Source organism: Balaenoptera borealis (genome assembly GCF_965194805.1).
Source record: "Balaenoptera borealis genome assembly, chromosome: 1".
Classification (NCBI taxonomy): Eukaryota; Metazoa; Chordata; class Mammalia; order Artiodactyla; family Balaenopteridae; genus Balaenoptera; species Balaenoptera borealis.
The window spans coordinates 95,183,259-95,446,999 of NC_138860.1; the positions used below are offsets into that span (position 1 = coordinate 95,183,259).

General features: G+C 41.7%; 2 protein-coding genes, 4 long non-coding RNA genes and 2 pseudogenes across 19 annotated transcripts; 5 read left to right on the top strand and 3 right to left on the bottom strand.

Annotated features, from left to right (window-relative positions):
* The first annotated feature begins 22,471 nt into the window (after positions 1 to 22,471).
* LOC309623634 lies at positions 22,472 to 50,474 on the top strand. 3 transcript variants are annotated; one of them, XR_014241434.1, is made up of 4 exons: positions 22,472 to 34,610; positions 35,544 to 35,674; positions 43,202 to 45,904; positions 48,521 to 50,474. It is a non-coding gene; the product is annotated as an uncharacterized lncRNA (long non-coding RNA). The 3 variants fall into 3 exon arrangements; XR_014241435.1 differs by having other exon boundaries at positions 45,706 to 45,904; XR_014241436.1 differs by lacking the exon at positions 43,202 to 45,904.
* Positions 50,475 to 51,757: 1,283 nt separating this feature from the next.
* Positions 51,758 to 88,618, top strand: SLC16A1 (solute carrier family 16 member 1). The gene is made up of 5 exons (XM_082380240.1): positions 51,758 to 51,898; positions 70,820 to 71,080; positions 75,534 to 75,677; positions 80,968 to 81,819; positions 84,089 to 88,618. Exons 2-5 carry the CDS (start codon positions 70,864 to 70,866, stop codon positions 84,364 to 84,366), a joined length of 1,491 nt encoding a protein of 496 aa, XP_082236366.1. The 5' UTR covers positions 51,758 to 51,898; positions 70,820 to 70,863; the 3' UTR covers positions 84,367 to 88,618.
* LOC309623365 (monocarboxylate transporter 1-like) lies at positions 51,761 to 198,546 on the top strand. 7 transcript variants are annotated; one of them, XM_082380253.1, is made up of 6 exons: positions 160,088 to 160,195; positions 180,900 to 181,004; positions 186,501 to 186,761; positions 187,791 to 187,934; positions 190,979 to 191,845; positions 195,349 to 198,546. In XM_082380253.1, the coding sequence occupies exons 3-6, from the start codon at positions 186,545 to 186,547 to the stop codon at positions 195,600 to 195,602; spliced, it is 1,482 nt and encodes a 493-aa protein (XP_082236379.1). In that variant the 5' UTR covers positions 160,088 to 160,195; positions 180,900 to 181,004; positions 186,501 to 186,544; the 3' UTR covers positions 195,603 to 198,546. The 7 variants fall into 7 exon arrangements, with proteins under 7 accessions (XP_082236375.1, XP_082236380.1, XP_082236376.1 ...); XM_082380251.1 differs by having other exon boundaries at positions 160,101 to 160,195; positions 180,744 to 181,004; XM_082380249.1 differs by lacking the exons at positions 160,088 to 160,195; positions 180,900 to 181,004 and adding an exon at positions 51,761 to 51,898.
* LOC309623607 lies at positions 85,153 to 104,419 on the bottom strand. 3 transcript variants are annotated; one of them, XR_014241425.1, is made up of 5 exons: positions 100,313 to 104,419; positions 98,260 to 98,323; positions 97,965 to 98,039; positions 95,123 to 95,246; positions 85,153 to 89,860 (listed from the first exon to the last, which is right to left on the bottom strand). It is a non-coding gene; the product is annotated as an uncharacterized lncRNA (long non-coding RNA). The 3 variants fall into 3 exon arrangements; XR_014241426.1 differs by having other exon boundaries at positions 100,228 to 104,419; XR_014241427.1 differs by having other exon boundaries at positions 100,224 to 104,419.
* LOC309619307 (ribosomal protein eL22-like pseudogene) lies at positions 116,717 to 121,794 on the bottom strand (annotated as a pseudogene). The gene is made up of 2 exons: positions 121,674 to 121,794; positions 116,717 to 118,849 (listed from the first exon to the last, which is right to left on the bottom strand). The product of its transcript is annotated as a ribosomal protein eL22-like pseudogene (transcript).
* Positions 122,043 to 159,914, bottom strand: LOC309623626. Of its 2 annotated transcripts, XR_014241432.1 has the most exons (4): positions 159,786 to 159,914; positions 147,358 to 147,438; positions 122,445 to 122,565; positions 122,043 to 122,313 (listed from the first exon to the last, which is right to left on the bottom strand). It is a non-coding gene; the product is annotated as an uncharacterized lncRNA (long non-coding RNA). The 2 variants fall into 2 exon arrangements; XR_014241433.1 differs by having other exon boundaries at positions 122,043 to 122,565.
* On the top strand, positions 147,435 to 150,180 carry LOC309623548 (F-box only protein 27 pseudogene; annotated as a pseudogene). The gene has a single exon. The product of its transcript is annotated as an F-box only protein 27 pseudogene (transcript).
* A 20,212-nt stretch (positions 198,547 to 218,758) lies between the features above and the next one.
* Positions 218,759 to 235,010, top strand: LOC309623661. Its single transcript, XR_014241442.1, has 2 exons — positions 218,759 to 226,818; positions 227,130 to 235,010. It is a non-coding gene; the product is annotated as an uncharacterized lncRNA (long non-coding RNA).
* Positions 235,011 to 263,741: the final 28,731 nt, after the last annotated feature.

Genomic DNA, 263,741 nt, shown 5'->3' on the forward strand with positions numbered 1-263,741 from the left:
AAAGGCACCCTGGTTTAACATTCAGGCAGAGGGGCAGGGTTCCCTGAGGCAGGCCATTGTGTTTAGACTATATACTTTTAGTGAACAAAAGCAATGGGAAGAAAAGCTTAAAGTAAAAGAAACAGATCCACCATGATTTGGCTCTTCCCTGTTACAGGAGGACAAGCACATTTTTTTTTTTTTTCACATACACACTGTATTTTATTTTTACAAGAGATAAATAAACTGACACCAAGCATTGAGGACAAGAACATTTTTAAACATAAAATTCTCTCCTGCCTCCAGCTAACTTTGGAATGCTTCAGAGGGTCCCTGAAGCATACCAGAGAGAGAGAGAGAGATTAAACTAATTAGCATTATTCGGTATGTTGGGTTACATGGGAAGCATTGTCAACTGAGTGGAGATAAAACTTCTTAGCTTGCATTGTATGGATAAAAAGTCATTAATATAAATATTCTAGAAATTATATAAAATTTCTAAAAATTGGATATGTGCTGGTATAATGCTATCAATCATAATTCTAATTAGTATCTTAAAATGTTGTATGTCACAGCAATAACTGAGTTTCTTTGTCAATTGCATTGTAATCAGATTTTTAACTATGCCTTTTAAAGTCTTTTGTCATTCATAGACAGTCATTGTTTTACTCTGTTATCTTTGCAAAAATGCCACATCTTCACGAAGATTCATAGAGCTTTTTGAGAAGTACAGGTTTCTGATAACTTTCAGATCATACTGCTGAACTGGGTAAGAAATTAAAGAATCCTTGTGAAAAACCGTGTGGCTTCATAAAACTGTTAACAGAAAGGATTAGTTACATAGGGCTTAGTGAACTGGTGAATATGGTTATAATTTTATGAATTTTGTCTGAAATATTACTGGCTTTTAATATGTGTTTTCCAGATACAAGGAAATCTTTCCCTTAAAGCTAATACGGCTTAGGCAACTTGGTAAATTATTCCTTTGTAAGTAGAATTGAAACATTTATTTTTTTCTCTCTTCTTGATCCCTCCAGAATTTGAAAACTCTCAGTGAGCATTCTTATTTTTATGGTGATATAGTTATGTACATAAGTTTAATAAGAATCTGTTCTCCTTATAAAAGGACATAATTGGAAACATTGGTTATATTACCATAACTTTGACTGAAATGTCATATTTGGACAATACATAAAATCAGATATGACCAGACAGCTTTAAAGAACTAAGGTGGACTTTATGGAACCATAAAGCCCACTGGACAAACAACCTGGTACCTTTTTCTCTTTTTTTTCGTCATGTTATTTTTCGTTGGTTGGGTCTTAGTTGTGGCACACGGGAACTTTGTTGAGGCATGCGGGATCTTTTGTTCTGGCTCGCGGGCTTTTCTCTAGTTGGGACGTGCAGGTTTTTTCTCTTCTCTAGTTGGGGCTCTCATGCTCCAGGGTGTGTGGGCTCGGTAGTTTGCGGCAGGCAGGCTCTAGTTGAGGTGCGTGAGCTCAGTAGTTGTGGCACGCGGTCTTAGTTGCCCCATGGCATGTGGGATCTTAGTTCCCTGACCACAGATCGAACCCGCGTCCCCTGCATTGTAAGGCGGATTCTTTACCACTGGACCACCAGGGAAGTCCCCAACCTGGTGCCTTTCTTAGAGGGTTCACAGCAGCCTTTCCAGGTAAATAAGAAAGGCCACCTCCTAACAGGTGTAGGAATCTCAAAATATTTGGGGGACCTTGAGAAGAGAGGAATTCACCCAAATCTGTAGATAGGATAGGCAAAATCTATGACAAGTCCTTGGCCTGGCTTTCCTGGCTTTCAGAGGCCTTTTAAAACTTCAGTCTGAGATTCCTTATGAAAAGTTTCAGGACAGCCAATTAAATTAATTAATTTGTTTGTTTGTTTGTTTATTTTTGGCTGCGTTGGGTCTTTGTTCGTGCATGCAGGCCTTCTTTAGTTGCAGTGAGCAGCGGCTACCCTTCATTGTGGTTCACGGGCTTCTCATCACCGTGGCTTCTCTTCTTGCAGAGCACAGGCTCTAGGTGTGTGGGCTTCAGTAGTTGTGACTCACGGGCTCTAGAGCGCAGGCTCAGTAGCTGTGGCGCACGGACTTAGTGGTCAGTTACCTATGTCCAGTGCTCCTGGGTTATCTTGGTGGATTTCTCCTCTCCAAGGCCTTAGAGATTTTATCTTAGAAGAAAGAAATTCTCAGGCTTCCCTGATGGCGCAGTGGTTGAGGGTCTGCCTGCCAATGCAGGGGACACGGGTTCGAGCCCTGGTCTGGGAAGATCCCACATGCCGCAGAGCAACTGGGCCCGTGAGCCACAACTACTGAGCCTGCACATCTGGAGCTTGTGCTCCGCAACAAGAGAGGCCGCGACAGTGAGAGGCCTGCGCACCGCGATGAAGAGTGGCCCCCGCTAGCCACAACTAGAGAAAGCCCTCGTACAGAAACAAAGACCCAACACAGCCAAAAATAAATAAATAAATAAATTTTAAAAAAAAAAAAAAGGAAAGAAATTCTAGTACCATGCAAGTGACTGCCGATATCATTCTTGTGAAGTGGGACACTCTTACCTGGCCAATTAATGATACCTGTTCTGAACCTGTCCATAAAGACTCCTTTTCACCAGAAGTTAAATATATTGGGTAGCTGCTAACAGGACCCAATCGATTTATGGAACAAATTTACAGCATTGGCTATCCCCAGGTAGGTTAGGAAGATGAACAATTGGTTTCCCTTGGGCTCAAGGTCACCTACAGGTAACCTTGAAACTAGTCCCTGCCAATCTGTCTTTAACTGGGCATGCTGGGTTCAATCAGTTTTCCAGTGGTATGATTATTTGGCCATGATATTTGTTCCTTCACTTGAAACAGAATATGTCATTACTCATATAGAGCCTTCAACAAAATTCACCCAGCAAGCTTTAAATGGTAGTAACCAAGTCATTCGTTTGCTCAATTAAGAAGTTTCCATGATGAGAAAAGCAGTCCTACAGAATTGCATGGCCCTCAGTATTCTAACAGCTTCTAAAGGGGGAACTTGTGCTATCATACATAGTGAATGTTGTGCTTTTATACCTGATGAGTCTCCTAATGTAACCCGCCTTATGATACATATGAAAAATCAAATTACCTTTCTGAATGATCCTCTTCCCAGTTTAAGGGAAATACTAGGAAGATGGTTTGGTTCAGGAGGATGCTGGGTTAAATCTTTACTAATGATAGTTACTCCTATTGGCAATTTTTATTACAGTTTGTGTAACTTTAAAAGTAATAGTTTTTGGGACTTCCCTGGTGCCCCAGTGGTTAAGAATACGCCTGCCAATGCAGGGGACACGGGTTCAATCCCTGGTCTGCGAAGCATCTAAGCCACAGAACAACTAAGCCTGTGCACCACAACTACTGAGCCTGTGCTCTAGAGCCTATGAGCTGCAACTACTGAGCCTGTGTGCTGCAACTACTGAAGCCCACACACCTAGAGCCCGTGCTCCACAACAAGAGAAGCCACCGCAACGAGAAGCCCACGCACCACAATAAAGAGTAGCCCTGCGCACAACAGTGAAGACCCAACGCAGCCAAAAAAGAAAAAAGAAAAAAATTAATAGTTTCTTGCCTTTATGCTGTGTATCATCTGCTTCTACTAAGATGATATCCAAACAACCTGAAACTATTGATCACATCTATAGTTCTTTATAAAATAATGGACATGCACAAGGTACATGCAAGGTAAAATTGGCATAAATCCTATTGGACAACTTGAAATTGACTGTCGGGGCTTCCCTGATGATGCAGTGATTAAGAATCCACCTGCCTGGGCTTCCCTGGTGGCGCAGTGGTTGAGAATCTGCCTGCCAATGCAGGGGACACGGGTTCGAGCCCTTGTCTAGGAAGATCCCACATGCCGTGGAGCGACTAGGCCCGTGTGCCACAATTACTGAGCCTGCAGGTCTGGAGCCTGTGCTCCGCAACAAGAGAGGCCGCGATAGTGAGAGACCCGCGCACCGCGATGAAGAGTGGCCCCCACTTGCCGCACTAGAGAAAGCCCTCGCACAGAAACGAAGACCCAACACAGCCATAAATAAATAAATAAATAAAATTAAGAAAAAAAAAAAAGAATCCACCTGCCAATGCAGGGGACACGGCTTTGAGCCCTGGTCCAGGAAGATCCCACATGCTGCGGACCAGCTAAGTCCATGCGCCACAACTACTGAGCCCACGTGCCACAACTACAGAAGCCCGTGAGCCTAGAGCCTGTGCTCCACAGCGAGAAGACACCGCAATGAGAAGCCCGCGCACTGCAAAGAAGAGTAGCCCCCGCTCGCCGCAAGTAGAGAAAGCCCATGCACAGCAATGAAGTCCCAATGCAGCCAAAAATAAATAATTGTATTAAAAAAAAAAAATTGACTGTCAGTCCTTGCCAGACATCCTACCAGTACAACCCCCCCATAAGGGAAAACAAAAAACTGGGCTATTAGGAACCAGCATTGAGGGACATGATGGACCAGGGGAGGTAAGCAACCATCCTAGCATCGAGGGACCAAATATTTGATCACCTTCTGATTAATGATCAAAAGGGGGATTGATGAAATAAAATTACTTTTAAGGCAGGACAAGAAAATTTTTAAACATAAAATTCTCTCCCTGCCTGTTTGAGCCACTACCCCTTCCCCTTTAGTGTGCATTGTGCACCTGCATTATACATTAACTAGATCCCCTTAGAAGACACAGGAATGTCTACTCACCAAAAAAAGCAATTTCCTCCTGGCACCAGCAGGGTAACACCTTAGGAGATAACATTCCTTTCTCAGTCCTGTAAGGGGTCACAATAGCCCACTACTCACCTTGTTGGGCTATGTAAACTGTCAGTATATGACTTTGATGTATAACCCTTTGTCTTGAAAACTTATGTAACTATGCTTTGACCTCTAAGGGGCAGAATAGTCCTCAGAGCTTTCAAAACACTGTCTCCTGGGTAATAATCCTCAGGTTGGCTTGAATAAAATTTTCCATTTCTTTCTTAGATTGACTACTAATTTTTTTCATTGTCATGCTGGGATATGTATGCAAAATTTCTGGAAGGACACACGACACTATCAACAGTGATTGCTTCTAGACTCTAGAAAATGGGAATGCTAGATAGGAAAAAGGATTTTACTTTTCTTTTATACTTTTCTGGGTTGAATGATTGATCTTCTGTGGATGTATGCAATGTATTTTAAAATGTATTTATACCGCAACTAAGAAGTCTGCGTGCCACAACTAAAGATCCCGCATGCCGCAACGAAGATCCACATGGGGCAACTAAGACCCGGCACAGCCAAAGTAAATAAATATATAAAAATAAATCTTTAAAAAAAGTATTTATAGAGTATGTAATGTATTTAAAAATACTAACATTTAAAACAAAAGTTATATTTGTGCACAATTTTTTGAAACGAGTAAAACAAATGTCCACACATGTATCATGTGAAGCTTATCAATTATAAAATTAATATTCAAAATAAATTTATTACATTTGAAAAGCATTTGAAGGCTAGATTTTGTTTCATTCTACATAAATTCAGAAGATTGCATAATAATTTTTGAGAAATGATAAGCAAATTAAACATTACTTCTAGTTTAAATAATAATTTCAAAAGAAAAATTATATAACATTGTGTCAAAATTTTATAGCAAGATTTAATATTTGATTTGGGATGTGATATTTTAATACGTTTATGTGATACTACAAAGGATCTCCAAAGGTAACAATGCCTAGAGCACAAGAGGCTCTTAAGATGACTTGGGTAGCATCAGCTCCAAACTATATATATTCTTTTTTTTTTTTTTTTTTAATAAATTTATTTATTTATTTATTTATTTATTTTTGGGTGTGTTGGGTCTTCGTTTCTGTGCGAGGGCTTTCTCTAGTTGCGGCGAGCGGGGGCCACTCTTCATCACGGTGCGCGGGCCTCTCACTGTCGCGGCCTCTCTTGTTGTGGAGCACAGGCTCCAGACGCGCAGGCTCAGTAATTGTGGCTCACGGGACTAGCTGCTCCGTGGCATGTGGGATCTTCCCAGACCAGGGCTCGAACCCGTGTCCCCTGCATTGGCAGGCAGATTCTCAACCACTGTGCCACCAGGGCAGACCTCCAAACTATATATAAAAAATATATATATAGGACTTCCCTGATGACGCAGTGGTTAAGAATCCGCCTGCCAATGCAGGGGACACAGGTTCGAGCCCTGGTCGAGGAAAATCCCACATGCCGCGGAGCAACTAAGCCCGTGCTCCACAACTACGGAGCCCGCATGCCACAACTACAGAAGCCCGCGCGACAAGAGAAGCCACCGCAATGAGAAACCTGCACTCTGCAACGAAGAGTAGCCTCAACTAGAGAAAACTTGCATGCAGTAATGAAGACCCAATGCAGCCAAAAATAAATTTATTAATTAATTTTTAAAAAATCACCCAATTTCTGTTAAGATTTTCTCACCAGTAATGTTTAAAATATACATATATATAGTATAAATTTATATCTAAATTTGCCTGTGATATTTGATAGAGGACCATTTGATGTGAAATAAGGAATGACAAACTTGTTATGAGAGAAAATTGTTGAAAGGAATTCACTACTTTCTGAATAGACAGTCTATGCTTTCGCTTTCCTGCCTCTACCTATCTACTCTCACTATTGTCCTCCCTCCTTACCTTGGCTTTGGAACCCAGGCCATCCTGGGCAAGACACCAATGCGTCTAGAAAGCAGTAGTATGTCTGCTGGTGAGCCATGTAAGGTCTACTTTTCTTTCCACCTTCCTCAACAAGAAAGATACTTTTTTCAAAAGGTGAAATTTATGGTGAGTTCTACCTCAGTAAAAAAAAAAAGGAGGATAATTTTCATGCTGGAACAGGAAGAACAAACATAGGTAAGAAATTTGAAATACCACTGAGGAGAGCTTATATGAGATATCCCACTGCTTTGAACAAATCAAGATTTCTAATCCCAGTACTGAAAGGTAGTGAAACAAATAGCTAATATGATTGCAAACCACAAATAGAAACATTATAAAAATTACTGAAAGCAGGAAACGCGTTGGAAGGTGACATGTACTGATTTTCAAGTGTGAAAAAGGGCTTCTTTTGAAGATAGAGGATTGACCAAACCTGCTTAGTTTAAAATAGCTGCCTATCTAGAGAGTAAGACTGGGGAGTAGAGCAGGTTTTGTTTTATTTTGTTTTTTCATTATAAATATTCGGTACTACTTTTAAATTACATCTATATAATACATAAATTTTACTCTCCAAAAAAGTATTTCATGTGGAAAAAAATGAGACCTTAAAAATTATGGTCTTAAAATCTTCAATGATTCCCGGAAGATTTTGGGTGGATTATTAAAAAATGTTTTATGAGCACTTAAAGGAATTGATGCTAAGTGTCAACTTGGGTCCGCTAAGGGCAAGTTCGTTCATTCAACAAATATTTGTTGTGTACCTACTGGATTGCAGTCCCTGTGCAAGGCACTAGGAATGAAGCAGAAAACAAAACAGGCACATTTCTGCCCCTTTTGGAACTCTAGCGAGGAAAACAAATAATAACAAAAATTACAGCATAATTGCAACTTGTGGTAAGTGCTATGAAAGAAAACACTGGGATTCACGTGAGAACATAAGTAGAGGAACTAGCCTCATTGCAGAAGGGGGCAGTGCTAGAGAAATCCTCTGTGAACAAGCAGCATGTAATCTGAGCCCTGGAGATTAATAGAATGTAGGAAGTATTGCTACAGAGACAATCTGAAAACCACGTGTGAAAAAGGCATGAGTCAGCAACAAACTTGGCAGGCTAGAGGAACAGAGAAAAAGCTGAGGTGGTTGGAACGGTAAACAGGAGGCAGAGTGCAAGAATGAGACTACCCAGGTAACCAGGGGCCATATCACGCAGGCACCTAAGTAATGCTGTTTCCTTTTATGACGTGATTACTAGACAGGCAGATTAAAGAAATCCAAGGGCACGCTAAATTATTTTTTAAATAAATTTATTTTATTTATTTATTTTTGGCTGAGTTGTGTCTTCGTTGCTGCACGCGGGTTTCTCTAGTTGCAGTGAGCGGGGGCTACTCTTTGCTGCGGTGCGCAGGCTTCTCACTGTGGTGGCTTCTCTTCTTGCAGAGCACGGGCTCTAAGCGAGCGGGCTTCAGTAGTTGCAGCACGCAGGCTCAGTAGTTGTGGCTCACGGGCTCTAGAGTGCAGGCTCAGTAGTTGTGGTGCACGGGCTTAGTTGCTCCACGGCATGTGGGATCTTCCCGGACCAGGGCTCGAATCCATGTCCCCGGCATTGGCAGGAGGATTCTCAACCACTGCGCCACCAGGGAAGCCCCAAGGACATGCTAAATTTGTTTTCAGCAAGACAGCTGATCAAAACGCTTGGGATGAACCACAGTTATCAGTTCTACAACCAAATTCTATCCAAAATCCACCCGCTTCTCCCTATCTTCTGTTTCCTCCCTAGATCAAGCCACCACCACCTCTCCCCCGGGTACTGTTTTCACTTTTACCTCCCACAATCCATTCTCTCTACAGGAGCTGGAGTGATCCAAAAACTAAATCAAATCATTTAGATTCTTTGCTTAAAATCCTTTACAGTTCCCCATTTGTCAAAGGTTGGGTTCTCCACAGATGTGGAGTTTGGGATCCAAGCTGTTTATTAGGGTTTAACACCTGTGAAAGGAAAGAAATCAGTGATTCAGACCCAGCAAAGCCTTGGTCAACCCATCGGGGATCTAAAACAAGTATTGTCCATCGAAATTGTCCAGTGCTTCTCACTCAGTCACAGATGTGGTTTTCTCCATGAAGGGTGTGATCTCAAACAGCAAGGCAGGTCCTGGAAAAGCTTAGCTCAAGGCTGTCTGCAGCCCACACGCCTCACGTCTGGGCATCAAGTCCTTCCTTAAAGGGCGATCTGGGTGTTGCATCCCCTTATCCATCTCACCACATCATTTAGAATAAAAAGACTTCAAGAACCTAAATAATCCGGCTCCTGACTACCTCTCTTCCACTTGCTTCTACTGAAAATTTGCTCTAGATACACTAGCTTCCTTCTTTTCTTTAAAAATTTTTTATACAATTTTTAAAGGTTACTTACCATATACAGTTATTTAACCTTCCTGTTTCTTGTAGCTTATCTGCTCCTCAGCGCCATTAGATTAGCTGTTCCTCTTCCCTGAAATGTTACACCTCAGTCTTCCTGTGGTTACCACCTTCTAACGCTGTCTGCCTCCTTCCTCATTACTTCCTATCCTGTTGCCCTGTTTCGCTTTCTTCATGCACTTAAATAAAATTATCTAAATTGTTTGTTTATATCTGTCTCATCAACTAGAACATAAATTCAGCGAGGCTATGGATCTGATCTGTTTTGTTCACTGCTCTATCCCCAGTCAGTACCCAGAACATAGTAGACCTGCAAGAAGTATTTGTTTATTTGAATCAGACGATGTGTAGAAATGTATGCTCAATGATACTACAGATAGCTATAGTTTTAGCTCATTGAACAACTTTCCCCAAATAATATTTATTAGTGTATTCAGGTTTACCTGAAGGGAGATCTCTAGTTGGCTGATACAAATCTGTCTGGTATTGTCAAACAGTTAAAAGTCAATGATTTGTGTAGACAGAGATGATGTAATCATCCAAATTTCTGATGACACAAAGCTGGGAGTATTGGTGGCTGATATATTGGAGGACAGGATTCAGATTCAAAAGCACCTGAAAGTCCATCAAAAATAGAACAGATAATTGTGTATATTATTCATACAATGAACTAGTGTACCACAATGAAAATGAGTGAACTATTGCTATCTGCAATATGGAAAACTTCACAAAGATAATATTGAGGGAAATAAACCAGACATGTAAAGAAGAGTATACACTGCATTATTTTATTTCTATATATTTCAAAACCAGGGAAAACTATTCTGTGGTGTTAAAAGTTAGGACTGTGGTTCTCTTGAGGAAGAAGGAAGGGGGCAATGTTTGGGAGGGGGCATGAAGAAGGTTTTTGAGGTGCTGCTAGTGTCTATTCCTTGACCTGGGTGGTGGTTATATGAATGTGTTTATTTTGCAATAATTTTTTTTTTTTTTTTGGCCATGCCATGCAGCTTGCAGGATTTTAGTTCCCCAGCCAGGGATTGAACCCAGGGCCACCGCCGTGAAAGTGCAGAGTCCTAACCACTGGACCACCAGGGAATTCCCCTATTTTGCAATAATTCATTGATCTGTGCACTTATGATTTGTACATTTTTATATGTGTAATATACATCAATTTTAAAGTTAAGCATAAAAGAGACCTGAGAGGTGTATTTAATTAAAAGCTCAATGTGTAGTTCCTGATTTTGAATGAAAGAATTTTAATATTTTGCCACTTAGAATTATAATTGCTATTGATTTTCAGTAAATTATCTTTACTATGTTTAAGTAGTTTCCTTTGACCTCTTGTTTCGCAGAGGTTTTATTAGAACGGCTGCTGAATAGGCTGTAATACTTATTGCTGCAAGGATGTGGGGTGAAGGGTATTTTCATGTAGCTGCTATTGAAATAAAAAGTATTACAGCCTTTTTCGAAAGCAACTGCTGGCAACAGCTATTATTTAAAAAATGTGATCCAGCAATCTCAGTTCTGGGGATCTATCCTACTCAAATAAAACCACTAGTTTCAATAAAACTATTGAAATAAAACAATACATAAGTATAAAACAATACATATGTATCCTATACATACGTACAAGGATATTTATTGGAGCAGTGTTTTAAGTGGCAACACACACACACACATTATAAATACTATGCATGCCATCAACAGGGGAATGGTTGCAAAAAATATAGTATATCCACATTTTAAAACATCCATTAAAAGGAATAAGTTTGCACTCTGCCAGTTGATTTAGAGGAGTTTTAGATGAGAAATTGTTTTAAGTAAAAGTAGGAGGAAAAAAGTAGTCACTTCTTTTACATGACAAAAAATATCTATATTGAATATGTGTACATTTGTATTTGTCTATATATGACCATATGAGAATGGAGAAAAATGTTAACAACTAGGTTGATAAAATGGTTACTGGAGGGGCAGGAACTGATGGGGTGATAGAGGAGGGGGCAAGAGGGAATCAAGGGAAGGAAAATAAAATAAGAACCAAAGGATTTTTTGCAAAGCTCTGTATGAACCAGTAGTCTCATATCACAGGTGAAAAATCAAATGCAGTCATAGGGACATTAACAGATTGCATTGTGTCAAAGGACATAATAATCACAGTGTACTTTATGCTGTCCACCATATTATATCCGTTTCTGGACACAACACTAAAAATGAAACAAATATTCCCCTCCCCCACAAAAGAAATAGTTGTTTTTTAAAAAAATTTATTTATTTAATTTATTTATTTTTGGCTGTGTTGCTGTGCGCAGGCTTTCTCTAGTTGCGCCGAGCGGGGGCTACTCTTCGTTGCAGTGCGCAGGCTTCTTATTGCGGTGGCTTCTCTTGCTGTGGAGCATGGGCTCGAGGCGTGCAGGCTTCAGTAGTTGCAGCACGTGGGCTCAGTAGTTGTGGCTCGCGGGCTCTAGAGCGCAGGCTCAGTAGTTGTGGCACATGGGCTTAGTTGCTCCGCAGCATGTGTGATCTTCCCGGACCAGGGCTCGAACCCATGTGCCCTGCATTGGCAGGCGGATTCTTAACCACTGCACCACCAGGGAAGCCCCAAGAAATAGTTTTTCTTGTTATAAGATGATTGGTTAAGAATCAGGCAAAACTAGGTTCCAATTTCTTTTCAGCCACTTGCCTAGCTATGTGACTTTGGGCAAATTATTTAATTCCTCTATGCCCTAGTTTCTTCATCTGTACAATGGGGATAATTATAGTTCCCGTCTCTCAGGGTTATTTAGGATAATTATATATGCATGCCAGGACCTGGCATCTAGATAAAACTCAATAAAAATAATTAATGTCATTATTAAAGTAAATATTTACTTTGAAAATTAGAATTTATACATAAGTAAGAGAATAAAAATATAACCATAATTTACTATTGTTAACTTTTGGATGTTTATGCATTTACTCAACATGATCTGAAAAATCATCCTGAGACCTGGTGATAGCTTAGGACAAATTAGCAGCCACCAAATGTGTAAAGGGCTGTTGTATGGAAGAGGGGTAGACGTATTCTGTGAGGCTCCAAATAACCACAGCAAGAGGCAAGGGTTACAATGAGAGCTGTCCAGCAACGGAATGGGCTGCCCAACACCATAGGCAGCTCCTTGTTACAACAAAAATTGGAATCTTAACTGGTGATCATTTGTCAGAAAAGTGATGGATGAAATGTCTACGTTGGAAGAGAGATCAAGCTAAACGGCTTCTAAAACTCTTCCTAACTCTAACATTTTACGACCTAGAAATACTTGCTGGATGTGTACATATGATTCACAGCCCACGTAAGATAATTTGTGTGGTTCTTACTGTAATACTGGGTGGTAAGAACAGTTCCAAATTTATCCCGTGAAAGTTAATCGGAAATTCCTAACCCAGGTCAGGTAGGATCTCTCCCTCATACAAAACTGAGGACGTACAACTCCACCAATTAATCCCATTCAATATGCAAAAAGAAATCAAAGGGAGGGGTGGGCCTGGAAAGAGTTTACATCTTATCTTCAGGTACTGTTTGTCTGCTTTCTTAATACTTGGGGTCTCTTCCTGGGAAAAAATTCTGACCTGGCAAAAATTCATAGTAATTACTTAGGGGAAAGGAAAAAGAAGAAACAAACAAAAAATACATTAATGTAGTTAGAAAAAAAAAATCTAAGAACGTGGTGCTGGTAGGAGAGAAGACTAAATGTCTCTATAAGACCCACCCAAGTGCTTTTGATGTCTGACCAATTATTATCTTATTATTCTTCCTGCTATAGATACAGTTGCAATTTATGTAACAGGATGTTTAAAAAGATTAAAGAGAAACTGTAGTAGGGTTCTAAGGTGATAAGAGTCCCTAGAATATGTATTTATGGACGTTTAGAATATAAGTTCCTGTACATTCTTAGAATAAACCATCTATTTGTTTTTCTTTTTTTAAAGAAACAAGTAAAATTTGTATTTCAATATGGCTGCTTCCTTCCCACAAGTGATATAGAAATAATAGAGCAAAGAGAGCAAACAAATAATACAGCAAAGAGAGGATGGTGGTGGTTCAATCTGTGATCTGTCCTGGTTTTTAATCAGCTTTGACTTTTGGGTCCAAAATATTTTATCCATGTATTAGATAAGTATTTTTATTTTTAAAATATATTTATTTATTTATTTATTTATTTATTTTGGCTGTGCTGGGTCTTAGTTGCGGCATGCATGGGGGATCTATTTCCCTGACCAGGGATCGAACCCCAGGCACCCTGCATTGGGGGCGTGGAGTCCTACCCACTGGACCACCAGGGAAGTCCCTAGATAAGTATTTTTAATTTATCTGAATTAAATCTGTTCATCAGAAAATGGATTTTTCTGGGACTTCCCTGGTGGTTTAGTGGTTAAGACTCCACGCTCCCACTGCAGGGGGGGCACGGGTTCGATTCCTGGTTGGGGAAATAAGATCCTGCATGCCGCACAGCACGGACAAAAAAAAAAGATTATTCTATTGTTCAAGCAGGAGAGTTGTGTGGAATTTTTGACTCTAATGACTTAATGTGAAGATGAAAGTTAAAGAAACAATTTTGGGTAGAGGCATTTGTGGAATAGAAGTTGAGATGAGTCAAACTGACTTTCTGTTAGAAGAATGTTACATAGGTGTCTCTAACTGAGAGAATGACTCACTGGTATTCAAGACTCTGCTGTGTGGGCTCTCCCTTATCTTACAACATAAATTGGCACTGGGCACCCAATAAAAGGGCTTAGGGGCATGTTCTCAGAATTTCTGAGAGTAGTCCTGTATAAATTGCCTATTAATTTCAAATCTTTCTCCTAGTAACCTAGGTCAATACCTAGTGTGGGCTTGCACACTCTCTCCCTCTGTATGTGTGTATGTATTTACTTATTTATCATTTTTTTTTCTGAACTTTTTTCTGTTTGCGAATAAGTTGTAGACATGATACCATTTTCCCCTAAGTAATGCAGTGTGTATTTCCTAAAAACAAGGACAATCTCTTTTATAACTACAGTGCAATTATGAAAATTAAGAAGTCAATACTGGTTCAATAATATGATGTAATCTACAGACCTCATTCAAATTTTGTTCAATTGTTCCAATAATACCCATTACAGTAAAAGAAAAATCCAGATCATACATTGCATTCAGTTGTCAAGTATCTTTAATCTCCTTCAATCTGGAAGAAATTTTCCACACTGTTTTTCATGACCTTGACATACTTGAAGAGTTACATGCCAGTTGTTTTGTAGAGTGTTCCTCAACTTGGGTTGTCTGATGTTTCCTCATGATTAGCTTCAGGTTATGCATTCTAAGCAGGAATACCACAGAAGTGATGCGATCACAGTACATAATATTAGGAGTTGAATCGTTCAATTTCTATTGAAGTTACCTTTAATGACTTGTTAAGGTAGAAACTGCTAGATTTCTCTATTTTAAAATTACTATTTTTCGCTTTATAGTTAAGTATCTTGCAGGGAGATACTTTGCGGTTACTTAAATATCTTGTTTCTCATCAAAATTTACCCACTAGTTATAGCATCCACTGATGATTCTTGCTTGAGTCAATTATTACTATGATGATTGCCAAATGGTGATTTTTTATAATTTTATCATTCCTTGTATATTTTTTAGTTGGCATTCTACAGTAAGGAAAAATGTTCTCTTCTACATGATTTGTTTGGCAATTTATTTATACCATTATGATTCATAGATTCTTATTTTATTCAGTGGGTTATAATCTGTTATTGACACTATTTTGATGCTAAAATTATCCCTGATTTGGATAGTGGGAGTCCCTTCAAACTGTCCTTTTGACATGTCTCCAAAATTCTTTAAGCTTCCTGACTTTATGACACAAGATATTCCAGGCTTTTCTTGTATTTTCCTAGCACGAGTCCTGAAATAAGCCACTGACCTAAGAATCCCTGGTTTCTTTAGTGGAGAATAGTATTTAGAAAAGTTCAGGTTCTAGGTGTGCTAATTTGTACTGGTGTGTCATTGCTTGTAGGCTCTCTCAGAGGACAGGCTCAGGCTCGCTTGCTTGCTCTCTCTCTCTCTCTCTCTCTGTCACACACACACACACACACGCACACGCACGCGCGCGCACACACACACACACACACACACACACACACACTTATAAAGCATTGTGCTCATATTGATATTTCCAATTCCAGTCCGGCATTGCAGGGTTCATTTTAGCATTCCCCCTTTCCACATTACAGCTCACTTCTCTGGCAGTGAGAAATCTGTGGAACCAGTCTTGACTATGGCACTTGGCCACACCTACATGCACTTTCCTGACTCTGATTCACTTTGGTGCAATCTCCTGCCATCCTAAAGCCAACCTGTAAGTACACACTGATGACAGGCCCCTCAGCACCTGAAGCCACTGATGTCTGTGCTTTGTAGCCAATGCTCATTGAGGTGGGATGCTGCCCTTCCTTCTTTTGGGGCCCTGATCCTGGCCGTTTCAGCCTGTTAAATAGAAATTCCAACTGGCAAAAGCACTCTTCACCTCCAATTTCCTCCATATAGTGACACAGCTGATCTGAAGGGGCTACTTTAAGGTCCTGATGGCTCACAGAGATTTTATGGAAACGACTCTTTTTTAAAATAAAGGGTTTTACATGCCCTTTATCTTAGCTCCCTTTCCCTAGGACTCAAATATGAATCTGGTCTGTGCCCAGAATCACTCCTCTCTCCCAACCCTGCCTTTTGGTCCTCTCTTCCCTTAGGATGAACTCGTTCTTAATCCTTCACATGCATGGAACCTTAGCAGCCAGGTCCTCCAAACATGTCTGAGTACCAGAATGTGTCAGCTTAAATTCTCAAAGCACCTCATCACATTTGTCATTCTCTTAAATTATTTGCATCAATAATTCAGAAACTCTCTTGAAGATGGAAGACTATACCACAGAAGCAGCACAGAAATGAAAGGACTGCAATCCTATCCCAAGGATCTCATCCAAGGAAAAGAACTCCTTCGTGATTCTCCTGGCTGGTGGAGACAGAGGGGAACCTGGAGGGCTTGAAGTGTGAAGACTGCCCTGAGCCACATTTAATCACAATGACACTATTGTCCGGCATGCATCTTGCAACACCATCATCAGGAAGTGGATGTTAAGTTGTTTTTCCAAAGACGCTAATGGACACCTAATCTATCATTCCTTCTTTGCTCTTGTTTCCAGCTGCAGGCCTCTGAAGGAGGACTGGCCAGGTTAGCAGAGTCTGTGGCTATGAGACTGAAGGGTATTAACTAATTTGTGCATAGAGTAAGCCCAAGTGTAATGACCTCAATGTCATTAATATTCCCTATTGAGTAAACTGGTCACAGACAGGTTACATTTGAACATTTCTTTGCTAAATGGGTATTTAATAACATGCAGTTACTTTGATTTGAGATAAAAATCTCCTGATTACATGAAAAATGTACATGCAAGGCAGATAATTCTGAATTAAAGCCAGAATATATTAAATCTTCAGTATTATAGACATTAGCAATAGGCTCTTTACCATGAATAATGAAATTATTTCCTTTACTAGAATGTAAGCTTCATGAGGGCAGGGAGCTTTGTTTTGCTCATCGCCCTATTCTGAGTATGAGTATGCATGACTTATAGTTGGAGCTCAGTAAATATTTGTTGAACAAATAAAAATGTTTGGTGGCATAATAGAAGAAAGTTTTAAATTATTAAACTAAACCTGACTGGGGGAAATGGGAATTACATGCCCCCTTTAAAGACATTAGAAATCATTTAAAGACAGCAACAACAACAACAAAACACCATGCTGATGAGACATGTCTGTGGGATGAATTCCCTTTATAAGCAGTTTAAGAGCTTTAGTTTAGATTTTATGTTGTTTCTGTGATTTAACATTTGCTCTTGAAAGGTTTGTATATGTGTGTGCATCTGTGTTCCATCAGTTATTGGCTGGACAATTTTAAGAATAAAGAGGCATATTTGCTACTCACAGTGGCGAGGAGACTTAAATAGGGATCACACTTAGAGGGCCCTTGTGCCCACCTGGACTATTCTGTGAGAGCTATCTGAAGCATTTGGGTTTTTTGGACTGAATAACTCAGACTCAGAGAATGAGCTACTGGGAGCAGCAAGAGAAAGCTCCTGGGATGAGGCCAACTCCTGGGTACTGGCTAGAGCTTCCCAAAGTAGGCGGACAGCCACACAGCAGAGGTTAGGAAACGGCAAGGTTCTCAGACCTGAGGGTATGGTAGAAAGATTATAGGACATGTCTGGTGGTGCAGTGGTTAAGAATCTGCCTGCCAATACCAGGGACACAGGTTCGATCCCTAGTCCGGGAAGATCCCACATGCCGCGGAACAACTAAGCCCGTGTGCCACAACTACTGAGCCCGTGTGCCACAACAACTGAAGCCTGCCTGCCTAGAGCCTGTGCTCTGCAACAAGAGAAGCCACCGCAAAGAGAAGCCCATGCACCGCAACGAGAAGCCCATGCACCGCAACGAAGAGTAGAGCCCGCTCGCTGCAAATAGAGAAAGCCCACACGCAGCAACGCAGACTCAACACAGCCAAAAAAAAAGAAAGATTAGAGAAAGATTAGACTGGGTTATCTACATGTCAATCATCTAGGATAGATGTAATGTCTCGTTAGCTTTCCTGGGACTATCAGAAAGGTCATTTAGCAGCACTACTATTGATACCCTAAAACTAGGATGTACAAAAAATATGTAACACTCAATTAATATCACTAATCCCATTTCGTTCTCTAACCCCTGACTTTCTCTATGGTGCTGGTGGGGTCAGGGCACTTAATTACGCTGGCCTCCCTTCTACAGTTTTTTGTGGGTTCACTAGGCTGAAACCATTGTGACATGAGAGATTTGAGAAGGAAATATGGACTTCACTCTGGAAGCAGCAAGTCTATGTGGCGATGAGCCTAAGTTTCTAATTAATGAGATTAAATGGAAGTCTTGATGGGACTTCCATGAAGGCAGCTTAAATAGAGCTCCTAACTATCACAGATTTCGAGTTCAGTTAAAAATTTTTTTTCTTCCTACACTGCGGTTTCTTTAAGTTACTCCAACCAATCACTAAGTCTAATAGACCTATACTCCCTAGTGTAGTGGAGGTGCGGAGAACAAATGGATGAAACTGTAAAGAGAAGTGCGCCCTGCCTCACTTTTACTCATGTGCTGCGCCCATCACAGGGAACAACGTCCTACAAAGAGAACTGTGTCCAGGAGTTGGGGCAGTGATCTGCATTGAGTGGTGACCCATGATGGAGCAAATCGCTGATGAAGAGCCTAGGACGCCGTGGGGACCTGGGAAGAGCACGTTACTTCCAACTAAGAGGAGGACAACTCAGAGGGACATTAACCAGTACTCCTCTCCTTCTTTCTCCACTTACGCTAGAATAAGGAGAGGGACGGGATAATTCTAACAATAATTACGATAACCGCTGTTCTTTTGGTGGGCGTTTAAATCATATAGGCAATATGACTAGTTATTACTTTGGTAAGATGTCATTAGGGGGTGGAAGATGATTATTTGTTCTTCAACAGCCTTCCCTCAGCCTAAAAGAGCTTTGCACATCATTATTGTTAACAGAGCATATGAGGCTTTAGCTAAAATAATCATATTTTACAAACTGAAAAATCTCTGATCTTCGTGATCTGAGGAGTAAAGAACTTCTGAGATAAAATGTGTAAAATCTGGACTATCTGAGATAATTTGACATATGGTTGCCACAACTAGAGCACGTAGGCAAACTCATGGACCTGTAATTACTTTCATACTCTTGAAACAGTAATTACTTATGGCCTCTCCTAGCTTAGAGGCTCATTAATGAAGGATTAGGTTCATTTTTCTCTCTCTTAAAGGTTAAAAAGTAAGGTTTAAATCAGGGAATGTGTTAGACTGACTATCTCTTTTCAGTTCTGAGTGGTCTTTATAGGCAATTTGAGAATCTATAGTGGGATCCATACAGGCACAAGGGAGTGGGAAAGTTCCTGCTACTTTTTTCCTTTCACTTTTTAATCATTAAAAATGATTCAGGAGGGCTTCCCTGGTGGCGCAGTGGTTGAGAATCTGCCTGCTAATGCAGGGAACACGGGTTCGAGCCCTGGTCTGGGAGGATCCCACATGCCGCGGAGCAACTAGGCCTGTGAGCCACAATTACTGAGCCTGCGTGTCTGGAGCCTGTGCTCCGCAACAAGAGAGGCCGCGATAGTGAGGGGCCCACGCACAGCGATGAAGAGTGGCCCCCACTTGCCGCAACTAGAGAAAGCCCTCGCACAGAAACGAAGACCCAACATAGCCATAAATTTTAAATAAATAAATAAATAAATAAATAAATAAATAAATAAAAATTAAAAAAAAAATGATTCAGGAGATTATTTGCTAAGTGAAGATCAACCTTGCTGAAATTCATTCCCAACTTTTCCTAGAGCTAGATAAATGCCCAACTGCTGAACACAGTAATTTCTAATTGACTCTCCTATTATTAAAGATCAAGTTGCAAAATATTCTGAGAGGTGAACTAAGCTGTATCCATACTCTCCTATGATGGAGGCCAGCAAAGTTGAACTAGGACCCTCTGCTTTAAGAGTGAAGGCCATATTCCACTCTCCAATGTTTCTATTGTTTCAGCCTAGTGAACTTTTACCCACAAAAGTCTTTCTTTGAACACTCTGATCAAAAACAAGGTCTTTAAAATTTTTTTTAGATTGTTTACTTACAGTTAAACCTTTAGACAGGAGGCCAACTCCCAGTGGTCAGTTTCAAATAGGTTAACTTTGGACTGAAGAGATTTTTTTTTAAATTAATGAATGAATTAATTAATTTTTGGCTGCGTTGGGTCTTCGTTGCTGTGTGTGAGCTTTCTCTAGTTGCGGTGAGCGGGGGCTACTCTTTGTTGCTGTGCGCGGGCTTCTCATTGCAGTGGCTTCTCTTGTTGCGGAGCATGGGCTCTAGGCGCACGGGCTTCAGTAGTTGTGGCTCGGAGGCTCAAGAGCCCAGGCTCAGTAGTTGTGGCACATGGGCTTAGTTGCTCCGTGGAATGTGGGATCTTCCCGGACCAGGGCTCGAACCCGTGTCCCTTGCATTGGCAGGCGGATTCTTAACCACTGCGCCACCAGGGAAGCCCTGAAGAGATTTTTTTTAGAAAACTCTGTGACTTTCAAATGATGCCAGGATACATGACTTTACCTGCTCTCCTGAAGTATTTCTTCTCTCCCAAGGTACACCTCAGGGCAGTACTGTGGGTTTAAGAGAAAAACGTGAATGGGTAATCTTTGTCCAGTACTGAAATGCGGAGTACAATTGATTAAGTGGTGACCCACAGATTTCCGTTGGAATGCTTAGGGCTGCAGGTGGGAGGAGGGGAGAGGAGGGAAGGGAAAGTCAGTGCAGCCATGTTGGGTGCCTCCAAGTTCCTTTATACATATAGAGCCTTCTCCTTGTGATTCTCACATGTATGTTTATATACTGCTGTCTCAGTATAGAGTCAAGGGTAAGGTTATAAAGGAAAAACAGTTACTGTCTTAAAAGGCTCATTCTTGTGCTTTAGAAATATTCCTTTCCTGGGCTTCCCTGAGAAAACTAATAAAGTTCAGATGCACATTTTGTCCAAGTAGTTCTTCAGCATTTGAGGAACCATTAGATAAGAAAAAAGATTTTGGTGGGGGGAATTCCCTGGTGGTCCAGTGGTTAGGACTCGGCACTTTCACTGCCCTGGCCGGGGTTCAATCCCTGGTGCGGGAACTAAGATCCTGCAAGCCACATGGCACGGCCAAAAAAATAAAAAAGAGAGATTTTTTTGGTACAAAATGGGTGGTAGAACAAAGAGAGGAACCTTTGGAAAACTGTTTGAAAATGATCATTTTGACTTCAAACTGCTGGTAAAATTGGTAGATTAATTGATTGATTTTTGTAATGTCACACTTATAGGAAGGCAATGTTTCTAGAACTCCCAAGTATTTGGAACACAGTCCAGGGATTAGATATAAATGAGTAAACAGCCATTAAAAAGCACATGCACTTTGCTCCTTAAGAGTTTTAAGTGCCCTCGTACTTCAATTCAATTGTGTATAAAATATAGGGATCAAGTATACAGACCAGAGATACTGAAAGCAGAAAGCAGAGTCGGTTCAGATGATCTAGGAGACAGTGCAATCAGCTGGATCTATTTAGCTCAGACAATAACTCTGGTGGTTATTAACAATAATGGTAAAGTTCCTACCATTTATTGAGTGCTTATTAGGGTCTACTGGCACTATTCTACATAGTAGGTACAAATATTATTACCCATTTATAGTTGAGAAAACTGAGACACAGATTAAGTAACTTGACACGTTGTAATTGACAGAAGCAAGTTCAAACCCACATCTGTCAGATTTTAAAACCTAAGTCTTACCTGTTTTGTTTTATGGCTACTGTATATTCTAATTCTAATTTTTTCTTAATATATTTTCAAAAAAAGACAAATCTATATTCCACATTGTCTGATAAAGAGCATAAAGAACTATGTAATATGTTTTAGGACATTATAAATCTAGTATGTATAAACTTGTTGGTATTTTAAAAGTAAGCTTCATATATCTAGAAATTTCAGTTATATGGAAGAGAAAGGACAATGCCTTCACTTGTTCATGTGTTGGTTCAAGGAAGGTTTGATTGCATATCTTTTATGTTTGTCTTAACCATTCCTTAAAGGACCCACTTTATGTAAGATTCCTTCACCTCTGGGGTGATTAACTCATCGAGGTTTGCATGGGACTTTTCCTAGTTTAGCACCCTTAAGTCCTGCACCCCAGGAAACCCTTCCCTCAGTCCTGGGAAAATCAGGATAGTTGGTCACTTTACCTTCACAATACATGTGGGTGCTTTAAGCTTGCTTTTGGATGATGGTGATGATTATAAATAGGCTCTGATAGGTTTGAGTCCTCTCTTGGGGAGAAAGACATAAGTTGTTGAGTTTCTTTTTCTCTGGAGCACCTCAAGTGATGGGGAAACTTTTTCCTGAAACCTCATTTTATTTTTAGTTTTTTGTCACTTTTATACATTTCTTTTGCATCCTGAACTAAAAATCTATCTCAATGAAGCTTCCACTCACATCCCCATGTGATTACACATTAAATATTTAAAGAATTCAATCATGCCCCCCAATCTTTCACCTTCAAACAACACGTCTCCTAACAATTCAACATTTCTCATTTTCTTTTACCATAATGATTACTCTCTTCTGAATATAGTTCAGTTTTTTTTGTTTGTTTGTTTCATTTTGGTTTTGTTTTTTTGTTTTTTTTTGACTGCGCCAAGTAGCAAGCAGGATCTTAGTTCCCTGACCAGGGATTGAACCCGTGCCCCCTGCACTGGAAGGGTGGAGTCTCAACCACTGGACCACCAGGGAAGTCCCTGAATACAGTTCAGTTTGACCCTAAACCCTCTTATATTGTCGTTTCTAGAAAGCTAATCAGCAGAGTATGTCACCTCCTTTGTCTAGAATCTATGCTTCCTTAATTCAGCTTAATATCTTAGTATTTTTCTTGGCAGTCATTAACTTAAGTTGAGTTCCTATCTACTAAAACTTCCAAGCATTTTTCTTATGTGCTTTTGCTATGCTATATTTCTTATCCTGCACACGCAGTTAATTTTTTCTAGCTCAAAGTAAAGCACCTTACATTTTACTCTGTTAAATTTTCAATCCCCTCCCCCCTTTTCTAAAATCACCCATTCCCAGCTTTGATTTACAGGTTTGATGAGCATACTTTCATGTCAATAATAGAACTGTTAAAGGACAAGGCCTTCACTGGGGATCCTTCCTTATTTTATATTAATCCACCAATTAGTCTTCAGGTACAATAATTCAACCATGTGAAATTAATCTAATTTGTTAATAACAATACATATTTACTAACTTTACCCCATACAAAACCAATGTGGCAGGAGAGTGAAGTCAGCAACAATAGAAAACGCTCTGTGATGATGAAGTATTTGCTGCTTCTGACAAAACTGTGGAATTGCTTTCTAGACTGCATGTTTTTCGACCAAAGAAGGCATTTCTCATTGTAATTCTCTGCTTTATTTACTGGGCTTGGCACTGAGTAAGTTTTGTTATTAAGGAAGACCAAATCTTCTCTCTTTTTTTTTTAAACACATTTGTTTATTTATTTATTTATTTATTTTGGGCTGTGTTGGGTCTTTGTTGCTGCGCGCGGGCTTTCTCTAGTTGTGGTGAGCAAGGGGCTACTGTTTGTTGCGGTACGCAGGCTTCTCATTGAGGTGGCTTCTTTTGTTGTGGAGCACGGGCTCTAGGCGCACGGGCTTCAGTAGTTGTGGCATGCGAGCTCAGTAGTTGTGGCTCACGGGCCCAGCTGCTCCGCGGCATGTGGGATCTTCCCAGGCCAGGGCTCGAACCCATGTCCCCTGCATTGGCAGGCGGATTCTTAACCACTGCACCACCAGGGAAGTCCAGGAAGACCAAATCTTCTCTTAAAGAACAAAGATTTGCCCTTGTTAAGGGTGTTCCAAAAATATATCACAGATTTCTTAGGTAGGTCCAAAAGAGGAGTTCCGAATAGGCTTAGGGAAACATATACAGTCTTCCAAATGTATTCCTCTAAAGGAGAGGACACTTTTCGGAAGGGTAAGTTTTGCTGTGTTTGTTAAGCCATCAAAGACAGTTTAACCTAGTAATCAAATACATTAGCTTTGGCCTGGTTCAATGCCCAGTTCTACCACTTTCCAGCTGTTTGACTTTGGGCAAATATATCAGCGCTTAGCATAGTGCCTGGCATCTAGTGAGAGCTATAAAAATAAAAGTAACTACTATTTATTAAGCATCACTTTATGTTAGGTATTGCATGAAGTGCTTAACATGCTGTCTCATTTTTTTCCAAACAATTCTGTGTTGAGGACACTTTTGTTATCCCCAAATCACAAGTGAGAAAAATTGAAACAGAAAGATTACACAATTTGCTTAATTTAAAAATGGAAGAAAGGATATACACCAAGTCTCTCTGACTCCAGACCAGGATCTCAAACACAATTTTATCCTGCCAGTCCCTGAATATAGATAAAATGTTCACTAGGTCTTATAACTTTAGGAGTATGAGTAGGAAGGATACTGACTACCAACCAGTCAGGGAGCTTCCAGGGACCCCAAAAGGTCCTCCACGGCATAGTTTTACTTTGATGACTCACCAGGGTGCAGTTCTGGTCCTCAGTCCTATAAGCTTAGAAATTCAATCAATTAACACATAGACTGTGGATTCATCTCCCAGAGCAGACTCAAGCTTCCAGAAACTGGTATTCAAAATCAGAGCACCAGTTTATTCATAATGAAAATTATGAATAGAAATAGAAATATAATAGCCAAGGGCTAAAACATTCATGTCCTGTGACCAGCACCTGAGAATCAGATTGTAAGAGTAGGTTGCTTGCAGAGCATGGAATCAGAAACAAGGGTGTCTGTTTTATGTATGAATGTTTGATAGAACCAAACTCATCCAACTCCAATTTACTTGCCTGTAGAATTGAACAGATAACCCAAACACCTAGGATGTACCTGCACAGAATAGGTGTTTAATAAGTATGTGCCAAATAAATGAATGAATGAAGTACTAGCTATATGTTGGGAAGCACTCCAATCACTTTTTTTTTTTTAAAGAGTTATATTTTTTTTGTTTTTTAATTTACTTATTTATTTATTTATTTTTGGCTGTGTTGGGTCTTCGTTTCTGTGCAAGGGCTTTCTCTAGTTGTGGCAAGCGGGGGCCACTCTTCATCGCGGTGCGCGGGCCTCTCACTATTGTGGTCTCTCTTGTTGCGGAGCACAGGCTCCAGACGCGCAGGCTCAGTAATTGTGGCTCACGGGCCCAGCCGCTCCGCGGCACGTGGGATCCTCCCACACCAGGGCTCGAACCCGTATCCCCTGCATTAGCAGGCAGATTCTCAACCACTGCGCCACCAGGGAAGCCCTCCAATCACTTTTATATACAGCATTTCACTTAATTCTCACCCCCAATCTTTTTTTTTTTTCACCCCCAATCTTTGAGCCAATTCCTCTTATTACTTTCTTTTAAAAATGAAGAAATTGGGCACAGAGAGGTTAAGTAATATACCCTTCATCACATAGCAAATGAACTAGGATTTGAGTCCAGGTGGTGTCATTCCAAAGCCAACAATTACTACTATATATATAAATACTATATATAAAACAGGCAAACAATAAGGACCTGCTGTATAGCACCGGGAACTATACTCAATATCTTTTAATAACATATAATGGAAAAGACTCTGAAAAAGGATATATATTATATATATACCTATATATTATATATGTATAACTGAATCACTTTGCTGTACGCTTGAAACTAACACACTATAAATTAACTATACCTCAATAAAAAAAGAAATGATAAAAAATTAAAAAAAGAAAAAAAAAAGAATTGAACAGGCCATTGTAACCTCTCACCTAAAAACACTTGGATAAACACCGCCAGCATTTGCTTCTTTTTTTTTTTTTTTTTAATTTTATTTATTTATTTTTGGCTGCATTGTGTCCTTGCTGTGCGTGGGCTTTCTCCAGTTGCAGCGAGCGGGGGCTACTCTTCATTGTGGTGCACGGGTTTCTCATTGCGGTGGCCTCTCCTTCCTGCAGAGCACAGGCTCCAGGCACACAGGCTTCAGTAGTTGTGGCACGGGGGCTCAGCAGTTGTGGTGCATGGGCTTAGTTGCTCCGTGGCATGTGGGATCTTCCTGGACCAGGGCTCGAACCCGTGTCCCCTGCATTGGCAGGTGGATTCTTAACAACTGTGCCACCAGGGAAGCCCCAGCATTTGCTTCTTAGACCCTCTTTTCTTCCTGTTTTTAGGGATGACCAATTCTTTCCTGAATTTAGGTTAATTTTTTTTTCAGGTTACAGCATAATTCTTCTTTAACTAAGATTTTGATTGATTGATTGGATTGATTGATTGCCGCACGGCTCCCTGACCAGGGATTGAAGCTGAGCCCTTGGCGGCGAAAGCGCCAGAGTCCTAACCACTGGGCCACCAGGGAATCCCCAGATTTTGAACAACTATACTTTGATCCATTATGCATTGATTTGAAGGTTTAAATCTAAAAGGGCAAATTTAGTTCCTGGTTCTTAGGGGAAAGTCCTCTCACTGAGGCCCAAAAGTACTGACAGCAACAATAAGAGACAAGACCCCTCTGGCGGAAGCTGCCTTCTCCTTCCTGAAGGTTTTGTTGGTTGGCTCTCTAGCTTCAGAAACAGAGACTGTTGCTATCCATTTTCGTCCATCTACTGAAAACTAAAATGTAACAAAAACACTGTTCTGCAGCTACTGTAGAGATAGACTGCTTGGAGGAAGATTTACGTGGCTCTGCAGACTCCTTCGGCTGTGCCAGCTCTGGGGGAGTCGGGTGCACACGGTGTTAAGTGACTTTTTTCCTTGGCTCTTTGCTGTAGGTCCAGGCAGCTACAGCAGCAGCAGCCATTCCTACTCTCATGTAGAGCTTCCAGAATGCCTGGGAGTCTCCTGCTGATAACAACATGGAATTTGTGAATTCCTTGCAACTAGTGAAGAGAAGGCTGGAAGCCCTACTGGCTAGAGCAGTCAAGACTTAAAGGAGGGAGCGACTTCCCTGGCGGTCCAGTGGTTAAGACTTTGCCTTCCAATGCAGGGGGTGCGGGTTCAATCCCTGGTGGGGGAGCTAAGATCCCACATGCCTCCTGGCCAAAAAAGCAAAACATAAAACAGAAGCAATATTGTAACAAATTCAATAAAGACTTTAAAAATGGTCCACATCAAAAAAAACCACAAAATCTTTAAAAAAACAAAAGAAAGACTTAAAGGAGGGAAGCTGCTCCCAGAACCTTTGGGCCCAGGGTAATTGCAGAGTTTAAAGTCAAGTAATGGGTGCCTCACTGCCTACATGTGCTATGCAGCAGCTCTGAACAGCAGGTGATGACAGGGAAAGAATGGTGTGGACAAACTCCTCTCTCTTCTCCTTCTGCAGGTGAGGGTTTTACACATCTTCAGGGTACAAGGAAAAGGAAGAGGGTCCTGCCAGAGCAATATTTTACCAGCACTACTGGGCTGCCACATTGGAAAGGTCAAGAACTGAAGCCCTTTCGAGGCCTACCATTCCCAGCTCCGTTCTGCCGGATGGAAAGAATTTCAGGTAGACCCAGAGCTCCTGGTGCATAAACACAGGACACTGGGTAGACTCGATAATAGCCACAGCCTCTCCCTGGAGAGATCTCTAGGTGGTGCTGGGAGAGGGGTAGGGTGAATCAGGGAAGTCAAGCCACTGGTACTGATTCTCTTCACTGAAGGCCAACCAGGGGACCAGACTGTCAGGTCCACCCCCTCGAAGTATCATGATTTACCATATCCCACTTTCCCCAACAATCATACATTAAAATGACGCTCCCAACAGTGACTGGGGGTTAACTGAGTAGAAGACTTGGCCCCTTCATGACTCCAGATTCTTGCATGGAGTTTGTTTTCTGAACATTCCTCTCTGTACGCTCCCCTCCCTACCCACTGAGGTATATTCCCGATCTTTCTCCTGTATCTTTGGCTTGGCTCAAGCCTCTGATCCCTCCACTGTGGAGACTAAAAGCAGGGAGATGGCCAAAATAGGCAGTCAGGGAAGAGCACAGGCATTCCTATTGCATCTGCTCAGTCTCTCAGCAATCCTCGCGTCATGGAACCGCTCAAGTTTCCAGGCTGGGGACAGAGAGAGAGGCTCCCCTTCTTCACTCCCGGTGTGAGACATGGAGCAAGGTCTCTCAGGGGCTGTCTCCTGAGTGTGGAAAGTCATAGATACTGGTGTTGAATGTGGGTGTTCTCCGGCGGCTGCCTTCTGGATGTAATTCCTCAAAGCTGTTCCCTGGGTCTGTTTGAGGCAGGATCGAATGACTGTGCTCCCAACATGACTCCTTGCCCTTTCTCTCATTGTCATTGGCTCTCATGGGAGTTGTTGCTTATGGTTGCACAGGTAACACCTATTATTGTTGTTGTTGTTATTTTTAACACTCAAAAGAACCGACACGCAGGGTTGAAAGATTTCCACAAAGCCAGGCAGTAACGACAGGCGACCACTTTGGCAAGGCTTGCTTGACTGATTGATTTATCAAAAATATTTGTTGAGTATTGGCGTGTGCAATGTGGATGTGCAACTTGATGATGTGGAGGGAAACAAAGATGGGTGAGAAAACAAGATTCTCTTCTCCAGGAGGTTGCATTATAATGGAGGCTTAGCTGCACATATAAATCACTGAAATATAAGGTGAGGACAGAAAGGCAGGTCACAGTTACCCTCTCCACACCTGGAAAAGTTGAAGGAGAGCATTTTCAACTGTCAGGCCACCAGGCAGATGCCTGTTCATCTCCTGGGGTAGTCTGATTCTGTTTTTGCCTAAGAAGCCAACACTAAGGTTAATAAAGTCAATTGTAACATGTTAAGCACCAGAAAGTAAATACTTCGTAATGCCCTATGTGCATATAACAGGAGCTCAGTGTGTTATCACTTTCTTTTAAATGGATCTCTTTTAAATGAATGAAATAGGTTGACCACCATTCACTTCCTTTTTATGAAAGGGAAAGAGAACTAGAAAAATAGAAGTGAGAAGTAGAAGCTGCACTTCCCTTCCCTGTTCCTCAGGGCAACTAACAAGAGAACAAAAAGGGTTCAGTACCAGGAATAAAGTTGACTCATACTCTTAGGCTTTCTCTCCTTTTAGAACACATTGATTGAAGACTTGGAATGGGGTAACGTTCATTCTCATAGGGAAACAGATGAAGTCGCCAGGGAAGAGAGGGTAAGGAGGGAACAGGGAAAATGAGGTGAAGGAACAGGAGGCAGCGGCTGCTGCACCGCTTTTGACAGTCTCTTCATCTCAGAAGAAAAGGCTGCCCCCCGGGAAAATTATATTCCAGGCAGAGTGATGAGGATGAGTAGAAATCATATATATTCTGGCCCGACATCCTAGGGGAAGAAAGTAAGTCTTGGGACAACATGAATAAATACATCTTTGTGGCCTGGTACCAGCCCAAGGTCCACAGGTCTAGAAAACTGAAAAACAAAATCAACAAGAGTATAGGCCCTAACATACAGAACTAGTAGTAAAGAGAGGAGGTGGACATCTCCCAAGGCAGGAATCACAGTGAGTGCCATTGAGTAACCTTAGGTCAAGAGATGAGAACCAAACATCCAGGAGATGGCCCAAGGTACATGGAAGACTAATATAGGACAAGGACATCATACCTCTTCCACAAGTGCACCTCAAAATAGTAACATGAAGGAAAACAGGGCATGGGGAACTCTGACACTGGGATCTGGCTTTCTAGATAAAGGGGTAAAAATGATGTCTTATCCTCCAGTAAATTCATTTTTTCTGTAACATCTGTCAGTTGTCTTTACACTATTTAAATATTGATGTTTATTTTTATATAAACTATAAACTAGTTGAGGGCAGTGATCATATATTTGTACCTTTGATGGTAACTAGCTCAGTGCCTGTTCTTATTAGGTCACTAAGAAACGTTGTTTGATTTAATGTTATAGGAGAATTGGACTTCAAGGGTCAACAGCTGCAAGGGCCAACAATCCATAGGTCTGGCCAAGAATTTCCATGAGGCAAGGCAACGTTTGGCAATTACAAGGGCATTCCAGTGAAGTGAAGAGGAGTGCCAGATTTTGCAATAGTTCTGCAAATAAGATAGATTTTCTGGAGTGGCTGGTTTCTCGGAAAATTATGTGCTGAATGGCAAAAAGTAATCTAGGTTCTCATCTTTAGAGAGATCATATATAATCTGTACCAGATTCAAATAGGAAAGGGTGACATTAATAAGTTTTCTTAGATCTATATAGCATTATGCTAGGTACTGCACATGAAGAACATTTTATTTTATTTAATTTATTTATTTTTGGCTGCGCTGGGTCTTTGTTGCTGCTCATGGGCTTTTCACTAGTTGCGGTGAACGAGGGCTACTCTTTGTTGCGGTGCTCGGGCTTCTCGTTGCGGTGGATTTTCTTGTTGTGGAGCACGGGCTCTAGGTGCACAGGCTTCGGTAGTTGTGGCTCGCAGGCTCTAGAGCGCAGGCTCAGTAGTTGTGGCGCACGGGCTTGGCTGCTCCGCGGCATGTGGGATCTTCCCGGACCAGGGCTCAAACCCGTGTCCCCTGCATTGGCAGGCGGATTCTCAACCACTGTGCCACCAGGGAAGCCCTGTAGAACATTTTAAAAAGTAAGATGCTATTACTATCCTCAAGTTTAAAACCTTAATGTAGAGTCAATGTAAATATAAACTAATCAGAGAACAATATGAGCGTTACACTGAGTTATAAATTAAACATTACAGCACTGCTGTTGGAGGTGTCCTAAGATGGTGGCCTTGATATGGGTCTTCAAGACCCCCCAGTTTTTGTGGATTTTTGCCCCTTTGAGGCTTTAAAAGTTATCCTGTGGACATTTGAAATATAATAAAGTTTATTGCTTTAGACGCCACCCCACTCCACCTCACTCCCGCCTATTTGTATTTCAAGATAGCATTTCATGTACCTGGTGTAACAATGTGCTTAGCTCTTAACTTTGTAACGCTCTAGGCTTTGAGCTTGAATCTATAACCCTAACATGTAGTTTCAGCTTCACTCAATTCAAGGACTCAAATTCTTCCTGCTAGAAGAACATGAGGAGACTAGGTCACTAGTTCAATGATTCAGTCTCAAAGGTAATCGAGCTTTCAGGGGATTCCGGTCTTATACTTCTATTCCCCAGAACTAGATTTCTTGCTGGTAACTTCTCCTCCCGTGAATAGAGTTACAGCCCCCAAAACTATATTCTTGTCACTGGGGGCTCTGTTTTCTATGGTTTTTTGGATGCCAACTTTATGCACATCTGAATCGGTTCACATTGTCTAATGCTCGCTTAGATTAACACCCTGAATCTTGGATCCATTTTGGACTTTTACCATAAGTAAAAACTTTCTGCATGGTCCTCGGGGGCTAGTTTTGGCACCAGAGTCACAGAGAAGGCAGTACACTGGTAGCCCAAGGGTCTCTTATTTCAAGTGTTTCTGGCTACAAGGCAAGAAGAGCAAGTAAGAGGCTGCAGTTCTGTGACAGGCTCACAGTCATCAACTTGTTTGTGATCCAAACAGTAGCACAGATGATTTCTGTTTTAAGGCATGAGACAAGGAAAAGAGGTATTTTAGGAAAAAAACTTAATACAGCATTAAGTGGATTAGATAGCAAGATGATCAAGATACTACTTGTCTCAGCATTTACATCAGATCAAACGAGATAATGCAAGCAAAGCACCCAGCACAGTTCCTGGCCCTCAACAAACATTAGTTCTTTGTCCTCTGCATATAAATTTTACAGTTAAAGTGCTTTTGCATACATTAAATCCCCTCCTAAAACCTTCGGAATTAGGTATTTCCCCAAAGAGTAGTGACTTGACCCCTGGAGCAGCTCACCTGAAAAACCACAGGGCTGAGAGTCAGACTCAGGTCTTCAGACACTAAAGCCAGTTCTCTTTCCTCTTAACCCCAGACCCTTCTTAATGCATTGCCCTAGATTTAAGATTGTGAAGGCTTGGACTGGAGTGCTAACAATGGGATGGAGATCAGAGAATGATGTGAGCTCCTGGGTAGCTGAGCTTTTGGGGGACTTATTATTATATATCCTTATTTGTAAAAAAGACAATACCTTATCTCTTCCAAGATACATCTATTTTCACATTTTAACATCTCTGAAATTGAGACAATTGGTCTTTTTCAGTTGTTTTCACTGCTCAGCAGTTTCAGTGTAGTTGCTATTGTCTGCTCATCCACAAACCTGGTCGTTATTCCTGATGGTGTGACTGGATAACTGAAACCCATGGACGTTTTAGTCAAAAAACCATTTAAGCACCATTAACACAAGAAATACAAATCTTAGTTGTTGCCTGAAAACCTTCCCTTGACACCTTCCAGTAAGATCAAGAAAGCACCAGCATCAGAACATGTAGAATGGATGTCAGAAGCTTGGAACAAAGTCTCAGAAGAAAAATGGTGGAGCCCTGCTTAAGGAATGCTGCATCGCCAGTGCTCTTGATGGCACAGAGGGTGATACTGTATTGAAAATACAGACATCAGTGGCTCAGAGTTGAAAAGTGATTCAGAAGAGAGACTCTGGGGCTCCCCTGGTGGCGCAGTGGTTAAGAATCCGCCTGCCAGTGCAGGGGACACGGGTTCGAGCCCTGGTCCGGGAAGATCCCACATGCCATGGAGCAACTAAGCCCATGTGCCACAACTGCTGAGCCCGCTCTCTAAAGCCCATGAGCCACAACTACTGAGTGCACGTGCTGCAACTACTGAAGCCCGCGTGCCTGGAGCCCGTGCTCTGCAACAAGAGAAGCCACCACAATGAGAAACCCACGCACCACAACAAAGAGTAGCCCCTGCTCGCCACAACACCTAGAGTCAACGAGAAGGTATTTGGGTAAGAATGTATTTGAAGTTGGCAAACTCTTTCTCAAAGTAATTAGATCACATGAAATCTTTTCTATGGGAGCTTAATGATTCTTTAAATTTACGAAAATATTAGGAAACACAGTACTCAACTCTAAAGCCAGTTTGGAGTCTAAGTTTTACTTAAAAATGAACACAGACTGCAATCTTCCTAAAAATGATTGCTTAGGGAGTTGGAAATAATTTGCCATGATGATAAGAATTCAGATTGTGATATGAAAAGGCAAACCATAGTCAGGTATGGGGAATTGAGCAATAAGTAGCAGTTCTTTTGGCTCTAATTCAACACCTGTTCTTGATATCACCTGCATGATCAGGAAGGCACAGAGAGTTCAACACCGATTTTCACAAAGGAATCTCAAAGTAATTATAAGATGTAATTCATCATTCATTCAACAAATGTTTATTAAAGCACCAAATATGTGCAAAGCACAATGCTTCGTGGAGAGTCAGGTGCAGAAGACAGATATGATTCCTACTCTAATGGAACTTAAAATCTAATAGGGAAGATAGACACTGAACAACTATTATCATAAGCATGACACAGGTTGCAAAAAGGGAAGTACCAGATGCTATGGAGTGATGAACTGGGGGACTTCTTGGTTTTGAGAAGTAAGAAAGTAGGATTAGGAAAACTCTCCTCAAGAAATTGAGGTTTCAACTTAAACCCAAAGGGTAAAGAGGATTTGGCATTGGACAAGTGAGGGAAGGAGAATTCCAGATGGAGGGAATACCCTGTCTACACAACCCCACTATGAAGTCACTCAGGATTACATGCTTTATCGTATAGCTGGAGAAGTGGTAGAAGAACAAAGTGATTTAAACAATGTTCAGAGAACATTGTTTAACAAACAACTTGATTAGGACCATAGGCCATATTCCTTACCTTTCAGGGCAGAGCACACAATTGTCTCTTTCCTGACTCAAAACAGTAGCTGAGCCAGTCACCCTTTGTTTTTGTTTTTTTTTAATTAATTAATTAATTATTTTTTTGGCTGCATTGGGTCTTTGTTGCTGCACACGGGCTTTTCTCTAGTTGCGGCAAGTGGGGGCTACTCTTTGTTGCAGTGAGTGGGGGCTACTCTTCGTTTCAGTGTGCGGGCTTCTCATTGTGGTGGCTTCTCTTGTTGCGGAGCATGGGCTCTAGGCGCACGGGCTTCAGTAGTTGTGGCACATGGGCTCAGTAGTTGTGGCTTGCAGGCTCTAGTTGTGGTGCACAGGCTTAGTTGCTCCGTGGCATGTGGGATCTTCCCGGACCAGGGCTCGAACCCGTGTGCCCTGCATTGGCAGGCGGATTCTTAACCACTGCGCCACCAGGGAAGCCCAAGCCAGTCACTCTTATAACCCACCAGGCACATCAACCAGCCATGAACTAGACTGATTTAATAGATATAAATTTATAGCCTGTTTCACAGTGTGCAGGATGAGAACTAAAGAGCCCTAAATGGCTTTCATGCAGGAAGAGGGTAGAGTGTAGTGGCCGAGAGGGAAGCTTCATTGGTGAGAGCCAAGTGCTAAAAGCAGCTGCTTGTGACATTTCCATCAGCAGTCCTCCCTCCTTCATTGTGTATGAGATACACATCAGATGTTTTGGTTTATGATTTCAGCTTCAGAGGACATACCCTTTGAGATCTAAGCTCATGTATCTCTCCCTGGCATGGTTCCTGTTCATTAACTGAATACTAAGCCCATCTGAGACTGATAACTAAATGCTGAGAATACTGGAACCTCTTTCTCCTACCTTCAAGGAGGTCTGGGATCTTGTGGAGTGGTTAAGTCTTTGGCCCAGGTACCTAGTTGCTGTACTTGCTAGAAAGTGACAAAGCACAGGCTACCAAAAAGATTCTGTCCAGATGCCAGAACCATGTCAGACACAAGGTCACATACAGCTGCTGTCTTCTGTTTATATCAGCCAGAGGACAGTGTATTTTGTTTCCTTTGGAAGACACAGTAGAGACTAACTCATGGAGGTCCCAGGTAAGCCCCACTTTATCTGTTAGGTAGACCAGACCTATGGAGGGCAAGTCTGTGCCTTTTCATATTGTGTACACCTCTCCAGGTAAATAAAGTAGAAAAAAATCTATTATTTACAGGGGAGATAACAGAGGAAAGCCCTTACAGGCTTTTGCATCTTTGATTTAAGAGCACAGATGCTGATTTAACTGAGATGTCAGCAAATGAAATGATAAGTTTGCATACCACCTAAGAATCTCCAAAAATTTAAAAGTTCCTGATATTCTGATCATTTAAAAATATATTACTTTAGAGATTTCCATTAAGTATTGGTGTTGAAAACTGTTACTTGCTTCCAAAAACACTGGGTCAGATAATCGCTTGGATTACTTCCCCAAATTATCTCATGCGACTATGAAAACCATTGTAAAGTAAATGCCAAAGGGTTTTCTTTATAAAGAACAAAAATTACATAATGTTGACAATAATCTGTTCTGATCTAAATGACAGCAGTCTCTGAGCACCAAGGCTGCTTGCTTTATCGTTAGGAAGCCACATTTAAATGAGTTTTGTGTCAGAAATCTTTTCATAACCAGATATTAGACCCAATTTGAGGTGACTTGAATGATGGATTTGCTTTGAAAGGAGGGTGTTAAAGCGAGTAGTGAGATGATATCAGGGCTTCTCAGTCCACGTTATTACCTCTTATAATCAGTCTGTGGCCTTGAGGAAGGTAGCTGGGTAAAAAGGGAGGATGTGAGAGATATTTAAATCAGCATCATGAAGTTGTATTTATAGGTGTTGTTTCAAATGGGCTACTCTGAAGATAACTACAGGGTATGGGTATTTTTTTGGGTGGGGGAGGCAAGTGCCAATTCAGAAACAGGAAGAAAAGCTACGTTACTATGTTATTTAAGATACAGTAAAATCCTAAAATTTTTCCATCTCTTTTCTCAGACTTAAAAGAACACAGTTGCCGACTATTACATTATACAATAAGTAGAAAAGAAGAAAGATGAGATAAAGATTCTAGGAATTAGAAAATCCAATTATTGTTTGGATTCTAAACACTATCTCTGTGCCCTTGGGTAAGTTTAGACTGTATTTTTTCATCTATAAAATAAAGGGAGTTGGATTAATTATTTCTAACTCATCCCCAGTTTGAATAGTCTATGGTTTCACCTGACAGGCAAACTCTCCCCCTTTGTCATCCTTGTTGTGGTATATGGAATGCTCAGTCTTTTCCAGTTTAAAAAAAAAAAAAAATCACTTACCACAGGTGCTTAACACAAAATAGCTCTCTTATATAAAGTGTATTCCTTTTTTTTTTCAGGTAGTCATGGCACAACTTAAAAATTATAAAAAATATCCAAATAAAGATATAAAGAAAATAAATACCACCCTATAATCCCACCACTGAGTAACATTCTTAATATTTTGAGTTATAATCTTCTAATGTTACTTTTGTGCTCATACTTTACTTAAAAAATAAAATCATGATGGATTTGTACTTAAGTGTTTTGCAACCTTCATTCTTTAATAATACATCATAAATATTCCCTATATTTTTCTAAAGCATGATTGTTTTTCATGGCTACATTTGTAATCCAACATTTAGAAAAACCAGTTTTTTAGAAAAATATTTATTTATTTATTTTGGCTGTACCAGGTCTTAGTTGTGGCACGCGGGCTCCTAGTTGTGGCTTGCAAGATCTAGTTCCTTGACGAGGCATCGAACCCAGGGCTCCTGCATTGGGAGCATGGAGTCTTAACCACTGGACCACCAGGGAAGTCCTGAGAAAAACCACAATTTAACTCACCTATTATCGTTAAACATCTAGGTTATGTATAGTCTTTATTATAAATAACTCTGCACTGAAAAAACTTGTACAAGAATATATGATTATTTCCTAAGGATAAATTCTCATAACTAGAATTACTCCTACTAGCAATGTATGGGAGTGCTGGTTTCCAGATACCCTTGAGAGTTATAAAACTGGTTTTATAATTTAAATACATCTTTGCCAATATGTCTTGTGAAAAACTCTTACATAATTTATTTCTTTTTTAATACAGCAGGTTTTTATTAGTTATCTGTTTTATACATATTAGTGTATATGTGTCAATCCCAATCTCCCAGTTCATCCTCCCCCACCCCCACTTTCCCCCCTTGGTCTGGACTTCGTAATTCAGAGAAATCCCTGTCAATATCCATATCTGATTATTATTGAATACTTTTCTGTATTTTGCTTTGGTCATTTGCATTTCTTTCTTTGGTTAAATGTCTATTCCCATTCTTTTGCCCATTTTCCCACTTGCTCACCACTTTTCTTTTTGAGATATCCTCAAATGCCTCATTATTTTTGATGGGGTAGAGTTTAGAAGGTGCCCTGCAGATTCAGGGAGATTCAGGTTTTTAAATTTTATGCATTTTTTATTAAAGTATAGTTGATTTACAATGTTGTGGTAGTTTCAGGTGTACAGCAAAGTGATTCCCAACTAACACAATCGGCTATGTAGTACTGTACTGCAATAGGTTTATATTACTTTTAGCACAAATAATACATAAAAAACAAACACAAAAAATAAAGAAAACGTTTTCAATCTTACAGTACAGTATCTTGAAAAGTACAGTAGTACCATCTACATCACTGCTGCTTTTAAGCTTGCTTCCAAACATCCTGGGCTTGAAATAAAGATACTGTACTCCTGTATTCTATATAGTACTGTAAAGTACACAAAAGCACAACTACTTGTAGAGGGTGAACATGTGACAATGTACGCCAGACACGTGAACCAACTTATGTGATTGGACATGGGAACGTATGTTCCCATCTTTGAAAGTTTGCAACTTGAAGGTTCGTACGTATGGGACTTACTGTATGTACACTTTTTCAGATTCTTTTCCATTATAGGTTATTACAAGATACTGAATATAGTTTCCTAAGCTATACAGCATCTTTCATTGCGGTGCACAGGCTCTTCGTTGCGGTGCGCAAGCTTCTCTCTAGCTGTGGTGCACAGGCTTTGCCCTGTGGCATGTGGGATCTTAGTTCTCCAACCAGGGATTGAATCCATGTCCCCTGCATTAGAAGGCGGATTCTTAACTACTGGACCACAAGGGAAGTCCCAATAATGAAATATTTTTAATTTTATTTATTTTTTTGTTTTTGGCTGTGTTGGGTCTTCGTTGCTGCTCATGGGCTTTCTCTAGTTATGGCAAGCGGGGGCTACTCTTTGTTGTGGTGCGCGGGCTTCTCCTTGCGGTGGCTTCTCTTGTTGCAGAGCATGGGCTCTGAGCGCGCGGGCTTCAGTAGCTGTGGCTCGCAGGCTCAGTAGTTGTGGCGCATGGGCTTAGTGGCTCCATGGCATGTGGGACATTCCTGGACCGGGGATCGAACCTGTGTCCCCTGCATTGGCAGGCAGATTCTTATCCACTGCACCACCAGGGAAGTCCCTGAAATACTTTTAGTAAGATATTAAGACTTCATTAATTTTTTGCATTGAACATTAATAAATCTTAAACATCAGTAAGCCAATACTGGATAAACTGGAGGAACACACATTGCAGGTATTCAATTTTTAAATGTACAACTTCCTAGACTGTATCAAAATTACGATGGCAGAAAAATTTACATTCAGATATTTGACAATTTGACTCATCAGATTATGTGGGTGGACTGGCTAGGTAAATAAAAAGGCAAAAACCTTGGAAGTCGCTACCTTCGTTAGAACTTTCTAAAAAACAAAACAAAACAAAAAGCTTTCAGTGATACTGACAAATGCGGTGCTCTTTAGACCCCTTAGAAAAAACACTAAGCTAGAAACAATGGAAACCCACAGAACCTCCTTGCTGGACTCTGACTTACTGGCTGAGCAGGTTATTGTTGATAGCTGATCATTCAGAAGAACAACCTGTAACATGTACAGAATCACAAAGCACATCTTCACATAGCTTATTGCCCCTTTACCTTTTTCTGAGCCTATACAGATTCTTTTCTGAGCATGTATTTATTATTATTCTCTTTCCTCTTTTTTTATTTTTGTTTTTTGTTTTCTTGTTTTTTGGTTGTTTCACATGTATAACTATATTTACAATTTATTTTTTAGAAAAGGTAGAAGTTTGTGAGAACTTTTTGATTCTGTAACAAACACTGTCCTATTGACTTAAGGAAATCATTTCACGGTCTTTTCTGGAGCATCTTTTTACTAAAACTTTAATATTGAAATGTGCTCATCATGATATTGAAATTAATCTAATGTACCCAAAGAGCAAAAATCTTATCCATTAGAAACTGTTAAGTGAAAAAAGGAGAGGAACAGAATAGTATATACAGTATGCTACCATTATATATATATATAAAAATCTATGTATATACTTATATATACATAGAATATCCCTAGAAGCATATAAAAGTAACATATTAATAAAAATGCTACAGGTAATATTAGTTGACTGTGGGGAGGTGAGGTGAATGGCTGAGGAACTGGGATGTAAGATTTCTTTTTTGCTGTATATTCCTTTGTATTATTAAAATTTTGTCCCATGTACAGGAATTAACAAATTTTTACAAATAATTTAATTATAAAAATCTTATTACACATAGTAGGTATTCAATAAACATGGAATGAATGAATAAATGGATGAATTAAGTACAATGAATGAATGTCTTAAACATGCACTTGGATTACTAAAGCCTTGTGGAATCCATAAGTATAGCAGTGGTATTGCTAAAATGGATGTGCCAAAACGGTAGCAAACTTTCTGTAAACACCTTCAGAAATGGCCGAAGTGTGATGCAGCTAGGAAAAGTGCTTTGGTTAATAGAACAACAACATTTTTATAATTGGTTCTAGGCTAGTGCTTTAAAAATTCCTAAGTTGGGACTTCCCTGGTGGTGCAGTGGTTAAGAATCCGCCTTCCAATGCAAGGGACACGGGTTCGAGCCCTGGTCCAGGAAGATCCCACAAGCCAAGGAGCAACTAAGCCCGTGCACCACAACTACTGAGCCTGCACTCTAGGGCCCACGAGCCACAACTGGTGAGCCCACGCGCCACAACTACTGAAGTCAGCACGTGCTAGAGCCCATGCTCCGCAACAAGAGAAGGCACTGAAATGAGAAGCCCGTGCACCACAACGAAGAGTAGCCCCAACTCACCACAGCTAGTGAAAGCCGTGAGCAGCAACAAAGACCCAACACAGCCAAAAATAAATAAATAAATAAATAAATAAATAAATAAATAAATCCTAAGTAAACAAAACCAGATTATCTTCCATCCCCTAAATCTACGGAAGAATTACTAATTGGCAAAGACACCTCTTGTTTTTGTCAGGTGTCAGGTCCCGGGACTTCCCTGGTGGTCCAGTGGGTAAGACTCAGCACTCCCAATGCAAGGGGCCTGGTTTCAATCCCTGGTCAGGGAACTAGATCCTGCAGGCAGGCCACAACTAATAGTTCACATGATGCAACTAAAGATCCCGCATGCTGCAACAAAGATCCCACGTGCCACAACTAAGACCTGGCACAGCCAAAATAAATAAATACTGTTTTAAAAAAAAGGTCCAAGCTTGTCTAATGGCAGTTTTATCAAACTTCTTCTCACTGCTAAACAGTGAAATTTCATAATTGCATGAAACTAAATGTCTTAAGAAGAGAAATAAAGTCTGAATTGGAAGAAATAACTAGTCATTTTGTTAGATACTAAATTGAACCAATCCATTACTCTTTATTACATTACAAGGGATAAGGAACTTTCACATATATATATATATATATATATATATATATATATATATATATATATATATATATATATGGCATATATTTGCTGACCTGGCCAATATTTTTCTGAATAATTATGAAAGGTGGAGCAAGCAAACTTCAAATCAACATTTTTACTGCATCTTTTACTTCAGTGAAGCTAATCAAGGATTTATACCAAGAGCAAAGTTACTTGAGGCTTTGTTTGCTGCTTTCTATACTAAGATAAGCAAACCAACTACCAGCTGTGTCCTCAGGTCAAGTCTTGAGGGCAAGCATGGATCTAAAAAGTGATAGTTTATTGGAGTCAAAATAATAAAGAGACGACACTGGAATTCTAGTTATTCTTGTTGGGGAGGTGAAGGCTGAATTGTGGAATTTACTGCAGCACAGATTTTTAAAGCGTTTTGCCAGAAAAGTAAAGACAATCAGATAAAAGTGGCTTTACATTAAGCAACTCCACACAAAATGCTTACAACAGTGCCTGACACAGAGGCTGTGCTATATAAATGTTAGTTGTTATTTACCATCATTATTATGCTGACACCACTTTGAAATAATCAACCAAGTTGTATTAGCATATATGTAGGTTTATATAAAGCAAACTGTATGATACCAGGAGAAGAAACAGTCCTTGTTTGTAAGAAGTTTAGAGCGATACATTGGGAAGGAGAAAAGATAGAAAGTTAAATTGTTAAAGAAAAAAATATTTAAGTTTCTTTGAGGTAATGTCCTTTGCTAGTTCAGCTGGAGTCCTGCATCAAAGGCTGAGAGAAGTTCATAGCCTATTCTTTTTTTTTTTTTTAACGTTTTTTTCGGAGTATAATTGCTTTACAATGGTCTGTTAGTTTCTGCTTTATAACAAAGTGAATCAGTTATACATATACATATATCCCCATATCTCTTCCCTCTTGCGTCTGCCTCCCACCCTCCCTATCCCACCCTTCTAGCTGGTCACAAAGCACCGAGCTGATCTCCCTGTGCTACACAACTGCTTCTCACTAGCTATCTATTTTACATTTGGTAGTGTTTATATGTCCATATATACACTACCACTCTCTCACTTTGTCCCAGCTTACCCTTCCCCCTCCCCGTGTCCTCAAGTCCATTCTCTACGAGGTCTGCGTCTTTATTCCCGTCTTGCCCCTAGGTTCTTCAGAACCATTATTTTCTTTTTTTAGATTCCATATATATGTGTTAGCATACGGTATTTGTTTTTCTCTTTCTTACTTCACTCTGTATGACAAACTCTAGGTCCATCCACCTCACTACAAATAACTCAATTTCGTTTCTTTTTATGGCTGAGTAATATTCCATTGTATATATGTGCCACATCTTCTTTATCCATTCATCTGTCTATGAGCACTTAGGTTGCTTCCATGTCCTGCATAGCCTATTCTTTCTCAAACGAGTTTAAAACAGAGATCACTGATATTTAAAATAAACAGAAAATACACAGTAATAATTTATTGCTTTTCAACAATTTTCATGTCATAAAACTTTTTTTTTTTAACTAGCATCTATCTGGTCTTTTCTTTTAATATAAATTTATTTATTTATTAATTTTTAAACTTTTGGCTGCATTGGGTCTTCGTTGCTACGCACGGGCTTTCTCTAGTTGCAGCGAGCGGGGGCTACTCTTGGTTGTGATGTGTGGGCTTCTCATTGTGGTGGCTTCTCTTGTTGTGAAGCATGGGCTCTAGGCGCACGGGCTTCAGTAGTTGTGGCATGCGGGCTCAGTAGTTGTGGCTTGTGGGCTCTAGAGCACAGGCTCAGTAGTTGTGGCACACGGGCTTAGTTGCTCCACAGCATGTGGGATCTTCCTGGGCCAGGGCTCGAACCCATGTCCCCTGCATTGGCAGGCAGATTCTTAACCACTGTGCCACCAGGGAAGTCCCCATGTCATAAAACTTAACTGAATGAAACTCCATATGTATTTTGAATATAGGAATAAAAATTCCCAGGGAGGGGCTTCCCTGGTGGCGCAGTGGTTGAGAATCCGCCTGCCAATGCAGGGGACACGGGTTCAAGCCCTGGTCCCGGAAGATCCCACATGCCGCGAAGCGGCTGGGCCCGTGAGCCACAATTATACTGAGCCTGTGCGTCTGGAGCCTGTGCTCCGCAACAAGAGAGGCCGCGATAGTGAGAGGCCCGCGCACCGTGATTAAGAGTGGCCCCCACTTGCCACAACTAGAGAAAGCCTTCACACAGAAACAAAGACCCAACACAGCCATAAATAAAAAATAATAAATAAAATTTAAAAGAGATAAGCAAAACATTCTCTCTATAAATTTGATCTTTAAAAAAAAAAAAATCTAATTGTTTAAAAAAAAAAAAAAATTCCCAGAGAAGTCAGGTCCTTGAGTGGGGGCCTACAGAGAAATTTTTTTTTTTTCCTGATAAGGATAGAATGCCAAGAGGAAGAGGCCAGGAGGAAGGCTGCTAGAGACCTGGATACGTGGGAATGTCTTTAGGCTTCATCTATGTTTGCCTCCATTTCTGAACACCTTTTACCTTTTGATACCTTCCAGTCTAAAAGACAAAGGGAGGAGGGATAAAAGGAACTGTACTATAGCTGTATTGGATAATCAAGAGGTGGAAAATGTGCTTCAGTGAGTTAAAATTATCTTGCAATCTCTTTGAAAAGAAGCAAGCAAAAATCTTTTTGAAGAGGAAGTCCCAATTTCTAGTACAGACTGTCCTAGAAAGGTTAACTTTCCAAGTTGACAGAAAGTCATACCAAATGCTAACAAAGAATTTAAATGTCCCTCCAATACATAGATAGAAAATTCTTGGGGCATTAGGCCTTTTTAATCTACCTTAAAAACATAACCTTTCCTTCTCTCTCCCCAGCTTTCTCCCCTCATGTGAAAATAAAGGAGAAACTTAATTTGCTTTGCTGACCTGAGGAAAAGCTTTCTATATGAAAAGTGTATAAATTAGATCATAAAATGTTTATATGGCTATCTAATACTCTTAAGATATTTTCTGAATTCTATGACTTTTGCATTCTTGTTAGCTGACAACACATTAGAAGTTTGGAATGCCTGAATTTTAAAGTACTAAGACTGCAGCCATTTTTGCTTGAAGTCCTTAAAACTTCGGGAGATCCACTAACAGCCTAGCAGAGCCCTTCCCTTGGATTGGCAAGGCTTATGAATATGTAATGTTTTAGAGAGAGCGAGATATGGAATTTAATTATCAAGCCAAAGCTTTTTCCAAAATAATCATGTGCCCACCAGCAGGAAATAGGAAATGAAACACATTACATTTAATTTGGATTTGGAGGTGGCCTTCCTAAGCAATTTATTAAAGTGTAAACAGTAATTATGTAGAAAGAACCTGGTGAGTAAATATGATAATTATGAAACTTATTAATTCACATTAATTAGTGGGGCAGCTAAACTGGATTACAAAGAGGTTTGAATTATATAATAGAATTACTAAAACTACTCCCTAGTTAGTCTGTCTGCTTCTCTTTCATCTCCGTGTTATTCTGAATACAGCTCACCTGGTACACGGAGGAAGTGCTTTCTCTGAAGAAACAGCATGTACAAAGGCTAAGGCTCAGGGTTGGGACTATAAAACAGCCATCTATTTCCTGCCTCTTATCCTCCTCATTCCCATCCCTCCCTGTGACCTCAGAGTTTTAGATAAATAAAAATCGTCCAGCATTTAGGAGCACAAGATATGAGACCTAGGTTTAAATCTCAGCCTTTTAGTAATTATAAGCTAAAAAATACCCACTTTATGACTAAGCCTAAGAATAGCTTAATAACATACCTATAAGTTTGGGGGAATGGGATGAGATTTTCCTAGATTCTTGGTGGAAGGTCTTTGTTAAGAAGCATGGTTGCAGCAACAAGGAACTCCTCCGGTAAGTCCTGGTGTCCATACCTCACTCATCCCATTGGATTCTGTAAGTGGGCTTGGTAATCAACATAGCCTGCATTATATATTCCCGTTATGGTTGAAGCATATTTGGGCTGTGTTTCATGCATGATGTGGTCTCACCTGTGTTGGTAAATGAAATCACTAGCAAACCAGAGGGGATACATATGAAGTTGGAAGGCTCCAAGATTAATTTATCTTTTCATTGAAAACAGGAGCAAAAAACCCATTATTTCATTATTATTGTTTTGGCTTGATGCAACATGAAAGGTATACTTAATCTTCTACATGGATGGTTGCCCTGATGTTTGTTGCCTGTTTGCAGTTTATGGCTTTGTGCCTCCTGTTGTTGTTGGCATGTAACTTCTCCAGATTCTGGTTCCTGGTGATGTGGCTATGACAAGCATACATGAGACAAATCAATGAGGGAGTGGTGAAAAAAAAAACCACCACAGCTGCAGTAGAATGGTATATTCTGAGTTTGGTAAGAGTTACTATGCTTCTGGTTTTGGGGCACTGAATAGACCAGGTATCCCGGAGGTAGGTATCATAGAATAAAGGATATCCTGCTACAAGATATTCCAGTTTCTTTTTTGCTACTAGATTAGAAATGATAAACAGTAAGAGGCATTATGTAGACCTAGAAGACTTAAAGAGGGCTCTCCCAAAGCAGGATAAAATTAAAGCCCTCAGTCTGAGACCATGAGTTTGAGACACTAGGGAGAAAATAACTTGTCTTTAGGCAGTTGGTCTGGAGTCTGGGGCTGGAGGCTGTCCATTGCAAATGATGAAGCAGGCCATTTCAGTTACTGTGGCCATGGTGACCAAAATGGAACCATGGGCCTGGAATGGGAGAAAACTGTGGGTGAAAATGTAAGGCAACCCACAGGGTCTCAAACTTGAATCCTGATCTGCCAAAGGTCGTAACGGAAGGAGAATCTCCTCATAGGGAGGGAACTGCCAAATCTTGTTACTAAGACCTCTGTTCTGAGACTAAGCTTTTCCTTGAAGATCTTTCATAAATCACCACTGACACCATGGGGGGGCCAGGAAGGAGCACTCCCCTTTTAGCCTGCTTCTTAAATCCTTCAGCAGAGACCAATCTGGAAGAGACCAGCCTGCTGCAATATGTTTGCCCTACTCCCCATCTGCCTACCCGTTCCTCACTTTCTAACCCCCACACAATTTCCTGTCGTTGTTTTCCCCTTTATATTGATTAAATATAAAGTGTTAGTAATTTAAAGAATTCTATTTTCTTCTGAATTATCGAATAATGTATTATGCAGAAATGTCGAGCAAACTTGTACTGTTAGTGCTATACGGGAAAGTGCTTCATTTGAAACACGTGAACTTGGATGCCTAGATGGATAGATTAAACTTGACTTAAGTTCAAGGATAAGTAGAGTGATGCATCAATAAGCAGACTAACAAAACATGAATATTTACCTTCATTTTTGGGTCTCCAGGAAAACCTCTTTGCCTGGTTCCTACTAGGCAGCTCTGTGGCAGAGGCCATTTCCCCAGAATCAGTGAGGAGGGCCCTCAACATTTCTTACCTCCTGTAAGTCCAGACCCTAAGAAAGTAAATCCAGAAGTGCCATCTTGCCTCTTCCATGCTGCAAGTTTTCCTGTGTGAGAATTCTCTTCTTCTTTGAATGATCGATGGTGAGAACATTTACTTTATTTAGGGAAATCTTTACACCCTACCCAGAGGGGTATGGCCTTATTCTATGACCACAAAAAATAAGGCTGTCAGGGTAAAATACAATAGGCGTGACATCTGAACCCATGATTTGTGCAAAAGGAAAGCGGGTGGAGAGAGGTTTCACTTTATTAGTACACAGCTCAGAAGTGAGGTTGACAGCCCTGGACCTCACCTGGGCACAGGTGTCACAGGTGCTGTATGGTGCAGGGCACTGTGGCAGATTCAGCGTTCTCAGAGGTCACCACAGATTGATTTCTGTGCTTTATCCAAGCCTCATCTTGTACACCAGTGCAGCAGTATCAAGGTCCAGTTAGAACACCCAGGCCTGACTCCCCAAGCAAGTGGATACATAAAGTTAGTCATTATGAGCTAAAAGGCTTCCTTCGCTGCATACACCCCTCTTCTGAGTCACACCAGGTACAGCTGTTCAAGGAGTTCCAACTGCCTGCTGCTGCTGTTGGGTGAGGGCCATAAGGTCCAAGTTCTCATGCTGAAAGATCTCACAGTGTGGAATGTGGGTGCCAGGACACCCAGAACTTCCTGGAATATAGGTGATCTTAAAATTTAGCTGTTGAAAAAGATATCCCAACATCTCCACCCCAACTGAGCTGCCCAGAGGTTCACAACTACCCTGATTCAGATAAGCAGGGGGTAGTTCCTTTTGAACTCTCTAGTTTCAAAGGCAGCTTCCATGGCCAACAGTTTTTTTGTTTTTTGTTTTTTGGCTGCACTGGGTCTTCGTTGCTGCACGCAGGCTTTCTCTAGTTGCGGCGAGCGGGGGCTACTCTTTGTTGTGATGCGCGGTCTCATTGAGGTGACTTCTCTTGTTGTGGAGCATGGGCTCTAGGCGCACGGACTTCAGTAGTTGTGGCACGTGGGCTCAGTAGTTGTGGCTTGCGGGCTCTAGAGCGCAGCTTCAGTAGTTGTGGCACACGGGCTTAGTTGCTGCGCGGCATGTGGGATCTTCCCGAACCAGGGCTCGAACCCGTGTCCCCTGCATTGGCAGGTGGATTCTTAACCACTGCGCCACCAGGGAAGCCCTGGCCAACAGTTTTTGTAATGACTGTTTAGCTTCACCAGGGGTAGAAGCAACCTAGAACATGGTCTTCCTAGGATGGCCTTCAAAGTCTATTGATTAGTCTCCTATGGTATTATCAGTTACAAATGACAATTTCTACTCATATATTTATACTGAAAACTAAATAATGACTACTTCCTGTTAATTCCAGACAATGCTGATTATGTGACTTTGGGCCAGTTACTTAACCTCTCTGTATGTTACCTCTGTAACTCTGTCTGTAAAATAGGGATTATACTAGTACCTAGTCCAGAGACTTCCCTGGTGGTCCAGTGGCTAAGATTCTGCACTCCCAATGCAGGCGGCCCGGGTTTGATCCCTGGTCAGGGAACTAGATCCCCCATGCCGCAACTAAGAGTTTGCATGCTGTAACTAAAGATCCCGCATGCCGCAACTAAATATCCCACGTGCCACAACTAAGACCCGGTACAGCCAAATAAATATTTAAAAAAATAATTTTAAAAAATAGTACCTAGTCCATAGCATTTTTATGAGGAATCAATGAGTTAATATGTGTAAAATGCTTGGATCGGGGCTTCCCTGGTGGCGCAGTGGTTGAGAATCTGCCTGCCAATGCAGGGGACACGGGTTCGAGCCCTGGTCTGGGAGGATCCCACATGCTGCGGAGTAACTAGGCCCGTGAGCCACAATTACTGAGCCTGCGCGTCTGGAGCCTGTGGTCTGCAACAGGAGAGGTCGCGATAGTGAGAGGCCCGCGCATTGCGATGAAGAGTGGCCCCCACTTGCCGCAACTGGAGAAAGCCCTCGCACAGAAACGAAGACCCAACACAGCCAAAAATAAAAATAAATAAATAAATAAGCAAATATGGTTAAGAAAAATATATTAAAAAAACAAACAAAAAAATGCTTAGATCGATGCCTGGCATATACTAAGTATTCCCTAAATCTTAGCCATCATCAATTTATTGTTATTGTTATTCCCCCACCCTCAGCCCACCTGCCTAGAATACTAAAGACAGGAAGGGAGGGAGGGAGGGAGGGAAGAAGGAAGGAAGAAAGGAAGAGACAGGAGAGAGGAAAAAAAGAAGGAAGGGGCGAGCTCAGGGTTAGCCAGGGTCAAGGAAGTAGACAGGCTGGCAAATATGTAGGACCATGCCTAGAAGGAATGCTTGCTAGGAAAGGTCCTAAACAGTGATGTAGGTTACAAACAGCATAGGCCAAAACTAGCCTGTGCTGGCAGAGACAAGAAGCAGGAGACAAAAGCCATATCAAGACCACTAAATGGAATAAGGGTATGGGAACTGGACTGCCATAAAGAGAGCCTTATGCAGTTTGGCTGAAAACAAATTGAATTAGAGGATAAATAGGTCAAAAAGAAATATTCTTGTTACTTGTTCCCCATATGGAGTGTTCTGAAAATTTCATTTTCCACATTCCCAATTAAATTGCTATAAATGTTAAATGGGGGAATGTTCTTAATCTATTAAGTATTATTGTGTTTTAAAAGAATCCTTTCCTGCTATTTCCTACATCACAGAAATGATGGAATAACTGAGGGAATGTAAATGAAGTACACAGTTGAATTCCAGAGAAAATACACGGTAATTTTATTATTCTCCTTTTCCAGATAAAGCAATTGAGTAACTTTCTCAACTTGAATAGTAACTAGTTGTTATGAACTTTCAAATTTTGCATTTGCGTGTCTCATCTCATTACTAATTTCTGAAGTTATAACTCTTACCTTGAAATCTTCAGAAGTTCTGCTCACTTACTAACAAGCTTGCAAACAGTCTATCAACCTTTAAAATAGAAAAGTGTACCTAGAAAATTTTGTGATGAAGCCAAAAGCCACTAGAGAGCACCATACCTTCTCTGATTTTGAAAGACCCCATGATGAAATGCTTTTATCTTAAAGATTGCTTGGAACCGTAAGAACCTGGAGCCTAGAGATCTGGTTCTTCTGATCATGCCATTTATTAGATGGGTGGCCTTAGAAAAGTCTTTTAGCTTCCCTAGGCCTTAATTTCGCTTTCTGTAAAATGTAGGGGGTTATGCTAGATGGTTATGCTTCAACCTCCCCTCAGCTCTAAATTTCTGATCTTATGCTTACTAGTTTACCTCTTCAGTGCCTCATGGATTAATCAGGAAGAAAACCTGGCAGAAAAGCAAAAATTTTACCTGTGTCATTTCATTATTTTTGCCAGCTCACCCACGCCGTTTCTACTTTTTCAGCTAAGAACCCTGGAGTTGCTTTTTTTTTATCTTTTACTTTGTTTCCTTTATTTATTTTTTGGCAGCGCAGCATGTGGGACCTTCGCTTCCCAACCAGGGATCAAACCTGCGTCCCCTGCATTGCAAGTGCGGAGTCTTAACCACTCCAGGGACAGCCAGGGAAGTCCCACCTTGGGGATGCTTCTGATCTTTGCCTCTTATACACTTTATGGACAAATTATACCAATATTAATTCATAAACATTTGTAGAGCACTTTCCAAGTTTCACTGCTTTTGCGAATACTATCTTATTTGACTCACAACAGCTCAGGCTGGTAGATATTACCTGCAACTTATCTGGTAAGAAAACTGAGGCCAGAATAGGTCAGTGAATTAACTGCCTCAAGTAACAGGGATAATAAGTTATGGGAACAAGTCTGATCCCAAAGCCTATGTTCTTTTCACAACACTACAGATCCTACTAGGAGCAGATCCAAATTTTATGGGGCTTGAGGTATATATAATTTTGGTGGACAGTTTCAAGAAAAGGAATACGAAAGTACAATACAACACTAAGTATGATCCTGTGATTACACTGTTAGGACCAAGTGAGGGACCTTTAGAGTTAATCTTTAGGATTCAATTTCATGGTTTTCCATAGTTATACATTTATTTAGTGCTTACTATATGCCAGACACTAAAGTAAATACTGACTTTATTATAACAACTCTATGAGGAAGGTACTGTCCTTGTTTTACACAGCAGAGAATGAGGGAGGCTCAGAGAGGTAAAATGATTTGCTTAGGGACAAAGAGCTAGTTAAGTGCCAAGTATCAAAGTTGGAATTCAGATCTGATCCTGGGTCCATATCGTGAATCTACCACACTATGCTCCTCTATAAGCCTTCTTTTGAGGTTTCCTGGGAATCATCTTATTCTACTACTTCCCACTACATTCCATTGTTCAGGTCCTGATAGTTCACCTCTGAACTAGTCCTAGTGTGTCTCCCTAATTCAACTCTCCTACCATCTACCCTTAATGCTGCTACTACCCTAACAGTCCTGAAGCACTGCTGTTCTAAATCCTGACCACCCGAAACACCTGAAGAGCCTTCCTTCTCTGCATTTATCAAAGGTAAAAAGCGATTACTGCTTATAAGCAGTACTTGGCTATAGATTCCATACTGTCTTTTAATGTGCTGAACTGTTATTGAAAGCTTTTTGTTGTGTGAAACAGAGGCAGAGTGGGACAGAGGAAGAAAGCACACGGAAGCGTTCAGAATTTTATCCTTCAATCCCCACTCCATCACGACCTAGGTTCCTCACTTGCAAAACAAAAAGCTGAAGGCCAACCTCACAGGGTTGTAGAGGGAATTAAGTAAGGAGAGGGGGAGGGGAGGAGAGGAGGGCAGGGTTAGGGCAGGCTCCAAGTACTTGGCAATGTTGGTGGATTTCTACCTGACTCACCCTCCCCCAAAATTTGTAAGGCAGGGGCCTTGATTCGTACATTCTTGGCACTTCTCAAAAGAAATACCTCTGAGACATCAGAAGCACTCCATGATTATTTAATTTGATCACTTCAACAACACCATAGGGTTGTGAGGATAGTTCAGGTGAACTGCTAAGAATACAATCGGCCCTTCAGAACTGTGAGCTATAATTATACTTTGTCCCAAATCCTCAGCATCCATAAAAAGTTGGCCTCTCTGCAGTCTCATTTCTTCATATTTCCGACACACAGACCCTCCCTTGGGACCAGTGTCGCCACCGTCAGACGTGCTCTTCTCTCCCGACTTCTGCCTTTATACCCACCATTCACCAAATGCTACAGACCAGGCTCTGTAGGAAGAAGGTTCCATAAATTCTCTCATCAAAGCCACCAAAAGCCCTTCTGAGGTCGCTTCTACTACTGTTGCCATTTTAGGGAGCAGGAAACAGGCCCTGAGGGTTTGAGCGACTTCCCCGAGGTCACGGAACTCAAGCAGCGAGCCCACAGCCCACGCTCTTAACCTCTAGCCCTCGGCCTCTTCCCGGGTCGGAGGTGCACCCGCGTCCACTCAAACCCCGCCCAGTCCCCCACTACCAGTCACTTCCCCGCTCTTCCGCGAGCCCATCTCCCCCCACACCTGAGTCAGGCCCCGGGGGGCACGCCCCATCCGTCCTTAGCTGTTTCCCCCTTTTCTCTGGCAGAGACTGAGGGCGAGATCGACGTTGGTGTCCCAGATGCGAGGAGGTCACCCCGAGGTCCTCCGACGGCTGGCCGAAAGGGCGAGTCCCTCACAGCAGTGCGGCAACGCAGTCGGCGTTGCAGAGCGGGGCGCAGCTTTCGGGTCTTGCCGGGCCGCCGGTCACGTGGCGGGGAGGGGGCGCCAGCGCGCGCGAGAGAGTGAGCGGGCGCGCGCCTGAGAGCTGTGGAGGCGTGAGCCGCGGTTCGGGTGTAAGTGTAGGGGGGAGGGGGCGGCGGCCGGGAGGGCCGACTCCGCCCCCTGTGCGCATGCTCCGGCCCCGGCCAGTTATAAGGCAGCCTCGCGGTCCCTGCCCGACAAAGTGCTGGCGAGCTGCGACGTGACTACCCGGGAGCGTGGGTTCCCGGGCGAGCAGACGAGGCAGCCGGTGAAGGACGCTACCTGGACCCTGGGCCCTGCGGGACTCCAGCCGCGCCGCCGCGTCACGTTCACGCTCGGCGCCGCGAGCCGCGCATAACGGTTAGTTGGTAACTGGCGGCCGCGCGCTCGGCCGGGACCCCGCGGTGCCCTTGCTTCCTCGGCTGGGTCGGAGGGAGCCTCGGGGGAGCGGAGAGCTTGGTCTCCGGGGGAGGGGGCGGGGCGGCCGGGCGGGGGCATCTTGGCCGCAGCAGCCACGTGGCCTCGGAGCGCAGCGTTGGTGAAGGAGACCCTGAGGCGCTGGGGACAGCGCTTCTCCCAGCAGAGCTGCAGCCCCGTTGTCAGGTGCGGGCCACCGGCCTGGTCGAGGAGTTGGGTCGAGGTGTCGGTGACCTTGGGGAAGTCGCTTCCCCTCTAGTCTTAAGTAGGCTGCTCCGGAGATGCTTTTGATCTGGGAAAGGATCGACGTGGGGCCGATTCACGTGGTGCCTTGAGACTGCTGGCGGCTTTCTCCCGGGGTAGGGACTCGGGGCGGGAGTTATTTTGGACTCGTGGCACGCCCGCCCCAACCTCCTCGGCCAGCCAATCCTTGTCCCACCTGGCGACTTGGCGGTAGTGGCCTGAGGGAGCTGCAGTCCCCGCAGCCAAGGCGTGACTGCAGTGTCTGAGAGGACTTTGACGAGGGGACGTTGCAACTGGCAGACGCCCGGAGTGGTGCTGACGGTAACTCTTTGTCATTCAACCTGTAGCTGCAGAACGTCCGCCGCAGCGCCCTCGCTCTGGGGCTTTAAGGCGGCCCTGTCGGGAGGAATCTGAAGCATAGCGTTACACTTGGTCTGATGCACACTTTTTGTTCCAAATACATCCTTTTTTTCCACGTGCGTTTTAACATTTCATTTATTTGTCATGACTTATTTGGTGCGACAAGCAGTTAGTTGCCAAAACTAGTTTGTAATTAATATTAATCAAAAAAACAAACATTACTCCCCAGAAAACAAACGTTACTACTTTAGTTGAGTTTCCAGTTTGCTTATAAACTAGGCATCTACTGATAACAGTAAAATGTTGACAAGCTACTTTATTTGTCAGAACTAGTTTTGAAATTTTTTTTTCAAAAATTATTCTGGTTTCGAAATAAAATGTGTACACTTCAGTGCCCTGATAAAACAAATGTGGGTATAGTTACTAGAGGAATGTCGTGATAGGGTGAACTCTGAATTGTGAGAGAGTTTGAAAGAGTGTAAGTAGGAATTAGCCATTAATAAGCAGTTTTGATGTCAGCTACCAGACCAGTGAGGTGATGCAGAGAGTATGTATTTTAGTGTAGTTTTTTAGTTAGGCACTAAATATACCTATAAATCCGAGTTTTATACCGTAGGGTATAATTTTGCCTTCAAATTGCCATAGATACAATAAAGAATTTAAGACATCTAGCCCTTAAAACAGGTATTGGGTAAGTATTAAAACAAAAGTTGCCCTTCAGTAATTCAGGGATTAGATAGATGCTGTTCTTTCATTGGATTGCAGTGATCCTTGTTAAAAATGCAAGTTAATGGTCTGGGGAACATTACCTGAGATCTTTATAGCTGAATAGGTTCAAAGGTTTAGTTGTAAGCTTAACGTAATAGGCTATAGCATACCTAAACAGATTAAAAAGGAAAAAGGATCATGCCACCATAGGATGAACCAACTGATCAATGTTTCAATAGTTTACATATTTTTAACCTTTTAAATATTAATGCATATAACTCTGGAAAAGATGTTAATGACCAGCTAGTGAGTTTCCCTTATTTTATAGATTAGTAAATTAAGGTTGGAGAGGGTAAGTGACTTATCATCTTAGTTCTGGAAACTTTTTAATGGTTGGGTGGAGATTATGTGTCTTTTGACTCCCATTTAGTGAGTTCAGTGCTCCTGTGCGTTCTCTAAAATATAGATATGAATTATCTCATGCCAAAAAACAGTTATTTTGAATAATAACTTCCCAACTTCTTACGTCCTTCATTCCCACTATATTTTACATCCACTTCATGATATGCATTCCTATGCAGGATTTAGGTCCCTGTAAATGCCTACATGGCCAATCTCATTTTGTTAGAGGACTAGGGAGATGCGACTTGATTTATTATTGGCTGCCAGGCACTAGGATTCAGAGAGAGCTGGGATTCAGCAATGAACAAGTTCTAGCCCTGTCACTCCCAGAGTTTATGGTGTAACTGGAAAACAAATAATATATATAATTACCAGAACAAGTACTCTTTACAAACAAGTATTGAGTATATGATCGAGGAAGTACAGGTTCCTTTGGGAACAAATACTGTATTATGTAGGTGTGAGAAAACTCCCAATTTAGTATAGAAGCAAAGGTAGGCCTCTCCGAGGAAATGCTATTTAACCCGAGAATTGAAGGATGAATAGGAGCTAGATAGGCCAGGGAGTGATAGTGGAAAGAACATTACAGACATGTACTAAAGCTACAGTCAGAGTACAGGGTACATTAGAAAAACGTAAAGAATTTCACCAAAGCTAAAGCATGAAGAGGGAGCAGAGAGAATGGGGAAAGATGGAGGTAGACAATATCAGATAATGAAAGGCCTTATTAGTCATCTTAAGGAAATAGGGAAGGGACTAGGTAAAAAAAAACTTAAGGAAGTGCTCCTGTCTTGAAGCTAAATGAAGCAGTTTAATGGTTTTAAATGGGGCTCGGAATAGCATGATCAGATTTTGAATTTTAGGAATATCACTCTGGATACAAAGTGGAGAATAGGTTGGAGGGAGGCTGTTGGAGTTTTGTGAGACCACAGTGATGGACAAGATGGACAGTAGTGGGAAGATGGAAGAGAGAGGGGAACAGACAGGAGTCAGTGATAGAGCAGATGTGGGAGACTGGGGAAGCCAGAGAAGTTAAAAATATCTCCCAGGTTTCTAGCTTGAGCCAATGAGTTTATTATTTTTCTCCATTTAACCAATATGGACATTAAGAGGTTGTGTGACTAGCCCAGGGCTGTTCAATTTGTAAGGGTTGGAAACAAGACTCAAATCCATTTTTGTCCTTTCTGTGTTTTTGCTGTTATTGATAGTGATTTTTTTCCCTTCTAAATAATTCATTATGGAAAGTTTCAAACCCAATTGAAGTTTCAAACAGCCATCACTGTTTCATCTGTACTCCTACTTACTCCCTGCTGCCCCCTACTGGATTATTGTGAAGCAAAACATTGATATGCATTTCATCTGTAAATATTTCAGTGCATCTCTAGAAGATATGACTCTTAAAAAACCATAACCACAATACCATTATCCCACCTTTAAGCATTAACATCACCAAATAACCAGGCAGTATTCAAATTTTCCTAAATTGTTTCAAAGTAAGTGGTCTGTTTGATTTGGGATCCAAATAAGGTCACACATTACATTTGGTTGGTATGTCTTTTAAACTACAGGTTCCCCTTTTCTCATTTTCCTCGTAAGTTATTTGTTGATGGAACTGGGTTATTTTTTCTGCAGTTTCCCTCATTCTGGATTTTGTTGAATGTCCCTCTGGTATAGATTTAACATGTCCTAGTTTAACATGTTCTCCTATCCCTCATATTTTCTGTAAATTTGTAGCTAGATTGAGGTTGGATTTCTGAGAGGAGGCATGGTGTGGTGGAGAGGGCAAATATAATTCATAGGTGGTGGTGTGTATTTTTCCATCAGGAGGCATATTATGTTTGGTTGTCCCTCATTCTGCTATATTGATGGCCTAGTTCCGTTATTTCATTAGTGGTTTGCAAATGGCAATAATTTAATTGTGCCTTTAATTCTAACATTCCTTCATAATTGATTAGCTAGAATACCTCTATAAAAGAGAGGTAGTTGGAATAGGAAGGACAAGTTAAAAGTTTGTGTGCTTTAATACAATATCATACATGATCACAACACTTTCTTTTTGGAGAAACGTATTTAAATGTATCAAGGTACATCCTCTTTAAAAAGCCAGTACATATTTTGTTAGGTTGTTTTTTAGCACTTGATGTTAATGTTTCGAATAGCTTTTAGTATTTGGGATATTTAGAATTTCTGTTCTTAAATTGGTAGGGATTCTTTTGGTCTTTGTTCTTTCTTGAAGAGCTTATCTGTTCCCATAGCTTTGGGGGAATTTCTGGTAGAATCACTCCCTACCAAATCTAAATCTTTAGCTGTAACCAGATTACAGATTTTAAATTCCTTGAGGACAGGGATTGACTACTCCAGGTAGCCAGACTTAAAATCTGAGTCATTTTAATAGTTCTCCAGTGGGCCCCCCCAACTCTACCAAATGCAATTAAGTGCCAGCCCCTTCTCCCCTTTGTTGTCTCATGTCCACTCCTTCCCACCCCATTCTACTCCCCTTTTTCATTCTTATTACTGCTACCTAATTTAGGCTGCTGTCATTATTAGATTGGTACAGTGGCCTTTTAAGTTGTACATTACTTATCCTTTAATTTGCCCTGACAAATTTTTCTCCATGCTTTTTTCCTCTAATTTTTTTCTTTTACCTCTCCCTCTCTCTCCTCTCCCTCTTCTCCCTCCTCTTCCTCCTCTTCCCCCTCTTCCCCTTCTTCCCCTTTCCCTTCCCCCCCCCCCCCCCCCCCCCCCCCCCCGCCTCTTTCTCCCTCTCTGTTTTTGGTTGTAGGATCCATTTTATAATGGATTTATGGCAGGAAGACTAGTGTAGGTGACCTGTTTGAGCCATAGTGTCTTGCAGACAAGTGATTAAAAGAGCAATAATGATCTTATAGAAATGGTGATTTCTCTCCTGGGGTCACAGTATACACAATAACTACATGAGTTCACATCCAGGACAGTGTGACTGGCTGCATGGGCTAAGCCATTGAAGACTGCTACTGACCTTTTCTGCGGAAACAGTAGGATCCAGCTCCTTTGGTTGTCCACACTCCCTTATTGCTGATCACAACTACTCATAATGTTGAATCTGATTTGATTACAATGATTTAGTCTTCATATAAAGGAGAAATTCCTCAAAATATACAGGCATTGTAAGCTGCATATTTGATTATTTGTTGAAAAATATTTCTTCCCTGTGATTTTGCTCTTATATAAATCTTCAGAAGATTATTGAGTGAAGGCCTGATGATACTGTTCTGGTGTGTTAAACTATCTTGGATAATAACAGAGCTTAACAGAGCTTTTGTGAATTGCCCTATTGAGCTTTTGAGAATGAAAGCTTTTACTTTATTAACTTTCTCTTCTGTTCCCCAATCAGAGGTTTTAACCTGTGATCTGCAGATTGATACTCCATGTTGGATGGAATTCAGGGAGTCTGTGAACTTGGTTGGGGAAAAAAATTACATCTTTTCATTAACCTCTAAGTAAAATTTAGAATTTATTTCAGCTATGAATGCAAGCAACAAACCATAGTAGTATTGGCAGAACCTGTGACTTTGTCACCAATAGAAATCACATATTTTCGTATCATGATACAGCGGCTGCAGCTATCTTGAAATTGTTCAAATTCATCACTACTTCGAAATTACTGTGGTTATTAGACCCACTGCTAGATCTTATCTAATTTCTTACTTTAAAAATCACATTATATGTTTAAAATTACTGTTTCCAAAGGGAGTTCTATTTTAAGGGCCATAACTTAAATAGGATAATGCGTGTCGTCATTGATTTGGGGGATTTTCTTGCCCTCTTTTGGGTGCTTCAGCAAATGTGCTTAAAATTGCTTCAAATCTTGTCTTCAACAGCTCACTATGTTAGATTCAGGCCTTTATTTTGCTCAACTGGAGGAACCCCTAAAGATGTTGATGAATCTCAGGTTTGAAATACCTACTCTGTAGGTTAGAAATACACTTACTATTATTATTACACTTGTTATCTATTGTGATTGTGTAATGATGTTATTTGTATTTACTGAATTACCTAGAGAACTACTTACTTGATGTAATAGAGGGAAGAGGAGTGGTTTAACAAATTACCTGTTTCCAGGAAAGTAAAACATTCATTTGAAACTTACGTATTTTTTATATATATATTTGTTTATTTATTTATTTATCTATGGCTGCGTTGGGTCTTCGTTGCTGCGCGCGGGCTTTTTCTCTAGTTGGGGCGAGCGGGGGCTACTCTTCCTTGCCGAGCGCGAGCTTCTCATTGCGGTGGCTTCTCTTGTTGCAGAGCAGGGTCTCTAGGAGTGTGGGCTTCGGTAGTTGTGGCTCGCAGGCTCTAGAGGGCAGGCTCAGTAGTGGCGCAGGGGCTTATTTGCTCCGCGGCATGTGGGATCTTCCTGGACCAGGGCTCGAACCCGTGTCCCCTGCATTGGCAGGCTGATTCTCAACCGCTGCACCACCGGGGAGGCCCCTGAAACTTATGTATTTCTAATAAAGGAACTGATTATTATCTTAACGAGAACACAGATTTATATTGTCAGCAATTAAAAAGGCTATTTAAGTTTAATTACAGTATATTTTGAGGTAATAATGCCGACTTCTTTTTGGTACATCTTTAGTCTCTATTCTTAAAACGCTTTGCAAGTAAACATTTGAGAATGGTGGATAATGCTTTAATTCCAGACAAACAGTACTCAGTTTTTTTTGTTTTGTTTTTAAATTCTATTTATTTATTTATTTATTTGTTTGTTTGTTTATTTATTTATTTATGGCTGTGTTGGGTCTTCGTTTCTGTACGAGGGCTTTCTCTAGTTGCGGCAAGTGGCGGCCACTCTTCATCGCGGTGCGCGGGCCTCTCACTGTCGTGGTCTCTCTTGTTGCGGAGCACAGGCTCCAGACGCACAGGCTCAGCAATTGTGGCTCACGGGCCTAGTCGCTCTGCAGCATGTGGGATCTTCCCAGACCAGGGCTCGAACCCGTGTCCCCTGCATTGGCAGGCAGATTCTCAACCACTGCGCCACCAGGGAAGCCCCAGTACTCAGTTTTAATACTTACTCTTTTGTGGTTTGTCTGTTACTAATAAAACAAACAAGAAAACAAAACAATTTAGTTCTTTGAGATAATGAGGGTCAAAGGTAGCGTAATAATGAAGTTCAGGCTCATTCAAAGGATATTTATTAAACCATTATGTGTATAAGAAATTACTAGAAAGGGCTGAAGAAATATGTATTTTAAAATATGGTTTGAAACTTTTAGGAAGAGAATTAAGCTTTGAAATGAAATGTCAGCATATTACTATGTTGCCTCTAGTCTTCAAAACTTAAAAGTTTTTCATGTGAAACTAAGTATAGTGTTAATTATTTCTGAGTTCAACTCAGCCTTTTGCAAGAAAAGGAAAAGCTTTCTTTGTTGTTTGTCTTTTAATGAATTGTAATTCTCCCCATCAAGCTTCAGAATACTGGTAGTGAAGTAGATTCTAATAGAAATACCACCAATTATATTCAAGTATTGATTTATATTCAAAGTAACATAAATGACACAGTTTTGACATCACATCTATTTTAATTCAGCCTATTATATTTTTTCTTTAGATTTTGGAAGAGGGTAGGTCATGTATTAATGAATTGAAATGGTAGGTCATATATTAAATTGAAATGGCCCACTTAGATCTTGATTTGTTGAATATCTATTTGCATTGCTGTAGAAAACAACATATACAGGTATTCCAAAATATAGCCTGGAATTCTGCCAAGCAAAACCTGCTTTTGGAGGACACAGCCTCCAACTTCCCTTTCTTCATTCACTACTACTCACATTCTTATGTTTTATATAAGTTTGAAATGGTTTTACATTTGGAAACTCTTGCCCAAGCAAGAAATAAATTAACATGTGAAAGGGAACAGGACTTGGTCTCAACATGGACAATAGCTAGTTTTTTAATCTGCTAGAATCAGGCAAAAATGAAGCATTAAAGAAGGCAAAATCTGCTGGTGTAGTAATAACTCAGAAAGTGAGACTGATCAGATAAGTTCTGTGCCAAAAGTTGTATTCCATAATTTTTTTCTTTTATTAAACAAAACAAAACAAAATACCTTTCTGCCTGTGTTTCTTAGAGTTCCAGAAAGTGTAACATCACTGGAGGGTTTTTTCTGGTTTCATGTTTTTCCACACTTCTCAAAAACTGGGAGAGTCAGATTCTTTGAATCCTAACATTTGGTCATGGGGGAGGGGTTAGTTGGTTGTTACTTTTTTTTGGCCTCCCCGCACAGCTTGTGGGATCATAGTTCCCTGACCAGGGTTCGAACCCCGGCCCACTGCAGTGAAAGCATGGGGTCCTTGCCAAGGGACTGTCAGGGAATTCCCTAGGTTGTTGTTGTTGTTGTTGAAACAATACAATAGTCTCTGTCCTTAATTCATGATCTAAAAGCACACACCTAAGCTAATTAGGGAAATAGTTACTTACAAAGGAAGAAAGAAATATACAACTTATTATCTTAAGAGTTTTCAGAATGCTACCCAAGAAGCATTGAGCTAAAATGTCATGGAAGGGATTAATTCCATGTGGCAAGGTATATTCAGAAAAACAGTAGTGATATTGGTGGGCTAGAACAGAATCTTAGCATTAGATAAATTTCTAATTATGGTATTGTTAGTTAATGAAAAAATAATTTCATTTTTGCAAATTACTAAATGCTTGTGTCACATCAATATGTGGATTTGGAAGAAAATTATACTGTTTTTGCTTTTGTTAGTTTCTGAATTAATCTTTAACACTAAGGTATCCTAAAGCATTGGTGCCTCTTACAAGTATACAGTTGTGTCTGATGTAATAAAGTATTGGTTCTACTAACTTGTCTTAAAGCTTTGATAAAGCAACTATACTCCAATTTTTAAAAAAAGCTTTGAAATATCCATAGAAGTTATTTTCTTTTTTTTTAATGAGCAAACAACTTTGTTTGTCTGTTTAGGCCGCATAGCACGGCTTGTGGGATCCTAGTTCCCCGACCAGGGATTGAACCCGGGCCATGGGCCACGGGCCACGGAAGTGAAAGCACCTAGTCCTAACCACTGGACCACCAGGGAATTCCCCCATGGAAGTTATTTTCTAATCTTTGGACATCTTCATTTGCCTCCTTATCCCCATATGCAAGCCCCAGTATTAAAGAGCACTTTAACTTGATCTCATGGTTTTTGTTTTAATTACGCTGCTATTTCCTAAAATGTATTATAGATGTACAGTACTTTAGCTTCTCTGTTGTGTGACTTTGAGGGTGGCCTAAGTGCCTAACCACACACATTGAGGTGGGATAGTGCCCTGGAAGTTAGGGATTTGCAGTGAAAAGTAAAAATGAATTTGCCACTTCTTTGACTAGGTGTCCACCTTTTACCCAAGGATTTTAATTAATGCTCAGCCCTAAATAATCCACAGACTTGTTATATTGGAGTATTAGCTGCTTTTTAATGTAGAAAAAAATGTAATGTTATTGTCTGTCTTAAAATAAACCTTACCATTGTTGACATACACTGTTCTCAGAGTTCTGAATATTGGTATGATTCTTAGTTTAAAGTGTTTTTGCCACAAAATACAATGAAAGAGGAAAAATAGGCTCTTTTTATTTTTTATAATATGAATCAAAAGCCTTTGAATTTTGCAGAAATTCCATATCTAAAAATCTGTCCTAAATTTCTAGTTCACCGCAGTAGCTTTTTTTTTTGTTTTTTTGATGTGGACCATTTTTAAAGTCTTTATTGAATTTGTTACAATATTGCTTCCGTTTTATGTTTTGGTTTTTGACCGCGAGGCATGTGGGATCTTAGCTCCCTGACCAGGGATTGAACCCACACCCCCCTGCATTGGAAGGCAAAGTCTGAACCACTGGACTGCCAAGGAAGTCCCACCATGGTAGTTTTTATAGAAGAAAAAAAAGTAATAACCCATATGTGCAACAATAGGCGATTTTTTTTCTTTTTTTTTTAAAGTATGGTACATCCATAGAGTATTTAGCAAATAGTTCATCTCTCTTCAAGGGTAGTATGTATAATTTCTTGTAATGTTGGTTGGATTTACCCTGAATGATAAGGGAGATTCAAACTGTTGGAAGTTTACAAAATCAAGTTTACATTTTTTTTTTGTAAGTTCTTCATATGCCATTTGATCAGAGTCATGCATTTTAAAACTGCTGAGTGTTTGCCTAACCAGTGAGAGTAGTTATATTTCTCCTTTTAAACTGCACACCTCAGATTGGGACTCAAACCCGATCGTACCTCTCAGCTGGGACTTGAACCCACAAGCTCTGGCTCAGGAGAGTACTCAAATCCACAGTCTCGCAGCTGAAACCACACACCTGGTCCCAGGACTTAATGAAGCTGAGGTTCTTTATGTCTCAGTGCAGAAGGAATTCAGCGAGAGGCAAAGCAATAGGCAAGAAGTAGATTTATTAAATATAGAATGCTTGGAAGGACACAAGCAGACAGGCGAGAGGCTCTGCTCCAGAACTAAGTGGGAAAGCAGGTTTATTTAAGGAGATACACATTCCGTAGACAGAGTGTGGGCCATCTCAGAAGGTGAGAAGCCCTGGGAGACACACATTCCATAGACAGAATGTGGTCCATCTCAAAAGGCAAGAGCAGCCCTGGGAGATACACACTCTACAACACACTCCACAGACTGTGGGCCATCTCAGAAGATGAGAGCAGCACTGGGTTATGGGGTTGTTAGTTTTTATGGGCTGGGTAATGTCATAGGCTAACCAGTGGGAGGATTATTCCAATTATTTGGGTGAGAAGGAGCAGGGATTTCCAGGAATTGGGCCACTGCCCATTTTTTGGCCTTTTATGGTCGGCCTCGGAACTGTCATGGTGCCTGTGGGTGTGTCATGTAGCTTGTGCTAATGTGTTACAGTGAGCGTATAATGATGCTCCAGGTCCACTGAAAGTTGAATCTTCCGCCATCTTGGGCCTAATCAGTTTTTGTCCTGAATGGCTATGACATTCTTTTAAAAGTTGTGCCCTGGGAATTCCCTGGTGGTCCAGTGGTTAGGACTCGGGGCTTTCACTGCTAGTACCCAGGTTTCATCCTTGGTCAGGAAACTTAGATCTTACAGCAAAAAAGGTTGTGCCCTGCCACCTTCCCTCCTGTCTCATTTTCATTAGTACCTTCTGCTTGTTTGTGGGGTTTTTTTTTTTAATTTGTTTTTTGTTTTCTTCATTTTATTCAATTTCAAAATGGAAAAGAAGGAGTTTTCCTAGACCTTGAATCATGTGATTTACCTTGGGGCAAGTGGTTCTGAAAGCCATGAAGCTGGACTAAGGCCAGTTATAAAGAGCAGTAAATTAGCTACTTCAGCACCAATAGCTTCAGTAAATCAGCCTTTCTGGATTTGAATGTGTCCATGTGAGTTTTTTTTTTAATTAATTTATTTATTTTTGGCTGCATTGGGTCTGCGTTGCTATGCTCGGGCTTTCTCTAGTTGCGGCGACCGGGGACTACTCTTCGTTGCGGTGTGCAGGCTTCTCATTGCGGTTGGCTTCTCTGTTACAGAGCATGGGCTCTAGGTGCGCGGGCTTCAGAAATTTTGGCTCACGGGCTCAGTAGTTGTGGCACGTGAGCTCTAGAGCGCAGGCTCAGTAGTTGTGGCGCACGGGCTTAGTTGCTCCGCGGCATGTGGGATATTCCCGGACCAAGGCTCGAACCTGTGTCCCCTGTGTTGGCAGATGGATTCCTAACCACGGCGCCACCAGGGAAGTACCTCCATGTGAATTTGAAACCTAAAACTGGTTTACACTTAGTAACAAATTCTTTTCAGATGATTGATTTTAGATGCTTTCTGCTTTTAAGTTCACGTACTGGCCATTGTCATTTTAGGAAATGACAGTGGCTTTGTTTTAAATATTGATGGAGAAAAGTGTAGAGAACATAATGAATACTATTTCCAGGGGCTTTTCTAACTATTCTGGAGTAGGGGCAGAGCATGAGGGGTAGGGAGCTCAACTTTGGTTTTCCAGATGTTTACTTGCACAATTCCTGAGAGTTATGAGAAAGGGAGAGAAACCAGAAAATCTAGAAGGTGGTTCTTGTCACCACCATCATTGCTAAGAAAAGTTAGGGTTATTTATTGTTTCCCATTGTTCTTTACCCTATCACTTTTTTTCTTTTGACAGTCACTGTACCTCCTTTAATTCTTTTTTTTAAAATATCTTTATTGGAGTATAATTGCTTTACAATGTTGTGTTAGTTTCTGCTGTACAACAAAGTGAATTAGCTATATGTATACAATATATCCCCATATCCCCTCCCTCTTGAGCCTCCCTCCCACCCTCCCTGTCCCAGCCCTCTAAGTCACAAAGCACCAAGCTGATCTTCCCTGTGCTATGCAGCAGCTTCCCACTAGCTATCTATTTTACATTTGGTAGTGACAAAGGAGGCAAGAATATACAGTGGAGAAAAGACAGCCTCTTCAACAAGTGGTGCTGGGAAAACTGGACAGCTACATGTAAAAGAATGAAATTAGAACACTCCCTAACACCATACACAGAAACAAACTCAAAATGGATTAAAGACCTAAATGTAAGGCCAGACACTGTAATACTCTTAGAGGAAAACACAGGCACAGCACTATGACATAAATCACAGCAAGATCCTTTTTGACCCACCTCCTAGAGTACTGGAAATAAAATCAAAAATAAACAAATGGGACCTAGTGAAACTTAAAAGCTTTTGCACAGCAAAGGAAACCATAAAAAAGACAACCCTCAGAATGGGAGAAAATATTTGCAAACAAAGCAACTGACAAAGGATTAATTTCCAAAATATACAAGCAGGTCATGCAGCTCAACATCAAAAAACAAACAACCCAATCCAAAAATTGGCGGAAGACCTAAACAGACATTTCTCCAAAGTAGACATACAGATTGCCAACAAACACATGAAAGGATGCTCAACATCACTAATCATTAGAGAAATGCAAATCAAAATTACAATGAGGTATCATCTCACACCAGTCAGAATGGCCATCATCAAAAAATCTACAAACAATAAATGCTGGAGAGGGTGTGGAGAAAAGGGAACCCTCCTGCACTGTTGGTGGGAATGTAAATTGATACAGCCACTCTGGAGAACAGTATGGAGCTTCCTTAAAAAACTAAAAGTAGAACCACCATATGACCCAGCAATCCCACTACTGGGCAAATATACCCTGAGAAAACCGTAATTCAAAAAGATACATATACCACAATGTTCATTGCAGTAGTATTTACAATAGCCAGGACATGGAAGCAACCTAAGTGTCCATTGACAGATGAATAGATAAAGAAGATGTGGCACATATATACAGTGGAATATTACTCAGCCATAGAAAGGAACAAAATTGACTTATTTGTAATGAGGTGGATGGACTTAGAGTCTGTCATACGGAGTGAAGTAAGTCAGAAAGAGAAAAACAAATACCATATGCTAACGCACATATATGGAATCTAAAAAAACGGTACTGATGAACCTAGTGGCAGGACAGGAATAAAGACGCAGACGTAGAGAACGGACTTGAGGACACAGTGGGGGAAGGGGAAGCTGGGACTAAGAGAATAGCATTGACATATATACCCTATCACTTTTTAAAAAAATCTTCCTGTCGCTTTCAGGCAAACACTAGAGAGTCATAAAATAATGGCTAAGCTAATAGGAAGGCTACTGTGCACATTGTAAGGTTTAAAATATTAAACTTTAATCTCTTTTAGCCTCTGGACTTGAGTATTCCTTCTTCTCAATGGGGCTCTGAATACTGCGCCAGGGGGCCTGCTCACATAAATTTACTTTCTGAATGAGCCCTTTTGTTTATAGCTGAGATTTGGTCAGTTTGAAAGAAAATAGTGTGTTTAGATAATGATATTACACACTTTCTATTAGGTACCATCAGAATTTTTAAGTTAGGAAGGACAGCCATTGGTTGGATGGTGGCAGAACTGTGTTGAATCCACATCTGGTTTTTTGAAGTGTTCTTTTGAAATTTGGATACTCTTCTTATACTTCTTATTTCCTAATGAATCTTTTTAAAGCTTCTTGAAGTTTTAAATCTTAAGTTTTATACTATGGAATAGGGTATTATTAACTTGATAAGGCAAGTTTTAGAGACTAAAAATTGTAACTGCTGTAACTAACTGGGACAAATCATAGCTGGCAGCGAAGCTCAAAGTTTAATCACGTCCAGCACGTATTAGCCGTTGGAGTCAGAGCTTGATGTGTTAAGCAGCTCTACCGTCTGTGTGTGGGTGTCTCTCTCTGTGTGTGCAAACATTCTGAGGCAAAGTAATCCTTTTAGTGGTTCTTTGATTGAAAAATTTCAAGTGCTTTTCTCTTTTTTCATAATTAGATGAAGGAAAAACTCAAAATTAATGCCCGGAGCCGTTCTGTTTAACATAATTTTAGAATCCAGACTGTTCCCTTCAGCAGAACTGAGCTGTTAAATAGCTTTTATTTATATTCATTCCAGTAGAAATTTAAGGAAGCTTCAACATGTAAATATTTTTGTCCCACCTGAATCATAGGTAAGTGAAATGCCCTAGGATGAGGTCTTTACTCTTTCACCTGGGTTATATTTTTAATGGAATTATTCGCCAGATTCTCAGATTCAGATACCCTTAACTAAAAATCATCTCTCCTGAGAATAGAGGCCTGAGATCTTCTGCTTCTCCTTTTCTAATTTGCTTTATCCAAACGCCCTTAGATCCACTACACAAGGAAAGTGTAGCTCTCATTTATCCCAGTTCTTACTGTGGTTCACTGCCACAGGCTGTAAAAATCTCTGGGGCCCCCAAAGAAGGGAACATTCCAGAATACATAGTCCCAGAGAGAAAGAGTCTCGTGACAGGGCTTAAGCAGAAATATTGGAAGAGGCAGGACCTTATTCCATCTGGACAACCCACATCCAGTTGGAGTCTCAGAGGAGTGGAAAGAGGGAATGGTGAAGAAGCAATATTTGAATATATGGTGGCTGAGAGTTTTTCAAAATTGATGGGAATTCTGTTTTGTCGGTGTGATTATCTGTTAGTTTTATAATCTGTATTTTCTCAATAGTGTTTTTTTAAGATTTTTCTCTGGCTTGTTAGATTTCCTTAAACTGTAGGTTCATGTTATTCATGAAGTCTGGAATATACTTAGCCATTAACTCTTGAAAATTGTCTCTTCCCTACTTTCTCTATTCTCTTCTTCCAAAGTCCCATTAGATGTTTGCCAGATCCTCCCATTCTAAACTCCATGTTTCTAAACCTTTCTCATAGCTTCAGAATAAAGGTCTCCCTGAATTTTATTTTCTTCAAACCCATCCTCCAGTTCATTGTGTTTCTTCCCAGCTATGTTCAGTCTGCTTGTTAACCTATTAATTTTGTTGAATATACTTTTCATTTCCAGAAGTTCTGTTTCAAATTAACTAGTCTTTTTATAGTATTTTGTGTGTGTGTGTGTTTTCTTTTAATGCGTTATTTCATGCTTTTAATCATTTTAAGTATCCGTATCCAATGTCTATAGTTCTGGCTGCATTGGATTGCTTTTACTTCACTCATGGTTAATTGATTCTTGGTGTGTTTTGAAAATTTAGATTGTCAGCTTATACTTGGCAGAGCTTTGTCTGTGGGAAATCTTTGCTAGCAAAATCAAACATAATATATCTCTGGAAGAACAATGGAGGTTTCCCACAGATGTTCCCGTGCCAAGCATAAGCTCACACAGGCCTGTAGTTGTGAATTCTCAGAAGAGAGTCTTCTCTCCTCTTCTTTGTCCTCTTCCTTTTCCTATTCTTTCTTTTAACCATCCAGATAGGCAAGACAGAGGAATTTGCCTGCCATCTTCTTTTCCTTCTGTATTATCTCCCTGTGCCACCAGAGTTTATCCTCCTTGCCACTGTCCTTGATTATATTTTTTGTTTTGATCAGCTATATTGAGGTATGATTCACATACAATAAAATGTGCCAATTTAAGATGTACAATTTGATGAATAATTACTGCCACAACCATAATAATAGAGCATTTCCATGACCAAAATCAAGTTCTCTTGAAACCCCTTTGCAGCCTCCTCTCTCCAACCCCCGATCTGTTTTCTAGTACTATAATTTTGCCTTTCCTAGAACTTAATGTAGGCTCATGTCTAGCTTTTTTTCACTTAACATAACGCATTTGTGATTTATCCATGTTCTTGCATGTGTTGGTAGTTGGTTCCTTTTTATTGCTGAGTAATGTTCCATTGTATGGCTATACCATGATTTGTTTATCCATTCACTTGTTTATGGACATTTGGGTTTTCAGTTTGGGCCATTATGAATAAAGCTACTAGAGAATTCTTATATACATCTTTGTGAAGATCTGTATTTTCATTTCTCTTGGATAATACCTAGAAATGACTGGGTCACATGTTAAATGTATATTTAACTTCATAAGGAGCTGCCAAAATGTTTTCCAACTTGGCTGTATCATTTTGATTTACCACCAGCAATATAGAAGTTCTGTTTGCTTCATACCCTTACCTAGTCTTGGTATTATCAGTCTGAAATTTGGTCATTTTAGTAGAGATATATTAGTATCTCTATTAGGATTTTAATTTATATTTCACAAACGAATAACAATTTTTAGCATTTTTTCACGTACCTCTTAGGTAAAGTATCTTTTCAAATCTTTTACACATTTTTTAATTCTGTTGTTTGTCTTTTTGCTATTAAGCCATAAAAGTTCTTTTCATATTCTGGACATGTCTTTTCTTGGATATATGATTTGGTATATATTTTCTCCCAATCTGTAGCTTGAAATTCAATTTATAAACTTTGTGTGTGTGTGTGGCTGTGTTGGGTCTTTGTTGCTGCACACAGGTGTTCTCTAGTTGTGGCTAGCGGGGGCTACTCTTCATTGAAGTGTGCGGGCTTCTCATTGCGGTGGCTTCTCTTGTTGCGGAGCACGGGCTGTAGGCAGGCGGGCTTCAGTAGTTGTGGCGCACATGCTCTAGAGCGCAGGCTCAGTAGCTGTGGTGCACGGGCTTAGTTGCTCTGCGGCATGCGGGATCTTCCAGGACCAGGGCTCAAGCCCGTGTCCCCTGCATTGGCAGGTGGATTCTTAACCACTGTGCCACCAGGGAAACCCCAATTTATAAACTTTTTTTTTTCTTTTTAATTATTATTTTTGGCTGTGTTGGGTTTTCGTTTCTGTGCGAGGGCTTTCTCTAGTTGTGGCAAGCGGGGGCCACTCTTCATCATGGTGCGTGGGCCTCTCACTATCGCGGCCTCTCTTGTTGCGGAGCACAGGCTCCAGACGCGCAGGCTCAGTAGTTGTGGCTCACGGGCCTAGTTGCTCCGTGGCATGTAGGATCTTCCCAGACCAGGGCTCAAACCCGTGTCCCCTGCATTGGCAGGCAGATTCTCAACCACTGCGCCACCAGGGAAGCCCTAAACTTTTTAATTAAAATGTTGCCATGTGCCTTCAGAAATCTTTGCCTAAATTTTGATTTTTTCATATCATAGGGGTGGGTTATCTATTTAGTTGTTTAATTTCTCAGTAATATTTTGTAGTTTTCAGTGTACACATCTTATATATAGTTTATCAGATTTACCCCTGTTCAGTTTTTTGGTCCTGTTGTAAATGTTTTGTTCGGTTTTTTTTTTTATTTCAAATTCTGATTGTTCTTTGCTGACTTATAGAGTTGATTTCTATTTATGGGTCTTGTATCCTGAGATCTAGTTAAGTTCATTTTTAGTTCTAGTACTTTTTTTTGTATATTCCTTAGAATTACCTACATAGACAATTATGTCTTCTGTGAATGAAGACAGCTTTACTTCTTCCTTTCTAATCTTTATGCCTTTTATTTCTTTTTCTTGTCTGCACAAACTGACTAGAACCTTTAGTACAATGTTGAGTAGAAGCGATGAAACCTATATCCTTGCCTTTAGGGAAACTTCCTTTGGGACTGTCTTCTTCCTACCCCTAGAATGTCCATTGTCTTAAGTCATATTTGAAGTGTTCAGATGGATTGGAAGGAACAGTATTTAGGAGATGACTTGTACACTACTCCTGCACTATGAAGTTAAGATTTGTGTTTTAGACTAAATGCTGCAGCCAAGAGTGAGTTTGTCATCTGTGACCTGTATTTATTTATTGTGTAATACAGTCTGAGTGGAGATAATTTGAAATGGACATGCTAACATACTGTTGTAGGATGAGTTATAGTATAGGGTGGAAGTTGGCTTTAAATAAATTAAAGGAGACATTCATGAGAAAATAGGTAAGCCTACTATCAAACAAACACTCCCATCTTCTCCCTATTCATAATCTAACAGGAAGTTTCATTTTCTAACCTTGCTATTCATTAGTACTAGGTGGCTTCAAGAAAACGGGATAATCTTTGATTTGAAACTACGATCTTTTGACATTATAGTTCAACTTGTGAGTTTAACTGTGGTTGTATTAGTTTCGTTGTTTAGGAGTTTAACCAAGGAAGTTAGATAAAAGGAAACTTTTCTGAAATAATTTTCCAGGTCATTAAATGAAATTCTTATGTGTTGAGAATGATCTTTTATTTTGCAAATTGCTACATATCTAGTGAATCAGGTACCTACTTCCTATCACTTTTAAGTCAGCATATTAGTAAGAGAAAGTCAGTATTGAAGAATACATGGGAAAAGGGAAAAACTTATAAAGCCTGTATTAAAACCTGAAACTTTTGTAGGGTATGTGTTATGTGAATTTTGCAAGCAGATAGTCAAATAAGACATTTATTTACTTATTTAGTTATTAGTAATTTGAGGAATTATATTAACTGCTAAGACAAGAAGGCTTATTTGAAATACAAAGGCTACATTTACTGAAAAGGATTTGTTTCAGTTATGGTTTCTTAAATGGTGAGGAGCTGTTTTCCTTTAAGCTACTAAAAAATGTGGACAATATTGTGGCTCTGAAGTCTCTTTTTCTGATAACGTCCTTAGAAGATAATGTATATTGGCCAAGTAATGTTGAAAAATAGTTCAGTTACTTGAGAGCTAGGTGTAAAGGGTGCTTTGTTGTTGGGAATGCTAGGTGGGAGTGCTTTATTGCTGACATTTTATTTAAATTTTGTATCGTTTAGATATTTGGATTTGGGAGTGCTTTATTGCTGACATTTTATTTAAATTTTGTATCGTTTAGATATTTGGACTTGAACTGCATTTTGGGATTTATCTACACCAAAAATGCCACCAGCAGTTGGAGGTCCAGTTGGATACACCCCCCCAGATGGAGGCTGGGGATGGGCAGTGGTAGTTGGAGCTTTCATTTCCATCGGCTTCTCCTATGCGTTTCCCAAATCTATTACTGTGTTCTTCAAAGAAATTGAAGGTATATTCAATGCCACCACCAGTGAAGTGTCATGGATATCTTCCATCATGTTGGCTGTCATGTATGGTGGAGGTAAGTACCCACTAAGGCCTGCTGTTTTAATTTTCATTAAGCAACCAGATGCTCTGTTTAGGTAACTTTAAAAAAATGTTTTATTCGGTGAGGTGTTTTGAAATGGTATTTCTCAAAGCTTTATGTTTAGAGTCACATTTTTTATTCTTGTTAACAATGACAACTCTTGCTTTGTTTGTTGCACTATAGTATTCTGAAACAGAAATAAGAAATTGTGAGGATTTGTTCCAATTCGGTATCATTGAACTTAAAAAAGCTCTCAGAGGGAAAAAATTTTTTTTAAACTCTCAGAAAAATGACATGTGCACAACTTATTTTTCTTACTGCTCTCTGCTAGACTCTTGAGGTATAAATGTAAATAAAGATTTTTAAAAATTAATGTTGGGAGAATTAAAGTAAATCGGGCTAACCTGAATAGCACAGTTCAAAGTCTGAGGTAAAATCTTTTCATAATGTTAGAATTAAAGAACTGGATAAAATCCTCCTTGTTTTGTTCCTTGTGATGTAACTAGTCCTAAAGCATTTCAGCTTCATCTTAAACTTAAGTTTTATCATTTTTTCCCTTTCTGTTTTCTTTGACATGTTGTGAAGAAAATGTGGAGAGTAAGTTGCTTACCTTAATATCATTTAAAATACTGTGGGTTTGTTTGTTTGTTTGTTTGCCTTGGAACATCAAAACACAATTTAACATGTAAAAGTCAAAACCTCCCATAATAATAAAATATGTAGTTGCTTAGTTAGCAGAGATGCGAAAGTTAAGTGTATTTATTTTTTGGGATTGACAGGGTTTCGTGTTGCTTATTTAGCCAAGCTTTCACTTTTTTAATCATAATTTAGTGCCTCAGATTATTTTCACATGAGCTCTTTAATAGCCCAATATAAAGATTCTGCATTTCAACTGTAAAACCTTAGCTTAGGCTTCTAATCTGGTGGCAGATTCAACCGATATTTACTATAAGCCCTATGCACCTAGTCCTCACTAGGCTAGGTGTGAATGATAGAGAACACTGATCTTGATCCCTGCCCTTGGGAAGTTTGTAATCCTCTTGAGACAATAATGTAATCTCATGAAACAGGAATAAGTATTTGAAGTCCATAAATTAGTTCAGTACTTAATCTCATTGCACAGAAAAACGGGTAAGTTTTTTGTGCCTTTGAAATTTTGAACGTATGCCTGTTTTGTCTATTTTAAAATTAAGTACTTTTTAAAAGAACGTAAGTGCTAAATTATAGTACTTACCTTTTTTTCATGAGCCCAGAGAAATCAAAAGGGATTTTGGACCAATAATTTTGGAGGCTCTGAACTTGATCTGCCAGGATTTCTAATCAGGTTTTGACTAATGACTTGAAGAAATTGGCGTAAATATTATCCAGAGGTACTCCAGGTGCTCAGTGTATCTTTAAGCTGATTACAAACAAGAGGTTCACTGATAACAAACAAGAGGTTCACATGTTGCAATTCTAAGAGCAAGAGCTTGAGAGCTGCTTGCCTTTTGCATCAGAAGTAAGTGATGTCAGTTGTGCTAATTGCACATGACACTTTCTTTTGGGAAAACAGTTCCTTCTTTGTCCTCACCCAGAGATAACTAACACGTTTCTCTGAATTTGTGTTATAATAGGCCTACAAACTGTACCCCTCTCTATTTTTAATGATAGCTAATTGGGGCCATTCTTCCTGAAATAACTCTGAAAGATAAATTGCATATCAAGAGCCTTGTGGCATAATTTTTACTAAATGGGTTATTTTGTTTTGTTTGGCTCCTAGGTGGTATGACCCCATAAGAATTATATTTAAAACTGCCTTAATTCTTTAACTTGTACATTTCGGCCACACCCTCAACACTAATATGTTTTGAGTTGTGAGTGGTTTAGGGTTCAGTTTTCCTTCCTCCCTCCCTCCCTCCCTCCCTCCTTCCCTTCCTTCCTTCCTTCCTTCCTTCCTTCCTTCCTTCCTTCCTTCCTTCCTTCTTCCCTCCCTCCCTCCCTCCCTCCATGTGCTTTGGTTCACAGATACATACTGATACTTGTTAAAGTATATTTTTAAAGGAGAAGATCTTAGTTACTTACTCTTGGTTTTTGTTTGAGTTTTTCCTTTTTTTTAACATGAAAGAAAAGTATGGGGGGGGTGGGAGGAATTGGGAGATTGGGATTGACACATATACACTATTGAAACTATGTATAAAATAGATAACTAATGAGAACCTACTGTATGGCACAGGGAACTCACTCTACTCTGTGCTCTATGATGACCTAAATGGGAAGGAAATCCAAAAAAGAGGGGATATATGTATACGTATAGCTGATTCGTTTTGCTGTACAGTATTGTAAAGCAACTATACTCCAATAAAAATTAATTTAAAAAAATAAAAGTATAAATTCACATATTTTCCGTTCCACAGTAATGTCATCGTAACATTCCTAGTTTAGAACTTAAAATACTGCAACCTTACAGCATTAACTTCTACTTCACAGAGTCAACAGTGTGGCAGTATTTTTTTATCTTTGTAATTCTGACTATACAAAAATCTGTTTAATGACTAATTTATATGGACATATTTCATGAATATTCTTTCAATATTTAATTCTTTCATCATACACAAGCTGTAAATTCAAATTATTTCCAAAGCAGCTGTGGCCTAATATTTTCATGAAGTGACTTAGAAGTTTGATGAGAACTTGTTTATACACATCCTTGGTTGAGCCTGTAGTCTCTCCCGCAGCCATTTCTTGACCCAGAGAGAATTGGTCCTCCAAAATACTAGGATATCAAAAGCTTTCATTCCTTCTTGCATGTTTATTATATGTATGTATACATATATACATACGATATTTTGAATATACATACCATAATTTGAAATTGGGTTCCCTGGGGCCAGAGCCTGTCCTTTTAATCATAGTGCACCATACTGCAATTCTGAATATAGTTGCATTAGAATATGAGTAATGCAGAATTTTTCATAAGTGTTTATGGAAATAAAATATGTCAGCGTATGATCAGTAGTATATTCTGAATATGTGCATTCTGTGTCTGTTTTTAAAAATAGACTTACTATCTTCTAGGGAGGTAAGTATAGAATAAACAGAATAGAGTCAGAATTTACCATGCTAATAGAAGAAAAACTTGATTTGTATGTCTTCTGCTTTATAACTTTGGAACTGTAGTTCCAAAAATACATATGTAATGGGGAGAAAATGGGCTGGATTCGAAACTTGGTTCTCACTAGCTGCAAGTTCAAATATTAGTTCTTCTTGTGGTCCCCTTCCCTACTGATGCATTGCAGTGACCCTTTCTTATTTGCAGTCATCTGCCTTAACAAGGCAGACATGTTATGGTGTCATGTAAACAAAGTTGTTATCTCCAAAGTCCAGAGCCATGAAGTAGGGACATAAATATTATAAATAAATGAAATTCAGAGAATGTCAAATGTCATTCATTTGTAATCAGCAAATATTGTTAGTCTAAGAGTTGTGTTACAGCTCTTAAAACATTGTTTGCTTTAGATAAGACTCATAATTAAGACTTAAAATTTTGGAAAAGGGGAATTACAGTTTATACCTATTTGTAGCAAGTAAGGAGAGGCCATTTGATTTTTTTGTATTTGAAAACTGATACATGAAACGCATAAAATCTTTTTATTTGTGATCCTTATAACACTACACTTTTGTTTGGTTTCTTCTCTCACGTTAAAGAAAAACTGATTTTTTGGTATGCATCTCTTTAGCTGAGGAAATTTAATCTGGTTTATGTTGTTAAACCTGAGAATGTTTTGACCATTATCTGACTTAATCTTCTACAAACATTTTTTCATAGTTTTGCTGTCACAAAACAGCAGTATAGGCATGGAACCCAGTTAACCCTAGAAGACATTCCATTCAATTTAATACCTGAGATATCTAGGTGTAAATGGGAACAGTTTTGTTTTGTTTTGTTTTAAATTTAGATGTCCTAATTGCAAAACTACTGAACTTGGGGGAAAAAATATGTATTTTGCCTTTGTTTTTTCTTCTTTTTAAAAAATATGACACAAACTACACTTATGGTGATTTGTAAAGAATACTCTTAAAATCTCTCATCAGTCTGCCTATCCCAAAAATTAATATAGAGCAAATTTACTAAATATGTGTTGATCATATCCTAGATAAATCAAGAAGCCTATGAACGTCTGTTACCAAGGCTTTCAGCCTATTATGCCTTATAAGAGAAAGATTAAGGAAAGACTAGAGTCTTCTATATTTTAGTAAAATTCCATCCAAGATTTCAAGATAGAGAAGATACACAATTAATGATTCTTCTAGCATCTTTATTTTCCAGCACACATACCTATGATTATGAAGTAATTATAGATAACAGTATTCTTACCATTGCCTTTTGTTGTATCTGCTTATTTGGAAGGACTTGTCATTTAGTGCCATCAATGCCTTGTGTACCACTAAATTTTTGATTATCTCTTAGGTCCTATCAGCAGTATCCTGGTGAATAAATATGGCAGTCGTCCAATCATGATTGTTGGCGGTTGCTTGTCAGGCTGTGGCTTGATCGCAGCTTCCTTCTGTAACACTGTGCAGGAACTTTACTTGTGTGTCGGAGTCATTGGAGGTGAGTTGATTCATTTTCAAGCATTAATATATTGCTGGCTATTTGGTATTCACCTGCATTGGTCTTTCAGATATTTTGAGTGAAAGTCCCTCCTTATAGAAATTATCATTTTGACAACCTGTTAATTTAAGAGCAATAGAAAATCAAGTTTTAAAAGAAATTGCTGTCATACAGTAGGTGTACATTGTTGAATAAATGAATTGAAAGAAATGATTGTATCCCTTGTCTTAAGAATAGTCAGTGGTGTGTAGATAAAATGTGTCCGGCAGTCATTGCAAGGGTGGTCATTGGTTACTATCTCTGTCTCACTCTCTCTTTTTAAAAAAATTTTATTTATTTATTTGTTTGTTTGTTTGTTTATGGCTGCGTTAGGTCTTTGTTGCTGTGCGCAGGCTTTCTCTAGTTGTGGCGAGTGGCGGCTACTCTTTGTTTGCGGTGTGAGGGCTTCTCATTGCGGTGGCTTCTCTTGTTGCAGAGCACGGGCTACTCTTCATTGCGGTGCGCAGGTTTCTCATTGCGGTGGCTTCTCGTGTTGCAGAGCACGGACTCTAGGCACACGGGCTTCAGTAGTTTTGGCTAGCGGGCTCTAGAGTGCAGGCTCAGTAGTTGTGGCGCATGGGCTTAGTTGCTCCGTGGCATGTGGGATCTTCCCAAACCAGGCAGGGCTCGAACCCACGTCCCCTCTGTTGGCAGGCGGATGAATTCTTAACCCCTGTGCCACCAGGGAAGTCCTTTCCCCTTATTTTAATAGCCAAATTAAGATAATGAACTGCTGATGAGTATGATAAAAAAAGATTATGTATAACTTCACAGTCCAGAGACTTTGACTACTAACATTTTGATGTATATATATCCTTCCCAACTTTTTTCTATACACAAACATAACTTTTTTCAGAACAAAAAGGGATACGGTTACATAAAGTATTTTGTAACCAGTTTTTGTCCCTTAAGAGCATATCATGAAAAACAACAATATGTATGTCGGGCACTGTCTACATGCTGTGGGCATAGGGCAACAAGTCCAGCAAAGTCGTGCTCTTTCATGGGAGGAGGCAGACACTGCTACTCACAAATAAATAAGAAAAATCAGGGAGTGATAAATTCTATACAAAGACCTTGCTGAAGAGAAGACCTTAATAGAGTAACAGCAGGGAACTAGCTTTGTGAAAATCTAGGGGAACATAGGCCCTAAATCAGCAGCATGCTTGTTAGCACTGGTGAGAATGGTCTGGTATGAGATCAGGGAGGTAAGGCCAGGGTAAAGGTTATGGACAGAAAGCCAATAGCAGGTTTGCAACAGGGGAGTGACCTAGTTTGGTTTACTGGTTTAAGTGTCTGTGAATAGCTTAGACATAAATGGTAAGAAAGAAGGGGCCAGGGAGAGAGCATCTCCAAGTTATTTGAATATTTACTTATACTAGCACCATTTATTGAATACTTCTTGTTGCAGTAATTTAAAATATTACTTTTATCATACATTAAATGTTTATATATATTTTAGGTATATTCCTGGACTTTATGTCCACTTTCTTGGTTCAGTGTTTACCTATTCCTGAGTCAGAGTCACACTATTCTATTGATTGTAGCTTTTAAAAGTCTGTTTTAAATATCTGTTCTGTTTAGTCCCATCCTGCATCACCCGAAAGTTTCTGGTTGACTCCCATGTATTCTCTAGTATGTTTTAGAATCATTTTACCTCATCTCCAAAATGAAATGCACTGATATTGTCATTGGAATCACGTCAAGTTAGCACTTTCATTTGGGGAGTATTGACATCTTGGCAATGTTGTGTTTAATTATACAAAAACTTTGTGTGTTGGTTTTAATTCTCTGTCCCTTCAGGAAAGTTATACAATTTAGCCATTATAAATTGCACACTTTAAAGTTTTTGGTGCTGGTGTAAAAGGAATAATTTTGTATTGCCTACTTTATTTTAAAAACTGTTTTTAAAACTCTATTTGATAACCGTCTCCTTAATTACCGTCTTTGCTTATAATGATCCTTCACGTGACTTGCCAGATGACAGTTAATCACCTTCAAATAATATAAATAACAATTATAAAAATAACTACTAACATTTATTGAGTGGTTACTACATGCCAGGCACTAAGTTCTTTAGTCACAGCAGTGCTGTGCGCCTGTTTTACATACCAGGCAACAGTCACAGGAGGGTCAACATGTCTGACATTACACAGCCAATAAGTGATGATGACGAGATTTGAACCTACAGAGTCTGGTTTTATTTATTTTTTTATTTTTTCACCACACAGTTGATCCCCTTACTCATTTCACCCTCTGCCCCTTTTTCTTTGGTGACCACTACTCTGTTCTCTATATCTACATAATTGTTTGGTTTGGTTTGTTCATTTATTTTGTTTTTGTTTGTTGGTTTTGTATATTCCACATATGACTGAAATCATTATGGTATTTGTCTTTCTCCATCTGACTTATTTTACTTGGCATAATGCCCTCAAGCTCCATCCACGTTGTCGGAAATAGCAACATTTCATCTTTTTTTTATGGCTGAGTAGTATTTCATTATGTGTGTGTGTGAGGGGGGTATGTATACATATACATCAACGATCTTTATCCATTCGATCATTGACGGGCACTTAGGTTGTTTCCATATCTTGGCTATTGTAAATAATGCTGTGATGAACATGGGTGGGTGCTGTTATCTTTTCAAATTAGTGTTCTTTTGTATTCTTTGGATAAATACATAGAAGCGGGATACCTGGATCATATGGTCGTTCAAGTCTTAATTTTTTTAGGAATCTCCATACTGTGTGTGTAGTGGCTGTACCAGTTTATTCCCACCAACAGTGTATGAGTGTGCCCTTTTCTCCACATCCTCACCAACAGTTGTCATTTCTTGTTTTTGATAATAGCCATTCTGACAGGTATGAGGTGATCTCACTGTGGTTTTGATTTGCATTTCCCTAATAGTTAGTGACGTTGAATATCTTTTCATGTGCCTGTTGGCCATCTGTATGTCTTCTTTGGGAAAATGTATATTCAACTGCTCTGCCTTTTTTTTTTTTTTTTTTTTTTTTTGGCCACTCCTCACAGCATGCGGGATATTAGATCCCTAACCAGGGATTGAACCCATGCCCCCTGCAGTGGAAGCGTTGAGTCTTAACCACTGGACTGACAGGGAAGTCCCAACTCTGCCCATTTTATAATTGGAGTTTTTTGTTGTTGTTGAATTGTATGAGTTCTTTATATATTTTGGACATTACCCCTTATCAGATATAGCATTTGCAAATAACTTCTCCCATTCAGTAGGTTCTCTTTTCATTTTATTGATCCACTTCCTTTGCTATGCAGAAGCAATTTGACGTAATCCCATTTGTTTATTTTTGCTTTGGTTTTCTTTGCCTGAGGAGGAGACATATCTAGAAATATATTGCTAAGACCATACTGCCTGTATTTTCTTCTAGGAATTTTATGGTTTCAGATCTTATATTCAAGTCTTTAATCCATTTTGAATTAATTTTTGTGTTTGATGTGAGATAGTGGTCTAGGTTTTTTGTTTCTTGGGTTTTTTTTGGCATTGGCTGTCTGGTTTTCCCAACACCATTTACTGAGGAGACTATCCTTTCTTACTGTATGTTCTTTGTTCCTTTGTTGTAAATTAATTGTCCATGTATGCATGGGTTTATTTCTGGGCTCTCAATTCTGTTCCATAGATCTATGTATCTATTTCTCTGCCACTACAATGCTGTTTTGATTACTATGGCTTTGTAGTATAGTTTGAAATCAGGGAGTGTGCTACCTCCATCTTTGTTCGTTTTTCTCAGGATTGCTTTGGCTATTCGGGGTCTTTTGTGGTTCCATATAAATTTTAGAATTTTTTATTCTATTTCTGTGAATAATGTCCTTGGGATTTTGATATGGATTGCGTTGAACCTGTAGATTGCTTTCGGTAATAAGGACATTTTGACAATGTTGATTCTTCCAATCCATGAGCACGAAATATCTTTCCATTGATTTGTGTCTTCAATTTCTTTGAACAGTGTCTTATAGTTTTCAGGGTGCAAGTCTTTAACCTCCTTGGTTAAATTTATTCCTAGATATTTTATTCTTTTTCTTAGGATTATAAATGGGATTGTTAATTTCTGATAGCTCATTGTTAGCATATAGAAATGCAACAGATTTTGATTTATACTGATTTTGTATGCTGCAATCTTATTGTATTTGTTTATTATTTCTAATAATTTCTTGGTGGAGTCTTCAGGGTTTTCTATACATAAAATCATGACAGTGTACAAACAGTGACAGTTTTACTTCCTTTCCAATTTGGATGCCTTTTATTTCTTTTTCTTGCCAAATTACTCTGGCTAGTCCACATAGCCTGGCTTTAGAGCTCACACTTGAAACCGCTATACAATATTATGTCCTACTTTCCATTACTTATATCTTTTTTTAAGTTTATTTTTCATTTTATTTTTTATTGAGGTATAGTTGGTTTACAGTATTAAGTTTCAGGTGTATAGCACAGTGATTCACAATTTTTAAAGGTTATATTCCATTTATAGTTATTATAAAATATTGGCTATATTCTCTGTGTGGTACAGTAGATCCTTGTAGCTTATTTTATATATAATACTTTGTACCTCCTAATTCCCTACCACAATCTTACCCCTCACCCCTTCCCTCTCTCCACTGTTAACCACCAATTTGTTCTCTATGAGTCTGTTTCTTTTCTGTTATATTTGCTAGTTTGTTTTATTTTTTAGATTCCACATATAAGTGGTAACATACAGTATTTGCATTACTCTCTCTCTAATTTATCTTATTTCACTTAGCATAATACCCTCCAAGTCCATCCATGTTGTTCCAAGTGGCAAATTTTTGTTCCTTTTTTATGGCTGAGTAGTATTCCATTGGGGGGGATTTTATTTTTATATATATCTATCTACATCTTTATTCATTCTTCTGTTGGTGGACACTTAGGTTGCTTCCATATCTTGGCAACTGTAAATAATGCTGTTATGAACATTGGGTCTTTTGTAGTTTCATGTAAATTTTAGAATTTTTTGTTCTATTTCTGTGAAAAATGTCCTTGGGATTTTGATAGGGATTGCACTGAACATGTAAGGTTGCTTTAGGTAATAAGGACATTTTGACAATGTTAATTCTTCTAATCCATGAGCACAGAGTATCTTTCCATTTATTTGTATCTTTTTGAATTATATACCTCTTAATTTCTTTGTCTGGTTAAGTAATGCCAAATATGTTTCTGACATTTATTGGAGTATGTGATTCTTTTTTCCCCCCCTCTCCCCAGGTCTTGGGCTTGCCTTCAACTTGAATCCAGCTCTGACCATGATTGGCAAGTATTTCTACAAGAGGCGACCGTTGGCAAATGGACTGGCCATGGCAGGCAGCCCTGTGTTCCTCTCTACCCTTGCCCCACTCAATCAGGCTTTCTTTGGTATCTATGGCTGGAGAGGAAGCTTCCTAATTCTTGGGGGCTTACTATTAAACTGCTGTGTGGCTGGAGCTCTGATGAGACCAATAGGGCCCAAGCCAACCACTGCAGGGAAATATAAGTCTAAAGAATCCCTTCAGGAAGCAAAAAAGGGGGCAGGTGACGCAAATACAGATCTCATTGGAGGAAATCCGAAAGAAGAGAAAAGATCAGTCTTCCAAACACTTAATAAATTCCTGGACTTATCCCTGTTCAAGCACAGAGGCTTTTTACTCTACCTGTCTGGAAATGTGCTCATGTTTTTTGGACTATTTACACCTTTGGTCTTTCTTAGTAATTATGGCAAGAGTCAGCATTACTCTAGTGAGAAGTCTGCCTTCCTTCTTTCCATTCTGGCTTTTGTTGACATGGTAGCCAGACCTTCTATGGGACTTGTAGCCAACACAAAGTGGATAAGACCTCGAGTTCAGTATTTTTTTGCTGCTTCTATTATTGCAAATGGAGTTTGCCATCTGGCAGCACCTTTGTCCTCTAGCTATATAGGATTCTGTGTCTATGCGGGATTCTTCGGATTTGCATTTGGGTGGCTCAGCTCAGTATTGTTTGAAACGCTGATGGACCTTGTTGGACCCCAGAGGTTCTCCAGTGCTGTGGGATTGGTGACCATTGTGGAATGCTGTCCTGTCCTGCTGGGGCCACCACTTTTAGGTATAGTATGTCTCTTTATTTCTGTGGTTCTAATAACATAAAACAGAAGATTAGGAAGGTGATAGAAAGCAGAAATCAGTGAGCTGCTTGATAGTCTTTCTTCGCTTCTGTACCCTCAGTGCTGGCACAATGCTTGGTACAGCGTAATTGCTCAAATACTTAATAGAACTGAATTAAAGTGAATCATCAAGCTGAAAGAGGAATAAAAAACTATTACAAACTTAAGTATGTATAATATTTTTTCCTGATAAAAAACCTAACCTGTTTATTGTAGAAAAATGTATGTATAACCACCTTTAACATACTGTTGGTGATTTCTTTTTAATTGTGGAATTTATCTCAGCAGTAATATTTAAAATAATAACAGTAGGTACCAGGTGAGGGCTCACAGTATACCAGGGACTGTCCTAATCTTTTTCTATATTTTGTCATGTATTATAAGTCTGTGATGTAGGACTATTATTGTTCCCGCTTTATAAATAAAGAAATAGAGGCTTCTAAAAGTGAAATAACTTGCCTAAGATCACACAGCTAGTAAGTGACAATAAAACCTGATGTATTATTATTCTCTTAAGAATGCTAAATGGTTTACATTTTAAAATTATTATTAATACAGAATGCAACAATAATTTGGACTTCTGGATGTGACTCATGCTTTTGAGATTATGCACTATAAAGTAAGGAGGGATACATAACAGAAGGTCCACTACTGACCTGTCCACCCTCTCTCCTCCCTATATACACCGAAGGAGAGTCCAAATCCTGTCCATTTTCGCTTCCTAAATCTCTTTCTAGTCTGCCTGTTTTCTCTCCATCACAACTACCACTCTTATCTAAATCTCCTATCTTCTATCAGTAGCCTTCTAACTTTACCCATATCCACCCTAGCTGTTCTTTGTCTCTTAGAACACTCCAGTTGCTTCCCACATTCTCGGGGTGAAGATCAAATTCCCTGTTGTGGCCTATTAGGTCCTGCGTGGCCTGGCCCACCTGTGTCTCCAGCCTCATTTCCCACCACTCAGTTTGCTCTCTGTGCTCCTCTCACACCCTGTGCTTCCTCTTACCACCTGCCTTTGCACTGGCTGTTCTCTGCCCTGAGCCTTTTCCCATCTCCCTTCTCCTTGATAACTCCTATCCTGTAAGTCTTGGCTAAGGTTACACTTTAAGAAAAGGCTTCCTGATCCTAATTGCTGGTCTAAAACCCCTATTTTCTGCCTTCAAACCTTCCTTGTAGCACTTGTCACAGTCTGTGTAGTTATTGGATTAACATTTCTCTTCTCCACTGAGCTGTGGACGTTACCTCCTTTGCACACCCTTAACTCAGGGCCTAGCAGACCCAGGGCCGTGTGTATATTTAGAGAATCAGTAAGTATTGCCGAGTGCGTGGTGCCCTATGTTGGAAAACCGTATGGAATTATATTTGAATTGGTTAATAATGTCCATTATATGTGTAGGGTTTTCCATAGTTTAATAAATACTAGTTTGAGATGCTAACAAATTTTACTATAACAAGGAATTCATGGCCGAAAAATGTTTGGCAAAGCCAAAGTAAATAAGTTTCTGTACTATCAGGCCTAATAAAGCCTTTAATAGAAAAGACTGTGTCATTTCCAAATTTATTTGACTTTGGAAACACTAGGGAGTAATCCTGTAGCACAGAAGTTATGGTGCAGGCCTCAAGAGTCAGACTTGCTGTGGGTTGAAAGCCAACCTGTTTCATTTACAAGCTTTGTGACCTTGGACGAGTTACTTAAGGTTTTTCTGTTATACAATGGGGATGATGATAGAACCTTCCTGTTGTGAGGATTAAGCACTTAGAATGGTGGAAAGGTGTTGCTGTTAGTTAATGTTTTAGCAGAGGATGAGTGTTCACAGGAACGCCCTTTGGGAAATGCTGATGTCAGAGAAAGTACTTTGGCCTGGGAGACTGGAATTAGCTCTATGGCCTTGGGCAAGACTACTAAACCTCTTTTGAGCAACAAATTTTTCCATTGAATATTGAGAGAATTGACTCTAGGTGATCTCTAGGACTTTCCCAATTCAAATTTGCCAAGATTTAATTATTTTCAAGTTCCTAAAGTTAACAGACTACGAAGGGCCATCCAAAATCAGTGTGACATTATAAGTAAAAGATCAGATAATTATGAGCAGTTTCTTTTTAGACTAATTTGTCATTTATGGGCTCTTTGAATGGATTCTTAAGCTTTATTTGGGAAAGGGCATAACTGTCTACCCACATAATTTTTTTTTTTCTTTTTGACATCTTTAGGTCGTCTCAATGACATATATGGAGACTACAAATACACATACTGGGCATGTGGCATAATCCTTATTGTCGCAGGCATCTATCTTTTCATCGGCATGGGCATCAATTACCAACTTCTTGCAAAAGAACAGAAAGCTGAGCAGCAGCAGAAAAAGGAAAGTAAAGAGGAGGAGACCAGTATAGATGCTGCTGAGAAGCCAAAAGAAGTTACCGATGCAGCAGAATCTCTGGAGCCTAAAAGCATAGAAGGAGGCCCCAAAGAGGAGGAGAGTCCAGTTTGAACCTGTGGGGCTGATGGGTAAATGGAGCAGCTCATGACCCCAAATGTTCTATTGGCCTGTGATCTACCAGTGGTGCTCAATGCAAATACTGGACATTTCTGTGGGAATCATACCAGGGGTTCACTGATGGAATTTTTGTTTCACTCCTTACCAGTAGCCTGGGCTAAAAATGTCATAGCCTTTGGGAAGGAAGTGGTTGAAAAAGAATGAGAGAAGGAAGTCGGGTTTGTGTGTTTGTTTGTTTAAATCTTTGCTTTTAACAGTGTCATGATAAATGTGCTGTGATAGTGTGATAATAATATGTGCCTTAAGTTTTAGTCTTTAGGGAGCCTTAACTTCTAAAACCATTCTGCTTAATTCATCCATTTTAAGTGTTCCGTTACAAGGAAAAGTAACTAGTTTGAGGCAAATCTAAAATTTAAAATTAATCTTGCTTCATTGTTATTTGTAATAATAGTGTCAGACATTGCCACTAGAAGATTTGAAAGTTGGGGTTTTTATAAAATCCTGACTAAAATATTTTCCTAGCATCAGTAGTTCCTTGGCATATGTGCCTGCTAGATATATATTTAGGAAATTTAAGGCATAAAACTTTGCAAACATCTTGGCTGTTCTAGATGCACTGTACTCATCAGTACACCTCCAGTATCTTTTCCTGGTTTGCTTATTAGAAGCCAAGTGCTTGAGAGTTGACTTCATTAAATTATTATTTTTGCTCCCCTTTCCAAAGATAAATTTTGAGTGGTCATAGATCACCGCCCCTTTTGAGATCACATAGTATTCCCCCCCCCCCACTGGAAAAATTAGTATTAAAATACACAAAACTGTGTATTTGTGCCTCCTCAGTAAATTAAACATAAGACAGATATTTCAAACAGCAGCTGAATTCAGCTTAGGTTTTTCCAAAACTTCAGTTAAACTGTGAGACTTGGAATCTTTTGTTGTTGTTTTTCCTGGAATTTTCCCCCTTTGATTCATAGTGGTTCCATTTATATCCACATCTAGCTTAGCACTGTGTGTGAGATAGTCTTTGTGTGTTCAGTTTTTTGGGTTTTTTTTTTTAATGTTTGCTAATTAAGGGGACCCATAGAGATTTGGCCCACACAAACCAATAAGGATAAGATTGGGAGAGAAGTTGCTACGTTTGCTTCAATAAGTAACTCCTTTTCTTTTTCTTATAAGGCCTTAAAGAAAATTATGTTTTGCTTAGAATTATTGGACACGTTCTTACTCTTTACACAAACCTAAAGATTTTGTGACCCTTTTCACTTACCTGAAAAGTAGAGAAATGGGTTTAGTATAAAGATAGGAAGGAGGATGGACCAGAATGAAAACTGTAAATATTTTTTCACCTAATATCTTTTAAATGGTGGCAGGAGGATAATGATAGACATTCAATAAATTATATTCAGTGCATTTTAAAATATCATTGTAATTGACAGTGTGAAGGTATAGATATAAAACCTTAAGAGGCTGGCTTTTTAAAATAAACTTTTTTTTTTTTTTTTAAGAAATGTTTCTTCTTCCATATGCTTATTTTCTTGAGGAAAATATTGTGTGTTTTCATTTTTATTGTCAAGATTCAAATTGGCCCTTCCTAATGTAAATTATTCAGCTTATGTGTGTTGGGATTTGTGTATATGGCTTATTTTGATTTTTCTCCTTACCTCTTCTTTAAGGCAAGCAGGAGGGGAATTTTTTGAAACGACCTCTCTGAAAGCATTTTGAAACCAGAGCAGTTAATCCTAAGGATACAATGAAAACTCCCTTTCTGTGCCCAAGTATCATGGCAGATGGAGGAGGAATTTTAGTGGAGAAGCCGACTGTGATTGTTGGCAGGCTTGGCTCCAGTTTGGACTCTGCCATTTTCCATGGACTTAACCTCTGTGTGCCTGTTTCCCCTTCTATAAAAATGAGGATCACCCTTGAGTAAAGTAATACAAGTAAAAAATGTGGGGTGGGGGGAGTAAACCCAGTGTATAAGATTATTTTTCCCCATCCCAGTTGTTAAGCTACATCCACACATAAGACCCTACTTAGTCTTTTTCCGTTAGTTGAATCTTGTTAGTGAAATGAGGGGGTTTTGGTGCAGACTGACCATTTATTAGAAGGAAGTGTTCTGAAGTTCTGTATTCTGAAGCAAAGTTTAAAAACTGGCTCAAAGCTGGACTAAGCAAACCTTTTATCACCCAGTCCAACTCTGACTTTTTCCCATTGAAGATACAAGCTTAAGGGATTTATTCAAGATCAAGTTTGGTAACAGAGCCAACACTAAAACCCGATATAGGCCTACTCTGCCATCTATTCCTTGTTAACAATCAGCTAATCCTCTCTGTGTTGCAGTGTTGTGTTCAACACTGGATGCATCTGGGCTCTCTGACTGGGCAGTCTGTTGTCCCTTGCTCCATATGAGGATTGACTAGACTTCTTAATTTTATTTCAGTTGACACAGCTTCAGTGGCTGCTTTGGGAAAATAGAGTACCTGCCTATCTTTGTTTGCGTTGTCCCACACTCTCCAAGTCACAGAGAGAACGTACATCTCTCTAAGTAGTTGTGCCCAAAGAGGCTGGGGACTGTTCAAGAGTATATACTCTGAAATAGCCTCCCAATTCAAATCTGGAAAATTATTTAAGAAACTGATAGGTTGGACAGTTGCAGATGATCATGATAATAAGACCATAGTATCACATTATAGTCCTCTGTTGAGAACTGAAATTATCTTAAACTATTCAAAATAAATAATTTCTACAAAAAATATTCAGGAAAGGATGATGCTAAAACAAATTATGGAAAATTCAGGGAGGTATTTTTATCCCCGATTTAATCACGTTGATGAATAATCCTCTTATTCTTGGGTTGTGTGAATTTAGTAGTTTGTACCATAGATTATATATGTCAATATTAATCCTGTATTTTAAAAAGGAAAAAAAAATTGTTAACAGCCATTTAATATATGAGCCAATGTTTTATTATATTGAATTTCAGATTGATAAATTGGGTATTGGTTTATATGAAAAACCTCAATGTCTGGGTTTTACACCTTCCCTAGCAAATGGTTCACAGTGTAATAAACTTAATTATCAGGTGTGTGCCCCCTGCCCCCTCCTTATGGTTGGAAAGATGAGGCAAGGTTAACAGTAAATTTCCACCTTTGCAACAACATGGCTTGTTTTAATAATCGGCTCAGGCACTTGAAGAAAGAGGTTAATGATAGACTTCTGTCACTATGAAAACTTGATAAGGAAGTGATGGCCTAAGCTTGCCTGGCTTGCCCAAATGTGAGACATTAAGCCAAACCTCCTTAGATGCTTCTAATCTGAAGCATCTAAGGAGGTTTCAAGTACATCGTTCCTGAAATGTGTTCTAGCTTTTTATCCTTTCCCCCATTTAGTCTGGGCCATAGTGACAATCATTCAGTTGAGAGTGATTGGCAGAGTATCTTTCTCCTCAGCTGAACAGCACTGATTTACTTACTTTTTGCTGACTTTTACCTTGACTTGCTAGAGGAGACTGGAATAGCTAGCAAAGGAATCACAGCCTACCGGTTGCCTAACAATATAGACTGCTAGGGTTAAGCATCAGATGTTTTCTTTTGTAAGGTATTAATAATTAGTACCATCCCCCACTAGGGTTGTCATGAAGGTTAGTTGATATGTGACAGCTTGTGTTAAGTAAGGGCTTAATAAGGGTAAGCACCTGACTATTAAAAAAAAAATCAAAGAAAAGTGGTACCTGGGAAAAAATTGAGCTCTTCTAATTCCCAAGGTGGGTGGAGCCTTACATGCAGAGGATAGTTCTAAGGGAGTGACTCTTAAAGATAAGACTATTAGCTAAATGATCAAAAACTCTCCTTTTGGATCAGATCCTCCGTTTAGTGTTACAAATGTAATGGTCTTTGTTTGGTAATGAATGGAAACTAACAAACACCTCATGAGGTTGTTGCATATATGTCCCTGCTCTTTAAGTAAGGTGGATTTGAATCCCAAAGCCCTTGCTCTTTGTACACTGCCTCCACAAGGAAGACACCTGACTAGTAACTGATAATCTTTTCCCTTCAATATTTGTGATGATTCTTAAAGAGCAGAAATGTAACTAGTAACCAATCATGATTAAAGTCCTTTTTCCCTAGCAATGTTCTTAAAGGTAAACTGAAAGATTGATGAGATTTTTATTTTTCTCTACTATATCAATAACATGACTTAAATTTTAAATTATCATCAGTTGGTGGCTCAATAAATTGGTACAACAATATTGGCAAAGCAATTTCATAATATGTGTCAAATACCATGAGTTCACATCTTTTCCCTAAGAATTTATATAAGAAAATTGTTCCTTTGAAATTATCAATTTCTTGTATCAATAACTATTTAAATGGATGGTTGTGAAGTCCTTATGATATATTCACAGCACAATGTTAAATGAAAAAAGCAGAACATAAACTACCATGGTGTGTGTGTGTGTGCATAATACATATATACCTATGCACAGGGGATAAAGGACATACACAAATACACTAATTTTGTGAGCATGGTAAATTTAGAGGTAACTTTCTGTATTTTTTCCACATTCTAAATGTTCTTGATGTCATGGTTACTTTTATACCAAAAGAAAATATTTAATGGAGCACGTAATACTGGTTTACAGAGAGGAAAAAACAGTACCTTTGATCTAGAAGAGTTCTGGCAAGAGACACTTGACTCCTAAGAAAATGAAGCTGATAATTATTACAAACAGGTCTTATTTTTCTGCTTCAGGAATTGCATCTGGTGAAAGGAAGGTGAATGAGATGGAAGTCACGAGCACGGTGGTCTCTAGCCGTGATTTCGCTGGTGCTGGACCAGAGCTGTAGAGTGTAGAGTCCACAGGCTGCCTGTGTCAACCACCAGTGTCTCCTTCCCGAGACAGTGCTCTCGGGGACAGCATTCCTGTGGTTCCCCTTCCAGGCGTCATTCAGCTGCAAGTGAATGTTTAACTCAGGAAGCCAGAGCTTTCTGCGCTTACCCACATTACAGTGTTAACAGTTGTTGAACATTATCTTACTGAGATCAGCATCAGAAAACAATACTATGATGTCACAAAAAAGTAGAATTTGCTTGTCCGAGCAGCTATTTTAGTTTATTTACTAACAGGTATTTATTGGACCCTTACTAGTTCCCCAAGCATTGTTCTAGGCTTTGAGAATCCAGTCATGAACAAAATGTCTTTCTATGCATCTTCTAGTAGGGGAAAGCAGACAGTGAACAAACAGTAAGTTATAAGGAAAGCAGCAATATTCAGAAAAGAGCAGTGGATATAAGATCAGCCTTCATTAATTCACCTAAATAGTATCTTCTGGAGCATCATCTATGGGCCTATTTCCTAGAAAGAAGGGATAACAGTGATCAGAATGCAGTTCCTGGCACCCCCAGCTCCTAGTCTAGTGGGGGAGACGGCATAGTAAGTGCTGTGATGGGACAGCACGTGGAGAAGTCTCGAACCCAATCTCAGGAGGGCCTAAAAAGGACAAAAAAAAAAAGAGCAAGTTAATTTCTCTGAGCTTCTTTGGTAAGTTAAACATAATGAAATTATTGTGCGGATTGTGAATGTACACTGCATACAGTTGAGTGCATAGTAGTAGTAGTTGAGCTCATAGTGGTTTTAAAAATTAAGTAGTGTCAGTTGTCATCAGCCAGAACAATAAAGAACATGTGGTAATATTTGTATAGCTCATCAGAGTCTACAAAGGCCTTTCAAGTATGTTCTATCATCTGATTCATGCACGATCCTAGGGACGTGGGTATAAATGAAAAACACCCTTTAGCTGGCACCACCCCTCCCCCACCCCTGCTGTCAGAAGGGTGCAAAGCAAGACTGCAGACAGCTCAGCTGCTAGAGCTAAATGTTGTACTGGATGGAAGTTTGGAAACACGAGAATCAAAGAGGTTGAATCCTGGATAATCTTGAAGGGTGAATACAGACCAAACCAATCAGTCACTTGGATCCTGCACCAAAATAAGTAAAATAGTCCTGTCCCCAATGAATTCACAATCTGATTTACAATCCTTTTCCTTGGCTTTGGAATTCATAACGTGATTTCTTCACTTGTGGGATTTCCTTTCCTAATATGCTTTACTGATTCCAGAATTAAAAGTTTGCATTTCCTGAGCTTACTCTGGCCAGGTCCCAAGAGGAAGTGGCCAGCAGCCATTAAGAAGCCAGGAGGGGAATTGGGCTGGGATTAAAAATCACCTGGTGTGCTGACAATCTGTATGTCTGTAATTATTAAGAGAAGGTTTATAATAGTTCTTGTCATTGTGTTTTATCTTTATTTTCCTAACTCATTTTTTCCCCTTAGAGGTCAAAAGAAAAGTTCCTGGGTACTTTTGTGTCAGGCCCTATTTACATATGCTTTTCAGAATGGGTAGAACCCTGTTCCTTTCAAATCCTAAGTACTATCTTGTTTCTCAAATGCTAAGAATGAGCATAAACAGGCCTGCAGTAGATGGAGTTCTGAGCTTCGGAGGGCTCCTAAACTACCTGCGTCCCAGCCTCTCCCCATTCCCACCTCCACGTACCTCATCGGTTGCCCAAATGTATAGATTGAACTGCTGTACCTACTGTTTCTCCTTGCAATGCTTTTTCTTTTTCCCTGCCATAGGCTTGGTTTTTAACATCCTGTCTTTTCTCACCACCTCCAATCCAGCCTCAACACTGCTTCTAAAATGATTTTTCTAAAAAGGCCAGATTTTCAGCTGCTTTTATAACTTCAAATAAAGGCAATAAAGATAAAAATAGTAAAACTCATCTAATCACTTACTCTGCTTTAAATCCTGTAGTTTGAGGATAAAGTCCAAACTCCTTAGCCTGACCCATAGGGCCCTTCTTAACTCCCGCATATCTCTGCAGTCTTCTGCCAATACTCAGCCCACACCCCGCTCTCCAGCCCAGGTGAGTTTCTTTTTCTTCTTAATAAATTTATTTTATTTATTTATTTTTGGCTGTGTTCGGTCATCGTTGCTGCGCAGGCTTTCTCTGGTTGTGGCGAGCAGGGGCTACTCTTCATTGCAGTGCGTGGGCTCCTCATTGCAGTGGCTTCTCGTTGCGGAGCACGGGCTCTAGGCACGCAGGCTTCAGTAGTTGTGGCATGCAGGCTCAGTAGTTGTGGCACACGAGCTTAGTTGCTCCGCAGCATGTGGGATCCTCCCAGACCAGGGCTCGAACCCGTGTCCCCCAAATTGGCAGGCAGATTCTCAACCACTGCACCACCAGGGAAGCCCCAGGTGAATTTCTTAGTTCCTTAAGTGCAGGACCTTGTTTCAGACCTCCCTGCCTTCCTATATGCTGACTTCTGCCTGGAAACCCCTCCCTCCTTTCTCTGCACCAACTCCTATCCACCGTTTGAAACTTGCTTCATGTCTCCTTTTACAGGAGGACTTCTCTGATTCCCCAATTTGTTTTTTTTCCACTGATCTGTTTTGTTATTTTAATTGAATGAATGATTCTTTAAATTCTATAGTGCTTTACAATTTTCAAAAGTTTCACACACATGATCTCATATAATCCCATAGCAACCCTTTTTCTTCCTCCTACCCTTATATTGCCCCTCTCCCCACTGGTAGCCACTAGGTTGTTCTCTATATCTGTGAGTCTGCTTCTTTTTGTTTTATTCACCAGTTTGTTGTAATTTTTACATTCCACATACAAGTGATAACATATAGTATGTCTTTGACATTTCACTTAGTATAATGCCCTCCAATTCCATCCATGTTGCTGCAAATGGCAAAATTTCATTCTTTTTTATGGCTGAGTAGTATTCCATTGCATATATATACACCCACTTCTTTACCCATTCATCTGTTGATGGACACTTTGGTTGCTTCCATATTTTATTTATTTATTGGCCACACCACACAGCATGGGGGATCTTAGTTCCCTGACCAGGGATCAAACCCGAGCCCCCTGCAGTGGAAGCACAGAGTCTCAACCACTGGACCGCCAGGGAAGTTCCCATATTTTGACAATTGTAAATAATGCTGCTATGAACATTGGGGTGCATGTATCTTTTCAAATTAGTGTTGTTTTTTGTTTTGTTTTTTTGGATATTTACCCAGGAGTGGAATTGCTGGGTCATCCACAGTGGCTGCCCCAATTTGTTTCTGAGTGCCTTTATGGCGACAGTGCAGTTAGACTATGAATATTAGTGTCAAATCCCAGGTCTCTGGGTACAAAGTCCAGATAGACCACTTATTAACTCTGGGTCCTTAAGCAAGTTACTTAACCTCTAGGCCTCAGTTCCTGTATCTGTAAAATGGGACTAATAAATAGAACTTACCTTATAGGGTTGCTATGAGGATTAAATATGACAACTATAAAATCTTTAGCATACTTCCTGACACAGAATAAATGCTCAGTACATATTATCACTACCTCTGTCATAGTTTTTACCACTGAAACATAATTTTTTAAATGGTAAAATCATGACTCTCATACAGAAATAAAATTAACATGTTTATATAACTCATTAATTAAGGAAAGAACCAGTATAGACAACTAATGAGAACATACTGTATAGCACAGGAAACTCTACTTAATGCACTGAGGTGACCTAAATGGAAGGGAAATCCAAAAAGGAGGGGATGTATGTATGTGTGTCGCTGATTCATTTTGCTGTGCAGTAGAAACTAAGACAACATTGTAAAGCAACTATACTCCAATAAAAATTAATTTAAAATAAAATAAATAAAATGTAAAAAACCACAAATATCTATATTTTAATTTTTCTATTTCTTACTCATATAGTAAAATAAGTAATTGAATTGAAAAAAAAAAAAAAAAAAGGAAAGAACCAGTAAGATTTTACAACTTTCAAATGAGAATTGGACTTATGGAGACTTATTCTCTACTGGACAAAACTCATTTGCATTGCCACGAACAGGAACAATTTGCATCACACATCAGGCAGGAAACATCTGCACTATCATCAGCCCTGTACAAGTTAACTTCCATCACAGCAAAGTTATAAAACAGCCCAGCAAAAGATAATCAAATGTGCAGTTAGTTCCCTAGAGAATCAGACAGCTTGGAATCCTAGACAACTCAGAGCATTCCACTGAATGAACACCCAGTGATCCTTTGCCCATTTTAAAGTCTGTCATAATTTTTCCTAGCACCACAGTGCACTGTACACATTAGCTTGCTTTTCTAAACCCCTACCAGACTGTGAGCTTCTTGAGAGGAGAGGGAACAACATGCAAAGTTGTTGAGCCCTTTTGATTTGAGAGACTGGGGAAGCTTCTGCGGGAGGTGACATGTGAGCTGGGTAGAGAAAGGGAAGGCTGCATTTCTCCCGGAGAAGAGCATCCAGAGAGAGCTGTGTGGAGCCACGGTAGAACTGACCAGCAAGCATGTGTTAAACGCAGACCATGTGCCAGGCCCTGGCTTAGGCTAGGAAGATAGCAAAGTGAACGAGGGCCAGTCTCTGTTTGCAAGAAGCTCTGTCTGGTGGGGGCAATAAAAGAAAATCAGTGCTTACGATACAGTGTGATAAGGACCCTAAAATCCAGAAGGTGAACTTCAGGAACTCTAGTGAATTAGCAGCAATGTTTCCCAAGCCCAGGTCTGATAAAGGGACAAACACAGGACATCCCTGTGAACCTATGGGCAGCCTCGGAGAAATGAATGAAAAAGTGTCTGCGTTCTACACCCTTTGTCAGACTCCCTCCCCTCACTTCCTACCTTTTGGCTGAACTTCTGCCTGCAGACCTGTGGTGCTGGAGAATTAATGTCCCAGGTACCTCAAGTCTCTAGGAACGTTAAGTCCTCATTACAGGGCCGGGCAACCCTGCAGTATTACCCATGTCTCACAGGCAACTAGCACACTTAGAGTCATTGCCAAGAAAATGGTTTGCACCTGTGGAAAGGCAGGATGTTGAAAGGGACTAATCAACAAGGAAACTCAGAAGACATGTTTTCCCTTGGAACATCTCTGTGAGGCAGGGAGGATCTGTTTGTGCTTGTTATGTGATAGCACTCATTTATTGAATCTATAAAAGAAAGAAAGAATGAATACATGAGTGAAGACTCCAGAGGAAGATCTGTCCAGGAAGAGGGGCTGGCCCACTGGCTGCCTTGCTCCTTGCCTTCAGATGTAGTCAGCCAAAGACTGGTGTCCTTTAACTACTTGAAGCATCAACCAACTCCTTTGATTTACTTTTCTCCTCACTGGACAACCTTTTGGCCTCTCCTATACTTTTAGCTGTCTAATAGGAGAGAGTATGCTGGCAGGAACATTCAGTCTGAGTGCCCACCATGTTCTCCCTATGAATTCTGGTACATACATGAGCCTCAAATGTCTGTCAGGCTCTCAGGCTCCATTCAACCCTGGGGGACTGACAAGAACAAACCACTACAAGTTCACCGAGGTGGTGCCGCCCAAGACGGCCTCCGGGCCTGGTGACACCTCCACCTCACCATCCCCCTAATTTGATTTTGCACTGGTCACTTAAGTGTTTCTCCAGAAACTGCTGAAGGGCTCCAACCCTGGGAACTGACTGACGCGGTGCCCAGACGGCTTGGCTCTCAGCAGCCTCCCTGCCCCACACATCCCACAGCCCCAGCCTCGGGGTCAGTCCCCAGAAACCTGAGCCACTTGTGCTTCTCAGGAAGGAACAGACACCTTGGGGACCTGCTCAGGACCTGCCATGGGCGTCAGCCCAGCCCACCGCCTAAAGCTCACCGGGCCTCCTCCCACATCCGGCAACACCAACACATATTCACCAGGCAAGATGGTGCAGTGGGCTCGGGGCTCAGAAAGACCTGGGTTTGGAGCCTGGCCCCATCACCCACTGGCTGTGTGGCTCTGGGAAGATCACTTTGCTTCTCTGTGCCTCAGTTTCCCCATCTGTAAAATAAGGATAACAACAGTCGTATCAGCCAGAGTTTAACACAGGAAATAGGAACCACTCAAGGTATTTTGAGCAGAGAGTGACTTGATACAGGGTGTTAGGTGCTTATGGGATGGCTGGATGGGGGAGGGGAGGGGGTAAGGCTGAGTCTCCAGAGGATCTGCTCCCTCGTCCTCGGCAGGAGAGGAAGGTGGGCATCTGGACATTATCACTGGCAACCTGAGTTCTGAGTTGAAGATACACTGTCGTGGCTGTGATCCAGGGAGCAGGCAGGGCCTCCACTCCTGCTGCCGGGGGTGGGGACCACACACTGGACAGCACTGCAGGAGAAGATGCACATCTGTATTGACCCTGTTTGCCAGAAGGGAGCAGCCAAAGCAGTAGGAAGGTGGCCTCTGGCTCCCTTCCACCTTCCAAATCCCACGTGAGGGTCTCAGCGTTGGATCACAATGTGCACCCACCACTCCCGAAGGAGTAGGTCTGGGAGATGAGGCTTTAGTTTTCCACCTCTAAAGGACAGGAAACAGGCGGGAATGGACCCTGTGTGCTATTCAGCCATGTGAGGATTAACCACATTTACGCCTGGAGGCACCCTCCCGGGTCCTGGCACGCAGTGTGTGCTGAATGAAGGCGGGCTGTGGTGAACGTTACAGTGGTTGCGTCTACACGCCTGCCAAGTGCCAGCCCTGGGCCAGGCCCTGGAGATAAAGCAGTGGGCCAGGCAGGGCCACACCCTGAAGAAGTGGGGAGACTCACTCCTCCTCAGGGGAGCAAAAGCTGGGATCACAGAGGTCACTGCGAAAGTACAGGCCTGGGGAGCACCGGGAGCTGGGAGAGCAGAGAGGGGGCACCCAGGCCAGCATCGACGGGGTGGGGAGGGAAGGAGGTACGTGACAGTTTCTCAGTAGTAGCGGGGTCTAATATGAGGCTTGAAGGAGAACTAGAAATTAATCAGACTAAGCAGGAGGAAACAAGGGGTGTATGTGTGTGTGTGTGTGTGTGTGTGTGTGTGTGTGTGGAGATAATGCTAATTTCCACCTTTTGCATATACATACAAAAAACCCTGGAAGATAAAGGGTGCTTGGCATTCTCCACGAGTGGACAGTTCAGTCTGACCCGTGCCCAGAGTGGCAGTGGGGGTAGTGGGTAAGAAGGGAAACTGGAGAGGAAAGCAGGCGCATGGGGCTTTACATGTCATGTTTTGAAGAATTTGAGCTTCATCCTGTAGGCAGTGGGGACGCAGAGCAGTGTTTAAGCAGGGAGAGGGATCATCACCATTCTGGTCTCAGTAATATCACTTTGATGCGGTTTGTGCAATAGGTTGGAAGTGAGGATTTCAGGTATGATACGGCAGTGGTCTGGGCTGGAAATATGGTTGCCGAGAGAGGAGGACAAGGGAAAAGGCAGAGCAGATTCAAGCGAGTTTAGGAAGAGGCAGAGTGAACTGAGCAGGGTGGGAGTGGGAGCAGGGAGAAACCTAGGGTGGCTGCCAGGTTTCAACATCAGGCACACCCAGAAGGGTGCGGCCCCTATCAACTCCTGGCACTTGATCCTGCGTGGTGCCCACCTACAGGCTCCTGCCTCTGGACTGAATTCACATAAAGTCCCTTCGCTCCCAACAACCTTATTGTCTGCATGCAATTCAATTCCAGCAACATTTATTAGGCAGCTATTATGTGCCATGAACCAGGGAGGCTTCTCCCTGCCTCACCTAAGGGAGTTTTAATTGGATGCCTGAAAGGCCCCAGAGCAGGGAGAAGGGAAAAGCTGTACACACATAGTTTAAGTTCAGGCCCTTTCTCTTCCCCCAGTGCTGAAGGAACTTGACCCCTGAGCTCTCACCCCCCTGATACGAAAGTTACAAGGGACATCAGCACAGCCTTACACTGAGCTCCTGGGCCCCAGCTTCTATTGGGGCAGGCAATAGAGACAGGCACCACCCCTCGTCTCTTTCTGCTCTGAAAGTTCTGTGTGACTTCTGCTGTGAGATCCCTGATGAAAGGAGAGGCGACCAACCAACAGACTAAGTCTTTGGAATCAAGGCATTTTCCCAGAGGCTCCCGTCAACAGAGAGACATTAACCCATTCCTGTCTGGGTAACATAATAACTTCTTAGTGATTCACTATCACAGTACAGTAGTACAGGCAAATTATAGGATTGCTTTTGTCGGAGCCTGGAAGAGAGGCCTGGAGCCATGCTACCTGGGTCTGGGCATTGGAAAATAATGATAGCGTTACCAAACCGAATTTGGGTCTGCTTGCTCATGGCACAGCAAAGCCAACTTACTGACACCAGGTTGTGGTGAAGGCAGGTACAGCGTCTACTGCAGGGCCCAGAAAGGAGCACAGGTGGCATGTGCTCAAAGGACCCAAACTCCCAGATGGCTTTCAGGGAAGGGTTTTTGGTTTTTTTTAATAAATTTATTGATTTATTTATTTTTGGCTGCGTTGGGTCAAACGCAGAGCGCAGGCTCAGTAGTTGCGGCGCACAGCCTTAGTTGCTCTATGGCATGTGGGATCTTCCCAGACCAGGGCCCGAACCCGTGTCCCCTGCTTTGGCACATGGATTCTTAACCACTATGCCACAAGGGAAGTCCCCAGGGAAGGGTTTTTAAAGGCAACATTTGGGGTGAGGGCTGCAGGGGGCATGACTTTCTTCTGATTGGTTGGTGGTGAGGTAACAGGGTGATATTTCAGGAATCTTAATCACCAACCTTCTGGTTCCAACCAGTCTGGGATGTACCGGCTTGTGCTCAGCTTGACCTCCACCTGGATAAGGGTCTTACTTCCTGCAGAACAATTCAAAGATACCTGTCAGATTGTTATATATATCCTTAGGACTCTGTTTTATCACTGAACTATTGTTTCTTGGCTGCTTTTCCTTTATTTCTGCATTTCCTCACTTCCCTAATTAGTAACTGCTTGAATCTGCTCTTTGGAACTCAGGCCTAGGAGACTAAAGCCTTTTCCTACAAACGAAAAACGGGAAAATGGAAAGGTTTTTTGTACCTGGGAGATCTCTGCAGGGTCCTGCTAGGTTTCAAGCCCCCTTTTTCTTTGATAATCCTCAATCCTGTGGGGAACAGATATGCAACAAAAAAGGGAATAAAATTTTGCATAGAGAGGTTAATCATAAACTCAGCAGAGGTTTTAGGTGAACTCGGTTTCAATAGTAACAGCATTTACTATTGACTGAGCATTCTACATTCCTAATTTCTAAATCTTCATAATTTTGCAAGGTAATTATTGTTCCCATATTTTGCAGATGATGAAACTGAAGTTCAGTTAAGTAATTTGCTCATTTAAGTTCACATGGCTACTAGGTGGCTGAACTGGAAATTTAACCAACCCAGGACTGATGCTGATGCCTTCTTCTTAACGACTACATGGTCATTAAGCCTTGCTCCCAGGACCCCCGCTCCCCACCAGGTCCTGCTACTCCCCAGAGTGGTCCCATCCCAGAAGGATGTTGTTCTCTCACATCTTCCTCGTGGTTGTTTGGCTAGACCTAGGAATGAAGCTCCTGGAAAGATGGGGTGTACAGAGCCAAGGCCAGGCCACTGGGGAGGAGTCTGGACAAGGACAGAGTGATCAGCCAGAGCCCTCTGAGGCTTGCTCTGGTTCTCCCTCCCCCGCAGGGCATCTCCTGGGCACTGCAATGTCCTGCTCTCATCCCCAGGACGCCTGTGGCTTGCTATTCCTCCTCTTCCCCTGAGAACCTGCAGGACTTTCTCTTCCCCCTGCTCTGGGACACTGTACAGGGCCTCAGCCTACTGGCCAGAGGCTCCCACCCTGGGTTTAATTTCTACCAACCCTAATGCTCTCAAATTCTGGGCTGAGACGCCAGACCAGGATATAGCCCGCAAAGCGCATTCACGTGCAATAGCCGACCAGTGACTGGTGGGAGGGGGAGAAGCCTCTAGGTCCGCGAAGCTGTCCCCGCTGTAGGAGAGGAAAAATAACTTTCCCCTACCCTTCTGAGTCTCGACTGAGACCTCTGTAAACAAAAGACCGATTAACAAGAAGAAAACAGAAGTTTATTCACATATACTTATACACCAGGGACACACCTAGGGAAAAGGAGTTAACTCTCCCAGGTGGCCTAAACCAGCGGTTTAAATACCACCTAAAGCCAAAAACAGAAGAAACAAAGGTGAGTGTGGGGAGGAAGCCAGTTCTGAAGGGTTACCAGGAAAAGCAGAGTAAACAAGGGTAGGGTTTGTTATGCAGATTTAAGTCACTGCCTTCTTCGGGGATTTTTAAGATTCTCTGTGATTCAAAGTCAACCTCTCCACGCAGTGAGGGAAATACCCTTACAAATGGAGATTTTCTTTATAAATGTAAATTTGTCTTTCAAAAAAGTAGTTTCTACTGTTTTTCAGAACTCCTCCTTTGTCTGTAGTTTCTCAAAATAATCAGCTCAGAATAATCCTTGTGCTCTAGAGGCGTATTTTGAGGTGGCACATTCTCCCACCCTTCATACCCTCCTCAAACCTGGGCTCCCTGCCACTGCTTTTGGGAGAAAAAAAAATGTTCTGGTCTAACGTGAGATCAGCAGTGTTTTTCAGGTCACAGACTTTGCTGGGTGCTGAACCACCACTAGAAGGCTTGGGGCGGGGGGCGCGTTGTCTGCAGGCCCCAGAGGAAGCCCCCAACATACAGTCCTGCTGGGCCAGACTGAGGGAGGTGCCCTCCATGGCTGGCAGCCAGGCTCATCCCTCCTCTTTCAGACCTGGGGCTCCTCTGAGGGGGAAAAAGTTCTGAGCCCTCACGGGCTGGATCTTGCTGCAGGTTCTCCTTGTTAGTACCAGCCCCAGGCCGGGGGAAGCCGCAACCGCCCCTCTCCTCGCCCTGCTCCCACTCTCCACTATATTCCTGGAGACACACACACACCCACACCCGCTAACCTACAGAGTCACTCCCGACACAGCACAGGCACAACACCCACGCCTCAATAAATAACAAATACCCACCCACCCCCGCAGGCAGCCCTGATGGACCCTCACGTGGATTCCTCAGGGCCTGAAAGCCGGCTCTGTTTCCAGTTGAACCTCACACTGACCTTCTTCAAGGCTTGACCACACAGTAAACCTGAACAGAGGGGCCAGTCTGGGCGGACAGGAGGCTCTCCCTCCACCCCACCCTCCCCAGAAGGCCTTTCCCCGGCTTCCCTCCTTTCCTGCCACCCCCACGTTCCCCCGCCGCCGCCTGGATGTGGCGGTGTGGGGGCGCCCTCGTGTGGTCGAGAGCGGCCCTGCAGCCCCGCCGCCAGGATCCCAGGCTGCCCTCCTTCTCCTCTTGCACCCGCACTGCCCTCCTGCCGGAGCCCCGGGTCCCGCTGTCCCACGGACGTCATGGCTGTGCCACCGCCCACGCCCACTACTCCAACTGGCCTGCCTCCAAGCTACAGTCCCTCCTTTTACCTCTGAATGTTTTCTCACTTATATTTTAAAATTCAATGTTCTATGCATTTTAAAAGGCATATTTAACAAAATATTATCTGTAAAACATAATATGGTTAACACCCATGAGCCTGCCACCCAAGACAGCTGAAACATCAGTAATAACTTGCATTTTCCTTTGTGTTGCTCTTCACCCCACTCCCTCCTGTCTCCCCCAACAAGAAGTAAACACTGTCCTAAATTTCATGTTTTCCCGTCTTTTTTTCCCCCAATTTTTCTTATTGTGGTAAAATACACATAAAAGTTACCAGGTTAGCCATTTTAAAGTGTACAGTTCGGTGGTATTAAATACATTCATAGTGTTGTACAACCACACCACCATCCATCTCCACAACTCTTTTCATCTTCTAAAACTAAAACTCTGTACCCATTAACAATAACTCTCCATTCCCCACTTCCCCTAGCCCCAGGCAACTGCCATTCTACTTTTTGTCTATGAATTTGACTACTCTTAAGTATCTTACATAAGCAGAATCATGCAGTTTTTATCCTTTTGGGACTGGCTTATTTCACTTAGCATAATGCCCACGAGGTTCATCCATGTTGTAGCATGTGTCAGGATTTTCTTCCTTTTTAAGGTTGAATAACATTCCATTGTGTGTATACACCACATTTGCTTAGCCATTCATCCATCAATGGACCCTTGGGTTGCTTCAGCGTTTTTAGCTACTGTGAATAATGCTGCTATCAACATGGGTATACAAATATCTCTTTGAGACCCTGTTACCAATTCTTTTGGGTATGTACCAAGAAGTGGAATTGCTGGATCATATGATAATTCTATTTTTAATTTTTTGAAGCACCGCTGTACTGTTTTCCACAGTGGCTGTACCATTTTACAATCCTACCAATAGTGCACAAAGATTCCAATTTTTCTACATCCTCGCCAACACTTGTTTTTTTTTTTTTTTTTTGATAATAGCCATCCTAATTGATGTGAGGTGGTATTTCATTGTAGTTTTGATTTACATTTCCCCAGTGATTAGTGACATTGAGCATCTTTTCATGTGCTTATTGAATATTTGTATATCTTCTTTAGAAAAATGTCTATTCAAGTCCTTTGCCCACTTTTTATTCAGGTTGTTTTGTTGTTGTTGTTGTTGAGTTTTAGTTTTCTATATATTCTGGATAGTAATCCCTTTGCAAATATGATTTGCAAGTATTTTCTCCCATTCTGTGGGTTGCCTTTTTCTCTATTGATAGTGTCTTTTGGTGCACAAAATTTTAAAATTTTCTTGAAGTCCAGTTTGTCTATTTTTTCTTTTGTTACCTGTGCCTTTGGTGTCATATGCAAGAAATTATTGCCAAATCCAACATTGTGAAGATTTTGTCCTATGTCTTCTTCGAAGTGTTTCATTGTTTTAGTTCTTGCATTTAGGTCCTTGATCCATTTTCAGCTGGCATTCTGTTAGGTTCTGCTAATAGGGGGCGCTGAAGAAAAATTGGAGGGTGGAGGAGGGAAGGGACTACCTGCTTTTTATCTCTGTATATCCCTGGTTCCTTCCAGTGATTCTCTAGTGGTGGCACTTAGCCCCAGGCTCCAGCTCTTTCTTCACTCCCCAAAAACCTCTTGCTTCCTCTCAGAGGCAGTGGTGGTTTGTGTCCCGTCCTCAGAGGTCAGAGCCCAGATTCCTTAAAGCCCCTCCTCCAAGCTTCTGGGAGGTCTGTAAAACCCTCCCTTCCTTTTTGTTTCTCCACCCTGGAGTGGGTAGCTGCTTCCTGACTTTTTATTCAGGGATTAGCTCAGCACTCCCTCTGTCCTCTTTCAGCCCTCCAGTGCCTCTGCTAACAACATCCTGTATTAAATCCTTTCTGATTGAAAGTATGGCTTCTGGGCTTCCCTGGTGGTACAGTGGTTAAGAATCCGCCTGCCAGTGCAGGGAACACGGGTTTCAGCCCTGGTCCGGGAAGATCCCACATGCCACGGAGCAACTAAGCCCACGCGCCACAACTACTGAGCCTGCGCTCTAGAGCCCGCGAGCCACAACTACTAAGCTCGCATGTCACAACTACTGAAGCCAGCACGCCTAGAGCCCGTGCTCCACAACAAGAGAAGCCCGCACACCGCAATGAAGAGTAGCCCCCGCTCGCCACAACTAGAGAAATGCCATGCGCAGCAACGAGGACACAACGCAGCCAAAAATAAATAAATAAAATAAATAAAAATTAAAAAAAAAAAAGAGAGAGAGAAAGTGTGGCTTCTGCTTTCCAGACTGGATCTCAACGGATAGTGTGAATAAGCCATAATTTATTTACCCATTCTCCTTTTGATAGACGCTGAGACCGTTTCTACTCCTTTGCCATTTGAACAATGATACCAAGCATTGAATACGTTTTGTACACGTGTCCTGGTACACTGTTCTAAAATTTCTCTATGTATGTGTAAGAAGTAAGATACTAGGTATTAGGGTACACAAATGTTCCATTTAACAAGAGACTGTCAAATTGTTTACAGTTTATATTCTCACCTGCATTGTATACAATTGTATTCACATCTCCGAATTCCACATATGCCTCCCTGAGGCATGTGTGTGGAGGGGCCCAGGGCCTGGGAGGTGAAAGAGGCTTAGGGCACAGAGATAGGCAAAGGGAAAACCCATATGTCCATGGATCCTAGCCCAGCCAGATAAATTTTTGTGTCCCTGGGGAAGCATGAGGCCAGCCTCACCTGAGGAAGGCTCACTGGTGCTCTGAATGGAGATAGCTACCTTTGCACTGAGGTCTTGTGTTGGTCAAAAGCAAATCATACGTTCTCCCTATATGTAAGATGGGGCAACAGGCACTGTTCAATTGGTAACAATTTCATGAGAGCCCTTGACAAGGAATCCTGCTGCATTTAACAGATACTCACTAAACATTAGTTTCCTTTTTTCTTGTTCCTCTCCTGCACTGAAGCCACTTCTCAGAGACAGTGGAAGAAAATTAAAAAAACAAACTCCCAAACAAATCACAATTCTGATCTCCATTATTATTAACAGACCATTCACTAATTGCTTACCCACAAAAAAAGGAAATAGGATTTTAAGTTTTACTTAAGGCCTCTGCATGGTGAGAATTCGAATGAGCTGGTTTCTCTTGGAACTTTTGGATGATAATAGAAGATAGAGTATCTGACTCAGGATTCCCCTCCCTTACTCATCCCTTCTACAGGCCTCTCAGAGGAGGGCAGAGAAGAAGGGGTAGAGGAAACAGACCACTCCAAGCAGGACTCTGGCTACTACCCCTCAGGGACAGGTCAGCTGGGGTGACCCAGCTCAGTTAGAGGAATAGCGTACTAACTGTTCATGAGCAGTGATTTCAGAAACATTGGCCTGGATCCACTGCCCAAAAACTACCTTCCTCACCTATCACCTAAGAGTTCACCATGGGGATTTTACCTGCTCAGCTATTAAAATGTGGTGGGAAGGAATTCATACTAAGAAACTGACAACTTACAGGGGGCATCGAGGCCAGCCTCCCTCCCAGCGCGGTGGTACGGTTAGCATCTGACCCGGCTGAGGCGGCCTTGGTGGAACACCGACCGTGACAGGGACTTGTCATCTCAGAGAGTGGCCCTTTCGGTGCCCGGACCGCCTGGACTGCTAGAAGGCTCTTCTCATTCTGGTCAGCTCCTGCCAGGCAGAGCCACAGAGCAAGGGTCTGTGTGGTGCCAGGATGGTGCCAGGCTGTGGGGAAGACAGGATGGTGCAGACCCTGCCGCAGCACCTCAGCAGTCCTGACGACGTGCACTTGTCCCACAGCTGAAGTGCTGCACTGACCTCTGGACAGCGGGGCACAGACACACGGTAGGACAGCCACCCGATGGCCCGGACACTCCACCTCTGTAAGCAGCCTGGTCCCCAGCTGGCTCAAGTCAGACATTTCCAGGGGCCTTCTGAGGTATTCCTGGCCTGATCCTGACCTTGCGTCCTCCCTTCCAGTAGCCCAAGCTGTGTTGCCTCTCCAGTGTCAAGAGAGGCTGCTGGTTGGCTTGGGAACTAGCCAAGTGGTTCTCAAACTTAAGGGTGCAGCAACCAGGAATTGCTGAAACACAGATACAGCCGAGAGCACCATGGACCCTGTCCTGTCCTGCCTGGAGGTGACTAACCGGGGAGAGAGAAATAAGTGTAAATTCACATACACAGGAGTGTCCCCAAAGCACCAGGATAGGATGGGGAGAGGGTGGGAGGGGGTCCCCCTGCCCTGCTCTGAGAGGCAGGGGAGGATCAGAGAAAGTGGCCTCTGCACTGAGCTCAGAAGGAAGTGTCAGAGTCCACCAGACAGAGAAGATGGTGAGAAGGGCCCCTGGGAAGGTTGGGAAGCAGGAGGGAGCCATCCTTGAGCTCCCAGGGCCCACTTCCTTCCACACTTGGCACAGGGTCTGGGTGGCAGGTGAGGGCAGGCCCAGCTGTCTTGGGGACTGAGCCCTGAGCAGGAACTCCAGTCCTGGGGAGCCGGCTGAGCTGGACCATAACCTGCATGTCTTGGCTTTCCTACGGGTCACATGGAGACTCAAGCTTCTGCAGCCCTGAGAGATGGACTTGCAAGCGGGCACACGGAGGTCCAGGGGAGCCGCTCCAGGAGAGCAGAGGACAGAGCTGAGAACAGAGCTCGGGACTCCTCTCCTGGCCCCAGCCGTGTAGGGCACAGGGACCTCCAGAGGCTTCACCGGCTTCCCTGGGGCAGCGAGGGAAACAAGAGATGGACGATGATGTGGCATCTGGGAGAGCAGGACACGCCTCACACAGCGTGGGCTCTGTCCTCTCCTGGGAGGGGGTCAGCAGGCTGTGCTGGGTGTGAGAGGAGCTCGGCTCAGATCACCAGCTGTGACAAAGCAAATAGGAGGCTGCATCTGCTGGGAAGAAACTCCTTTGTGGAGAAAGAGAGAAGGGTGCAGATTTAAGCTGCACCAGGAGAGATTCAGGCCGGACCCCTGAAAGAACATCCTGGCTGAGGGTGGTGAGAATGGAAGGGCACGTAGGTGTCCACCAACTTGGCAGTGCCATCTCCAGCTCCCAGGACAAGAAATGGTGAAGCCAATTCCCCAATTAGAACCCAGTCAGAGTCAATGACATGGAGCCACAGCTGAGGGGCAAAATCAATCAGGGCAGAGACGAGCTTTCTCCAAGACCTTTCTGGCTTTGGGCAGAGGGGAGTGTGGCAGGGATGAAAGAGAAATGTAGTTTCCCAAGCTGAAGCCCAGGCCTATTTAAAGGCTTAACATTTTAAAAGGTCTGGGGTTGGGATGAAGGCAAAGGAGGCCTAAATAATTTAGAAGCAAGTGAAAAGTGGCTGATTCTGATGGATTTGTGCCTTGTCTGTTCCCAAGCAGCACCCTTGGCCTCCTGGGAGAAAGACGGAGTAAGCACAAAGCCAGACTTTACTGCAGCTTGATGGGCTTTGCTTCTCAAGGCATTTGTATTAGCTGTCTACTGCTGCAGAACAAAGATCCTAAAGCTTAGCAGCTTAAAACAACAAGCATTTATATCTCACATAGTGTCTGAGGGTCGGAAATTTGGGAGCCAAGTCTCTGGGTTGTTGTGGCTCAGAGTCTCTCATGAAGTTTCAAAGTTCTTTTGGGACTACAGTCGCCTGAGGCTTGATTGGGATTAAAGAATCTGCTTCTAAGACTGACATGGTTACATAATGAGGCAAAGATGGCCCCTCTATTTTGGCTCCTCACAGCCAACTGGGACCATTGGCTCAAAAGCATGCTGGTGCAAATTCAAATTTTTACACACCCAGGGACTTCCCTGGTGGTCCAGTGGTTAGGAATCTGCCTTCCAATGCAGGGGACATGGGATTGATCCCTGGTCAGGGAACTGAGATCCCACACGCCAGGTGGAGCGGGGGCAACTAAGCGCACGTGCTGCAACTACTGACCCCACGTGCCACAACTAGAGAGAAGCCTGCATGCCGCGACAAAGAGCCCGCAAGCCGCAGCGGAGGATCCCACATGCCGCAATGAAGATCCTGCGTGCCACAGCTGGGACCCAACACAGCCAAATAAATAAATAAAAAATAAATAAATATAAAAAAATTTATTTTACACACCCAGTTGTTTTAAATACATCTTTAGCCACTTGGACCCTGCCTGCTTTGCATTCCCCAGGATACTGCGTGCCAAATCTGCTAGCCATTAGTACAATAAACTCTGGTGCCACTGAATATCCCAAGCCACCACTGCCCCTTGGAGCTCTCTCACCTCAAGACTTCCCATCACGTTGCTGAACAACATCATCTAGGTATGAAGGACCCTCTCCATCTGCCTCTCCTTGCCCTCCTCCTCTTCTGGGTGGTGGCCCCAAGCGATCGCCTGTGGAAGGTCTCATGCTGTAAAGGGCGTCCCCTGCACGCAAGCCTGTGAAAGCCCAAATAAAGCTCACTGTTTGCTATTGCCAACCTCCTGGTCAACTTTTTCCTTGATCAGCCCTGAAATCTCTCAAACTCACTACAGGTGGCTCTTGGCTGGAGGGCTCCATTCCTCACGAGGGCCTCCCCACAGGGCTGTCTGAGTTTTCTCAAGACGGGGCGGCTGGCTTTCCGCCAGAGAAATCTGAGAGAGAGTGTAGCTAAGTGGAAGCCCCATACTGTTTCATGACCTAGTCACACACAAAACACACCCTTACTTCTGCTTTATTCTGTTAGAAGTGGGTCACTTCTAACAAAATCCAGCCCACATGCAAGCAAGGGGAATGAGGCGCCACCTCTTGAAGAGAGGAGTATCAAAGAATATGAAAGTACGTTTCAAAAATCACCAGAGCTCTTTCTCAAGCATCCTCCCTCAGCTCACCTCCCCTTCCCCAGGGTCCTGTGAGGTAAGCAGGGCAGGTCATGAGACTGAGGGAAGCCAAGTGACCTGACCCAGGTGCTCACATGCCCAGTATGTGAGGCTGGAACCCAGGACCCAATGAGCCTCCTCTCCCCATCCCCACCCCCGACACAAGAACCCCTCACCGCTCACTTTTTACACCACTTTCTCTTCTCTCTTCTACCTTCTGGTCCTCGTGACAATCCTGTGATGCACATCAGGGATTACTAAACATACAACAGTCAAAAGAACCTGGGTTCTGGTCATGGCTTTGGCACAAACAAGCTGTGTGATCTTAGGAAAGTCCCATCCCCTCTCTGGACCTCCTTATCCTTCTCTGTGAGATGTTAAAGGATTAATGTGCGACAACTTACTCAGATATAAAATGCACCTGTGTCAAAAACTTAACTCATTAATTAATGAGGAAGCCCTGGGATATTACGACAAAGTCTAAAAAATCTCAAAGAACCACAGGTTTATAGCCAGATAAGGAATGCCGAAATGAATTAATGAACAGTTGCAAACTGGAAGAACTGGCAAAATTGGTCAATACCCATAGGAATCAGTTGCATCCATTGTGAAATGGCCACAGGTTGCATTTCTTAGGAAGGAATTAATTGCCCTACTATGAGTATTTAAACTTTTACCTCTACAAGTTGTAAAATAGCCTAGTCAAAGACAAACCAGGCAACAGATGAACCAGTTTGCAAGGCAGAAATAGACACAGATGTAGACAACAAACGTATGGACACCAAGGGGGGAAAGCGGGGGCGGCAGGGGGGGATGAATTGGGAGATTGGGATTGACATGTATACACTAATATGTGTAAAATAGATAACTAATAAGAACCAGCTGTATAAAAAATAAATAAATTAAGAAAAGACAAACCAGGCAGAGATTGCCTGTATCTATGAGCCATCCAGGTCAGGACTCCCACTTAATTTCAAAGTCTTACTATTTTTCCTTACATGGATAAAAGTGTGGGCATTAATCCCTGATGCATTCCCTGGTTGTAAGCCTCATTAGCAGATAAGAAAACTGAGGCTCAGCCTGTGGGTGTTGTCCCTTCCAGTTGTCCCCTCAAGGGTCTGCCTCCTGCTTTTCCCCTTCCCCCAGGAGCACAGCGACAAAGCTCCCTCTGTCTTCTCTGGACGCCAAGGACTCCTTTTGAGAAAACTTGAGTTTTCTGTCTCCTTCTCTTGTCTTGCCCCAGAAGCAGGGCCCTTATCCATACTGACTGAAGTAGTTAATAAATAGCACATGAGTCAAAACCAACCTAATTATCAAAGGTACTTGTGTTAATAAATGCCTTTCAATCCATACAGGGAGCTAACACACTCAAAATTAAAAAGGAAGAAAAACGATTACCTGGAAATGCCTGGGCTCCTACCTGAGCTGAGCCCTGTGAAATCATTATGGGTAATTATGGGCTATTAGTTGCTATCATCCTAGCAAGATGACTGGTCCCAAATGTTAAGGCCTAGGGCAGCATGTGGCCCCTCTAAGGCAGAGAAGTTAAAGGTAACTTTCTGTTTTTAGTTCCCTTCCATGCCACTTCTTGTGAGTGACCCTACCAAGCCCCTCCATTCTATTGTTCAAATTTCACCCCAACAGTTTTGTTATCCCAAATTTTCTTTTGTGGCTGGGAATTCCAAGAAGCCTCAAAGAGCTTTCCTAATTCTCCACTCAACTCACTCTGAGCTGACTTCTCTGTGAGAGGAAGGTGAGGAGGCCTATAGGGCATGAGGTGGGGAGAAGAATGGGTATCTGAGTTGGGAGGGCCAGAGAGGAAAAGTGATATGCCCAAAATCATAGAGCTTGGCTGTAGCTCAGCTACAGAGCAGAGAGAGGTTGGGAGAAGGTGGAGAGGGGAGAGATACTGGGAGCTTAGGGTGAAAATCTGAGGCTTTTGCAGATCTCCTGCTAAAGGGGGCAGAGCGGTAGGGAGGGAGGGAGGTTTATGGCTCCTTCAAGACTCCAGCTCAGTAAGACACAGGGTGATTTGCCTTCACCTACCCCATATTCCAGTCAAATGCTTTGTGGAAGATTAAGTATGGCCACAGATTCTTTGCTCTTCCTCCCTCAGAGGTAGAATCTATTTCTGTAATCTTCGAGTCTGGCCTGTTCTTGTGTCTTGCTTTGACCAGTAGAATGTAGTGGAATGGATACTGTATTGAAACCGCACAACATGTCTCAGGACTTAATGAAGCTCAGGTTCTTTATGTCTCGGTGCAGAAGGAATTTGGTGAGAGGCAAAGTGATAGGTAAGAAGTAGATTTATTAATATAGGACCGCTTGTGAAGGATAGAAGCGGGCAGGCAAAAGGGCTCTGCCCCGAGAACTAAGTTGGCTACATTTTTATAATCAAAGGAAAAGTGGGGAGGGGAGAAGACCACCTTCTTCCTCTTCCTTTGTAAAGATGTTACAGGAAAATGGGGCACAATTGGATGGTCATGTCCTAGGTCTCGAGCGAGTTGCTGGGATGGGCCACCAAGTGAGCGTCCTTGGCTTCGCACAGGAGAGAATCAAGAGTGAGCCACAGCAAAGTGAAAGCAGGTTTACTGAGAGAATACACATTCCACAGGCAGAATGTGGTCCATCTCAGGAGAGAGCGGCCCTGAAATATGGGGTGGTTAGTTTTTATGGGCTGGGTAATTTCATAGGTTAACGAGTGAGAGGATTATTCCAACTATTTTTGGGGGGGAAGGGGCAGGGATTTCTAGGAATTGGGCCACCGCCCACTTTTTGGCCTTTTATGGTGGGCCTCGGAACTGTCATGGCACAAGTGGGTGTGTCATGTAGCGTGTGCTAATGTATTACAGTGAGAGTATAATAAGGCTCAGTGTCCCTTGGAAGTCGAATCTTCTGCCATCTTGGGTCTAATCAGTTCTAACCAGTTTTTGTCATATCCAGTTTTTCTCAACAGCTGTGTCATTCTTTAAGGGTTGTGCCCTGCCCCCTTCCCTCCTGTCTCAGTTTGTGTTCCAGAGCCTAGGTCTCAAGACATTTGCAGCTTCTGCTTTCTTTCAGAACACAGCCTGCAGACTGCCAAATAAGAAAGCCAGTCTAGCCCCCTGGAGGGTGAGAGGTGTGGCGACCCACTGGAACTCCCAGAACTGGTAAAGTTAAAATTTTAAGCTACAGAAGATACAGAAAGAAATCTTATCTGAACTTCCCTTACCTGAGTAGAGCCTCCTGAAAATACCAATACCCCCTCTTCCCAGGGAGTTTCCTGCAAATTCAGCTACCACTGCCTATTTCCATTAGCATCAGAAAGCCCAGTAGAACTTTCCCTACTTTCCCACTGAGGGTCATGGGGGAAGTTTTTGGATTAATAGGACTGTTCTCTTATCTTTATTGTGGTGTTAGTTACATGATTTTATATGTTTGTCAAAACTTACAGTACTATATACCCGCAAAAGGGTATATTTTCCTGTGTATGAATCATAACTTAATAAAGAAAATAGAAAAATACAGTCCTGTAACAGGGAAGAGCTAAATCGGACTCCACGTTGGATCTGTTTCTTTGACTTTAACCTTTGCTTTTCGTTGCTTTTGTTATTATAATCATTAAAAATGGCCTGCCTCAGGGAACCCTGCCCACCTCTGAATGGCTGCAAGAAAAAAGAAACTAACACATCCCCTCACCGAGGCTGGGCATTCCAGGAGATGTTTTGCAAGACTGATGGCCCTTTTACTTGACTTCCTCACCGCCTCTCCCTCTCTAATTCTATAAAAGAAATTGGCATCCAGACTCAGATAAGATGGTTTAGCGGAGACACAAGTCTGCCATCTTCTCGGTCTGCCGGCTTTCCCAGTGAAGTCGTATTCCTTGCCTCAGCACCTCGTCTCCAATTCATTGGCCTGTCGTGCGGCGAGCAGAGTGAGCTTGGACTCGGTAACAGTCAGATTTGAGGTATATTTTGAATATAGAGCAACAGGACCTGCTGATGGATTGAACTATGATGGGCAATAACAGTGACTCATCCCACGGCCTAAGTACAATATGTCCACAAATTTTTTGATATGCTTTCCTTCAAAGGTGGAGCCTAATTCGCCTCCCTTTAGGTTGTGGGCTAAATCTCACAACTCACTTCCGTTGAACAGAATGTGGCAGAAATGATGGTGTGTGAGAGATTAGGACATAAGAAGAATAGGGGGCTCCTTCTTGCTCTCTCTCTGGCATCCCTTTCTCCACAGAAGTCAGCAGCCACATCATGAGCACGTTCAAGCAGCGCTCTGGAGAGGTCTTATAGCAAGGGGCAGGGGTTTCCTGTCAACAACCCGCACTGACTGGCCAGGAGAGGAGGTGAGGAGATAAGGGAAGTAGGTGGAAGGTAGGGGAGTGATGAGCGGGGAACTTTGAGGAAAGCTCTCTGCAAAATTGTAACTGTCCCATTTGGAACACCGAGGTTATCCTTTAGAAGCCTTTTTAACTCAAGGTACCCAAGGCCTCAAACTCTCTACCAAAATCTATTCTCATCTCCTTTATTCATATAAGCCTTGCTTGATGACAGATTAAAGTATTTGCCTTGCCAGGGGTATTTGCATTCTTATCAAGAGCTATACATCTGAGAAGTAAAATAGGAATTATTCGATAGGAGGTGGGAAGATTTCTTGAGATCCCACACTTGGTTGTTTGCCAACTGCCTAAGATCACTCTGAGTGCTAAAGCTTTTTCCCTCACCCTAGGAGGCACCTGAGAGCTGTCCTAGAGCCAAGAGGTGGCTGAGTAAAGCAAAGATTAAGGGAAGAAGGTAGCTGCCATATTGGAGAAAGCGGATCCATTTATTAGCTCTGAGACCAGAATGGAGCAGCCTAGAGCTGACAGTGAAGGGAACCCTTAGTGAAAGCACTTGAGTGGCCTAAACTGATCCAAGGATGGGACGAGAGGCAAGAGTGAGGGGAGGTCAGAATTAGAATGAGAGGGAATTCCCTGGCTGTCCAGTGGTTGGGATTCCGGGCTTTCACTGTCTAGGGTGAAGGTTCGATCCCTGGTCCCCTGGTCGGGGAACTAAGATCCTGCAAGCTGTGTGCTAAGGCCAAAAAAAAAATTAGAATGAGAAACCATTTCGGTGTTCACCTGGGCTTGGATTCAGGGAGTGGAGATGAGGAAGATACGTCGTCTTGGAAAACACTTTCCCCATATCCATCTTTGGTCCAGGCAGGGGAGAATACAGGGAGGCTTCAGTGGAACTAACTGGCACTGCCCTTCCTTTCAAATCTAATTTAAGATTAGATTCTTATGGTACTGTACCTGGGGTGGGCAGTGAGGGAAAATTCAGAGACCTGGGAAATAGGAGAAAAGGACGTGGGGACACGAGTGATGGGGGAGCTTAGGCTATTTAGTTGTCTGAAAATTTCCCTACCAGGGCCAGGATAACCTTGAGGCAAGGAGGCATGAAATTTAAGGAGATACTCTCAAGGTCATACAGATGTAGAGCTGGTCCCAGAGAGTGAGTACCTCCTTAAGTTTTGTGCCCTAGGGCCCTCATTTGCATCACCCTAGTCCCAACCCTGATCCCTTTACCAACTCTTCTTTGGCTCTAACCATGTCCTAAAAATGAACAAAAGTTAGAGAAAACCTGAAAGGTCTAATTTCTCTTGCTGGACTGCTGTTTTCATCATGCTGAGTCTCTGACACTGCTTTCTTTGGTTTGTGCTCTCAAACCCATTCATCATTGGGCTCTGTGCAGGAAACAAACCACTCTCCACATTCCAGACACAAAGTCCCAGATTCACTGCTTCCTGTCAATTCACCCTTCATACTTCCCACATTCACCACCTGCCAGTCAGGACCACAGCTCCTCAGACATGACTTACAAACATGCTAACCATCTCTATTAGTGACAGGATATCTGAATTGAGCCTTCCCAAATCTCCAGTCATCCAGAGTTTCCTATGCAGGATGGCATGCTTGGTAATTTGAGCTCCAGTCCCAGCTATGTTCACATAGATTCCTCCACTCTATCATCTCCTTATATGACCACAAAAGACTGGAAACATTTTAAATGCTTACAGTAAAAAACTAGGGAACACATCCTAAAATGCCCCCATCTGGCTGGCTTCCCATGACCAGATGAGCCTCTCAGCAGAGCCAGTGTCAGGCTAGGGATGGGAATAGCCAAATGGAGGGCTCTGGCCATTCCTCCCATCACATATTCCTGCACCGCACAGGTCCCCACCTTCCGTGTGGGGTGGGCCATTTGGTGCTTCTCCTGAAACTCTTCAGTTTGTGCTCCACATCTAGCCTGTGCCAAAATATAACAAAACCTGAACTTACCATTGAACTGGACTAAAGCCCTAGTGACCATTTAAACTGAAAGGCATTTTTAGCTCTGAATATTTTATGACAGGTGATCAGAGTAGAACAACAGCATGATTTACTAATGGGTGATCACCCATCGTGTGTATTAGTATGTTTTGCAGCACCGTGTCAACTAGATGGACATTAGCATCAAGGGACAAGTCTAATGTGACCAAGTGTGTTATCCAACTGCACAAAACTTATCCCAGGGACTCATCATGAGGGCCTGTCAATCACCATTCCGTGGGGTAGGGAGGGCCTTGGTCATGTCCCAGGCACAGTCAGTCTGGGCTCAGATGCACCTTTCTCTAGCAGAAATGTTAATTTCTGACACCTGAATTGGAGCTCAACATTGTAGCTATTCAACAAGGGATTGACAAGAAGTAAATAGGCTTTTTAGCATTAGGAGGGATTTAGGTTGCCATGAGAGAAGCTCACAGTAATAAGCAGTTCTAGTCTCTCATGTTGGAATGCTGTTTTCATCCTGTTGAGTCTCTTACACTGCTCCTTTGGGCAATGTTGTCAAACCCATTTAGTGCTTAGCGTTCTGCACAAGGAACTGAAACCCCTCTGGGTGTTCAAGGTGCTTTAAGTAGAAAGGGATTTATTACAGGACACTCAAATTGGTTGGAAAAGATGGAGCAGTAAGATAACTCCCTGAATTCCACAGAACTGACTACCTCAAAAAGACTGTAAGCCCAACCTGGACCTTTCTGTAGTTTGTTATTATGTACATATTAATTTACTATTAAGGAAATTAAACTATTAAACATATTGGGTTGGCCAAAAACTTTGTTTGGGTCTTTCCATACATCTTACAGAAAAACCCGAATGAACTTTTTGACCAATCCAATATATTCTGAGAGTAATATAATACAAAACCTACTCTATTCTGCATTATTTTTTTCATGAAATTCTGGCTTTTCAAACCTATTTTGTATCAACTTGAGTTGCTGCAGCCCTATATGAGTATGCGTATTTCACCCCAGCTTCAGCAGAATTGGACATTTTCATTAAACATTTGTTCTAAGTTTTTTATAATTGAGACATTTTTATATAAAAAATTATTCTTAGATCATCTTAGATGACACCCTGCCCAAGAAAATCCCAACAGAATGGTGGATCCCAGGAGCACAGACCAAGGTGGGAAATGTAATTTTTTTTCATTAATTAAATGCTGTCACACTTGAAAAAAATTCTTAAAGATTAACATTTTCCTTTCCACTTGTGTGTAGTAGCCTACTCTTTTCATTTTCTGTTTGCGAGTTATCTCTTCTTATTCATTGACTATCTATTGAGGGCCTATTATTATTATTATTTATTTATTTATTTACTTTTGGCTGTGTTGGGTCTTCATTGCCGTGCGCGGGCTTTCTCTGGTTGCGGCAAGCAGGGTTACTCTTTGCTGCAGCGCGCGGGCTTCTCATTGCAGTGGCTTCTCTTGTTGCAGAGCACAGGCTCTAGGCGTGCAGGCTTCAGTAGTTGCAGCACGTGGGCTCAGTAGTTGTGGCTCGCGGGCTCTAGAGCGTAGCCTCAGTAGTTGTGGCGCACGGGCTTAGTTGCTCCACGGCATGTGGGATCTCCCTGGACCAGGGCTCGAACCCATGTCCCCTGCATTGGCAGGTGGAGTCTTAACCACTGTGCCACCAGGGAAGCCCAAGGACCTATTTTAAGCATAACTTTATTTACTTATTTTTTCTACACATCTGGGCATTTAATTAGTGGCATGTTTCAAGTGTCAGTGCTGTTTGTCTATTAATAGAAAAGAGCTCAGAATTTGAATTCTAGAGGTACTTACGTGGCCTTGACTAGCTCCTTTATGATGTCCAGTCTTCACAGCTGCCTAGGAGAAGCAGGGAGCCAGGTCTCTGGGGATGGCTCTGAAATTAGCCATGTCAGTGGAGTATGTAGAGCTAACACAGTCAAATAACCAGATGTGGACAACCTCTGAGTCGTGCTGCAGTGTCCATCTTAGTGGGGCCCAGGAAGACTGGCCACAGGCACCGCTGTTCAGTGGTGACGATGGAACTACAAACAAATCCTATAGTTTCTCATTGCAATAGCAGGACAAAAAAATACTTGGATCCAGTCTGAGCCTTTGTGCAAAAACTAAAAGCATGTGAACTTTAAACGTGTTTAAAATATTAAAAATCTATTAAAGTCAAAACTGCAGAAGCTTATAAAGTAATATACAGGTGGTTATTTGAAATATTCTGTCCAAGGCTGGCTGATCACCCACCAACCCCATCACTGATTTCATCCCAGCCCCACACTGTGTTCCAGGCAGCAGCTGGGCAAACAAGCTCGGAGAATGGTTCCTTCAAGATCAGCCAAATAGAGCTTAGGTTAAATGTACTTCCCATGAAATTACACAGAGACATTTTGATGGAATTCTGTACACGTCAAAACTCAACATAACTAAATATAAAATTGATACTACAGCATGCTTAGGAAACAGTATAATTTTGATTTGTGTGCCTTTTATTGTTTCCATGCTCGTCATACCCAAATGTAGTTGACATGAACCATTTTACAGACGAGTTGCTTGGGAGATAGAAGTACTGTTTGCTGTGAATTCAAAAAGCACTCATGGGCTTCCCTGGTGACTCAGTGGTTAAGAATCTGCCTGCCAATGCAGGGGACACAGGTTCGAGCCCTGGTCCAGGAAGATCTCACATGCCGTGGAGCAACTAAGCCCGTGTGCCACAACGACAGAAGCCCGTATGCCTACAGCTCATGCTCTGCAACAAGAGAAGCCACTACAATGAGAAGCCCGCACACTGCAATGGAGAGTAGCCCCCGCTCGCCAGAACTAGGGAAAGCCCTTGAGCAGCAATGAAGACCCAACGCAGCCAAAAGTAAATAAATAAAATAAATTTATAAATAAATAAATAAATAAATAAATAAATAAATAAATAAATAAATAAATAAATTCTCTGTTATATGTTGGTGGGGACTCTCTCCATCTAGCAGTTCAAAGTATTCTTTATCTCAATTTGTTGCTATTATACTTTTAATCTTTCTGTCGTACTTTCTTCCTTCCTGATGTTCTTCCTTACAAGATTTCTTCTTCTTTTTTTTTTAAAAATAATTAATTAATTTATATTTTGGCTGTGCTGGGTCTTTGTTGTTGCATGAAGTGGGCTTTAGTAGTTGTGGCATGTGGGCTCAGTACTTGTGGTGCACAGGCTTAGTTGCTCTGTGGCATGTGGGATCCTCCCAGACCAGGGCTCAAACCCATGTCCCCTGCATTGGCAGGCGGATTCTTAACCACTGAGCCACCAGGGAAGTCCAAGATTTCTTCTTTTATCATTTTCTTTCTGTTTAGAGAGTTTCCTTTAGCCATTCTTTTAGGATAGGTCTGCTGGACAAATTCTCCTAATTTTCCTCCCTCTGAGAAAGTCTTGATTTCTCCTTCATTCCTGAAGGATATGTTTGCTGGATATAGAATTCTGGGTTGACACTTCTTTTCTTTCAGCACATGAAAAATGTGCCACGTCCTTCTGGCCTCCATGGATTTTGATAAGAAAACCTGCTGTCATTCAAAGTGTTTATCCCCTATAAATAATGCATCTTTTCTCTTTTGCTGCTTTCAAGATTTTTTCTTTGTTTTTAGTTTTCAGATGTTTGACTATGATGTGTCCTGGCATAGATTTTGAGGGTTTGTGCTATTTGGGGTTCACTCAGTTTCCTGAATTTGTAAGCTTATGTCTTTTGGACAAATTTTCAGGAAATTTAGGAAATTTTTCAGCCATTATTTCTTTGAATACTTTTTAATCTCTGCCCCCTTTCTTGCTCTTTCTAAGACTCTGGTGACACAACCACTAGATTTTTTGTATAGCTCCCCAAGTCCCTGATTCTATATTCATTTTATTTTTCTGTCTATTTTATCTCTGTTGTTCAAATTGAGTTATTTCTATTGTTCTATTTTCAGGTCCATGGATTGTTTCCTCTGTTTCTTCAGTTCTGCTATTGAGCCCATCCATTGACTTTTAGTTTGGTTACTGTATTTTATATTTAAGTTCTAAAATTTCCATTTACCCCTTTCTTATCTTCTATTTCTTTACTGAGACTGTTTTCGTTGGTTTCAAATCTGTTCATAATGGCTCACTGATACATTATTATGATGGCTTCTTCAAAATCTTTCTTTGACAGATCATTCTAACATCTATATCATTTGGATATGGGTATCTGATTATTGCCTTTTCTCATTCATACTGAGAGATTTTCCTGATTCTTGGTTTGAGTGATTTTTGATCAAAGCATGAACATTTTGGGCATTATGTTATAAAACTTTGGGTTTTATTTAAATTCTATGTTTTAGCAGACCTCCTCTGACACTGCTATGGTGCCTCCTTGTTCATCTCCACAGAGAAGGCTTTGCATGGGGTCTAGGATTTTCAGTATGGTTTGCAAAGCTCTTGCTGATTTTTCAAAGTATTATGTGCAATAATAAAACCACTGGTGGAGGGGATGGGAAAGCACAGGTAAATCAGACCAGGTATGCCGACCTGGCTGACTCATTTTTTTTTAACAGATTACAATATCTTATTCACTAATAAACTAAAGGTCCATTTCTAGATGTTTATTTCTCCTGCATGCCTCATTTGTTTTCAAAACCCTATAAGGGGCAGCTTCACCTAGTCCTCAGACTCAGATCCATCTTCATCTTGACTAATCTGGAAGTAACAAACTTCATAAGTCTCCTTGTCAGATGCAACCACATAAAGTCAATCATGAAGATTGTTCTCCCTAAGATATTTTGTGGTAAGATATTTCAAATACCTTTTAGAGAACTATTTCTCAGGAACAATTGTGGTTTTATTCTTGAAGCATTCAATGGGAATGACATTCCCAAGATCTCCAGTTTTTCCATTGACTTTAACCTTCTCTCATGGAAACTGTTCAAAATTTCCAGAATCAAACTTCTATCTTCTACTGGATGAGTAAGGTCCAAATTAAACTTCCAGGTTGACTTCTTAGGCTTCTGTGGCGGCACCACCTGAAGACTGGCCGGGCAATTAGAGAGAGACTGGCTGACTCATTTAAGAGAGAATTAGTCGATAACCAATGAGAACAGGCTCTGCCATGGTCTGAATGTCTGTGAACCCCACACATTCATGTTGAAATCCTAACCCCAAAGGTGGTGGTATTAGTAGGTGGTGGCTTTGGGAGGTGCTTCAACTGTGGAGGGGATCCTCATAAATGGTATTAGTGCCTTATAAAAGAGGATCCAGGAGATCCCTAGCCATGTGAGGACACAATGAGACATCTCCGACCCAGAAGAAAGCCCTCACCCGACTGTGCTAGCATCCTGATCTTGGACATCAAACTTCTAGAACTGTGAGAAATAAATTTCTGTTGTTTATAAGCTATCCAGTCTGTGTATTTTGTTATAGCAGCTTGAAAGGACTAAGACAGGTCCCCAATGAAAGGGGGCCCCGGCCAGGGTGAATGGGAGGACAAGAAGGGGCATTTTGCAATCCACCAGGGTTTGAATGGCAGCCAATTTAAAAAATCAACAAAAAAAAAGTTATTATAAAGCTATAATTAGAGGAGGCTGTGGTAAGCAATTGGTCTCCATGCTTTTGAGTCAGAACTGAATCAGATTCCTATAAAATTGAGTCAGAACACCAAGGGCCTGTCCAGGTTGCTCATGTACAAACAAAAAAAAGGTTTATAATAATTAGTTAGTTCCAGATTGAAGGAGGTGGTTGGAGAGCTAAATTTATATCACACAATGCCTGGTCATGTTTAGGTTTTCATAGAAGAGGGTGAGTTACTGAGAACTTCATTAAATAGCAACTTCAGAAAAGTTGGGAATCCATTGCTGGCAATAACTAGGAGTCCTAGCAAAGAATCCTCTTGTTTGATAGTGAGTCTGGAAAATGAATGGTTTGCAGATAGTCTGAAAGTGAGAGCTTTGCCTTCTTGGTATAAATCATGCCCTAGGCAATGAACTTTGGTTTGACAAAACTGTAACTTTTCTTTGGAAACTTATGATATTCTAGCTAAAAAATTAAATGGATTGATACCAGTCCTAGAGCTCACTTCATCTTTAGAATGCAGCAAAATGTTAACTATGTATTGGATGAACATAAAATAACAAGGTAATCTAAGGTCTTTAAAGTCCTAGTAAGAATTCGTGAAAAGTGGGTGGTTGCTTAAGTAAACCCCTGAGTGACCTCTGTGGAGATCTTCACTTTGGGCTTTATTAGGACACAAGAATATAGGTAAGTCTGGGTCCAAATGAACTATAACCTCATTATGAACTGAAGAATCCTCATGAATTTCAAGGAAGTAGTGATCAGAAGAGTGTTTATTCTGGCAATGCCATTTGCACTATTAAGATAGTGGATCATGTCACAAGAGAAAAGAATGTTTTATGGTGTGAGGTCTACTTTTTTATTATCCCGAACAGAAAATCTGTACCCATTAAAAAATAACTCCCCATTCCTTCCTCCTTCCAGCCCCTGGTAACCTCTATTCCATTCTCTCTGTCTATGAATTTGCCTATTCTGGATACCTCATATAAGTGGAATCCAAGGGACATGCTCTGGCAAGACAGGGTGACAGATAAACTACCTTCTAAGGCTCATGGGTCTTATTACCTGCAGGACTAGTGTAGCCTAGTGTTAAGAGCACATATTGTCATCAGATGACCTGGATTTGAATCCTAGCTCCACTACTTCTATTTCTCTTTTTAAATTTTTATATTGCGGTAAAATGCACATAACATTAAATTTACCATCTTAATCATTTTTAAGTGTACAGTTCAATAGTGTTAAGTACATTCACATTGTGCAATCAATCTGCGAGACTCTTTTCATCTTGCAAAACTGAAACTCTGTACCTATTAAACAACAACTTCCTACTCCCTCCTCTCCCCAGTCCCTGGCAGCCACCATTCTACTTTGCGTCTTTCTAAATTTGACTGCTCTAGGTATCTCATATAGGTGGAATCATACATCATTTTTCCTTTTGTGACTGGCTTATTTCACTTAGCAAAATGCTTTCAAAGTTCACCCATGTTGTGGCATGTATCAGAATTTCATTATTTTTTTAAGGCTGAATAATATTCCATTGTATGTATATACCACATTTTGTTTTTTCATCTGTTGATGAACATTTGAGTTGTTTCCACCTTTTGGGTATTGTAAATAATGCTGCTATGAACATGAGTATACAAATATCTGAGTCCCTGCTTTCAGTTATTTTGTGTATATAACCAGCAGTGGAATTGCTGGATCACATGTTTCAAATGCCAAACTATTTTTCATTCCCACCAGCAACGCACCAGGTTCCAATTTTTCCACATCCTTTTCACAGCTTGTTCTTTGTTTTCTTTCTTTTTATTTTCTTTGTTTGATATAGACATCCTAATGGATGGGCCATGTCAAATGGTATCTCACTGTGGTTTTGATTTGCATTTTCTCTAGTGGCTCGTGACATAGTGACACTGAGCAAATTTTCATGAGCTTATTGGCCATTTGTATATCTTCTTTGGAGAACTGTGAAGTATTTTGCTCATTTTTGTTTTGTTTTGTTTTCTTTGTTTTGTTTTTGGCCACGTGTGCAGCTTGTGGGACCTTAGTTCCCTGACCAGGGATCGAACCGGGGCCCACTGCAGTGAAAGCACAGAGTCCTAACCACTGGACCGCCAGGGAATTCCCTTTTGCTCATTTTTTTTTAACACTTTTATTAGAGTATAATTGCTTTATCTTTTGCTCATTTTTGAATTAGGTTGTTTGTTTTTTGTTGTTGAGTTGTAGGAGTACTTTATATATTCTGAATAGTTATCCCTTTTCACATATATGATTTGTGAATATCTTTTCCAATTCCATGGGAGAGAATTCCCACTCACTTTTGTCTTCTCTAAACTCTATTTGCAAGTTGAAGTCTTCAGATACCTGCCCCCTTTTGGGACTGTCTCTGTTGTTATCAAGTAGTTCTGTGTGTGCCAGTCCTGACTTTTCAGCTGGCATATAGACTATGGTTTTGATCTCCGCTTCCCCCCTCCCCACCCGCTCCCCACCCCATCACCATAACAGCACTTAGCACGGTTCTGGGATAGGTGGTATCCAGAGACACAGCCTCTTATAACTAGGAGGGATCCTACACACATCTTTTTTTTTTTTATAAATTTATTTATTTTTTATTTTTATTTTTGGCTGCACTGGGTTTTTGTTGCAGTGCATGGGCTTTCTCTGGTTGTGGCGAGCGGGAGCTACTCTTCGTTGCGGTGCACAGGCTTCTCATTGCAGTGGCTTCTCTTGTTGTGGAGCACAGGCTCTAGGCACGCGGGCTTCAGTAGTTGTGGCACACAGGCTCAGCAGTTGTGGCGTAGGGGCTTAGTTGCTCTGCGGCATGTGGGATCTTCCCAGACCAGGGCTCTAACCCGTGTTCCCTGCATTGGCAGGCAGATTCTTAACCACTGCGCCACCAAGGAAGCCCTGTACACACATCTTGATACAACTTCCTCTCTGAAGTTCAGAGACCAACAGCTAGTTGGAGATAGAAACAAGACCCAGTTCCAGAATGCAGGGTCTACTCACCTGTTTCTTCTCTTGTCTCTCCACGGTCTCTCATATTCCACCCTTCAGACACTGAATTATGGGACGTTCCACATACTCACCATGTCAGTTCTCTCAGTGGAGCCGATGTAGATTCTGGAGGTCAAATCCCAGTTCTGCCTCTTCCTGAGCTGTGTGATCTTGGGCAAGGTACCAAATCTCTCTGTGCCTCAGTTTCCACATCTATAAAATTGGTACTGTATTAGTACCTCCCTCATGTAATTGTGAAGATTCATGAGGAGAGTACATATGCACAGTCCCTGGTCCATAGTAAGTACACCGTACAAGTTAGCAATACCATTATTGCCTTTTGGACTTTGAACTTGCTGTTCTCCCTGCTTATATTAAATTCCCTTACTCTAGATGTTACCTCCTGCCCTAAATGCTTTCACCTAACTAGGTTGTCTCCTCTAGGAAGTCTTCCTTGATTCCTATAGAGTGAGATGGATTAAGGGTACCTTCTCTGTATTCTTAATATCTCTTATGAAAATATTCATTCTTACTGTATATTAGGTATTGCTGTAGGCACTGTGGTTAAAATAATGGACAACAGAGAAACAATATTCCAAAGTTCATTGGAAAAAAATAAAGCAGGAAAGGAGATCCAAATAATCAGGGGTTGCAATTTTAAATGGGATTGCCAAGGACTCCCTCACTAGAGAAGGTCATACTTGAGTGAGGACCTGAGGAGGTTGAACTCTCTTTGACTAGAGTTCAACCAGAGAAACTCCTAGTTATTGCTTGATTGAATAACTCAGGACTATATCCTAGCCAAGTTGACACATAAAACTGACCAACACGGGAGGTAAATGAGCTAGGCATGGAAATATCTGGGGGAAGAGTACTCTAGATAGAGGGAACACTCATGTAAAGCCCTGAGTTAGAAGCACTTGAGGAATATTCCAGGAACAGTAAATAAGCCAGTGTGTGTAGAATGCAGAAAGCAAAGAAGAAAGTAGCAGGATATGGAGTCAGAGAGAAAATTATGAGCCAGATCATGTGTGGCTTGGTAAGCCATTATGATGAATCTTCCAATCCATGTAGGCCTTTGAAAACACTGGCCAGTGGTGGTTTTAATTTTTTCAACAGCTTTATTGAGATATGATGGGCAATAAACTGCACATATTTAAAGTGTACAATATAAGTTTTGACATATGTATACTCCAGTGGAACCATCACCATATTCAAGATAATGAACATGTCTATCGTAACCAAAAGTTTCCTTCTGCCCTTTTGTAATCCCTTCTCCTGCTCACCATCACCCTTCTCCTCTTCCCTCGGGCAATTACTGACTTACTTTCTGTCACCATAGATTAGTTATATTTTCTAGAATTTATGTAAGTGGAATCATACAGAACATATGTGTTTTTGTCTATCTTCTTTTACTCAGCATAATTAAGATTCATGCATGTTGTTGTTTCTATCAGTAGTTTGTTCCTTTTTATTGCTGAGTAGCATTCCATTGTACTGCTATACCACAATTTGTTTATACATTCACATGTTGATGGAAATTTGTGTTTGTGGTGGTTAATTTTACATGTCAACTTGACTGGGCTAAGGGATGCCCCAATAGCTGGTAAAACATTATTTCTGAGTGTGTTTGTGAGGGTGTCTCCAGAAGAGATTACCATTTCAATCAGTAGACTGAGTAAAGAAGATCACCCCTTACCCAAATGGGTGGGTACCATCCAATCCACTGAGGGACTTAATAGAACAAAAAGGTAGAGGAAGGGTGAATTCACTTGCTCTTGCTTGAGCTGAGATACCCATCTTCTACCCTTGGACATCGGCACTCCTGATCTTGGGTTTTTGGACTCAGACTGGAACTTACATCACCGGCTCTCCCCTCACCCCCCATCTCTCCCCATTCTGAGGACTTTGGGCTCAGACTGAATTACATTAGCACCTTCTGGTTCCTGGTTCTCCAGCTTGTCCACTTGTTATGACCATAAGAGGGTCATAATTCCACCTAACATGATACAAAATCTTGCCAACAACAGATCATGGGACTTCTTGGTCTCCATAACCATGTGAGCCAATTCTTATAATTAATCTGTATCTATCTACACACTATCAGTTCTGCTTCTCTGTAGAACTCTAATATAGTGTTGCTTCTACTTTGTGGTTATTACAAATAAAGTTGCTATGAACATTTGTGTACATGCCTGCATTTGGGCATACACTTTGATTTCTCTTGGGTAAATACCTAAGGGTTGGAATAAGAAGTTTTATAGTTTCAGGTTTTATATTTGGGTCCATGATCCATTTTCAGTTGATTTTTGTATATGTTATGAGGTATGAAAAGAATTTTACTTATTTATTTGCTTATGGATATCTAATTATTCCAGAACCATGTATTGAAAGACTATCCTTCCACAGAATTGCCTTTGTTCCTCTGTTAAAAATTAATTGTATGAATATATTTCTAGACTCTCTTTTCTGTTCCATTGATTGGTTTAGCTATCTTTACACTAATACCACCCATCCCAATTACCATAGCTATATAAGTTTTAAAATCAGGTAGTTAAGTCCTACAACTTTGTTCATATTCTTCAAGTTGTTTCATCTACTCTAACATTGCTTTTTTTTCTCCAGTTAATATGAATTTTAGAATCAGCCTATCAATTTCTGCAAAAAATGTTTAAAAAGGATTTTGACTAGGATTGCATCAATTACATTGATCAATTTGGGGAGAACTGAGTTCTTAGCCACATTGAATCTTCTAATCAATGGACATGGTTATATCTCTTTATTTATCTAGATCTTCTTTGATTTCTCTCAGTAATATTTTGTAGTTATCAGTGTACAGGCCTTACAGATCTTTTGTCAGATATATTCCTAAGTTTTAAATATGTTTTGGTGCTACTAAAGATAGTACTGCTTAAAACAACAACAACAAACCAAAACTTAAGGGGCATCCACTGCAAGGGGCATGGGTTCAACTCCTGGTCGGGGAACTAAGATCCCACATGCTGTGAGGCATGGCCAAAAAAAAAAAGAAAATAGTACTGCTTTTTAAAATTTCTACTTCAAAAATGTCCAGTGCTAATTGTACATGAAATAAAATTGACTTTTCTATATTGGTCTTGTATCCTACAAACTTGCTAACCTTAATTTTTAGTTTTAGTGCCTTTTTTTTTTTTTTTTTTAGATTCCAAACGATTTTCTGTGAAGTACCACGTTGTCTGTGAATAAAGATTATCTAGTTTACGTCTTTCTTTCCAATCTTGGTGGTCTTAAATTATTTTCTTGCTTTATTGCATTAAAATTTTGAATCAAAGTGCTGAGAGTGGACATCCTTGCCTTGTTCCTGATCTTAGACACAACCAGTCAATCCAAAGTACAACGCTAGCTTGGAGTTTTTCATAGGTGCCTTTTATCAGGTCGAGGAAATTCCTTTCCATTCCTATCTTTCTGACAGTTTTTTTCAGTAATGGATTTTGGATTTTGTCAAATGTTTATTCTGCTTCTATCGTAATGGTGGTTTTTAACCTTTAATATGTTAATACAATTAATTACATATATTGATTTTCAAATGTTAAACTAACCTTGTATTCTGGGATAAACCCCACTTGCTCATGATGTATGATCATTTGTCTATGTTGTTGGATTGGATTTGCTGATTTTTGTTAAAAATTATTTCATTGATATCATGAGGAATAATGGTCTGTAGTTATCTTTTCTTATAATACCTTTGTCTGGTTTTGGTTTCTGGGTATTTCTGGTTTCATAGAATGAGTTGTGAAGTATAATCTAGTATTCAATTTTCTGCAGGAGTTTGTGTATAACAGGTATTATTTCTTCATTAAATGTTCAATAGAATTCACCAGTGAAACCATCTGGGCCTGGAGTTTTCTCTGTGGGAAGGATTTTAACTATAAATTGAATGTATAGGGCACTAAGTTTACCTATTTATTTATTTATATATATATATATATTTTTTAACATCTTTATTGGAATATAATTGCTTTACATTGTTGTGTTAGTTTCTGCTGTATAACAAAGTGAATCAGCTATACATATACATATCCCCATATCCCCTCACTCTTGCGTCTCCCTCCCACCCTCCCTATCCCACCCCTCTAGGTGGTCACAAAACACCAAGCTGATCTCCCTGTGCTATTCGGCTGCTTCCCACTAGCAAACTGTTTGACATTTGGTAGTGTATATATGTCAATGCCACTCTCTCACTTCGTCTCAGCTTACACTTCCCCCTCCCCGGGTCCTCAAGTCCATTCTCTGCATCTGCGTCTTTATTCCTGTCCTGCCCCTAGGTTCTTTAGAATCTTTTTTTTTTTTTATATTCCATATTTATGTGTTAGTATACAGTATTTGTTTCTCTCTTTCTGACTTACTTCACTCTGTATGACAGACTCTAGGTCCATGCACCTCACTACAAATAACTCAGTTTCGTTTCTTTTCATCGCTGAGTAAAATTCCATTGTATATATGTGCCACATCTTCTTTACCATTCATCTGTCAATGGACATTTAGGTTGTTTCCATGTACTGGCTATTATAAATAGTGCTGCAATGAACATTGTGGTACATCTCTTTTTGAATTATGGTCTTCTCAGGGTATATGCCCAGTAATGGGATTGCTGGGTTATATGGTAGTCTATTTTTAGTTTTTTAAGGAACCTCCATACTGTTCTTCATAGTGGCTGTATCAATTTACATTCCCACCAACAGGACAATAGGGTTTCCTTTTCTCCACACCCTCTCCAGCATTTATTGTTTGTAGATTTTTTTGATGATGGCCATTCTGACCAGTGTGAAGTGATACCTCATTGTAGTTTTTTTTTTTAAATAAATTTATTTATTTATTTTTGGCTGCTTTGGGTCTTTGTTGCTGTGCATGGGCTTTCTCTAGTTGCAGTGAGTGGGGGCTACTCTTTCATTGTGGTGCCCAGGCTTCTCATTTTGGTGGCTTCTTGTTGCGGAGCAAAAGCTCTAGGCATGTGGTCTTCAGTAGTTGTGGCACGCAGGTTCAGTAGTTGTGGCACATGGGCTTAGCTGCTCTGCGGCATGTGGGATCTTCCTGGACCAGGGCTCAAACCTGTGTCCCCTGCACTGGCAGGGGGATTCTTAACCACTGCACCACCAGGGAAGTCCCCCTTTTTGTAGTTTTGATTTGCATTTCTCTAATGATTAGTGATGTTGAGCATCCTTTCATGTGGTTGTTGGCAATCTGTGTATCTTCTTTGGAGAAATGTCTATTTAGGTCTTCTGCCCATTTTTGGATTTGGTTGTTTGTTTTTTTGATATTGAGCTGTACTGCTTGTATATTTTGGAGATTAATCCTTTGTCAGTTGCTTCATTTGCAAATATTTTCTCCCATTCTGAGGTTGTCTTTTCGTCTTGTTTATGGTTTCCTTTGCTGTGCAAAAGCTTTTAAGTTTCATTAGGTCCCATTTGTTTATTTTTGATTTTATTTCCATTTCTCTAGGAGGTGGGTCAAAAAGGATCTTGCTGTGATTTATGTCATAGAGTGTTCTGCCTATGTTTTCCTCTAAGAGTTTCATAGTGTCTGGCCTTACATTTAGGTTTTTAATCCATTTTGAGTTTATTTTTGTGTATGGTGTTAGGGAGTGTTCCAATTTCATTCTTTTACATGTAGCTGTCCAGTTTTCCCAGCACCATTTATTGAACAGGCTGTCTTTTCTCCATTGTATATCCTTGCCTCCTTTATCAAAAATAAGGTGACCATATGTGGGTGTGTTTATCTCTGGGCTTTCTATCCTGTTCCGTTGGTCTATATTTCTGTTTTTGGCCAGTACCATACTGTCTTGATTACTGTAGCTTTGTAGTATAGTCTGAAGTCAGGGAGCCTGATTCCTCCAGCTCTGTTTTTCTTTCTCAAGATTGCTTTGGCTATTCGGGGTCTTTTGTGTTTCCATACAAATTGTGAAATTTTTTGTTCTAGTTCTGTGAAAAATGCCAGTGGTTGTTTGATAGGGATTGCATTGAATCTGTAGATTGCTTTGGGTAGTATAGTCATTTTCACAACGTTGATTCTTCCACTCCAAGAACATGGTATATCTCTCCATCTGTTTGTATTGTCTTTAATTTCTTTCTTCACTGTCTTATAGTTTTCTGCCTACAGGTCTTTGGTCTCCTTAGGTAGGTTTATCCCTAGGTATTTTATTCTTTTTGTTGCAATGGTAAATAGGAGTGTTTCCTTAATTTCTCTTTCAGATTTTTCATCATTAGTGTATAGGAATGCAAGAGATTTCTGTGCATTAATTTTGTATCCTGCTACTTTACCAAATTCATTGATTAGCTCTAGTATTTTTCTGGTAGCATCTTTATGATTCTCTATGTATAGTATCATGTCATCTGCAAATAGTGTCAGTTTTACTTCTTCTTTTCCGATTTGGATTCCTTTTATTTCTTTTTCTTCTCTGACTGCTGTGGCTAAAACTTCCAAAACTACGTTGAATAATAGCTGTGAGAGTGGGCAGCCTTGTCTTTTTCCTGATCTTAGAGGAAATGGTTTCAGTTTTTCACCACTGAGAACAATGTGGGCTGTGTGTTTGTCATATATGGCTTTTATTATGTTGAGGTAAGTTCCCTCTGTGCCTACTATCTGGAGAGCTTTTATCATAAATGGGTGTTGAATTTTGTCAAAAGCTTCTTCTGCATCTGTTGAGATGATCATATGGTTTTTATCCTTCAATTTGTTAATATGGTGTATTACATTGATTGATTTGCATATATTGTAGAATCCTTGTATTCCTGGGATAAACCCCACTTGATCACGGTGTATGATCCTTTTAATGTGCTGCTGGATTCTGTTTGCTAGTATTTTGTTGAGGACTTTTGCATCTATGTTCATCAGTGATATTGGCCCTGTAATTTTCTTTTTTTGTGACATCTTTGTCTGGTTTTGGTATCAGGGTGATGGTGGCCTCGTAGAATGAGTTTGGGAGTGTTCCTCCCTCTGCTATATTTTGGAAGAGTTTGAGAAGGATAGGTGTTAGCTCTTCTCTAAGTGTTTGATAGAATTTGCCTGTGAAGCCGTCTGCTCCTGGGCTTTTGTTTGTTGGAAGATTTTTAATCACAGTTTCAATTTCAGTGCTTGTGATTGGTCCTTTTATATATTCTACTTCTTCCTGGTTCAGTCTTGTAAGGTTGTGCTTTTCTAAGAATTTGTCCATTTCTTCCAGGTTGTCAATTTTATTGGTATATAGTTGCTTGCAATAATGTCTCATGATCCTTTGTATTTCTGCAGTGTCAGTTGTTACTTCTCCTTTTTCATTTCTATTTCTGTTGATTTGAGTCTTCTTCCTTTTTTTCTTGATGAGTCTAGCTAATGGCTTATCAATTCTGTTTATCTTCTTAAAGAACCAGCTTTTATTGATCTTTGCTATTGTTTCCTTCATTTCTTTTTCATTTATTTCTGATCTGATCTTTATGATTTCTTTCCTTCTGCTAACCTTCGATTTTTTTTGTTCTTCTTTCTCTAATTGCTTTAGGTGTAAGGTTAGGTTGTTTGAGATTTTTCTTGTTTTTTGAGATAGGATTGAATTGCTGTAAACTTCCCTCTTAGAACTGCTTTTGCTGCATCCCATAGGTTTTGGGTTGTCGTGTTTTGTCATTTGCTTCTAGGTATTTTTTGATTTCCTCTTTGATTTCTTCAGTGATCTCTTGGTTGTTTAGTAGCATACTGTTTAGCCTCCATGTGTTTGTATTTTTTAGGTTTTTTTCCTGTAATTGATATCTAGTCTCATAGCATTGTGGTCGGAAAAGATACTTGATACGATTTCAATTTTCTTAAATTTTCCAAGGCTTGATTTGTGACCCAAGATATGATCTATCCTGGAGAATGTTCCATGAGCACTTGAGAAGAAAGTGTATTCTGTTGTTTTTGGATGGAATGTCCTATAAATATCAATTAAGTCCATCTTGTCCAATGTGTCATTTAAAGCTTGTGTTTCCTTATTTATTTTCATTTTGGTTGATCTGTCCATTGGTGAAAGTGGGGTGTTAAAGTCCCCTACTATTATTGTGTTGCTGTCAATTTCCCCTTTTATGGCTGTTAGCATTTGCCTTATGTATTGAGGTGCTCCTATGTTGGGTGCATAAATATTTACAATTGTTATATTTTCTTCTTGGATTAATTCCTTGCTCATTATGTAGTGTCCTTAGTTGTCTCTTGTAATAGTCTTTATTTTAAAGTCGATTTTATCTGATATTAGAATTGCTATTCCAGCTTTCTTTTGATTTCCATTTGCATGGAATATCTTTTTCTACCCTCATCTTCAGTCTGTATGTGTCCCTAGGTCTGAAGTGGGTCTCTTGTAGACAGCATATGTATGGGTCTTGTTTTTGTATCCATTCAGCCAGTCTATGTCTTTTGGTTGGAGCATTTAATCCATTTACATTTATGGTAATTATTGATATGTATGTTCTTATTACCATTTTCTTAATTGTTTTGGGTTTGTTTTTGTAGGTCTTTTCCTTCTCTTGTGTTTTCTGCCTAGAGAAGTCCCTTTAGCATTTGTTGTAAAGCTGGTTTGGTGGTGCTGAATTCTCTTAATTTTGTTTGTCTGTAAAGGTTTTAATTTCTCCATCAACTCTGAATGAGATCCTTGCTGGGTAGAGTAATCTTGGTTGTAGGTTTTTCCCTTTCATCCCTTTAAATATGTCCTGTCACTCCATTCTGGCTTGCAGAATTTCTGCTGAAAGATCAGCTGTTAACCTTATGGGGATTCCCTTGTACATTATTTGTTGCTTTTCCCTTGCTGCTTTTAATATTTCTTCTTAGTGTTTAATTTTTGATAGTTTGATTAATATGTGTCTTGGAGTGTTTCTCCTTGGATTTATCCTGTATAGGACTCTCTGCACTTCCTGGAGTTGATCAACTATTTCCTTTCCCATATTAGGGAAGTTTTCAACTGTAATATCTTCAAATATTTTCTCAGACCCTTTCTTTTTCTCTTTTTCTGGGACCCATATAATTCGAATGTTGGTGTGTTTAATGTTGTCCCAGGGGTCTCTGAGACTGTCCTCAATTCTTTTCATTCTTTTTTCTTTATTCTGCTCTGCAGTAATTATTTCCACTATTTTATCTTCCAGGGCACTTATCTGTTCTTCTGCCTCAGTTATTCTGCTATTGATTCCTTCTAGGGAATTTTAAATTTCATTTATTGTGTTGTTCACCATTGTTTGTTTGCTCTTTAGTTCTTCTAGGTTCTTGTTAAACGTTTCTTGTATTTTGTCCATTCTACTTCCAATATTTTGGATCATCTTTACTATCATTACTCTGAATTCTTTTTCAGGTAGCCTGCTTATTTCCTCTTCATTTGTTTAGTCCCATGGGTTTTTACCTTGCTCCCTCAGTATTACCTTGCTCCATATTTTTCTGTCTTCTCATTTTGCTTAACTTACTGTGTTTGGAGTCTCCTTTTTTGCAGGTTGCAGGTTCGTAGTTCCCATTGTTTTTGGTGTCTGCCCTCAGTGGGTGAGCATGGTTCAGTGGCTTGTGTAGCCTTCTTGGTGGAGGGGACTGGTGCCTGTGTTCTGGTGGATGAGGCTGGATCTTGTCTTTCTGGTGGGCAGGGCCGTGTCTGGTGGTGTGTTTTGGGGTGTCTGTGAACTTGGTATGATTTTAGGCAGCCTCTCTGCTAATGGGTGGGGTTGTGTTCTTGTCTTACTAGTTGTTTGGCATGGGGCATCCAGCACTGGAGCTTGCTGGCCATTGGGTGGACCTGGGTCTTAGTGTTGAGATGGAGATCTCTGGGAGAGCTCTCACCAATTGATATTATGTGGGGCTGGGAGGTCTCTGGTGATCCAATGTCCTGAACTTGGCTCTCCCACCTCAGAGGCTCAGGCCTGACACCAGGCCGGAGCACCAAGACTCTGTCAGCCACCCAGCTCAGAAGAAAAGGGAGAAAAAAAGAAAAAAATTAAAAATAAAATTATTAACATAAAAAAAGAATAATTAAAAAAAAAGAAGAGAGCAACGAAACCAAAAAACAAATCCACCAATGATAACAAGTGCTAAAAACTAAACTAAGATTTACATAAATATCAGAAAGAAATCAATCGCAGACAGCAAACCCCAAGTTTATAGTTGCTCCTGAAGTCCACCGCCTCAATTTTGGGACAATTCGTTGTCTATTGAGGTATTCCACAGATGCAGGGTACATCAAGTTGATTGTGGGGATTTAATCTGCTGCTCCTGAGGCTGCACTGAGAAATTTCCCTTTCTTTTCTTTGTTCACACAGCTCCTGGGGTTCAGCTTTGATTTTGTCCCCACCTCTGCATGTAGGTAGCCCGCAGGCATCTGTTCCCTGCCCAGACAGGAGGGTGTTAAAGCAGCAGCTGAGTAAGGGGCTCTGGCTCACTCATGCCGGGCGGGGGGGTGGGGGGAGGGTACGGTAGTCATAACTGGAATGTGGTGGGAGCCTGTAGCAGCAGAGGCCAGCATGACATTGCAACAGTCTGAGGTTCGCTGTTTGTTCTCCTGGGGAAGTTATCCCTGGATCACGGGACCCTGGCAGTGGTGGGCTATACAGGCTCCTGCAGGGGGCGGCATGTGGATAGTGACCTGTGTTTGCACACAGCATTCTTGGTGGCAGCAGCAGCAGCCTTAGCATTTCATGCCTGTCTCTGGGGTCCAAGCTGATAGTCACAGCTCACGCCCGTCTCTGGAGCTCGTTTAGGCGGTGCTCTGAATCTCTTCTCATGCACCCGGAAACAATGGTCTCTTGCCTCTTCAGCAGGTCCAGACTTTTTCCTGGACTCTCTCCCAGCTAGCTGTGGTGCACTAGCCCCCTCAGGCTGTGTTCACGCAGCCAACTCCAGTCCTCTCCCTGGCGTCTGACCTCAGAATCCTAGCCTCAGCTCGCAGCCACCACCCACCCCTGCGGGTGAGCAGACAAGCCTCTTGGGCTGGTTGGTGAGTGCTGGTCGGCACCAATCCTCTGTGTGGGAATCTCTCCACTTTGCCCTCCGCATCCCTGTGGCTGTGCTCTCCTCCGTGGCTCCGAAGCTTCTCCCCCCACCAACCCCCCGTCTCCACCAGTGAAGGGGCTTCCTAGTGTGTGGAAACCTTTCCTCCTTCACAGCTCCCTCCCAGAGGTGCAGGTCCCACCCCTATTCTTTTGTCTCTGTTTTTTCTTTTTTCTTTTGCCCTACCCAGGTATGTGGGGATTTTCTTGCCTTTGGGGAAGTCTGAGGTCTTCTGCCTGCATTCAGTAGGTGTTCTGTAGGAGTTCCACTTGTAGAAGTACTTCTGATGTATTTGTGGGGAGGAAGGTGATCTCCACATCTTACTCCTCTGCCATCTTGAAGGTCTACCTATTTATTTTTGAGTGAGCTTTGATACTTTATTTTTTTAAAAGAATATAAAATTGCTTTTATATTAGACTGTGGTCAACATAATTTACCACTTAACAAATAATAGCAAAAAATCATAGGACTATCTTATAGATGCAGGAAAATAAATTAATAAAAGTTGGCAGTTTTTATAATAAAAAATTAGCAAAGCAGGAATAGGTGAGAACTTCCTTAACATAATAAAGGATAACTAACAATAGTGACAGGAGCAAAACAAATACTACAACAAACATCATGAGTTGAAGGATTTTCCTCTGAAATCACGCTTTTCTTCTGACTAGATTTTTGCTGTTATCACATATATTCAACATTTGATCATCATTTCCAGTCATACAAGCTTCAATACTTTTGTCATTCAAGAGATATATCTATTTTATCTAAGTTGTCAAATGCATTGGCATAAAATTATTCATAATATTCTCTTATTATCCTTTTTATATGTATAGGATCTGTAGTGATGTCCTCTCTCATTACTGATATTGGTAATTTATGACATCTCTTTTTATCTGATCAGTCTGGAGAGAGATTTACCAATTTTATTTATCTTCTCACATTGCAGGGTGTTGAGCAGAGGAGTGACATGATATGATTTACATTTAGTACTACCACTCTAGCTACTTGATCTAAAATAGAATGCAGAAAAACAGCACAGTATTGGCACAGAAACAGACACACAGATCAGTGGAACAGAACAGAGAGCCCAGAAATAAGCCCACGCACCTATTGTCAATTAATCTATGACAAAGGAGGCAAGAACATAAAATGGAGAAAAGACAGTCTCCTCAACAGTGGTGGTGCTGGAAAAAGTGGATAGCCACATGTAAAACAATGAAATTAGAACATTCCCTCACACCACATAAAAAAATAAACTCAAAATGCTTTAAAGACCTAAATGTAAGACACGAGGCCATAAAACTCCTAGAAGAGAACATAGGCATAACACTCTTTGACATAAATCATAGCAATATTTTCTTGGATTAGTCTCCCAAGGCAAAAGAAATAAGAGCAAAAGTAAACAAATGGGACCTAATTAAACTTAAAAGCTTTTGCACAGCAAAGGAAACGATCAACAAAATGAAAAGACAACCTACTGAGTGGGAGAAAATATTTGCAAATGATGCGACCAACCAGAGGTTAATATCCAAACTATACAAACAGCTCATACAACTCAATACCAAAGAGATAAACAATACAATCAAAAAATGGGCAGAAGGGCTTCCTTTGTGGCACAGTGGTTAAGAATCTGCCTGCCAATGCAGGGGACACAGGTTTGAGCCCTGGTCTGGGAAGATCCCACATGCCACGGAGCAAATAAGTCCGTGCGCCACAACTACTGAGCCTGTGCTCTAGAGCCCATGAACCACAACTACTGAGCCCACATGCCACAGCTACTGAAGCCCACGTGGCTAGAGCCCATGCTCCACAACAAGAGAAGCCACAGCAAAGAGAAGCCCGCACACCTCAATGAAGAGTAGCCTCTGCTCGCCGCAACTAGAGAAAGCCTGCATGCAGCAACGAACACACAGCACAGTCAAAAATAAAATTAAATAAAATAAATAAATTTATTTAAAAAAAAAATTGGGCAGAAGACTTGAATAGACATTTTTCCAAAGAAGACATACAGATAGCTAACAGACACATGAAAATATGCTCAATATTGCTAATTATTAGAGAAATGCAAATCAAAACCACAATGGGGTATCACCTAATACTTGTCAGAATGACTGTCACCAAAAAGTCTACAAATAACAAATGCTGGAGAAGATTTGGAGGAAAGGGAACCCTTGTACACTGTTGGTGGGAATGTAAATTGGTGCAGCCACTATGGAAAACAGTATGGAGGTTCCTCAAAAAGCTAAAGATAGAACTACCATATGATCCAGCAAGTCTACTCCTGGGTATATATCCAGAAAGAATGAAAATACTAATTTGAAAAGATACACACACTCCAATGTTTACACTATTTACAATAGCCAAGACATGGAAGCAACCCAAGTGCCCATCAATAAACAGTTGAATTAAGAAGATGTGGTATATATATATACAATGGAATATTACTCAGCCATAAAAAGAATGAAATACTGCCATTTGCAGCAATGTGGATGGACTTAGAGAGTATTATGCTTAGTGAAATAAGTCAGACAGAGAAAAACAAATGCTATATGATATCACTTATATATGGAATCTAAAAAATAATATAAATTAATGTATACACGAAACAGAAACAGACTCACAGACATAGAAAACAAACTTGTGGTTATCAAAGGGGAGAGGGAAGTGGGGAGGGGCAAATTAGGGGTATGGGATTAACAGATACAAACTACTATATATAAAATAGATAAGCAACAAGAATTTACTGTATAGCACAGGGAATTATACCCATTATCTTACAGTAACCTAAAATGGAGTATAATCTGCAAAAATACTGAATTACTATGTTGTACACCTGAAACTAATACAATATTGTAAATCAACTATTCTTCAACAAAAAATAATCTGTATTTTGACATACAAACAATAAAAAATAAATTAAATAGAATGTAAAAGAGGAAGAGAAAAGCAGGGAGTTCAATTAGAAAGGTATTAAAATAAACCAAAGAAGAGATAATGGTGGTGTAGGTCAGGCTGTTAGTAGTGGAAATGATAAGTGGGTTTTTAAAAATAATTATTTATTTATTTATTTATTTATTTTTGGCTGTGTTGGGTCTCTGTTGATACACGCGGGCTTTCTGTAGCTGCAGTGAGCAGGGGCTACTCTTTGTTGCAGTGCGTGGGCTTCTCATTGCAGTGGCTTCTCTTATTGCGGAGCATGGGCTCTAGGCAAGCGGGCTCAGTAGTTGTGGCTCACAGGCTCTAGAGCACAGGTTCAGTAGTTGTGGCGCACAGGCTTAGTTGCTCCGCGGCATGTGGGATCTTCCCGGACCAGGGCTTGAACCCATGTCCTCTGCATTGGCAGGTAGATTCTTAACCTCTGTGCCACCAGGAAAGTCCCGATAAGTGGTTTTTGATATATTTTGATAGTAGGATAGATAGGATTTGCTGATAGTGGGAATTAAGTTATGAAGTAAAGAGAAGAATCAAGTATTGCTCTAGGTTTTTGGCCTGAACAACTGAAATAATTGTCATTTAATGAGAGGAGAAGAAGAAAGCTTTTGGAAATGGAAAGGTTAAAAACACAGTTTTACAATTCAATCAAAAAAAATGGGCAGAAGACCTAAACAGACACTTCTCTGAAGAAGACACACAGAGGGCCAACAGGCACATGAAAAGATGTTCAACGTTGCTAATTATTAGAGAAATGTAAATCAAAACCACAATGCAAATCAAAACCTCACACCAGTCAGAATGGCCATCATCAGAAAGTCTACAGGGACTTCCTTGGTGGCTCAGTGGTTAAGAATCCGCCTGCCAATGCAGGGGACACGGGTTCAAGCCCTGGTCCAGGAAGATCCCACATGCCGTGGAGCAACTAAGCCCAAGTGCCACAACTACTGAGCCTGTGTGCCAGAACTACTGAAGCCCGCACGCCTAGAGCCTGTGCTCCGCAACAAAATAAGCCACTGCAATGAGAAGCCTGTGCACCACAACGAAGAGTAGTCCCCGCTTACCGCAGCTAGAGAAAGCCCGCGCGCAGCAACAAAGACCCAACACAGCCAAGACTAAATTAATTAATTAATTAAGTTTTTAAAAAGTCTACAAATAATAAATGCTGGAGAGGGTGTGGAGAAAAGGGAACTTTCCTACATTGTTGGTGGGAATGTAAACTGGTCCAGCCACTATTGAGAATGGTATGGAGGTTCCTTAAAAAGCTGAAAATAGAGTTACTATATGATCCAGCAATCCCACTCCTGGGCATATATCCAGAAAAGATGAAAACTCTAATTCGAAAAGATACATGCACCCCAATATTCACAGCAGCACTATTTACAATAGCCAAGACATGGAAACAACCTAAATGTCCATCAACAGAAAAATGGATAAAGAAGATGTGGTGTGTATATATATATATATACACACACACACAATGGAATATTACTCAGCCATAAAAGAGAGCAAAATAATTCCATTTGCAGCAACATGGATGGACCTAGACATTATCACACTAAGTGAAGTAAGTCAGACAGAGAAAGACAAATATGATATCACTTATTTGTGGAATCTAAAAACAATGATACAAGTGAACTTATTTACAAAACAGAAATAGACTCACAGACATAGTAAACAAACTTATGGTTACCAAAGGGGAAGGGGGGGAGGGATAAATTAGGAATTTGGAATTTGGGATTAACGCATACACACTACTATCTATAAAATAATAAGGACCTTCTGTATAACACAGGGAACTATACTCAATATCCTGTAATAACCTATAATGGAAAAGAATCTGAAAAAGAACATGTATATTTATATATATATATAAATACATGTATTTATATATATGTGTAAAACAGAATCACTTTGCTGTACACCTGAAACATTGTGAATGAACTATACTTCAACAAAAAAATAAATTTAAAAAGAAGAGCCCAGTTTTAGGTACATTAAATTTGTGATGTCTGTTAAATTTCCAAGCAGGCAGTTGACTATACAATTTGGAGTTCAGAGAAGATTAGACTGTTGATATAAAATTTGAGAGTCATCAACATATAAACAGCATCACAATTTGGGTTTTTTGGGAAGCAGATTCTGAGGCAGACTTCAGTGTTTAGGATGTTTCCCAGAGAATGTCCTTGGAATCAACATCTCTGGAAGGCAGGTAGAAGAAGCAGGATTGGGCAGAGGGAGTTGAGCTATGATGCAGGCCTGACAACCCAAGTTGATTCCCTGAGAAGCTCTGGAGCTGAAATGGCCTGGCAGAGTTGTCCTATGTGAGGCTGAAACAGTAAGCCTTTATACTCTTGCCTCAACCAGTTATTGAATGTCGACCACCTCCTGAAAGACATGGCCTCAGGCAGGGAGGCTCTGTGCAGCTGAGGTTATCCCTGAAAGGGCTGACAGATGAAGGCTGTCCACTGATGGTAGCCTTAGCAGCTGGGGCACAAATCCTTCCTTGAAGGGCTATGTGGATGGTACATAATAGTGTCCACTGCTGATAGTATTTAAAATCGTAAGACTGGATGAGCTCACTAAGAGAGTGATGTAGTTAAAGAGGTACAGTGACAGGGATCTGGGATAGCTTTAGGGATCAGGGGACTGAAGTAAGAAAAAAGATGAGTGAGTGTGAGATCCTGGAAGCCAACTCAAGAAAGCATATTACTGCTACTACCAACTACTACCAACTACCACCAACTACTACTACTACTATTCTTAGTACAACTTAATCTTCGCAACACTATGAATTAGATGATATTATTATCATTCCCATGTTATAGATGACAAACTTGAGGCACAGAGTTTAAAGGTCTCTCTGAAGGTTACACAGCTCATGGTGGTGAAGCTCTAATTTTGAACTTTTGCTGGCTCAAGAGTCTACACTCCTGACTGCCTCACTACCTGGACTCCAAAGGACTGTGTAAAATGCTGCCAACAGGTGAAGTAAAAAGACCAAGAATTAACCATCACATTTGGCAATGTGAACTTATCAGCAAAGGCAGTTTTGGTGGAATACGGGAGTGAAAGCCTGAAGAGAGTAAATTCAAACACAGTACTTATTGGGAGTTCGCTGGTGGTCCAGTGGTTAGGACTCCCCTGACAATGGACCAGACTATTGCTAACCCTTGGCCTTGAAAACTGGTTTGTTGCTATCAAATGGATTCAACCATCATTTTATTTTGATTATCAAAGACAATGCTTTCCAGCAGACATAATATGGAAGACTATGAGAAGAAAAGAAAAATCGCTTGAGAAACATAGTGATCTCTATTTTTTTTGGCCACGCCTCATGGCAACCCGGGCCCCCTGCAATGGAAGTGCAGAGTCTTAACCACTGGACCACCAGGGAATTCCCTCTTTTTATATTTACTGCATGACTTTGATAGTAAGGGGAAAAAAAGTTGAAATAATTTAATTGTAATAAACCAAATTATCCTTCCACCCCGCAATTCCCTCTAGGCTCCCCTTTCCTACCTCTCTGAAGAGCCTCTTCATGAATTTCAGTCAGAGAGGAAACATGTGTACTGTGCTTCCCTGTGCCGGAAAGTCTCTCCTAAAATGTGTGGGATCTTTCATCTCCTCTCACCCAGAGCAGAGGCCTCTCCTTGTGGGTGGACCCACAAAAGTATCAACAGAGAAGCTGAGGGAGGAAGGGACTCACTAAAAACGGATAAATATTAAGCCCTGCTCTTAGGTACTTGAGGCAGTGCAGGCAGGAGAAAATATGGACCAAAAGCAGCACCGGTAATATGTTGCCAAGTATTAGTCAGGTTATGATACGTGACGGAAAGCTCATATCTCAGACAAGCTGGAGCCAAAAAGGGATTTATTGGCTCCTGTATTTAAAAAGTCCAGAGGCACCCTCCCTTTAGGCAAATCTGGATCAGGGACTCAAAGGATATCATCATAACTCACTCTCTCTCCCTATCTCATCTGTGTCTTCTCTGTACTGGCTTCATTCTCATACTGGCTGATCCCAAGTTGGGGCAAGTTGGCTGCCAGCAGTTCTAGGCTTATATCTTTTTACTTTCAGGTCTACAGATAGAGAACTTCTTATTCTAACAGTCCATTGAAAGTCCTAAAACTGAGTCTCCTTGGCTCTGATTGGTCTAACTTGAGCACATGGCCATCCTTGTATCAATCAGTACAGCCAAGGAGATATTTTATCAGTTAGAGATGCCTTCAATTGCAGACAACAGAGTACTTGATAAAACAAAATGAAGTTCATGTTCCTTATATTAAAAGATGTGGGACTTCCCTGGTGGCACAGTGGTTAAGAATCCATCTGCCAATGCAGGGGACACGGGTTCGAGCTCTGGTCTGGGAAGATCCCACATGCCGCGGAGCTACTGAGCCTGAGCTCTAGAGCCTGCGAGCCACAGCTACTGAAGCCTGCATGCCTAGACCCTGTGCTCTGCAACAAGAGAAGCCACCGCAATGAGAAACCCGCGCACTGCAACAAAGAGTAGCCCCTGCTCGCCGCAACTAGAGAAAGCCTGCACGCAGCAACAAAGACCCAACGCAGCCAAAAATAGATAAATAAATAAATAAATAAAAGATGTGTGGAATAGATAGCTACTGCTTATGATTCAATGGACTGACATTTTTTATAGTTCTTTGGCTTTTTCTTCATTATTGCAAGATGGCAGCTGCAGCTCCAAAAAATCACATCCAGGTTCTAGGCAGGAAAAAGGATGCTACAGGCAGCAAACATCCCTCGTTGAAGAAAGCGAAAGTTTTCCCAAAATCACCCAGCAGACTTCTGCTCATGACTCACTGATCATAACTGGGTTGCAAGGCTACCCCTACCCTCAAGCAAGGCTGGAAAGCCAATCATTTTGCTCTTCCAGACTCTCCAGTTGAGTTAGGCTGGGAAGAAGGGGGCTGAGAATGGGGATTAGGTTAGCCAGTCAATGGGATCTGCCATAAATGTAAAGCTCTGATTGGAAAGGCCTGGCTTACAAGTCCACTTCTGGAGATGGGGTGGACTCTTCTCCCCCCAGGAACAATGAACTGAGCATGATAGAGGAAAACTAGGTGCTATAACATAAAAGGAGGAATGGATGCTAGTCAGGCAAGAATAAAAGCTGTCCATTATATACGTTTAAGGCCAACTTGTGATCTGGCCTCCCCAGAAGTGCACAGTATCTATCACCAGACATAAGAAAGCAAAAGTTACATGTATTTACCTCAGCATTATCTTAGGTGATGTATCACTTTCCTTTCGATTCTAAAAGGTGAAGTAATAATAGCTACAATTACATGAGCACCTCCAATTTATTTAATAACAGTTCAATTAAAAACTTCCTCCTTCTTTCTTCCCTCCCTCACTCAGAGCATCTGTTGGTGTGTTAAGGAATATCTGTTTTACTTAGGAGACTGTATTCAGATTAAGTAATGTATTCTGAGCATTAGTGTCAGGTGCTTCCACGTGGCTTATCTTATGAAGTTCCTACCACAACAATCCATTTACTGATGTGGAAAACTGAGGTTAGGTGACTTGTTCAAGGTCTTGTGATCCATACGTTCCAAGCTAAGTGTTTCCTTACTCCAAAAATAGTATTCTTCTTGCCATACCACAACTGCAGCACAACTTCTCAGAACAGACTGGGTCCATGCCAATGAAATCAGGTCACCGGGGCAGTTTTTGAATATTCCAGAAACTTTTTTTTCCTCCATGTAGAAGTGAATGAAGTGCCAATCACTCCTGGACTGAAGGTCCTGAGCCTCTTCAAGAGGCAATCCTCTACCTTAATTTAAGCGTGGTTATTTAGGATGCCTTGCATGGGTTTTGTGACTTTTTCCAGCTGGATTCTCCAAGGGGTTCCAACCAGCCTAGTGCCCTGAAGCAAATAAGTCTACCCAAGCACTGGCTCCCCTGGCTTCTGACAATCCTCAGGGTGGTGGTACCCTCCATTATTCACAGAGAAGCAGGATTAGCTTCCTGCCACCACAGCAGACAGTGTTGAACAGCGTGTTCCCAGGGAGGGATTAGAAAGACTAACCTGTCAAGCCTGCTGGGCCTGGCTGCCAGAGACCTCCTTTGATTCCTAAGTGTGGCATTCTAGGGCGGGGGTACGAGTGCATTTTCCTAATTCCTCCCTTGGCAGAAACTTAGCTCTTTGAATAGAGATTCTTCTCCCATTGCTGTGCACTTAATATGAGCTTTTTCTTAATGTGTGGTTGACTAGGTAGATGGTAGCTCCTTTTTAAAAATCCAGGTTGTAAAATCATACACATGAGTAGATAACATAGCACACTCAATAAATGTAGAAGATTCATCTTTTTGGAACAAATTTTCTTCACATTGCAATGATCAGTTGTACGATAACCAGTGAACAATTATAGACACTTCTAGCATTTATTGTTAGTTGGGGTAAGTTATGCCCAACTATTACATATATGAAAAAAATACCTGAACTCTTATTAGATACTATTCTGATTACAATTTAAAAAGAAAAATGTCTAATATACTTCCTTCCAGCTTTAGAATTAATGTCATTGAAGTGTGACCTAAATTATAAAATTTAGACCTAATTTCCTAAAATTCCATGAGCTATTTTAAAAATCTGCTACCATTTGTGACTACTTATTTTGATCAATCATCAATCATTTCAGTACTGTGCAAACAAAATAAAATGGAGAAATAAATTATTATGTAATATTCCAGTTTCAAAATTTTCTATTTATAATGATCTAAAATTTGCTCTGGGGGCTTCCCTGGTGGCGCAGTGGTTGAGAATCTGCCTGCCAATGCAGGGGACACGGGTTCGAGCCCTGGTCCAGGAGGATCCCACGTGCCGCGGAGCAACTAGGCCTGTGAGCCACAGCTACTGAGTCTGCGCATCTGGAGCCTGTGCTCCGCAACAAGAGGCCACGATAGTGAGAGGTCCACGCACCGCGATGAAGAGTGGCCCCCGCTTGCCGCAAGTGGAGAAAGCCCTCGCACAGAAATGAAGACCCAACACAGCCAAAAATAAATAAATAAATAAATAAATAAATAAAGGAGTTCCTTTAAAAAAAAAATTATCTGTGGTAAAGTCACTGACCTTAATAAGTTAATATTACAAATTACAACTATAAAATATATTCATTCAAATTTTCCTGAAAAGAAAAAATACTGTCAACAAATATGGAACTCTAGTTAGTGCTATGTATGCTGAACTATTGAGAGGGAAGTTTATTAATGTTTGCAATTTCCTTTGAAAGACACATGCACACTGATATTCACTGCAGCACTATTTACAATAGCCGAGATATGGAAGCAACCAAAATGTCCATCAACAGATGAATTAACAAGAAGACACACACACACACACACACACAATAGAATATTACTCAGCCAGAAAAAGAAAAAGAAATCTTGCCACTTGCAACAACATGGATGGATACAGAGGGTATTACACTAAGTGAAATAAGTCAGACAGACAGACAAAGACAAATACTGTATGTTGTCACTTATATGTGAAATCTAAAAAATAAAACAAGTGAATGAATATAACAAAAGAGAAACAGACTCACAGGTATAGAGATCAAACTAGTTGTTACCACTGGGGAGAGTGAAGGGGGTGGGGAGTTATAGGGGTACGGGATTAAGAGGTACAAACTACCATGTATAAAGTGAATAATCTACAAGGATATATTGTACAGCACAGGGAATATAGCCAATATTTTATAATAACCTTAAATGGAGTATAATCTATAAAAATATTGAATCACATTATATACCTGAAACTAAAATACTATTGTACCTCAGCTATATTTCAATTTTAAAAAAGAATACATATGATATCAAATAAGCACATGAAAAGGTACTAAACATCACCAGTCATCAAGAAAATGTAAATTAAAACCACAATAAGGTACCATTTCCTATGCATCAGAATGGCCACAGTAAAAAAAACTCTAACAATGTTAAATGTTAACAAGAATATGGAGCAACTTGACCTGTAATACATTGCTGGTAAAATAGTACAACCACTTTGGAGGACTTAGTAGTTTCTAATGAACATTTTTTTTTTGGGCCATGCTGCATGGCATGTGGCATCCTAGTTCCCCGACCAGGGATGGAACCCGCGCCCCCTGTGGTGGAAGCACGGAGTCCTAACCACTGGACTGGCAGGGAAGTCCCCTCTAATGAACTTAAACATACCTTTACCCTATGACCTAATAATTCTACTTTTAGGTATCTACCAAAGAGAGCAAAAAGCATGTGTCTATACAAATAGTCACAGCAGTGTTTGTTATAAAGGTCCCAAATTGGAAACAAACTATAAGTATATAAACAGAAGAATGGGTTTTAAAAATTGTGGTGTAATCCATGAAGGAAATAATTGATAAGCTTTACTTCATTAAAATTAAAAAACTTGGCTCTGAGAAACACAGTTACCAAGAGAATTAGAAGAGAAGCCACAGACTGGGAGAAAATATTTGCAAAAGACACATCTGACAAAGGACTATTAATCAAAATACACAAAGAACTCTGAAAACTGAACAATAAGAAAACCTGATTTTAAAATGGGTCAAAAACCTTAACACCAAAGAAGATATACAAATGGCAAATAATCATATGAAAAGATGCTCCACATCATATATCATCAGGGAAATGCAAATTAAAACAATAAGATACTACTGCACACCTATTAGACTGGCCAAAATCCAGAACACTGACAACCTCAAACACTGGTGAGGAGGTGAAGCAACAGGAACTTTTAAAAATAATTTATTTATTTATTTATTTATTTTTGGCTGCATTGGGCCTTTGTTGTTGTGCGTGGGCTTTCTCTAGTTGCGGCGAGCGGGGGCTACTCTATATTGTGGTGCGCCTCCTTCCCATTGCGGTGGCTTCTCTTGTTGCAGAGCACAGGCTCTAGGTGCATGGGTTTCAGTAGTTGTGGCACAAAGGCTCAGTAGTTGTGGCTCGCGGGCTCTAGAGCGCAGACTCAGTAGTTGTGGCACACGGCTTAGTTGCTCTGTGGCATGTGGGATCTTCCCAGACCAGGGCTCGAACCCGTGTCCCCTGCATTGGCAGGCGGATTCTTAACCACTGGGCCACCAGGAAGTCCCGGAACTTTTATTCATTGCTGGTGGGAATGCAAAATGGTACAGCCACTTTGGAAGACAGTTTGGTGGTTCCTTACAAGACAAAATATACTTGTACCAAACAATCAAGGAATCGTGTTCCTTGGTATTTACCCAATAGAATTGAGAACTTATATCCACCTACAAACCTGCAGAAGGAGGTTCAGAGCAGCTTTATTCATAATTGCTAAAACTTGGAAGCAACCAAGATGTCCTACAGTAGATGAATGGATACATTAACATAACCCAGATAATGAAATATTATTTAGCACTAAAAAGAAATGAACTATCAAGCCATGCAAAGACATGGAGGAATTTTAAACGCATATTCCTAAGTGAAAGAAGCCAATCTGAAAAGGCTACATACTATGTGATTCCAACTATATGACATCATGGAAAAGGTAAAACTATAGAGACAGTGAAAAGATCAATGGTTGCCAGGGATTTGAAGAGGGGGTGGTTGGGGGGTGGAGAAGATGAATAGACAGAGGACAACAACTTTTTAGGGCAGTGAAAATATTGTGTATGATATTGTATAAAGATAGATACATGTCATTATACATTTGTCCAAAACCACAGGATGTACAACACCAGGAATAAACCCTTAGGTAAACTATGAACTTTGGGGATTATGATGTATCAATGTAGGGTCATCCTTGGTAGGAAAATGTACCATTTTGGTGAGTGATGTTGATAATGGGGAAGGTTGTGCATGTATGGGGGCAGCGGGTATATGGAAAATCTTTTTACCTTCCTCTCAGTTTTATTGTAAACCTAAAACTGTTCTAAAAAATGAAGTCTTAAAAAAATGCGGTATATTCATATAATGAAATATTACTCAGCAACTAAAAGGAAAATGCTACTGAAATTAGCAGCAACATGGATAATCTTAGAAATATGCTGAGTGAAAGTGTCCAGGCATAAAATAGTATATTACTGTATGATTCCATATATGAAGTCCAGGACAATGCTAAACAAAGCTATGGGGACAGAAATCAGAAGTGTGTTTCCTTGGAAAGAGGGGGAACAGACTGGAAAGGGCATGAAGAAACCTCCTGGGGTGACAGAATGTTCTATATCTTTTTTTTCAGGTGGTGGTTAGAGAGGAATATAAGACTGTCAAAACTCATTAAACTGATCGCTTAAGATCTACACGTGTAATTTTACCTTTATTACCTCAATTTAAAATGGAGAGGGGAGGGGGGCTGGAGGAGAGGAAATGTGATTACTGTGCTCTAGCAGCTCCTACCTTCAGCCTCACCTCCACCTTCTCTCTGGTGGCTCCCTAGTTAGGGGATTTGTTTGTTTATTTTTTATTTGGGGGTAGAGGAGAAAGAAGAACAAATGCATGTGTTTTTATTGGATGTGGAGTCTGGCTATGGGAGTAGTACATGTTTATGTGACTGATGATTTCTGTGGAAGTGTTGTTTAAAATGGTGTGTATTACTGACACCTGCAAATGAGTGTTTGGAGGAATTTGGTTGTAAGGGTAGGGCTAATGCAATCTTCTCCCAGAAAAACAAATTGTAATTCTCTAAAAGTTTTTCCAAGCAATTTTCAGAGTTGGAATAGCATAAGAATGTTTAGAACTATCCTTAGAGTTTTAATATGAAAAATGTAGCTACATGATAAATGTGATTTTATAATTTCTTATACAATGTGACAATATCTTCAAATCAACACTTTTTCTTTTGATGAAACGATCACTGCTTCTCAAGAGCACCCAGATAATGAAAATATTAAGTTTCATTTCATTTCATTTCACACATTTCACTTCATTAGCTATTCTACATGACTTCTATTAGTAAAATTTATTCCTCTTTTAAAGTAAGATGGGAATGTAAGTTAGATTCATTATCCTGTTTCTTCCAGCTATATTTTGCCATTAAAATTTTTAAAATTTTGCCAAAATAAGCATAGGTTTGAAGATATTCTTTCATATAACATCCAAATTACCTTATTTTTTTTTCTCACAAGCTTCACAACAAGCTGATTTCTCATTTCTTTTTTCATTCTGTCCTCTTCAGATGGTAAAACCTGCAACAACAATAACAATGAAAAACAACCATATAAACCTCAAAATTTTCATTTAACTTGCATGGGTCCTAAGTCAAAAAGTATAAAATACTTAAAGGTTATCTTTTTGGCCCTGTATTATTCCTATTTTCCACCATATATCACAACTTGTTAAGCATAGCCATAAGCAGTGCATTTTCAGATTATTTACCCAAAACAGCAAAATGATAAAGTGCTCTAACTTGTCTTAGAAAGGAAAGAGACGCGAAGCAAGGTGATGGCCCACCTAGGAGGGGCGCTGGCTGAGATGCAGGTCGCAGCTGAGCCTGGTGAGAAGACCTCCTCCAGGGGCCAGCCTGTCGGGATCCCCTTGCTAGAGCAGGAACCCGAGGAGGCACTGGGCCTGAACCAACTGCCAGCGGAGCTGCTCCTGATGGTGCTGAGCCACGTGCCCCCCCAACATGCTGCTCAGGCACCGCCGCCAGGTGTGCAGGCGCTGGCGCAACCTGGTGGACTGCCAGGCCCTGTGGCTGAGCATCCTGCCCCAGAAACACGCTGCCCTGTGGCCCATCGTCAGCACCTGCCTGCCTGCCGCCGCCGACCTCAGGCCCTACGTCCTGGGCCGCTGCTGCGAGCGCAGACCCATAGGATGCAACCTCCTCCTGAACCCCAGGGGCCTAGATGGCTTCCCAGAACAGCCTATGCTGAGTGGTGGGGACGGCTGGACAAAGGAGGGAAAATGTAAGGGCAGGCCTGCAGCTCCTTGTGATGTCCACTTCCTACCTGCCTACTACCTACCTGGTCACAGGTGGTTTCAAAGGAAGGAAGTTTTGGACCTGGAGAAGGAGGGTTTCTGGCCAGAACTCCTGGATAGTGGAAAGATTGAGATTTGTGTCTCTGCCTGCTAGATGGAATGAAGAGGCACTAACCATATACGTATATATCAGCTAATTGTCCAAATTCCAGGCTGTCCTGCATCATTTCTCTTCGAATCCTTTTCGCATCCGGCGGTGGAGGAGAGTCCCCTTTGAGGCCAGCCATGTGTTCTCCAACCTCAAGAACGGTGTTCACTTTGTGTCTTTTGGACAATGGGTGTCGAAGCTGGAGTTAGGGAGTTAGGGAATGAGCAATATGGAGTCCATACTTTTACCAGCTCCAGTGTGTTTGCGTGGGTCTGTCTGTCCTAGTCATGGGCTGTCCTTGCAAAACTACCTGATTGTGCCTTCCAGGAGCTGGGCCTATTGGCTGGGCCGCCTCAGTAATCAAGGGCTTGTAGCTCCCTGGCATCCTGGGATCTCCTGGGTCCAGTCGAAGTTCCTGCTGGGCCCTGTCTTCAGGTTTTGGAAGCCACTAGGAGAAAGTTTCTGCTGCTTTCTAAGGCAGACCCTGTTCTACTGAGTGGAAACCCACGGTTGAGCACAGGGAAATGCTGGATCCTGAGAGCTCCACCATCCCCCAGAGGCTCTCTGGTCCAGCCCCAGTGCCTTCTGCCCTCGTCTCCTCCTGTTTCTGCTGCAGAGGCTTTATTGGTCCCTTCCAGGAAGCCCTCTTTCTCCTCTGAACTAGAAGCTCATCCCTATGGCTGGGAAAATTCCAGCCCCCTTGGGTGATGAACTTAACCTCATGGGGTTTCAAGCAAGACTGGGACCAGGACTCACAGCAGAAAGTCAAACTAGCGCAAAAAATGTTTGGAGGCAGAGGGTTCTGCCCACCCTGTGAACCATGAAGTGGTCCCCTGAGCCCAACTCTGCTCTGAATTGTATGGTGTATAAAATTATTTAATTTTGAAATTCTTTTCAAACATGGAGCGAATAAATGAGCAATATATCTGCCGAGAAAAAAGAAAGGAAAGGTAAGAAGTCTCTGTAATTAACTAAGTTCCAGTTAATACATTTACGTATTTTAGACTACATTGATGGAATTTATAATCATGACTAATGTGTAACATTTCAGTGCTTGACAAAAATTCTGGTAGTATTCTAATAGATTAAATTGTATACAGAAAACTTTGTTAATTTGAATTGTATGAAAGGGGGTGCAAGAAAAGAATTTCATTGAATTCATTTATCTTTATTAAATAATAATAAGGAATTTGTCAACTTTACCAGAAAAAGAGGAAGATGAGGAGGATGAGGGGAAGAGAGGAGAAGAGGAGGAAAAGAGGAAGAGAAAGAAGCGAGGGGGAGTAATAAGGAAGGAAAGAGGCAGAAGGAGGAGAAGGACAAGGTATGAGGAGAAAGGGAAAGTAGAAGAGGGAGAAAAGGGGGAAGGAAAAGAATTAGAGAGAAAGTGACAAATAGAAAAGATCCAAAGCAAAAAACCTGAATGAACTTTTAAGTGTGGGGATTTGATGAGGGTACAAATGGTATAAGAAGTTAGGTGATGGGTAACCTGGGAGTTTATTATACAATTCTATTTACTTTTTATGTGTTTGAAACTTTCCATAATAAAAGGTATTTTTAAAAAAGAAATCAAATAGTGTAATTTACCATATTAACAGAATTAAGGAGAAAAAACATGTAATTATCTCAGTAAATATACAGAATGCATTTCATAAAATTTAACACCTGTTCATGATAAAAACTCTTAGCAGGGACTTCCCTGGTGGTCCAGTGGGTAAGACTTCACACTCCCAATGCAGGGGGCCCAGGTTCGATCCCTGGTCGGGGAACTAGATCCCGCATGCATGCTTCAACTAAGAGTTCTCATGCCACAACTAAGGAGCCCACATGCCACAAGTAAATATCCCACGTGCCACAATGAAGAGCCCGTGTGCCGCAATGAAGATCCAGCGCAGCCAAAATAAATAAACAAATAAATAAATAAATATTAAAAAAAACTCTTAAAAAACTAAAAATTGAAAGGAAATTCATTAATCTGATAAGGCTGTATATAAAAGCTTATAGCTGACATCAAACTTAATGGTGAAATATTTAACACTTCCCTCTAAAATTAAAACAAAGCAAAGATGTCCATTCTTATGTCTACTATTTACCATTGTACTGGTGGGCTTAGCCAATACAGTAAGGCAAGGAAAAGGAAAAGGGATTAAGATTGTACGAAAAAAGTAAAACTTTCTTTTTTGCAGATGACATGATTGTGTATGTAGAAAATCCAAGGAAATCTACAAACAAATTACTAGAAATAATAAGTGAATTTGGCAAGGTTACAGATACAAATTCAATATGCAAAATAAATTTTATTTCTACTAGCAATGAGCAATTCAAAAGTTAAAATAAAACAATGTTATTTTAAAATAACCAAAAATACCTAGAATAATTTTAATGAAACTGTGCAAAACTTCTACATTAAAACAAGAATTGCTGAGAGAGCCTAAAGGAGACCTAATCAGATGAAGAGATATAATACCATATTCACGGATTAGAAGACTTAATATTGTTAAGATGACAATTCTCACCATATGTTCTATAGATTCAATGCAATCCCAATAAAAACCCCAAATGGGCTTTTCTGGTTGAAATTGACAACTTATTTTAAAATTTATACAGAAGTGGATAGGACTCAGAATAACTAAAACAATATTGAAAAGGAAGGGCAAAGCTCTAGGGCAAACTACCTAATTTCAAGACTTATTAAAATAAAAAGCTATATTAATGAAAGACAAGGTAGTAATGGCATTAGAATGGACAAATAGATCAGCAATACAGAACAGAGAGTCCAAAAATAGACCTACACATATATACCATATATTAATTTTAACAAAATAACCAAAGCAATTCAATGAAGGATGAAAAAGTTTCCCAATAAACAGTGCTGGAACAACTGGATATCTGTGGGAGAAAAAAAAATAAACACCAACCACCCCTCAACTTCACCGCATATTAAACAAAAATGAATTTGATATGCATCATAGGCCTGAATGTGAAAGCTAAAATTCTAAATCTTTCAGAAGGAAATATAGGAAAATATCTTTGCAACCTGGTGGTAGAGGAACGGGAGGTCAGAAAACATTTTTCATATAGAACACAAAAAGCACTAACTGTAAAAAACAACAGCCCCCACCCCCAAAAAAACAGTGGATAAATTGGACTTCATCAAAATTAAAAATTCAGCAATAAAAAAGTATCAACTGAATATATGCAATACCACAGATGAATCTCACAGATATAATGTTGAGTAAAAGAAGCCAGACACAAGTAGTACATATTACACAATTTGTTCTATGAGTTTCAGAAACATGGAAAACTAATTTCTATTGACAGAAATAAAAATAATCATTGCATTGGGCAGAGAGGAATGGGCGACTGCCTGGAAAGGGTCCCAAGGGAATTATCTGGGGTGACAAAAATATTCTTTAACTTGCCCTGGATGAAAGTTACAGGTATGTATAAATTTATCAAACTTCATTCAGCTGTACACTTAAGATCTGTATATTTTACTCTATTTAAAGTATACCTCAATAGAGGACAGTTTAAAATAAATCCTTTTGCAAATCATGTATCTTGATAAAAAGGATTTGTATCCAGAATATATAAAGAACTCATCCAACTCAACAATAAAAAGACAATCCAATTTAAAAATGGGTAAAGGATTTGTAATACATTTCTCCAAGGATATACAAATAGCCAACAAACACATAAAAAGATGCTCACTATCATTAGTCATTAGAGAAATGGAAATCAAAACCACAATGAGATGCTACCTCAGACCAATTGAACGGCTATTATCAAAAAAACAGAAAATAACAAGTGTTGGAGGATATGGAAAAATTGAAGCCCTTCTGTACTGTTGATAGGAATATAAAATAGTACAGCCAATATGGAAAACAGTATGGCAGTTTCTCAAGAAATTAAAAACAGATTTATATATGAGGCAGCAACTCCATTTCTAGGCATACACCAAAAGAACTGAAAAGAGGGTCTCGAAGAAATATTTGTACACCCATGTTCATAGCAGTGTTATTCATAAAGCCAAATGGTAGAGGCAACCCAAGGATCCATCGACAAGTGAATGGATAAATAAAATGTGGTGTATATATACAATGGAATATTATTATTATTATTATTATTATTTGGCCACACTGCACAGTATGCGGGATCAATCAGGGATCAAGCCTGTGCCCCCTGCAGTGGAAGCACAGTCTTAACCACTGGAGTGCCGGGGAAGTCCTACAATGGAGTATTATTCAACTTTAAAAAGAAAGGAAATTCTGACACATGCTACAACATGGATGAACTTTTGAGGACATTATGCTAAGTGAAGTAAGCCAGTCCCCAAAAGACAAATACTATTGCATTAATGAGATACCCTAGAGTCATCAAATTCATAGAGACAGAAAGTAGAATGGTGGTTGAGGGGAGAGGAGAATGGGGAGTTGCTTAACGGGCATAGTTTCAGTTTTGCAAGGTGGAGTTTTGGAAATTGGTTGCACCACAATGCGAATATACTTAACATTAATGAACTATATACCTAAAATAGTTATGAAGGTAAATTCTATGTTTTGTGTATTTTACCACAAATAAAAACAAAAATAAAAAAAGAGAAAAAATTGATTTCAAAATTTAAAACAAACCACATGAGATACTACTTTATACCCATTAGAATGGCAATATTAATATTAATAATAAAATGGAAAAAAGTGTTGGAAAACATGAGACAGTTGGAACATACATTGCTTGGTAGTTCTTCAAAAACTTAAACATAGAGGGACTTCCCTGGTGGCGCAGTGGTTAAGAATCTGCCTGCCAACACAGGGGACACGGGTTCAATCCCTGGTCCGAGAAGATCCCACATGCCATGGAGCAACTAAGCCCGTGCACCACAGCTACTGAGCCTGCCCTCTAGAGCCCGTGAGCCACAACTACTGAGCCCAAGTGCCACAACTACTGAAGCCAGTGTGCCTAGAGCTCATGCTCTGCAACAAGAGAAGCCACTGCAGTGAGAAGCCCGCGCACCAAAAGAGTAGCCCGCACTCGCCGCAACTAGAGAAAGCCCACACACAGCAACGAAGACCCAACACAGCCAAAAATAAATAAAAAAACAAATTTTTAAAAAAAGTGTAAACAACTCAAATACCCATCAATTGATGAACAAATAAATACAATGTGATATATCCATACAACAGAATATTATTCAGCCATAAAAAGGAACTAAGTACTGATACATGTTATAATATGGGTGAACCTTGAAAACACTATGCTAAGTGAAAGAAGCCAGACATGAAAGTTCACATTCCATTTATATAAAATATCCAGAATAGACAAATATATAGAGACAGAAATTACATTAGTAGTTGCCAGGGGATGTGGTGGTGGGGGGGGGGGGGATTGGAATCAACTGCTAATCGTTTGGGTTTTTGGGGGGTGTGAGGGGAGATGGAAATATTCTGCAATTAGATAGTGGTGATGGTTGCACAACATGGTGAATATACTAAAAACTACTTAAGCTTACACTTTTAAATGGTGGATTTTATGTTATGAGGACTGTATCTCAATAAAACGAAAAGTGAACCTTTTTGATTTCACTGAGTTTGTCAGTGGAAACACAACAAAAACATATTTTTCTTATTTTCCAGATAAAATATTTGAGCAGTGTATTCAGCATAAATTTCCAATTTAGCATATACAAATCCCCCACCCCTTTTCCTTTAATGGTGTTTCTCATCCTAGCCCCTAACTTCTCAAGTTAGAACTTGCTTGAAACCTTGAAATCTGAGTTTGCAAATAACTGTAAGGTCCTTCTCTAAGGCAGCCTAGCTTGCAGCATCTCCAATTCTTCTCAACCTTTAAAACAGAAATGTGAAGTAATGGGGATTTGTATAATAAAATAAAAAGCCACTAGAGGGCACTGTATCCCCTCTGGTTTGCAGTAAAGAAACACTTTTTATGTTAAAGGTTATGCTTTAGACAGTAAAGTCCAGAAAACTTGTCTATTCACCTGGTTAAACCATTCATTAGCTGAGTGGTTTGAAGAAAGTCTTCCAGCTTCTGGGTTTCAGCTTCCACATCTGCATAAGGTCGGGGGTTGGTTACATGATTTCCAGGCTTCTGCCAACTCTGAAATTCCTATCTTATACTGGCTTAAAACAAGGATGACATCTGGAAAAATAGCAAGAATTGTACCTGCTTTATTTTATCATTTTCTCCAGTTCACTCAAACTGTTTCCTCTTCTCACCTTCTCTATTTCTATATTTCCAGCTAAAATATTAGAGTAACTCTGGATCTTTCCCCCTTAAGCACCCTTTACTGATAATTTATATTAAAAAAACAAAACAAAACAAAACACTCTCAGAGCACTTTCCCAGTTTCACCAATAATTTTCTCTTTTGATTCTCATGACAGATCGGGTTTGTAGGTATTATCTCCAATGTTCCTGGTGAGGAAACTGAAGCCTAAAAGAGTTCAGTGAATTGCCCACAGAAACATAGCTAGCAAGTTATAGCACCTGGCCTTCCAACTCCAAAGCCTGTACTCTTCATAAAAATATTCACTGTCAGTAGGAAGATACAAGTTTGGTGCGGCCTGAAGTATACAAATTTTTGCTGTCTGTATTAGTTTTCCATCATGGCTGTAACAAATTATCACAAAGTTAGTGGCTTAAAACAACATAGATTTAGGGGACTTCCCTGGAGGTGGAGTGGTTAAAGACTCCCCGCTCCCAATGCAGGGGGCCCTGGTTCAATCCCTGGTCCGGGAACTAGATCCCACATGCATGCTGCAACTAGGAGTTCACATGCCACAACTAAGGAGCCCACCTGCTGCAACTAAGACCCAATGCAACCAAATAAATAAATATTTAAAAAACAACAACAGCGACCTAGATTTATTATCTTACAGTTCTATAGGTCAGCAGTCCAACACAGGCCTCACTGGGCTAAAATCAAGGTGCCAAGCCTTCCGGAGGCTCTAGAGGAGAGTCTGTTCCTTTGCCCTTCCCAGACTCTAGAGGCCACCTGCATTCCTTGGCTGGTGTCCCCCTTCCTCCATCTTAAAAGCCAGCAACAGCAGGTCAAGTCCTCACACTGCATCACTCTGACCTGTCTGCCTGTTCTCTCCCACTTTTAAGGACTCTTAATTATACTGGGCCCAGACAATCCAGGATGATCTCCCTATTTTAAGGTCAGCTGACTAGCAAATTTGATTCCATCTGCAACCCTAATTCCCCTTCGTCATGTAAATAACGTAGTCACAGATTCCAAGGATTAGGACATGGACATCTTGGGGGAGGGGGGTGGCTTCTGACTATCACATTGGCTCTCTTTAAGATATATAAAGTTTAAATTATAAACTTAGACATGATTCTCTTAACACAAAGAAGAAACTTCATTAAATTCATGGAAAATCTGTTTCTCCATTTATTTATTTGGTTTATTTATTGAGGTAAATTCATATAACATAAAGTTAACCACTTTATACATTTCAGTGGTATTTAGCACATTCACAATGTTGTACAACCACCAACCAACACCTATATCAAGTTCCAAATCATTTTCATTACCCTAAAAGAAAACTCCGTATCCATTAAAAAGTCATTCTCCCAGCCCCTGGCAACACTAATCTGCTTTCTGTCTCTCTAGATTTACCAATTCTGGATATTTAATAAAATGGAATCATACAATTTCTGACCTTTCGTGTCTGGATACTCACAATTTGAGACACTTTGTGACTGGTTACTCTCACTTAACATCTTTTCGAGGCTCATCCATGTTGTAGCATGTACCAGTACTCCAATCCTTCCGTGACCAAATAAATAATATTCCATTGTATGGCTATATCACATTTGTTTATCCATACATTTAATGATGCACATTGGGTTGTTTCCAACTTTTGGCTATTGTGAATAGTGCTATGAAACTCCTGTACAAGTATTTGTTTGAATACCTGTTTTCAATTTTGGGGGTATATACTTAGAATTGCTGGGTCTTGTTTTAATATTATGTTTAACTTTCGAGGAACTGCTAAACTGTTCCACAGTGGCTATACCATTTTATACCCCCATGAGCAATGTGCAAGTTTTCAAATTTCTCCATATTCTTGCCAATACATATTTTCCTTAAAAAATTATTATTATAGCCATCCTAGTGGGTAAAGAGTGGCATCTTGTGGTTCTGATTTGCATTTCTCTAATGACTAATAACGTTGAGTACCTTGTCATGTGCTTGTTGGTCACGTACACATCTTTTTTGGAAAACACCTATTCAAATCCTTTGCTCATTTTTTAATTGGGTTGTCTTTTTGTTGTTGAATTGTAAGAGTTCTTTACATATTCTGGACATTAAACCCTGATTTGCAAATATTTTCTCCCATTGTGTAGGTTGTCTTTTCACTTTCTTGATAATGTCCTTTGATGCACAAAAGCTTCTCATTTTGATGAAACCCAATTTATCTTTTCCTTGTGTTGCTCTTCCTTTGCTATTGTATCTAAAAATCCATTGCCAAATCCAAGGTCATTAAGATTTACCCCTCATCTTTTCTTCTAAGAGTTTTATAGTTTAGTTCTTACATTTAGGTTACTGGTTAATCCATTTTGAGTTTATGTTTGTATATGGCATAAGGTAGGGGTGCAACTTCACTCTTTTGCACATGAATATTCAGGTGTCCCAGCACCACTTGTTGAAGAGACATTTCTTTTCCCATTGAATGGTCTTGGCATCCTTTTCAAAAATCAATTGGCCATAGATTTGTGAGTTTGTTTCTGGACTTTCTATTCTCTTGGTCTATACAGCTATCCTTATGCTAGTACCACACTGTTTTGATCACTGTAGCTTTGTAATAAAGAAATGTGAGTCCTCCAACTTTGTTCTTCTTCAATATTGTTTTAAGTATTCAGCGTCCTGCACAATTCCATATGAGTCTACCACTTTTGCCAAAAGGGCTATTGCAATTTTAATAGGTATTACATTGAATCTGTAGATCACGCTGGGTAGTATTGCCATCTTAACAATATTAAGTCTTCCAATATGTGAACATGGATGTCTTTCCACTTATTTAGGTCTTCTGTAGTATCTTTCAGCAACGTTTTACAGTTTTCAGTGTGTCTTCCACTTCTGTGTAGTAAGGAATCTGGTCTTGTCTAAAGAGAGGTCTGGCCTTTGTCCCAGCTCCTGGGAGATGACTGCCACACCCTTGCAATTTCCCAAGTGATAGGAGTGTCTCTGTAATTCATAGTGGGTCCCTCAGACCAACTCTGACAGTTTATGCTAATGAGGTGTCTAAGGGTGGGCCCCTTCTCAGTTCAGGCTAATGAAATGACTCAGGGTAGGGCTGGCAATGTCAGAAAGACCAACAATGTGATTGGAGAGTTAGGGCTTTGTGTCACATGTTAACAGCCCAAACTTCAGGGAGGCAGGTGACTGGAGATTTTAGTTTGGTCACATGGACTTTGATTCATGCCAAGTAATGAAGCCTCACAAAGCAATGGATACCAGGGCTTGAGTGATATCCCAGGTTGGCAGTACTCTTAGAGCATTGTCACACATCATAGCTGAGAGGAGATAACTCTACTCAGGACCTCACCTGGAGAGGACAACCAGAACTGTGAGTTTGGACCCCTCCCAGATTCTGCCCTATGCTACTCTTCCCTTGCTTGATTTCAGTGTACCCTTTTTCTGTAATAAATGTGACTGTGAACATAATAGCTTTCAGGGTGTTCTGTGAGTCTTTCTAGCAAATTATTCATCCTAAGCAAGGTTATGAGAACCCCCAAATTTGTGGCCAGATGGTCTGAAGTGAGGGTGACCCTGGAGACCCCCAATCTTGCAGATGGTGTCTGAAGTAAGGGCAGTTTTGTGGGCAGTGTTTCTTCAGAAAGTAGAGTTGCCTAAAATCTTTGCAACCTCCTTAGTTAAACCTATCCTTAGGTGTTTTTATTCTTTTGGATGCTACTGTAAATGAAATTATTTCCTTAATTTCCTATTTATTCATTTTTAAAAAATACTTTTCGAGCACTTGCTATATGCTAGGCTCTGTTCCAAGGGCTTCACAAACACTAATTTTATTCCCCTAGCAACCTTAATTAGGTACTTTGTTGGAAACTGGGCAGTCTGGCTCCTGAGTCCATATTCTGAACCCACTATACTGTTGCTTTACGTGCCTTCTTTGAGAGTTTCCTGGGAATCTCTTATCTACCTCTTCGCACTGCCATTCCATAGTACAGGCCCTTATAAATTTACACCCGAGCCACAGTCTCCCACTGTCTCCCTAACTCAACTATCTACCATCTACTCTAAATGCTGCTGCCACTAACAATCCTGAAGCACTGCTGATCTAAGTCCTGGCCACTCCAGTGACCTTAAGTGCCTTTCTTCTCTGCATTTACAAAGGTAAAAAAAAAATTACTGCTCACAAGCAGTACTTGACCATAGATTCTGCAATGTCTTCTACTAACATATTGAACTGTTACTGAAAACTTTGCTGTGAAACAGGCAGAGTGGTTGAGAGGAGGGCCGCAAGGCCTGATCCCACAAACCCCACTCCTCCTCAACCTCAGGTTGTTATTCATTTGCAAAACAGAAAGGCCTATAAGGCCTACTCTTAAGTGTTGTGGGAATGAAGTGTGTGTGTGAGACAAAAGGTGGAGTGGTAGAACAGGTCCTGGCATGAGCAAATGCTCAAGAAATGTGGACTGATTTGTATCTCAGTTGCCCCAAAGAACTTGTAAATTCTTTGAAGGCAAGGGGGGCCTTGACACACTTTTTTGGTATTTCTCAAATCAAGATTATTTAATCACTTTAACAGATACACTTTGGTATCTGGACTTGCTCAAGAACCATGGCTCTTATGACAAAAACCAGTCTCTGAAGTCTGACTTCAAATGTTGGCCACTACTAGGTCAGTGGCCTCTGTAAAGTTACTCAACCCCTCTGAACCTCAGGTCCTTTATTTGTAAACTGTCAATAGTACCTACTCCACAGGGTCATGAGGATTCAGGTGAAGTGTTTAGTATATAATCAATCCCCCCAAAACTGCCAGCCATAATTACATCCTGTCCCAAACATTCAGTGTCCACAAAAATTTGGCCTCTCTGCAATCTTCATTTCTCCATCTTTCACACACACACACACACACACACACACACGCACACACACCCTCCCCCTCTTGGACCAATCTTGCCATCCTCTTACCCGCTCTTCTTTCCCGACTTCTGTGTACCTCAAAGACCATGGAAATCTAAATGAGGTCGCTTCTACTACTGTTGACATTTTAGGGAGCAGGAAACAGGCCCTGAGGGTTTGAGCGACTTCCCCGAGGTCACGGAACTCAAGCAGCGAGTCCACAGCCCACGCTCTTAACCTCTAGCCCTCGGCCTCTTCCCGGGTCGGAGGTGCACCCGCATGCACTCAAACCCCGCCCAGTCCCCCACTTCCAGTCACTTCCCCGCTCTTCCGCGAGCCCATCTCCCCCCACACCTGAGTCAGGCCCCGGGGGGCACGCCCCATCCGTCCTTAGCGGTTTCCCCTTTCCTCCGCCAGAGACTGAGGGTGAGGCCGACATTGGCGTCCCGCACGCGTAGTGGTGAGCGCGACGTTGCGGGGGAACACCCGACGGGAACGGGAGCCGACGCCGGCGGCCGAGGCGGAACCACACAGAAGTCAGCGCTGTGAGGGCGGGCGGAGGGGGCGGGAGCCCGTAGGGCCAACTCCGCCCCCTGCGTGCATGCTCCGGCCGGCGCGGTATAAGGCGGCGGCGCCCACCCCTCCCCACAGTGTCTGGCGAACTCCCACCGCGCGGTGGGCGCTTGGCGCCGAGAGGAGCGCCGCCCCGAGCCGCCCCGTCACGTCACGTCACGCTCACGCGGCGCCGCGACCCGCGCACAACGGTTAGATAGGTAACAGCGGGTGGCGTGCTGGGAGCCCTGGCTGCTTGGGCGGGGTGGGAGGGAGCCTCGGGGAACGGAGAGCTTGGTTTCCGGGGGGCGGGGGGCGGCCCTGCGAGGGCTTCGTGGCTGCAGCGCCGCGGAGCTGCGAGCGGTTGGTGAAGGAGGTGCGGACAGGTGTCCCGGCCAAGTGTCCCGGTCACCGGCGCGGGGAGATGAGTGAGATCGTGGTGACCTGGGGGAAATCTCTTCATCCCCACTGGGGATGCTTTCCGTCCGGAAGAGTAATGACCTGAGGCTATAAAATCTGATAGCGTTGATTAACCACTTGTCTCCAGGATCTCTAGGCCAGGTTGTGCCTGAGCGAGGGGTGGGGGTGGGGGGTGATATGGGGTGGGAGGTTGTTTTGGCGTTGTGGCATGCTACCTGTAACCTTTTTTTTTTTTTTTAACATCTTTATTGGAGTATAATTGCTTTACATTGTTGTGTCAATTTCTGCTGAATAACAAAGTGAATCAGCTATACATATACATATATCCCCATATCTCCTCCCTCTTGTGTCTCCCTCCCACCCTCCCTATCCCACCCCTCTAGGTGGACACAAAGCACGGAGCTGATCTCCCTGTGCTATGCGACTGCTTCCCACTAGCTATCTATTTTACATTTGGTAGTGTATATGTGTCCATGCCACTCTCTCACTTCGTCCCAGCTTACCCTTCCTCCTCCCGGTGTTTGCAAGTCCATTCTCTACGTCTGCATCTTTATTCCTGTCCTGCCCCTAGGTTCTTCAGAACTTTTTTTTTTTTTTTTTTAGATTCCATATATATATGTTAGCATACGGTATTTGTTTTTCTCTTTCTGACTTACTTCACTCTGCATGACAGATTCTAGGCCCATCCACCTCACTACAAATAACTCAATTTCGTTTCTTTTTATGGCTGAGTAATATTCCATTGTATATATGTGTCACATCTTCTTTATCCAGTCATCTGTCAGTGGACACTTAGGTTGCTTCCATGTCCTGGCTATTGTAAATAGTGCTGCAGTGAACACTGTGGTACGTGACTCTTTTTGAATTATGGTTTTCTCAGGGTATATGCCCAGTATTGGGATTGCTGGGTCATATGGTAATTCTATTTTTAGTTCTTTAAGGTGTTCTCCAGAGTGGCTGTATCAATTTACATTCCCACCAACAGCACAAGAGGGTTCCCTTTTCTCCACACCCTCTCCAGCACTTACTGTTTGTAGATTTTTTTGATGATGGCCATTCTGACCTGTGTGAGGTGATAACTCATTGTAGTGTTGATTTGCATTTCTCTAATGATTAGTGATGTTGAGCATCCTTTCATGTGTTTGTTGGCAATCTGTATATCTTCTTTGGAGAAATGTCTATTTAGGTCTTCTGCTCATTTTTGGATTGGGTTGTTTGTTTTTTTGATATTGAGCTGCATGAACTCCTTGTATATTTTGGAGATGAATCCTTTGTCAGTTGCTTCTTTTGCAAATATTTTCTCCCACTCTGAGGGTTGTCCTTTGGTCTTGTTTACGGTTTCCTTTGCTGTACAAAAGCTTTTAAGTTTCATTAGGTCCCATTTGTTTATTTTTGTTTTTATTTCCATTTCTCTAGGAGGTGGGTCAAAAAGGATCTTGCTGTGATTTATGTCATAGAGTGTTCTGCCTATGTTTTCCTCTAAGAGTTTTATAGTGTCTGACCTTACATTTAGGTCTTTAATCCATTTTATTTTTGTGTATGGTGTTAGGGAGTATTCTAATTTCATTCTTTCATATGTAGCTGTCCAGTTTTCCCAGCACCACTTATTGAAGAGGCTGTCTTTTCTCCATTGTATATCCTTGCCTCCTTTATCAAAGATAAGGTGACCATATGTGTGTGGGTTTATCTCTGGGCTTTCTACCCTGTTCCATTGATCTATATTTCTGTTTTTGTGCCAGTACCATACTGTCTTGATTACTGTAGCTTTGTAGTATAGTCTGAAGTCAGGGATCCTGATTCCTCCAGCTCTGTTTTTCTTTCTCAAGATTGCTTTGGCTATTTGTGGTCTTTTGTGTTTCCATACAAATTGTGAAATTTTTTGTTCTAGTTCTGTGAAAAATGCCAGTCGTAGTTTGATAGGGATTGCACTGAATCTGTAGATTGCTTTGGGTAGTATAGTCATTTTCACAACGTTGATTCTTCCACTCCAAGAACATGGTATATCTCTCCATCTGTTTTTATCGTCTTTAATTTCTTTCATCACTGTCTTATAGTTTTCTGCCTACAGGTCTTTTGTCTCCTTAGATAGGTTTAGTCCTAGGTATTTTATTCTTTTTGTTGCAGTGGTAAATGGGAGTGTTTCCTTAATTTCTCTTTCAGATTTTTCATCATTATTGTATAGAGATGCAAGAGATTTCTGTGCATTAATTTTGTATCCTGCTACTTTACCAAATTCATTGATTAGCTCTAGTATTTTTCTAGTAACATCTTTAGGATTCTCTGTGTATAGTATTGTGTCATCTGCAAACAGCGACAATTATACTTCTTCTTTTCTGATTTGGATTGCTATTATTTCTTTTTTGTCTCTGATTGCTGTGCCTAAAACTTCCAAAACTATGTTGAATAATATTGATGAGAGTGGGCAACCTTGTCTTTTTCCTGATCTTAGTGGAAATGGTTTCAGTTTTTCACCATTGAGAATGATGTTGGCTGTTGGTTTGTCATATATGACCTTTATTATATTGAGGTAAGTTCCCTCTGTGCCTACTTTCTGGAGGGTTTTTTATCATAAGTCGGTGTTGAATTTTGTCAAAAGCTTTTTCTGCATCTATTGAGATGCTCATATGGTTTTTCTCCTTCAATTTGTTAATATGGTGTATCACATTGATTGATTTACATATATTGAAGAATCCTTGCTTTCCTGGAATAAACCCCACTTGATCACGGTATATGATCCTTTTAATGTGCTGCTGGATTCTGTTTGCTAGTATTTTGTTGAGGAGTTATGCATCTATGTTCATCAGTGATATTGGCCTGTAGTTTTCTTTTTTTGTGACATCCTTGTCTGGTTTTGGTATCAGGGTGATGGTGGCCTTATAGAATGAGTTTGGGAGTGTTCCTCCCTCTGCAATATTTTGGAAGAGTTTGAGAAGGATAGGTGTTAGCTCTTCTCTAAATGTTTGATAGAATTTGCCTGTGAAGCCATCTGGTCCTGGGCTTTTGTTTGTGGAAGTTTTTTTTTTTTTTTTTTGGTGGAAGATTTTTAATCACAGTTTCAATTTCAGTGCTCGTGATTGGTCTGTTTATATTTTCTGTTTCTTCCTGGCTCAGTCTTGGAAGGTTGTGCTTTTCTAAGAATTTGTTCATTTCTTCCAGGTTGTCTGTTTTATTGGCATGTAGTTCCTTGTAGCAATCTCTCATGATCCCTTGTACTTCTGCAGTGTCAGTTGTTACTTCTCCTTTTTCATTTCTAATTCTGTTGATTTGAGTCTTCTCCCTTTTTTTCTTGATGAGTCTGGCTAATGGTTTATCAATTTTGTTTATCTTTTCAAAGAACCAACTTTTGGCTTTACTGATCTTTGCTATCGTTTCCTTCATTTCTTTTTCATTTATTTCTGATCTGATCTTTATGATTTCTTTCCTTCTGCTAACTTTGGATTTTTTTTTTTCTTCTTCCTCTAATTGCTTTAGGTGTAAGTTTAGGTTGTTTATTTGAGATGTTTCTTGTTTCTTGAGGTAGGATTGTATTGCTATAAACTTCCCTCTTAGAACTGCTTTTGCTGAATCCCATAGGTTTTGGGCTGTCGTGTTTTCACTGTCATTTGTTTCTAGGTATTTTTTGATTTCCTCTTTGATTTCTTCAGTGATCCCTTGGTTATTTAGTAGTGTATTGTTTAGCCTCCTTGTGTTTGTATTTCTTACAGTTTTTTTCCTGTAATTGATATCTAGTCTTATAGCGTTGTGGTCAGAAAAGATACTTGATACGATTTCAATTTTCTTAAATTTACCAAGGCATGATTTGTGACCCAAGATATGATCTATCCTGGAGAATGTTCCATGAGCACTTGAAAAGAAAGTGTATTCTGTTGTTTTTGGATGGAATGTCCTATATATATGAATTAAGTCCATCTTGTTTAATGTGTCATTTAAAGCTTGTGTTTTCTTATTTATTTTCATTTTGGATGATCTGTCCATTGGTGAAAGTGGGGTGTTAAAGTCCCCTACTATTATTGTGTTGCTGTCAATTTCCCCTTTTATGGCTGTTAGCATTTGCCTTATGTATTGAGGTGCTCCTATGTTGGGTGCATAAATATTTACAATTGTTATATCTTCTTCTTGGATTGATCGCTTGATCATTATGTAGTGTCCTTCTTTGTCTCTTGTAATAGTCTTTATTTTAAAGTCTATTTTGTCTGATATGAGAATTGCTACTCCAGCTTTCTTTTGATTTCCATTTGCATGGAATATCTTTTTCCATCCCCTCACTTTCAGTCTGTATGTACCCCTAGGTCTGAAGTGGGTCTCTTGTAGACAGCTTATATACGGGTCCTGTTTTTGTATCCATTCAGCCAGTCTATGTCTTTTGGTTGGCGCACTTAATCCATTTACATTTAAGGTAATTATCGATATGTATGTTACTGTTACCATTTTCTTAATTGTTTTGGGTTTGTTATTGTAGGTCTTTTCCTTCTCTTGTGTTTCCCACTTAGAGAAGTACCTTTAGCCTTTGTTGTAAAGCTGGTTTGGTGGTGCTGAATTCTCTTAGCTTTTGCTTGTCTGTAAAGGTTTTAATTTCTCCATCGACTCTGAATGAGATCCTTGCTGGGTAGAGTAATCTTGGTTGTAGGTTTTTCCCTTTCATCCCTTTAAATATGTCCTGCCACTCCCTTCTGGCTTGCAGAGTTTCTGCTGAAAGATCAGCTGTTAACCTTATGGGGATTCCCTTGTATGTTATTTGTTGCTTTTCCCTTGCCGCTTTTAATATTTTTTCTTTGTATTTAATTTTTGAGAGTTTGATTAATATGTGTCTTGGCGTGTTTCTCCTTGGGTTTATCCTGCATGGGACTGTCTGTGCTTCCTGGACTTGATTATTTCCTTTCCCATATTAGGGAAGTTTTCAACTATAATCTCTTCAAATATTTTCTCAGTCCCTTTCTTTTTCTCTTCTTTGAGACCCCTATAATTCAAATATTGGTACGTTTACTGTTGCCTCAGAGGTCTCTGAGACTGTCCTCAATTCATTTCATTCTTTTTTCTTTATTCTGCTCTGCAGTAATTATTTCCACTATTTTATCTTGCAGGTCACTTATCCGTTCTTCTGCCTCAGTTATTCTGCTATTGATTCCTTCTAGAGAATTTTTAATTTCATTTATTGTGTTATTCTTCATTGTTTGCTCTTTAGTTCCTCTAGGTCCTTGTTAAACGTTTCTTGTATTTTCTCCATTCTGTTTCCAAAATTTTGGGTCATCTTTACTATCATAACTCTGAATTCTTTTTCAGGTAGACTGCCTATTTCCTCTTCATTTGTTTGGTCTGGTGGGTTTTTACCTAGCTCCTTCATCTGCTGCATATTTTTCTGTCTTCTCATTTTGCTTAACTTACTGTGTTTGGGGTCTCCTTTTCGCAGGCTGCAGGTTTGCAGTTCCCTGTTGTTTTTGGTGTCGGCTCCCAGTGGGTAAGGTTGGTTCAGTGGGTTGTGTAGGCTTCCTGGTGGAGGGGACTGGTGCCTGTGTTCTGGTGGATTAGGCTGGATCTTTTCTTTCTGGTGAGCAGGGCTGCGGCCGGTGGTGTGTTTTGGGGTGTCTCTGACCTTATTATGATTTTAGGCAACCTCTCTGCTAATGGGTGGAGTTGTGTTCCTGTCTTGCTATTTGTTTGGCATGGGGTGTCCAGCACTGGAGGTTGCGGTTGTTGAGTGGAACTGGGTCTTAGCGTTGAGACGGAGATCTCTGAGAGCTCTCGCCAGTTGATATTATGTGGGGCCAGGAGGTCTTTGGTGGTCCAATGTCCTGAACTCGGCTCTCCCACCTCAGAGGTTCAGGCCTGACACCTGGCCAGAGCACCAAGACCCTTCCTCATGTTTAGACTTCCATCACCCATCTGGCAGGGAGCAAGCCTCCTCAAAGCCCACGCAGCCGTCTTCCGGGAGGAAACACCAAACCCAACAGAAGCCTGCAAGACAAAAGCAACTCAGCAAGATCCCCTGACAGCTGAGAGCACGTTTTCTTCCTCTTTTTCTTTGATCTGTTGCTATACGCACTCTGCCCAAAACAACATCAAGTTTCTCAAGCTTTGCTTCCCATCCTATGAAAAGTTGGGCGCAGGGCCACTGTAACCTTCTAATCTTTAAACTCTTTTAAACTTTTTTCCCTCTTCCTTTGACTCATCCTGAGTTCTACCCCATTCTTGATTCTCCGTGACTTTGTCCATAGAAATTCCATTTTCTCCTCAAATCCTACCTATCCCTTGTCTCCATTGTATTTTTAAAAAATATTTATTTATTTAGGCTGCGCCAGGTCTTAATTGCGGCACGTGGGATCTTTTAGTTGCAGCATGTGGACTCTTAGTTGTGGCATGCAGACTTCTTGTGGCATGGATGTGGGATCTAGTTCCCCAACCAGGGATCAAACCCAGGGCTCCTGCATTGGGAGCATGGACTCTTACCCACTGGACCACCAGGGAAGTCCCTCCACTGTATTTTTTGTATTATGTGAATCTTTACACTTGTATTATTTTTGCTTACTTTCTCTCCTCTGTTGTAAGTTTCTAAGGTAGTAGCTGTCTTTGAAGTTCCCATAATGCATAGTTAAATGGAACAGTGTGTCTTGAGCAACTTTTTGGCTAATTACCGTGACCCATGGAATTCTCTCTTCTTGTGGATCCAGTAATATCTGTTACTTTATTTAAATTAGCACCAAACCTTGTCTTCAGTAATTCCCTCTAAGGTGTAGGCCTTTGTCATGCCAATTGCCGGTAACCCCTCTAGAGGTTGATGATTCAGATTTAGGATGCAAATTAGAAATGCACAATTTTACCTCGCTCTGTTGTGATTGCACCTTGCTGATGTTTGTCATTTTTCATACAGAAAACAGCCCCCTAAGGGGAGCAGATTAACAGTTTACTGTATTTTTTTTAGGAAAGTAAAATAGATTGTTGAAATTACTGTAAGTGTATTATAAAGTGATTTTTGTTTTACTGACAGTATATTCTAGGACTTACATCGTCAGCATTTAAAGACTTAAGTTTAACCTATAATCGTATTTTGAGGTAACAAAATTTCATTTTTGATACTTTTTTAGTGTCCAGAAATGCCCTTTAAAACAACTTTGCAAATAACTATTTATCTGTGCTTAGTGTAAGTAGTGCTTATGTTAGACAAACAATACTTAATTTATTAGTCTTTTGTGGATTATCAGGTACTTTACAAAAACAACTTTGTTACTTCTTTGAAGTAGTGGGCTCAGATGTAGTAGTAATAATGATGTTCAGACTCAGTGATGGATATTAAACAATTATGTATACAGGAAAGAACTGAAAGGAGACAAATGTAATTGTCTTGAATTTGGGATGAAAAAAAATTTTTTTAACATCTTTATTGGAGTATAATTGCTTTACAATGGTGTGTTAGTTTCTGCTTTATAACAAAGTGAATCAGCTATACATACACATATACCCCCATATCTCCTCCCTCTTGCTTCTCCCTCCCACCCTTCTATCCCACAAAAATATGGAACACTTCACGAATTTGTGTGTCATCCTTGCCCTGGGGCCATGCTAATCTTCTCTGTATCATTCCAATTTTAGTATATGTGCTGCCGAAGCAAGCACTGGGATGAAAACTTTAAGAATGATGAGTAAAGCATAGAGGTAAAATTTTAGTCTTTATTCATAAAAACCTATGAGATACTTTTAATAAAACCAACTATAAAACTATTAAAAATTATGAAGCTAATTATAGTGTTAAATATTTCAGTAAGCAGTTCAAGTCATACTTTTTTTTTTTTTTTTTTTTCAAGAAAAGGAAAAACAACTTTCTCTGCTGTCTTCCTCCTTGTGACTACTTATTTTCCCAACTTGGCCTGAAGGAACTAGGTGTGAAGTAGATAACCAGCAGTGGTATACTAGCATTTCTATTCAAAAGGAGTAATGTAGATGACCATAACCCTAACTCCGTACCTGTTTATTTATTATTTTAAAGTAGTCAGTACATTTGTGCTTCAAACCCTGGGACAAAATCAGTCATATATTAATAAATAAAAATAGTGTATTTAGGTTTTGGAGAGTCTACTTTGGATTACAGAAAACAATGTTTATAGATTATAGTCTAGATTATAATCTGGAATTCTACTGAACAAAATTCTCCTGTATAGTGTAAAGGACTTCAAAGGACACAGTCTCTAACTTCCCTTTCTTCACTATTACTTCAGATTTTTATGTCCTTTCTAAAATGTGAAGAAAATTGGTATTTAGAAATCATGCCAAAATAAAAAATTTCAAATAACAAAGACAGGAATTTGGTAATTTGGCAGAATTGTGTTGAGTCCACGTCTAGGTTTTGAATTTTTTTATCCATAATTTTTCTTTTGAATGCTCGTATTTTTTATTCCCTTTCTTCTTCTCTCTGAATCTTTTTCTTCCTGAAGATACTTGCAGTTTTAAATTTAATTTTGACACCGTGGAATAAAGTTTTTAATACAAGACAGTGTTATTATTAAAACTGATGAAACAGTTCTTGGTGACCAAAAATTGTGACCTTAAAAAGCAAATTGTGGGAATTCCCTGGTGGTCTAGTGGTTAGGACTCGGCGCTTTCACTGCTGTGGCCCGGGTTCAATCACTGGTCGGGGAACTGAGATCCCGTAAGCCAAGTGGCATGGCCAAAAATATATAAATAAACAAACAAACAAATAAATAAATAAAAGAAATTGTGAGAAATCATAACCGGCAATTAAGCTCAAAGTTTAATCACATTCAACAAGTATTACATTAGCTGTTCCAACTGAACCTTACTGCATCAAACAGCTCTAGTATCACAGAGTATGTATGTAAATTTAAGTGTAAATATTCTGAGATTAATTAACCTTTAATGTTTTTTTTACTCTTAATTCAGAAAAAAATTTGTGAAATTCATGCCATGGAGCATTTCTATTTAACCTCAGAACCCAGATTGTTTCCTTTGAACTGAGTTGTTTTAGCTTCTATTAACTCAAATGGAAATTTTAGAAATCTTGGAGATATTTTTATTATCCTACCTTCAGCATACGTAGGCGAAATGCTCTGGGACAGGTAGTCTTCATTTTCAGATGGTGGTATAGTTTTATGGAATTATTTTGCAAATCCTCAGTTTCATATGTACCCTGAATTTAGAATGAGCTCTCCTAAGATGAGACTGGATGCCTCAGGACTTATTTAACTGACTCATTTTATGCAAATCCCCTTCTCCATCATTTTTTAAAAATTTCTTATTGAAGTATAGTTGATTTTCAATATTGTGTTTCAGGTCTATAGCAAAGTGATTCATATACTGTGTGTATGTGTGTGTGTATATATGTATATGTATGTATGTATGTATATATATATATATATACACACATACACTTTTTCAGATTCTTTTCCATTATAGGTTATTACAAGATACTGAATATAGTTCCCTATGCTATACAGTAAGTCCTTGTTTATCTATTCCCTTCTCCTTCTTTACAAAAGAAAGACTACCTCACTCATCTCTGTTCTTACCCTGGTGTGCTGTTCCATGCTATAAAAATCTTTGGGGAACAATCCAAATAAAGGGAAAAACCCAGAATGCATAGCTCCAGAGAGAGAATTTTGAAGGAGACAGGAATAGGTTGTAACAGGAATGTTTTTCAACTCACTGCTTTGAATTTGTAGGGAAGGAAAACTTTTCCCTTCTTACCTTCTAAGCTCTGTGGTTGGTCTAATAATTAAATAATAAATAAATTGACATAAGGCAGATTAACAGCAGAAAAACAGTTAATTTCATACATATGCAAGCCCACAAAAATATAACACTTGAGACTTCCCTGGTGGCGCAGTGGTTAAGAATCTGCCTCCCAATGCAGGGGACACGGGTTCGACCCCTGGTCCAGGAAGATCCCACATGCCGTGGAGCAACTAAGCCTGTGCACCATAACTACTGAGCCTGTGCTCTAGAGCCTGCAAGCCACAACTACCGAGCCCACGTGTCACAACTAATGAAGCCCGCGTGCCTAGAGCCTGTGCTCCGCAACAAGAGAAGCCACCGCAACAAAGAGTAGCCCCCACTTGGAGCAATTAGGGAAAGACTGTGTGCAGCAACGAAGACCCAATGCAGCCAAAACTAAAAAAGATAAATAAATAAATAAATTTATTGAAAAAAATATGACACTCAAAGAAGTAACCTACGCAGGCAGCTTTTATACCTTTTAGACAAGGAAATAATATATCTGTGAAGAATTGACAAGAGAAAGCATTTGGGCTTGGGTGGCATATTAGTGAAGAAGTAACAAGGTTTGTTTATACAGCCTTCTCGGCCCTAAACTCACTATCTCTGATAATAAGGATGCCTGCTATCCTCCTGGTACTGGGAGGGTAACTTTCGAATGGGAGATTTCCTGCTATTGGGGACAAAGGAGGTCAGAATGTCCATCTTGTACTGGCTGTTGCTTAAGTTACTTTAATTCAAAATAAACAATATACCAAATAGCATATTTTGGGGTGACATATTCTATTACCTTTCAAATTCAAATGAGGTCACACCTTTTCTGATAGTGAGGACTGGCCAGTTATATAGTGGCCATTTTCCGTAAACTGAATGAGCCCAAGTGCCAAGGTTTGTTTGTTTTGTTTGTTTGCTTGTTTTTATTTATGGCTGTGTTGGGTCTTCGTTTCTGTGCGAGGGCTTTCTCTAGTTGTGGCAAGCGGGGGCCACTCTTCATCGCGGTGCGCGGGCCTCTCACTATCGCGGCCTCTCTTGTTGCGGAGCACAGGCTCCAGACGCGCAGGCTCAGTAGTTGTGGCTCACGGGCCCAGTTGCTCTGCGGCATGTGGGATCTTCCCAGACCAGGGCTCGAACCCGTGTCCCCTGCATTGGCAGGCAGATTCTCAACCACTGCGCCACCAGGGAAGCCCAAGTGCCAAGGTTTTGACAATGATATATTTAACGCACATATAACACAATATACAATATGCCAGAAATTACATGTTTGCAACTATCAAACTTATACAGTTTAGTAGTCAATGTGTAAGGAAGTACAGTTTCCAAAGTTCATTTTGGGGCAAAATGGTTGAAGACCACAGGCTTGGGAGCCACTTGTACACACACTTAGTTCCTTTCAAAGTAAATCTAAGAGATTAAGAGAAGATATAATGGTATAATTTAGGACATTATATCAGCAAAGAATTTTGCTTGATTTTTTTTTCTTTCTTACACCAAATGTGATTCTTATAAAAAGCCTGTAGTTGTGGAAGAGAATTAATTTGGTAGCTCTATCTAAAAGACCCCAGGCAAAGGACATTATGGGATGTGACAGTATTTTCCTGAGCAAAAACAGAAACTAAGCTAGGGACCAAATTCCTGCATCAGAACCAACCAGGACCAACAGAGACCTTTACCAAGGATGAATCATGCTTTGGGAGATGAGGGCCCAGTGGCATTGGGGAAACTTTGAAATGGCTCTTACATCAATCATATCTCTTCTGCAGGTGAAATTTACTATATGTCCTATACTCACTCGAGGACTTTCACTTATCCTTGTTTGTCTCCGTCAGTGAATGGGAATGGGCGGAAAATTGTATTTCTAATAATTTCATGGTATAATCTTACCCATTCTGATGAACAGTCAAAATAAACAGAAATCTCTGAAGGAGATGAATCTGTAATTGCTACCAGGCCATAGAGTAATGGTGCTTTCATGTTCTGATTTGATTCCATCAATTTCTGGGCTTGAGCAGCTACTTAGAAAGTTGTAAATGTTAGGAGGCGATATCTGGGCTATTTGTGCCAAATCACTTTAAAGGACTTGAAACAATCTGATTGTGTCTGAGCTCCTGTAAACAGGACTATCCTAGTGGAACTTGCTGGCCTTGGTCATATCCCAGTCCTGTTTATCTGACCAGGAGACCCTGGGGAAGTTTGGAACAAGGCCAGAGCCTCTTAAGGAACATTGTTGAAGAAGTCTCAGATCCTTCTGGAGGAAAAGGAGGAGTCTGAAAAGTTTGCCCAGGCTTTTTGTGGTGGCATTGCCTTGGGGTGTGTGTGTGTATCTGTTTAAATGAGATTACAAAATATGTCTTAGATATTTGTGTTCACGTGTACATATTATTAGGGATAACTAGTTCTGTAGGAGAAATTTTCGTATCTTGTATTTGTTTTTACTTGACAATCTAAAATAGATAAAGTATTTTCTGGATATTGTGGATGACCATTGTTTTAAAAGGAAAGTACTTTGCATTTGTATTTGATTAAAATTAATACAGGTACCAAATAGTATGGATTTAATGATGCAGGCTAGTGAAGAATATGGATGAATACTTAATATTTAAATGATGGGTTTATACAAATGTAGACCAGATGATTTTATGGCATACTCTAAACTATGTAAAAACAAATTCAATATTAGTTTAGAGAAAAAGTATATAATAGGATAAGCATATTCACTATGACAGCACTAATCTGATCACAGCATTAATTTATAATTAATTATAAATTACAATTATATAATTATAAATTAATGTTTGTAGTGCTTTTGTTTAGTATTACTATATCTAATATGTACATATGTAAGTAGCATTACAAATAAAATAATTTTATCAACCCAGCGATCCAGAAGAATTTTTATCTTTCCTCTTTTAAAAAGGGTCTGTACATTAAAGTACATGTGTTTTGGAACCAGACTCACTTGAATTTGGATATGGGCTCTACTGTTTAACAACTTTAGGCACATCTTCACCAATTAAATGGGGCTTCATTTAATTTTCCAAATAATATATTTGCCTGGTGTCTGCCAGAACCTATTCTAGATAATGGAAGTATATCATTGAACACAATAGATATGGTGTCTGCTCACAAGAGCATACACAGTTTAATGGGAGAGCCGGGCAAACAAATTATACTACAATGTAGGTGTTATGATAGAAGTAAGACTGGGGTCCTATGGGTGCACATAGCAGAGATGACAAGCCTGCCCCTGGCAGTTCAGGAAAAATGAGACCTGAAAGACAAATAGCAGTTAGCCAAGTGATGGGAGAGCCAGAACTAGGCACAAGGAACAGAAACGTGCAAAAGGCAGAGGATGAGAGAGGATGGCACTTTGAAGAAGTTCAAGTACTCCATTAAGGCTGGAGCATAGTGTGTGATGGAAATCAGGAAGAGATAAAGTTGAAGAGGCAAACAATGGTGAGATTAGAACAGGTTTTGAATGCTTTGATAAATTATTCGGAGGGTGATATATCTGGAGCCATAGAAGAATTTTAAGAAAAAGAGCAAAATGACCAGGCTTTACTTTCAGAAGATCACTTGGACTGCAGTGTGGAGAATGAAAAGGGGAGACCAAAAGGTGGAAAGTAGGGAAACCAGTTAGGAGGCTATTGCATTAACCCATGAGAGATTGGTGACCTGATCTAAGGTACAGTGGCTGTGAGGGTGGAGAGGAGGATAAATACAGAGCTATTCAGATTGATTAGATATGGGACATGAGGGCAAATGAGAGAAGGATGACCCCCAGATTCTGGACTGGCTAGCTGGAACTATGCAATTGAGTCATCACATAGATGATAAGGAAACCACTGGAACAGATAAGCTCTCAGTTTGCAGTGTTAATTTAGGGCAGCCTGTGTGTAGTACATGTTTAAGGATCCATTTTCCCTTCTGGCTATATTGGCATCTTTTATTTGTTCATCAAATATTTGTTGAGTATCTATTATTACATGCCAAAGGGCTAGAGATATATCACTATAAAAAGTCCCTGTTTTCATGCAGCTTATTTTTTGGTGTGGAGAGACTGACAACAATAAGAGGTAATGTGGTCTAGTAGTTAAAAGCACAAACTTGGGAGCCATTCTGATTACGTTTGAATCCCAGCTCTGCCATGTCCTGAATAAGTTCCTTAACCTTTCTGTTCTCTGTTTGCTCAACTCTAAATTGGGAGTAGTAATAGTACTTACTTCATAGGGTGGTTAGAGCATTAAATTAATCAAGTAAAGTGCTTAATCTAATGCCTGCTGCATAGAAAGCACTATATGAGTATTTGCTGTTATTTTATATATTCTTTTAGATAGGTACCATGGAGAAAAACAAAGCAAGGTAAGGAGTGGGAAGTGGGAGGTTGATCTAGGATTGATCTAGGATGATCCAGAAAAGGCTCCCTGATATGGGAACATTTGAACAAAGATTTAATTGAAGTGATATCTGGGTTAACAAAATTCTAGGCAGTGATAACCGTAAATTCAGAAACCCTGAAGGGCAAGTGTGCTTGTGACATCCTTAAAGATAGTAAGAAGGCCAGTATAGCAGGAGTGGTATAAGCCAGGAGGGACAAAGGTAGGAGATAAAGTTAGGATAAATTATATAGGCCTTTGTAGCATTTAAAAACTCTGGCTTTCCAGTCTATCTGTTCTGTGACTGGACCCCAGGCTTCAGAATTAGGCATATGAAATAGATCCAGCCAGTCAAGGCTCACACAGTGATTAGACCTGACCAAACCAAGTATTTACTTAAAGCTAATTATGCTGCCAAAGTGAACATTCTGGGACTTCTGTTGCCTGGAACGAAGCTGGAATTTTATGGAAAGTATGTAGGCTTGGAGTTACTGGCAGTCTTCTTGCCTCAGTGAGTTGAGGACCTACTTGAAAGTGAAATCAACACGGAAGAAAGTAGAACCACAAATAGGGAAATACCCCTGACCAGATCATTTGGTCCTTGTATCAAGCTGTGCCTAAAGCCAGAACCACTGCCTTAGATTTCTTGGTTACATGAGCCAAAAACATCTTCTTTTTGGTCAAGTCAGATTGAGTTAAGTTTTTGTCACTTGCCAACCTGATTAACAAAATAGGCAGAAGAAATGGAGTAACAATCAAACTGAAAAGGAGTGAATGGCCTGCAAGAAAGGAAGACAATCCAGAGAGAAGATAAAAAAGAAAGCACTTGAGAGTGCATTTTCAACAATTTGAACAATGAACGAAGAAATTAATGTCCAGGCAAGGACACAAGAAACTTGTCATATAAGCCTGGTGAAAGTATCTAGCACAAAATAGATAATTAAAAAATAGTATCTATAATGGTAATAGCTTCCATTATCTGCCACTAAATTATAAATTCTTTGGGAGCAGGAACCATATTTCAATTTTTATTGCTTTTAGTAAACTGAAGTCACTCAGATATTTGAATTGAATTTACTTTGTGCTATGCCTTGCATACTTGGGCTAGTAATTGGGAGGTAAGCCTGGGATCAGCAGCAAAGGAAATCTAACCTTAGCTCCCACATTAAGCCAGGAATCCTGGCTAAAATCATCCAGGTCCATAGCATTCCTAGCTTCTGGGAGATGCAAATTTTTTTTCTGGAAGAAAGTGCCCTCAGTTTAGGCCTTCAAGTTTCTCAGAGATTAAGATCAACCACCTAAGTTCATAAGCATTACCAAAAGAACAACATGGAAAAATTGAGAAACACATCGTCATTAGGAGATTTCAACATACTTCTCTTCAGTTATTGATAGATGAAGCAGAAAATAGAAAACTAGTAAAGATTTAGAAGATTTGAAAAAACAAAAGTTTGATTCAACAAATAAATAATTCAACCCAACAGCTAGAAAATGTATATTCTTTTCAAGCATACATGAAATATTTTCAAAAATTAATGTACCAGCCCATAAATGCCAGTCTTATAAAATATCAAAAAATTGAATTGTACCAACCTTGTCATCTTACCACAGTGTTGTTAAGTATAAGTCAATAAAGTCAAACAAAAGATTTCCTTTGGAGAGTTAAAAACCCCTGAATAACTCTGGGTCAAAGAAGAAGGCACAATGGAAATTTTTAAAACACTTAGAACAAACAATAGTAAAAATACTGTATATAAAACTACATAGTATGCAGTAAAGGTGATAAATAGAGGAAAATTTGTAGTCTTAAATGCTCATATTAGAAAAAATTTAGGGCTAAAAATTAATCAGCTAAGTAGCCATCTTATGTTTGAAAAGGAATAGAATAAATTCCAAATATGTAGGAATACAAATGATGATAAAAAGTAGTAATGGAAATCAATGAAATAAGGGGAAAGTATCATAAAATATAGATAAAACTGAGAATGTTCTTTTTTATGGGTATGCTATTAACATTTAAATTTTACCATCAATCAAGTATATGCTGGCCATATGTTCAGATTTTTGAAATAAAGATAAATGGACAGCTTTAAGGATCCAATGTATTAAACACTGAACAATATATTCAACAATTAGAAAACATCTAGGGGGTGATATAACTAAATATACTAGCACAAGTATAGGGCCAAGCCCTGCAATTGGAGGAAAAACCTGTTCAGGACAGAGAGGTTCTTGTGAAAATGTTCTTTGAAGAAAACTTATAAGATAGATAAATTCCTGAGATTAAAGGGGGGGAAAGAAGGCACAAATATTAATGATAAAGAGGATATACCTATACCCATAAAGAGATTAAAATATAAAAATTCTATGCCAGTAATTTGAAAACTTTGACAAAATGGAAGAAGCTATAGAAAAATACCCTAAAAAGACAGACTCAAAATGCAATAGAAGGAATGAATAGACCTATAATTGTTAAGAAAATTGAAGGAGATGACATGAAATCTTCCAAAAAGAAAATAAAGTGCCCAAATAGTATTACCAGTAAATTCTACCAAACTTACAAAGACTAGATCATTCTAGTCTTATATAATCTCTCCTGAGAGGAGGAAAAAAGAGAACATCTCCTAACTCACTTTATGACTGAAATCAGAAAAGGACAATATGAGAAGGGAAAATTATATTTCCAAATACTTTATGGACACATTTCAAAAAATCCAAACAAAATATTAACAAATTTAACTTAGAAATGTATTAAAAAGATGTATATTGTGACGAAGTTGGGCATATTCTAGGAATTCAAGGGTGGTTTAACATGTAAAAGATCTATAAATGTTACTCACTACTTGTACAGATGAAAGAAGAAATGCCTTGTGAAGGTATTATGAAAAAAAACAAAAAACAAAACCTGAATTCAACGGTCAATGGATTTAAAATAAATTCTTAATGAACTAAGAATAAAACTTCCTAAATCTGATAATGTATCTGCCAAACTCTGGAGTAAATACTTTTCTTGATGATGAAACACTATATACATTATTTTACTTATTTTTTTTTAAACATTTTTTAAAATTAATTAATTAATTAATTAATTTATTTATTTATTTATTTTTGGCTGTGTTGGGTCTTCGTTTCTGTGTGAGGGCTTTCTCTAGTTGCGGCAAGTGGGGGCCACTCTTCATCGCGGTGCGCGGGCCTCTCACTATCACGGCCTCTCTTGTTGCGGAGCACAGGCTCCAGACACGCAGGCTCAGTAGTTGTGGCTCACGGGACTATTTGCTCCGTGGCATGTGGGATCTTCCCAGACCAGGGCTTGAACCCGTGTCCCCTGCATTGGCAGGCAGATTCTCAACCACTGCGCCACCAGGGAAGCCCCATTATTTTACTTATTAAGTAAAATGAGGGTTACTTCAGCACAAGCACTGCGATACCATGAAAATCGATCTGAAAACTGAGACAGCTACTAAGTGACTAATGAGCTGGTAGCATATACAACGTGGATACGCTGGCACAGGAATGATGCACGTCCCAGGCAGGAAGGAGTGGGATGGTGTGAGATTTATCATGCTTCTCAGCACAGCATGCAATTTAAACTTATAAATTGTTTATTTCTGGAATTTTCCACTTAATATTTTCAGACCACGGTTGACCATGGGTAACTGAAACTGCAGAAAGCAAAACTGCAGATAAAGGGGGACTACTGTATACAAAAATCAATTGTAGTGGTACTTCTGGAATGGTGGAGTAAGGTCCTCTGAAATTCTGCTCTTTCATAAGAGCAATAAAAACATTGGTAAAAAAAAAAAATCAACTTTTCAAAACTCAAAATTAACCAGAGGCTTGCAATAATCCAAAGAGAATATATTCAAGAAACAACTGAATCTCAGAACAGCAAAATTTGTGGTGGGGTTTTTTTTAATTAATTAATTAACTTATGTTTTATTTTTGGCACATTGGGTCTTTGTTGCTGCACACGGGCTTTCTCTAGTTGCGGTGAGCGGGGGCTACTTTTCGTTACAGAGCATGGGCTCTAGGCACGTGGGCTCAGTAGTTGTGGCTCAAGGACTCTATAGAGTGCAGGCTCAGTAGTTGTGGTGCATAGGCTTAGTTGCCCCATAGCATGTGGGATCTTCCTGGACCAGGGCTCGAACCCGTGTCCCCTGCATTGGCAGGCAGATTCTTAACCACTGCGCCACCAGGAAAGTCTGATTTGTGGTGTTTTAACATGATCTATTCCAGTTCTCATCTCCCCAACTCTAGTAGAATTGAAACAAAAAACCTCACGATCATAGGAGCCATGAAAATCAGCAGTGTAGTAACCACTGGTGGGGGCAGAATGGTTTGGAACCTTCAAAAAAGCCTCATTCTTAGAGAATTATCATTATTCAACATGTCTGGCAGTTTCCTCGAAACCCCCACTCACAGGGCTTGTCTTTCTTTGACCTGATTCAGATCTTGCTCAGTGCAAACAGCTTTTTCCCCAGGACATTTGTTGAAAACAATCGGGGCAGTTATTTGAAATCTCAGCTGCCTGAGTTGGAAAAACAATTGGGGCAAACAAAAAGCTGACCAAACACTTCAAAGCAAAAGCTAGGAAGTGAGATGTCCATAGAGGGCTTTGAAAAGCTCTGACATCTTCCCAGGATGCTAGAAGGTCATGCACATGTGCACACTGTGCCCATGCTCAGGAAATACCTGAGAAGGCCTGAATCTCCCTCCTCTGACTGAACTTGAAGCTCTATACAAGCAGGAATTGAAAGCTAAGGCAGAAGTGTAAGCTGCCTGCTGGAAAATTGAAAGCATGCCTGAACATACACATAATACCCTTTGGTGAAGCCTGGGAGATATACTGATTCAAGGCATTTTAAGGAAATTTTTGTCCAATCATTGGCTGATCACTAAGCTAACCAAGCAAGATTTCAATAGCCACATATGACAAAAAATACAAACTTCACAGAATTTATTTAGGAAATTCATTAAACAAACAAAAGGCAATAGGAGTAGTATCAACATGAACAACCAATAGCAATAACAACTAGCCCTGGGGAGGGAGGGAATCTGATTTCCACAGTTGCCACATCGTATTATTTTATTTTTTTAAATTTATTTTTATTGGAGTATAGTTGCTTTACAATGTTGTGTTAGTTTCTACTGTACAGCAAAGTGAATCAGCTATGCGTATACATATATCCACTCCTTTTTGGATTTCCTTCCCTTTTAGGTCACCACAGAGCACTGAGTAGAGTTCCCTGAGCTACACAGTAGGTTTTCATGAGTTACCTATTTTATACATAGTTTCAATAGTGTATATATGTCAATCCCAATCTCCCAATTCATCCCACCCCCGCTTCCTCCCTTGGTGTCCATACATTTGTTCTCTACGTCTGTGTCTCTATTTCTGTTTTGCAAGTAAGATCATCTATACCATTTTTCTAGATTCCACATATATGTGTCAATATATGACATTTGTTTTTCTCTTCTGACTTACTCTGTATGACAGTCTCTAGGTCCATCCACATCTCTACAAATGACCCAATTTTGTTCCTTCTTATGGCTGAGTAATATTCCATTGCATATATGTACCACATCTTCTTTATCCATTCCTCTGTTGATGGACATTTAGGTTGCTTCCATGTCCTGGCTATTGTAAATAGTGCTGCAATGAACATTGGGGTGCAGCCACATCATATTATTTTAAATGTCCAGTTTTCAACAACAACAACAAAAACAACAAACTATGTGACACACAAAGAAACTGGAAAGTATGGTCTATACACAGAGAGAAAAGTCATTGAATAGAAACTATCCCCAAGGAAGCCTAGACATTGGACTTACTAGACAAAGGCTTTAATTTAGGTATTATAAATTTTTTCAAAGAATTAAAACCATGTCTAAAGAACTAAAAGAAATTATGAGAACAGCGTCTCACCAAATAGAGAATATTTATAAGAGATAGTTATTACAAAAAAAAAAAGAGACAAATAGAAATTCTGGAGCTGAAAAGTACAATAACTGAATGAAAAATTTGTAAGAGGGGCTCAAAAGCAGACTTGAGCTGGCAGAAGAATCAGTAAACCTGAATATAGGTCAACTGAGATTATCAAATCTAAGGGAAAAAAAGAAAAATGAATGAAAAATAAATAGAACCTCAGAGACAAAGACAAAGAGAGAATCTTGAAAGCAACAAGAGAGAAGCAACTTATCACAAACCAAGTATACTCAATAAGAGTAACAGCTGATTTTTCTTTAGAGACCATAGAAGCCAGAAAGCAATGGGACAATACCCAAAGTGCTGAAAGAAAAAGACTGTCAACCCAGAATTCTATATCCAGCAAAATTATCCTTCAAAATGAAGGGGAGATTAAGACATTCCCAGATAAAAACTGAGAGAATTTGTTGCCAGCAGGCCTTCCCTACAAGAAATACCAAAGAGTGTCCTTCAGGCTGAATTGAAAGGACACTACACAGTAACTTGAATCCACATGGGAAAAAATAAAGAACACCAGTAAAGGTAACTACATAGGTAAATATACAATAAGACAGTATGAATGTATTTTTTTCTTTGTAAACACTTTTTTTCCCTTCTATCTGATTTAAAAGCAATAATTATACAATTTTTAATGGGCTTATAGTATATAAAGATGTAATTTGTAAGACAATAGTGTGAAGGGGGAGACTGTACAGGAGCAAAGTTTTTGTATACTATTGCAATTAAATTGGTATTAAACTATACTAGACTGTTTTAAGTTAAGATGTTAATTGTAATCCACAGGACAACCACTAAGAAAATAACAAAAAACATAGTAAAAGAAACGAGGTAATTAAAGGGGCACACCAAAAATATCTATTTAACATAAAAGAAGGCAGTGATGGAGACATAGAAAAACAAAAAAGACATAAGACAGAGAAAACAAATAGTAAAACAGCAGACCTAAGTCCTACCTTATCAGTAATTAAATTAAATGTAAATAGATTAAACACTTCAATCAAAAAGCAGTGACTGGCAAATTGGATCCAACCCTATGCTGTCTACAAGAGGCACATTATAGATTCAAAGACACAAACTGCTTTAGAGTATACAGATGAAAAAAAAATATGCCATGCAGACAGTAACCAAAGAAACCTAGGCCAAATAGACTTTAAGACAAAATTGTTTTTAATTTTTTTTTATTTATTTATTTATTTATTTATTATTTATGGCTGTGTTGGGTCTTCGTTTCTGTGCGAGGGCTTTCTCTAGTTGCGGCAAGTGGGGGCCACTCTTCATCGCGGTGCGCGGACCTCTCATTATCGCGGCCTCTCTTGTGGAGCACAGGCTCCAGACGCGCATGCTCAGTAATTGTGGCTCACGGGCCTAGCCGCTCCGTGGCATGTGGGATCTTCCCAGACCAGGGCTCGAACCCGTGTCCTCTGCACTAGCAGGCAGACTCTCAACCACTGCGCCACCAGGGAAGCCCCAAAATTGTTTTTAGACACAAAGACATTTTATAATGATAAAAGGTCAATCCATTATGAAGACATAACAATTATAAACATATATACACCTAACCACAGAACCCCAAAATAGATGAAGCCAAAACTGACGGAAATAAAGAGAGAAACAGACAATTCAATAACAATAGTTGAAGATTTCAACAGAACTTCAATAAAATAACTAGGCAGAAAATCAACCAGGAAATAGAAGACTTGAACAACCAAGTATGTACCAAGTATAAACCAAATAAATCTAACAAACATCCATAGAACATTTAACCCAACAACAGCAGAATACACATTCTTCTCAAGTACACATGGAACATTTTCCAGGATAGACCATCTATTAGGCCATAAAACAAGTCTCAGTACATTTGAAAGGACTGAGTATGTTCTCTGATCATAATGAAGTAAAATCAGAAATGAACAACAAAAGAAAATTTGGCAAATGAGCAAATATGTGGAAATTAACAACACATTCCTAAATAACCAATGGTTCAAAGAATAAATTATAAAGGAAATTAGAAAACACACTGAGATGAATGAAAACAAATTACAAAATACCAAAATTTCTGGAATACAGCTAAAACAATGCCTAGCAGGAAATTTATAGCTGTATACATCTATATTTAAAAAGAAAAAAATCTCAAATCAATAACTGAAACTTTTGGGACTTCTCTGGTGGCACAGTGGTTAAGAATCCACCTGCCAATGCAGGGGACATAGGTTTGATCCCTGGTCCGGGAAGATCCCACATGCTGCGGAGCAACTAAGCCCGTGCGCTACAACTACTGAGCCTGCTCTCTAGAGCCCACATGCCACAACTACTGAGCACACGTGCCACAACTACTGAAGCCCGCATGCCTACAGCCCATGCTCCGCAACAAGAGAAGCCACCACAATGAGAAGCCCATGCACCACAACGAAGAGTAGCCCCCGCTCGATGCAACTAGAGAAGGCCCACATGCAGCAACGAAGACCCAGCACAACCAAAAATAAATAAATTAAAATAAAATTTAATTTAATTTCCATCCTGTTGGGAAGAAGTCTCTAAAAAAATAATAATAATAACTGAAACTTTTACCATAAGTAACAAGAAAAAAAGGGTAAATTAAATGCAAAGTTAATAGAGGGAAGGAAATAACGAAGATTAGAACAGAAATAAATGAACTAGAAAGTACAAAAACAATAGAGAAAATCAATAAAACCAAAAGTTTGGTTCTTTGAAAAAATCAATAAATTTGACAAACTTTTAGCTAGACTAACCAAGAAAAGAGATAGAGAACTCAAATTACTAAAATCAGAACTGGAAGAGGATACATTATGTATAGTGAAGAATTAACCTTACCAATAGAGAGGTTTGGCCTTTGTCCTTGGCTACTGGGATATGATGTCTAGTCCTCTGAAAAGTCCTGCCTGATAGGACTGTCTTTGTTTGCTGGGCACTTTAGCTATATTGTCTTATTTCCAATCTCCAAAAGAACTGGAGACTAAAGTATTAGCCCCTGGTAAGGGCTCTAGTAAGGGCTGGAGACTAAAGGTCAGCACTCACGTGAGCAGTATTTGATCAAGCCCTACTAAATTCTAGACACCAAAAGCTTAGGTGAGTTTCCCTGGTTGGTGGTACTCTATATTGTCACACATTGTAAGTGGGAGAAGGTAATGCTATCCATGACCCCATGGAAAGAGTATGATCAAAAGCTCCACACTTGAACCTCTCCCAAACTCTGTGCATCTCTTCCTGTGGCTAATTTCAACCTGTGTCCTTTCCCTGTAATAAATCGTGAATATAATAGCTTTCAGTGAATTCTATGAGTCCTGTTGAATTGCTAAAACTGTTTTGGAAACCACCCCGCTCCGCACCCCCTGACCCCCGCTGCCTAAATTTGCAATTGGTGTTAGAAGTGAGGTCAATTTTGTGGGGCCTGTTCCCTCTAATTGTACTGTTGGTTAAACTCTTCATGTATCACTACTAACCTTATAGAAATAAAAAGGGATTACAAAGGAATACTATGAACAATTGCAGACCAACAAATTAGATAACCTAAATGAAATGAACATATTTCTAGAAAGGCACAAACTATCAAATGACTCAAGAAGATATAGACAAAGATTGACATAATCATCAAAAAACTACCCATAAAGAAAACCTGAAGCCCAGATGGCTTCACTGGTGAATTCTATGAAACATTTAAAGAACTAACACCACTCTTTTACAAGTTCTTCCAAAAAACAAAAGAGGAGGGAACACTTCCCAGCTTGTTCTTTGAAGCCAGTATTACCCTGTTACCAAAACCAGACAGACATCACAAGAGAAGAAAACTGCAAACCATTATCCCTGGTAAATATGGACGTAAAAATCCTCAACAAAATATGAGCAAACAGAATCCAACAACATAAAATGGGTTATATATCATGACAAATTGGGACTTACCTCAGGAGTGAAGGAATTCATAAATGGTTCAACATATAAAAATCAGTCAAACCATACCATATTAATAGAATAAAGGCCCCAAACCACAAGATCATCTTCATAGACACAAACAGTTTGCTACAATCCAATATCCTTCGCGATAAAAATAATCAACAACTAGGAATAGAAGGAAGCTTCTCAAACTTAATAAAGGGCATCTACAGAAACCCACAGGTAACATCATACTTAATGGTAAAATGCTGAAAACTTCCCTGTAAGGTCAGAAATAAGACAAGGATGTCCACTTTCACCACGTGTACTGGAGGTTTTACCCAAGGAAATTAGGCAATGAAAGGAAGATGTAAAACTATCACAGATGACATGATTTTGTAAATAGAAGATCCTAAGGAATCCACACACATATATACATATATATACATAAGTCTATTAGAACTGATAAATGAGTTCAGCAAATTTGCAGGCTGCAAAATTAACATACAGGGACTTCCCTGGTGGCGCAGTGGTTAAGAATCTGCCTGCCAATACAGGGGACACAGGTTCGAGCCCTGGGTCTGGGAAGATCCCATGTGCCATGGAAAAACTGAGCCCGTGCACCACAACTACTGAGCCTGCACTCTAGAGCCCATGAGCCACAACTAGAGTCCACGCACCACAACTACTGAAGCCCACGTGCCTAGAGCCCGTCCTCAGCAACAGGAGAAGCCACCGCAATGAGAAGCCCGTGCACCACAATGAAGAGTAGCCCCTGCTCACCGCAACTAGAGAAAGCCCGCATGCAACAATGAAGACCCAACACAGCCAAAAATAATTAATTAATTAATTAATTAAATACTACTTTAAAAAAATTAACATACAAAAATCAATTGTATTTCTAGACACGAGCAATGAAAAATCCAAAAGTAAAATTAAGAAAACAGTTCAATTTATAATATCATCAAAAATAATATTCAGGAATAAAATTAATTGCTAATGGGTACAGGATTTCTTTCTGGGGTGATGAAAATGTTCTGATATTAGTGATGATAGTTGTACAGTTTTGTGAATATACTGAAAACCACTGAAATACAAACTTTAAAAGGGTGAATTTTATGATATGTGAATTATATCTCAGTAAATCTATTATTTAAACAAATCAATTGTGTCTTTATACACCAGCAACTAACAGAAAATGATTTTTTTTAATTACCATCTACAAGAGTAATGAAAGCTACCTTGGAATAAATCTAACAAAAGTTGTGCAAACCCTGGGAATTTTATAATTTTATAAAGCTTTTAGAAACTTTACTTCTATAAAAGTTTTATTTAAAAAACCTAGTCTTTTAGCTTCTTAAGCAGAACTCTTCCTAAGAGTTGTTTTTTTTTAAATCACTACAGGATCACTTTCTAAATTATATTTGAAGTGTTTAGATTAGTTAGAAGGTGAGCTATTTAAAAGTTGATTTCTATGGATAGGAAGGTAGGATTTGTATTAAAGAATAAGGAATAGTAAAATATATTATTGTCATTGTTGACCTGTACAGTATTAATACTGTACTACATCACTCCAGGTAATGTTAGGGTGGCCAGAATGAGTATGATAACATATTGTTGGAAGGTTTATTTTGACATAAAATAGAAGCTGGTTTAAGTAAATCAAAGGAGAACTTAATTTCTCTAAAGTAGACTGGTAAACCGTTTAGCTCTCAACTTCTCCCACCTGCTAGTAATTCATAATCACATTGTATTTCATTTTCTAACTATGTTTTTCACTAATGCTGGGGCTTAAGAAGAAAAGGGGAAATCTTTGGTTTAAAACTACTAGTCTCTGATATCAGGGTTCATTTTGCAGGTTTAAACAGTATTGGTCAGCCATCGTTTAGGAATCTTTCTAGTCACATATTAGTAAAAAAATACCTTAAATCTAAGCAGCTAGACGAAAACCCAACTTTACTGAGCTAACTTTCCAGCCCGTTAAATGAGAATCTAATGTTTGAAATCACCTTTTATTTAGAAAATTGCTATATGCCTTTATTTATTTATTTAATAAATGTAAGGGATTTTATGGGAGTGCTTTGTTATTGACCTACTTGTTATGTACTATTTTAATTTCATACCCTTTAGATATTTGGATTTGAACTGCATTTTAGAATTCATCTTTACTTACAATGCCACCATCAAACGGAGGTCCAGTTGGATACACGCCCCCAGATGGAGGCTGGGGGTGGGCAGTGGTTGTTGGAGCTTTCATTTCCATTGGCTTCTCTTGTGCGTTTGGCAAATCTATTACTGTATTCTACAAAGAAATTGAAGAAATATTTAAAGCCAGCACCAGCGAAGTGTCATGGTTATCTTCCATCGCGTTTGCTGTCATGTATGGTGGAGGTAAGTACTCATGACCTGCTCTTTTAACTTTCAATGGGTAGACAAAAGCTCTGTAGTAAGTGCTTTTTGTTCTTGATGCCTTTATCAGTGAGATATTTGAAACGTTAGTTCTTGGAGTTATGTGATTAGAGTCATGTTTTTCATTGTCTTTAACAATAAAATCTACATAACAGCTGTGTGCTCTCTTAGGTCACTTATAAAATGGTGTCATTATAAAGGATAACTTTCTTTAAAAATGTGTTTTGTATTGGCTGCTGGGTATAGAAAGGTCATTGATGTTTGTATTTTAATCATATATCCTGTAAGCTTGCTAAACTCTTGTTATTTCCAATAGTTTATTGGTAGATTTTTTGTCAAAAATTTTTGATAGACAAATCTTCTGCAAATACTGATAGTTTGGTTTCTTCATTTCCTTACTCCTTTTTCCCCCCTGTCTTACTGCTGGCTCGGACCTCCAGTATAATGTTGAAGAAAAGTGGTGATGGTAGGCATTCTTGTTTTGTAGTTCTGTTTTGGTTGTGTTGTTGTTTTCTGTGAGAAACAATACATTTTAGCTAGTTTGTAAATATGCCCTTAAGTCAGAAGTTTGATCAGACTTGCTCATAAATCTCATCGTTCATGTGTGTTTGCTCTAGATGACCATCTAAAAATTTAAAACAGAGCAAACTTGCTACATATATGTGGATAATATCCTAGATACATGAAGAATCCTGTAAACACTTATAATCAGGGTATTTGCAGCCTCTTCTGCCTTAAAATAATTAGATTATGGTCTTGCATACTTTAGTTAAAACCCATCTAATATGTCCTAGGTATATAGAAAATGTACAGTCAATACTATACGTATTCCATTACACAAACCTGTGACTCTGAAATAAAGATAGAAAGTAATATTCCTTACCACTGTCTTCTGTTTTATCTGTTTATTTTCTGGGGTGGCATCCTGTCATGTTGGTAATGTCATATGCAGGTGTGGATGTGAGGGCTGGGCTTCTCCTCTATATGACTAAGCTGTTTGTTCTCTCCTAGGTCCTATCAGCAGTATCCTGGTGAATAAATATGGCAGTCGTCCAGTTATGATTGTTGGCGGCTGCTTGTCAGGCTGTGGCTTGATTGCGGCTTCTTTCTGTACCAATGTGCAGGAACTTTACTTGTGTGTCGGAGTCATTGCAGGTGAGTTGCTACTAATGTATTTTCAAGCATTAATTTTTGTGTGGACTATTTATAGCATTAATTTGCCAATTCTTTTGAAAAATGAAAGTTCTTTGTTAGAAAAATTACTAGGTCACTATTTTTTAGAGCTGTTGATATGTTAATTTAAAAAAAGCAAGTCTTTAAAGAAAGTTCTGGCACTTAATGGGTGATTATTTTTATTGAATGAATAAATTGAAAGAGCTTCTTTCCTTTCGTCCTTTCTTTCTTCCCTCCCTCCCTCTCTTTCTTTCTTTTCTTTTCTTTCTTTTTTTGTCTTAAGAAAGAAGATAGTGGTGATAGGTAAAAAGTTGTTGAAAGGGAGGTCATTAGCTATTCCCACTCATTTCCCATTCTACCCAAGAAGGAATTGGCTCAAATTAGAGAAAGAGAGAATGTCAGATATAAAGCAGTTTCTGATAGAAAAGACAGATACATTTTCAAGGGATAAAGGGCATGCATGAGGAAACCCCCCTTTCTAATAACTAAATTAAGAAAATAAAATTGCTGAATATAAATACAATCGACACCCATAGCTCTACATTTCAGAGAAAACTACCATTAATATTTTGATGCCATATCCACTCATTTTTCTATGCACACATAGAATTTTTAGAACAAAAAGGGATGAGATTAGTGAAGTCAAACAGAGAAAGACAAATATCATATGATATCACTCATATGTGGAATCTAATTTTTTAAAATGATACAAATGAACTTATTTACTAAACAGAAACAGACTTACAGATATCGAAAACAAACTTATGGTTACCAAAGGGGAAAAGTGGGGGTGATATAAATCAGGAGCTTGGGATGAACATACACACACTACTATATATAAGATAGATAACCAACGAGTACCTACTTATAGCACAGGGAACTCTATACTCAATATTCTGTGATAACCTGTAAAAGAAAAGAATCTAAAGGAGAATGAATGTATGTATATGTATGACTGAATCACTTTGCTGTATACCTGAAACTAACACAGCACTGTAAATCAACTATACTCCAATAAAGTTAAAAATTTTTTTTAAAGGGATGAGATTATGTATAATGTTTGTAACCAATTTTTTCACTTAATAATACATCATGTATTATACGTAGTTTCTCCATCTCAGTAAATATACTTTAGCAGCGATTATTTTTTCATGGGATAGATGGATATACCATAATTTATTTCACCATCCTCTAATTGAAGGACATTTAGATTGTTTATATTTTCACTCTTAATAAACAGTATTTGCATGATAGTGCTTCTGTATGCATCTTTGTGAAAATGATAATTTCCTTTGGATAAATTTGTAGAAGAGCAATTACTGGGGAAAAAGGGTTTTGATACCATTGGCCAAATACTCTTTTGGAAATGTTATAATAATTTACAGTCCCACCTGCAGGACCTGAGATAATGCCAATAATGGGTATTATCTTTTTGGATCTATACTTTTACTACATTAATTAAATTTTTAAACATTTAACTATTTTAACTCATCTGGATTATTTGAATAACATAAGGAAGGAATAGAACTTTATTTGTTCCCATGTGATTATTCAGCCTGTTCATTATTTCATTTATTAATTCACTCAACAAATATTTATTGAGTCCCTAACTATATGCCAGGCACTGGTCCAAGCTCTGTGGGGAGAGCCAACATGACAGGCAAGATTCCCACTGTTTAGTGGAGGGAAGCAGACCAACAAATAAATGAATAAATAAGAAAAATATTGGGTAGTAATAACTGCTTTGCAAAGACTTAAAACAGAATGTTGATAGAGAAGGATTGAACTGTCCCTAAAGGGAAGGCTTCTCAGAGATGGTGATTTTAAGTTGAGATCTGAATGAAAACTAGGAGAAGGCTTTGTGAAAATCTAGAAGAACAGTTACACGTAGCACAAGTAAGAATAGACTGAGATGAGGGCAGGGAGGTAGGTTAGGGCCAAATCATGGGACCTCTTAATCCAGAGTGAAAAGTTATGGATGGGCAGTCATTAGAGAGATTGAAATGGGCAAGCATCCTAACCTGGTTTACCTAGTAGGGAAGCAAGATTGGGAGACCATTTAAGAGGTTATTGGGATAGTTACTGTCCCAGCCCCATTAGCTGGAAAATCCATTCTTTCCCTATTAATTCAAATGTATCTTTTGGTTCTGTTTCTGGACTTTCTGCCCACTATTTAGTAATCAGTTTTTCTAATTTTGAATAAGTGCCACACTATTCTAATTACCATAGCTGTACAATATATTTATATATCTGTTAGGGTAGGCCCACCAATTATTTATCCTTTTCCAATATTTCTAATGCATTTGTTCTTCGGGTGTATTTTAGAGTCATTTTACCTCATTTGAAAAATAAAACACATTGAAATTTTCATAGAAATTTCATTAAATTAATGGATTTACTAAGGTAGTGTTAGCATCTTGACAATGTTGTGTTTTACTATCCAAAAACATTTTTTCTCTCTCTCCCTCCCCCTCCCTCTCTCTTGTTTCCCTTCCTTCTGCCCCTTCTCCTATCTTGCTTTCTGAATTTATAAGATTTATCCTCTCTCCTTTTTGCTTTCAATTCCCTATTCCTCAGGAAAGCTAAAATTATGAAATTAGACAAAGGATCTTACATTTATTGTTCTTTTTGTTGCTAAAGGAAAAATAATTATTTTTTAAAATATACATTTTTTAGGGACTTCCTGGTGGTCCAGGGTTAAGACTCTGTACTTCCACTGCAAGGGGCCTGGGTTCGATCCCTGGTCGGGGAACTAAGATCCTGCATGCCACATGGTGCGGCCAAAAAATATATACATATATATACACATATATATACATTTTTTATATTATAAATCTAGTATTTGCTGCATAAAGAGACTTTATGTCTGTATTTATTTGATAACAGTCCACTTAATGACCTACTAGTTATAATAGCCTCTCATGATTTTGACCTCTTTCCACTTCATTTCTTTGCCTAGTTAATTAATTCCAAATATGTTTCTGACATTTATTGGAGTATGTGATTCTTTTTTCCCCTCTCGCCAGGTCTTGGGCTTGCCTTCAACTTGAATCCAGCTCTGACCATGATTGGCAAGTATTTCTACAAGAGGCGACCATTAGCAAATGGACTGGCCATGGCAGGCAGCCCTGTGTTCCTCTCCGCCCTGGCCCCCCTCAACCAGGCTCTTTTTGCTGCCTTTGGCTGGAGAGGAAGCTTCCTAATTCTTGGAGGCATCCTACTAAACTGCTGTGTGGCTGGAGCCCTGATGAGACCAATAGGGCCCAAGCCAACCACTGCAGGGAAAGAGAAGTCTAAAGAATTCCTTCAGGAAGCTGGAAAATATGATGCAAACAAGGGGGCAGGTGATGCAAATACAGAAGTTAATGGCAGAAACCCCCCAAAGGAGAAACAATCCGTTTTTCAAACAGTTAACAAACTTCTGGACTTATCCCTATTCAAACACAGAGGCTTTCTGCTGTACCTCTCTGGGAATGTGATAATGTCTTTTGCGCTGGCTACACCTTTAGTCTTTCTTAGTAATTATGCCAAGAGTCAACATCACTCTAGTGAGAAGGCTGCCTTCCTTCTTTCCATTCTGGCTTTTGTTGACATGGTAGCCAGACCTTCTATGGGATTTGTAGCCAACACAAAGTGGATAAGACCTCGAATTCAGTATTTTTTTGCTGCTTCTATTATTGCAAATGGAGTGTGTCATACGCTAGTACCCTTATCCTCTAGCTATGTAGGGTTCTGTCTTTATGCGGGATTCCTTGGATTTGCTTTTGGGTGGTTTGGCGCCGTATTGTTTGAAACGCTGATGGACCTCGTTGGATCCCAGAGGTTCTCCAGTGCTGTGGGATTGGTGACCATTGTGGAATGCTGTCCTATTCTCCTGGGGCCACCGATTTTAGGTATAGTATGTCTCCTTATTTCTATGGTTCTATTAACATAAAACAGACAGAGAAGATTAGGAAGGTGATAGAAAGCAGAAATCAGTGAGCTGCTTGATAGTCTTTCTTCGCTTCTGTACCCTCAGTGCTGGCACAATGCTTGGTACAGCATAATTGCTCAAATACTTAATAGAACTGAATTAAAGTGAATCATCAAGCTGAAAGAGGAATAAAAAACTATTACACACCTAAGTATGTATAATAATTTTTCCTGATAAAAAACCTAACATGTTTATTGTAGAAAAATATATAACCACCTTTAACATACTGTTGGTGATTTCTTTTTAATTGTGGAATTTATCTCAGCAGTAATATTTCAAATAATAACGATAGGTACCAGGTGAGGGCTCACAGTATACCAGGGACTGTCCTAGTCGTTTGCTATATTCTGTCATATATTACAAGTCTGTGATGCAGGACAATTATTGTTCCCGCTTTATAAATAAATAAATAGAGGCTTCTAAAAGTGAAATAATTTGCCCAAGATCACGCAGCTAGTAAGTGACCATAAAACTTGATGTATTATTCTCTTAAGAATGCTAAATGGTGAATGGATAGAGAAGATGTGGCACATATATACAATGGAATATTACTCAGCCATAAAAAGAAATGAAATTGAGTTATTTGTAGTGAGGTGGATGGACCTAGAGTCTGTCATACAGAGTGAAGTAAGTCAGAAAGAGAAAAACAAATACTGTATGCTAATGCATATATATGGAATCTAAAAAAAAAAAAAATGGTTCTGAAGAACCTAGGGGCAGGACAGGAATAAAGACACAGATGTAGAGAATGGACTTGAGGACACAGGGAGGCGGAAGGGTAAGTTGGGACGAAGTGAGAGAGTAGCATTGACATATATACACTATCAAATGTAAAATAGATAGCTAGTGGGAAGCAGCTGCATAGTACAGGGAGATCAGCTTGGTGCTTTGCGACCACCTACAGGGGTGGGATAGGGACGGTGGGAGGGAGATGCAAGAGGGAGGGGATATGGGGATATACGTATGCATATAGCTGATTCACTTTGTTATACAACAGAAACTAACACAACACTGTAAAGCAATTATACTCCAATAAAGATGTTAAAAAAATGCTAAATGGTTTACATTTTAAAATTATTATTAATACAGAATGCAACAATAATTTGGACTTCTGGATGTGACTCATGCTTTTGAGATTATGCACTATAAAGTAAGGAGGGATACATAACAGAAGGTTCACTACTGACCTGTCCACCCTCTCTCCTCCCTATATACACCGAAGGAGAGTCCAAATCCTGTCCATTTTCGCTTCCTAAATCTCTTTCTAATCTGCCTGTTTTCTCTCCATCACAACTACCACTCTTATCTAAATCTCCTATCTTCTATCAGTAGCCTTCTAACTTTACCCATATCCACCCTAGCTGTTCTTCGTCTCTTAGAACACTCCAGTTGCTTCCCACGTTCTCAGGGTGAAGATCAAATTCCCTGCTGTGGCCTACTAGGTCCTGCGTGGCCTGGCCCACCTGTGTCTCCAGCCTCATTTCCCACCACTCAGTTTGCTCTCTGTGCTTCTCCTCTCACACCCTGTGCTTCCTCCTACCACCTGCCTTTGCACTGGCTGTTGTCTGCCCTGAGCCTTTTCCCATCTCCCTTCTCCTTGATAACTCCTATCCTCCTGTAAGTCTTGGCTAAGTTTACACTTTAAGAAAAGCCTTCCTGGGCTTCCCTGGTGGCGCAGTGGTTACGAATCCGCCTTCCAATGCAGGGGACAGGTTTGGGCCCTGGTCCGGGAAGATCCCACGTGCCACGGAGCAACTAAGCCTGTGCGTCACAACTACTGAGCCCGCGTGCCGCAACTAATGAAGCCCACACGCCTAGAGCTCGTGCTCCGCAACAAGAGAAGCCACCGCAATGAGAAGCCCAAGCACTGCAGGCAAGAGTAGCCCCCGCTCGCCGCAACAGGAGAAAGCCCGCGCACAGCAACAAAGACCCAACACAGTCAAAAATAAAAATTTTTTTTAATTTTAAAAAAAGAAAAAAGAAAAGTCTTTCTGACCCTACTTGCTGGTCTAAAACCCCTATTTTCTGCCTTCAAACCTTCCTTGTAGCACTTGTCACAGTCTGTGTAGTTATTGGATTAACATTTCTCTTCTCCACTGAACTGTGGACGTTACCTCCTTTGCTCACCCTTAACTCAGGGCCTAGCAGACCCAGGGCCGTGTGTATATTTAGAGAATCAGTAAGTATTGCTGAATGCCTGATGCCCTGCATTGGAAAACCATATGGAGTCATATTTGAATTGGTTATTATGTCCTTTATATGGGTAGTATTTTCCAAAGTTTATTTCTTTTATTTATTTATTTGGCTGCATTGGGTCTTAGTTGCGGCATGCGGGATCTTCATTGTGGTGCTTGGGCGCCCTAGTTGTGTGGCATGGGCTCCAGAGCACGTGGGCTCAGTGGTTGCAGCACGCGAGCCCTCTAGTTGTGGCTCGTGGGCTCTAGAGCGCAGGCTCAGTAGTTGTGGCGCGCACACGTAGTTGCCCTGCGGCATGTGGGATCTTAGTTCCCTCACCAGGGATCGAACCCGCATCCCCTGCATTGGAAGGTGGATTCTTAACCACTGGACCACCAGGGAAGTCCCTCCAAAGTTTATTTCTTAATACTAGTTTGAGATACTAATAAATTTTATTATTACAAGGATTTCATGGCCAAAAAAAGATTGGGAACACCAAAGTAAATAAGTTTCTTTACCTCATAAATAAGTTTCTTTACCTCATAAAGCCTTTAATAGAAAAGACTATGTGTCATTTCCAAACTTACTTGACTTTGGAAACATTAGGGAGTATCCTGTAGAACAGAAGTTATGGTGCAGACCTCAGAGTCAGACTTGCTGGGTTGAAAGCCAACCTGTTTCATTTACAAGCTTTGTGACCTTGGAGGAGTTACTTAAGGTTTCTGTACTTTGGTTTTTCTGTTATACAATGGGAATGATGATAGAACCTTCCTGTTGTGAGGATTAAGCACTTAGAATGGTGGAAAGGTGTTGCTGTTAGTTAATGTTAGCAGAGGATGAGTGTTCACAGGAACGCCCTTTGGGAAATGCTGATGTCAGAGAAAGTGCATTGGCCTGGGAGACTGGAATTAGCTCTATGGCCTTGGGCAAGACTACTAAACCTCTTTTGAGCAACAAATTTTTCCATTGAATATTGAGAGGATTGACTCTAGGTGATCTCTAGGACTTCCCCAATTCAAATTTGCCAAGATTTAATTACTTTCAAGTTGCTAAAGTTAACAGACTACGCAGGGCCATCCAAAATCAGTTGACATCATAAACAAAAGATCAAATAATTTTGAGCAGTTTCTATTTAGACTAATTTGTCATTTATGGGCTCTTTGAGTGGATCCTTAAGCTTTATTTGGGAAAGGGTATAATTGTTTACCCACATAACTTTTTTTTTTTTTTTTTTTTGGACATCCTTAGGTCGTCTCAGTGACATATACGGAGACTACAAATATACATACTGGGCATGTGGCATAATCCTTATTGTCTCAGGCATCTATCTCTGCATTGGCATGGGCATCCATTATCAACTTGAGGCAAAAGAACAGAAGGCAGAGGCGAAGCAGAAAAAGGAAAGTAAAGAGATGGAACCAAAAGAAGTTATTAAAGCTGCGGAATCTCCAGAACTGAAAGGCACAGAAGGAGGACCCAAAGAGGAGAAACTTTCAGGCTGAAGTCAGGGATAAACAGAAGCTTTGGACCAAAGATACTGAAAACTTCTACTGAATCGTGTTCTACTCTTGGTGCTCACAGTGGACAGTGGACATTTGTGTGGAAGTCATACCAGGTGTTCATTGATAGAATTTTTATTTCCTTCCTTTACAACAGTCATAATAGATATGTCACGTCCTTTAGGGGCAGGGGATTTGCAAAAGGTGACAGAAGGAAATAGCTTTTACTTGAAGTCATATTTATTAAGGTGTACCTTAAATACTGTACAAATCCCTTTTATAAGAGTAAAGTTTAATGAATTTTGACACAGGTATTTTGTCAAATAACTACCACACTAATATAGAATATTTCAAACAGCCAAAATAATTCCCTTTTGCTCCTTTGCAGTTAATCCCCTCCCCTTAACTATAGCCCCTGGCAGCCACTGATCTGATTTCTGTCCCGTATAGTTTTGTCTTTTCCAGAATGGAATAAATGGAATCACATAGTATGTAACTATGGCACAATAGTATATATATGGTCTTTATCCTCAGTTCCTGGTATACAGCTCCTAGAAGCCTTGGCATCTCTGGAGTGATAAGAGTATCTTTTGCATGCTAATTAGGTGACTGGTGGCTGGAGACCCCTTTCTTAACTTCAGGATAGGGGCTAGTCTCCAAAAAGGCCAAAGCATGATTAGAGGGTTGGAACTTTCAGCCCCATCCCCTGACCTCTGAGAAGGGGAGAGGGGCTGGAAGTTGGGTTCAGTTATTAATGTCCAATGATATAATCCATCATGCCTATGTAATAAAACCCCCTAAACTACAGAGAGCTTCCTGGCTGGTGAATACTTTGAGGTACTGGGAGAGTAGTGTGCCCAGAGAGGGCATGGAATCTCCCTACCACTCCTCCCCACCATATTTTACCCTATGCATCTCTTCCATCTGGCTGTTCTGAATTGTATCCTTTATAATAAATCAGTGAACGTAAGCAAAGTGTTCCCTGAGTTCTGTGATCCATTCTAGCAAATTATCAAACTTGATGAAGGAGTCATGGGAACTCCCAATTTATAGCTGGTTGGTCACAAGTACAGGTGGCAACCTGGGACGTGAGACTGGAATCTGAAGTGAGGGCAGTCTTGTGAGACTGAGCCTTTAAATCTGTGGAATCTGACACTAACTCTGGGTACTTTATGTCAGAATTGAATTGAATTGTAGGACACCCAGTTGGTGTCTGGAGAGTTGGCGAAATGGTTGTTGGTGTGGAAATAACCCACACATTTGGTGTCAGAAGTGTTGTGAGTAAAAGCAGTTGGGAGTAGCCTTTTGTGTCTGGCTTCTTTCACAATAGCATAATGTTTTATGGTTCGTCCAGGTTGTTGTATTTTTCAGTAGTTCATTGCTTTTTATTGCTGAGCAGTATTTCTTTGTATAGATGCACCATAATTTGTATATCCATCCACCAGTTGGACATTGGAGCTTTGTTCTAAGTAAAGATGCTATAAACATTCACATAGAGATCTGTGCAGACATATGCTTTCATTTCTCTTGGGTAAATGCCTAGGATTGGAATTGCTGGGTCATATGGCAAGTGCATGTTTAACTTTGTAAGAAACTATCAAACTATTGTCTCAGTGGCTATACCATTTGGTAATCCCACTAGCGATGTATGAAAATTCTAGCTGTTCTACATCCTTGTCAGCACTTGGCATTGCCGATCTTTTTAACTTTTCCGCTCTAGTTGGTATGTAGTGTGTGACATTTCCCTGAACATTAAAGATGTTGACCATTTTTCCATGTGCTGTCCTCCGTATATTTTTAGAGAAGGTTTTTTTTTTTGGGGGGGGGGGTGCTGTGCTGCGTAGCATGTGGGATCTTAGTTCCCTGACCAGGGATTGAACCCGTGTCCCCTGCAGTAGAAGTGTGGAGTCCTAACCATTGGACAGGGAATTCCCGAGAAGGTTTATTTTTTAATCCTGACATTTAACAGTCTTAAAAATATTTAGGTGCCTTGAGGTTTTGTCTTTCAAACTCTTTAGGTGACTTTTCCTGGCATATCTGACAGTGAAATGAACGATATATTTGAACATCCTTAAATGTGTGGCAGTGTATTTAAATAGATGGTTATGACGTCTAATAGCATGGAAAGATCCTTCTGTTATAAGCATGATACAATGTTACATGAAAAAAGCAGAACACAAACTAGATAAGTATATATAATATACTCTCCGGGAAAAAAAAGAGGAAAGAGAGAAACACAAAATTCCAACCATACTTGTGTTGGAATGGTGACTTTTTCCCTATATTCATTTTCCTTAACGTGAATGTGATTGTTATATTTTCACTAATAACAGAGGAAAAATGAACAGATTTGAAATAGAAGAGTTCTGACAAGAGGCACTTATCTCCTAAGAAAATAAAGCTAATGATTACTATCAGCCATTATCTATTTGTTTATCTTTAAGAGTTGCATTCTGGTGAAAGGGAGGCGAGTGTGACATGGAAGTTGAGAGCACAGAGCACGAATAGCCTCAAGGCATGATTTTGCTTGTCCTGGACAAAGCTGTGGAGGGTGGAGTCCACAGGCCACCTGAGTCAACCATCACTGCTTCCCTCCTGGAGACAGTGCTCTTGGGGACAGCTTTCCTGTGGTTCCCCTTCCAGTCGTCATTCAGCTGCAAATGCATGTTTAACTCAGGAAGCCAGAGCTTTCTGCACTTACCCACATCACAGCGTTATGCTTTTGAACATTATCTTACTGAGATCAGCATTGGAAAAAAGTACAGTGAGGGACTTCCCTGGTGGTCCAGTGGGTAAGACTCCGTGCTCCCAATGCAGGGGACCCGGGTTCGATCCCTGGTTGGGGAACTAGATCCCGCATGCATGCCACAACTAAGAGTCCGCACACCACAACGAAGATCCCGCATGCCGCAACTAAGACCCGGCACAGCCTAAATAAATAAATTTTTTTTTTTTTAAAGAAAAGGGTACAATGATGTCACAAAAAGACAGGGTGATGTGGACCAAAGGAGGAAGTCTACCTTTCCATACATTCACTCAACAGATATTATTGACATTTACCCCAAGTGTCAGTTATAAGCAGGGTTCTAGGCATTGAAGATTCATTCTGTGTTCCACAGATCTCACTTTCTGGTAGGGGAAGGCAGACAGTTAACAGGGAGTTGTAAGGAAAACAGCAGTTTTCAGAATAGAGCAATGGTTAAAAGATCAGCCTTCATTTATTCATTCATCTAAGCAGTGATTTTTTTTGAGTATCGTCTATGTGCCTGACTATTTGCTGGATAGAGGGGATAACAGTGAACAAAATCCAGTTCCTGGAACCCACAGCTTCTAGTCTAGTGAGGAAGACTGCACAGTAAGTGCTGTGATGGGACAGCATGTGAAAAGGTACCTAACTCTGCCTTGGGAGGGCCTAGAAAGCCTACAAGTATATCAACTCTGAGTCTCATAACAGGAGCATAATATAATTGTTGTGAGGATTAAAGTACCCAGCATATGGTTTTAGTCATTTTAATAATGAAATTGGAATCCACTCACACCGAGCCGTGCAGTGAGGGAAGCGTCAGTATGTTTCATCATTAACCAGAACAACAATGAAAAAGAACTGCTGATAACACATCGTTCAAGGTTTACGTGGCCCTTCTACGTGCAGTTTATCATCCAATCCACACAAAACCCCAGGGAGGTAGCTATAATTAAAAACAATGCATGTGATATCCTGGATTGGGTCCTGGAACTACAAAAGGACGTCGTTAATGGAAAAACTGGTCTTAGTTAATAGGATTGTCCAGTGTTAACTTCTTAGTTACGACCAGTGTTCCATGATTATGAAAGAAATTAACATCAGAGGAAGCAAAATATGTATAACTAAATCACTTTGCTGTGTACCTGAAACTAACACAACATTGTGAATCAACTATACTCCATAAAATAAAACATTTAAAAAAAATGTTAATTAAATTAAAAAAAAAAATCAGAGGAAGCTAGGTGAAGAGCATATAGAAACTCTCTGTACCAACTTTTCTGTAAATTTAAAATTTCAATGAAAAGTGAAAAAACCAAAAACCAGAAAATTCACAACACAACCCCTCCATCCTAGCAGGTCATTTACTGTCAGAAGAGCATGGCAGCTCAGCGGCTAGAGCTGAAGGTGGGGCTGGATGGAAACTCTGGAAACAAACACTAGAATGGAAGAGGCGAGTCCTGTGTAATCCCGGAGGGTAAATAATGGCCAAAGCAATCACTCAGGTCCTGCACCAAAAAGAGCAAGATGATTCCTGGTCCCCAATGAATTCGCAATCTGATTTACAGTCCTTTTCTTTGGCACTGGAATTCATAATGTGATTTCTTCACTTGTGGATTTCCTTTCCTACCATGCTTTACCATTTCAAGAATTAAAAGAGCTTGCATTGCTGAGCTCTTGCCCGCCGGGTTGCAGGAGGAGGTGGCCAGCAGCCATTAAGAAGCCAGAAGGGGAAGTGGGCTGCGACTAAGTCCCTCGGTAGGCTGACAATCTATAAATGTGTAATCAAGAGATGTTCACCCTGGGGTGTTTTTCTCTTTTTGCTGTGCTTCATTCTCTGTACCCTCCCACCCCCCTTAAAAAAAAAAAAGGAAGAAAAGCACCTGACTGCTTTTCTGACTATAATTCTGAATACTTTTCAAATCTGAGGCTGTATAGACATTTTAAAAAATTTTATAAGTATTTCTTTATTCATCTTATGTGTAATATCTGAAGGCCAACCACATGCCCAACACTGTATAGAGCCTTGGGAATATACAATAGTGACTAACATGGGGATGTTCCCTTGGAGAGTTTATAGTCTAGAGGGTGAGAAAGACATTAAACAGAGTACATAATCTGTAATTAAATTTAAGGAAAGACCAGGGTTAGACACTATGCTGCTTCTTACCACCTGATGATTATATTTGATCTGTTACTATGTCACTTTGTGAAACACCTGGATAAAGTCAGTAAATTCTAATACTTTTCAGTCTATCAAAACAGCTTTTACCTAAAGTAGCTTTTAAAAATCCTGCTCACCCATAAACAAAACAAAAAGACATCCTATGGACTGGGAGAAAATATTTGCAAACAATGCAACCAACAAGGGCTTAATTTCCAAAACATACAAACAGCTCATACAACTCAATAACAAAAAAACAACCCAATCAAAAAATGGGCAGAAGGACTTCCCTGGTGGCACAGTGGTTAAGAATCCGCCTGCCAATGCAGGGGACACGGGTCCGAGCCCTGGTCCGGGAAGATCCCACATGCCGCGGAGCAACTAAGCCCGTGCGCCACAACTACTGAGCCTGCGCTCTAGAGCCTGTGAGCCACAACTACTGAGCCACATGCCACAACTACTGAAGACCATGCTCCTAGAGGCCGGGCTTCACAACAAGAGAAGCCACTGCAATGAGAAGCCCAAGCACCACAACAAAGAGTAGCCCCCGCTCGCTGCAACTAGAGAAAGCCTGGGCGCAGCAACAAAAACCCAAGGCAGCCAAAAATAAATAATAAATTAATTAATTTTTTTAAAATGGGCAGAAGACCTGAATAAACATTTCTTTTTCTTTTTTGGCTGCCTTGGGTCTTTGTTGCTGTGCGTGGGCTTTCTTTAGTTGCGGTGAGCGGGGGCTACTCTTCGTTGCGGTGCGCTGGCTTCTCATTGCGGTGGCTTCTCTTGTTGTGGAGCATGGGCTCTAGGCACACAGGCTTCAGTAATTGTGGCTCGCAGGCTCTAGAGCACAGGCTCAGTAGCTGTGGTGCACGGGCTTAGTTGCTCCGCGGCATGTGGGATCTTCCCGGACCAGGGCTCGAACCCATGTCCCCTGCATTGGCAGGCAGATTCTTAACCGTTGTGCCACCAGGGGAGCCCCTGAACACACATTTCTCCAAAGAAGATATACAGATGGCCAATAGGCACGTGAAACAATGCTCAACATTTCTAATCATCAGGGAAATGCAAATAAAAACTACTATGAGGTATCACCTCACAGCTCTTGGAATGGCCATCATCAAAAAGTCTACAAATAATGTGTTGGAGAGGGTATGGAGAAAAGGGAACACTCCTACACTGTTGGTGGGAGTGTAAATTGGTGCAGCCACTATGGAAAATAGTATGGAGGTTCCTTAAAAAACTAAAAATAGAGCTGCCATATGATCCAGCAATCCCACTCCTGGGTATATATCTGGAAAAGATGAAAACTCTAATTCGAAAAGATACACGCACCCCAATGTTCTTAGCAGCTCTATTTACAATAGCCAAGACGTGGAAGCAACCTAGGTGTCCATCAACAGATGAAGGGATAAAGAAAATGTGGCATATATATATATATATATATATAAAATAAAAAAGGAATATTACTCAGCTGTAAAAAAAGAATGAAATAATGCCGTTTGCAGCAACGTGGATGGACCTAGAGATTATCATACTAAGTGAAGTCAGAGAGAGAAAAACAAATAATACATGATATCACTTATATGTGGAATCTAGAATAATGATACAAATGAACTTATTTACAAAACAGAAATAGACTCACAGACATAGAAAACATATTTATGGTTACCAAAGGGGAAGGGGGGAGGGATAAATTACAAGTATAAGATTAACAGACAGAGACTACCATATATACAGTGGATAAAAAACAAGGATTTACTGTATAGCACAGGGAACTATATTCAATATCTTATAATAACCTATAATGGAAAAGAATCAAAACAAATATATACCCAAATCATGTTACTGTATACCTGAAACTCATACAATATTGTAAATCAACTGTACCTCAACTAAAAAAAGAAAAAGAAATAAATAAAAATTCTGATCGCTTGGACACACCCAAGACCAGATAAGTCAGATTAGGGTGGAACCAAGCGTCAACGATTTTTTTTTAAATTGATGTACAGTTAATTTACAATATATTAGTTTCAGGTGTACAACGTAGTGATTCACAATTTTAAAAGGTTATACTCCATTTATAGTTATTTAAAAATATTGGCTATATTCCCCGTGCTGTACAATAGATCCTTGTAGCTTATCTATTTTTTACATAGTGGTTTGTACCTATTAATCCCCTGAGGCTGTAGAGTCATTTAGTAACAACCAGTGCCTCAGTCCTAGAACCAGGTAAATTCTAAGCATTATCCACTTTCTCAGATGCTGAGGGTAAGCACAAGCCAAGGAAGACTTGGACCTGCTGGGCTAGTTTTCTGAGCTGGAAACTCTGGATAACTCTTAGCCTCTCCCACATGGAAGGAATGCCTCCTGCTTACTTCTCATCACTTACCAACACCCAAAAGTTGTTGTGCTTCAGCGTCTCCCCTGTCCACCCCCTCCTCACCTGTTTTCCCTGCTACAGCCTTGGGTCAGGCCCTCACACACTCATCAGAATTCCTGAAATAGCCTCCAAAGGACCCCCCCAAGCTGGGGTCTCACTCCTCACTTCAATCCACCCTCAACACTGCTACTGTCAAAGTATAACCGTGACGAGGTTAAAACAAGCCCATCATACACATATATAAGGAGCATGTGGCAAAGATTAGTTTAACGCCTTAACGAAGGAACTAGCAGAATAGTAAATCCAGTTCAAAGGAAAATTCAAGAAACAATATAGTCGATGAAAAAAGGAATGCCGGAATGATTGCAAACTTAGAGATAACAATAAAACTAACTAACCTTTGCTCTTTCACACATTTACATTCCTCAGCCACTGCCTTCATTCCCAGGTCTCTTTATCTGAGGCCTCGGTTGAGGTTCTCCTCAGGCACTTCTGCCCAGGCCTCCTTGCAGGCAGCGGAGGGGGGAGGGGAAAACCAGTCCTCAGGGCCCAGGTCTTTCCCCAGCTCACCCTTCCCCAACCCCAGAGTCCATCAAACTGCTGGAGCCTTTTGTTGGGCGCTCCCTCAATAGTGAGATGACCCCACATCTGTGCTGACCCACCTTGAGCCTCAGGAAAATGGAACAGGGAGAGCTGCTGCTTCCTCAGTTTTAGCTTCTTGTTTACACCATCACAGCAAGTGGTTACAGGCTTACCTCTTCCATTTAGGGCTGGTTGCTTTAACTGGCTACTCTGACACCTGACAGCTCTGTTGCTCCTGTCTCAGCTGAGCTCCTGCCAGGGTTATATATTTTTACTACACGAGGGATCATTTGCATCTCTGCAAGGCAAAAACTGTGAGTGAACACAGCATCCCAGAGCCCGGGCCCTAAACAATAGTAAATAGATAGCAAAGGTTTGTTCTCCTGATACTACTCAGTCATAAAAAAGAGTGAAATAATGCTATCTGCAGCAACATGGTTGGACCTAGAGATTGTCATACTAAGTGAAGTAAGTCAAAAAGAGAAAGACAAATACCATACGATATCACTTATATGTGGAATCTAAAGTATGACACAAACGAACTTATCTACAGAACAGGAACAGACTCACAGACATAGAGAACAGACTTGTGGTTGCCAAAGGGGAAGGGGTGTGGGGAAGGGATGGATTAGGAGTTTGGGATTAGGAGATGCAAACTACTATATACAGAATGGACAAACAACAAGGTCGTACTGTATAGCACAGGGAACTATATTCAATATCCTGTGATTAAACCATAAGGGAAAAGAGTATGAAAAAGATGTATGTATATGTATAACTGAATCACTTTGCTGTACAGCAGAAATTAACACAGTGTTGTAAATCAACTATACTTCATTAAAAAAAATGTTTTTTTAAAGAAGGTTTATTCTCCTGGATTCTAGAACCTAGAGAATTAATAATCTGTAGGTAGGTCCATTGGTCAAGGATCCATCCAAGGAGGACTTTGAAAGGACACATAATCATCCTTTGCCCTATTTCTAAGTTTTAGATGATTTTGTGTAACACTGCCAAAATGAGGTACTATTGCAACCTTGACACTTAACTGCTTGTTCAGCCTGTTGGCACTGCCCAGACAGTAGCCAAGCGCACAGCTGCTCCAGCTCCCTCCAAGTCCGGGGCCACCTACCTGTGCAGCTCCAGGCCAAATGGCACCAGCAGCTTCTGCTGCAGGTCACCTGGGTCGTCAAGGCTGGAGGCAGTAAGGGAGAGACATGGGTTCTAGTTTGTTCTTATGGGGCTTGTTGACCTTGTTCTTCCCAACCTCACCTCCAGTTTTTCTTCCCAAATCCTGTCCCTGCAGGTATACAGCAATTTCAGGCCCAGGCCAGATGCAGGGACCACAACCTTCCACGGAATCCTTCATCAGTTCCCACAATTACGTAAGGTGTAATTCTTATCATAAATTGCTTATTTCATATCATTCTTAGTGATTCTGTTCTCTGCACAATCCTGACTGATACACTCCCCAAATTTTCTCAATGGCCCTTTTTGGGTTCTGATGTCTCTTCATGGCTAGAGTGCAATAGTTATTAAGAGAATAAACCTTGATGTTAAATTCCAGCTCAGACCCTCCCCAGCTGTGACTCCCCAGGCACAGCATTTAACTTCTCTAAGCCTCAGTTTCTACATCTGTAAAATGGGAATAACAGCAGAATTCCATTAGAAGGTTGCTATGAGGATTAAACAAGGCAAGGTAAGGATTAAACAAGGTAAAATCCTTCCTGACCTAGAGTAAACACTCAGTATTCACTACGATCATTACCTCTATCATAAATAACACTTATCACTGTGACTTGCTTTTCTGAACCACCATCATCATACACACCAGAGTGTGAACTTCTTGAGACAGTGAGCAAAAAGACATCCCTTTTGATTGGAGGGCTGAGGAAGCTTCCTGGAAGAGGTGGCATGTCAGCTGGGCCCTAAATTGTTGGATGGGGGTAGGTAGGTAGGGGAAGGATGGCATCTCTCTTAGAAAGGAAAAACCAGAGATAGGTGTGTAGAGACCAGCAGTAGAACCAACAAGGCTTTGAAATTGTACAAATTATCTTAATTGAGCAACCATGTGTTAACAGGCTATGAATCAGGCCCTGGGCTGGGCTAGGAAGATAGAATGTTGAATAAGAAGCTTTCTGTCTGGATTTCCCTGGTGGCACAGTGGTTAAGAATTTGCCTGCCAATGCAGGGGACATGGGTTCGATCCCTGGTCCGGGAAGATCCCACATGCCGCGGAGCAACTAAGCCTGTGTGCTACAACTACTGAGCCTGAGCTCTAGAGCCCGTGAGCCACAACTACTGAGCCCATGTGCCACAACTACTGAAGCCCGCATGCCTAGAGGCCGTGCTCTGCAACAAGAGAAGCCACAGCAATAAGAAGCCCGCGCACCACAACGAAGAGTAGCCCCTGCTCACCGCAGCTAGAGAAAAGCCCGCGCGCAGCAACGAAGACCTAACGCAGCCTAAATAAATAAATAATTTTTGTAAAAAAGGAAGAAGGCTCCTGCTTACTTTAAAAAAAAAAAAAAAAAGCTTTCTGTCTGTTGGGGGCAATAAAAGGGTATCAGTACTTATAACACAATGTGATGAGAACCCCAAAAGTCAGGAGCTGAACTCCAAGGACTCAAAAGTGAATCAAGGGCAGAGTGTTTCCCAAGCCCAGGTCTGATGAGGGCAGAGGGCAGAGGACATCCCTCTGGGCCTATGGGCTGCCTTGGAGAAATGAATGAAGAGACATCTGTGTTCTACGCCCACCCCACTCCCCAACCTTCTCCCTCCCTCTCTCCCCTTTGGGTGAACATGGGTTAGTATTGAGTAGGAAGTGAATGTCCCTATTCCTTGAACCCAATTCTCTAGGTCTGATTATAGAAGAGGCAACCAGAGGCTGGGGTAGTACATCTAAAATTATTGAGAAGAAAATGTATTATCTGCCTAAAGAAATGTGTCAAAAGAGAACACAAGGAAGCACAGTAAAATGTGTTCCACCTGGAATGTAAGCTCCATGAGGCAGGGACTTTGAGTATCTGAAGATTCCATCTCTGGTATGCAGTCAAGGATGTGGTATGTGGTAGCATTCAAGTATGTGCTGAAGGTATAAAATAATGAATAAATGAATGAGTGAATGAAGACTCAAGAGACGGATCTCCCCTGGGTGGGGACTGGCACACAAGCTGCCCTGCTCAGTGCTCTCAGATGTAGCCAAGGACCTGTGTTCTTTTAAACACTTGAAGCATCAACCAACTCCTTTGGCTTTACTTTTCTCTCCACCCGTAGCACGTGCCTCACCTCCCCCACCCATAGTTCTATCAGCCAAAGGGAGCAAAAATGCTCAGCACGCAGGAAGGACATTCCAGTCCAGATGACAGATACCCTCCGGCCAGAACTCCCCACTAGGCAACCTGGCGTGTGGCCTCAGGTGAGTGAATGATCATGTGTCTGTCAGGCTCTCAGGCTCCATTCAACCCTGGGGGACTGACAAGAACAAACCACTACAAGTTCACCGAGGTGGTGCCGCCCAAGACGGCCTCCGGGCCTGGTGACACCTCCACCTCACCATCCCCCTAATTTGATTTTGCACTGGTCACTTAAGTGTTTCTCCAGACACTGCTGAAGGGCTCCAACCCTGGGAACTGACTGACGCGGTGCCCAGACGGCTTGGCTCTCGGCAGCCTCCCTGCCCCACACCTCCCACAGCCCCAGCCTCGGGGTCAGTCCCCAGAAACCTGAGCCACTTGTGCTTCTCAGGAAGGAACAGACACCTTGGGGACCTGCTCAGGACCTGCCATGGGCATCAGCCCAGCCCACCGCCTAAAGCTCACCGGGCCTCCTCCCACATCCGGCAACACCAACACATATTCACCAGGCAAGATGGTGCAGTGGGCTCGGGGCTCAGAAAGACCTGGGTTTGGAGCCTGGCCCCACCACCCACTGGCTGTGTGGCTCTGGGAAGATCACTTTGCTTCTCTGTGCCTCGGTTTCCCCATCTGTAAAATAAGGATAACAGTTGTATCAGCCAGAGTTTAGCACAGGAAATAGGAACCACTCAAGGTATTTTGAGCAGAGAGTGACTTGATACGGGGGGTTAGGTGCTTATGGGATGGCTGGATGGGGGAGGGGAGGGGGTAAGGCTGAGTCTCCAGAGGGTCTGCTCCCTCGCTGTGGGCAGGAGAGGAAGGTGAGCATCTGGAGGTTGCCCTGGCACTCCTGAATTCAGGATACAAGTGTATCCTGGGGATCCAAGGAGCAGGCAGGGCCTCCACTCCTGCTGCCGGGGGTAGGGACCACACACTGGACAGCACTGCAGGAGAAGATGCACATCTGTATGACCCTGTTTGCCAGAAGGGAGCAGCCAAAGCATCAGGAAGGTGGCCTCTGGCTCCCTTCCACCTTCCAAATCCCATGTGAGGGTCTCAGCGTTGCATCACAGGATGCTTCACCCCCACCCCAACCTCCCCAAAAGGCCTCTCCCCCACCCGCGCTTCCCTCCTTTCCTGCCACCCCCCAGGCTGGATGTGGCGGTGTGGGGTGCCCTCGTGTGGTCGAGAGCGGCCCTGCAGCCCCGCCGCCAGGATCCCAGGCTGCCCCCCTTCTCCTCCTCCTGCACCCGCGCTGCCCTCCTGCCGGAGCCCCGGGCCCCGCTGTCCCACGGACGTCATGGCTGTGCCACCGCCCACACCCCCTACTCCAACTGGCCTGCCTCCAAGCTACATTCCCTCCTTCTTTTACCTCTGAATGTTTTCTCACTTATATTTTAAAATTCAATGTTCTATTCATATCAAAGAGTATGTATTAGTTATCTAACCCTATGTAACCCATTACCCTAAAATGTAGCAGCTTAAAATAGCAAACATTTATTACCTCACACAGTTTCCGATGGTCAGAAATCCAGGAGCAGCTTAGCTCGGTGGCGCTGACTCAGGGTCTCTCATGCAGGTGCTGTCAAGACACTGGCTGAGACTGTGGTCATCTGAAAGCTGGGGTGGCTCCACTTCCAAGTTCACTCACACTGTCTTCCTCGAAAGCCCTTAGTTCCTTGCCTTTGGGCCTCCCCATAAAGCTGCTGGCGACATGTCAGCTGGCTTCCCCCAGAGCAAATGCTCCCGGGGAAAGAGAGCAAGAGAAACCAAAATATTAAAACCCAACCTCAGAAGTGACCTACCAGGAGTTCCCTGGCAGTCCAGTGGTTAGGACTTGGTTCTTTCACTGCTGGGGCCGGGAACTAAGATCCTGAAAGCTGTGTGGCACTAGAACAAAGTGGGAGGGAATATGAATTCCAGGAAGTGGGGATCGCTGGGGTCCTTCTTAGAGGCTAGCTATCACAAAACTTTTTTTTTTCTTTCTTTTTTTTTTGGCCATGCAGTTTTCGGGATCTGAGTTCCCCGACCAGGGATTGAACCTGGGGCCATGGCAGTGAAAGCACCGAGTCCTAACCACTGGACCACCAGGGGACTCCCCCCCCACCAAAATTTTTTTAATGTTAAAAACAAAATTTTAAAAAACAACAAAATATGATCAACACCCATGAACCCACCACTCACACAAGAACCAGAACATCATGTCTCCTGTCATCTACCCTCTGCCTCCCTGTGTGAGAGGCTAACCCCATTTTGAATTTTGTGTCTATCATTCCTTTGCTTTTCAAAAAGTTTTGCCACATAGGCACATATGTCTAAATGATATGTTTGTTTCATTTGCTTTTTTGATCTTTATAGGAATGATTGGCTGTAAGTAGTAAGTGGTGCTCCCTCCTCCAAGATTCAAGCTTCTATAAAGCTCTTCTTTTCCCTTTTGTTCCCCTCCTCTGGAGGGGTAGCTGCTTCCTGGCATTCTTATTTCTGGGTTGCCTCAGCATTCTTTATTTATCCATTCTCCTGTGGATGGACATTTGGGTTGTTTCCACTCCTGTTTGAAAAATGATGCTGTCTCTTGGGTCCATGTCTTCTGGTACATGTGTGCAAGTTTCTCCACATTTATACCTAAGCATAGGATGCTGCGTCCTAGGATAAGCAAATAAGACAACGTCAAATTATTTTCCGAGATGGTTGCACCAATTTTACACTCTCACTTGCAAGTTACACAAAATCCTATTGATCCACATGTTCTCCCTCAGGTATGTGCTGTGGGGAGGTGGACCCAGGGCCTTGGGAGAGAAGAGAGGCTACCAGGCACTGAGGCTGGCAGTGGGAGGACCCACATGCCCATGGACCCCAGCCCAACTCAGCCAGAGGAGCTTTCAGGCCCTGTGATATTGGGATTTATGATAAGAAACATATATTTGGTATTCATACCCATCCCGTTTCTGGCACAGACCTCCTAAAACCCTTGGAATTTCCTAATTGAGGAGGGCAGACAAAGGTGTCTTTTGTTATGTTAATGAGATGACTTTTGAACAGCACCTAAGGTTGGCTGCTGGTTACCAGAGGAGCCGGCCGCGTGAATAAGGGTTGGAACTTTCAGTCCCACCCACCGACCTCCAGGGAGGGAAGAAGGATTGGAGGGTGAATCAATTACCAACAGCCAACGATTTGATCAATCATGAATGTGCAATGAAGCTCTATAAAAACCCAAAAGGAGGGACTTCCCTGGCAGTCCAGTGGTTAAGAATACTGGCTTCCAATGCAGGGGACGTGGGTTCGACCCCTGGTCGGGTAACTAGGATCCCCATATGCTGTGCAGTGCAGCCAAAAAAAAAAAAAACAAAAGAGAGTGTTTAGGGAGCTCCTGGGTTGGTGAACACATAGAGAGCTGAGGAGAGTGGCACTTGGAGAGGGCATGGAAGCTTCGTGCCCTTCTGCCATACCTTCCTTGCCCTACGCATCTCTTCTATCTGGCTGTTCCTGAGTCATATCCTTTCATAATAAACTGGTAATCCAGTGAGTAAAATGTTTCTCTGAGTTCTGTGGGCCTACCTAGCAAATTAATCCAACCCAAGGAGGATGTCTTTGGAACCTCCAGTCTATAGCTTGTTGTCAGAAGTCCAGTTAACAACCTGGGCTAGCAGCTGGTGTCTGAAGGGCAGGAGAGTGGGGTGACGTGGGGGGAAGTCTTGTAGGAGCCCTTAAGCTGTGGAATCTGATGCTGTCTCTGGGTAGATAGTGTCAGAATCGAGTTCAATTGTATGTAGGACACCCACATGGCCTCGGAGAATTGCTTATTGGTTGGGAGATACCCCCCCCCCACACAGTCCCCCACATGCTGCAATTGGGTCCAGGAACCAATTTAGGCCCCCAGGAAGCATTCGGCTGGCCCCTCTTGAGGGAAAGCTCACTTAGATAGGGACACCTTTGCGCTCAGCTGCTCAGCTGCTGCAGGGAAAACCGTTTACACCCTCCTTGTTGTAAGGATTCCATGTTGTAAGGACTTCATGAGAATCCTAACAAAGAGTCAGCTGCACAGCAGATGCTCACTAGAGCATCTTTCCTTCTTCCCCCTGCTCCCTCCCCTGCTGCAGCTACTTCTTCTGGAAAGTAGAAGTAAGTGAAAGAAACAAACTCCCAAGCAAATCACAGCGCTCTGACCTCCACCGTCACTAACACAGCATTGATTAATTGCTTACCCACAGAAAGGAAAAGTTAATTACCTACCAAGGAAATTTTAAAAAGAAAAAAGGAAACATGAGTTTAAATCTTAATTAGGGCCCCTGCATGGTGAGAATGGAAATGAGCTGATTTCCCTTGGATCTAATTGTTGGCAATTAAAGCGAAGGCCTCTGATCCCTGGGCAGCCTCCTGCTCCCACTGTCTCCCCCCGGACCTCCAGCCACACCTCCTCTCAGAAGAGGCAGAGAAGAGGAGCGTGGAGGGGAAGACCACTGCCTCCAGGACTCCGGCCATCGCCCGCAGGGAGATGATCCTGAGCAGAGGTTAGAAACACTGGGCAGAGTCCGTTGCCCCAAATCCACCATTCTTGCTTGGTTCACTGCTGCCTAAAATGTCACCACAGGAATAGTGGTAGATGCTGTGATGCCCTGTGGCCCAGGTTCCGCCCCAGGCATGAAGGACACTCCCCAGCTGCTGGGATGGCTGCCAGCAGACAGCCTCAGCTGCCGCCCTTCTGGATTGCCCAAGGTCACACCTTGGCAGGCGTGACCAGCCAGCCTACACCCAGTGACAATCAACATGAGGTCCTAAGGCCCAGCATTCTCACCTCGATTTGGGTCACCTCTGAAAGCTTTGTCAGCTCCTCTGCTCCCGGGAGGGTTGGCGGGGCAGTTGTTCAGACTGCAGTGCGGCTCACCTCCCTCTGGTCAACCCTGCTGCCAAACCCTCCTCCACAGGTGACAGTCCCAAGAGAACTCCCTAATGAATGTCCTGCACACTTATCTCCATCTCAGAGTTTGCTTCTCGGGCATCCCAACTTGTGACAGAGATTTAAATTAAGCAAATTTAAATTTGAATGTAATTTTACAAATTAAGAATGTAAAATTTTACATTCTATAGAATCATAAACTAAAGGAACCTCAGAAGGCATCTAGCCCAGCCTCCCTCCCAGCGCGGTGGTACGGTTAGCATCTGACCCGGCTGAGGCGGCCTTGGTGGAACACCGACCGTGACAGGGACTTGTCATCTCAGAGAGTGGCCCTTTCGGTGCCCGGGCCGCCTGGACTGCTAGAAGGCTCTTCTCATTCTGGTCAGCTCCTGCCAGGCAGAGCCACAGAGCAAGGGTCTGTGTGGTGCCAGGATGGTGCCAGGCTGTGGGGAAGACAGGACGGTGCAGACCCTGCCCCAGCACCTCAGCAGTCCTGGCGACGTGCACTTGTCCCACAGCTGAAGTGCTGCACTGACCTCTGGACAGCGGGGCACAGACACACGGTAGGACAGCCACCCGATGGCCCGGACACTCCACTTCTGTAAGCAGCCTGGTCCCCAGCTGGCTCAAGTCAGACATTTCCAGGTGCTTGCTTGCTTGCTTGCTTTTTGGCTGCGTTGGGTCTTCATTGCTGCGCACAGGCTTTCTCTAGTTGCGGCGAGCGGGGGCTACTCTTCGTTGCGGTGCGCGGGCTTCTCATTGCGGTGGCTTCTCTTGTTGCGGAGCACGGGCTCTAGGCGCGCGGGCTTCCACCAGGGAAGTCCCTTTCCAGATGCTTTTGATAAGCCTAGTCCCCACCTGGGGCTCCTCCAAGGGCATCCTCAGTCTGACCTGGGTCCCCCTTTCAGCAGCACAGGTCCCCCAGCTGAGGACCAATTAAGCTGAGGTTGTGTCACCCCCTATATGGCAGGAAAGGCCACTGGTCTGCTAAAGAATTGGCCAGTGCCCAGGGATTCCCTGGAGGACGTCGCTTGACTGAGCCAACCCTAGGACCCTGTTGTTGCTCTGGTCCCAGGTGCAGCTAGATGGCACTGTCCCTTCATGGTGGCACCTGCCCTGGCCTGATCAGCCAGCTCACCCAGCACCCAGCCACATGACTGCATGGCTGCAGAGGGGTCCACACCGTTCCTGGACCCCAGCCCAGGCCTTTATGGAGGCCATGGTCACAGCCCATTGGAGACACTGCCCACTCCTTCCTCCAGGGCTCAGAGCGATAATTGTTCATTCAACAAGTATTGGTTGAGGGGCCGGGGGCCGGGTGTGGGAGACACCCAGAAGAGGTTTTGGGGAGGGAGGAGGGGTGTGGGGTGGGCAGACCAAAGCCTTCTGCAGGCTGGGCCCCGGCAAGGTGGGGTGGAGAGGAGGGCTGGACGCTTGGCTAATCCAGGCAGGACCCACAAACAAAGGCGTGCCAGTGAGATGCGCAGAAGCAGGCAGGATCCCCTTCAGCTCAGCTGGACTCTCCTGAGCCCACACAGCACAGCCCTTCATCCTCTGGGTCCCGCGCCGGAGGGCTTTCCCTTCCTGACCCCACCCCACAATGGTTCTCCCACCCTCTCCCTAGACTCTTCCTCTGGGGCCTCTAAACAACCAGCACCTTGCAGATAGTCCACACAGAAGTTTCCCCAGGACTGATGCGGACACCCAAGCGTTAACCCTCTGGGCCTTAATTCCCTGGGCAGGAGACAGGGGTGGGAGTCAGGGCAAGACAGAGCTGCAGTTAACAACTGTCTACGCATCTGTCTGCACCAGCCTGAGAGCAGAAGGGACAGAATGGCCTCCTGGGGAGCCTTCTAGCCCCAGGACTGCCATGGGCTGGCTGGGAGAAGGGTATCAGATATTCAGCGAGTGCTCGGCAGGCAGGGATAGATGGAAGAGCTCAGGCCAAGGGATGAGTTCAGGGCTGGGCTGAGAGCCGGGCCTGTTCCCGAATTAGTACCCAGGTGGAGTCCATCACCATGATCCGCAGCCAAGGGGAACGTGGAGATGAGCCTTCTCCATGGTGTTCTGGTCTCTGAACAGTGGGGAGGGTGTCAGGGACAATAAGGAAATGCTGTCTCCTAAGCCAAGGCCCAGGCCTATTTAAAGGTTTAATGTTGTCAAAGGTCTGGGGCTGGGTTGGGCAGGAGAGCTCAGTAATTCGGGGAGCAAGTGGAGGAGTGACTTGCTGATGCCGATCGAGGTGGGTGCCTGGCTGCACTCCGAGCATCAGCCTTGGCCTCCCGGGTGGTGACTTCGGGGCAGGCAGAGGAGGGAGTGAGCACAAAGCCAGCCTTTCATGCAGTTTTGTTAGGGGAACCACTGATTGAACCTGCCCACCCGGGCCAGGCACCACAGTAACCGTTTGCATGAGTTTTCTCGTGACAGGAGGTCCTGGTAAGGAACGCGCAACTAACAAGCCACCACCAACCGGAAGAATTCAGGAAAGGTCAATAGGAGAGAGGAGACTCCAGGCCGTATGTCCTACCAACCTCCCAGAATCCTTCTCTCTGGAATCCATCTTGGCTGAGCAATGTGCGCGCCATTGGGAAGGACCCCGAGTCAGAATGATTGGCCAGAGACAACCCGGAAACTAATCCCATTACCATAAAATCCAAGACAGCGAGTCACGTGACAGAGCAGTCCTCCTGGGTTCCCTTACCCTCCTGCTCTCCGTCGGGCGCCCCTTCCCAGTAAAGTCTCTTGCTTTGTCAGCACGTGTGTCTCCTCGGACAATTCATTTCCAAGTGTCAGACGAGAGCCCACTCTCGGGCCCTGGAAGGGGTCCCCCTTCCTGCAACAGTTTGATGCGCTTTTTTTCTTAAGGCACTTTCACAAGTCTCCTTTCTCACCTCACGCCCTCTTCCCCAGGGCCCTGTGAGGTAAGCAGGGCAGGTCATGAGACTCAAGGGGGCCGAATGAGCTGGCCATGCTCGCATGCCTGGTAGGTGAGGCTGGAACCCAGGAGACTCCTGAACCTCCTCTCTCCACCCCCCATCCTCACCCCCAGACAGGAACCCCTCACCTCTGCGTGGAGTGTCTCGCTTTTCACACCACTTTATCTTCTCTCTTTCACTTTCTAAGGTCCCATGATAATCCTTCGAAGTACATCAGGGATCACTGAGCCTTGAGCAACCAAAAAAGACCTGGGTTCTGAGCACGGCTTTGGTACAGCTGAACTGTGTGACCTTGGGCAAGTTCCATCCCCTCTCTGGGCCTCCATAGCTGTATGTTTTCCTCTATAGGGTAAAGGTGTAGGCATCGATACACCTGAGGTCCCTTTTAGCTCTGACATTCTTAGGTTCTAAGCTCCATATAACGGATAAGAAAATCGAGGCTTAGTATGTGGTTGGTGTGCATGGGAGAAAGCCCTCCTCCTGTTGTCCCACGGGGACCTGCCTTTCCTCTCCCCTCAGCTCAACCCAGGAACAGGCAAGGGAAGCACCTGCATCCCAGGGACTCATTTAAAGGAGAATCCAGTTTTTTGGCTCCTTTTCTGGTCTGGACCCAGAAGCAGGAAGCTTATCAGTGTTTAATGAAGCCAGGACCAACCTAATTATCAAAGGCACTTTCAATAAGCACCTTTCACTCCATGTAGGGAGCTAGCACACTCAGAATAAAAAGAGAAGGAAAGCCATTATCTTGAAATGCCTGGGCGCCTACCTGGGCTGAGCCCTGTGAAGTCATTATGAGTAATTACGGGCTATCGTCCCAGCACAGCACACAGTCCTAGCTGGTACAAGTAATGAGAGGGAGCACGAGACCCCTGACAGGCAGGGAGGCTGAGGTCATCCAAAAGGGCAACTTTCCCTTTTTAGTTTCCTTCCATCCCACTTCTTACGAGTGTCCCCTCCCGGCCCCTTCATTTCATAGTTCTGGTTTCACTCCCAACAGATTTGTTATCCCAAGTTTCTTTTCATTCAGGGAGAAAGTCACTGTGCCCTGAGACTCTATAACTGTACACTCTAGAAGCTTTACTGCAAGAGCTTTCCTAATTTTCTACCCAGATCACTCTGAGCTGAGGCTTGCTTATACTGGGGTGATGTAGTGAAGGTGGTGACGTGTGGTCAGTTGAGATGAGGTGGACAAAAGGAGAAGCTTGTTTGGAAGAGAAGAAATTTAAAATTATGCTTGGACATTTAAATTGAAGATGCAGATTACACATCTAACTTAAATGTTAGACTTACACATCTAACATTTCAAATATGGAGTATAGGGAAGGGTCAGTGCTAGAGATACAGATTTGAGAGTCATCAGAATATCTGGCACATAAATCCATAAACCAGCTGAAATCATTCACGGAGAATGTGTTCACAGAAAATGATGGGCATGCAGGACTGGACCCCTGAACCTGGAGCACCCAACATTTAGAAGGTGAACAGAGGAGGAGCAATTGCAAATTGGAACCAACGGCTGCTACTGAAAGAACTGCCTCAGCTGCTGTGAAAAAGCAAGACTAGGTGATGCTGACAGAAACAGGAAACAGAGGAAAATTATATCCTTTCTGCCTTCCAGTCTACCTCTGGCGAGCCCTACTGGCAGAACCTAACAGGGTGCTAGATAGTTGAGCAGAAAAGTAGTTTTCACAGTTCTTGCCCCAGCATCACAAAGTAAAGGACAGAAGGATAATAGGATTGAAGCTGAGAGACAATAGCTGAATAACTGGCACGCATTATGGTTCTTGCCTACTGTCTAAGGCCAGTCCAACTACTGCTTTCTCTCATATTCACCTCACGGTCTCTGAGAGATAAGAGGTGGTTGAGTAAAGCAAAGATCGGGGGAGCCGGCATCAGCTGAGAGAGCTGCCATATTGGGGAAAGCAGATCAGCCTATTAGCATCGAGATCAGAATGGAGCTGCTGGGAGCTGGCAGTGTCAGAAACCCATAGCACTTGAGTGACCTAAGCTGATGGAAGGATGGGAGGAGAGGCAAGAGTGAGGGGAGGTCAGTATTCCCTAGGAATAAGGATGAGAAAACGGGCTTTCAGCTGGGATTCAGAGAGTAGAGCTGGGAGAGCTAATTCTACCTCTGAAGCCTCCTTTCCCCACATCCATCTCTGTTCGGGGCAGGGAGGAGCAGGGAACACTTAGTGGAACTAAATAACCCTGTCCTTCCTTTCAGATCACTTTGGATTAGGTTCTTAATGGACTTCACCAGGGGTGGGGCAGGGTGGGAAACCAGAGGTCTGAGAAGGGTGTGGAGATATTGGTGTCGGGGGCACCTAGGCAATTCAGTTTTCTGTCTGGAGAGCTCTCCCATGCCAACAATTCTTTACCTCTAATTTAATGTCCTAAAACTTAACAAGAGAGGCAGGCAGTACTGCTGCCCCACTAGGTCCCGACTGACTCACTTCTGTCACCTCACCCTTCAGATTCCTCCCATGCTCACCACCTGCTAAGCAGGACCACAGCTCCGGAGCAAACATGATTTATAGACCTGTCAACCATCTCCATATTGACAGGATATCTGAGCTTAACCTTCTGAAATCTCTAGCTATCCAAAGTTTCCTGTGGAGGTCCTAACGCTTGGTGATTTGAGTCCCACTCCCAATCTATGTGGTTATATAGACTCCCCCTCTCTCCCATGTTCCCTCTACTGCCTCAGGAGACAGAAGGCATTTTAAGTGCTTACAATCAAGGACTGGGGAAGACATCCTATAATGCTCCAATCTGGCTTCCCATGACCCCATGAACCTCAAGTATGATGACATTGAAATCCTGATGGAGTAATCATAGTTCAGGCATCAAAAATGGAATTGGGTGGCCATGGAGGATCTGGTCTGACATGTCCCTGCACCACTAAGAACTTGAACTTTCTGTGAACTGTACCAAACCGAAGAACACCAGCCATTTTAAAACATCTGCTAGGGCTTCCCTGGTGGCGCAGTGGTTGAGAGTCTGCCTGCCAATGCAGGGGACACGAGTTCGAGCCCTGGTCTGGGAGGATCCCACATGCCGCGGAGCAACTAGGCCAGTGAGCCACAACTACTGAGCCTGCGCGTCTGGAGCCTGTGCTCCGCAACAAGAGAGGCCGCGATAGTGAGAGGCCCGCGCACCGCGATGAGGAGTGGCCCCCGCTTGCCGCAACTGGAGAAAGCCCTAGCACAGAAACGAAGACCCAACATAGCAATCAATCAATCAATAAAATAAATAAATCTTTAAAAAAAAAAAAAAAAAAAAATCTGCTAGCTGCAACCCTGTGTCCCAGGGTTGTTCCCTCTTGTAACTATGCAACCATTTCAGACCCCAACCATCCTTGCTAAATAAGCACCCTTACTTCTTGCCAGCTCCAATTATACTTCTTGATAAACAACTCATGTAACTAACTGTGACCTTGAGGCTTTTGCCCTTATAAACTTTCTCCATTTTGTAGTCTAGCAGAACACAATTCAAGTGCTGCTTGAATCTGTGTCTCCCGGGCCGCGGTCCTAACCAATCCAAAATAAATGCCTCTTTGTTTCAATCAGGTCCCTGCTTCTGAAATTTTGGTTAACAAGTCCTTCAGCGCAGCCAGGCTAGGACAGGAGTCCTGAACCCCAAGCAAGGGCTCTGGCCGTTCCCCCATCACATCTTCTTGCACTGCATAGCCCCCTACCTTCTGCAGAGGTTTGGCTCCTTGGTGCCTTTTCCTGGAACCCTCAGCCTGCACTCTACATCTGATCTCTGCAGAAAAAGATGATAGAACCTAAGCTCACCACTGATTTGGACCAAAGCCCTGGTGATGATTTAAACTGAAATGCATTAATAGCTCTGAATATTTCATACCAGGTACATTAGAACAACCAGCATTATTTATTGGATGCTGATCGCCCATCATGGGTATTAATACATTTTGCTTCACAGTGTCAGCCAAAGGGAAATTAGCTTCAGGAAATAAGGTAGGAGGCTTTTGGTAGGAGGTTTTTGCCTCAGGAAATAAAAAAATAAATCTTGCGTGGATGGAAGGTGTGGCCTAGTGGTGTTATCCAACCTCACCCTGGCTTCTAGCAAAACTTCTGCAAGGCTCACGAAGAGGGTTTTTAAACCACCATGTGAGTAGGAGTCCCACCATCATATCCCAGACAAAACCAGACTGGGCTGAGCCTCCGCTTTCTCCAGCAGATATTAATTTCCCAATGTCTGAAATGGAGCCCAATGTCTAGTGCTTCTGGTTTTCTGCGGAGGATGATAAAGGAGTAAATGGGCTTAATTGATTAAGTTGATCTGAGAGAGAAGCTCACAGCAAAGGGCAGCTCTGTTCTCTCATGCAGGATGCAGTTTTCATCATATCGAGTCTCTGGCACTGCTTCCTTTGACCTGTGCTCTCAAACCCATTTATCAGTCAGGGTCTGCCAGAGAAACAAACCACTCTAGCTATTTTAAGCAGCGAGAAATTTAATACAGAGAATGAGGTGCTTATACACCTGCTGGAAGGTTTGGAAGAGTGGGCTCTAGACTAAGTCTCCAAGGGTAACTCATGGAATTTCACCCAGCCGACCCACCAGAAGTATCAGTCTAGCCTTATCTTTTCCTTATTTTATGGTCACGCTGATGTTAATTCACTGTTAAAGAAATAAACTATAAAGAAAATATATTTCATTTCTAAAGCAATGTAAAACACTTTAGTTTATTTAAAATTTTTTTGTCATAAGTATATGGCTCTTCAAGCCTATTGGGGGTGTGGGGAGCCAATTAGAAAAAATTTCCTAGGAGCATTTTATGGGATCTTTCACTCACAGGACAATTTCACGTGTATATTGCACCCTGCCTGTTTACCTGGCCTTGCTCTGATCACGTCCCTGTTCTCCTTCCCTCAGCATTCAGCCTCTCCATCAGATCCAGCCTGTTAACATCAACAAGGATGGGGCCCCATGTTCAAAAAGCAGGGAAAAAGTGCCATTAAAATTACTAAAATATGAAGCCCTTTTCTTTTTTCCCTTCCTTTCTCTCTTGATTTGTTATGGTGTTTATTTGTTATTTAATGTCATTCTAAGTAAAAAAAAAAAAAAAACTTTAAAAAATTTTGAATTATTAACATAAATTTTACTGTTCATCTTTATTTTGCACAACTCCAGTTTAAAATGCAAATGTAAGGTCATTTAGTTCATATGCAGAATCACCAAAGTTACATAATTCACATTTCATAGTTTGTACATCTACACATATTTTGTTCTTACCAAAAGAGTAGAAAGGCATAAAACTAACTCAGCTGTTTTCATTTGACTTCCTGATATGTGCACATCCTACCAACACTTCCTACTTAACAGCTTGTCGATGACTAAAGAAGGACAAAAAGCGAAAGGCACTATGAGTGGTCCTGTTTTTCCCTTTCCTTCTGTGTCATCATTTTCAGTATTAGAGGCTAGCTAATTCAAGAAAGTCAAAGAAGAAAGAAAATGGCATTAAATAGCAAATAAACATTGTAACAAGTCAAGAGAGAAAGGAAAGAAAGAAAGATAAGGGCTTTCTATTTTAGTAACTTTAATGGTACTTTTCCCTGCTTTCTGAACAAGGGGCCCCATCCTTGCTGATGCCCTAATGGAGGCAGCAACAAAATCCAGTGGGAGCCCTGGGCGGAGGGAGACTCATTCTGACAGTGGGGATCTGAGAGCAGCATGAAGGACTGGACTTGGACTGCATACACGTTACTTTTGTCTTAGCTCCATTAAAGAAAAAATTATTCTGATACTCATTAAATTAAAGTAAAGAAGACTTTATTCAGGACTATTGCAATAGGGAAGACAGATTGGGCGCCTCTCCCAGTACAGCAAAGGCAGCTGGGGATTTACGGCCAATGAGCAGAATGAGGGGGTCAGTGGATGGAAAATTTTTAAGAGAAGACATCAAGGGTAGAAGGAATCTTGCTAAACTGATTTAACGGGATCCTCGCTAAAGGCAAGGTCCAAAACTTACACATCAAAGGTGGGGATGAGGAACATCCGATGTCAAAGGTGGGGGAATTGTCACCACACTGACTTAGCAGGGCTCTTTGCTAAGACTGGGCTAGGCAGGGCCACAGGGCAGGACACAAGATGGGGGCCAAGGTCAAGGCCTAGTTGAGAAAAGGCTTAGAGGAGCCTGACTAAAGTCTGGTCAAGGAGAGAGCCTGTGTCAGTTCTCAGCACTGTGCACATCTGTTTATTGCTGAGGCTGTAAGAATTTCTTTGGGTACAGGGAGGGATGTGTGTGGGTGGCAGGAGGAGGGGTAATTCAAAAACACACAGGCCCCAGGGCTGGGGATCTGGCTCCAGGCCTTTAACCTTCAACTGTAAGAATTTCTTCTGCCTTGGGACGGGTGGCAGAAACCCTCATTCTACTGAAGCAGGGGGCTTATTTTTGCCCCAGTGTGAAGCCAGCAAAAGCTACAGGGTTCCCATCCTGGCCTCAATATCTCAATGTCCTACAGTCTCATGTCCAGTGACTGAGTGTAGGTGTGGGATGCAAGAGCTGGGAGGACTAGGACGGAGAGAGGGTCTAGGTGAACCTCGTGCCTGGAGCCTTTTGTAGCCCACACTCCCACCCTGCTCACTCAGAGAGATACCAGCCAAATAGCTGAACTATAAAACTATGGTGGGGTTGGAGTGTGCTTCGGGGTGTTAAGAAAAATTATCCAAAACTTGTAAATAAGGCAAAAATATTGCTGCATACAGTGGTTAAGAATCTGCCTGCCAGTGCAAGGGACACGGGTTCGAGCCTTGGCCCAGGAAGATCCCACATGCCGTGGAGCAACTAAGGCTGCGCACCACAACTACTGAGCCTGAGCCCTAGAGCCCACGTGCCACAACTACTGAGCCCACGTGCCACAGCTACTGAAGCCTGCATGCCTAGAGCCCATGGTCGCAACAAGAGGAGCCACGACAATGAGAAGCCCGTGCACCACCACAAAGAGTAGCCCTGGCTCACCGCAACTAGAGAAAGCCTGCGCGCAGCAACGAAAACCCAACACAGCCAAAGCTAAAAAATTAAATAAATAAATAAATAAATTTATAAAATATATATATATATATATATATTGCTGCATGCACTTGCAAATTTATACTAGACCATTTCCCAACGAGCCTGCCTATGCATCTCCTGACTCCCGAGGGACTATATCTTTGATGTTGATAGGGACCCACACTCTGTAAAGTTAGATGTTAACTTTTACATGACTGATAAGTTGTAAATGATTTTTTTTTTTTTTGTCCAGTAGAGACTCAAATATATTCTATCCAGTAGAAAAGATAGGTCCAAACATTACAGTATTCTTGCCCTGAGGAAATTAACCAAGTTTTGTAGTTAACTTAGCAATCTTTCTTTCTCTTGCTATATTTACTGCCTCACATACTTTTCTTTGAAATGACTTTACCATTCTGCTCCTTCCCTCATTAATGAATTAAATCAATGCTCACTATATATTTACATGAGAGTCATGTCTTACTTTTTGAAAATTATATTTTGACAAGGGGAACTTCTCCTGACCTGCAGTTTCTATCCCCTCTAAGACTCCCCCATAGATAACCACATCATCTAAATACAACCAGGGAGAGAGACCACAGGATGCCTGAGTGATGATAGTAGTGGTGGTGGTGGTGGTGGGGGGGTTCCTAAGGAGGGCTCCTCTCATTTTCCCAGGGGATAGGACGTCTTCCCGCATTTATCTCACAGCAACCATTTCACTCTGGAGTCTCTGAATCCCACAGGCCTGAGCCTGGGCACACGAGATGAGTAAGATGCCCACCCCCTCTAGCCACACACACAGCGGGCTCTATAGGTCCCTGCTCCACTTTTCTCTCTTCCCCACCTCCTCCCAAATTCTCCTCCTCCTTTTTTCCTAAATGCATTAAAGGACTTGGAGTTAGAATGAGAAAGATATAAATGGCAAGGACCCAAAGCCAATTTGTTTTAATATGCTATTGAAGCATGTGCTGAAACGTATTGTTTTTGCATACATTACTTTGAAATGCAAATTACAAGAACTGTCAGTAACTATCTCGATAATCTCCTGGGGTTAAAGGACAAAGGGGAGAAAATTACTTGAAAACTCATTTGCCAACACTTTTGTAACAGAGAAACCTCTGCCATTCCCCAGGGCTGTCTTCTACTCCTACTAAACAGAGTGAAACCCTAGAGGTCTCTTCACACTAAAGTGAATGTGTTACTTTCACAGCCAGTGGCCTTGCAGGTAACTACCAGCCTGGGGGACAGATCTGATAGTCAGAATGTAAACATAGTCACCTTGTTTCAGTTATATTTTCCTCTCGATAACTCCGAAAGGAAAGGGACCAAGAAGAGTCAGTGAAGGGTGTTGATGAATTAAACTGTCCTAGCAAAGCTGATTAGAACTCCAAATTCAGAGCCCAGGCTAACTCATTCACAGCTCAGGCCTCCTGTTTCTAACCTTAACATACACTGGCCCAGCTTTATAGTCACAGAAACATTGCTGGTCTGACATTCCTTTATCAGGTACCTTCTGAGGAGTTGGACTCCTGGTTAAAAACCCACGTGTGATTTTTCAGGCCTGACCTTGGGCAGTTACAAAGGCTTTACCTGGCAGGTCTACGGGAGAGGCTGCCCTCCCCACAGCAGACTTGGCCCAGTCAGTGTGTTACACTGAAACTCTAAGGGGAGTTTCAGTCAAGGACTCCGGCCCCTGGCCAGTCACGCTCTTTCACACATTCACATTCCTCATCCAGTAACTTCATTCCCATGTCTCTTTATCTGAGGCCTTGGGCCAGGTCCTCTTCAGGCTCTTCTGCCCAGGCCTCCTTGCAGGGGAGGAGGGGAAACCTTAAGATGCTTTTCCCTACCCTGGCTCAGTGCTCAGGACTTTTACACTCTTCATACTTCCTCCTCACTCCCCTCCCCCTACCTCTCAACAGTGAGATGACCCCACACCTGTGCTGAGCCACCTTTCCCTCCACTGGTGGCTCCACAGGGGAAAATGGAACAGAGGGAGTCAGCACTTCCTCAGTTTTGTTACTGAACCCGATGCACAGAAAGGTTTATTGCAGAGCCAAACAAGGAGAATGGGTGGCTTGTGCTCAAAAACCCTGAGCACCCCAGAAGGGTTTCAGCAAAGCATTTTTAAAGGCAACGTGAGGGAGGGACATCCCAGGGTATGTGATCAGCTTGGTGCACAGTTCTCTGACTGGTTGGTGGTGATCAATCCTTAGGCGCCAGAAGGTCTGGGGACTAGTGCTCATGATCATCAAGTAGTTAATTACTTCCTTTTGGTGGTGGTTTTAGCACCTGAAAACTCAGGAAATATGCATCAGATACCATTATCTAGGTACTTCAGAGAGGAGCTACAGCAGAGGATATGGGGGAGGGGTCTGTCCCGGGAAGGTCCCATAGGGTCCTGCTCAGTTACAGTTTTAGCCTCTTCTGCCATCACAGTAAGTGGTTAGAGGCTTAAGGTTTTCATTTTTGGCTGGTTATGTAGGAGGGCAAAACTTGCCACCCCAAAATGTCTCTTCAGCATGCAGATTATTTTGAGCTGAAAACAATCAAGGCCCAAAAGCCTCAGGAAGAAACTTTGAACTTCCCCCTAACTGCCTAAAGAATATAGATAGAGGACCTGTTCCAGGAAGGCAGCCATCACCACAGATAACTGTAGCATGATCTAGGTGTGTAGACTGGGAGAAACCTCGAGAAATCTGTTAAAATTCTGTGTCCCATTGCCTCTGCATGGCTCAGCAAACAATTGTTTACCAAACTTTTGCTTTTCTAACTCCGTGTCAATTGCCTTGTTCGCCTTCAAAGTCCCAAACCCCTACCCCCAACATTCTCTTTTGTCTTTAGCTGAAGATGGTATTTAAGGTGAGAGTTTGGGCCATTTGGGCCAGTTACTCAGTTTTTCTGGGTCTCTCCCATGCATACATGCTATTAAACTTTTGAGTGAGTTTCTCCTGTTAATCTGTTAATCTTCTTAGACCAGCCAGAAGAACCTAGAAGGGTAGAGGAAAATTTCTTCTTTCCTGACAGTTGTGTTAGGGGAACCACTGACTGAAACTGCCCACCTGGGCCAGGCCCGATAGTAACCACTTGCATGAGTTATCTTAACAACAGGAGATCCTGGTAAGGAACACGGAACTAACAAGCCACCACCAGCTGGAAGAACTTGGGAAAGGTCAAAAGGAGAGAGGAGACACCAGTTCACGTGTCCTACCAACCTCCCAGAATCCTCCTCGCTGGAATCCATCTTGGCTGAGTAATGCGCATGCCACCAGGAAGGAGCCTGAGTCAGAATGATTGGCCAGAGACAACCCAGAAACTAACCCCATCACCATAAAACCTGAGACTGTGAGCCACGTGACAGAGCAGTCCTCCTGGCTTCCCTTACCCTCCTGCTCTCTGCCCGGGCACCCCTTCCCAATAAAGCCTCCTGCTTTGTCAGCACATGTGTCTCCTCAGACAATTCACTTCCGAGTGTTAGACAAGAGCCCACTCTCGGGCCCTGGAAGGGGTCCCCCTTCCTGCAACAGTTGCTACGCAGATAACTGACTGCTCAGCTACCACTCTGTCTCTGTCTGTCTCTATCTATTCCAGCTCAGCTGAGCTCCTAACACCCTTGCTGTTTTCATAACCATTAGACTGGGGTACCTTAAGCTCAAAAGTATTGTTTTCCTGATGATAACAGGTAACATTTTTTTTTTTAGCATTTGCTGTGTGCTAGACACAATGCTATGCACTTTATATGCGTTATCTTCACTAATCCTCATGAGAACTGCCTTTATTATTGATGATTGTGTGCCAGACACACTCTTCTACTTTTTTGTAAGATGAGAAAACTGTGGCTTAAAAACATCAAATGATTTGCCCAAGGTCCCACAGCTAGTAAGTGGGAAAGTGGGAACTGGGACATGCATCCGTATGATCTAAAGTCCGAGCATTAATCACCCCACTTTCTGACTGTGCTCCCAGGCACCTCTCCACCTGTCACTTACCTGAACTCCTGGCATGTAACAGGGGCTCACTAAAGGTTCCTTATGTGAATAATTCTCAATTCTCTATCTCTGCCCTAAATGCTCAGTCCTATGCCAACCTTTAGTGCGGGACGTTTCAGTTAGTTGCCCCAAAGCCACTTCTCAGTGTGCCCAACCCTGAGTTAATCATACTCTCACCTAAATGTTCCTCCTTCCCAATGGTTCCATTTCTCATAATACCATCATTTTCCCCTCCCCAAGCTAACAACCCTACAGTCATTTTAGACGTATCATTCCCCAATACCCCCAGCCCCATACCAGATCTGATATCAACTTTGATTATTTTTCTCTTTGCAGCAAATCTTAACCTCTCTGAAAGCACTCTGGCCTTAGCTCTCCTCACCCGGGCTGATGATCAATACAGCCCCCTGTCTCAGAGCCCTGCCCCTGAGGACGCTTTTCCCCCTGGCTTCTCAGATCCTAACTGCACACATGCACACATTCCCAAATGATGATGATGGTGAAACTGAGCAGGACCCTGTGTGGGCGGGGGTGGGGGCTCCTGGGCACAAAGGTCTTTGTGTCCCCCATTTTCTTGTTAGCAGGAAGCAGGCTTCATTCAGCCTCCATGACCTTCCCTGAATTCCAATGGGCAGGTTCAAACAGTTGCTGATTAAGGAAGGGAGGGGATGTAGAAACATGGGAGGAAGAGTCCAGAAACAATAGTGCAGCCTTGGGGCAGGATCCCAGTTCCACCTCAAGGGATATACATTACAGTATCTTTGAGCTGTTTTGCAGATACTAAAACCCCCACCAGGTGGGAGAAGTTAACTGTGTGCTGCCCACAAGCACATAGACCCCAGACTGGTTGGAACCGGAAGGTTGATGATGCAGACTCCCACTTACCTCACCACCAACCAATCAGAAGAATGTCCACGAGCTGATCACACCTTCTTTGAACCATTACTCTAAAACTCCTCTCTACCCCCTCCAAGTCGGGGCACACAGTTTTGAGGGCATTAGCCAAGTGTGGTCCCCTTTGCCTGGCAAAGCAATAAAGCTATTCTCTTCTACTTCACACAAAACTCTGTCTCTGAGATTTAATTTGGTGTCAGGGTACAGAGAGGCCAGATTCAGCTTTAATGAGCCACAGAGAATTGCATTTTATAGTAAAATATTTAGGCTTGGTTTTTTTTTTTTTAAAGATTTATTTATTTTATTGATTGATTGCTATGTTGGGTCTTCGTTTCTGCGCTAGGGCTTTCTCTAGTTGCGGCAAGCGGGGGCCACTCTTCATCACGGTGCACGGGCCTTTCACTATCGTGGCCTCTCTTGTTGCGGAGCACAGGCTCCAAACACGCAGGCTCAGTAGTTGTGGCTCACGGGCCTAGTTGCTCCACGGCATGTGGGATCCTCCCAGACCAGGGCTTGAACCCGTGTCCCCTGCATTGGCAGGGAGATTCTCAACCACTGCGCCACCAGGGAAGCCCTAGGCTTGGTTTTGATTGGAGTTGGGGGTCTGTGTTTTTCTTTGAGGAAAGGAGATTGGTAGTTTCATGTCATCATAAATAAAATATGAATTCATGCCCTCCAGACCTTGTCATGCTACAAGGAGCACAAGTTGCCCCAGTTGTCCTCCCAGATCCTAGTTTTCCCCTTTCACCTCTAACTTCCCACTATTTGCTCCAAGAATCCAGTTCCCATTGTTATAAGCAAACAAAAAAATACCAACTATTTCTAAGAGGGATAGCTCATGTTTATTACGCTTATTCTATTTATTATAGTTGTTACTCATGGCAAGTTTTCTAGGCATGAAAAAGTGCATAGAATAAGTATTTTTATGTCTTTAAAATAAAACAGAAATAATTTTATTAGTAATTGGAAAATTATAAAAATACTGGTAAGAATCAAGTTTGCTGCTACAGGGACTGCAAAACAAAGATTTTTAAAGGTAATACTCTTGGCTGATTAGATCAGAAATCACTGGACAATTAGACCTGGGGACGGGAGTAACTACCCTCTTATCCTTAAGATACCCTTGCTCCAGGCCACTATCAGTCCCACTCACCAAATGGACCCTATCAGCTTTGGAGCCAGGCGATGAGGAAGGGGTAGAGTGAAGGCCTGAGAGTGGGGGTCCAGAGAAAAAAGCAGGTCTGTGCACCTCTTTGGTCGCTAAAACCAAGGTCCTCAACAGCCCACAGTCTCTCCTCTCCTATCCTAAGATGATAGCACAGGCATTTTAAAGACCATATCTGTCAAGAGATATGAAGCTTTTGCAGACTATTATGAAAGTTTACACAAATCTGATTATCCCCCCAGTGAACCAAATTACAGTAAATTCTTCCAACAAGATTAGCATCAAATAGATTTGCTGAGTTTATTGCCAGCAGCCTTGGCCAGTAATGGAGAAAGAGCAGAATAAAGAGAGACCTCTGTTTCTTTTTTTAGTCCTTTCCTTCATTCTCCTTTCCTTTCCCCACTCTCTGAAACTTCTAGATCTTCAAGGGTAAGAGCATGTAAATCATACATGCCATTCATTCAATGATCTGCATCCATTGGGGCAGTTTCATCTGTTCCTGACCACATCCTGCCCTGTCCTTCCTTCCTGACAAACAGTAAACAGCCCCTCTTTATCTCAGTAGCTTTGTCTCTCTTCTCTGGCATTTTCTGCCCGCTGGGGAGTACTAACTGAGCCAAGAATTGGAGCTGAGGACTTCCCTGGTGGTGCAGTGGTTAAGAATCCACCTGCCAATGCGGGGGACACAGGTTCGATCCCTGGTCCGGGAAGATCCCACATGCCGCGGAGCAACTCAGCCTGTGTGCCACAACTACTGAGCCTGTGCTCTAGAGCCCGCGGACCAAAACTACTGAGCCCGCGTGCTGCAACTACTGAGGCTCACACACCTAGAGCATGTGCTCCACAACAAGAGAAGCCACCGCAATGAGAAGCCCATGCACCACAATGAAGAGTAGAGAACTAGAGAAAGCCCGCGTGCAGCAACGAAGACCCAACGCAGCCAAAAATAAATAAAATTAAAAAAAAAAAAAAGAATTGGAGCTGAGATGAAAGTGATTTTTTCCTCCCATATGTCTGGGTATGGGTGGGGTGTGAATTGACCAGTAATTGGGCACAGCCTGGGGTGGTCCTGCCTCCGTCATTACACGACTCAGAAATTTAATCAAGATCTAAATCTAAAGCCATTCCTCCTTGGAGTGACCTGCCCAGCTTTTGCTTTGGCATTTGATTTCTAAATCTTTCTTTAATGTACTAGAAGAGCAGGACTTGTCATTAGTCATAACTGTCGATCATCACCTTGTAAGTGATGTCACATAACTTCATCTCCTCTAACTTCACCACAGCCCAGCTGGGGAGGTGGGTTGTTACCTCTATTTTACAGAAGATTAGGATGAGGCTCAAAGGACACCAAGCTAGGCTGGGACCCTGATGAGACCTCAGTGGGCTCTGCCCACATACCCTTAGCATTCACCTCCATACTCCAAGGCTGCCACTTAGAACATCTGCATGCCTGGCAAACCAGAAGTACCAGAGAGTTGAAGGAGCACCCCTCCACGAATGACAGCAGGGTCGGGCATAAGCACGTAGCTTCCTCGCCCTCAGTTGAGATGACTCTAAGGCATGTCTCACGCCACCTCCTAAGGCTCCCCGGCAGGACAGGGCTCCAGTTGTCCACAGTGGCAGCTGGCTTGATAACATCTCTTTATTGGCTTTCTTTTTTCCCCTATCTCACTTTCCCACCCCCATGAATGTTTCCTGGGATCACTCCCAAAACACTCTGCATTCACATCTATGTCTCAGGGTCTTGCTTCAGGAAAACCCAAGCCAAGACAAGTCACTTCAATTTTTGTTGCTCTAACTTCTAGCCCTGCAGTGGTAGCAATAATAGCAGTAGTTGATGGGCTTCCCTGGAGCATCCAGCTAGGGTTTACATGGTGGGTTCCAGGTAGAATGACCTGCCCTCACCAGGAGGTTCAAATTCCACTACTGGACAGCATGGGATGGGTGAGGTGCACTCATGAGAGGGCAATGGAGAGAACATAGCACTGGAAGTCAGGACAACTGGTATAAGGTAGTGGAAAATACTTAGCAAAAACCTGAGTTCATAGTGTATTTATTCAACTTTCTAAAAATGTTTTGCTTTTCAGCTGATAATCCTTAGCTGAGTGACCTCAGGCAAACCACTTAACCACTCTGCATTGTTCATCCATCCATTAATTCCTCAGACATTTCTAAAGCTGTGTGCCAGGTACAGTGCTAGGTGCACAGATGCAGAGATGTCCCTGCTCCCTGGGAGCTTCTAGTCTGGAGGGGCAGACCCACACTGGGTCTGTGCTATGAGTTTACTGGATCTGTAAACTCAAGATGCAGTGAGAAGTGCATGGAGGGTCTTCCCATAAATCAGACGGAACAACATTAAACATAATCCTGTGTAATAGTATTTGACAGCTGATGAGACACATTTACAATGATTTATTCAGCATGTGTTTATTGAGCTCCCATGCTAGGCACTCTTCCAGGTGCTGGGAACACAATAATTAAGAGGTAAGACATACTTCTGTCCTGTGGAGCATGGAGTGCGTAGGTCAGACAAATAAACAGGGAATTTCCACAATCACATCTCATCCTCACAACATCCATGTGAAGTAGACAAGGCTGAGATTCTGTTCCCAATTTATAATTTAGGAAACTGAGTTCTGGAGAAGAGTGATGACTTGCCCAAAGTCATAGTTAGATCATGGTGGAACCAGGACCCACATAAAGGTCTCACCCTGACTCCAAGCCATCGTCTTTCCACAGAGACAAATGTTACACCATCTCTGGGCTGGTCAGAGTTAGAATAAAGGAAGCCAACTGGGCCTCAGAAGGTGTGAGGTAGATGGGAGAGGTGGTCCTGAATGCCCCAGCAATGCCCCCCAAGCAGCAGAGGTGGAGCAAATAGACAACTGAGCTTGGAACTCTCTAGGCCAAATTCAGGAGGGTCTTCGTTTTTCACATTAAGTCCCTTCCACTGTCTCCAGCCCTTCCAGTAAGGCTTGACTCAGGCTTCTTCAGACACTAATTAATTTGTTCTGAGAGGAAATAACCCAACCTTGGACCCCCTTTGTGATCCTGCTTCCTTCCATGGCTCCCATCTGCTTCCTTCATGCCTAGAAATAAGAAGACTGAAGGGGATAAAAACAAGCCTGCAGATAGGCTGCCGATGATCTGAAAGTCCCATATTGAAATCTTCCCTCTAAACATGGCTTTGGGGGCAGTGGAGAAAGGTTGACAAAGCCTCTGATGAAAATACAAACAGCTGTGGGATGTGGCTTTAACCAGAAATGCTGAATGGGAGTCATGAATAATCTGGCTTTTCATCAGGCAGAGCCAGATGTTGGAGTTGGTGGAGGGGGGCTGGTGAGGAGCAGGAATGATAGATTAGCAATCTCTTTTCTAGGAGTGGGAGGCACAGGTTTCCAGGTACAAAGGGAAGATCTCAGGCCAGGGTCAGGGGAATGACCTCGGGTACCCTCTGTCCAGACAGCCAAAGTCCTTGGCTAGAGAAGCTCCATAACCTGCCAAGGGGCTCTGAACCCAATTCTACTCTGTGTGTGTGTGTGTGTTGGGGTGGGGGGGGGGGGGAGGGTGGATCTCCCCACACCAGCAAACAATAGAGTCTTTGCAAATATAATCAAGTTAAAATGAAGTCATACTGGATTAAGGTGGACCTTAATCCAATGACCAGTGTCCTTATAAGAGGGAAATGTAGACACAGAGACAGAGAACCCCAGGCCATGTGATGACAGAGGCAGAGATTGGAGTAATGCAGCTCCAAGCCAAAGAATGCCAAGGATTCCACCACCAGAAGCTAGGAACAGTCAAGGAAGGGCTCTTCCTTGGAGAAGTCAGAGGAAGCACGGCCCTGCCAACACTTAGATTTCAGACTTCTAGCCTCCAGAATTGTGAAAGAATAAACAAATTTCTAAGCCACCCAGTTTGCGGTACACTTTGTCACAGCAAACCTAGGAAAGTAATACAGAGATATGAATACATATATATATATATATATATATAATTGCTTATGTTTTCAAAACAAAATAATGGAACAACCATATAGCTGTTGGCTGATATAGGAATGACTTCTTGGAATGACTGGGGGGACTTGGCTCTGCTCCACGTGTCTCTAGCAGGCTTGACCAGGCATGTTCCCAGGCAAAAATGAGTAAGCAGAAATAGCTAAGGAACCTTAATGTCTGGGCCTGGAACTGGCATACCATCACTTCCGCTTCATTCTATTGGTCAAAGATAGGCACAAGACCAGCCCAGATTCAAAGAGTGGTAAAACAGACTGAACTTCTTTAGGGAAAGACTGACAAAGACACGTGGCAAGCGGTGTGTATGCAGAAACACATAGAGTGAAAAATTCGAGCCACTAATGCAGCCTACCGCGCATGTAGATAGATAGATAGATATAGATAGATAAAGCAAATGAGTCATTATATTCATTTTTTAAAAAATTTTATTTATTTATTTATTTTTGGCTGCCTTGGGTCTTCTTTGCTGCCCATGGGCTTTCTCTAGCTGTGGCGAGCGGGGGCTACTCTTCACTGCTGTGCGCGGGCTTCTTATTGCGGTGGCTTCTCTTGTTGTGGAGCATGGGCTCTAGGTGCGTGGACTTCAGTATTTGTGGCATGTGGGCTCAGTAGTTGTGGCTCCCAGGCTCTAGAGCGCAGGCTCAGTAGTTGTGGCGCACGGGCTTAGTTGCTCCGCGGCATGTGGGATCTTCCCGGACCAGGGCTTGAACCCGTGTCCCCTGCATTGGCATAGGATTCCCAACCACTGCGCCACCAGGGAAGTCCCTATATTCATGTTTTTCAGATAGAAAAATTTCAGAATAAGAGACAAGAGATACAAACCCAATGAGATGCAAAAACAAAAATCCAGGAAGTTAAGGGCAAGTTCTGTCATATATATTTTGAGTCAGAAATAACAGTATAAACTCTAATATAGAGAAAAAAATAGATTTTATTTTTTAATTTAATTTTTAAGAAATATTATATTTTTTCTTTTCTAAGAAATACGTATTTCTCAGCTCTGTTCAAAAAGACGTAGAAGAAATGACAAGTCGGTAGCACGGAGCACTGCTACATGCTGTGTTCTCAAATACCATTTCCTACTAAAAGGAACCAGAATTAATTGGAGAAATGGCTAATGCAGTCTGGAGCTGGAAATGTACAAGATAAGCCCAAGTCTTCTTGTCTTGCCTGAAATCAAGTCTTGGAGACTTCAGGGGTTATGTCAAAATGACACAGCGGTCAACTTGATCAGGCCCCACTAGCCAAAGTTGAGAAAATATAAGCATCAAAAAAAATAGTGACAGCAGTGGATAATAACATGTCAAAAGTATAAAAATCAAAGAGTTCGTAATTATACTTTAAAATAAAAAACTCATCATTTTTCACCTTTGAAGGTTTCTGGGACACTAAATCATTTTTCTAGAAACTGATAAAAAGAAAAAAGTCAGGGACTTTCCTCGTGGTCCAGTGGCTAAGACTGCAAACTCCCAATGCAGGGGGTCCGGGGTTCGATCCCTGGTCAGGGAACTAGAATGCCACAACTAAGAGTTCGCATGCCGCGGCTAAAGATTCTGCATGCCGCAACTAAGACCTGACACAGCCAAATAAATAAATAAATAAATAAATAAATAACTATTTTAAAAAAGAAGAAAAGTCAATGAAACATTTATCCTGCATTTCTTGTAAAAATTGTATTCAGGAAAATTTCCTGGCTGTCCAGTGGTTAGGACTCCATGCTTTCACTATCCAGGGGCGCAAGTTCAATCCCTGGTCGGGGAACTAATATCCCTCAAGCCACACAGCATGCCAGAAAAAAAAAAAAAGGTGAACCAGAATCTAATTGTCTTGATTTGTGTAGCCCTAGAAGCAGACCCTGAGACTAGGATTCAATTTAAGGAGTTTAGTTGGGAGATGTCTCCAGGAAATGCCAATAGGGGAGTGAGAAAGTGAGATAGGTACAACTCAACCTCGCTGGAGAACGTGGACAGCGTAGAACAAATTTCAGAGTTATCCCAGCTGAGGGATGAGGAAGCTGGGGACTTCATTCACCAACTCTTGGTTCATTGGTTGAAGGTTGCTACTGTGGACATTGATTCTCCTGCATTCCTGACTTGCCCAGAGCACAGGTAAGCGTGCTTCACAGTGAGACAAAAAGTCCTTAGGCAGCAAGATGCCAACCTTTGGCATATAGTGATCTCGGGTGGCCTCGGCCTGCAGTGTCCTGAAGCAGGGTTTCAGCTCCTGGCCAGTGATTGAGGTCGGGTTGCAGCGGTGAAAGCACCGAATTCTAGCCACTAGACCAGCGGTCAGTGACAAGGCCCTGGCCCTACGGCTTTGCAGAAAAAGAATTTCCACAAAGACGGAAAGTAGTGAAACAAGTATTTATTAGGAGAAAAAAAGAGTACAGTATGTGTGGATAGACACATGGGCGGGCTCAGAGAGTGAGTCGTGTCCTCGTGGCAGTTTAAGTCACTTATATGGGGCATTTCTTCTGGGTTTCCTTTGGCCAATCATTGATTTGCCTGGTTCAAAGTCTGTATTTGGTATATCTCGGGATTTTCCCAGGTGTGCGTGCACATCTCTTAGCCAAGACGGATTCTATGGCAGAGGCCTATGGGTAGATTTAGTCACTTGGCATCACTCCCCTTTGGACCTCCAAGGAGCCTTTCTGCACATGTGTAGTCGGAGAGGTCTCCTGACTTCCAAGAATGAGGAATATGTGGTCTCTTATCTTCTGTCTGGGCAGGGCCCAGTCTCCTCTCTCAATTGTCCTGTTATTCTTGTCACAGAGTATGGGTCCACAGGAACGAACTCAAACCATTTGCCCTGGGGGCCCATCTACCTCCTGACTCAATAGGAATGAATGCTAAGGGGAGTGGAGAAGCACCCACAGCTCTGCTACAGTAAGCAGTGTGCCAGATCTAACTTCTGGTTTACAGCACAGTAACACGTTAAACAACACCACCAGAACATGATCAGCAAATCCAGAATATGGGAAATACTGTGGGAAAAATGACTGTGTTTCTTCTACAAGTTAATGGCTTTAAAAAACAGGGCAAGAGATATGGGAACATATGTATATGTATAGCTGATTCACTTCATTATAAAGCAGAAACTAACACACCATTGTAAAGCAATTATACTCCAATAAAGATGTTAAAAAAACAAAACACAAGAAACGGGGAAGTGCTATAAATTAAAAGAGACTTACACTGATGTGTATAAAATTGATGACTAATAAGGACCTGCTGTATAAAAAAAAATTCATAAAAACAAAACAAAAAAATAAAATAAAAGAGACTTAAGACTTGTATCAACCAAATGCAATGTGTAAACTCTGGATCCTTATTTACATAAAAGAACTGTAAAAAAGACAGTTTTGCTAGGATCAGAAAAAAATTGAGCATGGGCTGAGTATTAGATAATATGAAGACATTACTGTTATAATTTAGTCGAGTGTGATTATGGTGTTGTGGCAATGTTAATTTTTTAAGTCCTTATCTATTAGAGGTTTTAAAAATAGCTGAAGCAAATATGGCAAAATGTTAGCAGTTGGTTAAAAATAGGTGATGAGTGTATGGAAATTCATTATACCAGTCTGCCAACCTTTCTGCCTGTTTAAAACTTTATAAGAGAGGAAAAGGGTGATAAATGGAATATTGCTGCCACATCAGTAAACAAAGGATGTCACAGTCATCAGCAGTTACAACCACTGCCAGTGGTGAGCTGGTGAGCCCTGAGGGAACTCAGGAAGGCAAAGAATACCTGCCATCTAGCAGCCATCAGACTGCAGCCACTCCCTATGGTGAGCCCTAAGGAAACTCGGGATGTAAAAACAGAGGATACTGGCCCCAGATAGCTGACGTGCATTTCAAAGGACTGATTTCAGTGAGCCCAGACTCTTGCATCTTCCCATACATAGAAAAGCGCTAAATTCCTTAAACTTAGCATATCTGGTTTCTTTAATTAACAGTAATCTTTTGATGTTCCCGACTACATGCCCTTTGTTGCAAAACTCCTATATATCCTAAGCTCTCCCCTCGCCTCCTCGGACCAGTTTCTCAGAGCTATCTGAAATGCTGTCTCCCAGGCTGCAGTCCTCATTTTGCCCCAAATAAAACTTAACTCGAAACTCTCACGTTGTGCATTTTTTTCTAAGTCAACCAGGGGAAAGAGGAGGGGGAGAAGGAGTGAGGAGGGAGGGGGATGCTAGACTACCTGGGTTTGAATATTGGCTCTGCTACTTTCCAGCTGAGTAAAGTTGAACAAATTACATAAGCTCTCTGCCTGTTTTTTCATCTGCAAATTAGGCTAATAACAGTGCCTAATTCATAAGATTGAAATTCATAAGGATTAAGCAGTTAATATCAGTAAAGTGTTTAGAACAGTGCTCAGTAAATATTAGCTATTATTAGTACTCCATCAAGAGAGAATTCTAATGTACTACATGCCGGGAAAGCTGACCTCTGGACCAATCAAATCTGCCTGGGAGTGTGGCTCAGTAAACAGGTGGCAGCTCTCCCTGGAAAGGCTGAGTGAAGGGGAAGCAGTGTTCAGGGAATAGTTATCTCAAGAGAAGGAAAGTGCAGTACTGGACAGACAAAACATTTGGAGAGGAGGTGCATTTCACCACCAGGAAAAAGGTAGCATCATACGCACAAAATGCATTGTGGGAGGGAGAGTGAAGCAAAGCCCCAAGATTTCTGGAGTGTCCCTGGGAGGACACCAGGGAGAGCAGTGGGGGAGCAGTTGCTGATATTTCTTCCACTTCGACTGCCACAGGGGACCCAAGGGGCTGGAACAGGGAGCATCAGGTGCAGCATATGCCCATTAATGAGGCCCTGCGGGTGACTGTTGTTGTGAATGCCCATAAGTGAGGCCCGTCATGCGTCTTCTAATGATTCATTCTGCAAGATGAGTGGAATACAAATTTCAAAAAGCTTATAAGGCCAACTTTATATCTTCCTGCCTCAACTCAAGCCTCTGAAACCAAAGGAAGCATTAATGCCCCACCCTGAAAAAGAGGTTTATGTTTTAGTTCCTCCCCAGCAGACTAAAGACCCTTAGCCCAAGTGAAAATAGCTTTTGCAGAATGGCTTGAGAGTAATCTGGTCTCCTCTCCCTCTCTCAGAGCTCCTGGCAGGTGGAAAGCCCTCCTGACTCCTGGAAGGAGTCCTGGGTTTGCTAGGTTCTGGGGAGAAAACTTACTAACACTCCCCAAACAGCCTGCTGGGCCCTTAAGAGAATTCTCAGGCTGGAGGAGGCAATTGCTGATGCTTCCTCCCACCTTCCACCCAAAACTGACCACTTCAGTCTGTCTTGGACTTGAGTGGCTTCTGGGTGAGCACCAGCCTTGATGCACACATTCCCAGGAGCTTGGGAATGAATAGAGAGGACAACGTGGTATAATGGCAAGAAGTTTGACTTTGCAGTTGGGAGAACTGGTTTCAAGTTCCAGCTCTGCCTCCTAATTGCTTATTTATTCACTTGTTTGTTTATTTATTTTCCTTGGGAAAGTTAGTTAACCTCTCTGAGCCTCTGTTTCCTTATTTGTAAAATGGGAATAATAATGAAACCTTCACTATCCGTGGCTGCTGTGAGATCAAATGAGGTAATGGGAGAGCAGAGGAACTCTTTTCAAAATTTAATTTCATGCAGAGCCCCAACATATAAAACATTGATATGAATTTATTTATACTTTCATATTTTATAAGAATACATGTGCTTTATAAGATTTATAATACTAACACACACTTATGGTCAATTAATCTACAACAAAGGAAGCAAGAATATACAAAGAAGAAAAGACAGTCTCTTCAGTGAGTGGTGCTGGGAAAACTGGACAGCTACATGTAAAAGAATGAAATCAGAACATTCTCTAACACCATATATAAAAATAAACTCAAAATGGGTTAAAGACCTAAATGTAAGACCGGATACTATAAAACTCCTAGAGGAAAACATAAGAAGAACACTCTTTGACATAAATCGAAGCAATATTTTTTTGGATCCCTTTCCTAAAATAAAAGAAATAAAAGCAAAAATAAACAAATGGAACCTAATTAAACTTACAAGCTTCTGCACAGCAAAGGAAACCATCGACAAAACCAAAAGACAACCTACTGATTGGGAGGAAATATTTGCAAATGATATGACTGATAAGGGATTAATATCCAACATATATAAACAACTTATACAACTCAATATTAAAAAAACCCAAACAACCCAATTTTAAAATAGACAAGAAGAACTGACTAGACATTTTTCCAAAGAGGAAATGCAGATGGCCAACAGACACATGAAAAGATGCTCAGCATCGCTAATTATCAGGGAAATGCAAATCAAAACCAAAATGAGATGTTACCTCACACTTGTCAGAATGGCTATCATCAAAAAGTCTACAAATAACAAAATGTTGGCAAGGATGTGGAGAAAAGGGAACCCTTACACACTCTTGGTGGGTATGTAAATTGGTGCAGCCACTGTGGAAAACAGTATGGACGTTTCTCAAAAAACTAAAAATAGAACTGCCATAGACCCAGCAATTCCATTTCTGGGTATATATCCAAAAAAACCCCAAAACCACTAATTCGAAAAGATACATGCACCCCAGTGTTCATAGCAGCATTATTTACAATTGCCAAGACACAGAAACAACCTAAGTGTCCATCAACAGCTGAATGGATAAAGAAGACGTAGTATATATATACACAATGGAATACTACTCAGATATAAAAAAGAACAAAATTTTGCCATTTGTTGCAACATGGATGGACTTGGAGGGCATTATGCTAAGTGAAATAAGTCAGAGAAAGACATACTGTATGATATCTCCTATATGTGGAATCTAAAAAATACAACAAACTAGTGAATATACCATAAAAGATGCAAAACTCACAGATACAGAGAACAAACTAGTGGTTACCAACGCGGGGGGGAGGGGCAACATAAGGGTGGGGCAGTGAGAGGTACAAACTACTGGGTGTAAGAATAGGCTCAAGGATGTACTGTAGGGACTTCCCTGGTGGTCCAGCGGTAAAGAATCCTCCTTCCAATGCAGGGGACACAGGTTTGATCCCTGGTTGGGGAACTAAGATCCCACATGCCACGGGGCAACTAAGCCCGCGTGCCGCAAACTACAGAGCCCATGCGCTCTGGAGCCTGTGCGCCACAATTAGAGTGAGAAAAGCCGCATGCCACAACTAGAGGGAAGCCCGTGTGCCGCAACTAAGACCCAACGCAGCCAAAAATAGAAAAGATAAATAAATATTTTTTTAAAATGATGCATTGTACAACATGGGGAATATAGCCAATATTTTGTAATAACGGTTAATGGAACGTAACCTTTAAAAATTATATAAAAATTTAAAAATCAAAAAACGATTTACAACATTAACTTACTAAAGGCAGTAACTGTAATAATCAAGAGATTGCTTTGATGAATAGAAAGATTTGAAATTGAGATATTGGATGCAATCTTATGTATCCTGTTTATTTCTCAACTTTATTTTGGATACACAGAATAAAAATCCTGATTCACAAAAATTAATAGTTGTAAATAGCAGCAGTGTTTTAAACCTTGCAATCTTAGGGTCCTCTTTAATCCTCTTAATTCCAGAAGTCTCAAAGAAGAATAGAGGGGATTTCCCCTCAAACAGAATCAATATAACAATTTCCAACAGCAGCTTAAATTGATTGGTGGGCTCAGTCTGTTCTAAGGAAGCCAGTAGGCAGCTGTGGTGCGGTGAAAAGAGCAATAAACTCAGAATAAGGAGACCCTTAGCTCAGAATTACTGGCTAAGGGAGACTAAACAAGACACCTGGCCTCTTAGACCCTCAGTTTCCTCATCTGTAAATGGACACAGTACCTTGTAGGGTTGCGGTGAGGATTTTACAAACCTATGTATGTGGAGCACCTAACACTGAACCTCAAAAATTATAACTTAATCCCAAGTTTGGGGTTAGCAGATGCAAACTATTATATATAGAATGGATAAACAACACAGTCATAGTATATAGTACAGGGAACTATATTCAATATCCTGTGATAAACCATAATGGAAAAGAATATAAAAAAGAATGTATGTATATGTTTAACTGAATCACTTTGCTGTACAATAGAAATTAACATAAGATTGTAAATGAACTATACTTCAATAAAAAATTATTACTTATATCTAGATATAAGTAATAACATACCCTCAATAGGACACAAAGCCTTTAAAATATGCTAACAGATACCAGGAGTAGGGGAAGGAGGAAAGTGTGAGGAAGTACATAAGAAGACTAAGGTCACTATCTAAGACATCTTAGGTATCCAGTCAACAGGATCTAGTATTATTTCACTTTTGAGAGTTGAAACAGACCTGAGGAGTTATCTATGCAGGCCCAGGACAGAAGAACTGCTCAAATGACCACAGAATTGTGAGGAATCGTGTGCTTATGTTTAGCTGCTAAGTTTGAGGGTGAATTTGCTGTACAGAAAAAGTTAACTGATACAAAATATAATGGGCATCTTTCATTCTTGCCTCCCTAGCGTCCATTTTCCTTTTATGTTTACAAGCACCCATTTTTCTTCCACCAGTTGTGGTCCATGTGATTGTGGGAAGGCAGTCTATTGTAGCTCCACAGGTGGACATGTGAACCAGGCCTGGCTAATCAGAGCATTGCATCTGTGGCAGACACCATTGATTGGTGAAACCCAACTCCCATTCCCAACCCCCTTCTCCCTAACCCACTTAGAGAGTCTCGAAGAACAAAATGTTCTTCCCTAGCCTCCCTTAAAAGTAGAAGTAGTTTTGTGACCCAGTTATGGCCCATAGATTGTAAACAGAAGAAATCTGCCAGGAACTTTTGGGAAAGCCTTTTCTTTTCTCATAAAGGAACAAATGATGCTAGTGCCTTGCCTTCTCTTCTTATTGCCTTGAACCTGCCTGTGATTTTTGGAGCTGCAGCAGCCATTTTGTAATGATGAGGCAAAGGCTAAGAACATTTTCAAATGTCAATCCACTGCTGAACCACTAAATCAACAGTGGCAATTGTTCAGACTTCCTAATATACAACAAACAAATGAAAAACCTCTTTTTAAACACATCTTTGTGCTGGTAGTCAAGTTGTCTGTTTCTTACAGCTGAAAGCATTTCTAAAAGAGCATCTTACTAGTGACAATAATTATCAAAGCCACAAAGAAAATAAAAAGAAAATAGAGATCACTATGGAGTACTAATGATTTTTATATTCTTTTTTGTAAGTTTCAGTATTTTTAAAATGCTTTTAGTAAGCGTGTATTTACTTGGTAATCAGAGGGAAAATGAAGATTGAAACAATTAGATAGCAACAAACCAAACTTTCAAGACCCAAAGGCTAGAAGCAGCCTGATCCACTGTTAGGAGTCAGACCCAGGTGTGACCTTTTGATATTCAATTTCCTTATCTATAAAGTGGAGATAATATTTCCTAAGTATCTACTTCATATGGATATGTTAGAATTAAATAAGATAGTATTTATAAATGTACCTGGTGCTAAATAAAGATTCATTTTTTTGTGCTTTCTATGAAAGCAGGAGTTCAGATATAAGTGACTGGGGGTTAGTGGGTATAGGAATGAAGGATTGGGGATGAGAGCCTGAACAGATACCCTCAGATCACACCCCATACTCCTAGTGCCTATGGCACCCCATTCTGGGCCAGTCTCTGCTGCCTTTGTGAAGGGGACAGCCCAGCCCACTTCATGAGCCTCTTTGAAAAGGGAAATTCCGCTCCAGCTCCATCTCTGGTCTTACTTACTCATCTCTGGGATCAGATCCTTTTGTTGTTGATACTTGGCCTTTTTCACCTTCATGAGGCATGTGTATCCTTAAGGTAATTTTACAGAATTCAAGGAGTTACTCCCTTTCCCCCTGCTGTCCCTGCAGCAACTTTCTGGCCTTCTACAGCAACTTTCTGGCCTTCTACAGCTCTGTGTCTATGTCTCTCTTCCATCCTCTTCTTTCTCCCTCTCTGGAGGCTAATTAGCATTCACAGATATGTTCTTTATAGTTTTGTCTTCGATGTTTAAAAAATGTGAATGGCAAGTGAGGTTTCTAGTCTGAAGTTTCTCCTTTGAAGCCTTTTAACAAGTCACCGGGGACTGATGAAGGCGTAGAAGTGATGTCTAGACTACTGAGACAGGATCTGAGAGCTGGTGCTGCTGCATGGAAGGGGGTGTCGTGCCCCACAAGCCTCAGACAACCCTTAAGCAACCCCCTCTGAGGTTTCCACCCAAGCTTGTCTGGAGACCTCTACAAGAAGGATGGAGAATGCGGACCTCATCACCTACAGAGAGATCACGGCCACACAGATGCGCAGACCTCCACTGACACAGAGCTGCACTCCACACGCTCCCCCTCCCGCGTGGTGCACTTACCCGACCCGCACACAGGTCATATATTCTGCTCCACACACTCACATATCGGTCTGTGCTCACACTCAACCCACAAACCAGAGATACACACTAGCTATTCGTTGCATGCTACACGTTGCTCTTGGATCATTGTATGAATTGTATACAGTAGGAGTTATTAACTACCATTTCATGGGTGAGGAAACTGGCTCAGAAATGTGAAGTCACTTGCCTGAAGCCACAGAGCTGGTAAGTGGCAGCACCAGATTCTAATCTCAAGTCGGTCTGGTCCTTCTGCTGTGGGACCAAAGTTGAGCCCTAACATGGATTAGTTAGTGTAAAGAACACTCAGGCTGATGGATCTTGATGGGAAGAAGCTATTTTTCTGTCAAGCAATTTGATTTTCTGCAGAAAGGAAGCATGGTGCTTAAATAAGCTTCATCAGTGTTTTCTCTCTCTCCCTCCTCCTCTTACTATTTGCTGGAATTGAATTTTGATTGAAAAAGAAGCTTTAACCGTTCACTTAATTAGACCGTAGAAATCATTTCAGTCAAATGGCAGAGAAAATATCCAGAGAGAAATGCGGAGCTGAGCCACTTCCTTCGGCCCCTTGTCCAGCCCAGGAGCAGCTCCTACAGCATCCATGGAGCAGGGAACTTCACGACCTCAGAGGAGGCACAGCCTTCACCAGCTGGCAGCAGCTACATTAAATCTAAGTAAATGTTTCCTCTAGCTCCAGACTGGGGAAAGTCATGTTTCAGAGGTGAAGGAATAGACATAATTATTTGATTCATTTTCTAATAAAATGAAGTTTAAAAACTAGCAGAGAAAGGAGAAGCACAGCTAACTTTTTTTTTTTAATATAAATTTATTTTTGGCTGAGTTGGTTCTTTGTTGCTGCACGCGGGCTTTCTCTAGTTGCGGTGAGCAGGGGCTACTCTTCATTGTGGTGCGCGGGCTTCTCATACTGGTGGCTTCTCTAGTTGCGGAGCACGGGCTCTAGGCATGCGGGCTTCAGTAGTTGTGGCACGTGGGCTTCAGTAGTTGTGGCTCACGGGCTTCGCTGCTCCGTGGCATGTGGGATCTTCCCGGACCAGGGCTCGAACCCGTGTCCCCGGCATTGGCAGACGGATTCTTAACCACTGCGCCACCAGGGTAGTCCCCTAACATGTTTTTAACACCTAGTCTTCCACAGCTGCCACTCCATAAATCGTAGAATGAAAGAAATGGAAAGGCATCTATCAACGAGGGCTGTTAGAAGAAGGTCTCCTGTGATGTTAAATACACTCATCACCTGCAGACCTGTGTGCATGTGCAACACACGCACACAGACACACACACTTCAGAAAGACACGCAGAGCCTTGGGTATATTCCTCAAAACATGGTAGTGATTCAGCAAGCATTTATAGGATTAGACTCTGTCTGTAAGGAAGACAAAAAGTAGAATGAAAGCAAACAAAAATCCATTCTTTTTTTTTTTTTTTTTTTTTTTTTTTTTTAATCTTGTATTCTGCAACTTTAAAAAATCCATTCTTTGTTGAATAAACAAATAAATGATCAAATAAATATTTGTTCCTGTAACAGATATGCATTCAGCAACTATTACATGCCAGGCACAGTGTTTGGGGCTGGAGCTATGACAGCAAACAATAAATGGTAAATAAAGCACAGCCCCCGGCCTCAATGTGTTTACAGCCTGTTGGGAGAGAAAAACAGTAAACAGGCAACTTCAAACCCCTGTGATAAATGCTGTAATATCAACTCCCTTCCGGCTTACATTCCACCTACTTGTCCCCAAATTGATTTACAAATCACACACAATCCCAATCAAAATCCCAGCAGGGCTTTTTGTAGAAATTGACAAGCCAAATTACAAAATTCATATGGAAATGTAAAGGACCTGGAATAGCCAAACAACTTTAAAAAGAAGAACTAAATTGAAAAACCAACTCTATCTGATTTCAATACTTATTATAAAGCTAAGGCAATCAAGACACTGTGGTCTTGGCATAAAGTGTGCCTGGGGGGTGGAATATGAGTGGTTATGGAGAGAAGAGAGATGACATAGGCAAGCCGTGCCACAGTCTGGGATTCAGTCCTGTTTCTATCTCCAGCTAGCTGTGGTCTCTGGGCTTCAGAGCAGGGGGTAATTAGATGACGGCTAGGTTTTCTCACAGCTCTGAGAGGCCGTGTCTCTGAATTGGGCCAAGTGTAAGGGGGTACAACTACAGTCTACACTTGAGTTGAGAAGCTGTGTATTTCACAAATGACTTGAGAACAAGTCTGGGCAGTCACAAACGGGAAGGAGTCTACACACTTCACCTAGCAGATAGAGGTGAGAGAAGGGAAAAGGAAGTGGGTGGTTTCACAGTGTTCACATCACCACTTGCTCACACACACACACACACACACACACACACTCAGAGCCCTGAAAACGAGGGGGGTAGTAGACTAACCCTTGCTCAGACCAACAGGAATTGGCCAGTTCCTTCCTCTTCACCTGCTGCTTCTGGTCAGAACATCCAGCTGCCAATGAAGTAATCCCCAGGGCCCTCTCCATGTGAACTTTCCCTCCTTCCCATCAAGCCACAGGCTTCCCTCCCATAGGCTTTGAGGGCTGCTTTGGGGAGAGATGGAGTCGGCCTGCTCCCAAACCGCTTCTTCTCATCGTGTGAACTTGGGCAAGTCCCTCAACCTCTCTGTGCCGCCACCGTGTCGTCTCCTGGGCAGTGGGGATAAACGTCGTACCTCCTGGGGTTGGGTGGTGGTGGGGATTAAACAGTCACTGCAAGTAAAGTGCCTAGAACAGCGCCTAACAGATGGTAGGCACTCTGCAAGTGTTGCTATTATTACTAATTGGCTTATTTTATTTTCCCAGACTGGGCGCGGCAGAGATCACTGTTTCTCTCTGAGAGCCAAGGAACCCACTGGGAGGGACCAAAATAAGAGACAGGCTCACCAACCTTCTCACTCCTATCCCATCTGCTGAAGAGGTGAATCCATCATTCCTCTCTTCCACTCTGCCCAGTGCCCCAGCCCTCTCCACCCTGACTCATCTTTCTCTTCCCTCTGAGTTAGGAATCAAGGGGAAGGGGAGGGAGAGGAGGGAGTGAGGAAGGGGAAAGAAAAGGGGAGGAAGGGAGATTTCCTTTCTTTTTCTTTCCTTTAGCTTTTTTTTGGGGGGGGGTGGGGCGGGCGGGGGGGTGGGCAGACTTCCAAACAGGGGCCTAGATCCATTCCAGCCCTACACTTTGGTGAAAAGAAATGTTACTGTGTTGTAATCCTTCTGTATTAGGCAGGTTCCTTGGCCTCAAGGTCATGCCGCCAGATGATAGCCCAGGTCAGCCTTACTCTGAGGTCAAACTCTTTCTACCTGGGACTTCCCTGGTGGCGCAGTGGTCAAGCAACCTCCTGCCAGTGCAGGGGACACAGGTTCGAGCCCTGGTCTGGGAAGATCCCACATGCCGTGGAGCAACTCAGCCTGTGCGCCACAACTACTGAAGCCCTCGCACCTAGAGCCCGTGCTCCGCAACAAGAGAAGCCACCGCAATGAGAAGCCCACACACCGCAACTAGAGAAAGCCCGCGCGCAGCAACGAAGACCCAACGCGGCCAAAAATAAACTAAAAATAAGTAAATAAATAAATTTTGAAAAGAAAAAGCTCTTTCTACCTCCCCATACTGAGAACCAACTGGGAGTGTCTACCCCACCCAACTCCCTTGGGAGAGCACATGTCCTGCCCCCAGCCCCAGGCAGGGAGCCCGCCCCACTTTCTCTTTATCCTCTGCTCCCCCCCCCCCCCATCTGCCCCCTGCAGCCTGCCAAACCTGCCCTCTCCACTAAAGCAGCTTGGCTTGCTCCACTCCTCCTCCCCCCATTTCTGTCAACTTCTCTGCATCCAACGTTGGACATTCTCAGATGCTTTCTGACCTCAAGACAAGGATTAAAATTTTAATCGGCAAATTACAGCAGTCACTGAGTTCCTGACTTTGGTGAATGTCGGCCATGGAGCCCTCCCCCCTCCCCTCCGGTCCCTACCCCAGATTAATAAAGCCTGTGTCAGTGGGGGAGAGAAGGACTGGGGTGGGACTTCCCATCAGCTGGAGAGGTTGTATGCCTCAGGTGCCTTCCCTGAGCCCAGGGCTGGGTGCAGCCCCTATGAGCAGAGGCACCTGGTGCTCTGCGTGTCCTGTGTTACCTGTCGTTACAGGTGCAGTGACATTTCAGGGCCTGAGTCTGCCTGTCTACCTCTTTCAGTTTTAATGTTCTACATCTTCCCACCAGAGCTCACTTTCTCCTCTCCTCTCTTCTGTCTGGGTCGGAATAATAGGATGGCTCTCTCTCTCACACACACACACACACACACGCACACACACACACACACACACACACACTCCCCAACCCCGAGCACATAGAAGCCCAGAACAGGGAGTGGAGTGGGAGAGCTGAGAAGTAACAGAGATGATTCCTATGCTCCCATGAGCACCCCTCCCCCCATGCCATGTGAGTGAACTTGGGGAGGGAAAACAAGAGGCTGTTCTTCCCAGGGTCCTCCTGGTCTGACAGGGGATAAATCCTCACCTCTAAGCACACATCTAATGCCCCAGAGGCCATGCAGGAATGTATACAGTAGATATTGGGCCAGCATGTGTTGGAGGGCAGTGTCAACCCAGGACATTAGCCTGAAGGTAGGGGGGCAGGAGAAAGAGGGGGCATTGCTTCAGAGGAGACACCCGGGGACACAAGTGGGCCAGGGGAACGAGGAGGAGGCTTAGGCAGGAGCAGCTGGGTAGCCCTGCTGCTTCTGCATCTCCCATAATGAAATGTTTGCCACAGACTAATTTCTCCTCAAAGGAAACTCATTCTTAGACCCTTCATCTGTGTATTATTTCAGAGCAATTTAGTTTTCCCTGATCCAGGGACAGGAGGAAATACTGCAGAACAGCAACCCAGATGTGGCATTTATTCTTTGGTGGGATAGCATGCTCCCTTCAGCCCACGTCCCCATCCCTACCCTCTCCCATCCCAGGAGAGCAGAACAGCAAATGCTTATTTCATGCCAATTGCGCTTCATGGACTCGTGTGTTCCTTGTAACACCCTCGTGAACATACCGTTATTAACTCTACTTTAGCAAAGAGAAAACAGACACACTGAGGTTAAATAATTTTCCTAAAGGCACTCAGCTAATAAGTGGTGTGACCTGGGTTCAAAGCCTAGTGACCTTTTTCCAAGGCCACAGTCCGAACCACTGTGCATCACTGCCTCTTGGATAAGCCACAGTCTACTTCCTCTATATAGAGGTCACAGCAAAGCCCTCTCTGGAAGCCTGGGGCCTTGGCAGTTCCAGAAGCCCTTGTCAGGGGCTGAGGGAGGCCAGGACTTGGTTTGAGGCACACTGAGTGACAGGTACAAGAGTTGAGGGGGACCTGGAGAAAGCGGACTCAGAACTACTAGCAGTCGTGAGGCACCGACCACGGGACGTCAGCCTAGAGGAACCATGGGAGCCATTCCCTCTAGCTCTCGCTTCTCAGACAAGGACTCCCAGTCCAGGGCAGAGCTGACCTACCCAAGGCTGCCAAACACAGGGACAAGGGGAGACTCCAGGCAGCGTGGCTCCCAAGAGAGGCTGCTATGATCCTCTTTGACTCTTGGTCTCATTCCCACTGCTCCCTCTGCCCCTCTTGGTACTCCCCCTCCCTAGGCAGTAGCTCTGCCAACATGGGACAGCTGTCCTTCCTACCCGCCGGTCTCCACTTTGACTGCTCAGGGTGAGGAGGCTGACTGAGATCTGAGATGCCAGGCAGGCTAGGAGGTTGAGGGAGAGACAAGCTGCAGCCAAACCAACCTACTGAGAGACTTGGTAGGACCTCATCCCACGAGGCCCTGGAACTTGCGGATCAGAGAGAGAATCACATGCTAAGTGGGATACCCTGGGTTCCTTAGTCTATGTTGACTTAAATTTCAGGTCTGTGATTTTTTGTTTTTTTTTAAAGAGCTAAGGGTCTGGCTTTTTTTTTTTTTTTTTTTTTAATTTATTTATGGCTGTGCTGGGTCTTCGTTTCTGTGCGAGGGTTTTCTCTAGTTGCGGCAAGTGGGGGCCACTCTTCATCGCGGTGCGCGGGCCTCTCACTATTGCGGCCTCTCTTGTTGCGGAGCACAGGCTCCAGACACGCAGGCTCAGCAATTGTGGCTCAAGGGCCTAGTTGCTCCGCGGCATGTGGGATCCTCCCAGACCAGGGCTCGAACCCGTGTCCCCTGCATTGGCAGGCAGACTCCCAACCACTGCGCCACCAGGGAAGCCCAGGTCTGTGGTTTTCACAAGACTCAGGCGTGCAGCAATGCCCAAGGCCCTGATGGCTGAGCACCAGGTTATGGGTCCAGCCACTTAATAGCTATGTGGTTTGTGAACAAGTCCTATTCCTTTATCTGAAGAATAGGATTATAATAACCCTTTCCTCAAAGAAAAATAGGTGCTGACACTGATTTTGGAAAATCACAAGTCCCCTCCTTTCCATCTTTCTCCATGTCAGTCCCCCTCTCGCCTTCCTTATTCCCACTGGCCTGTCAACTAAGAGGCAGTCAGGTTGTGATCCTTTATACCCAAGTATAAAGCACGTCCTCAGCCCACTGCCCCCTCTCCCTGCCCCACATTGTTGTAAAGACCTAAAAGACAAAGCATATAGAAATGCTTTGACAATGGCCAAATGTTTTGCAAGCAATAAACATATCCAAGTTTTTGCAAAGCCTTTTCTACAGTGTCAGGAAATCAGTGAGTTCTCAAGTCTTTGTCTTCTCTTCCAGAGGAGGGGGAAGGAGATTGTAGACCTCTTGCTATGGACTGAATTGTACCCCCCCTAAAATTCATATGCTAAAACTTTCCACAGAGTGGCTTAAGTATCCAGCTGGCTTCCCCTAGATGAGTGATCCAAGAGAGTAAGGTGAAAGCCAATGCTTTTATGACCTCGCATTGTAAGGTATACTCCCTGATTTCTGCAATACTGCTATGAACTGTGTCCCTGTAAAATTTATATATTGAAGCCATAATCCTCAACATGATAGTATTTGGAGGTGGAGCCTTTGGGAGGTAATTCAATCCTGAGGGTGGAGCCCTCATGAAAGAGATTAGGGCCCTGAAACGAAGAGACACAAGAGAGATGATACGTTTCTCCATCACATGAGGATACAGCAAGAAGGCATCCTTCTTCAAACCAGGAAGAGGGTCTGCACCAGAAACTAAATTGGCTGGCACGTTTATCTTGGACTACCCAGCCTCCAAAGCTGTGAGAAATAAAGTTCTGCTGTTTAAGCCACACAGTCTATGGTATTTTTGTTATAGCAGCCCAAACTAAGACAAGCATGATATTGGTTGCACAGATCAGCCATATTCTGTGTGAAAGAGGAGTATACAGGAGCCTGAATAAGGAAGATTTTCATTAGGTGCCATCTCAAAGGCTAGATCCCACAAGTGCCAAGGTAATTTAATAGGAAAAGGTTAGTCTATGCAACAAATGGTACTGGAATAATGGGATATCCATATAGAAAAAAATGAACCTCAACTCCTCACACCATATTTAACTTGAAATGGATCACAGAGCTAAAACTCTTACGTTTAGGATAGGAAAACAAAGGAGAAAATCTGTGCAGCCTTGCATAAGGCAAACATTTCTTAGATAAGACCCCAAAATCACAAGCCATATAAGAAAATATTGATCATTGGACTTCATCAAAAGTAGAACACTCTTTGAAACACAGAGTTAAGAAAATGTAAAGACAAGCCACAGATTGTGAGAAAATAAATGCAAAACATATCAGATAAAGGATTTATGTCTGAAATATATAAAGAACTTTTACAGCTCAATAATATAAAGCAAATAACCTGATAAAAATGAACAAAAGATTTGAACAGACATTGCACTAAAGAAGGTATACGAATTTTTAAAAACATGAACACATGAAAAGATGTTCAGCATCATAAGTCATTACAGAAATGAAATTTTAAAATACAGTGAGATACAGCTGGACCTCTACTAGAATAACTAAAATTTAAAACACTAGCAATACCAAATGTTGGTGAATATGTGGAGGTGACTGGAACTTTCATATACTACTGATGAGAGTGTAAAATGGTTCAACCACTTTGGAAAAACAGTTTGGCAGTTTTCTGTTTTTTTTAAAAATTATTTATTTATTTATTTATTTATTTTGGCTGCACTGGGTCTTAGCTGCGGCACACGGGATCTTTGTTGCGGCATGCAGGATCTTTAGTTGCGGCATGCATGTGGGACCTAGTTCCCTGACCAGGGATTGAACCCAGGCCCCTGCATTGGGAGCGCAGAGTCTTACACACTGGACCACCAGGGAAATCCCTGGCAGTTTCTTATAAAATTAAAAATTCATTTTTCATGTAACCCAGCAATTCCATGTCTAGATATTTACCTGACAGAAGTGAAATCATATGTCCACACAGACTTGTTCAAATGTTCGTAACAGCTTAATTCAAAATAGCCAAAAACTGGGGAAAAGTCCAAATGTCCATGGACAAGAGAAAGGATAAACAAATTGCAGTGTAACCAGATAATGCAAAATTGCTCCGCAATAAAAAGGAGTAAACTACTGATCCTTCCAACAATATGAATGATTCTCAACAACATTATGCTAAGACACATTTTGTGTCTGAAAGAAGTCAGACACAAAAGAGTTCATACTGTATGATTCCATGTACATGAAATTCTAGAAAATACGAAAATATAATATGTGGTGACAGGAAGCAGTCCAGGGGTTGCCTGGAGCCCAGGCGTGGGGATGGGGGCGAGGGTGGGGCCGGATGAGGTGTGGCGGAAAAGGTAACCTGGAACAAGGCGCAAAGGCACTTTGGAGGAGATGGAAATTTTCTGTATCTTGATCATGGTGGGGGGGTACAAATGTGTCAGACCGCATCAAAATGTCCACTTTAAATGGGTATTTTATTGTATATAAACTACCTCAGTAAAGTTGTTTTTTTTTTTTTTTTTTTTAATAAATCCATTTATTTTTGGCTGCGTTGGGTCTTCGTTGCTGCGCGCAGGCTTTCTCTAGTTGTGGTGAGCGGGGGCTACTCTTCGTTGTGGTGCGCGGGCTTCTCACTGCAGTGGCTTCTCTTGTTGCGGAGCACGGGCTCTAGGCGCGCGGGCTTCAGTAGTTGTGGCACGTGGGCTCAGTAGTTGTGGCTCATGGGCTTAGTTGTTTCGTGGCATGTGGGATCCTCCCGGACCAGGGCTTGAACCCGTGTCCCCTGCATTGGCAGGCAGATTCTCAACCACTGCGCCACCAGGGAAGCCCCAATGAAGTTGATTCTTAAAGGTAAGGAGGCACAGCATTTAATTGGGCTCCAATTTGCACAGACAATATCTGCACCCTTCGTACCTCTCCATTTGCACCCACAAAGCCCTGGTCCTTCTGCCGGGAGACTTTCCACGAGTGCCTCAGCGCCGGCCACCGAAAGGAATCCAAGAGTTAACATCTTCAGCAGCTCTGGGGTACTCCTGGGCCGGGGGAGGTGGTGCGCGAGGGCCTTCACTGTCGCAGCCTCGTCGGATGTGGGGCTAGGGGTGCGGAGGCCAATCCTGCCGCGAGTGCGGAGGGGGTGTTGCGCGTCCAGCCGGAGCCCCAGACCACTCAGCCGAAACGGTGACGTCTCCCGGCAACTGCCCCCGCGACGGCGAGCGGACGCGGGCTGAACCCAGAGGACTCCGAGCGCGCGTCCGCTCGGCGGGGACCCTTGCGTCCCCGAGGCCTCGGGATTGCACCGTCGCTTCCCGAGACCTAGGGTGACCAGACTCGGCGGGACGCGAGCAGGATGCCATCCACCGCGGGCCACCCGGCGCCGAGGGCAGGCGGGAGTGGGGCGGGCGGGCGCGCCCCGCTTAACTAGGGCGCCGAGGGAGGTCGTCCGGGCCGGGTAGAAAGGAGACGCCTCTGCCTTGCGGGGGGTACCTGAGGGGGAAGAGTCCAGCCTGGGGATGACCCACTCTGACCCGTCGAGCCCCGCTAATCGGCGTTGGGGCTCAGCCCTCCGCCTTCCGCGGTGAAGTCGCCTCTTCGCGGGCCCCCCTTCCCGAAGGCAAAGCCCTCACTCGGGACCCGACCCGCTGCTGGGAGTGGCCAGCAGCCTTCCGGGCCCACTGATCGCCCACTGAGGCGCATCTCGGCGATGCAGGGGGCTCGTTCTCTCGGAGTCGCTGCCTGCAACCCTCCTCCTCCAGGTTCAAGGGCTCCAGCTGGGGCACCGACAGACCCTTCCCATCCCGCCAGCGCTGCCTGCAGAGACACACCTCCCTCCGCAAATCTTGCACACACAACCTTCAGTCTCCCGGACTCAACACACACACACACACATGCACACGACCCGGGACCCCGCTCTACCTCTCGCTCCCTCTCCCTCTCTTACACCTTTTTTTTTTTTTTTTTTTTAATTTAATTTTCTTTTTTTTTTAAATACAGCAGGTTCTCATTAGTTATCTACTTTATACATATTAGTGTATATATGTCAGTCCGAATCTCCCAGTTCATCCCACCACCCCGCCCCCCTCTTTCCCCCCTTGGTGTCAATACGTTTGTTCTCTACATCTGTGTCTCTACTTCTGCCTTGCAAACCAGTTCATCTGTACCATTTTTCTAGATTCCACATATAGGCGTTAATATATGATATTTGTTTTTCTCCTTCTGACTTACTTTACTCTCTATGACAGCCTCTAGGTCCATCCACATCTCTACAAATCACCCAATTTCGTTCCTTTGTATGGCTGAGTAATATTCCATTGTATATATGTGCCACATCCTCTTTATCCATTCATCTGTCGATGGGCATTTAGGTTGCTTCCATGACCTGGCTATTGTAAATAGTTACATCTTCTAATTGACTAATGTCTACAATTGCAACCAATTGTTTCTGTGTAAACTTAATTAAAAGATTTTCCTGGAAAGTTTGTTGATGTTCACTCGGCTTACTAGCAAGCAGTTTAACCTTTAAAAATCGGCGACTAAAAGCAAACAGCGTTTGCGCGTCTCACTGACTGGTGGCCAGCTACCCAGCGGGTGCTTGTGCAGGCAGCATGGTAAACTCGACTTCCCTGTGCAGAGCGACGGAGCGAACCTCCAACCTCCAGCCTTGAGGACTGTCCTGGGTATCACTCCCAAGGAGAAAAATTCAGCGTTCCTATCCCCTCGGCCATTGATCCCTCTTGGGAAGTCCTTGGCTAGCGCTTAGGGATGGTGCAAGGCGGGACTTGGGGGGCAGCTACGCTGCTCCTGCAATTTGGTCTGTCAGCTTCTGGAGCTCTGAGGGGCCCAGGGCTGCCTTGATGGCGCTTGCAAGTCTTCACCTGTTAAGAACAGCTTTTCAGGGACTTCCCTGGTGGCGCAGCGGTTAAGAATCCGCCTGCCAATTCAGGGGACACGGGTTCAAGCCCTGGTCCGGGAAGATCCCACATGCCACGGAGCAACTAAGCCCGTGCACCACCATACTGAGCCTGCGCTCTAGAGCCTGTGAGCCACAACTACTGAAGCCTGCGTGCCCAGAGCCCGTGCTCCACAACAAGAGAAGCCACAGCAATGAGAAGCCCGTGCACCACAACAAAGAGTAGCCCCTGCTCACCGCAACTAGAGAAAGCCCGTGTGCAACAACAAAGACCCAATGCAGTCAAAAATAAATAAATTAATAAATTAAAAAAAAAAAAAGAACAGCTTTTCAGCGTCCTCCTCCCAATCGTCCTCCAAAAACACATCAGAGAAGGTGCTCCATCAGGTGCCTTCTTGGCTGGGCCTAGGTTCTGGTTGGTACAGACCAAGCTAGGTCTGGGAATCCATATGCATAAAGAGAAGTTAAAGAGAAACTTGACCTGTACCAGAGTGAAAGGCAAGACCAATGCCCTAGACTTCCTGAGAGCTAAAGGGCGGGAATTGCTTATGGCAGGGACTCCCTGTCCCAACCCAGCAGCCCATCCCTCCTGGGCAGTGTACCCTCCTCTCTTACCCTAGAATTCCTGGGCATGGTCCCCTGGATTTGCCACAGTCCATGTCCAAATTCCTCTTCCAGCCTTGCCTTGAAATTAGCTAAGTTTCAAATGGTGATCCCTTAAAATGTCATTAACCAAAAGCACCAATTAGTGCTTGGTAAATGTTTGTTTTATAATATATGAATACAGCCCCCAAAAGGGACTCCAGTGGAGGGGTTACAGGCCCTGGAGAAGGCTGCACGTTGGGATGCTGGGCTTTTCGTGTCTTTCAAGCAGCATATAGGCGGTCACTTGTCTTGTGAGTGGGGTCAGTGCTGGCACTCAGACCTCTGCGATGGTGGAAGAGGAAAAGCAAGCATCCATTAGGGAATGGAGAGAGATTTCAGAGTTTGAAAATATACTCATCTTCCTCCCCTCTCCCCTCTCTGCACTCCCAGGCAACCACTGCTTTTGGTTCAAGGCCTTATTATCTCTTACCTGGATTATTGCTAAAACTGGTAACTAGTTTCCCTGTCTGCATAGTCACACTGTCATCTGGTCTTACAGCTGTCTACAGTGGCAACCTGCCTCTTCCCTTGCCCCTGGGCCCTTGTAAGGTCCTCCATTGTCTTGAAATAGAACTCAAACCACACGGTGTCCAGCTTCTGTCTGAGTTCACTCTTGACTGACCTTCAGCCTCATCTCTCACCATCTCTCCTTATCCCTTATATTCCAGCCACAGCTAGCTATTTACTTGAACTTGTCTCAAGCCTTCCTCCTTTGCAAATGCTTTTCCTCAGCCTTTATGCCTCCTTTCCTTCCAACACACACACACACACACACAGGCGCGCGCGTGCGCCCCTTTCACGTGGTTGATTCCCACTCAACTTTAAAGGCGTGGTCCTCAGAATGCCTTCCCTATGCTGGATTTAGTTTCTTTTCTAGATAGTTCCTCCTGTAGCACAGAGGACCCACCTCTACCATGGCGCTTATTACCCAGTCCATCCTCTGGCCCCTCTCACCTTCCCTAAGCATTAATTGTAAAGTATTTGGACTCTGAGCAGCTCAGGCCCTGAGGAGATGACCAGAATACAGTTCATGTGTGGTGAAAGGATATGAGCTTTAGAAGTAAGCAGACCGGGCTTCTCTAGTGGCACAGTGGTTGAGAATCCGCCTGCCAATACAGGGGACACGGGTTCGAGCCCTGGTCTGGGAGGATCCCACATGCTGCGGAGCAACTAGGCCCGTGAGCCACAATTACTGAGCCTGCGCGTCTGGAGCCTGTGCTCCGCAACAAGAGAGGCCACGATAGTGAGAGGCCCGCGCACCGCGATGAAGAGTGGCCCCCGCTTGCCGCAGCTGGAGAAAGCCCTCGCACAGAAGCGAAGACCCAACACAGCCAAAAATAAATAATAAAAATTAAAATAAATAAATAAATAAATAAGGAGCAAAAGTGAGGGGACGCTCCTCCATCCTTAAAAAAAAAAAAAAAGAAGTAAGCAGACCTGGGTTCAAACTTCCGCTTTTTTGCTGTGTAATCTTTTTTTTTGTTTTGTTTTGTTTTTTTGTTTTTTTTTTTTTCCAATTTCACTTTATTTTTAATATTACAGTATCACCACCTGTGAGACAAATAATATACTATTATTAAAATATCCATAATCAAAGAAAGAAAAACTAATAAGTATAAAGATTATTCCATTTATCATACCATGTTTTTTAAATCTAAGCCTTAAAACACTTCAATTATGTATTTTTCCCAAGACGATATATATAGTAGGCGATATATATAGGCGATATATAGTTCAATTCAAAATGCCCACCCCTGTTAAGGGCCCGCCACCTACCTCACTACTGAACCAAGAACTTAAGGAAAGTAAGATGAATATGAAACCATCCCTACCCAAAGGGAATTACAGTTTCATGGGGAAATGAAGAGACAAAAATAATTTAAATCTACTATAGTAATTCAGGTGAGAAAGATGTATTTAATTAAGTCTAAAAAAAAATCAGAAAACTCCTCCCTGAGGAAGTAATACAAGAGCTGAGTCTAAATGTATTATATGTTCTAACAAAACTAGAAATGAAAGGAAGTCCCTTCCAGGGAGAGGAAACAGTATGAGCAAAGGAACAGAAGTATGAAATGATATAGTACCTTCTCTCCTCTATCTCCTCCATCAGTGTGTGTGTGTGTGTGTGTGTGTGTTTATGTGTATAAAAAAGAGAAAATCAGTTCAAACAATGAGTGAAGTGTGAAGTTCATGACAGATGATGAGCCTTGAATAGCAGATCACGATGACCTTGTTAAGTGATGATTTTTTTAAAGGGATGATATAATCAGATTTGTGTTTTAGACTCATTGATTTGAGTGTGTTGCAAAGTTTGGGGGGGTAAAAATCCATGCATGAATCACATGGGACTCTGTTGCAGTTACTCAGGTGATAAGTAGTAAGGATCCAAGCTAAATCAATATAAATACAAATGGAACAAAAGGGGACCACTTTTTAAATCATATGTAAGTGATGAAAAGGTAGATATGGCTAGTAGGATTAAGATGTAGCCTGACTGGCTCCCCAAGTCCCTATCTTGGGTGTTATATCGATGGAGGTGTCATTAAGTAATATGGGAAATGCAGGAAGAATACTGGGACATTGACTGAGAGGAAGGAGAGAGTAGTGAATGATTATTTGAGTTTGGGTTACACATGAGACATCCAAGTGGTTATTCACTAGGTAATATATATATATATATATTTTTTTTTTTTTTTTTTTCCCCCTAAAGTTTAGAATAGAGATCAGGTCAAGAAGCAAATATCTGGTAGAGAAAACAGCACAAGGTTGTTAGTATCTTGGGTATAAATAAGGGTTTAAAAAGCCACTATTTAAGAAGAAGTCCTAGTAAGACCACGCCACAATGGAGAATGGGAAAACATGATTAAAAAATATATAAGACAAAATCAGTAGAAAGATTGTCAAAATGATGAATGGGAAGGATGACTGCTAGATTTTGCTCAAAAGAATTCCTCTAAAAAGGGAGAGGGGATGAGAGAAGGGAAGAGAGAGAGAGAGGGAGAGAATGAATGAACAGACAGTACTTAGAACTGAAGAGTAGAGAGAAAGTTATTTAGAACAGGAGGAACTTGAACAATGGAGCTGATAGAGAAGAGAGCAGATCAGCATTAGTGCGTGCTTCTTTACAAGAAAGGAAGTGGAACCAAGAGCTCAGAAGCAGGAATTGGCCTCCATGGGGAAGGCCCCTCAAGTACTGAGGATAGAGAGAAAATATTACAATAGGGTAATGTAGATAAATTGTCCTGTAGGATGGGAGTGAAATTGAGTTGTCTGTGATTGTGCATATCAGTTTCTTAAAGAAAAACAGGAGGGGAGCTTGTAGAGATTGAGGAGAATAGGTTTGAGTAGAAGGATTAAAGAAAGCAATGAAAAGTATGACAAGGAAGCTAGCAAAAAATATGAAAGGTAAAGAAACACAGAGGTCTATTATACATTGTTAGTTAGGACTTGACTGCAATGTCAAATTCTTGCTGTGTAATCTTTAGCAATTTACTGAACCTCTCTTAGATTCCTTGTCTGTAAAATCAGAATAGTAATACCTACCTTACGGAATTGTTGTGAGGATTAAATGAGACAATTCACATAAAAAATGTCCACTCCTCGATTCTCACTTACCATGTGCTTTTTCCTGGTCCTGACCTCCCAGCTTGTGAGACAGCTATTGAAGGCCCTCAGACTTTTTATTCCTCTCTGAGCATCTGCATCTATAAACTGCTGTTAATAACATTTATCTCACAGGGTTTTATGGAGATGAGATGAGTCAAGGTATGTGAAACCAGTTTATTGAATTAAAATGATGTGGTAGGGCTCAAGCAGGAAACACTTTTATTCTTTATCATACCTTCACCTTTAACATCAACATATGGATTGATTTTTGTGGTTCTGGATGAAATCTCAGGCACTTTCTAAATAGTTTCCTGTTTGCCTTCAAGTAGTAAATAGTCCTGATCACTTTCATGAGTGGGAAAATGGAAGACAATAATTGGTTAATATTTAAATTAATACATTCATATTAACGTAAGGCAGAAATACTTGTAACTACTACAGTCTTCATTTCTATAACTGGTCATGTAGTTAAAGTTGGTTTTTTTTTTTAATTTTTATTTATTTATTTATTTATGGCTGCGTTGGGTCTTCATCGCTGTGCACGGGCTTTCTCTAGTTGTGGCAATCGGGGGCTACTCTTCATTGAAGTTCGCAGGTTTCTCATTGCGGTGGCTTCTCTTGTTGCGGAGCATGGGCTTTAGGCATGCGAGCTTCAGTAGTTGTGGCATGTGGGCTCAGTAGTTGTGGCTCTCGGGCTCTAGAGCGCAGGCTCAGTAGTTGTGGCGCACGGGCTTAGTTGCTCCACGGCATGTGGGATCTTCCCAGACCAGGGCTCGAACCCGTGTCCCCTGCATTGGCAGGCAGATTCTTAACAACTGCGCCACCAGAGAAGTCCCAAAGTTGGTATTTTAAACTTCTTTCTCTGCTATTCATTCCATATTCCCTTTGCTTTCAGCAAATACCTCACCTAGTTTAGTCACTGAAAAGTATATATATTAATATATTTTACTTATATATAACTAACCGAGGCAGACAAATTATTTTCTAAACCAGCAGAGCCCAAAGTTGTGGGTCTGGGAAGCAAAAATTCCCCTAGTGTATCACTAGGAGTTACAATTGAGGAGCCATTTCCATTTCAACCCCTTGATTTTCAGATTCATGAATCCTGGCTACGGGAGGACTACAGCACTACATATTGGTCACTGATTCAGGGCACATACAGCATCCTAGGGACATTACCCAAGCCCTGCCCAGTGCTGGTGCTCAGCTAGTGTTGTAACTGAATTTCAAAAAAAATCATTCTACCATTCTTTCATGCCATTTAATTCAAGGTGATCAGGCATATTATAAGACCGGTGAATTCTCTGTTCATGAGCACATTACTTCATTTGCTGTTAAGTGAGTTCCTTGGTCAGAAGCTATGTTTGGTGGAATACTGTGAGAATGAATAAGATATTCTAGAAGTCCACAGATAGTAGTTTTGGCAGAAGCATGTGAGCAGGGAAGGAAAATTCATGTCCAGAATTAAGTATTTACTAGTGAGAAGAAGCTTTGCCCATTCCATGATGGCCTGTGGCTGGCTGTTCACCCTGGGAAATGGTGCCACACTTAACGGTTCAGTGTTGGTCTCTGATGATGGTGGGCTGGGCACTCAGCAGTGGCTGTAACCATATCAGACTTGATGAATGGAAGCTCATGTTGCTGAGCCATGCGTAACTTCTATTCTTGCCACCATGTGCACTTTGTTTTCTGAGACAAACTTGGCGGTCAATATTTATTTAATACAACAGGATAAAAATAACTAAGACAGGGAATGCCCTGGAAGTCCAGTGGTTAGGACTTGGCGCTTTCACTGCTGTGGCCCAGGTTCAATCCCTGGTTGGGAAACTAAGATCCGGCAAGCCGTGCAGCTCAGTCAGAAAAAAACAAAAAACAAAAAAAAAACTAAGACATTGAAAAGTTTCTAATTTTAAAATCTTAGACTGTGTACACTTTGATCACCAGCCATTGGGCCAAGACAGGGATGACTGGAGAAAATGGTTGGTGAAAGAATGTGGCATCTTGGTGTCCTGACTATTAAGATCCTCTTCTTATGAGGTTGCCCTTCAGTGAACATTCACGTAGGACATGAGTATCTTCACAATTTGTGTCAGTTTAGAGTGGTTCATCCACATACCTCTTCTGCAGACTTCCTTATCACAGATTTTCCAAACACATTCTCTCCAGTACCCTGAACATCAAGTCAAATTTTTAGCCACAGCACGCACACACGCTCACACACACACACACACACACACACTTTTTTTTAGTGTATGTCTATACCTCTGGCCATCTCTCCTTCCAGGCAAAATGAGCAACCATGTGTACTGCTCAAAGGTTTACACACTGGAAGATTTTCCTTTACCATTATTCTTTAGGGCACAGGTCCCCAACCCCTGGGGCCACACAACAGGAGGTGAGCGGTGGGCGAGCAAGCGAACCTTCATCTGCCGCTCCCCATCGCTCGCATATGGCCTGAACCATCCCCCATCCCCCACCACCCGTGGAAAAATTGTTTTCCACGAAACGGTCCCTGGTGCCAAAATGGTTGGGGACTGCTGCTTTAGGGTCCTCTCTGAGCGGGGCAGCAGTGCTGCAACTTTCCCTCTGGTAGAAATAATTCAAATCCTGCAGAACCAACTCATACCATGCAGAACCAGCAGTCAAGCAGGTCAGAATTTTTTCATTCCTCAGTCAGCTGGTCATAGAGAACTTCTCATGAGGCCATAGGTGTGAGAAAGAGGAGGCAGTTTTGCAGGAATAGGGGCCATGGGAACCTGAGGCACTTGTTCCTGCAACTTACTTTTGCCTTTAGGTCTTGCTCAAGTCCAATCATGTATGAAGTCCACTTCCACCTGATAACAGAATACTGCTGTGAATGCCCATGTTTATGACTTTATAGCCAAATAACACCCTGTTTATGATGGGCAGCTCAGGTCACCCGGTAACTTGGTGATTCACGGTCAAACATCCAGTATGTAGTAGAGCCCAATAAAATTGGAAGCTATCTGTCAAAAGGAAAATAGTTATCTGAGGAGAACGGCATAGTTTGATCCAAAATCCTAAGGGTTTGCTCTGTGATTCGTCTTCAGAGGCTGCCGAAAGCTCCACACAATGCAGACACTGTGAGAGTTCACGTGGCCTGTGGGGCAGATAAGTTTGCACGACAGCCCATACCTACTGTAGAGCCTTCTCTTGTTCTGGGTCCTACTCAAAACTTGCAGACATTTGACTTTTCTGATAAATGAGAGCAGCATGTCCAAATGAAGTTTAGGATATTTTCAAATTTCAAGAGGCTTGCTAAGCATTTAAGCTCTTTTTTTCTGGTAGGAGAAGCCAGAGACAGCAACTTGTCTTTCACTGTAGAAGGGGTATTTTGACATAGCCTCAGATCACTGGGTCCCTAGAAAATTTACCAGGGTGGCAAGCTCCTAAATTTCTGTGGGATTTATTTCTCACCATCTGGCATGCGTGTGTCTTGCCACAGTGTCTAGAGTACTAGCAACCTTCTACTCACCAGATCCATCTAGCATGATAGCATCCGTGTAGTTGATAAAGCCTTGAGGAGGGAGAGTAAAAGTGTATTGCTGGCCCTGCCAGTTGAAAGTAAACTGCTTTGGGTGATCTTTATTAACAGGTGTTGGGGAGGAAGGAATTTTCCTCTACCCTTCTGGCTTCTTCTGGCTCATCTAAGAATTAAATTGACATGAGACAGATTAACAGGAGAAAATCACACAAAAGTTTAATAGCATGTATACATGGGAGAGACTCGGGAAAACTGAGTAACTCACCAAAATGGCTGAAACCCTCACCTTAAATACCATCTTCAGCTAAAGACAAAAGAGGGTGTTGGGGATAATGGTTTGGAACTTCAAAGGGGAGGAAGGAGATGGAAAAGCAAATGTTTGGTAAACAAAATTTGCTGCCCTCTGCAGAGAATATGGGACTCTGATCTCTAAGAGTTTCCTCCACCATCCCTAGCCCACGTTCTTTGCAGACATCTCAGTGATAGCTCTATTCCTATAACAGGCCCTCTATCTAAATTGTTCAGGCAGTTAAGGGGAAGGTCAAAGATTCTTCCTGAGTTTTTTGGGCATAGATTGTTTTTAGCTGGAAATAATCCACATGCCAAAGAGATATTTTAGGGTTCAGATTTTGTTCCCCTACACAGGTATAAACAAAAAACATTTGCCAGGTCAATAGCTGCCTACCAGGTGCCAAGGGATGTCTTCTTCAGTAAAGAAAACATGTCTGGAACAGAAGCTGAAAACGGAGTCTGCCTGGTTATGATAACTCACTGTCATTGTCTAAGATCTGTCTGTTTTCTGCAAAGAACAAATAGGCAAGTTGAAAGAGGTAAGAATCACCACTACTACATCCTTCAAGTTCTGAAGGTGATACTAATCTTTGCAATCCCTCCAGGAATGAAATTGCCTTGAGCGTACCATTTTGGTAGGCCATTCTAGAGGTTTCCACTTGACATTGCCCACCATAATAGCCCTCATTGCGTGTGCTGGTGAACCAGCATGGGGTAAGTGGGAGTGGCTCTTTTCATTCCTATCTCTATTGATTCACTAGCCAAATGTTATTTCCTGTTCCTAAAACTTTGGGCGTGGCTGGTTTAAAGGTGTTAGTCCCCAAGGGAAGAATGTCTCCACTAGGGGACACAACAATGATTCTACTAAAATGAAAGTAGAGACTGCCACCTGACTACTTTGAGTTTGGGTTTCAAAAATCTCAACCCTGCAGCTATAGGAAATAGGGTTTCTTTTCAGGTAATCGTAGAACTATCCTACTCCTTTACCCAGGACTTCAGCTGGGAATTTAAAGACCTGAGCTCATAATTTTCTTTCAAAATTCTTGGGTGCACTTAGCAGAAACCAACTAACCCCGTTATACTCTTTATTTCCATTAAATTGTTTGGTGGCAGCAACTACTTGGTTACCCAAAGACTTGCCTCCTATAGGTATTTGATTACCGTTGTCTACAGGTGATAATTAATGTATCTGTCTTGCCGCTGCCGGCCATGGTCTACCAGTGTCACTTTTACCATTAGCAACAGGGTCATTAATGCCTTTAAACAGATCAATTTCAAGAGTCCTATCCTTAAAGTTCTGTTCCTCTGGAACAGTTTCCAGTACCTATAATGGTATCTGATACTGATTTGATATTGATACTAATGATATTAGAAAGGGTTCAGTCAGGGAAGGAGAGACTCTAAGAATATTATGAAACAAGGGATTTATTTTAGGAACAAGGCTTACACATTTTTGGAATAACTGGGGAAATCAGAGTCTGAATGGAGAAGTTGGAGGATCAAAGAATAGTCACTCATCAACCTTTCTGAAGTCAGGCATGCCCAGCTGTTAGAGCAGGATCCTAGACAGCTGGTGGAGAAGTTTACATGGAAGCCTGTTGCCTCTGCATCTGGGGGTTGGCCTGGGGTTGCTCTTGGTCAGAAGGCCTGGGGGTTGCTAAGAAAGCTTGTTGTGGAACGAGGGAGAATGAGTACAGCCTGGAACCTGGTGGCACTTCTAACCATGACAACCTTCAGAAAGTAATTACTACCACTGCACTTCTCTCTTCTAAATCATTCACAAATTAATCTTTTGGCCAACTGTGATCAGAAACCATCAGGGAAGAGGATTCTGGAAAATGTAGTTCCAGCTTACCCAAGTCAACACAGTATAAAACCACCACCTGCCATTTATTAGCTGCTTGATCCTGAGCAAATTATTTAATGTCTATGAGTCTAAATTTCTTTCCATCTCAGGTTTGGACGTTGTCATCTAGAACATTTTCCTGGGTTTCTGGAAGATGCCCTGTTGCTGGGGATCCCCCACTTACCGGTACCTCCTCTCTCTGGCCACTTGTGATTCCCTCTCAGCCTCATGGCCTCTGGTAGCCTTTCCCTGAGCACCTCTCCATTCCAGGCAGCCCTCTTAGGCAGTCCACATCTGGCCCTTGGAAAACATACAAACATCCATGCTCTGCTAAGCTCTGGAGGTACAGCTCACACC

What these genes read in the sequence shown, in the direction of transcription:
- SLC16A1 (XM_082380240.1), top strand. Translation starts at nt 70,864, where the DNA reads ATGCCACCAGCAGTTGGAGGTCCAGTTGGATACACCCCCCCAGATGGA. An exon ending in GGCTGTCATGTATGGTGGAG is followed by an intron (nt 71,081 to 75,533) that starts GTAAGTACCCAC and finishes ATTATCTCTTAG; the next exon opens with GTCCTATCAGCAGTATCCTG. An exon ending in GCTGGGGCCACCACTTTTAG is followed by an intron (nt 81,820 to 84,088) that starts GTATAGTATGTC and finishes TGACATCTTTAG; the next exon opens with GTCGTCTCAATGACATATAT.
- LOC309623365 (XM_082380249.1), top strand. Translation starts at nt 186,545, where the DNA reads ATGCCACCATCAAACGGAGGTCCAGTTGGATACACGCCCCCAGATGGA. An exon ending in TGCTGTCATGTATGGTGGAG is followed by an intron (nt 186,762 to 187,790) that starts GTAAGTACTCAT and finishes GTTCTCTCCTAG; the next exon opens with GTCCTATCAGCAGTATCCTG. An exon ending in GTGTGTCGGAGTCATTGCAG is followed by an intron (nt 187,935 to 190,978) that starts GTGAGTTGCTAC and finishes CCCTCTCGCCAG; the next exon opens with GTCTTGGGCTTGCCTTCAAC.